Here is a 288,358-nt window from a genome sequence, read left to right as displayed (position 1 = left end):
CGTAGCGTCTGCACAGTTAGCCACGCGTTACAACACCCGAGCGGCGCAGCAGACAAGTAGACGACAAACGTAGAGCAGCCGCCACTGGTGTAACTAGAATTGAATTGAATTCTGGGGTTTTACGCGCGAAAACCACGATTCGACCATGAGTCACGCCGGGGTGTGGGACTCCACATTAATTTTGACCACCAGGGAATCCTTAACGTGCCCCCAATGCACAGGACACGGGCGTTTTTGCCCCCATCGAAATGCGACCGCCGCAGCGGCCGAGATTTCATTCCGCGACCTCGTGGTTAGCAGCGCCACAACATAGCCGCCAAGCCACCGCGGCGACTGATTAGAAAAGACCGTTTGCCAGCACGTGCTTGAGAGGGTGCTATTTTCATTATTTTCTTTTTCGTTTCTATAGGCATCAAAATTGTCACCTGCAATCACTCCTAAGGCTTTCCTTTCCTGCATGGAGCGATGGCTATAGTACAAGACTTTGTCTAAGCCTTCGCACTTGCTGAAGAATGATCCCGCTGAAGCTGCATGGCCTTGCTTTACCTATGAGGGGCTCATCTACAATCTTTCTGAACAGTATAAACCTTTCTTAGAAATATCTGTTTTTAGTACCAAAAGTAATTGTCATAGGTGAAAGGTAGTGCCCAATATATCAATAATCAAGTCAATTTACCGAAGGTTGTTTTCCAACATGACGAGTTTTCTTATGCGTTAGAAATTACGCAATAATGTAAATTATTTGGGAATTTACCATTTCAGTGCTCTAAAAATGAGTTTCGATAACTACAATATAAAGCAGTAACAAACGTTGTACTGTTCCTCAAGCAAGGAGGCCGTTCCAAACCTTGTAAAACTCCATGTAGTATCCAACATTACAAATGGCAAATTGTTTTTCACTATAATCATGTTCTTTACTGGCCAATACAACGATATGATTACAAGGCATGTCGTAGAGGGGGACTCCTGATTAATTTTGTCCACCTGGAGTTCCTTCCCATGCACCTAAATGTAAGTGCGCACGCGCTCTTGCATGTCGCACCCATTTAAATGCGACCGCGGAGGTCGAGAATTGAACCCGCGACCTCGTGCTCAGCTGCGCAACATTATAAACCACCGCAACAAGATCGTCGCGAATTGCGAAGCGAACAGCTCGGCGGCAGAGTGCGGGAGAGGCTGGAAGCGACGGCGTGTCGGATAGGAAGTCGTTGAGGAGGGCCGCTATCAAGTGATCGCGGTGCTGCCCTGAGGCAATGTTGTCGATGTTGAGAGGCGAGACGAGGAGCGTAAGTATTCAAAGGCAACTAAAGTCGACAGACAAAGGAGGCAGCGACAGAGCATCAGCATCCAAATGCTTGCGGCCAGAGCGGTAGATGACACTGATGTCTAATTCTTGGAAGTCGAAGAGCCCAACGAGCAAGGCGGCCACATGGGCCCTTCAAAGCTGATAGCCAACAAAGCGCGTGATGATCCGTGACAACGTCAAAAGGGCGGCCATACAAAATAAGGGCGAAACTTTGCTAAGGATCCATGCGATGGCTAAGCATTCTTTTTCAGTTGCACTATATTTACACAACAGTTACATAACCACTAAATCACCGGGGCGGCCCACTACGTTGTTTAAACGGCTGCAACAATGTAAAAGAGAAGTTCACGGGAACATGCAGGCTTCAAGTGATTAACAGCGGTCTAACACTGGATGTCGCTGGAGCCAACGTTTCGACGAGGGTACTCGTCTTTGTCACCTTGCTGCCCTGGCCTGGCATCCCCATGAGACGTCGCTTCTGCCGCCGGGGAATTATGCTACACGCGTGTTGTATTTGGTCGTTTGAACGAGGCGCGCGGGCGCCATCACTCGAGCGAAGAGGAGGAAGTACGAACTGGGCTCGCGCTGTGGATCCAACCAGTCAGCAACCGCTGCTGTAAATATAATATGTGAATAGTTGCTCGTTTAATTGACTCGTCCTTCGCGTAACAATATAACACGTACACTTCTGCGAGAAGAGTTCCACCACGGCTCGTTCGTTGCACATTCACGAAACCTACCAGCGTCACTGCAGCCAGCGTAACAACGTTCCTTAAAAAAATTACCAGGTGTCCTTAGCTATCGCCTACGAAACGCGAAGGTGAAAGCCTTTTAAAGCCTAATGTAATAAACCCTATACCACCTTAATCGACCTTAATTCTCCTTAGTAAACCTTAATCCTCCTTCATCCACCTTAATCGACAATAATCCACCCTCATCCACTTTAATCTACCTTAATGCACCCTAACCCGCCTTAATCCTCCTTAATCTACCTTAATCCAATCACTAATTAATCATTAATTAACTTTTCTCATCAATAAGCATCTCTGATACACGGCTCGACATGCTTTAGTTCGATTCTGGCCTTCCTTAGGTCACATGGCTTTCTGCACCTCACAACGCGAACTTGAAACAGAGATTTGTCGCGGTGCGGCATACTCGTAGTTTCGAGTCGGCGAAGCGCCGATCAACGGGCGCCAAAAGGTCGTGGGAGTCACTCGAGCAAGCGGCCTGAAATGTCGGGGAGGCCTAGAGACTTTTTTTCAAGCGGAGCTGGTTATAACCCACCGATTTCGGTGGCGTCCATGTACGCCCAAAATTATCATCATCAGTATTGGCTCGAGCGTCGTCGTCTTCTTCCGCAGCTGGCTCGTTGGCGCCCCTAGGTTTGCTCTCGCGCTCATGCATTGCACGCGCTAGTGCCACTGCTCCCGCGTTCGTCGTCGTCGTCTGGTTCCACAGTGTGCTGCGCTGCCGCTAATCACTACAGCGTAGAATTTCACTTCGATTCTGTCGTCGTAATGGGGAGGCCGCGTTCATGGGGTTATGAGCCATTGCTTAAGGGTGTATGAGCCATTCATTGTCTTACGTAATGGACAGATTTAATCTTGAAGCAATCTTACGGAAATCCATCCTGAATGAACGCGCTCAGGAAAGGGCTCGTCGTTGACGTGCCGATTCTAAAGCTCAAGCGAAATGTCAGCGAATAGCCGCGGACCTCGAGTTTAGGGAGCGCGATGTTTAGGCCAAACAGCAGCGTCGTCTAGTCCTCCAGGAACCCGACAACGGTGGTGCACGCCTCGGCAACGCTAGCGCCAACTTCCCCGGTGCGACGGCCAGGTTTCAATGCGATTTTCTCAACCGGAACTTCGGAGCCAGCTGCAGTACGTGTGACCGGTTGTGGTTGAGCACAACGTGGTACTCGTCAGGGCAATTCGTTCGGATGAACACCGAAGAAACACACGACAAGCTTCGCTTACCCCATTTCCTCAACAAAAAATGGGCTGTTGATTCTTTTTTTTTTTTTTGCGTGACTTTCACGCATACCCCGAGAGTCTTTTGTAAGAACCCCTGTGCATTTTCTGCCCCGCACGTGCATTGAGAAGGCTGCTAAGGCGGGAGGGGTCAACTGCCTTTCCGAATACCCCGAAAAATGTGGTGTCTCTGTGCAACACTGGGTCTGCGAATTGCTAGCAGTGTATGTATTGTCCAAGGGTATGGCGCCGTATGGCCGGCTGCCGCTGTTGCTTCTGTGCGTGTCAACGAACAATAGAGGTCAGCGGCGGACCCAAGGGTGTGCATGTGTGTCTGCATGTGCGTACGTGTCTCTAACAGCATGGGGGCGGGATCACCCGTTCCCTCGCCCCCGATTACAAGGGGCGCGGCCAAGACCTTTGGGAAGCAATTGGGTGAACTTGATTGGATCGTCACCAATATCTGCCATTCCCCGGCCCAGGGCACTAAGAAAAGGAGAAGTAATGTAAAGGCAGGTTTTAGTCCCTGCTAATCCGTTAAGAAGCTGAGCCGATAATCTGCTGAGAAGCCGTATACTGCATGGCTAGTGCCATGCAGTATCGCCTGGGCCACCTAGCCGTGTCTGAACTCCGAGTGACCACTTCACGCACGAGACGACAAACCAACGTCAGCAACGTAGCTCACGGTAGTTCCCCTCAAGTTAACTCAACCTGCTCGAAGGGAAGTCATCAGATCTAGAGTCCCGGGAAACCAAGCTCAGAAATCGCATCCACCCTAAACAAGGCCGGGTCGCCAGCGTTCTGCGGGAAAGCTCTGCGCGCCGACTTCACGTTTTATGGACCTGCTGCCGCTGCTGCCCGGCCATGCGTATGCCATCGTTTATTTTCTTTTGAACTTGGTTTTAGTGGACCACTTTTAGCTGTATTCTTGTGTATTCGGTCCGCGCCCTGCCTAATTTTTATACCCACTGTTAATTGCTCGTTGTATTTATTTTGTCATCATTGATCTATATTAAGTGCATGTGTGCTAGTTTTTTGTCATTTTTTAATTAATTCCTGTATCACCGTTCTATTTATTGTGTCATCATTGATCTATATTAAGTGCATGTGTGTTAGTATTTTTCTCATTTTTTAAATTAATTCCTGTATAGTTGTGAGCAGATATATATATATATATATATATATATATATATATATATATATATATATATATATATATATCTTTTGTCCTGACTCTGACCCTTTCACTGTGTTCGCTTGAGTACGGAACGACCAACGACGACGGTGAACGGGTGACATGCCGTTACAAGATCTAAGGCTTTCGCCTTAAACTGCTAGGAAATTCAAATTAGAATGCAAAAGGCTTTCTTTATTAAAAGCTCTGCTCTGGTTCTCCGACCCTGTGCATGCTCGCGTTGAATTCCACTGATATAGAATACATACACCTCTGTGGTTCTATATATATAATTCTTTTTTATGTTAAATCTTATATATAAATCTCCGCCACTCGCAAGTGCCTAACGCTGGCTGCCAAGCTTACCTGAGCTTGTTTGTTTTTCAGAGTTTCCTCTCAACGACCTGATCAAGATTGTGGCAGTGTCCTTGATAGCGACGCCTTTTTTCTACTTCACCTTGTCTTCATATTTTCTGCACATGGTGAACCTTTGGAACTTGAGAAGTTACCTGAAGTAAGTACTTTCTTTTTTTTTTTCAGTTTGTCCTTTCGGACTTGCTTTTCTTAACATTTAATACCTTCCTCCGTTTCATGCACACCTCTCTCCCCATTTTTCCAATGGCCTCGTGGATGTGGCGTTCTTATGCTAGCACAAGGTCGCGTTTTTTTTTTCCCCTCTCCACGATGACCGCGCCCATATTTGGGCAAAATACAAACGTGCATCTATAAATAAGTTTCGGATGCACAACGAGCTGCTCTAACTTTTAAAAAGAGTGCCGGGTTCACTCACTGACGTCGTCAGTCGTAGACACATGGCCAAGGTGTGTCTTCGGGGCGGGAACCCCGGAACTGTATTTTGAGTGCGAGGGCAACTGTTTTGTTAGTAGTATTGTAAAACCAAACATTAATTTACTATATTAAAGGGGGGTCGGCCCTTAAGGCTGTTGGCCCAGTGCAACCGTGCAATGCAAAATGCAGCAGTGCTAGGCCCCACTGCATCCCCCCCACCGGGTTGGCAGCCTCAACTTCTTTTGGATGCCATCTCATTTATCACCTCATATTTTCAACAGCCTTGACTACGCTTCTCTAGAACGTGTGTTTGTCGACTAAGTTATCTCTGGCCAGCACGAAGATGCACTTGGCCATCAAAACAAAAAGGGGGGTAATGGCAAAGCATATTGCAGCATATCGCGTACATGCTTTGTTTTGCCTGCGAATACAGTACTGTTGCTATATAATTCGCTTTTCCTCTCAAAAATGTGCTATTGCTACCTTATCTGGGGAACGACAACGGGTCCCAACACTCTCCGGTTTCTTGTATTACAAAAAAAGAGCTGTCTGTTTGAGTGTCAAGGCTCCGTACAGGGCACCACACCAAGCCTATCTGCAAAAACCTAAATGCAAATCGTATTGTCGACCTGTACGATTTTCTGCTCATGGCACGTTGCGAACAAGGCATTGCAACAAACAACCTGTACTTGAATAAACTAATTTGACAGAAAGCGTGAATGTCCGACAAATGATCACATTTACATTGCCTTCTCTTCTAAACCATCAGCATTTTTTTATAGTGCTGTACTTACTTCTTTCTCTCTCTCTCTCTCTCTCTCTCTCTCTCTCTCTCTCTCTTTTCAAATGCTGATGTTGTACAAAAAAGTATTCCTATTTAGTGTCCTAGACTGCTAGCATTGTATTTTACGTGTCCAGTTCTGCCATTGTAAGCTTGTCGTATACTAACATTTCGTTTTGCCTCTGTCAAAGGACAAACCCCGTCAAGTGGCTTTTAGTCTCTACCCCCTACATTTTGTGCTACAATTGTACCAGAATGCCGAAACTAGATGAATGTGAATTAAAATATGTGTGCAGGAATCTCGCTGCGACGGCGAAAATTTCGCGACCCACTGTTTTCCTTGTCGATAAGAAATGAGTAGGCTTTCTTGATCGCAACACCTAGCTACGAACGACAAGTTGCTTCACAACGAGGCAGACCAGGTGGTAGCCGAAACCGCACTTCCCGAATGCTCCTCAATGTTCCCATCGCTACTGGAACCCTTAGAGAAACTGAAGTAGATGAACTGTAAATTTCAGCGTGCCTCCTTGGCGTTGCGGCGAGACAAACAACCACGCTGCACTTTTTACGCTTTCATATACACAAAACCAATCGAGAGGTACTCTGGTCATTGACAAATTCCGCCATATTCATATTTCGAGCTAATCAGAGAGGCCGTAGCAGTCTCGTGGGCCACTCAGAGCTGACCAGACAGCGAAATTTCACAATGTCCTGAATCCCCGTGACACGACACGGATTACGTCCCGATGCGAATGTGCCGGAGGCTCGCACGGCGTCGCTTGGTTCGTGCAATCGAACAAGATGGGCAAGCTTACGCTAGTGGCTTGCGGATGCGGCAAAAAAAAAAACGATATGCATCACTTTGTCTGTTGTATACCACACAGTTATCTGCAGCACCTTCGGTGCTCTACATATTTTCTGTGGCGCTGCCGTTCCTTCATCGACAAACGAATTCCTCCGTGTGCTAATCTCAGCCGGTTGGACTATGAGACATTTTTCAGAAATAAATTATTGCGGAACCCTAACTAATGAACCCGTGTATAAGCGGAAGGCCACAGAAGCACGCCGGTGCTTTTCGGTGAGCGATATATATGACTCCTTCTGCCGGGTGCGTGTTGTCGAGGAAAGTCCTAAATACCTAATTAGTAGCCCGGCTGAACCGTACAGCCTGACTAATTTCCTCGTTTTGCTTCAGAGTCCAGCTGTGTTGCGCCATAATCACCGGTGGCTTCCTAATCAAGATCTGCACGAACAGCATCCCAGTCCTCAAATGTGAATCCCAAGTCTGCTTCCCAGGCCTCAAGACCCTGCACAGCGACACCTACCTTATCAAATTGGAAGGCTTCGTAATGTGCGCAATAGGCATGCTCGTCGCCTCTTGGGTTACGCTGTCTAAATCCATGGTTCTCCTACGTCAAATACGAAGGCAAAGGTAAGAGTAAATCCAATATCCATTGGTCGAATCGGACATACGTCACAATACCTATTGGTTTTTTTCTGCATTCGGGAATACAATCTCTACTTCATTAATTCCACGTGCATGCAAGTGATGAGTTTGCCTGTGCGGTCTGGATTTGTACAAGGAAAATGCACGTAATCAGCGTCCAGCTACCAGTGCATGGCAAGGGCTGGGGATGTCCCGTATTTATGCGCACATTCAGTACAACCATTTTTTTTCTCTCCCTTCTGGTGCCCTCCCCTAAAGGAGTGCATTTTAGTCCCCCACCCCTTTCCTAATAACGATATTTCGTTATATGCTGCTGTCTAGTTAGCCATATGACGTGGAACAGGCTACGAGATGGCGATACCAATTATGCGGACGCTCGAGGCGCATTCACGCCGTCGGCATCGCCGTTGTCGTGCTGTTTCGCTGACAGCGCATGCGCGGCTCGCACGCGGAATTTTAGAGGGTCTCCAGAGACGCGGAACGCGTTTGACGGGAAAAACGACGAAGCGAAATGGACGCGCCGGCAACGCTACGCTCCATCGCCTCAGTGGCGATTGAGCGTAGCACTATCAGCATACTAGCGTACCTGCTGAGCTGCTGTTGTATGCTCTAATCTGGACAGTAAACGTCGAGTTAACATTATCCAAAATTCCACTGTGCGCTGACCAGGGTATCGAACCGGGAGCGAACTGAAACGTTACCCCTTTTTTTTTTTTTTTTCGATCGCTCCAGAGTGAAACCGAAAAGACAAAATGTCTTTTTGGTTCAAGCTGACCACCTTTCCTTGAGCTTTTTATTTATGCATTGCCTGCATTTGTGGCTCACCTATGCTGCCTCATTTGTAAAACGCCACTTTACCCTGATTTTAGGAGTAGCAGCACCATTAGTACTGTTTTCGACAATAGGGGAGGAGGGAGGGGGTGTAGCCATGTTAGTAATACATTAGTAATACACTCGCAAGTGTTTGAAATTGGTAACCGTCAAATAGTTTTGTGTTAATCGGCAACCTGGGCAATAATATCTTAATTAAATAAAGAAGCGCTTCCTAACTGGGTGGTGGCCTTTCATAGCAAAAATTGAATAGATGCACAATAGAAATGACATATTGCTTCTGACGTACGCTTCCACAGCGCGATCTTTAAAAAGAAGGTTCTTTTGCCTACTATCTGTGGTTGCTGCAAATTATTTATTTATGATAAACAAGTATGACCTGCCCTCTTGGTGGTGACGCTCTTAGGGGAGAAATGGTGGAGAGACAAGGAGAACTAGGATAGGGCAAGGTAAAATTGCGCGGGCAACAAACATCTCGCAGAAAGATTCTGCCAGAGTCCAGGATCCCCATTCTGTGCTGTGGCTCCCCTCTTGACCTCCTCCATTGCTGGAAACTTGTGGGACGCATCTTGCATGTAGCTAGCCTCACAGGTGTGAGAGCCGCGCCCGTCCTTATACTTTCCTTAAGCAAACTTTGGCTTATTAAGATCCGGGGGCTGAATTCACAAAGTGTTTCGTTCGTAAGTGAGTGGCCACCTTCGGTAATACTATGCACAGCATCAGGATTGGCTGAAATTTTATCTTACGAACAATGCTAGCGTAAGAGCTTGTTGTGAACACGGGCCCAGGGCCCGTATTCACAAATCGCTTAATTAGCGCCAATTTACAACAGGTAATTGAACGAGAAAATGTCACTGGACCCTTGGCCGGCCATAACATGAACGAGGCGAGCCATCAAGGCGCTCTCGGAATTTTTAGCTAACGCCTGCTTAGATTTAACGCTGGGAATGGGTCGTTCGGACAAGAACGCGTATATTATCGCATTCTCTCTCTCACTAAAGTTTTGCTTCACGTAGATTCCAGCATTAGTGTTGCATCTGCCTAATTCTTCGTGTGGCAATATTTCCGTACAAATTAGCAGTCCTCGACATTTATAACAAAATAAGTTTTCCTGTAAATATTCTTCCGTTATGCAAATGAACTTGAACCGTTATTTTTTTCGCTCCAGAGCAGAACCGTTTTCACTGAACTGGAACGAAACCCGGAAAAACAGAAGTTTCGATTCGACACTCGGAATGCCGATGGTTCTCCCCCCCCCCCCCCCCCCCTCCCCTTCTCCCCTCGGTCTCGTGCGCTACCGAGCAGCGACGCCTGCAACGACAATGGCGGTGCTATTTCACGCGAGCGTTGTGAGACGCCTGGTGGATGCTGCGGCGCTGTTCCTTCTGCACACGAGCGGCTGCCTTGCGTGCTGCGTTGTATCAACATGTGGCAACCTCGCCGACTGTTCGAAGAGTTTAAGTGCAACTCGCTATCAATGCTTCGCCCTTCGGCGATTCTTTGCTGTTTCCTGCGACTTTGTCACGGCGATGGCGGTGATGGCTGCTGCACATCTCTGCATTGCAAAAGCAGGAGACTCCTATAACTCATTGCTTCCAATACCTAAGCCTCAATATTTCACGAGTCGCGCTGTTTCGAGCAAAATCAAACTGCACTTCAGGCCGTGATGTCAGTCGCGAGAGAGCGCCCCTCCTATTTATCGCCGCTATTAGAATTGAGCAATAATGCTGTTTGTTTGTACGTAACTGTACTGTTACTACCCATGTTCTGCACAGTTATATACTATACCATGTTCTAACCTCTAAACTTTCATACTGTATTTTGATCTGGCGCACATGTTCCAGCAATCATCAGTAATTATCGACATACAGAAAAATGTGTTGCGTGCTAATGAGATACATTTCAGTAGACCAGTGGACTTGCTCTCGCTGCCTTTGTTTCGTAAACATGAGACGCCAAAATCAGATTATGTATATGTATGTTGCCTGTTACAATGCATGCACCGAAACTAATTACCTCCTACCATTCCAGACCGCAGCCTCATACCATACCATACCTTCCACGACGGGACTGCACACTTCTAATCCGTCTATGGCTTGGAGTAGCATTTTCAAATGCGTACTCCTTTCTTATCGGAATGGCCAATGGCCTACTTTGTGAATTCTGCGGGTGCAACGAAACAATCGCACACCTTCTTGTGAGTGCCCTCGTTTCAACCCGCAGAGACCAGGAGTTTCCGGCCTCGTACCGAGAGGTTCTTGGTCCCTACAAGAAAGAACGAAAGAAATATTGTAACGTCTCGGTTGGGACGACGTTTATTAGGTCCGGGAGCTCGTCAGCGAACCAGCGCAGCACACAGGCGATGATGATCACATATACAGGCGAAGAGGAGGATAGGTAAAAGTGTGAGGATGATGCTGATAACATACAGATGAGGAAGATGTGCGTAATAAACGCCCACACTAATTTCCCCCCGACGTGAAAGCGGCCATCCTGGCCGGCCGTCAAGGTGTCGAGGCACGCCGCGTGAAGGGCTTCATGCGGAAGACGTGGACAACCTCGGTATTGCGGCAACGGCGGTCTGTGGGGGCGTCAAGAGGAGTGACGCGATAGTTGACAGGCGAAGTCTGTCCAAGGACTATGTACGGCCCGATGAACCGTGGCTGGAAGTTTTCACATACACCAGGGGTGCGAACAGGAGTCAGGAGCAGGACCTCGTCACCAGGTCGAAAAGATACAACGTGATGGCGTTCGTCGTAAAGATTTTTCCGGTCTTGTTGTCTGGCCTCTGTGTTCAGGCGAGCAAGCTGGCGGCAGTGGTCGAGTCGGGAAACGTACTCTTCGCACGATTATAGAGATGAATTAGCCTTGGAGTTGAAGAATGAAACATCCAGTAACAAAGTAGGGGCGCGTCCATAAACCAGGTAAAATGGCGAGTAGCCAGTTATGCGCTGCACGGCCGTGTTATCGGCAAAAGTGACGAATGGTAAAAGAACATCCTAGTTTTTGTGGTTTGGTTGAATATAAGCGGCGATCATGTCGGCAAGGGTGCGATGAAACCGCTCGGTCAGGCCGTTAGTCTGGGGGTGATAGCTAGAAGCTGTCTTGTGGGCAGTGCCGGAGGCTCGAAGAACTTCGTTTAGCAGTTGTGAAAGGAACGCCTTTCCACGGTCACTGAGCAGTACACGAGGTGCACCATGGCGTAGAATAATGGCTTCAAGAACGAAGTGAGCAACTTCCGAAGCAGAGCCAGTAAGCACAGAAGCTGTCTCAGCGTAGCGCGTCAGATGGTCGACGGCAGTCGCTATCCATCGATTGCCAGCAGTAGTGACCGGAAGGGGCCCGTAAAGGTCGATCCCAACAACCTCGAACGGGGCTGCGGGGCACGGAAGCGGTTGTAATTGGCCGGCAGGAGCAGATGTTGGGAGTTTGCGACGCTGGCAGGGAGAGCAGGAACCGACGTATCTGGCGACGCTAGCAGAAAGGCCAGGCCAATAGAAACGACTTCGAATGCGGTCATAGGTTTTATGGAACCCAAGGTGGCCAGCGGTCAAATCATCGTGAAAGGCGTTGAGGACACGAAGTCGGAGAGAGCGTGGTAGAACTGGCACCCAGCGTTGCCCGTCAGGATGGTAAATACCGCGATACAGCACGCCATCGTCCAGCTTAAAGTGCGCGAGCTGGCGACGGAGGCGCGCGTTAGGTGGACGAGAAGCACCAGAGAGGTGATCTATGAAGCGTTGACAGTACGGGTCAGCCAGCTGACGAGAGGCGAGTGGCTGATCATCGTCGAAAGGCAGTTGGTACATTGAGGCCAGGGAGGAAACCGTAACAGTGTCGGTCGAACTGGTGACGTGTGAAGCGATTGCAGAGGCGTCGAGCGGGGCCGTAGGAAGCGGGCAGCGAGAAAGAGCGTCGGCGTCTTGGTGTTTCTTTCCGGACTTGTATACGGATTCGAAATCATACTCTTGGAGGCGTAAAATCCAGCGACCCAGGCGTCCAGACAAGTTCTTGAGCGTGGAAAGCCAGCATAAGGCGTGGTGGTCCGTAACGATGGTGAAATGACGGCCGTGGAGATAAGGGCGAAACTTCTATATCGACCAAACAATAGCCAGGCACTCTTGCTCAGTGATCGTATAGTTCTTTTCGGAAGCGCTGAGTACACGGCTGGCGTATGCAATGACTCTTTCTCGCAAAGAGTTGTCGCGTTGCAGAAGAACAGCACCTATACCGCGGCCGCTAGCGTCTGTGTGTAGGAGAGTCGGTGCGGCCTCATCAAAATGACAAAGCACAGGTGCAGACGTGAGGGCGCCCTTCAAGCGTGCAAACGCTAATTCGCATTCCTGGGACCACAGAAAGGGCACAGCGGGAGCTAGTAGCTTGTGTAATGGAGCTGCGATGGAGGCAAAGTTCTGGATAAAGCGACGGAAATAAGAGGCGAGGCCAAGGAAACTGCGCAAGTCTTTGGGTCTGTCAGGACGAGGAAAGCGAAGGACTGCAGCAGTCTTGTCAGGGTCCGGCTGAATGCCATCCCTGCTCACGACATGACCCAGTATCTTAATGGCTTTGCTGGCGAAACGGCATGTCTTGGTGTTCAGCTGAAGACCAGCGCGGGCGAGGCACGTCAGAACTTCATCCAAGCGTTGCAGGTGCTGATTAAATGTCGATGAAATGTCGATGACAATGTCGTCCAGATAACAAACGCAGGTCTTCCATTTCAGGCCACGCAGCACGGTGTCAATCATGCGCTCAAAAGTTGCGGGCCCGTTGCAGAGCCCGAAAGGCATTACGTTGAGCTCGTACAGTCCATCGGAGGTTGCGAACGCCGTTTTTTTCTTTATCGTTTTCGTGCATGGGGATTTGCCAATAACCGGAACGCAGATCGAGGGTGGAAAAGTATTCCGCACCTTGGAGGGAATCAAGGGCGTCGTCAATGCCGGGCATAGGGTAGACGTCTTTTCGAGCTATCTTATTGAGCGCCCGGTAATCGATGCAAAAGCGCACGGAGCCATCTTTTTTGCGGACCAAGACAATAGGAGACGACCAAGAACTAGCCGAGGGGCGAATTAGCTTGCGTTCCAGCATGTCGGTGATTTTGTCTTCGATGATTTTCCGCTCGGCTAGAGACACACGGTATGGGCGGCGCCGCACGATAGATGTGTCCTCTGTCAGAATGCGATGCTCTGCAACGGTTGTTTGGCCCAACGTCGACGAATAGACGTCGAAAGAATTAGCGTGCTTTTTCAACAAAGCCAGCAGCTTATTGCGTCTGCGCGGGTTTCAAGTCGGTGCTGATGACTGCTGTAAGGGCGGCGGCCGAAGAATAATCACCAGAAGATGGGTCCTCAGAAGAGACTGGTGTAAGTGGCAAGACGCAGACAGACTCCAGATCGGCGACGCATGCAACGGTTGTGCCTTGCGGAAGTAGGATTTTTTCTGGTGTTCCGTTCGTGGCAGTGACTAGTGTAGATCTATTGTGGAATCGAACAACTCCTGATGTAAATGCTATGCCTTTAGTAAGGCAACGGGAAGAAGGGAACACCAAGACGTCACCATGGTCGATATCGGTCGACATAATGGCAATAATTCGCTGTCGGCCGGGAGGCAGTTCGGTATCTTCCGCAGCGATCAGGCGCAACGGCGTGTACGTGTCTTCCCCAAGTAAGTAGTCGGTGTCCGTAAGATGCACGACGCGTTGACCACAACAAATAGCCACGGAAGCAGAAGACAGAAAATCCCATCCAAAAATCAACTGGTGAGAGCACGGGTATAGCACAGCAAACTGTATGTGATGGAGAATGTCATCAATAAGTACACGCGCAGTACAGAAGGCAGAAGGTCGAATAGGGTTCCCTTCGGCTGCAACCAGCGTGGTACCTTCGTAAGGCGTCATAACTTTTATTGCGATAGCAATTATATGGACACTCCAAAGCAGATTTCTGCCATCGGCGTCGCCGTCGCCGTTGCCGTCGCCGTGAGGTTCCGTATGACGTCAATGGAGATGAAATCGTCGCCGCGCGCCGCCGAACGCTGAATGTGCGAGTGGAAGGGCGCGAGGGACGCGCGCTTTCACGGGGAGTGAACGCACAGCGGAGAACAAACGCGCGTTCTGTGCCGTGCTCCCTTAAGGGCTGCAGAAGTAGGCGTCTCTTTCCTCCTTTACAATCACCATATATGTAGAGCAAACGCGCCTTCTTCTGACACACGAAAGGCCGTGGGGGGGGGGGGGGGGGGGCAGGGAAGGGAGGCGACGTTTAGCTGCGGCACCAAGTGCCTATTTATATCAGAGGCTCCGGCAACAGTCACCAACGCCGCACGCATTTTGTGCGAACGCGGGCAAAACGCCGACGGCGTCGACAACAGTGCTGTGTGTTGCCGGTGCTGCTGCATGTCCAAGTTTGTACAGCGGATAAAACTACTATCCTTACTTCGTATAGCTCTCTACTAAGTTGCTATCGCAATTGATGCTTCGCCTTTCGGGTGAAACTGCGACAACTTTTTTCTTTAGACGGGAACACAAATGAGCATTCATAACAGACAAAGCCGCACCAGTATCCCCTAAAGCATCCACGGGCACTCCAACATACACACGAATCATATTGGATGGGCGCGCTGAAGGAATTTCAGTCTTATGTGTGTGTGCAGTTTTTCCTCCAGAAACTGTATCGCTTAGTTTTCGGCGCGAACGGTAGAGGTAAGGGAGGCAGGCCTAAGTGGTGACGATGAGCGGCGGAAGGGCGATGGGGAACGGCGTCTGGCTGAACGGTAAGCGCCGCGTGCTTCAGGGGATGCAGGCGGAGATGGAGAGCGCTGCGAAGGTGAAGAGTAACGCCGCCCTTGGTAAGAGGCCCCAGTATAAAAATCGCGTTCGCACATATCGTAGCCCCGACGCTCGTCTTGCTGGCGCTTGCGGCAAAAACGGGATATGTGGCCGCGATAGCCGCAATAATAGCACGTAGGACGAGACGGACGCCAAGGGGAGTAGTAGGGGGTGTTCGGTGTACCGTGCGACAGTGAGGTCAGATGGCCCGATGAAGGCTCTGGCGGTGATGACGGGAAGTGAACCGCGGGCGCAGTAGCAACCGACGCGTAAGTTGGTAGCGGCAACGGAGAAGTGACGTGGCCGAGAGGCTTGGCAGCAACTTGCGCGTATGTCGGTAGTGCGGTAGTCGGTAATGCGTGAGGGACAGGAGCTTGTACTGGCACAGGGCAGGTCAAGGACGTCAGTTCTTCCCTGATAACGTCCCGCAATGACCCTTTATAAGGTTGGCTGGGACACGTCGAAGGCGAGGGTAACCACATCGATTGCAACTCTTCGCGTATGAGCGCGTATCAGTGTACGTAGATCGTGGTCCACCGTAGAATGGGCACCGTCAATGTCGGGCTGTAGGCGGACAGACTCGAGCTCATCGAGGCGCTGACAACGTCAGCGACGGTAGCCGGATTCTTAGTGGCGAGGGCATTGAAGGCAAGAGTTCCAATGCCTTTTAGAATGTGACGTACCCTGACCGACTCCGACATTGAAGAATTCACACGTCGGCAGAGTGCAAGGACGTCCTCGATGTACGAAGTGCACGACTCGCCCAGGTGTTGTTTGCGAGCATCGAGAATTTTCTTGGCGAGAGTGGACCGAACGGCCAGTGTGCGGAACATTTCACGAAGCTGGTGCTTGAAGAGAGTCCAGTTGGTCAAGTCGGTCTCGTGGTTAAAGAACCACGTCTTCGCCACACCAGACAAATAGAAGGAGACATGGCGGAGTTTATGAACATCATCCCAGTGATTGGCGGAACTGACTCGCTCATAATCGTCCAGCCAGTCTTCGACATCCTCTCCGCGAAGACTAGCGAAGAGATGGGGGGTCACGCTGGGGGCTGTTGATGATAAACGAAGGAGGCACTTGCGATGTCGGAATGGTGGCAATAGGGGCGCCAGGCTGCACGTCCTGCGGCATGCTAGCTGACGGACCAAAGAGCACACTCCACCACTAGTCATGTCTCGGTTGGGACGACGTTGATTAGGCCCGGGAGCTCGTCAGCGAACCAGCGCAGCACACAGGCGATGATGATGGTCACATATGTTGTGTATCACGTGTGTGTGTGTGTGTGTGTGTGTGTGTGTGTGTGTGTGTGTGTGTGTGTGTGTGTGTGTGTGTGTGTGTGTGTGTGTGTGTGTGTGTGTGTGTGTGTGTGTGTGTGTGTGTGTGTGTGTGTGTGTGTGTGTGTGTGTGTGTGTGTGTGTGTGTGTGTGTGTGTGTGTGTGTGTGTGTGTGTGTGTGTGTGTGTGTGTGTGTGTTGTGTGTGTGTGTGTGTGTGTGTGTGTGTGTGTGTGTGTGTGTGTGTGTGTGTGTGTGTGTGTGTGTGTGTGCGTGCGTGCGTGCGCGCGTGTGCGCGTGCGTGTGTGTGTGTGTGTGTGTGTGTGTGTGTGTGTGTGTGTGTGTGTGTGTGTGTGTGTGTGTGTGTGTGCGTGTGTGCACGTGCGTGCGTGCGTGCGTGTGATTTTCTTTCCTTTTTTATTTTCCATTTTTGCTTATTTTTCTCTCTCTCCTTTCGCATCCCTTTACCCCTCCCCCGGTACAGGGTAGCCAACCGGAGATAACCTCTGGTTAACCTCTCTGTCCTTCCTTTACCTTTTCTCTCTCTCTCTCTCTCTCTCTCTCTCTCTTCAATGTAGCACTGATATAATTCACAAAAACATTTTTTTAATATGTCAGGGAACAGGTAATTCAAAGTGATCTTCGCTTCGCTGTCCATAACACAAGTTATATCTCCATATTGGCCTATTATGGGTGTCACCGCATTTTTTTCCCCTTCTGATGTTTAATACTTACGATTTTTATAAATCCTCAAATTGTGTTCTATTCTCGTACTTAGTGTTACTTATATTCTGTGTATTATTTTATTAGATACATTGTATTGATTGCTATCCGCGCTATAGTGTACTTCTTTCTATTCAGCTCTTCGTATACCGCGATATGAGCTGTGCAGTGGAAATTGTATTCATTGTTTTATTACTGCTACCCGGTCAGCTGTATTGCAAGGGAGGCGAGGCCTCGTCAAGCCTATCCGCCTTCATTCGCGGCTTCACCTTCCTTAAAAGAAAATGAAATAAAGATTCAATTCAATTTAAAAAAGGAAACAGTTTGTGGACGTTACACCCCACATTTTGATTATTTATTTAAAATTATCCCTCTTCTTTCTCGCATCTCCTTATCTCATTCACGGCTTTATTTTTTTTTAACTATTAACCGAGTTCTGATTTCCTATCTTCCAGCAGGGGCGCCGAAGGTTGGTCGCGACCAAGGAACCCTCCGCTGCTACCAGCGGACACTTGCATTCTGGTCTTAATGAGTCTCTTGTTCTTGGTCACCATTGTCGGTTTCAACTACGGATTTCCGAACAGTGATTGCTTCCGGTTTCCTGCCGCCCGCATGACGGTGCTGTCGGCCCTGTGTTCCCTGGTCTGGTCTGTGATGATTTACACCAGCGGACCATTGAACTGTCGGGGCTTTATTCACTGTTCGATACATGGCGCCGTGCCAGCAGTCGTGTACATCACCGGACGCACTGTCGGGAATGGCCTCATTTTGGGCACGATCTGCTTTCACATGTCTTCCTCTTTGAAATGTGTCTCTATCTGAGCTGCCTCGCGATTTGCCTCGCATGCTTACCTTTCTCTCCTGTTCATGCAATACAGTCACTCACAACAGATAAATATCTGAAGCGGCAGCCGTTAGGCTAGTCAGAGGTTCGATGCAAATATTATTCTCTCGGGTAGCCTTTTTATACTATGTCAGTAAACGATGTGAATTGTAAGCAACGGGTGAATAGAAACTTGAACATTTGGGATTACAGAAAGAAAACACATAAAATAGTAAAATATAAACCTTGTGTTAATGGGACAAAATAGAACAGCGTTAAATCATTATACTAGTGATGTATTCTTTCAGAGCTCTAGTGTATTCATTCATTTGGCGGTAAAGTGCTGATTGCTAGTAGAGAAAAAAATGGCAAAATTTTCATTTCGTTTTGATCCCCAGATGAAACCTTATTGCGGGTATAGTTCGGAAGTTAATTTTGTTGTATTTTTGTTACTAATACATCGTCAGTGTTCCAGTGTTCTCACATTGAAACATTAACTCCCGTAGCTTGTTGCATAGGAAACTTGGCGAGGACGTGTATGATTTTCCTGCACTTCGCTTACCACGGAGAGCATAAGTCCGACTGCAGAATGAAGAGATATATATTCGTCTAATTGGTGGCCTATTTCAATACGCTCCGCGACAGCTTCGGAAAGTGCACGGTATCAGTTAATTGGCATTTCTATCATCATCGAATTTCATTCCTTTTTCTCCATTTTCTCTCTTCCATTCAACTAAAATCGTTTGCATCGTCTGAATGTGACCTGTCTTTACCTTTCTGTGGTTACTTGCGAAAAGTAACGCAAACCTTTTCATTGTATCTGTCGAACCTCCCACTGAATTTCTTGCTTATTTATCTCTCTTTAGCTAGTATTCTGCTTCGTTATTTGTACTTATGCCCCTCCGAATTCTATTTTTGCCTGATTATTGTAATCGTTCTTGTGTTTTTGTATGTGTGTTTATTTTTTATTGTGATCTAAATAATGCACTCATTGAACACATTTTGTTTGTCTGTATTTACATGCATTATGGTTTTTTTGTTGTTGTTCATGAGTGGCACTTCGGCTTTTCTGTTTGTGTTTATTGTTTTTTTTTTAGTTTCGAATCCTGTACCCACGTGTTTATAGTTGTCTTGATTTTGAAGCACATAGAAATATCATGTACTACCATATTCCGCTAGCTTGTTCATTTCATTTTGCTGTTATCTGTTTTTTCCCATGCATGTCGCATGCCATCTTACCGGGGGGCCCCAGCCCAAGGCAAGCTACTGATTGTAGGTTTGTGTCGCCCCCCCCCCTCTCAAAACTTATATATATATATATATATATATATATATATATATATATATATATATATATATATATATATATATATATCAATGAGGAAAAATAAAAGACAGCAAATATTCTCCCTCAAGACAATCAATCAGCGTTGTATGCCACACGTCAGTGTGTATTCTTCCTCGTTTGTCAGCTTATTTTTCCAGAGGATAAATATGCCCAGCGACTGAAAACAGCCGTCCTGCTTTCAGTCTACAAGAGCCGCGATTAGTTATCATGCCTAACTCACAGATGGCGCCACCATTCCACCTCTCTGTTCTGCCGCGCTTGATTTGAATAACATCCGTATTCCGTTTCTGCCTGCTTGCAGAAACAAGGTTTATGACCGGACGAGTTGGTCAGTGTAACTACGAGTTGCAGTAACAACTGCCTCTCGGCATAGCTGCGTGCAGATGCAATGAAACGAGGGATGGAAAAACAGAATTGTAGAAGAGCCTGAGCGAAGACCAGCCATTAGTTGCCCAGCTCACAGATGGCGCCACCATTCCCCCTCGCCGTTCTGTCGCGCTTGATTTGAACAAGTGAAGATCGCTGATACAAACGAAGTCAAGTCCCTGAATGGGACTTAGCTTGGAGGCATTATAAGGCCTTACGGCGCTTAGAGCAAGCTTGAACCACTTTATGAGTGAGGTTTGGAGAAAATAATCTGAAAGGTTCAAAGAGTAGAGAGGCACGCACCCGCTGTGCCGGTGTTCAGTTCCTGGCAACTGGCACAGAGGCACCTACCTCTCTACCAATCTGGCCCGCAGCCTTACTCTCCGTTCACTGTGCCCATTTATCAAATGGGCTAAAATAATTAGAAGAAGTAGAAATATTGTTCATCGAACGATTTAGACCGAAAACAATTTGGGAGGAGTATAACATGGGAGACTAAAAAATATATAAGAATTAGGGTAGCAAACGTTTTGTCGATTGAAGGACATGGCACGTAGCGTCAAGCACATCTTTATAGCTAAAACATAGTGCTGAAGCTCCAAGGTAGTAGTTAAACCAAGTTGGTTGGTTGTTTGATCCAAGATGACATGGATCAATCCACTACGGTGGATAGGCCGTGAATCAGGTGGTATTAAGGGGGGAAATAACTTTAAGAAAATAAATTTTATTAAAAAGTACTATATTTTAAAGGGATAAAATCGTATACTTTAATGGATAATCACAGTAAAGCAGCTTAATTCTCTGAACTCTGTTAATGTGAATTTTATCGATATCTTAGAGAAGATGTGCTATTAATATTGTTAATAACTTCCAGAAATCGTTTTCTTTGAGTTCTAAAGTTACGACATTCTAAAAAAAGAATATTGTGTGGTTTTAGGTTCACTGCAATTATAAAATGGAGGGCAAGGTTGCTAAACCAGAGCAGTGTGAATATAAATTAGGCAGTGATATCCGGCAACGCTGTCTAGTATCCGGAAACGCTGTTAAAGGGAAGCTATAAAGAGGAAATTTTGTTAATCTTGAAGCATTATTATATATACCAAAGGTCGTAGAACACTAAGGACTGGGCCTTTAAGGGATGCCGCCACAAATACGTTCGCTGACTCACTTAAAGTTAAGCTCTTGGGGCCAGGTACTCATACCAAACGTACGAGTGGTAAGTGTTTGGGAATTGATTAACGATATTCTCGGAGGAAGTTAGATTAATTTGACAGTGACAGCGGAACAAACGAACAGGGAGGCAGTCGTGATAGCTGCTGAAGAAATAGATGTTGGGAGTGTTGGTAGCGCTAGGGTTATCGCCCACGAACTCTGCCTGGAACGTTAGTGGGAAGTTGGTCAGTCGAAGTAACAATTAACGATCAGTTTAATGATGGCGAAAATATGCTCACGCCCGTCTTCTCTGCACTGATGAAAGCATCAGTGGCAATCCCTGCATTTATTTGGGGGCTCTCAAGGTAGTCTTTCAACAAGTCCTTTAAATCTCCAACGGAAGGAGTGTAGCATTCTTCGGAAACGTATCAGATCAAGCCACTTAAGCACATTTTCACTTTTTATTTCCCTTAAGACTTCTTCCTTTACCACCTGTTCGCTTCAACACGGCCGGGTCGAAATAGAGAGAGAGAGAGAGAGAGAAATGAGATGTGAAAAGCAAGAGGTTAACCGGAAGACAAACATCCGGTTTGCTTCCCTGCACTAGGAAAGGAGTAAGGGGAAACAGAAAGATGAAAACGAAAAGCACACGCAGAGAGAGGGAGAAACACTTGCGCGAGCTCTAAAAGAATAGAACAGCGGGTCAGTTGGGAACTACATTTCGAGCGGCGCACAGACTGACAGCGACAACAAGAAGGAGGGACAAGCGCAGGGTCCTGCGTCAGTTTGTGCGCTACTCAAAATAGACATACACGAGCATACGCATACCAAAAAAAAGAAGAAGAAGAAAGTCGCGAGAGTCTCGGAGTCGTGTCAGGTCATTTGAAATAAGAAACTTCAGTAGCGCCTACGTCGCCTTCTGGTGTGAGGACCTTTTAAGCCGTTACGGCCGTACTGACCCAGATAATGATATTAAGTGCCTATACGCACAATGCTGTGAATCATAGCGCAATTTATGGACTGCCAGAGATGTAAGTCCAGGGGCGTTTTTAAAGACTTTACGCCATCGGTATCTCACTAAATTCCCAGATCTAATCAGAAACTGAAATGCGTAACTGCTCCAAAACTTTGCTCTGATCAGTACATTTGCTGCATGGCCAAACAAATATATGCCCAAAGAGTTAGTGCATTGAGATGTGGGTGGTCTTTTGTGGAAATTTATCTGTAAAGAGCCGTTAGGGATGTTTTGTTTGTTGATGAACGCTGTCAAAGTTACAGGTGCCACTTGGTTAGTACCCGAAGAACATCATTGTAGTCCAGAATAAACACAAGTGGCAGGCTTGCTTCTTCACTTACATTCTTTTTAATTATGTGTAAATGCGCTTACTACAACCATCTTCCGTTAATTTGAGCACAGTGTGACATGCAATATTCGCTTGAATCGTAAGGCAAACGATAAAGGAGTACCGTAGAAGCAATGACAGTAGAGCTAGTTGGCATGCATGCATTCATTGTGGCCAAACAAGCCAAGGAAAACCATACACGGGGAGAAAAGGGCAAGACAAGACAACGTAACCTTAAGCAGTACTGTCGACTTCTAATTAGGCTTTAGGCTATTCAATGCACCTTTTAATTTGAACGCTGTCAGAGGTCGGAAAGGTGTTCGTATACTATGCATGTGTCGCACGTAACTTGTGCCAATATTTAAATATATACGAGTGTCACGTACCTGAAGAGAACCAAGGTAATATTGTTTGCCATCGCTTGGATCAAGTCAGACTATTTTGTTGTATTTCGCCTAATTACATAATTAGTTATTAATTCATCAACTTCTCAAACATTATATTCAAAGCAAGAGTGCCGATGAGAAAATTGTAAACCACCCTGAAACATTCCCGACAGCTTTCTGGTGCTCAATACGTGCTATAAAGAAAAGTTTTCTTTTTTTTTTTTTTCAAGCCTGAAAGAAAACCCGCGAAACAAGAAACATTGCCGCGCGACGAGCGCCGCGGAGAGCATACCTGGTGATCATGACTCCAAGCTTAACTGCTTCGCTGAATGGAGGCACAGAGAAAGCTACTTAGTTAAAAGCCCAGGAATCTACTGTCATGTGCACAATGCATTTATGAAGTTATACACATACACTCTGGCATCTGTAGTGGCAACTTAAAAGATCACGCTGTTGATGAGGATCTTCCAACTTGAATATATATATATATATATATATATATATATATATCTGTGTTTGCTCATCGGGAGCAGCGCTGCAAAGTGCAGAGCCGTGTCTTATATGTTTTATATATATATAATGACAAATTGCTTCCAGGTGACAGGCACGACCGCCTCTTGTGTCGCCGTCCCGTAAAACCCATTTAGCCACTTGAGTGAAAAGGTGGTGAAGAGAAAAAAGAAAAGAAAAGAAGGATACACGCGATTTTGCTTGGCACGTCGAAAGAAGATGAAACCTGCGCATTTAGTATGCTGAGGAATAAACGTATCGTAAAGCTTGTGAATTAGTGTCACATTGACTGACCACATACCGTCACGGCGCCTTTAAAATGACGCGCGTGGTACACACGGACGCTAAACAACATGGCAGTGGAGAATCTATATAGGGTTCGAAGGAATCTAGTGACATCGCGACTAAGTGGCACGGGTATAATCCGAGCAGCGTTCCCTCAATGGTCCATCACTACCTCGCATCGTTCCACGCAGGACTAAAGCAACCACTGCCTCGCGCACTTGCGCTCATGGTTTCCATACCGATAGTTGTCCTGCAGCCTGAGAATAGGGCTGTCCACGACGGGGAGCGTAGCTGTTTGCCTCCGCCCTTCGCAGGACATGCGCCTTCTGTGTTTGCTCATCGGGAGCAGCGCTGCAAAGTGCAGAGCCGTGTCTTATATGGGGACCTCGGCACACACCGCTGTCCGCGACGACAGCTCCTCTCATCTCGGGCCGAGACGGCGCGCGAAGACAGGAACCAGAAGGCCCTCGACGGCGTGATATAGTACGCCGCTGCTACTGCGGCGAAGACCACGCGTCGCTGGCTCCAATGTTTTCCCAAGGGCAACGACGCGGCTCGGTCGGCGCGAGACCACTGTCTCGCAGGGACGTCGCCGTTAGTTCCTTATATGCCCATGCCAGTCATCTCCCCAAGCTCGCTCGAGGCACGCTGTCGGGGCAAGACATTTGCTGCGGGTAATGAAATAGCCGCACACACGTGAAGGCCCACGCACACACGCATACACACACAAAATCCTAATTCCTCTGTATTGCCTATAAAGACCATAGTCGTCTCTCGTACGAGAGACGACTATGGTCTGTACAGGCAATAAATGGCAACGACAACAGCAACAGCAACAAATAGCCACTGACGTCAGTGGCTATTTGTTTGTTGTTGTTGTTGTTCTTCTTCCTGTCTGCCTGAAAACATGTGATGTTGTTGTTGTACTTCTTCTACTTCTTCTACTTCTCCGTGCTTCGATTGCTCCTTCTTGCTTCTGCTTGTTGTGTTGTTGTTGTTGTTGTTGTTGTTGTTGTTGTTGTTGTTGTTGTTGTTGTTGTTGTTGTTGTTGTTGTTGTTGTTGTTGTTGTTGTTGTTGTTGTTGTTGTTGTTGTTGTTGTTGTTGTTGTTGTATTACTTTATTACCCACAGCACCTCGTCTGTATTACAGAGTGTGGGGAGGGCGGGGAGAAAGGGGGGGGGGGGTAGTTCGCTAAATACACAAAAAGTGCATATACAACATTAAATGGGACCACAAAAGCGAACACAGAAATGGCGCACAGCATCAGGAGGAAGAGTGTACGGGAGCGAGAGAAACGCGAGAGAGCAACGTACGGCATGTAATTAGACGCCGGGTATAGGCAGACCGGGGAGAGCAAACAGGGACAGCCGATATTCTAGCTGACATTAAGAGGGAAAAAATGGAGCTGGGCAGGCCATGTAATGCGTAGGATGGATAACCGGTGGACCATTAGAGTTACAGAATGGATACCAAGAGAAGGGAAGCCCAGTCGAGGACAGCAGAAAACTATAGGTGGGGTGATGAAGTTACGAAATTTGCAGGCGCAAGTTGGAATCAGCTAGCGCAAGACAGGGGTAATTGGAGATCGCAGGGAGAGGCCTTCGCCCTGCAGTGGACATAAATATAGGCTGATGATGACAGGCAGACCTGACACAAGACTACAAGGCAATACAGTGGCACTGTAACAGTGGCACAAATTTGCTAGAGAAAAGCAGATGGGGTGCTGCTGCTGAGCGCGAGGTTGTAGGTTCGATTCCCGGCTGCGGTGGCCGCATTGCGATGTGGACCGAATGAATAAAGCTTTTTAATAAGCTTTTAATAAAGTGCACCAGAGAACACCTATACAGGGTGCCCCAGCTAACTTTAGCCGAGGGTTCAAAATACGCCGACGCACTCAGGAGGACGTGGCAAATACACGTTGTTGGTTATTGTATGGAGCAAACCACATGTTTTATTTTATTGCGATAGCAATTATATGGACACTCAAAAGCAGATTTCTGCCGTCGCCGTAGCCGTCGCCGTGAGGTTCCGTATGACGTCAATGGAGATGAAATCGTCGCCGCGCGCCGCCGAACGCTGTATGTGCGAGTGAAAGGGCGCGAGGGACGCGCGCTTTCACGGGGAGTGAACGCACGGCGGAGAACAAACGCGCGTTCTGCGCTGTGCTCCCTGAGCTGCTACGCGACGCACTCAGGAGGACGTGGCAAATACACGTTGTTGGTTATTGTATGGAGCAAACCACATGTTTTATTTTTACAGCGAAAGCTGTTATGTGGCTAGGCGAAACGAAAAACCGTTCGTCCCATGTTTCTCTAAACGTCTCCATTGGCTGCGCCGTCAGTTACGCCGTTCTCTACGTCGCACCCACGCGCGCGCGCCATTGGCAGCGCCGTTAGTGACGTCGTTCGCTGCGTCGTACCTGCTCTGCCCGCAACGCCGGCTCGCCGTTGTCGCATGCGTTCGATATCTCGAGTTAGCTCGGAGTCGTGGTTAGCAGCGTCCGCCCGCCATTGGCGCTTGCGTTCCACTAGAAACACAAACATGCAACCAATAATTGAGAAACGCTTCAATACAGCGTCGGGATTAACCCACTGCTAAACACCGGGGCCGCACGTTTCAAATTCGCTGGTTAACCATCTGTACGGAGTGCTTGTGCGGTGTTTTTTATTTGTTTATTCTGCCTAATTGCATAATTAGAAAATATTATTTAACCAATTTCGGCAGTATTAACCTTAAGGCAGAATTTCCAACTAAAAAGTTGTAGAGCGCTCTAAGAAACATTTAATTCGGCAGCTTCTAATTTCCTACTTTTTATGTAATGATTTGTTCCGTTGTTGCTCATCACTGTAGCTAGTTTCTGCCGCGTTTACTTTAACTAATTACCGGCTACACGCAACAAGCAACCCAATCCCTACCCTTATCTGTGTCTTCCTTTGTGTGAGCGGATAGCTTTTGTGATCAGCGCTGTTATCGTTTATATTAGTTAGATAGCTGCGTTCCATCTTCTGTGTAACTACATACTTGTTCTCATGTTCTTTGTTTGTTTTCTCGTTTGTTTGTTTTTTCCTCTCCCTCTTTTCTTTCTTTTTTTCAGGTTACTCTTACGTTGAATTTATACTTGCTTATTTCCACGCGCACGTGGAAAAGTTTTGCGCTTGCAGCAAGTGAATCTGGCTGTAGAGTCCTCGTCTATACTGTATAAGTGATGCAAAATAAACAATATCAGAAGTATGTGCAGACTCTCTGCCCAGCAGCGTATACATAGAATTATTGATCAGCCGCATTAACGTCACGTGCTGTTTTACTAATTACTAAAAATCTTTCCAGGGCAGTCTGCTAACCACAAAGTGGTCAAAGAGATGGGAAACGAAATAAGTCACAGTAGCACTCTTCGTTCCGTACGTCAAAGAAGCTCTCCGTTACTCGCGGGTGGGCCATAAATAAATCAGGGAGGTTCCGGGGGTTTTATGTTACGGTGCTCGTCATGTTTATAGTACGTCAGGTTATTTGGTTTGTTTTCGTTGCCTCCGTCATACCGTTGTAGTTGCGTTTTTATATTGGCGGACACGCATTCGTCCATAAGTAGCTCATTAGAAATTAAAATACCCGCGCGTCTGCTTTCATTCGCCGGCCGCTTGAAACTGCCCATTACAGCGTTTTTAACCGCCTACAAAGCGGGCTAAAAAAAAAAAAACCTTGCAGACAAAGTATTTCTAACGAGGAGCGCTGTTTCCGAATGAACTAAGGGTCATAACAGGCTAAACAATGTTCAAAAAAAAAAAAAAGAAAGAACACTGATAAAAAGAGAAGGCAATTATAGCAAAAAGAAAAGTCAGACAAGAACGGATAGCATTTTGATCTAGTATATCTTCTGTACGCCTACAGCCATGGGCTCATTACAAGCGTCCGCCTGTATCTCTGTCAAGTGACGATATTATTGCAAATAGCGCAGCAGAAATATTTATTAGATTTATTCGGAACTTGCCTCACTAACAGGTGTAAAGGTTTGAATGTTGCCAAAATTTGAACAACAGTATTGGGTTCAACGACCCGAAACTGCCTGGTGGGTTATGAAATACGCCTGATTGATTGATTGATTGATTGATTGATTGATTGATTGATTGATTGATTGATTGATTGATTGATTGATTGATTGATTGATTGATTGATTGATTGATTGATTGATTCATTTTACATCCCAAGGAAACTCTGGGGCTACGAGGGACTTCGTAGTAGAGGTCTCCGGATTAGTGTTGACCACCTGGGGTTCTTTAACATGCACATAAAGCTCGTTGTTTACATGAGCGTTCTTGCAATCTGCCATCATCGGAATGCGTACGCAGCGGCCGGGAACCAAAGCAGCGACCTGAGCATCGCAAGTGGACAGTATGGCAGAGTGACGGATGGGTGGCGGAAAAAGTAATGAAACTGCTATTGCGATGATGATGATGGTAATTACAATGATCTCAGTAACTAGTAGCCACCATGAGGGATAACGATAACAACAGTTAACGCGGCCTTCTAACAGAACTTGTCAAGACCCGGTTTTCCAAACAACAGCGTCGAAATCGACTTACCACCCCCGCTGTCTGCTATGAGGTAACGGAAAAGAAACTCGCTGAAGTAATTTTCTGAACGACAAGGAGGAAGAAAAGACATAGCAGGTTTGTAAAAAAAAAAAATTAACTGTCAGCCTTTCCACTGGGGTGCAGATGGAAGACCAGCGAAGCTGTACTATGGTGAATGTATTTCCAATTATGACTATTAGGATGTGATGGTGTAATTGCTTATTTGAACTATTAAAGAATGAGAAATATATATGATCCGGTGGTTTTCATTTATTTAGTGACCACAGGGACCATGGCCTTGTCGCTATACGGTACACCGCCACAGGGTGTACGGCAAAGATTGGCCATAGCCTCCTATATATATAGGAGGCTATGGTTCGCTCCCAGGGCGCACATACAGCATACGGCCAATGAGAGTTTTTTTTTTTTTTTTTTTCTATCGAAGAGTGAGCCCTTAACAGCTTCGCTGTAAAAGAAAAGCTTACACCTTCCTGGGGGAGATGGAAGCAGCCGGGAATAAAGAGAAACAAGACAAATGTGTGCACGTCTGACAAGGACGCATATAAAACTCCAAGCGCCTAGCTCAGTCGGAGCCATTCTTAGCGCGCAGGTTATATATCCGGCCCGGCAAACTAGAGGAACACCTTCGTAATGGACTTAGGTGATCATCATACCGTGTTGGTGGAGCAGCGCGCACTGACCAGGACAAGGCGGAGAGACACAAGAATGCGCGACACTCGCTGCGCCTGTGTCACTCGACGCCGTTTCTCTCCGCCTTGTCCTGGTCAGTACGCTGCTTCACCAACACGGTATGATGATTAATCACCAAATCTCCCAACTTTCCACATTACTGGACTTAGGTGAACCGGGTGAACTGAATTTGCATCGGCGTGGCGTTTCGCTTGCCGGCATCGGCAAAACTACAGCGTATTCTGGCAAACTTCTATGTCATTCCCAGCACGTCGTTGTTGTGTTGTCGTGCATTTATTGCCCGTATATGAGAGCTGGTCACCAGCAATGCATTGTACATGGTAGCATTTTTTTTTTTTTTGTTTCTGAGAGGAGGCAACCATTATTTTTCCCCTACTGCCTTGACATTTGTTGCTGTGACTTGCAAACATGCACGATATTTCCTAACCTTCCATTCTGCCGCGTTCGATGACTTAATAGACATCACATGATCGCCGTAGGTTGTATCCTGTGGCTCTCAAGGCCGTCGCGAAGAGGAAAGCGTTCCACCCTTGTGAGAGATAATTACCGATTGCCTCGTTATTAGTCAGCCCTACATGGCGCGGACGTTCGGCAGCCTTTAGAAGTGACGCCAAGGAAAGCATTGACAGTTTAGACAGGGCTTGAGCAAACACCGCTTATACCATTGGTAGAGTTCGTGAGAAATATCTTAATCATAATCGAAGCATTCTAGAACGACGGAGGGGACTCACCGGGTGACATTGAACGTTTCCGAATACACCTTCGGCAGAAGCGATAACAGAACAAAGTGCTCAGAGCGGGTAATTTAAGGACGACCCACTGCCAACGGGCCTTCCTAGAGCTTGTCAAGTGCTGGTGGACAATGCCCGTACTGGCGTGGCACTAACTCCGGACGTACTGGCGTGCTTGTGTGCATGCGTGCGGGCTTGCGTGCGTGTGCGTGTGTGTGCGTGCGTGCATGCGTGCGGGCTTGCGTGCGTGTGTGCGTGGTGTGCTGTGGCGTGTGTGCTGTGTGTGTGCTTGCGTGCGTGCGTGCGTGCGCGTGGTGCGTGCGTGCGTGTGTGTGTGTGTGTGTGTGCGTGCGTGTGGTGCGTGTGTGTGTGTGTGTGTGGTGGTGTGTGTGTGTGTGTGTGTGTGTGTGTGTGTGTGTGTGTGTGTGTGTGTGTGTGTGTGTGTGTGTGTGTGTGTGTGTGTGTGTGTGTGTGTGTGTGTGTGTGTGTGTGTGTGTGTGTGTGTGTGTGTGTGTGTGTGTGTGTGTGTGTGTGTGTGTGTGTGTGTGTGTGTGTGTGTGTGTGTGTGTGTGTGTGTGTGTGTGTGTGTGTGTGTGTGTGTGTGTGTGTGTGTGTGTGTGTGTGTGTGTGTGTGTGTGTGTGTGGTGTGTGTGTGTGTGTGTGTGTGTGTGTGTGTGTGTGTGTGTGTGTGTGTGTGTGTGTGTGTGTGTGTGTGTGTGTGTGGCGGGGGAGGGGGGTTGATGAACGATGAATAGGCGTAAGCAGGCAAAGATGGAGCTACTGTAACCTCACATGCCATGCGACATTCCCGTGACACTCTGTATCCCATTGTCCCGACATTACGTGGACCCATGGGCACACACTATCGTATGCATATATAGCGTGATCGTAGCGCCCCTGACGCTGTGCTTCAATCTCGCTCGTATACTTTTATTCGTCTATAGCATACACGCGCATTTCTCCAGCCGGGCGGTAAATGGAAGAATCGTGCGTGTCGCCACGGACCAAACGCGAGAGTCATATCGTTAAATCGGAAAGCGCGCCCAGCCAAAATGTGCGGGGCTTGTATATAAAAAACAGCCCAGCGCGCGACGCACATAGCAGCTCTTTTTCTCTTTTTTTTTCCTTTTTTTTTTTTTACTTGCTGTGTTTCTTTATCATACGCTCCGCGCGAGCAACAAAGGCATTCGCGAGACCACCCACTGCCTCATGCGAAAGTCGACCCATTCGAAGGTTGTCCACGTTTGGCTCGCTGGTTCTTTTTGCTTTGGAGCTGCTCCAGAGGAGCCCTCGTTTGCGCCAGCGAGTATCTCGGTACCGCGGCGCGCACATAATCGTCGCAACCCTCGAACGTCGCGTACTACTTTGGCGCCACGCTTGCACGCGAAGCCGTCCGTGATTGCGATCCGCGCGCGTAGCGACCTCGGCTGCTCGCGGTGATGTCACGGCCGCTCCCAGAGGGGACTTCCTGCATTAAATTGGGCCAGCCTGTCAGTTATAGAGCCACGCGCAGGGCCGTATAAACGTCGACCTCGTCGATTCGCCACTTTTTGTATACCCTGTATATCGCAGTTGAATTAAGCTTGGCCGCACAAGTACGGCTGTCGTATTCAAGGTCGAAAAACTCAACTGAAGACACATGCACAAGCATCATTATACTATATTTGAATCGCGCCGAAAGTACACTAGGATTTACCCAATTGCTTCGAGTTTGGATGTTCTTGGATGTTTGGAAAGTGGCGTCACTTTCCGGGCGATGCCACCAACTTGGATTTCGCCACGACCTGAACGAAGTTGTATTAACGACGTCATAGTCAACGTATTATACGTACTTAAGGTCGAACGTCTCGAATGTACGCTATAATTTATTTAAGCGTCTGAAGGACAAAGAGAGGAGGAAGAGAGAGAGACAGAAGAGAGGGCGAAAGACAGGGAGCTAGGTTAACCAGAGGGGAAGATCCAGTTTGCTACCCTACGGCAAAGAAGGAAACTTTCATGGGAAAGAATATGAACTTGAAATATCGAATCAAACCCGCACGAAAGAAAATACAAAGATACAAAAGAAACGGAATGTGATTTATTTACGTCAATACACGCTCTATTCGAAACTCTGTGCCCCTGGGCAGCTTTGAAATGAGCGAGAAGTTCCTTATATTGGCAGTTCCTTATATTGGCTCACAACAAGCACTTGGAGCAGCCGGTGGACGAGATGCATGGGCCTATTTCCATGACAGGCAGGCGACAAATATTTCAGCCCATTACATTCGGACACTGTATATAGTAATGAATATTGGAAGAAATAATTATTCCTTTCTAAATTTAAATACTTGGAGGTGGAAAAGAAGTATTAATTCTGTATTCAAAATGTTGCATCACGATACACACCTGAGGAATGTCCATCGATATCCTAGCCGTTATTTTAAACTTCAGACGTTGTAAACTTTGAGTAAGCCTAGCATGCGTCGTGGTTAACAACATTCAAGAATTGGGCCTCAATGGAGGCCGTAGATAGAATATAGGTCTATATTGATATTCATTTTGCCCATCCGGGGCTTTTTATCGCGCACGATCTGACCACGAGCGCTTTTGCATTTTTTTTTTTTTTTTTTACAGGGATGTGCTCAACTCGCTACTAGCTTATTCTTCTCGAAAAAATTTACATATACTCGTATATGCGGGACGCTTGCCGCAGAACTGCGACGAGTGCACATGCACGCCGCTTTTTTTACAAAATTAACATACTATATATATGAAAAAGCGAGGACAGAACGGCACGTGAACTGTGCAAGGCTTACGACATTTGCAAATTTTGTTGCAATCTATACAAGCGAAACATCTGTGAGCTTGAGAAGAAACAAATATGATATGATCAGCCCATTTCGGTTATCTTTCTGCGTGAGAAACAAACATCTGAGCGTGTCTCGGCACAGCGTGTCTCGGCACATGAACATATACAGTCTACCTTGTCATGTCTCATTTTCGCGCTCGTTCTTTAGCTATGAACATGTATATACCAACTACCCCAGCAGTCCATGTCACTAAAATTCATGTAATACTTAGCAGACACGATCGTCACCGGATTATCTATGCACCGTGATTAACTGCGTGCTTAGGAAAAACGGTTTCGAAACGTCAAAGTGTTCCGTCGATTTTTTTCTGTATTGTCTCACGATACCTAACAAGCCTTAATTATACTTACATAATTGTATTCTGTGACGGAGATATATGCGCCAGGGTTATTAATAATGGAGGTAACTAGTGAGACAGCTAATTAAAGAGAATACCGACGATTGTCGCATATTTGTTAAGTCCGCTACTGTTTTATGAATTTCAGGCTCACAAATTATTATTTAGTGTAGAACTACCCTTTGTTTTTGTTTGTTTTTTTTTTTCTTTTTTGTAGAGACATCACTCCGTATATACGCCGTATATAGCGCAATGCGTTATTTTGTCGTATACTCCACGCATCTCCTGCTCGAAGCTACGCAGAGCCTACAGCTTTATCAAGGAAGTGAAATGAAGCTAGCAAGTGATTAAGAACAACTTCCTCCACTTAATCAATGGTTCCGGCAATATTTCTTTCATCTCGCTCCAGCACCTTTGTTCGTGCGTCATGAACACCGAACAGATGGATGCTGTTGACATCTAACACGAACCAAAAACAACCAGTCCGGGCAAGCGGGAAAATAAGGAAGCGCTATAACAAAGCGAGCCGTAGTATACTACCGGACGGAGAGACGTCGGCAGGGCTTCCGCGAGCGCGCCGCATTTGTCATTAGCGAGCTGATTGGTAGAGACAGCTATGGGCGCGCCCTAGGCCGCGCGTTCGCGGCCCGTCAAACACGGTTCATCGACTCCCGATAGCCTCGAATCTCGGCGGACTGTCAGCTGCCCCCTCCCGCGGCCAAACGTCAACGGCAGAGGCATCGCCGACGAGGATGTTGCGCGACAGCTCGGCGCTGCAGATCGCGGATTTGTTGTTCCGGTGTTTTGAACTATATGATTCATCATTTACTCGGCTCATGTCGTCGCACCCAACAAAACACGATGAACAACAACCTTGCGCTAGACAAAAGTTCGGCCCGCGCCTATCATCAATCGAGAATAGCACCAGCATAGAATGCTATCTGTGTTGCTGTTGTTGTTGTTATTGTTCTTGTTGTTGTTGTTGTTGTTGTTGTTGTTGTTGTTGTTGATGATGATGATGATGATCATGATGATGATGATGATGACGTCGACGACGACGACGACGACTGATGGCGCAGTGGTGGTATTTAAGACTTTATTTACGTGTACATGTGAAATGTACGTACATACGTACATGTACGTAAGTGCGAGAGTACGGAAGTAGGTATACGTGTACAAGGGCACCCATGTGTCTGCTCATGCGCGCGTGTGTGATCGCTGTCGGGGACAGGCTGGAACACGTTTCTTACGAACATTTGTTGCTCACGAACGGACTCTCGGATTTACAAAGCCTGGAATGAAAGCTGGAGAAACGCTTTACAGCCAATGAAACGATGGCCAATGCACCAGCCAGCCAATAAAGTGTGTTCTACGTTCGGAACATGAGCAAGCAGGCAAGGGTTTATAAGAAGAGTGAACCAACGTTGGAGTGAACAACGTTAACCGCTTACCCGCCGTGGTTGCTCAGTGGCTATGGTGTTCGGCTGTTGAGCACGAGGTCGCGGGATCGAATCCCGGCCACGGCGGCCGCATTTCGATGGGGGCGAAATGCGAAAACACCCGTGTACTTAGATTTAGGTGCACGTTAAAGAACAACAGGTGGTCCAAATTTCCGGAGTCCCCACTACAGCGTGCCTCATAATCAGATCGTGGTTTTGGCACGTAAAACCCCATAATTTAATTTTTTTAACGTTAATCGCTGCCCACAATGTGCGCACCGCTTAGACGTCTGGTGTAGGCCTATGTTTCCGGGTTATCTGTTTCGGGCAGTGGCCTTACTTTTTATCGCGAACACTGTAGGTTACCCTTTTGTGCGTTCCTTAGCGAAGCGTAAAACGTACAAGCGCACTGGCGTCTATCTACTACATAAGCGGAGAGCCAGTCACGCTGATGCCGTTGTAAGAGCCGTTGACTTTCTGGCGCCTTGGAACACAAGCCACCTCCGCCACAACTGCGAATAACGCGGTGCAGTCATCCTTCCTCAAATCGACCCCACAGTTGCCATCTACGACGGGGGATGCCCAGAAGTTATCGATTTCACGCCGACGAGCTTATTATTATTTCCCGCCATTGTCTCTGCCACGTCCGCCCACTCTCTTCTTCCTTGTGTTGCTATCAGCGGAGCATGAAGATAAACGCTTGGCCACAGGACGAGCGCCAGCTCACTCGCTCATCCTGCCCGTGGATGCGCCCCGCGTTATGACACACGGACACACACACACGCACGCACGCACGCACGCACGCACGCACGCACGCACGCACGCACGCACGCACACACACACACACACACACACACACACACACACACACACACACACACACACACACACACACACACACACACACACGCAGGCACTCACACACGCACACACACACAACTTCATTTCATACATGAAGCAATTAATAGAAAGAACAACAAGCGTTCGCGAATGCTCGAGTCTCTTTGTAGCTGGATTCATATTTGGCTGTCGGGACTCGCGGTCAACTCGTATACTGTGCAGAATCCAGCCGAATTCCACTTTCCGTATAGGCACGGCCACACTGGCCCGCGGGCGACGTCGCGAAGGCAAAGAGGCCATATCCTATCTGGTCGACCCTGCGCAAGAGGCATTGTTTCTTCTCCCGCACCCCATCGGCTAAGAGCGCGGGACATATCCGCAACGCCACCACTAGTCTTCGAAGAGAATTTCTGTCTACGGCATTCGGCCACTGCACCAGCCGGACACAAATGCATACGCCCGCGTACACAATAACAGCATGTGCGCTGACTGTCTGGTTGGCCGGCTGAAGCCGGGCGCTGCTATACGTCGGCATCACTCTCAATCAAGCATGAAGGAAACCGAGTGGTCATATGGCCCTTTCTTCTCTCTCCGAGCTATAGCCTCGAGCTTGCGCCATCACGGCCTTTCATACCGATCCTTATATGACGCTTATTTTGGGGTCCGGCTGAAAACGGGGCCGCGGATACCCTCGTCGCGGGCGCACATAAATCTGGAGTATATGGCAAGCACAATCAGGGAAGTGCCATAGCGGCGTGCGCTGCGCTTGAAGGCCAATATAAAGGAACGAGCCGAAAAGGGACGGCGCTGTTGTTGACTGCGGTGCACTGCGCGCGGGTGTCGTATTGCAGCCGCCCGGCGTGCGAGACCACCGCGGGCTGCAATGTGGGCACCTCGCAGTATGGCCGAGAACGCCCTTCAAAAAGGAAATATGGGCTCCGTTTATTGAACCCCCTCCTCCGAGTCTCAGTCGAGAGGTCAGGTTGCGACCCCGAAATGCGTTCGCTCTGAGACGCGTATATGTGAGGGAGAAAAGTACTATGCTCTCTATGTAGTTCTTTTTGCACCAACGCGCGCGTAACTCCATAATTCAATTCGAAGCACCCGCAGGCATGTATTGAAGCCCCACCTGGAGCGATTGCCCACAGCCTCACGAACGCCCGTGTTACCGGCTGAGTTTCTTTCTCTCCAACAAGCACTTTTCTTCTTCTTTTATAAGTTGTTTGTGCACTTCTGTTGCACACATGCCAGATATACGAAGTAAAATTCTGTCGAACGAATGTCATGACGTATTGAGCTGAAAACGTCCGCTGCTGGTTGTAATCTTTCGGTCAGCAGCTCTTCAGAAATATGGGTTTACCGTTATCGCGGTGGTATAAAAGCATCGACGTTTGTTTGGCCACAACTGGCTGCCAAACTATAGGCAACGTGCCGTTTTGTCAATCTGAATACTGAAACGAGAGCAGTTTATCTGGCTATACTCCTTGCGTATAAATCAACGTTCCGTTACAGGCTGCCAGGCACACTAAATAGCATAGGCCCTCATAAGCCCTTAATCAGTGCCGCAGCGAGTAAGAAATGTGAGTGAAAATAAGGCCGATATAATGCAGATTCATTTCTTTCGATTCTATTTATTTCTTCTCGTTGCCTGTGCAATATATCTTCATTCGTTTCTTTTTATAATTTATTTCCCACTTGCTGTGTCGTACACGTCGACTAATTACACTTGAAGGATTTTGGCGCAAGGAAGACAAGAATGTCTACACGTTTTCTGAGATTTAGCACGATGTTATGGAGAGCTATAGCAGACCGGCGTGTGATGGAGCGGTATATGCTGTAACAATTCCTTCCACTCAATTCCCGGATTTCTTTCTTATCATACCCTGCATATGACCGGTCGTGAGGCTTTTTGAGTTGTCATGAGTATTCTTTATCTCTGTACTGTTATCGCTATAGGTGTCGTCTATTTGATGTCTGTTTTTCTATGCAATGTTGCCATATGCAATATTTGTACGATGATTTGTGAATTTTATTGGCGCAAGGGCCAGGTATGGCCAAAGAGCGCCAGGGATATTTGTACGCTGTGTTAGATATCTGGTTATATATATTATGCATTTTGCACCTAATTTTCTGATTCTTCTGTCATTGAAGCCTTACATCAGGTGTATGCACGTCTTGCATTTGTATTTTGCTGTAAGTTCTCATTTAATGGTACGTTTTCCTAGGGGAAAAGGCCCGGGGATGAGGGGGGGGGGGGGAAGGGGGGGAAGGGGGGGGGGGGCGAGGGAGGTCTTTCGGATCATCTATGCTGCACACTTATCTCCGAACTAAATTCAACGTTTAAACTGACACCAACTTGGGAAAGAAGGTGGAAACGAAACTATAGAGGCATGCCTCCCTCCCCCCCCTCCCCCGCCACAGACACATGTGTGCACAATTTCTAGTAAGTCTCCACTATGTCCTTAATTACCCTAAAACTCGCTTAAGTACACCCACTCGTCGGAAGTACATCTGACTGTCCACTGAATACGCCGAGTTGTCCACAACTTTTATCATTCATTCATTCATTCATTCATTCATTCATTCATTCATTCATTCATTCATTCATTCATTCATTCATTCATTCATTTTAACGCGGCCGGGGGTCGAATCCGCGACCTCGCGCTCAGCAGCATAACGCCATCGCCACTAGGTCACCGCAGCAAGGGCCCACAAAGCTTACATATATTCGATAAAAAAATTGCCCCAAATTCTCATTCTCTTTCCTTTTTTTTTTCTGGGGCGTTTCATGCATTGCACGAAATCCGCCGGGAGCTATAACTTTGGTGCCAGACGAACGGCTATAGCAGTTCATTCAGAAAGTTAGACTCGCACGTGCGCCTTTGATTAAACTTGTGAACTTGGAGCCGTCCGTTAAAGCTCGACGGTGTTTTCCAACGCGGCCGAGTCATACAGAGACAAAGCCCGTCTCCATCAGAGCGGACACTGAATGGTCCCTTTCAACTCGGCGGTACACACGTCGCCTGTATACGCATTTCTCAAATCCGTCGCGCTGTTCGCAGGTCTGGTGTGCTCACGGGCAGTCAGATACAGCGCTGAATGCAGTTTAACCTGATTCCATAAATCAGTACAGTGCTGGAAGAACTGCGAGAGAGTGAAACGGTGTAGGAAAGGCAGGGAGGTTAACTCGAAAACATTCTGGTTTGCTACCCTGCACTGTGGGAAGGGTAAGAGGAAATGAAAGACGGAAAGAATGGCGTAGAGAAAAAGCAATGGCACGAATAAAACTGCGGACAGAACACTCGCGAGTATGAACACTCACCACTCGGCTTCTAAGGGAATATAACGGCACAGCCTTTCCTGCGCATCCTGCGGCACGGAAGCTTGTGTCTCCAAGGAAACCATGCTTGAGTGAGATAACGAATATGGAACATCTAAATTAGAGTTCCTAAGTCCTACAATGCTGCGTGGGGAATTGGAAACACAAAAGATTAGGTTCATGAGACGCACGTGCCTAAGAGCTGTATAAGAAAACGTTAACAATGGAGACATAGCGTGCGACAATATTCGAAATATTGGCTTTCATTGATAACTGCAGCGGTCTGTTCGTACAAACGCGAGACAACCACGCGGTAGTAAGAAAAGCAACCGGCATCAATCCACTCTCCCCACCCTATTAATCAAAAACACTGGCCAGCTATGGATAGACCAGATGCCTAACTATATGCTGCCTGCAGTATAGACGCAGACCTCACTTCGACTGCAAACTGTATATAGCCGTGCTTATGAAGGTTGCTTATAATGCGGTAAAAATAGTGCGCTTGACATAGAGGCGAGCTTGCGGCAAATTTTAATTGCTTCCTGGCATCTGTTTCTAATTGACAACTTTTTCTTCTCTTTTTTTTTTTCGCCCTCGTTATCTTCTCATTCCTTCGACTGCTGCTCGTTCTTACAGAGTAAACAACCTAAACTTTGTCGGTAGTTAAGCTTCCTGCCTCCTTCATTTCTTTTTCCTGCATTTAATTCTCTCTCTCTCTCTCTCTCTCTCTCTCTCTCTCTCTCTCTCTGTCCCTGTTTTTCTGCCTACTTACGTCGCTGATTCCCGGTTCATGTATAAAACCCGAAAGAAGGAAACAGCCAATTTGCCTGTTGTCCCATGGCTGTTGCTCGCCTCTGGCATTCACAGTCCGTCTCGAGCTGCTAGCCTTTGTACCCAGCTGTCGTAGTGCTGCACAGAATTAGCAGCCATTGGCCACAGCCCGCGTCAGGAAGCCCCGGGCCCGGGCAAGGCCTTCAGAATGAGGCTATGCCGTATACGCGGTCCTTTCATCGTGTTCCTGCATGCCCGCTGCGCTTGTATAGGGGGTAGGAAAACGCTAACTAATTACAGCGATACACACTTGGGTTTCTAACTGCGTAATTGAAGGCGCTAGCTTGCTCAAAATTAGAGAGTGCTTTGTTGAGCTGCACAAAAGCGTTTTTTGAATGGAGGGTGAATTTTATCGTGGGAGCTGCCTTTAGAGACGCTTTAGAGATGCTTCAGAAAAGCTTTTTGTCTCATCTGCGCGTTGCTAATGGCCCCGAGAACACGCGGAGAGCATTAACATTGTCTCAAGGTATGCGTTATAGAGTACTTGCTAATTATTTTAAGAATTCCCGGAGAACCATTTTATAAGGTTAATTATTTCGTTTCTATACGGTTCCTCGCACTCTTCAGGAAATTTTTTTTTCAAATAACGTTTTCTATGTACTTGCATGTTTGCTTCGAGGTCCGCCCATATCGAAATTCACATTCTGCTTCTTCATGTTTCTTTTTTATTGTTTGCTTCTCTGTAAGATAGCCGTCACTCCGAAGCTACGTTCGCACCGCGGGCATTCTGCACAGTACACTGAAAATGTACATTAAATAAAGTATTGTTACGAATCCCCGCCAAGGAATGAAAACACTATATTCTTCACGAAGACGTCACCACTTCACAGCCACAGCTCCACCAGTTAACTTCAGACCCCCTCTTTAACTTTCACTGATGTTGCCTTTTGCCCGTATCAATTCAGTGATGATGATTGCAGCTCCACTCTCCCTCACTCTCTCCGGCAGGAATCGCGAACACATGAAGAAACAACAACTATAGGCATACCAAAACGATGCTCACGTATGGAATCAGCGTTCTATACATATCCATACTCTGGAAACTTGTGCAGGAAGCCATGTGTCGAACTCTGGCTCATTTTCGGCGTGGTATTGTGGTGTTTATTTTCGGCGCGGGCTATTGACGTTGTCGACAAGGCCAATACGAGGCTTTAAGATGCAAAGGCCAATTGCGAGCGATTTCAACGAATACATCGCTTGGTGTGGAATAGGTGAAGTGATGTCACGCATAAAATACAAAATGATGTCTGAAATGCATCAAAGTGGTTTCCGCGTAAACGTGGCAGAAGGCTGACCACACATCCTTCATTTTCCCGAAACAGCTCTCCGTGAGGTCACAGTTGGTGACAACGGGTGGCTGAAGCTAGTTATAGTTGTTGATAGCGAAAGAAATTATATATTTCACTGGCAACTTCTGCAAAATTAAACCTATCAACTTCCGTGGGCTTCTAGCTTCGTAAGAAAATGTTAGAAGCCTCACACGACAAGCAATAGCGTCGTCATGCACCGCCGCTGTTTACGGTTGATACAAATGAAAAGAAGCGGTAATTCTACCTTTATTGTCATTTTGTTTGAAAATTTAAAAAATTTGAAAAAAAAAAAAACGTGCTGGGATGTAAGAGTACGAAAGAGTTACTTCTATACTGAGGAAATCCGGAAAGTTTTCTAGAGAAGTGCCATCTATGCCAGCCTATAGCCTGATTTGTGTTCGGCTTTGTGGCCCTTCAACGTTTACAACCCGCACGCCGCTATCTTCGCCTGGAAGCGCAATACGCCCCAAATCATCAGTAGTTTACGTCCCAGCCTCACCTAACACGGGCAGAACAAAAAAAAAAAGACCACTTACTTTCCATTTTCTTGTGATTCCGTTTGATTGATCCACAACAGCTGCAGGTGTTATAGTGGAGACCGCGAGCGAATAAGCGAGATGTTAAGACAAGAGAAATGGGTCAAAAGGGGGAGGGAGCGATCAACAAGAACGAACGTATCCGCTGTTTTCTAATCCGCCGTGAACAAGTGTTGTGGAAGTTCCCGCGTGAGCGGGTACAGGATACTCAAGAGCGAAAGAGTAATATACTGGCTCTCTTAAGAACAAAAAGCAATTCTGAAGAGAGTACATAGCTTGAATCGCCGGGTTCTCGGCGAAAAGCCTATCGATGCTAAAAAAAAGACAGCCGTCGCACAGAGACACAACCGCTGTTTGTCGCCCTTATATACGATCAATTACACGGCAGTTTCGAGGCGATGAGTGAGTCACGGGAACGGAAGAAAAGATGTCGGCCGTGCACCGCGAAAGGAAACGCTTCATCGATTCTGACGAGTTCACCGACTCCCTATATATACGCGCCGCCTCCTTATTATCGTTACACTATATTTTTTTTTAATTTAAATATACTAGTGGATTCTCTCGGGAGGGTTTTATATACTGTATATAAGCTCTCGATCATTTCCTCGCAAGCGGCAAGAAATCGCTGAAGACAGCCAAGAGGTAAAAAAAAAAAAGAGGAAGAGTGCGAGACAGCGCCGGCCGCCCGGGCAACTTTGGCCCACGGACCACCAGCTGCGTGCTCCGAGAGTTTGAAAATCGTATTTAGACTAATCGATGCACTTCCGAGAGCTCGCCGCGCACTCAGCTCTTCTCTTGCGACTTTATCCTCTTTCACTCACTCTTGCAGGCCTGCAACCGTTTTTCAAACGCTGATGAAAAACGGATATACGATTTTCTTCTCTCGTCTTTTTTGTTTCTTTATTTTTTCTTTCAATATTTCTCTTTCTTCCCTTATATACTCCTTGAAAACACGCTCTGTTCTCTCGCCTCGGCAACGCCGCATTCCGGTAGCGAGTCCCGCTTTTCCCCGTTCTTTTGGGGAACAAGCCTCCTTATCCTCATTAATAATGTCGGATTAGGTTTCCGCTCGGCTTTTCGCTATACACCCTGCGGAAAGGGCGAGGATTCGATAAATTATGGCTTGTGCGAGAGCGAGGACGTCGAGAAACTCCGGGAGGAAATGCTTTTAAATGGCTCCGTCCGTCAGACGGTGAAGGGGAAGAAAGAGGAACTGCTACTTTAATAATAGAAGGAGATGATGAGTAAAATAAAAAATAAGAAAGAAAGTAATAGAAGCGGTAAACCATGTTAACGAAGTGCACGAAGAAACAGTGGCGTGTGGAAGAAATAAAATGACTGCTATTAAAGTTTTGTTGGGGGCAGGGTACAGTGTTGCGGTTGTGTGGATCCTCCTTTAGGGAAGTTAACTTTTCGTCCCCTTTGCTACGTGCCACGGAGACACTATTTCCTTAATGTTGTCTGTTTCGTACCGAAGGAAAAGGCAGCAGCCCTCACCAATACATACTTCCATAAAATAAGATATTACAGTGGTATCGGAGGTACGTACGTGTGTGGGCGGAAGTACGGAAAAAAAAAAAGGGGGGGGGGGGGGGGGCGAGCACCTTTTTTAGTTTAGGGGATATCTGTCACTCTAGATAGTCCGCCAGGCAACTCTGTGCTGGACAACTGACGGCTTCCCAGACTTGTACACGTTACAGAGAAAAAAAAACGGATTACAATCACGACTATGTACTTCTTTCGAAAATTCAATTGATTACAGTTACCAATTACTGACCCACGAAACTGATTGAGCAATTACTAAAAATTAATCGATTACATTAACTTTATTTTCGTCTCTACAATTATTAACAACGCACAAATACATTAAATAGAACGAGCTCGCCTGGCTCTTTCAGTGCGTCCTCTGCAGCCCTTCACACGTTGTTTACCTTCACTAAGAATTGCTTTTCAATATTTGCTTCACGAATATTCCCTCCTTTTCTTGTGATGATATCTGGCAGCAACACTGAAAACTCACTCAATGTGCTCGCTGGAGAGGAGGGCTGTGTTGTAACGTAGTATAACACTCACAAGACTATTACTCAAAATGTCGCGATGATCGGGTCTAGGTCCTCTATGCGCTTCATTGTTGCTGGGGCTAGGGAAAGGCGCTTCCGATACGTAAGGCCAGTGAAAAGCTGAAAAACCGCCCATAGGCATTTCACTGGCATGAACATTTGATGTAGCTATCGCTATCGGGCCATGGAAGCGCCGTTTCAATTTGTCGGTCAACATAGTGGACCTCTACCCGGCGTCATTCAGTGGTTAGCCATTAACACTCAAACGACTAATAATAAAGGACGCCATCAAACGTTCCTGTGCCTCAAAAAGGTAGACAAGTAGGCAATGTAATTTCATATAAAGCTGCATATTATTTAGCCCTAAAAGTACTGTTCGTGTGTTACAATCACAGTAATAGTTTGATATTTACGTGAGTCACGTAAATATCAAACAGATAGAAACATGCGTTTAACAGCCAATGATTTTAGTTATATCAGAGAAGTCATACACTGCGCTAAGCGAAAAATCATTGAGCAGCAGCTCTTACTGCCTACGAACTTGCCACTTAAAAGTGCTTCCAGAAGAGAGAAAGAAATTTATTACAAGAGAAAAGCTCAGAGGTCGGACTTCCAAGAGAGGTGCGCAATTCCTAAAGCCTGCGACGTTCAGGTGATCGAGGTATACAGCTGCAGCATTGATGATTGCCGGTGATTGTCACCCAAGGAGAAATTGCTATCTCTTTGAATACTGTAGTTCTCGCCGAATTTGAGTGCGCAAAGCTGCGTCACCTGTCGCTTGTTCCGCCAAGATTGTAACTGAATACATGTAATTGGTTACTGAACAAAGTAATTGAATCACAGTGAGCGTCACCAAAGTAATCGCTAAACTACAAAATTATCCAAAACATAATTGCTTACAAGTAATTATTTACAGGTAATTCGTTACGTACGAGTAATCCCCACCCTTTGTAGTAGTTCTTGAATCTTATCACATCAAGTCGCATTGTGGCACTCTGTCGCGTAGTTGTCGCCACGGGTCCTTTGGTAAGTTACAAACCTGCCTTCATCCTTTTTGCACCGAAGAATGTTCTCCTTACCCAAATACGTGCTTCGAGAGTCCGAGTGTTGCAAGAATGTTCAAAATTATCGCAGGTTTATTTCCCGAAGCTATACACCCGGCCTATAAGGTCCAGTGGTGGCCTCCGGAATAACCACACCTGCTTTGATTCTTTAAAGGATGCTAAAAACCAGTACATGGTCGCTCTCGCACTTCTCCACTGCGACCTCATTCGCAGCAATATACTTGTAGAGAGTCGTAGCCGTCGATGCACCGCGGCGGGACAGCGTGAAGTCACAGTCTCATCCTGTCCGGCATCGAGACTACCATGCCCTTTTGCGTTTAGGGATATGCATAAATCACGAAACGATATTGCTCGAAAGAAAGTAGACGTGACAACAGAAATTCGCAAAGCAAGTTAACGATGCTCATGGCGCGAGTGACGTGAGCGGAATCCGGCTGCTCGATCGTATCGACAGATCTACGCGGGCCTTCCATTACAGGAATGAGGGAGACACTGCTGAAGAATTCCCGTTGGACCCTCGAGGTCCCTGGATTCACGACCACGCCGTGAAAAGGGGACGGCGTTAGCGAATAACGCACTGGACACACGTAGTCGGGACAAGGCGAGTGCAGATGGCCGCGCGGCACCGTCTAAGTGCACGGAAAGACATTGCGCGTATGTTTCGGGCACCCGAAGAAAGTGGCCACTCGGAGACCTCGGACGTTACTGCTGCTATTTCCCGAACGTCGGAGCAGCTCCGAAATCCCTCCCAGCACAGCCAGCGCGTCCGATCGCCTAAAACACGGAACCGGAACTAATGCACTCCCGGGACAGAGCAGGAATTGCTTCGACAGGGGCACATTGGCCTGCGTTGCGTCTTCTGCCACCCCCTCCTCCACGGAACGAGCAAGGAAGAAAAGAGAGTTACCGAGACCCGACCGCGATAAGAAACACGTGGAAATAAAAGGGGGCAGCATAAAAAAAGGGGTGGGGCGCGGTAGCGTAAGCGAAACAAAGCCGGGGAAATACGAGCGTCAACATTAGCATTACTGACATTCAGAGAGGAGCCGTGCCGGCGGAAAGCACCGAAATGTCGACTGGCAAGAAGCGGCGATAGGAAAAGAAACGGTCGCAGAAGCCGCGGCACGGGGTCCCAGAGCGAGCGAACGCGGCCTGCCCCGCGCACGCGAAGAAAGTGGATGAGATGGCAAGAGCGACCTGCGCGCCGCGCGGTAGAAGGGGGGCTGCCGGTGAAAGGGCGAAGTGGGAAGAGCAGCAGGGGGTATCGGGAGGAGGGGGGCGAAACAGCCGGAAAGGAGAGAGAGACACTTTGAAGGAGGGAGGGAGCGCAGCGCGCACTTCCCTTTGCTCGCGTTCCCCTTTCCAGCTGGAAGAAAACAAGTCGTCGCCCTCTCGCTCCCCGGTGCCGGCCCCTCCGGAGGCCGGAGGAGCGGGAAAAAACGAAGCGGACCTCAGTCAGTAGCGAAAGATCGAGCGGACCGCGTGGAGACTCGACCTGCCTGCTGCTGCCTGTGCCGGCTTTCTCTCGAGAGCGCGCGGCGCGCTTGCTGGCTCGCTCGCCTTGGGCCAGGCCAAAACCGACATGCTGCTGCTTCCACCGCCGGTATGAGTGCCTGTCACGCCGCTCTCTCGGCCGTGTTGCTGCTCGTGGCGGCGGTCGCCTGCGGCCGGTCGTCGTCCTCGGCCACGCCGGCGGACAACAACGAGGACGCGCCTCAGGTGCGTTCGTGCGAGGAAGTGCAGATGCGGTGCGCGCAGCGCAAGGGCTGCGGCTCGGCGTTGCACGCCTACCTGTACCAGTGCAACGAGGTGATCCAGGCGGGCGCCCCGCAGTGTCCCGTGCCCTGCCAACGCGCGCTGGCCGCGCTCACGTCGACGGACGAAGGCCGCGGCCTCTCCGACTGCGAGTGCGGCGAAAACGCCGTGTGCCGCAAGAGCAAGCTTCGCGTCGAAGTGTGCCGCGAGGCCGTGGAGAAACTGACTGCCCCGGGGGCGCGCATCCCGTGCAGCGTGGCTTTCTGGATGTGCGAGGCCGAGCCCCAGTGCGGCACGGCGCTCGCCTACTACTACCGCTACTGCCGCGGCGCGTTCCACGGCAAGCGGTGCACGCCGCGGTGCAACAACAGTCTGGCCATCCTCAACCGTCAGCCGCGATCGGACACGCTGCGCTCGTGCTATTGCGACGGCTCCGAGGAGTTTCCCTGCCAGAAGATCCGCGACAGGACAGACCAGTTGTGTTACGGCAGGCAGGAACCATCGACGACACCCAAGCCCGGTTCTGCGGGAACCGCTGTGCTTCCGGCCGGATGGCCCCAGCTGACACTCGCCGTCACGCTGCTTCTCGTCGCTGTCGCTGCGCGGTGAGTACTGCCGGCTGTCTCCGACGTGTGCGTATACGGCGTGTCTTAGAGCTGGACGGTGGTCAGGGAGTAAAGCAGCGAGGAAGCCGTGTCCTAAATTTCCATTAATTAACAAGTCATGTACGCCAGTATGAGTAGATGCTACTGCATGAATGCAGTGACTCCGCACATGTCCCCGCAGAATCGCGTCAGTGCTGGCAATTATTTTTTACCGAAATCGACAGAACAGTGACATCACTTTCTGCTTTGTTTGCCTTAAATTGCGCTTAACCGTAAGCTTGTAAGTTACAACAGGAAACCTGCTTGCAAGATAGAATTACGGAAGATCATTCCCCGCCTTTGGATATGCGCGCTTATGCACTACTAACGCCACGAACGTGTACCATCAGACTATCGTTTCAGCTTGCGATCACAAGCTTGAATATGCACCAAACAAGATTCCACATCCAAAATATCCTGGCGTGGTGTACTTACAGAACCTGCGTCTTGGCCGATGTGCGGTCGGTGTGAAACTTCCTGACAGGTTTACTGCACCACATGTCACCGCAGTTTTTCTTTCATAACCTAGACGAGAAAGGATCGCGCCTTGTGACGTTTTTATGCCCCGCGTGTTTCTTATGGCCTTGCAGTACACGCGTGCGCGCGGCGATAAAAGTATCGAGACTGCGAAAGAATGTGGGAAGTTTTACTGCCCTGTCCGCCTGTGTGGCCACGCGGCCTGTTTCGTCGTATAAAGCCAACTCTCCTCGCACCTTCGCATGGCTTTCTGCTAGATGCATTACGCGATGTCTTGGCGCGCAGTCCCCTTCCGCATAATCTCAAAACATCACTAGTTTCTATGACGGGAACACTGGGAGAAAATGTTTACATAATACGCAACTGTGAACGTTTCCAGGTCTTTATGAAGCGACACGTCTGCCACGCGCCTAACGACGTACTAGGTGTCCGATCGCAACTTTTAACGGGAACTTTTAACGGGAGGTCGGCTTGGCAGTAAACGTTTTCTGGCGAGCGACTGAATTCATGAGCGCTGTCCTGTTGCGCACGAACGCTGCATAGGCAGTGAAGAGCGGTTCTTTTTTATTTTATGTATACTCGTGAGGAAGCAGACGCCGGCAGCAGCCATCTATCTCAAACGCAGCATATCGCGCGCTGTATACAGGTGTCACGGATTGTATCATCAGCGATCCCTTGTTATTTGCGTATAGCCAAGGTGGCCACTTCGGCTACCGCGCATGTTCTTACTGACTGTAGTGGATAGACAAGAAGACGTTAGCGATGGTTATCTCGTGTAGTACAAGATAACGCATGATTCAGAATCCCGTGATACAAGCGTCTTTAACACGAGCGCGAACTCTACAGGAAGAGAGCATCACTCGGGGATCAATCCATGATTATTTTATGGCCCTATACCGGTCGCAAAGCTCCTTCGGCCGACCTCTACCCTTTCTGTTTTCTCACATTAAAACGTGCTCTCTATGCCGGTTGCATTGTTTCGGATTCAGAAACTCACTGCTCGCGAACAAAAGGAGGCTACTGCATGCACTTAAAACTCGCAGTATTCACTTTCGCAATGGTGTCTCCCAGGCTTAAATATGCCGCAGTAGGATGGATTTCAACACGGCATCACACCTAACCACACTAAACGACACCTTTCCACAGAAAACTCTATACCACCGGTTTCGTGCGCATGACTGCGGGGATTAAGAGCATGTACTACCGCAGCCCCAAAATCGTCTTGGCTTCACTGCTGTGCAAAATTTTTTAACGAGGCTGATTGCCGTGGAAGTTTCGACAGTTAAACTTGCGTACACTGATTGCGTTAATCCGTGTATGTTGCATCATCGCTTCTTAGTCTTCGTGTGAATGCGCCTTTGTTAATTCACTCTGGTGTACTTGTGGAAAGGCAAGAAATCGTGCAAATCTTTAGCTACGAAGATCATTGCGAAAACTACTCGCCTACGTACACTGACTCGTCGCTAGCTAACCAACGCATTGGCCTCAATGTCAGCACGGCTGGTATTACATGCTTATAACCTGTAATAGCACCGTCAATATCACCGACGCTAAGCATTGACTGTTCAGAGTACCGTTATTTCCTTTCTCTCTCTCTCCCTCTCTGCCCACAGAAAGCATGGCAGTCCAATCTGATCCGGTGGTTGCGTTTAGTGTAAATGGGATTTGGCAGTGTGCCTGGTCACACACAGTGTACCTGTATTTTCAAACCGTGCCGCTTTCTTCCAAGAACATTTATACCGTGCAGCTACAACGTTAATATTTGTTTGCTATCCAGCGGAACCAAGTCCGTGCGCGCCTGTTTGTGATAAATCTTCTCGACACAGTCAACGGATTTGAGAAAGAGATAAAGTTTAAGGTTACCTGGAGAGGTGATCCTAACGGCAGGCCTGGAGTGCCATAGCTACTTCAGGAGAGACGGCGAGGGACGAAAGAAAGGGTGTGAGAAATAAACGCACACGCACATGAACACATAAACGTGCGCATGCTTAAAGCGTTCCTCAAGGCAATCCTTGAGGTTGTAAAGCGTCCACAGATACAAACTATAGTGGTCTAAGTTCTTGTCAACAGGGCCGCAGGTGGCAATCACTTACGTGCTGAACAAATAAAAGATAAACAAATATTATCTCGTGTAAGCGACATTCAAGCGAACTCGATGAAGCCACGTTCGATCATGCCTATCAAGACCACGCGCCTTGGCTGTTCGATAACAGGTTTAGATCACCGGCGTGTGGATACGCTGAAACTCGCGCGTTTTGATTCTTTTGTCAACGCTGGCGGCAACCGCGACATCCCGGCTGAGTTGCCAAACTTGTACCGTTGAACACGTTCACTAAACGAACGTCGTTATCTCAACATTTTAGCGCGGCAGCCGCGTGAGCAACTATCTAGTCTTGGGGAAATCCTTTCACCGGCTACGTGGGCTGTTCGCGATGGCGTCGACCGACTTATCTTACACTTCCTCTACACCGGCGACCTTTTCTCCGTCTCATCAAGGACGACTTCCTTAAGCAAACGCATTACCTTTGCCGTTACGTAAGCCAAGCACCGGGCCTTCGTATAAATTGCGTCCGTAATGGCATCCCCATTACGTCGAGACTACTGCACGTCCCCCACCCCCTTCCCTGTAAGAGGTCTTCTCCTGCAGGCACGCGATGAGACCGCGCCGAGGGGAAAAAAAGTTCTTCCCGGGTCGGGTCTTCTTCCCTTGTGGGGCGGAAACCATTTTGCGAACTTGGCGAGTTCTCGCAGTTTTTCGCCGATAATCGTTCCGCCTTTTCGCTTATGTTGTCCCAGCTCGAGAGAAAAAAATAAAGAAGAGGGGGAGGTAGGGGGTGAGGTTGTGCCGCTGCTGCTACGGAAGATTCCAATTTCATTGGATCGATCCAGGAAATGGGAGAGCTCAAGTAAACGCGTCGGATTCCTTCGCATCGCCACGCGAACACAAAGAGGGACCCGGATGGGAGTCATTTTTCCGCCGCAATTATCTCAGGAGAGAAACCGGATATTACCTTGATGCGCGGTGCGCTGCCCTCTTCCTGCGTTGTCATTAAAGCTATTAAAACTAGCGCAGATACCAAGGAAGGAGCCCGCAGAAAGTACGAAAAGCAAAGAAGGTTATTTCCCCGAGTGGGACCGCGCCGAGCAATGTCGACGATGTATTTGCATGCGTATATTATACAGTTCACCTAAAACCATAAGGTAATATCCGGGTTCTTTCCTGCGATGGTTTCTTCGTTTATGCAATGAAATTAGATCTTCCGGAGTCTTCCGGAATCGAGGTGCACTCGATTTTCCTCGGGTCGGGCGAAGCGTAAACGAAATAGCGGGACGGTTTTTGAGGGGTGAGGGGGGGGGGGGGGGGGGATGGCATAATTGAAAAATTGAGATTAGAATATTTCCTAACAGGCCCTTTGATGAGGTACGAACCTCGGAAATAATTTAGAATGCCTTAGGAGTCCTAGCTGGAAGCTTTTTTCGAAGCGCACTGGTGTGTCTCTGCAGGTATATAGGGCTTCAATAATAGAATAGACCGCGTTGTCAAGCGGGCCAATCGAGAAAAAAAAAAACGCATTTCGAAAACGCTCGTGCACCATGCATTGGGCACACGTTAACGAATCTCATATGATCAAAATTATTCCGTAGTCCCCTACTAGGACGTGCTTTATTATCAGGTCGCGGTTTCGGTACGTAGGACCTTTCAAGTTATCATTGAACTTTTTCTCTGGTTTGCGTTATCGAGTACACAAGATTGTCTGAATAAGAGAACATCAAGATAAAATAAAATGACGATGACATGAGAAAAGCATCGCGAGCTCTATGCGAGCCACACAAGGCCATACCTCGCACGAGTGTAATGCTTGTACGGAGGGCAACTATATATACAGGTGATTCTAGCAGCCTAGAACATCATGGGACATGACCAAGACAGTACTGTGCATTTTCTAGATAACAGCTGCTACACCTGGAGTAGCATGCCACGCTGGTCGCTAGGTTAACCTTTCCAGTTATCATTGAACTTTCTCTCTTATTTGCGTTATCGAGTACACGAACTTGTTTGAATAACATAACATCGAGCTAAAAGAAAATGACGATGGCATGAGAAAAGGAATAGCTAAGTTAAGCGTGGGCCCCGAACCAATGGCCCAGCTGCTTCGAACACGATATTTGACAGCCGACGTTCTATTGGAGAACCGATTACCACATACAACACAATGGCGCGAGTCTCATTTTGAAATTTGGCGAGCAAGAATGGCCGTACACCGACTGCAGTAACATCTCTATAAGTTTTGTCGAGCGAGCAGATCCTTGCTTCTTGCTGTGCAATTTCGCACCACTGTTAAGGAGAGTTAGAGGGCAACGCTTGCTCTACGTTTGTCATCCGTTAGCCTCCCAGCTTTGACGACGAAGATGTGAGATATACTGTGCATATTTGAGTCGCACGCAGCCGACAGGTCCATAGTGCGCTCTTATCTCGATAATCGCAGAAGTGCAGTAAACACGCGGTCGCTCCTCCCAAACTCTGGCCGTCAAAAACAACTTGCGGTCCTTTGTAGCCGTCTTCCATGTTCTAGTGATGTCCAGCGAAACCCTTCTCCAACCTCCTCCCACAGAGGGCAAGAGTACAGGGCTCACGTATGACGTCTGTCAAGCATATACGCCTTATGAGCCCCTCCCCTCGCTCTCTTTCTCTCTCTCATTTCTTTTTTTTTTTTTTCTTAAGAACGTTTGCTGCTCCTACCCAATCGTAGCCCACTGAAAGTCTTAACAATCGGTCGTTTCCTGGGATGTAAAACTGACCGGAGTCGTGTTCCTCAAACATGGCGCGGCCGCGTAAACCGCGAACACGTGTTTTACGGGAATGCCGACGTGAACTGGTCCGTGTCGTGCCTGTGTGTGGTATAGAATATGCACTGAGGTGCTGCCGTATGTGTCACGTACGTAATGTGCGACACGCTATGCTTCAACTCCGGACTCGACCTCAAACGACGCAGGGATTTATGATGCTGAGCGGCAGCCAAGAGCGCTGCTGCGGTATTATAGCTGAACTTGTTATAGCCAAGTGATCATCCTGCCCTGGCAAGGTGCATTTCCTTCAGCACGCGCTATCATCGCGAGTTAAGTGAGTCGCAGTCGATCTTGCATCATCGTTTTCCACCTCACTGACACCGTTTGCGCTGTTGCTATTAGGTTTTGTTGACCCGATAGGGTACATAAACACGAAACCCTATAGTAAGAATTTTTTACTATACTTTCAGTTTTGTGATTATTATTTTCGCAAGAACACGTGTGTTCTGTTCTCGGAACTTACACGCCTTCACCACCGTATGTCATGGCTCTTGAAACGTCGCCTCTGCAGTTATCGATGAACCTCATTAAAGCACACAAAAAAGCAAACTACAAATAAAAAATTATAATAAATAAATGAATAAAAGCGAGATATTTGAACTATTTTATTGCGTGAGCCTTTCGTTCCGCACTCGTATGTGACTTGTGTCACAGCCAGAATTTTGTATAGTGAAAACCGGCCACGACAGCTCACTGGCGTTCTAATGGTGATAACGAGGTGGCGTGTTCGATTCCAAGCCGCGGCGGCAGCATGGCAGCGGAGTGCAAAAGCGCTCGTGTATCCTGCTCTGGGTGAGTGTTAAGAAACCGCAGGTGGTCGAGATTAACCCGGAGCCGCCTATTATAGCGTATTTCACGGCCCCCGTGTCACTGTATATAGGAGCATTAAAACCGAACGATCGATCGAGGTACACAGGAAAAGCAACCTAATGACAGTGATGCAGCTACGCAATATACGCTTGATCTACAGGGCGGCACCCTTTCCGTGGTCTTTCAGAAACCAAAATGGAACCCAGAACTAACACTGGCACACATACAGCCTGATAACAACGTTTTAGGGCCGCTGCCTGTTGCTGTGTTAGAAATTCGCAACTTTGCGTGGGGATTGCAGCTGTGACATTTTCTTCTTGCATGACGCATATATAACGACAACATGCTGGCATATATCTCATTCTCTTGACGTTTCATCCGGCCCGCTTACCCCAATTGTGTGGCCATGAATTCTAATATAAGGCGGTGCGTAGACATCATTTTGCAGGCGTAGAAATTGGCGTTTGCTGATGCCTTCTCAATCAACGAATTTCTCTTCGGCGACAATTTTCTATCCTGTGGATTGCACGACCGTCGTTCAGATGCTGCTGAGAAAATGGTGTGAAAGTTTGCGACCTGGCACGATGATTTTGCTAATTAGGGCACATAATAAGGGTTGACGAAGCAGTATATACGTACGCTATAGAATAGTGTTTGTATGAAGCTGCGCAGTCATATACGTGATAGCGAACGCAGTAAACCAAAGTTCTTGCGAAATATTTTTCTGGGGGAGTGCGCGGCCTGACACTACTACCGTAAATTCTGCGCACGATACGACCTTCTGTTTCATATTTTAGCCGGTCAAACTTACTGCTCGTATTGTATTTGAGCACCAAAGTTCGCTCATTTTATGACCCAGATCCATGTGTTCCTTAGTCGTGACGCATCTAAACTGTCATTCGTATTATATTCAGGTCCACATACTATATGCAGAATTTAGTGGTTTGTCTCAACAACCCACCGCTTAATTACTTCCCAGATTGCAGGCCCAAACTGTGCTTAATGTTGATGATGCTTCGTTAAGTTTGGGCGCCCAACGTGCTATTATGTGCTAACATGGCTTCAATATGATTTTAATATAGTATGCCCGTGTACGTCGTAACACGAAATAAAAAGAAAACAATTAAAACAGCCCGACCTAACTGCCGTTAGGTGAATAGCTCTCTTCGAAACTTTAGAGAGAGAGAGAGAGAAATTAAATAAGAAAGGATGAATCAACAATTGCATGCAGTATTGGTCTTCAATTGCTATATTTATGGAGAGAAAAACCGCAGAAGAGATAAAAATTAACCGGTGTCGCGCCTAGTTGAATATCGTACACTTCAAGACAGGGGTACTGAAAGATAAGAAGAAATGCAGACTTTTTTCAAACGCCAAGCCTCAGATTTGTGCAGCCATTACTGTTCTGCCTCGATTATGGCTGCAAGCAGTCGTGAAACTGCGGCGCCTTTCTTGAACCAATCAGCGATTGCGCAGAGCCGATTTCATTTTAAAACCCGCGTCGAATTAATGACGGTATGTTACTGATGCTTCACATCCCCGATACACCACTTGGAGCGACGCTGTGCTCCAGGACCGCTTCACCAGGTGCCACGAGAAAATACGCAAAGTACTGCATGATAACTATTAAAATGAAGAGGTACAGTTTGCCGCTTGAAACCAACCGCAATATTTCTTCATTTGCTGAAGCGTAAGAACAGCGCGGACATTAACCACTTCTTTAAACCGCAGCACGTTAAATGCCTATCAGCGGTGCCCGTCGCTCCCAGAAAATCGCAGAAAACAGCAGCAGCAACTATACAGAAAATCATTCGACGACAGTATAAGGCGCACTTTTTTGCTCTATATACTACTGCTCCAACTCCTGAGCGGTCTTTAAAATGGATGGTCTTGCGTCGGGCGCACGCACTGTTACTAATAAAGTACTTCCACGTTGAAGACTAAAATGGGTGTTCTCGCGGCGCGGGACTAATCACACGGACGCAGCCGCTATGAGAAGTGCAATTTGGCCGGGGCGCAGTTTTCTTATAATTACTTCCTAGTCTCAGCGAACGCCTCGACTCCGCTCTGTGGACGACCTAGTGCTAGGGCCTTATGAGCTCGGACATGTCTCCCGGTGCGCCGACGTCATTTCGAAACTAATGAACCTTCCATCGTCGTAAGAAGAAAACCCGAGAAAATCTCTTCAAACTGGTGTGGAAAGAAAGAAAAGAAGGTTTGGCTACATGTGCTGCTAGCTGCTATATTTACGACGTTCATAGACGCCTTATATGACCTTCTCCGAGACGGCTTCGCGAGGTGCTCCCGCTGACGAAAGTTCTGCCTTAGCCTCGACCTCAGATCACATTTCCACAGACTTAGTGAAACCTCCTCTGTGTCGGCCATAACAGTTTAAGTGCCACTATATAATGTAGCGCGTGAGCTAAGCCTTTCGTTTACTTTCTTTCTTTCCTTCTTTTTCGTTCTGAAAGTGAGTATCGTAGTGTATAACTGTTATCTGCGTTAGTTCTGCAGTCTGAGGCAGTTCGGCAGACTGCTTCCAACGTCGTTAAACGAGTCGAGGCGTACGTTCACGGTGAGCTGCGGCATCGCGCATCATGCGTGCTGTCGTCGTTGAAGGACTAGAACTAAAGAAGTTTAATTTCGGGTGTCTCGTCGCTATACGACTGTCAAGTGTAAATCTTTTAGCGGATGTCTGCAAAGTTAAACCATTACTCGGTTTCTACAAGTACGTTTGCCGACGTCATTGCATGACACTAAATAGGAATATTAAGTTAAGATGCGCATTACGAAATTGCCTTTCTAGAATACCGAAAAGGTCACTTACGCGAGTGGAGGCTTGGTAAGGAAAAAGGAAGTAAGCAACGAAGACAGACGGGTAGCGACGCGGCAACGCCCCTTTGATGTTCCCGCATTTGCTTCCCGTGATGTCATGGTTTTCGAGAGACTCTCTTTCTGTGTAGTCAATTGTTTATCGATAAAGAAGGAATACATTGCATTCTGAATGGGCCACAGACTCAGCCTACGAAGTTTTGATAACTTTTTCTGCGCTAAAATGGGCCCAGATGCGACAGAATGCTTTGAAGTGTGTGAGGTCGCACTTAAGTACCGGCGATTCTGTTTTGGCGCCAAAATAACAAGCAAACAAAAGAGGAAGTTTGGGAGGGGGATGGGGGAGGGCATTCATTTCACGGCTATAGTTCGATACAAGTCAAGACAAATGCGGTTTTTTTTTTTTTTCCCCTCAAAGAACCCCGTTCGCGCCGCGGTAGCCGCGGTCACGAGAAAAAAAAAAAGCGTGTTGTTCTGCGCTTACGGACCTTTATCAAAATGGCCGCCTCCGCTGTTCGTGTCTACCCACCGGCGACGTCAGTGAGGTCGTGCTCCCTCAAGCTGACTTTAGTGCCGTTCAGTCATATCCCAAGGTGAATTCCGTGAAATGCCTTGTTTGTGTGTTGCGTGCGGAGTTTTTGACACGCTCGGTAACGGCGATCGCTCGGGCGTGTCGTCTACTGCGTCACCGCTCCGCGCCATCGGGAAACAGCCGCCGCTGCAGTTTACTGGAATTCATCACACTACTCCAACTGATAAATAAGCCCTTTCACCTCTTGTATTGTAGCGAGCAGATAAAGAATTTCAGCTAAGATTTTATTTCGCTAAAACTAAAGGCATCCTTCGGAACTACTTGTGCGTGCGGATGCACTCAGAGAAACCGGGCTCCAACGGCGCTACTCGTAGTTGTAAGGCGGTCGGCTGCGACATCACTTTGACGCAGCGACACCATTGGTAGGAAGGGGGTCCTTCGACGGGGAAAAGCCGCATTTCTCTTGACTTGTATCGGACTATAGCGACTAACTTTATCCGCCGAAGCACTGAAAAATATAGTTTCGGAATAGCTACTTCTACGGGCCAAGCTGATTCGGTGCTTCTGCGTGCTTTATTAGTCGCCTCTATTTAGGTGGTTCTAGCCCTTCACGCAAGAGAAAGAGGATGAAATAGGCAAGGCGGCGTTCGTTCGCGTGTCCCGTTTCTGGCGCCAGAGAACAGAATGGCGGGATAGTTAAGGAGACACGAAGCGCGGATGACGCGAGGGGATGGAACAAAAGGCGCGACAACTTTACGCGTCCACTCGTTCGGAGAGATAGCTTTCATCCGGTACGCCGAAAACCAAACGCCAGGCAAAACTCACTCAACGACCTTGCATGCGTATACAGTACAAACGCACGCAGCAGAAACAGAAAGTCAGCCCAGTCGTAAGTGCGGCGCTTTTTCAAGCTCTCCGAGAGAGGGACAACAATAGGCGGCGCGGACGTTTAATCTTTCTAGTGCGCGCGACCGGCGGCATGCCGCGGACGGCTGTCGGCCGCTAGCGAGCGAGCGACCTCCGACGAGCAGCGGCTCTGTCCCTCGCTCGCTCGAAAAGCACTACGTGCTCAGAAAGGGCCAGCGCGCCGCTGCTTCTGCCGCGCGGAGAAGAGGAAAGGATAGCGAGGTTCCCGCCCAGCGGACAACGACGACGCCGAGAAGACAAAAGCGCGCCGAAGCCCCAAGAACAAAGCGGCGCGCGCGCTCTCCCGACTGTTGCCGGGAAAGGACAGATAAGGGCCGGCCGATTGGCCCGCGGCGGACGACACTGCCAGCCGACGTCGGCCGGCGGCGAGCCTGGTTCTGGCGCCTGCAGGCGAAGCAAAAGACGAGAGATAAAGAAAAAGACCGATGCTGGCCCAATAGAGACATCAACTGGTCGGACAAGGTAGCCCACGCGCCGCTGCCGGCAGGCCGGCCGCCAGGACAAGCCAAACGAGTCTGGCTGAGGCACTTCGAGACCGTGGAGCGCGAGCGGCGGCAAGAACGCCACGAATGGAGAAGCCTCTCAGCTGCTGCTGCTGCTGCTGCTGCTGCAGTGTTGCTGGCACTTTGGCAGCGGCCTTGCGCTGCTCGATGAACGCTATATAAAAGCAGCAACTGGCTCGCTTGTCTTGGTGGTGTGCGCTAAGCAGCTGGGCGAGGGAGGGGTTATAAGAGCGAAAAGCTCGTTGTATATAGCGGGGAAGGAATGGCCGTCGCTAGTGGGGCGTGGTCGAAATTGCGTGTCTGGTATTGACGCCGCCGCGTGGCTTGTGGGCGGCGACCTGAGGCCCGGAAAGAACGTCCGCGGGAGAACACTGGCGTGTGCGTGCGTGCGTGTGTCAGCGTTAACTGGGAGTGGGGTATGATCAACGGTGAAGGATTAGGGACTCAGGCCGGGCAATTTTTTTTTCTTTTTCTTATCTCTATCATCATCCAGCGGTCGGTTGCGTGTTGCGGTCACGTTATATTGAAAAGCCTCGTCGGGGAGAGGGTCGACGCGCGGCAGCGCGGGCCCCATTACCGCTAGTCGGTTGACGGACACGTTGCGCGTGCACATTCCAGGTGCGCGCTTGCGTGGTAAATAATGCAATTTAACATAACGTTCAGTTATAGGAGCGGCGTTTTGTAGCGATCAGTTTCTCATTGGCTTCGCCCTTCGTCATTCGCTCGAAAGCACGGGTATCAGCCACATTGCACGACAGCTAGAAGAAAATATGAGTGGAAGATTGAATGAATCGTTAGAAAATACGAGCTGGGCAGAAATAAAACTTTACGACGGTTCTCCATCGTTCACTGCCATGTTTAGTGTCGACCGTAACTTAAATTTCCTTACGGTCAATCATGTCTCCTCAACTACGTGGAAGCACCAATAGGAGTCGCTAAGACATCTGCCTTTCATTATTACTATAATTATTATTATTATCTCTCGAGGTTCTATAGCTCTTTGAAAGCCGGTCGTAAATTTGTTTCTGCTAACGGCCGCTCTGTTTATGGCTCACAATGAACGTTATAAGGTCAGAAACGATATAGCCTGCCATTGACTTTTCGCGGCACATAGTTCTCTCTGGGCAATTTCGCAGCCAGGCAAGGACGGAGTGTGCGCAGAGTTACGTCGCGTTCGTGCCGTGCGTGGTGGTGGTACCACGTTGGCGGTGGTGACAGCGGCGGCGGCGGCAGCGGCTAGCCTTCAGAGACGCCGCCCCGCGCACGGGCGCGGAGCCGTGGTGATGGATCGGCACCCGTAAACTGCACGCTTCCGCTCGGCCTGTCTCGCGGAGTTTATGTGACGTCTTCGTAAGCCCTCACCATCTTTCTTCGCTTTCTCGCCGCTGCTACGCCGAGAAAGCAAAAGGACAACGCCGTACCAAAGAAAAGTCAACCCCCACCGCCAGCTATATATGTGTAAGGCCCGTAAGGATCGAGGGAGAGAGACAAGCATGCGCGAGCGAGGCCTATTATAGCGCTTGTTTTTGCTTTCCCCCCCCCTCTCTCTCTCTCTCTCTCTCTCTCTCTCTTCGCGCGCTAGATCTGTCGTTTGAACGGGGTTACAACGAGCGTTTCTTTTCCTGGTGCTCTTGTCTCACTCCGGTCATCGCGACAGCAGCAGAAGGAAAGATGTGTCTTGTGCGTATAGCTGTTGGGGGCCCAACGCGAACCCCCCGTTTGCTTGCTGGGGAGAGCGCTCGTAATCGGCTTGAAGGTGCTCAGCCTCTCTTTCACCCCTCCTCTGGCTGTTGTAAGGTTCCGTGAGAGCCCGTGGTTCTAGCATCGCCACGAATGAAGGCCGCGCGCGGTGTCCGCCGTGGGCTCGTCTTCAGCTGGCCGTCCGCACACCCCGTATATACAAGCGGCAGAGCCGCGGAAGGAGATTAGCGCTGGCCGGTGTAACCGGTGCGGCGGAGACGGGGACCGCCGCACCGATGGTCCGCCGCCATCGTTGCCAGATCCCCCGACACCGTGATGTGGTGGGGTCATCTTTTCGCCGCGTTTGTTGTGCCTTCCTTCCTTTCGACTCGACGGTTTCGGCGCAGTGCTTGGGGGATCACGGCCGAGCCGAGATTGCGGATTGCGGGCCGCTGGGCCGGAAGAAGGATGGCTCCTGTTCTTCTATATACCGCTGTGCCGCGTCGTCGCTTCGTGGCGGCCGGCCAAGCGAAACGTGGACGGCACAGGAACTCTGGAGCTCCGTTGTTAATACCATGTGCGTCGGAATGCTGAGGACGTGGCTGCAGAAATCATGAAAGAGAGAAGGGGCGCTGTTGAACTATATACCTGTACATTGGGATTTTGAGGATCTCCTAAAGGATTAACAGGGAGGGGGGGGATGTGCAGTTTAGGTGACCGCTATTGAGATGGCAGAGAGAGGTCGAGGCCCAGGGGCTCTCTTCTTAATTCATGTGCCCTGGAATGTGCAGGTGTAGCTGTAATGGTCAAAAGAACGAAATTAGAGCGGAATCGGTATAACGACCGGGGACGGGGGGATTTGTGACTCTGCGTCGGGATGTTGGGAATGTGTCTGCAACCGAATCAGAAAGATAGTCCAGGTACAGGAAGGTGGACAGGGGAATAACTTAATAACTTGAACTAAAGGTATCTTTCTTGTGATGTTGGTAAGCAAAACTCTACGCTGCGCTTATACATTGCTAAAATTTGTACCGGAGCCAGCTGCAGTACGTGCGACCGGTTGGGGTTCGAGCACAACGTGGTACTCGTCAGTACAATTCGTTCGGAGGAACACCGAAGAAACACACGACAAGCTTCGCTTACCCGCTTCTCCTCGACAGGAGAGGGTTTTTTTTTGTTTTTTTTTTTTTAAGTGAGAACGTTTTCTTGTTTGCGAATGTTAAACCTATGGAGCTACTAAATACAAACCGACATTACTTGTACAATCAGATTCTTTGTAATGTTGTTTCGTAAGCGTAAAAAGCTATTGCGCCAGTTTCTTCGCACTATACCGTGTACTGGCCTCTCGTGAAGAACAAACGCAATTGGTGGCGGAAGACGTAATAAGACAAAGCGGAAAGCAAAGCCACGCGTTCGCCGTGCCACGCTGGGGCATCAACGCATAAGTATTTTATGGCTGCAAGTATATCCGATTTACCTGTCAAAATCTATGACGAAACTTACATCAGAGCTGGCATACAGCTGAACTAGAAACGTGCTTCGCGGACTGTATGGTGCTACCACCTGGTGGCGTAGAAAACAAACAGACAAAAAACAGCTAATATTGCAGTAACCATGTGTATTCTACTTCGCTGCTGGTGTAAATGTTCGACAGTGGCGTAATCGTGTTTCCGCCGAAAATTTACACCAGCAGATCAGTAGAATACACATGGTTACTTCAATATTTGATGTTTTTTGTCTGTTTGATTTCTGCGCGACCAGGTGGTAGCACCATACAGGCCGCTCACGTTTACGGTTCCGGCAAAACGCCCCAACGCCCGGTCCGCCCGCGTTTACCCGATTACCGGGCAAGCTAAACCTCTTAAATGTCTTTCACCCACAGTGCGAGGGGCGTTTCTGGTGCTCTCACAGGGAGCCAAATGTTTAATGTCGTTGCTAATTAATCTGTAGATTTGATGCAGTACGCCCTAGCGCTATACGCGCGTTCAATGAGACGTGCCGTGGTGCGTATATTCCTTTTATTCCAAACCACTTCGTTTTACGTGATGTGCGTCCGCGGGGCCGCAACAAGACGCTGTTGATTCTGCATTACGGACTCGCCTAAATTATGCCGCCGCCACCGCCAGGAATCGAACCCACGACTTCATGCTCAGCAGCAAAGCGCCGTGGCCGCTATAGCGCCATGAGTTCAGGTACCAGTATATAGGTTCGCGTCTAAACCTGCGCCACGTCTAAACACCCACGGCGCGCCCACGTGGGGTGGCCGCTGGCTTGTCTCCGCGATACGTCAACGAGAAAGATGAGCGGTCATTACGGTAATAACGGGCCCGCGGCACAGTGTGTTCCCCACGCGGTGTGGGGAAGACCTTTATCAGCTCAAACGCTCACGGCGGCGTGCTCCCGTGCTGCGGGCCAGGCAGCGTCCCTCGAAGCCACACACATGGGTCTTATCGTGAGCCACGCAGGTCTCGGGCCCCCGGTTCCCAGTTCGGAGCGCATGCGCACCGCTTCCTCGTGGCGGCCGTCATTTGCGGCGCAGGTGCCAACAAAGTAGCGTGCAGCTGCAACGAGAGCGTCAGGGCGGTGAACAGGCGTCGCCCCTGTCCTCATCAAAGCCATGCCTAGTCCGTTCAGATAGCATCGAGAGTCTCGCCGCCAGGATGTCTGTAGGACATGTGCACGGTAGTGGAGGACTCCCTTGGTTCGGCCGTAACACGGCAGGCGCATCCGCAAGGTTACCAGAAAGGTCTCTGCACCGAAGAAATAATGCTCGTGGCGGTGTATTGTGAGGACCTTCCTCTCGCAAGACGCAACAGCGGCGCTCAGCTGTGGTGCATGGAAGTGCACCATGGACCACGGAAGTACGATGGGAAAGGGACCAGATGTCTGGGGAACCTGCGCGCGTGGCCACCCAGCGTGAAACGAGACCGCGGCAGCGGAGCGGGGACACCCGCTATCTCCCCCTCGCCGCTGCACTGTGCTTGCTGCGTGCCCACGCAAGGCGGTGAACGGGAATGCGCGCGCCAGCGCGCACCGACCGAGCACTGTGAGGGAGGAAACGCAGGCGTGAGAGGCGCGTAGCCAGTGCGTTATGACGTAGCCCCCCCCCCGTTCCCACCCCTCCATCTTTCTACCCCCCCATCACGTAGGTACTCACGCACGCACGAGCGTACGGCCGGGTGCACGTGGTCCAAGGGACCTACCGCGGTGGTTGGTGGTGGTGCGTTTTGCCCGATGAAGAGAGAGGAACGCACGCGCGAGGACAACCTGCTCAGTCTCTGTGATCCATTTGGGCGCTCTGCTATTCGTGACGCAGCTGGCGGCTTCTTGGGAACACTCCGGATTTCTCGGTGGTGGTGGTGGGCGACTAGCCCGGGAAAGGCCCCGAAAAAAAAAACATAATAATTTCGGGAGAAGACGAAAGCGTTCCCAGGAATTATGACGTGCGCTCGATTGCGATTTTTCGACAGTTCGTTGATCCTCTTTAAACGTAAAACTTAAGAAGTCAGTTGTAAATGGCGGCATTTACGAGATACACAATTCTGAGTGCATAGTGGCGTGACACGTACCGCTTTAATTGGTGTCGGTCTGCAAGCCTTTCGTGGTGTTTGCATCAAGCTATCTACATTGCCTGTTAAGAGGTAACCTTTAAAGCTTTAGTATAAGTTGCAAAATCAGCAGCTACGGCATGCGCGCCTTAAGGCTGAAAGAAAGAAGAGAGAAAAATAAATGCACTCAGAAAGGAAATGGTGACGTAGCCAGCCGTGCTAAGGGTTACGTATGCATTCCGTTACTTAACGCGGAGAATGTCTAGATGTACAATATATTCCTGCGCACGCTTCTTTGCCACACAACGTTATCGCATTATTATTATCATAATACAGAAAGTCATACAAGTTAAAATCTAGCCATTCTCCATTTCGCTTTGTTTATGGGTCACCATGTGCGCGGCGTTTCAACTCTGAAGTCATCGGGTGGCTGCTATAAATCGAGTCGGTGCATCGCAAAGACGAATGTGTGTGCACTTGGCAAACATCCGACCTGACGTTTCACGTACACCGCTCTCTCAATAAATAAATAAATAATAAATAAATAAATAAATAAATAAATAAATAAATAAATAAATAAAAATAAAGGAAAGGGAGAAATAGATCAATGACGTACTCGCGGGCTTTCGTGCGTGAGTGTTATAGCCACAGGGCACGACGGCAAATATATGGCCTACGCTGCAGCGTATAGGCCTGTAGAGATGGAACTTTTGAAGCATCTCTGTTGAACAAGTGTGGCAAGGGACACGGTTCTTCCATTTCCGGCACAATGATGCAACACAGAAAACCAAGAAATGGAGACGCGGTGGTTGCAAACTGGTTCGAGAAATCCCGGCGCGCATATTTCTTGCTTCCGTCGCGCGTCTTGAGAAGGGAGAAATCTCGACATGGGGGGGGGTAGTGCAAGGTCGGGAGAGGAAAGGCGTAGAAGCAGAAGGGCGAAAGTAAAGGGGCTGCAGTGAAGGGGCTGCAGTAAAAGAGCTTCAGTGAAAGGTAGCCTTCCACTCGGTCGATTCTTACACGGTTTCGGAACACAGCTGCGCCTATACTATAGCTCTTGTCTCGTGATATCCCTTCTTTCTTCCAACGCACAAAAAAAAAGAAAAGGGAAGGAAGATAGGTGGAATACATACCTAGAAAAGTGGGCTTCGCGTACCCCGCAGACACATAAAAAGAAAATAAAGAAAAGGCTGCGCATAGGCGAAAGAAGACTTCCAACTGCATTCTAAACCATGCAAAAAGAGGCAAATGGCTGAAGCAAGAGAACAAAGAAAAGGTGGCATTTGGCCACTCGGTTCCCGAATCGCGGCGCCTTGACGGTAGCCGGGATAGAGAGAGAGCGGGCCTCGACCGCGGCTCTCCCGACATCTGACTCGCATCAGATTCACTTTATTGACAAAAGAGACGGGGGTCCTCCGCGCAGGCACGCATAGTTCACGAACCTGCGGCCCGCGAGTTAGGTGTCCTTCCAATTCACAGCACGAAGAGCACGACGGCTGCAAAGAAAAAAAAAAAAAAAAAAGAGCCTGGGCCTTTACTCACCGGCTGAAGAAGGCTCAGCCTCGGGATGCTTTCTCCGGATCGTAAGGATATTCGTTCAATCGGATTGACTCGGCCTCGCCCCCCCCCCCCCTCTCCCCCCTGTTGAGCGGAGAAGGCTTCTTGGCCAAACGCACAAACACACAGACACACACGCACGCAACACACGTACGTACAGAGAGGGGAGGAGAGAGCCCTAACAAACTGCCGTCTCCTTTCCCTAGCGCGTCACGGCCCTTCCCAAATCCTTTTCTCCCGCGCTGCCAGTGTTTCCCATTACGCACGCGCTGTCTTTGGAGGTTTCTGAAACTTTCGTTTCGTTGTCGCTCTTGCTGCTCGTTTTCTCGAGATCGCGGCGCCTTGCGGCCGTGTGGGAAGAAACTTCTTTGACTTTTCGTTCGGTATATAAAGCGCGCTGTTGCCGCCGCCGAGCGGCGAACTTGGAAGACTCTTTCGCTTCCGACCCCTGCCGCAGCTGTTGCGTAAAACGGTGCGCGCTGCCTCCAAAGTAAGCAGCGAACCAGGGGCGCGGTGATTCGCTTTTCTCCCTTTTTTCTCCGCTGTAGGGAAGCGTAGCTCAAGCCTGCGCTCGAGCTCGAGCACGGGAGGGCCCCCCGAGGGTAACGTCGAGACGGGCCCGGGAGCAGAATAACAGAGAGAGGGAGGGGGATCCGAAGAGAGGGCCACGAGCCTGAGATCGTCGCCGGGGACAGGCCGCGAGACTTCAACGAACGAAACGCGAAGTGGTGGAGCGACGAACGTGCGGGCGCGCCGTGGCCGAAGCCGCGGCGTGAACAGACCTCGTCTTCTCCTTCCGCCCGCTGCTTGCTGCTTTTTCCTCCGAAACGTTCCAAAACCGGCTTCGGGCCATTTTCTGCCAACATCTTCTCCCGCCAACGCTTACCGCCCTCTTCTAGAGTTTCCTTTCTTTTTTCTTCTCCGAAGCAGAAGGCGAAGCGTGTGCGTGTGTGTGAAGGGAGGGTGAAGCGGCGTACGAGATTCTCACTCCCTCGAGTTTTGAAGCCGCTGACGCGGAATGGAAGAGGAGGATCCGCAAGCCGAGCCCTGATTACGTCTTTACTTTCCTTTGACCCGACCGTTCCTTGCTTTCCTTTTTCGCATCCTCTCCGAATCCTGAGGGAAAGCGAAAGAACGAAAAGAAAAAAAAACACGCGCCTGTGTATGTTGTAAGAAAAGCAGTGGGGGGAATATAAACAAGAAAAAGAAAGGAAGAAAAGAAACTCGACAGGAGTGGCAGGCCCGAGAAATGTGGCGCGATAAAAATTAAAGAAGAAGTAAAGGAAGTTGAGAATGAACCGTACGCCTCCTGGCACCGTATATACGTGGATAATGAAAGCCGGCAGAATACGAGTCAGGGGGGGGGACGTTAAAAGAGCTCGAAGAGATGTGCGCTCTCGCTTTGCTTGCGAAGCCGTCTGCAGCGGAGAGACGGGGCGAGGCAATTTGCGTTGGCGCCTCCGGCTGACGTGGCGTGCGCGCCGCCGAGGCAGGTTTTGACTTCCATCTACGGAGCTAGGTGACCGTGGCCGCATGCAGGGGGGAGATTTCAAGGAGGGAAGCAGCGGCAAGGGGTGTTCCGGGAATCGAGAGGTGATGGTCTTGCATGGGAGCTCCGTACACCGCGGCCACGTGACGACCGAGTCACGCTGGGGCGTTGAAATTCCCAAGGCGTCCGGAGTAACTGATGGGATCCTGGGCCGACCGACTAATTGCCGCACAAAGGGGTCGGCAGGCGATTAGGCGACGCGAGAGCCCCCCCACCCCCCGGTGGGTGCGAACCACGACCGACGTTGTGGAGGTGGTGGCCGGTGTGGGCGTTTCGTGCAGGCGCGTCTAGACAGCGTTGAAGCAAACGACTAACCGCAGACCATTTGTTGTTCATTTTAACTGCAATTCGCATACACCAGAAAGACCCTGTTATTTTTTTCTTCGTCTTTCTTTCTTTCTTTCTTTCATTCTTTCTTTCTTTCCTTTAACGAAGGGAGATATCAGTCAGCCTAAATTATCGTCTAGCAAAAAGCAGAAAATAACAGCACCGTTAGCAAACGGCAACTCAGTCCACCTGCAGCAACGGCTTTACACGCATTCTGTATCTCTGTCCCTTAATTAAAGACAACTGCGAGATTGTTACGCGTCGCAAGTGCATCATTCAGTTTGTGTACACATTTGCGTTTTATTTTTCTCTTGGTTCAACACCTCTGTCGCCGCCGTATGCAAATTTTGCCGCTGCTTATGAGAGGCAACATACGACATCTCATTCGGCACAGCTTTCGGCTCTATAGTCGACGTACTCACAGCATATTCTACATCTATCTTGATATTGAAGTTGTACAAACGGACATTCTCGAACACAGTGATCACCTAGTCACGCTTTAGCCCACTTCGGTGTTGCTAGCGGCCTGGTGCGCGGGATTTAGTGAGTGCATACCTCCCCTTACTTTATCACTATGTCCTATTCCCTACTCCCTAGCTACCTACGGTCCTCCTTTTTTCCTAAAAAACTAAGTTATTCATTCATTTATCGTTCGATACTGTAATAGTTATTCGCTCGTATCCTTTCTCTCCAGCGTAGTATACAGCAAACTGAAACGTGCACTCTGTTCAGCTGCACTGCCTTTCTCTTGCTTTATTTACTTTGCAGCTTCATATAGCGCGAAATAAAATTTCATGCACCGAGATGTGGCCGCGCTGATACCTTATCGCGCGATGCGCTTCAAGAAAAAATGCCCTCTGAATCATCCGTAGACATATATCCGACAGACTTTCCACCATAATCAGAGCGCGGACAATTTCTCATTCTAACCGCTGCTCTCTCTCTCTATCTCTAACGCCCTGTCGCCTTAGCCTCATTTCCTGTTCGAGCTAGCTCGCTCAGTCCATGCCCTGCCCTCTCTGTAATCTTCCAGGGAACCCTAGTATCGCATATCAAGGCCGTCCTGGAGTTATAAGGCACTGAACTAAGCGATAAATAAAGATGTTATCTCTCTCTTCTCTCTCTCTCTGTGTCATTCTCACAATTCTGGAAGTGCTCTGTTCGACCAGTAGCACCGAACTATTTCCGCCGCCAAACTGGCCACGATATGTTTAAGCCCACTTCCTCGCTTCCCCATCACATTGCTGCTTTCCAGTGCAAGTCCTATAGTACGTCCGCGGCTGTGCCCACTTCAGTCTTCTGAGATGCATACTACAGTCGTCTGTGGGATCCCTCTTAGCTTGTTTCCGCTTGCTTTTTTCTTCCTCTTCTTTCGTTCCTCTTCGCAAGTCGCGCCTCAGAGTGACCGCTTGTAACCGAAGTCATCGAAGTCGAGAGAAAGCATCTCCGAACTTCGGCGAACGCTATATAGTTTCGGCGAGTCTTGTCTTCTCCTGCAGCACACGTATATACTATAGACGTGGGTCCCCTTTGCCCCCCCCCCACGTTTGTTTGGGCACACTTCCGCGGAGAAATAGGAAAATTGACTTTCTCCGGAAAACAACGCTAAGGACGGGCGGGAGACAACAAAAAACAAAGTGGGTGAGGGGGGGAGGGGGGAAGCAAGCGAGTGGTGAAGCACGGTCGAAGGAGGGAGGGGGGCCGCGGCACGAAATTGGACGCCGCGCATCGCTCGATAACACTCGCTCAACCGCGTCTGGCGCCAAGCGCGGACGTGGAAACAAGGTCCTCGAAGAGCAGCGACAGCACCACAGCGTCTATTGAGAGACGAAGTGGCCTACACGGCGGAAACAGAAGAGCGAGAGATGAAAAAAAAAGAAGAAAACATACAAGGAGCGGCACTCTTCGCCCGCGAGGCCCTGCCCCCCTTCTAACTGGCTGTTCTCTCGAATGGCAACAAGCGACGGTCAAACAAGGCAAACAAGCTGGGGCCGTGTATATATATATATATATATATATATATATATATATATATATATATATATATATAATAGTGCACACAGAACTTCGCAGAAGAACACGCTCGCGGGTCTGCCGCTCTAGGTCTAGCTACTACTGTGTGGCCGCGGGAAGAAAGGAGACAGTTGTAGATGACCCGAACGGGCACACGACGAAGAACGTCCTTCGGCGTGCCGGTGTCCTTTTTTTTTTTTTTTACCCCTTTCCGGAGGACGCAAAAATAGCTCATCAGTAACGTAAGCTCACCCCGGACTCAGGCTGGCGGGCGCCCGGAGGCGGTGCAGCGCGATGACTTTGTTTGGCGTTTGGAAAAGCGCGACGAAGCCCCGAGCTATAGGAGGCCGACTATATACCCCTGGCGCGCCGCATCGACGCACTGGTACTACGTTTTTCTTTGCTTGCCCGCGGATGGCGAGAGTATGCGGAGCTGAGCCATACGAGCTCGACGAGTTCTGGCCCCGCGGTATATCGCAGAGGTAAGCACCTAAGGCTCTTCCTTGCCGTCGGAGCGTGGCCTCCGTCAACGCATTCTCTCGTCACCGACGCGCTGCGGGATGGAGCACTGTGCGGCCGTTCTATATTGGGCGCACGTAGAAACCGGCGAGCTGCAGTGAGGGACCGACGCACAAACGCACCACGGCGCCGAGCGGCCTGCAAGTTTGTGCGGCACGCGCCGGCACCGTAGAGCGCGAAAAAGGGTTGCCGCATCGCTGACTCCCCGAGATGCTCGCGTGCAATTGCTACTGCGGTCCCGGGACATCCGGTATAACGCCGTGGGGAGGCGGCGACTGCGACTGACGTTTAAGCGCATAGCAAGCTGCACGACGACATCACCCGAGAGCTCTGGCTGTTACCTTCCTTGCTTTTCTTTTTGTTTGCATACCGGGCAAGCAAGACTCGAAATAGTTTGCCCTTACATGCACCATGGCTGTACTAACGCGTGTACTCAGCGCGCGAGAGTACACGCAGCACTGAGCACCCGCTTGAAAGAGTAACGCTGTTCTGACTTGACAAATGTGCGCTCGGTGACACACGATGAAGACAACTGTACTGCTCTGTAGCAAAATTCAGTGGTGATTTAGCGCTAAATGCTAGAGAAATGCGTCAGCATTACGCCGCACCTCCTTGAGGTCCCGGGTCCATGATTTTTAAACCGTGTGAACAACATTGCAATGTGTTGTTTAGGAGCTCACACCACAGGCCTTTGCACCGTCAGTTGCACTTCCCTCCCATCCTCTTCTACCTCTACCACGTGACCGGCCTATCACACTTCACACACACACATATACATTTTTTTTCTACTTTGACACTTCTAACGCCAATGCTTTATAAAACAGGCTATATCCTAGCGTTGTACTCTTGGGACGTAGCCAAAGGCTTTACGAGCTCATTAAAGAATTGCACCTGAATGTATAGCAGCTGCGTAGTCGTTTCTCGGCATTCATTCATGTGGTAGCATTCCAAAGCGATCACATTTGGAGATGTCACTTTTAGCCCATTTTGGATTGCCTAACCCAGCGGGCATGTTTTCTGGCGATCTAATAAAGTGTCGCACCACATGCAGCGATGCGAAAGTCACCGAAAGTCTTCGAGAATTTTACACATGCTCTCGTTCGTTCAACCTCCGAAGAGAGCCGGTCGATGTCCTGAGCTGTCATATATAATAAGGACTTGATTATATTATGCGAATGTGGGCTCTGACGGGTGAACACGCCGTACATTCATTTTATAACAGTTAATAGTAATGAAGAAACTTTTATTCAGTCTCTGCGCCCGTCATACTTTTTCCGTGACCCAATAAAGTGCACTACCGGTATTTGACTGTATATTCGTAATAAATACGGTGATTTTTCTCAAAACATCGCATATACTAAACGAAACGTTACTAAAAACGCTCCGTTAAGTCGTATCGTACTTGTGCGAGCAGACACATAAAGATGCACAGTTGTGACGCCTGTCCGGCATTGCAGAGTCCACATTATATCGCAAATAAAACGTGTGACGCATGTGAATTTATGTCCTTCCATTCGTAGGCGGAGCAAAGGAATGTGTATAAAACAACGCAACTAATTGTGCACAAGTATAAACTAACATTCAGATTCAGAGTGAGACCTCCAACTAGCCTTCGGCTACAGAACCGACAAGTGTTCGATAACTTGTTCTGCAAGATGAAGGAAAATAAATAATTCCGATTCCAAAATTATAAGAAGAGGAAACATCCTACACCGGGAGTTGCCTGCAGAATCGCAAATTTAGCCGAGAAGTCCATGACTGTAGGCATACACCTGGACCACAGGGATTCCTTGGCGAAAGAGATAGAGAGAAAGACGATCGTTCATGAACCCTTGAGAGATTCGGTTGTGTATCCGCGTCGCATGCTATACTTACGTTGGTATGGATAACGTATGAAATGGCGCCAAAATGCACGAACTCACGCCTTGCTTAAGTTGGCGTAACTGTCCGGCAAGGCCACGTGTCCAACAGAAGACATATTAATGCTTTGCGTGCAGTGAGCAGGATTTCTTTTGTCCCTTGCCGACCTGAAACAACAAGGACATCTGTGTACTTCTCACAAGACACGATACTCAAAGGAACGAGGACAAACAAAAGTTGTTTGTAAAACACCGAAAGCCTTAATTCTACGGTTACCCATTGGTCTCAAAAGTTTTCTTCTCTTGTTGTTACAGGTGCGGCCTGTGCAGTGTCTCGGACGTGACGTGACCGCCCCTGGAGAGGACCGCGTGGAAAGTAGCCGGAAAAAGTGGCGACGCTCCTCCGATACAGACGTCGGACGGTTCTCTCTCGCGCGGACACGGTCTGCACGCAACAGCGGAACCCTTCTTCGGGGAGCTGAAACCGTGCCAAGATAAACTGCAACGGCGCAGCTGGAAGAAGGAAGCGGCGCCTTCTGGACATTCTCCTTGCGTCTCTACTGTCGGAGTGCGCTATGCTTGGACCCGAGTTTGGGGAGTGGGAGAACGCGAGTGTGTGCGTGGGGTCCACTGCGTGTGGGGGGGACGACGGCGTTAACAGCGTCGGATGAATCGTCGTCTAAAGGTGCAACGCCGCGACGGGGCGGCCGTGCATCGCGTACAGAATTCCCCGGTGAGATGGAAAAAAAAAAGGCATTCCTAAGGCAAAATATCCAGGAACACTATGAAAGAAATAGCGCGTCGACCGCGCCATCTGTAAGGAAATGGAAGAATGTAAGAAAATTTTGCGATGGATGAAGGGCTCTCGACGACTGACTAGGGGGCCAGTGCTTCCTTAGTGGAGCAGTGCTCGAAGTTTAGCGACAGTCGAGTGAATGGATAGCGCTGGCTTGTTATACGAAAACGTGCTTCATGAGGAATCACTTTCTCTCTGGCGCCGTATGGAGTATACAGCCACGAACAAAGCTATAAACGGAGTATGATTCGCAGTCGCGGCTGTAATTGAGCTCGTCCAAATTAGGACATGGCGGCACGCGCTTATAGGCTCGTACGCGCAATAGACGCTGCAGCGTGTGCAGAAGGTGCAGACACACGTCCAGTTTTCGTTATGTTACCGCATCTGCGCAGTTTCAACGCATCAGTACGCTCCGTTTAGTTTTGTTCGAGGCTGTATATGCACGCTTCTCCCAGTTGTCATTTCATCTTAGCTTTCTTTTTATTTATTTATCGCGCTTATTTTGCTTTAACCCAAAGGTTCACATCCAACACTTCTGCTGCGTTCTTTCTCAACATTTAAAGGACGAACCAGGGAGTCAGGTTAGTTAACGGTAGGCTATGTAGACGTAAACTGAGTGTACATCAAAAGTAGTTTAGGCCTCGTTTGTAAGCGAGCCAACAAGAATGAAATTTATCTGAGTCAAAGTGATGTGCGCATAGATCAACGTTGTGAATTTATTGTCGTAGTATATATATTAGAACTTCGCTCAGGGAAGCAACCTTCAGCTTGCGCAACAATGGCAGCATTGCCCTATATTTGTGTAAATAATAAAGGTATCTATGTAGTATATAGTTGATATAGTCATCAAGATAGGCACCGTATCTCTATGGCATAACAATAGAAGCAGGCATACGCGCAGTCTTTTTACGTGCGCGAAAAATGTACTGCACAAATCGGGACGCGTATTTCGATGTATATAAACTGACACCATGTATGCCAGTAAAGTTAGAGGCATCTTCGTTGCAAGCGAAATTGTTGGGATGTCAAGTGTTCAAATAAATAAAGATAGCGGGCTCCTGCGAGTCCTGACCTTTTTTTTAACCTGTTGTTGCCTGTCTGAACGCTGCACTTGCGATCTGCAATGCTTACTGCGCAAGTCATTTCTACATAGTCTTTTTTTTTTTTTTTCAATGCCATACAGTTTTTTTTTTTTTTTTTTTTTTTTTCCTGTGGCAAATAGCAACCTTTGCGTCCTTGAGCTGGATTACTCGATTAGGCGAACATTATTTGCCCGGGTATTCGACTAATTAAGAAAATTTCAGTAATTCAGTTTTGAACTCAGTACTTTACGGCAAATATTGCAATTTACGATTTGTCGCCGCTGAGTTGGCAAAATGTATCCACTTGGAACGGATTCTCACGAGAGTGAAAGAGGAAGTTTCGAGAAATCTATTTCCTAAGTGCGACGACATACATTACCTTTCCAGATATTTTTGTGCTTCAATGCCTAAAATTACACTGAAAAAAAAAGAGGTAAGTGTAACAACAGTGCATTTCCCGCCTCAAGTTTCACAGCGCATATCTCAAAACCGATGCACCGTCAGGGTTCATGTCAAGTGGATGTGCTTTGCACACTCAACGATTACTGTTATTAAATTGCAGTACGTGCACGTAAGGTAATTAGTTAAAACTACATTACTAACATTTTGTTAGTTAGTCGATTGCGCCTTAAGGACTAAGGATAAAGGACTAGAAATCTTCTATCTGCCAAGGAGGAGGAACAAACTTCTATCTGCCAAAGGCGATTTTTTTTTTAATCCTGTGTGGTCAAAAAAAATTACATGGCCGATCGTTATATGCTCTATTGCCAACATACCCGGCCTGCTCCAGATCGCCCACTCTGTTTGCTCAGACTGACGGATTGGACTCTACTTGCGTCACGTGACACTTTCATGAAGTGGTCACCGGTAAGTCAAGCAGTGTTGCGACAGAAAACCGGCAAGAATGATTGCACGGCAGACAAGCAGCGTGGTAGCGTCACATGGCAAGAACTTCTTATCATGCCTCTTCTCTTGTGAACAGGATACAGGCAACAAATACCGGTTCCTTTGCACATTGGATCGCCATACGAAACGCAGGAAAGTTCGGGCTGAAAAACAACGGGGAACTGATACGACTCATGTCAAAATGGGAGTTCAACGTGCGGATTCTACATACCCTCTACGAAGAAACACAGAATGTTCCAATTGTCAAACGTCACTATACTTCTACGACAGCAGCTCTGGTATATGAAATACAAAAGATATATCTATATATAAATATATATACAAAGGCGATATACTTTCATCGTGAGATTTCATTTCAGAGGATTCCTAGTCGCTTTGGCATTCCAGGAAACACAGTCGCTGATAATTCAGCACGCGCGGAGCACAGCTAGTGAAGATGAAACATATGCAACACCGCTCTCGCAAAGCGACGCGCGCAAGAGTTCATGTCAAAAGTAAATCTGAATGCATAGGTATATTAGCTGGTTTGAAAACGGTGTTCTAAACTCCGCTCTATGTTGGATTGATCCAAAAATACAATTCGATATGCCAGTAAAGGTCCGCCGTTCTGTCGAAACCGTAATACACAGAGCACGCCTAGGCAGAGCGTACACAAAGTGTTTGTTACATAAAATAAGCGGAGCCGATGTGCTCTTGCTGGGAGTCAGAAGATATTGAGCAGCTCTTGTCGCACTGCAGTATTCATGCTCAGCATCCAAAAAATAATAATAAAGCGATTAATTGCGCGCCACAAACGACACAGACGCTCTTTTTGTGGCCAGTTTCGGTTTCAAGGAGCCTGCCAAGGGGAACTAATTTGTTCGCGTAGCTCCCACATGAACTCGGCTATTCAAAATTTGATCGTTGGGATAGGTAGTGTCTAGAACGGGCCCCAAAGTACTCATTTGCTGTATAGCCACCTATCGTTGAAAGTTAATAAAGTTAATTACCGTAACTTCGCTAATTACGCACGTAAGTGCGGAAATTTCTCTGTATCTAGAGGTCGCCAATCCGTACACTCGCATGGTAAACATAGCGTGACCAAGATTCATATTTTCTAATTTGAAAAATTTGGTGCCACTAATGCTACTTCCCGAATATGTTTTTCTCGAATGCTAGCGGCACATTTTTTTTTAATTATTCGGTGGCCTTGTCACAAGACATTTGTTGCGAATAATGAACACAAGTGGCATCAAATCAATGCATACAACCCTGAGTGACGCAGGTTCAACAGCACGTGTTGCATTTTCCCCACTATCTTTCCCACGTTTGCATAACAAGTGCTGTTTAGTTGGGTACAGAAACGGCTGGTTGCTAATACGTGAAACTATGCGCAGGGCACAGTAAAACTGTCGAATGTGAACAAATTTCTTGAATATTAGAGCGATGTAGAAAGTGCGCTGACATGCCACTGCAGCGAAGCCCTCATCATGCATGGAGACCGTGCGGACTAGCGAAACCCACTCGAAGCAAAAATCGGCCTATCGCAAGTTACATTGCATTTCTTTTTTTTTTTTTTTTTTTCAGCTCCGCATTCGAGAAAAGCTTGCGCACCACCCGCACATTTAATTTCGGGGAAGTTGTAACGAAAATAAGAACATGCGCCGCTTTATTAAACCGAGGAGGAAACTCACGGGTCTACGGATATTGTGCTGGTTTCGGGGTACGCTTCTGACGCACTCGCCCGTCCCCTCCGGCGATTTATTAGAGCAGGCCCGCGCGGCAGCTCGCTTATCTGAATTGAGATTTGGGAGAGCAGCCGCAGTAGCCACTGAGCAATCGTTTACGCGCTTCGCCTATTACATATACACGTCGGCACGCACACGCGCGCAGATTGCAATCTACGGCTTTCGACTGCGCGCATTTTTCATGCTTTGCCCGAAAAGCAGACGCGCGCCTGCCTTCTCTTTTCTTCGCGCAATCTTTTGCGACCAGTCTTGAATGCTCGCACGTGCGGGAATCCCGAAATTTATTTTGGTCGCTCTCTGGTTCATCTATACTTGGTGGCTGGGAAGTCTTCTCTAATACTAAGATATCTTCATTCTATCCGTTTTAAAAAGGTAACGCAAAGAATGGCGACAGGCTTCACCAAAATTACAATGCGCACACACCGCTGCCGCATATAGAGACAAATGCTCGACGCAAACGTTACGCGTCAGTGATGCTTCACTCAAAGGCCGGTTTCGGCCATCGGCTGCAAGCAATTTACAAAGTAAATGTTCGATTAGTTTCAACACACTCTGCAAGTCTTAAGAAAGACGGGCGCACCAGCACTGTACTTTAGGACGTAATAAAACCCAATGCATGCTTCTATACAGATCGTGGATGGGCACGAAAAACTATTGCACCTCTTAGAAGCACTATATATGTATTACTTACACGAAAATAGCCTCAATGGCTCTACGCAACACCCTTCAATGCAGCATTTTCGATTTTGCTATTCTGTTTTGAACATTGCCATGGCGTAACTTAGACATCTGCGCGAGCAGTGAATGGCAGTGGTGCGTTCATCGGTAAGAATGTCGGTAGCAATTTTATAGTAAAGAAGAACAGGACAGATCTATCTAAAGCGTTATGTTTCGTGCGACTCGCTACATATGACATTGCGGAAACTAAATAAGAAAGGACTTTGAGGGTGATAATGACGAGAGTAGACGAAAATAGCAACGTCTAAATGCACAAACAGAAGCGATGCCTCGAAACCAGACTATAATTTCAAGTAAGAAGAACGCAATATCAGCATTGTAGCTCTTGAGCTCTCTACATATAGCACGTCGCCGGTCTCGTGCCAAGGTTGATTTTTCAACCGTGTAGTGAACAACTCAAGCGATTTAATTTGTAGCCTGCACACATAAACAGACCGCGACACTTTCTTCGCTGTCTTCCGGTGCAGTCAACTGGGTTCCCCCGTGTAGGAGTGCAACCTCACTGCGTGGCTGCACCTGCGCTGCAAACCAGAGCCTAAAGGTTGTTCGCTTACAGCTCAGGAAAGTTTTAATGATCGAACGGAGATTGAGGTGGTTGCACATGCAACGAATCGCAAGAGACGAGACGCTATACACTCGAAGAAAACGCGCGGTATGCACGCGTCACAGCGGCCACAATAAATGGACCGTACAATCGGCCTAGCGTGGTCAGCATGACGGCTGATTAGGGGAGTTTGTAATCTATCATGTGCATGTCTTCGTCTTTTCTCCGTCCTTTTCCGCCTTTTGCGCTGTTCAGTCACTGCGCGGTCGCGGTCCCGCAACCAATGGAGTTATCAAGCTTCGTGCGCGAGGAGTCAGCAAAACAACTGGACACTCTGTCAGCTATATGAGATCATCATCGAATTCAAAGAAAATGTCGCCATATCATAGCTGTCAGAACAGGAGGCAAATATCCCTGCAGTCCTGAGGGCTACAACAAGATTTAATTACTTATTTAAGCATTCAAAACAGTAAGCTTATTGAAAGCAACTGAGGGACCTCAAGGTTGATCAAGGGCACGATGCGTCAATTCGGAGAACACAAATTGACTACTGTCAAAGGCATAAAGAAATCGCGACATTTCTGAAAGTGTGCTCGAAATTAAGCGGTAAATGCAGAAACTGAGCCGAATGACACGCCGAATGCTAGCGTGGCATAACGGTTTGTCACAAATGCGGCTGGGTTCCATGAAGAAAGAAAGCCCCCGCATCGTTCTGGACATCTCTTACCTTATCTTCTTTTTGGCCATCGATAGAAAGCTCTAAAAGTGAGCCCCCCGCCTACCCTCCCCCTATTTTTTTCTTCCTTCCTTTCTTTTTTTTTTTTTTTTTTTTTTTTGCATCCATTACAAGCTACGCGTCGATATATCTGAGTAGCCAAGGCATTCCTTCTGCTGAGCTGAATGTCGTGAGTTCGATTTCTTACCACGGCGACCGCATTTCCATGAAAGTGGAATCTATATAAAAAAAAAAAAAACACCCGGTATACTTGTTTACACGTTAAAGAACTGCAGGTGGTCACAGTTCATCCGGAGCCCTTCACTATATACATACGACGTCCCTCAGAGACCCTACGGGGGTTCGATACGTGTAAATCCGTCAACTATTCCCGTTTTCCAACTAAATGTGACGCACGCTTCCTTATACACAGCCTAGACGCCGGAGCAAAGTAAATACATATTCGCGCACACAGTGATCCCTCAGTGTACACTCGAAACGATCCATTCCGTCCTATCTTTTCTCCACCAGTCACGCATATAGTTTCTTGTTGCCACGAAAGCTTCTTAAGCACCAGCTTTGCTTCTGGTTAACGACGAAACGTAATGCTTTTTTTTGTTCTTCTTCGGCGCTGCGCCTCAGATTCAAAGTAGGAATGCAGAATCAAAGTGGTTATAATATACAGAAGTCTACGGCCCGGCGGCCATACGTTATTACTTCAACATCGTTGCTCGAAAACGACGTATGGGGAGCGGGCTAAAACCTCCCAGTCTCCGCGGGCGTCCTGAAACGAACCTCCGAAGTAAAAGCTATTTCGCGAGTGAAGCTCCCTTCCGCGTCTGCCAAGATATATCTTGGAGCACGCAAACTCAATTTTTCTCGCCACTCGAGCAGCGAGCATACACGCATCGACGTTCGACGCGACACACATGCAGTGATACGCGCGCAGGCCTCCCGGCTCAACTCCCTCCCCTTACGCGGCCCTCCTATTTTTTCTTCTTTTTTACCAAATTCCCAAGAAAAACTTGGCGATCGTTCCCCGAGGCAAGATGCCTGAGAGAATCGATCAGGCAAACAAAACGTGCAAATACTGCTCGCCTAAAGGGGGGGAAAAAAAGAAAAGAAAGAAAAAAGAAGGAATCTGCACGTTGTTTACTTTGCCCCAAGACACTATCAACCGTGCAAGAACGCGCCGATATAGAGTGTACTCAAGCAGCATGTTTCTTTCTCTCTCTTTCTCTCTCTCTCTCTCTCTATTTACCTTTCTAGCTCTTTCTTCAATTTCTACTCGCCCGGTACACGGAAACTCTCAACTTTCCTGCTGCTTCCGTGCTACCGTTGTTGCTTCAGCAGCTACAGCTGCGTGAACGTCATAACCGTCGCCTAACTTTCCTGCAAGGACCAGCAACATTTTACTTCTCTCTTCTTCTTCCTAATCCTCTTCCTCCTTCATTTATTCGTATATACCTTAGCGCCCCTTCAGAGAAAAGCCCACCGCGCGCTGAAATCACCGAGGAAGTCTGTTCTCCGGACGAACCGGCGGCGCGCGCCACGCTTCTTCTTCGTCTTCTTTTCAAAAAGCAGCCCTGAGATCGGCGACGCCGAGCCCCAGAGCCGCCGGTATATAGAAAGGGACGCGCAATTTTCTTGGCACTTTCGGCAGCATCAACGCGCCGCGCGAAAAACGACGCCCCGCGCGCACGAGCACCGGAGACTCTCTCTCCTCGTCGGTTGTCCCGCCGGGAAGAGAGCAACGGGTGATGTATACACTGCGTCCCGATTGCCCGGTGCAGTGCAGCGGATGGTATACGAGTCGCATCAGCCTACCACGAACTGAGAACCGGCAACGCTACTCGCCCATTGTCCGCCGCTAATCACCCTTGGGCTCCACCGGCTGAATCTAAAGTATCACGGAAGGATCAGCGGAGGACCAATGGGCCGTAAAAACTGCTTTCCCTGACACATGCAGTCACATTCCTCGTCCTCATTGACTAACTGACAGGACACCCTCTACAGCCTTCGGTGCGCTGCACAGGACTGCAGAGGCGACAGATCGCGAAGCAAGGATGAGAGCGAGCGAGATGGAAGAACTCTCGGGGCTGCCCGAGCAGGTATGCGTGTGAGAGGCAAGCGGCGTGCGTGCCTGCTGCTACGCGTACGTAAACAAACAACACGTACATAGTGGCGCGTGCTGAAGCAGTTCGCGGAAGCGCCGGAAGAGATACTTGCTCGTCACTCTTCATCGGGCACGAATGCGAAGCGCAGAAAGAGCAAGAAAACAAATAATAATAAATATAAGAGAAGAAACATGTTTTCCTTCCAAAAATCGATCTCGCACGACTTCGAAGAGGCTTCCAGCGCGCGTGCACCACCTATATCGCGGCAAAAGAACCCAAAATATTCATAATAACGTATATGCACACATAACATATAGTATAGGTGTATGGCGAAAAAGTGCAGCGCTAGTATACGAATATATCAACACAAGCGGAGTGCAGCACAGATATCATCTTTAGGTTGTTTGTTTAGTTCTTACTTTTTCTCTCTCTCTCTCTCTCTTGGTTTTCAATTCTACTTTTCTCGGTTCATTGAGTATATAAATAACGCCGCATATATGTTCCTGCGCTCTGTTTGTCGCCATTCCAGGCCGCACAGAAAAAACGCGCCCGACCTCTGAAAGAGTTCATATACTGCAAGTTGGAACTGCTTTTCCAGACACTTACATGCTTGAAAAAGAAAAACAGAAATGAGACAATAAAGGCGGAGGTTTAAAAGGGCGGTAGAAATGCGCGATGCGCGTAGGAGTGTGTTTTCGGGTTCCTCATCTTTCTATCTTATTTTGTTTATTGCAGTTCCGGACCACACTATAAAATGTCCTGCTTTAGTCAACGGACATTCTTTGCAGCTGCATCAGTAAGGAGCGTGGTAAGAAAAAAAAAAGTAAAAAGAAAAGACGAGAGACAGAAAAGTGCCAGGAAGAATTATTGTTGCCGCCCGATTGCCTGTGCGAAAAAGCGGCGGCGCGAGCAACTACCAGGACAGTTTTTTTTTTTCTTTTTTTTCCGGAAAATAGCCCTCGATGGGCATCCGCACAAAGAATGAATGCGTTCCGCGCAAACACCCGGGTCCCGACCTCAGACCGGATTCCTGGGGGCTGCTGCCGAACGAATGTTTGGCGAAGTGTGCTTCTGGGTGTCGGTGGGAGGCAAATATCTAAATGTACCCCACCGACATCTTTCTTCTTACGTCACTACATCAGTATATATAGCCCTTTATTTTTCGTCGTGGACCGTAAAAGCTGAATATTACGGCGCAATAGACCGAGAGACGCGTCTCTTAAAGCTGTCCAACTCAAAATCAAGAAGAGAAATATGAAAAAAAAAAAAAAAAAAGAACGGGAACACACGCGTATATAGTCAGGTTTTCTAAACAGCGAGTGCTACTTATTATACGGCTATATATACATACCCACGCGTGGCTTCAAAATGCCTCGCTCACTCTAAAATTCATAGGCGCACCGCACCGTTCGCGGCCGGCAAATCGACGACTACTCGGAATATTAAAAAAACGCATTTTTTTTTTCATTTTATATTTCAAGCCTGCATACGCGTATATATACCTACACATTACCCTTATAGCAACGACGTGGACATATGCTGGGTGGTACACACGAAAGAGAGAGGCCGTGTAACTGCGTGTGTCTCGAGCGAACGGTGACAAAGAAAAGTGATGGAAAATTAAGCACGGCTTACCCGAAGGGGAAAACGAGAACCAGCCCGTAATTATTCTGAACGACCAAAAGCAAACACGAAGTAGGGAGGGTGGGGGATGAATGAATAAAAAAGAAAAGAACGCGAGAAGAACTGCAGGACTTCGCGTGCCTGCGACGGCCGCGTAATCAGCGCGACGACCAGTGGAGGAGTCGCTGGAGAGCGCTGGAACGAGAATGAGGTGCGACAAGTCAGAGAGGGGCCGGCACAAAGAACACGGACAAACGGCGGATAGGAAGCGAGTCCGCGCAGATGAATAAGTTAAAAGAGGAAACCGGGCTTGCGCATACGAGAAGAGAACGCGCAGAGCGCCGTGCATAGTATATAAAGCGCAGGGACTGCGACAGTGGTGGAGGGGCGATTAATCTGGGTTTACGCTGACAAGCTTGCCGCGGCCGCTCTGTTTCCGCACGCCGCGAATTAAGGAGTCGGACACGTACGCCGCATACTAGCTGCTACCACCACTACCTATACATATACGACGCACGGCCCAGCGACGAGCGAACCAATTTATTACTCACACGCGAACAGGTCGGCCGCGTGACACACGCCGCAGTTAAAGCCCCCGGGAGGCGCGCGGTCGTTTAAAAGCCGCGGCGACCGAACATTTGTTCACCGGCAATGGAATGTCGCTGCGCGGATTTTCCGCTTCGTCCGTCGAATCTCTCTCTCTCCCTATCGCGCTCGCAATGAACGTTTGATAGGCGGCCGGTAATTACAAAAGTAAACCCGGGCGCCCGGAGACTGAAGAATATTTATCGATATTTCAATTTCGATCGACAATGAGTTCCGAGTGTGCTCGCTGCAGGCACGCGCTTTTATTCTCGAGCGAATTAAAAAAAAAAAAAAAAAAAGACCGCGCGTACCACTTGCGATGCGCGGACAGCTCATCGGCGCGGAGCGGCAGAGAGGTTATTTTGCGGCAGTTCATTCGCTATCGGCTGTTCAGTCTGCTGGTCGCTTCATTGTGCGATAAAGAAGTACTGAAAGAGGGGGAACTCGGCTGCGACTTTGTACTTTGGGCCGCCGAACAATTCGTTCGAAATTCGGTCCTCCTCTTTTTGTTACTTTTGCGCGAGCGGTCCAACGAACAATGTCGTGTTCCCGCTGTTCACTGAATCTCATTCATTCGAATTCGTTCGAAACAAAAAAGGAAAAGAAAAATAAATGCGCGGACTTGCGTGACGCAGTGTCCTCCTCCCCCCACCCCGGTGGCCTCCCTCTTACAATTCAGCAGCTAGCGAGTCCAGGCCTGCAGCGACACTAGGAGGTGGTCCGGGTCTCTATTTTTTCTCCCGCAGTCGCTAATCCCGTCGGGTAGAGGAGTGGCGAATGGCGACGCGGTCTGCCGTGACAAAAGATCTCATCAATACAGATATTCCAGTACACTGTAGTACAGAGTAGCAGAGTCGGGAACGTAATGCACATACATATATATTCATCCTATGCCTACAAGTTTGAAAACGCAGAGGTGCCATTTACACTTGCCTACCTAAGTGCACTCGCTTTATGGCAAGACATGTCTAGAAAGTGAGGACACTGGCGCCTGTTTAAAAAACATACGCGATTTTGCGTAGAATGCTGCCCGGATGCCGTCGACTGCATTCTTTCAGCATCACCTACGCCGGGCCGAACTTGCGAAGTGGCCATTCTTTTGCATTATTTTGATCTTGCTCTTGATTTTGCAGTGTGTGTGTGCGCGCGCGCGTGTGTGTGTGTGTGTGTGTGTGTGTGTGTTCGTGCGCGCGCGCGCGTGTGTGTGTGTGTGTGTGTGTGTGTGTGTGTGTGTGTGTGTGTGTGTGTGGTGTGTGTGTGTGTGTGTGTGTGTGTGTGTGTGTGTGTGTGTGTGTGTGTGTGTGTGTGTGTGTGTGTGTGTGTGTGTGTGTGTGTGTGTGTGTGTGTGTGTGACGATAGAAACGCAGGGAGGTTACCCTACACGGAAGGAAGGAGTAGGGGATCACGAAAGCCTATCGTAAAGGCCCGTGTAAGGCCTTCACGATAGTAAGGCCTTTTCGGCCCCGATAGTAAGCGCGAGTAAGGCCTTCCGCACGGATGTTCTTTCGAAGCACTCACCTAAAGCTTTTAGTTCCGTTAGTAAACGATTGTCCAATTGTTCCAGCACTCTGCACAGCACTTGTCTCTCCGCACTATAGCGCAGGCAGACACAGATACTGGTTTCGAGCGTCTCATCGCTGCTGCAAATGCCGCACAGGGGGCTGTTGGCCATTCCAATAAGGAAGGCATATGAGTTCGTAAATGCAATGCCCAGCCATAGACGGTACAGCATGGTCTGTTCACGTTAATTGTGGTAATCCAGGCCGGAGATGCATCCGTATATCCGGAGACAACGAACGCAAACGACACATGGTTAAAGTGTTCGAGTCCCATAGGGGCAAAGTAGATTCACGGGACATCAATCGCAGCCCAGCCGCAGCGTCTGTTCACGAAAATGGAATCAAGAAACATTGACCATTTTCATGTGCAGATCGGGCGGCTTTGTCGGCATGGTCATTCCCACTGATGTTGCAATGTCCTGGAAGACATTGAAAGATTAAGTTGTGTTCCTTGTCATGGCTGCGATGTTATATCTCTCGTATTCCTGAGGCCAGTTGTTCATTGGGTCCGTGGCGCATTGGGCTTTGTATGCACTGAAGGGCTGCCTTGGAATCACAAAAAACTCTCCATTGTTGCGGTGGTTCCTGGTTAATGAAATCGGTGGCAAGTCCTGGGATGCAACAGTACCATCAATGCTGCAACTATATAAAGCGCTATTTTTGGGCTTCCTGCGGCACAGCTTACCTGTAATAGGAAATACTTGCACTACAAATATCCGCAGACTCCAGAGTGTGCAAGCCCAAGCACTCAGAACTTGTCTTTGCCTTTCAAAAACTACGTCATCGATTGCGAGAATGACCATTGCCAGAGTCTCCCCTTTGACAGTCTACATTGCTACATATGTCCTGAGGGCACACATCCGACATCTGACTCGGATTCCCTCACACCATCTTGCTTGCTTGCCAGCAAAGAGGCCACATTCAACATTTGCCAAAAGTATTGTAAGACATCAGTCCTACTTGCCATCACAATTCACGCCTGCTACACGATTATCAGCCCCATTGGGGTGTCTGCACCACCCGCAAGTACAATGGACAATTCCGGGCATCAAAAAGAAAGCTGGAGCGCCGTTGCAAGATTTGAAGCAAGCAACTTTGGAACACATTTACAACGTCCATAGATTCCGGCAACATGTCTACAAAGATGGTTCGGCAAAACTCAACAGCTCTGCTGCTGCAGTCATCATCCCGGCAAAATCTGAAGAAATAAAGCTAAAAGCTTCATTTGTTACCACCTCGACGGGTGCAGAACTTGCGAAAGATGAGAATAAACAAGCACTGCCCTATGCTCTTGTTATACTCGATTTCGTTATATTTTCGACCTATTTATTTCAAGCTCCAGAACTTTAAGCTTCCAACGCGAGTCCACTGTGTCTATTCACAGTGCCGTGCATCATGGGACGGACTGCAGAGTCTGGTGCGCAAACCGCTGCAGTTCAAGCCAACGAAGAAGGCTCGCCAGGGCACAAAAGGAGACCTGAGCTATCTTAAGCCTCTTCCGTTTGTTGTGGCCTCCACCGCATCAATCGTTCGTGATTAAAGGACAGAACTAATGCCACTCTCCTATATCGCATCCGTACAGGGTCAGCGCAAACTCTAGCTTAGCTGTGCAAGACAGGACTTGGCCCTTCATCGTCGTGTGTGCATTGTCAAGCTTTTGGTGACAATGAACTTTTTGCACTCAAGGATCCTGAATTTGAAGCAGAACGCAGGATAATAGATGAACCGAAGCGTAAGACGGCACCACACTCAAATGCGAGTGATATATTGCTCCCGCGAAGAGATTGGATATTTAGGAGAGAGGTGCGTCGGCTCCTCCTAAAGTTCCTCCGTGATCCAGGGATGAGAAGTGAATGGTGATCCGTGTGGGTCATCGTGGTTTGCAAATCGCGCCACGTGTTGGGCTCCGTGTCAACTTTTTTTTTAACCTGGTGTTGTTAGCTGGACTGCCTAGGATTTCAGACCGTACCGTGTTTTTATAAGTGGCGTCCACGCGGAGCAATTGTCCGAAACGTTTGCAAGGCCAGGTCTTCGTGCAGCAAGCAACACCTCTGCTCGTCCCCCTCTCCTGCACATATTAATTCGAAAATGTTGCACCTCCTTTTATAGTTCTGTGTACTGACATTGTGCCGTTCCTCTTTGCCGCACTTTGTTTTGTTATTTGTATCGCTCTGTGCATTCTCTCCCCAGGGCACCCGCCGCGGTGGAGTAGCGGCTCTGGCGTCGCGCTGCTAAGCCCGAGGGCGCGGGATCAAATCCCTGCATTGGGTGTGCGTTAAAGAAGCCCAGGTGATCAAAATTAATCCCAAGTCCCCCACTACGGCATGCCTCATAATCATATCGTAGCTTTGGCACGTAAAACCCAATAATTAAATTTTAATTAACTTCCCGATGGATCGCTTATAAAATCATTAACTCAGTCACTCACTTCATCGGGTAGCTTTTGCCTCTCGGCTTCTGCGTGGTGGACGTATCGCACTAGCTGCATTGGTGCCTATAGATCGCTGAGGCCGGGAAGTGATCAGGTCGACTGTACCTTGAACAAATAGTCGTCATAAAGGATTAATATGCGAGCTACGTAAGGGTCGCGATGTGTCCCTGAGCACCAAGCGTCGACTTCTGTGGCAGTTTAGTATTTAAAATACGTCGCACGTCGCTGACTCCCACTCCCACGTCTTCATTTTTACCCTCACGCCACTGCCATCTCGAGAAAAACACATGGTTTTTGCGAGCCGATCACTCATTACATCAACAACATTAATAAAAGACACGGGGACCGAGCGAGTGCGGAGGCGGTCTCTTCGACTGTTGCACTCTTCCAAAGAACAGTAATACAAACGTACGCAACAAAATACATATATATGAAAACACGGATTCACTGCAGTGAGCCAGCGAAGCTTAGCGTGGCGTGTACGCGCCTTGCAGATATACGCTTGTATCGGCGGGCAACGCAGACTACGAAGACAGAATGCTAATTTGTCATATTTCATTGCCGAGTTCTTGCTGCTTTTCGCCGTGTCTTTTGCTGCTGTTGTTAATCTCTGTAAGTGGATACACCACCACGCATAAAAGCTCCGTCGCCTTTTTTTCTCCTTCGCTTAATTGATCAACGTTTCTTCTCCGATACGGCTTTACCACGCAGGCCCTCCCGTTCCTGCAGCACCCAGCGCTGCAGCAAGCGCATAATAAATTATCAGCAGCCATTTTTCACTGACGCGCACGCGCAGCTTCGAAGAAGACATAGCTCGGAGTGCATGCATCGCACTCTGATAAGGCATTTCGAAGTCGACTTGCATGCGTACGAGGCTAGGGTGCACTGGGAAACAGCCTTGAGGAGTAGTGAGGGAGGGGAGCTCTGTCACGATGCGCCCACTGACATGCAGTGCAACGCGTGCGCGCACAAAAGCTACAACGTTCACACGCACACACACGACGCACGCAGGCAGAGCCATCCACAAGGCACCACAACACATACAGAGAATGTGCGTATGTTCACACGCACATGCGCTCTCTCATGCACTGTCCCACCCAAACAGACGCGTACAGACAGTCTGTACCAATGGCTGAGGCTGTCTCTCACTCTCTCTAACACGCACACACTCTCCAATGCTCTCGCTTGTGCGCTAGCACCACGCACGCATACAAACACAAACACATACACGCGCGCGCACGATGGAGAGAGCGGAGGCGCCCATCTTTCTGCTGGAGACCTGCATGATGCATACACATACCCTGCGAAGCGCACTACGCCGCTCCCGGGGCGCTCCCGCAGGCCGGGCACGCACGCCGCGACCCTGTTATTATCGCGACGCTCTGCCGGCTTGCGACTCGTAATCGGCGTGTGCGCAGAGGAACGCATGCCCAACGAAGCCCCCGCGGCCACGGACGATAATCACGTCCCAGTCACGCCGGGCCCGATATACTATATAGCGAAACGTATACATATAGAGAGACGATATATACCGAAGGAAGCGGGGAGAGGTTTGAAGCGCAAGAGAAGAGAGGAAGACGGAGGACGGTGGAGAGAAACAACGGTGGTGGAGCGCGGCCATGCGGCGGCGAACAAATCGGGAACAACGAGAAGCCGAAATCTTTCGGGTTCAGAGACAAGGCTCGCCAAACACACGGCGCTCCGTAGAAGAGCAAACGAAGGAGGGGCAGCAATAACAAGGCGACCTCGTCGCTGTTGTCTCAGGTCAAACAGAGAACGAAGAGACGAACAAGAGGAAAAGAATAGCGCGCAGAAAGAAAAGAAAGAAAAACACGAAAAAGAAAGGTCGGCCGAGTTAGGGAAAGGTATACGTATATACGCGGAAGCCAGCCTTCCAACGAACCGTACAGCATTGACCGCGGCAGCCCTTCGGGACAGAAGCCATCGCTGCGGGTTTTCTCAGCTTTATATGCGCCTATTTTCATTGCCGTACCGACCCTGCTTTGTATCTACGAGCCCTTTTCTTGGGGTGTGCTCTATAGAACACAATAAAAAGTACGGCCGAGGCTAACAAGGCACTCTCTCGTTCTCTCCTCTATTCGGGCAAAATAGACGGTCGCCGCTATCTCCGAGCCGCAGGGCGCGAAGACTCTTTGCTAGAATGCGGCGCTTCGTCTCCTCTCGGCGCTCGAAACTCGGAAAAACGCGCAGGCAAGCGGAGTCAGCGACCTCTGCCCGTATAACAGAATGCCCCCCTAGCATGCGTGTACACTATATAAGCTCGCGCCAAGTTTGCTCTGGCGTAAAAACCACCAGCCTAGCTGCTCCGGGGTCCCTCCGCGCTATAGTCGTGTCTTGCATATAGCTAGTGTGGCGTATGCGCGTGTCTCTGGCCTGCCTTTTTCTTTCCTTTGTTTTTGTTCTTGCCGAGCGGAACCGTCGCCCAAGTGCAATTAACCAGTCTCACGTGCCCCCAGCCCCCTTTTAATCTTCGAGAGACAAGGCGGGCAATAAACTGCAGAAGAATAGTAAAGAATTAATATATCTGTGACTAACATGGGGCCGTGTCTAACGCGGTGCGCAGAATCAAAGAGAGTTCAACGTAGAGTCAAGTCTTGCAACGTGGATGCGCTTTAAATCTGCTTGAGTCGACGGGCACTATACTAAGACGAAAAACACACTGTCCAGGAAAATCGTCACTGTGTTGGAGCTTCATGCTTTTTAATAACCTTCGGAACAACCAATTTATAAGGGGCAGTGCAGGACGACGAAACTGCAGTCAAGAATCGGAAAGGAGGAGTGAGATAGAATGGCAAAACAAACAGGAAAACAAAAACCACAACGGCAATGAAAGAGCGAGCTTGTAAAAAATAACCACCAGTTACAAGTTTCGGGCATAGAGTAGCATATATAATACTGAATTCGTGGCCTCATAACTGAGTTCTCTCCTTGGTCGCGAGTTCAAAACCCGCTACGCTCATTCAACCACCAGTACAAATCTGCACAAGCGTCCTTCGGCCGCCGCTCTGGTATCCCAAGGGTGAGCCGCTGAAGAAAGAATCTGCGCCTCTATTTTTCATCGAATCCCGTTAGCATTGCCAGTATCAAAAACTGGCGTTGTGAGTTCATCCTCGGCACTGCGTTCTTCTACACACATGGTGGGTGCTTTGTAACAAAGTCTTGCGTGGATGCCTGGTGGCAGTTGCGTTCTACTTCTACACGCACGATGGGTGCTTTGGAACAAGGTTTCGCGTGCATGCCTAGTGGCAGTTGCATTCTACTCCTACGCACATGATGGGTGCTTCACAACAAGGTTTCGCGCGCATGCCTCGTGGCAGTTGCGTTCTACTCCTACGCACACGATGGGTGCTTTGGAACAAGGTCTCGCGTGGATTCCTGGTGGCAGTTGCTTTCTACTCCTACGCACACGATGGGTGCTTTGGAACAAGGTCTCACGTGGATTCCTGGTGGCAGTTGCGTTCTTCTCCTACGCACACGATGGGTGCTTTACAACAAGCTGTCGCGCGCATGCCTGGTGGCAGTTCCGTTTTACTCCTACACGCACGATGGGTGCTTTACAACAAGGTTTCGCGCGCATGCCTGGTGGCAGTTGCGTTCTACTCCTACACGCACGATGGGTGCTTTGGAACAAGGTCTTACGTGGATGCACGATGGCAGTTGCGTTCTACTCCTACAAACAAAATGGGTGCTTTGCAAGAAGGTCTTACGTGGATGCCTGGTGGCAGTTGCGTTCTACCGTCCTACACGCACGATGGGTGCTTTACAACAAGGTCTCACGAGAATACGTGGTGGTTTTTGCGTTCTATTCATACACACCCGATGGGTGCTTTACAACATGGTCTCACGTGGATGCACGGTGGCAGCTGCGTTCTACTCCTACACACGAAATGGGTGCTTTGTAACAAAGTCTTGCGTGGATGCCTGGTGGCAGTTGCGTTCTACTCCTACGCACACGATGGGTGCTTTACAAAAAGGTTTCGCGTGCATGCCTGGTGGCAGTTGCGTTCTACTCCTACGCACACGATGGGTGCTTTACAAAAAGGTTTCGCGTGCATGCCTAGTGGCAGTTGCGTTCTACTCCTACGCACACGATGGGTGCTTCACAACAAGGTTTCGCGCGCATGCCTCGTGGCAGTTGCGTTCTACTCCTACGCACACGATGGGTGCTTTGGAACACGGTATCGCGTGGATTCCTGGTGGCAGTTACGTTCTACTCCTACGCACACGATGGGTGCTTTACAACAAGGTTTCGCGCGCATGCCTGGTGGCAGTTGCGTTCTACTCCTACACGCACGATGGGTGCTTTACGACAAGGTCACACGCGAATGCCTAGTGGTTTTTGCGTTCTATTCATACACACCCGATGGGTGCTTTACAACAAGGTCTCACGTGGATGCACGGTGGCAGTTGCGTTCTACGCCTCACACAAAATGGGTGCTTTGTAACAAGGTCTTGCGTGGATGCTTGGTGGCAGTTGCGTTCTACTCCTACGCACACCATGGGTGCTTTACAACAAGGTTTCGCGCGCATGCCTGATGGCAGTTGCGTTCTACTCCTACACGCACGATGGGTGCTTTGAAGCAAGGTCTCACGTGGATGCAGGGTGGCATTTGCGTTCTACTCCTACAAACAAAATGGATGCTTTGCAAGAAGGTCTTACGTGGATGCCTGGTGGCAGCTGCGTTCTACTCCTACAGATGGGTGCTTTGGAACAAGGTCTCGCGTGGATGCCTGGTGGCAGTTGAGTTCTATTCATACGCACCCGATGGGTGCTTTGGAACAAGATCTCACGTGGATGCCTGGTGGCAGTTGCGTTCTACTCCTACGCACACGATGAGTGCTTTGCAACTAGGTTCACGCGTATTCCTTGTGGCAGTTGCGTTCTACTCCTACACACACGATGGGTGCTTTACAACAAGGTCTCACGCGGATGCCCGGTGCCAGTTGCATTCCACTCCTACACGCACGCTGGATACTTTGCAACAAGGTCTTACGTGGACGTCTGGTGGCAGTTCCGTTCTACTCCTACACGCATGCTGGATACTTTACAACGAGGTCTCGCGTGGATGCCTGGTGGCACTTGCGTTCTATTCCTACACACACGATGGGTGCTTTGTAACAAGTTCTTGTGTGGATTCCTGGTGGCAGTTGCGTTCTACTCCTACACGCACGATGGGTGCTTTGGAACAAGGTTCACGCGTATTCCTTGTGGCACTTGCATTCTACTCCTACACACACGATGGGTGCTTTGCAACAAGGTTTTGTGTGCATGCATGGTGGCAGTTGCGTTCTACTCCTACACGCACGATGGGTGCTTTACAACAAGGTCTCACGCGAATGCCTGGTGGCAGTTGCGTTCTATTCATACACACCCGATGAGTGATTTACAACAAGGTCTCGCGTGGATGCCTGGTGGCAGTGGCGTTCTATTCCGACACACACGATGGGTGCTTTCCAACAAGGTCTCGTGTGCATGCCTGGTGGCAGTTGCGTTCTGCTCCTACACACACGATGGGTGCTCAGCAACAAGGCTTGCGTGGATTCTTTATCGCAGTTGCGTTCCACTCCTACACACGATGGGTGCTTTACAACAAGGTCTCACGTGGATGCCCGGTGGCAGTTGCATTCTACTCCTCACGATGGGTGTTTTCCAGCAAGCTCTCTCGCAAATGCCTGGTGGCAGTTGCTTTTTATTCATACACACACGATGGTGTTTTACAACAAGGTCTTACGTGGACGTCTCGTGGCAGTTCCGTTCTACTCCTACACGCACGATGGATGCTTTACAAGTTCTAGAGTGAATGCCTGGTGGCAGTGGCGTTCTACTCCTACACACACGATGGGTGCTTAGCAACAAGGTTCGCGTGGATTCATTATCGCAGTTGCGTTCCACTCCTACACACACGATGACTGCTTTACAACAAGGTCTCACGTGGATGCCCGGTGGCAGTTGCATCCTACTCCTATACACAGGATGGGTGTTTTACAACAAGCTCTCGCGCGAATGACTGGTGATAGTTCCTTTCTATTCATACACACACGATGGGTGCTTAAGAACAAGGTCTTACGTGGACGTCTGGTGGCAGTTCCGCTCTACTCCTACACGTATGATGGATGCTTTACAACAAGGTCTCGCGTGAATGCCTGGTATCAGTTGCGTTATACTCCTAAACATACGATGGGTGCTCCGCAACAAGGTTCGCGTGGATTCCTTATGGCAATTGCGTTCTACTCCTACACATACTATGGGTGCCTTACAACAAGGTCTCGCGCGAATGCCTGGTGGCAGTTGCGTTCTATTCATACACATACGATGGGTGCTTTACAACAAGGTCTCGCGTGGGTGCCCGGTGGCAGTTGCATTCTACTCCTACATTCACAATGTGTGCTTTACAACAATGTCTCGCGGGGTTGTACAGAAGGCGCGCCAAAATAACCCACGTGTATAACCATGCACTAATGGAAACAGTCAATGAAGATTCCGTTAACCATCAACAAAATTACGTTTTAGCACTGCTAAATTTACGAGGCGAGGTGCTATCAGCACAGAAATGGAATTCGGAGATAATTAATGGTTAGGGACCTATTTTCTTGCTGCGCCATATCCCTAATCTAGCTTAGGACACGTCACAGATACCCTGCAGCGTACTGTATTTCCCGTCTGATATGCATAACACTAACTTGAGAGCTATGAAGTAGGTAACACAGCGTCCGCTCGGATGTGGATTAAATTTTCGTGCACTCGACAGAAAAGTGACAATCGCCCACAATGGCAACGTTAGGCGAACCTTGCGATCTCGTCGGTGAACAACGTGGATTCATGCATGAAGCTGACAAAGTCTGCAAAAATAGTAAAGACGCCTCAGTTAAGCGCACGAAATTGAAAAAAAAAGATTAAAATCAATTAATGCGCGGTAAGATAAATGTTTAACAAACGCACTGATCTTGCTCGTTAATCTACGACCGGCTACTTCATGAATACGCAATGCAGTAAGACAACGGCTGGCGGTGAGATACTATTGATCTTTGCTAGCCCAACTTTGACAGATGCAAAGTAGGCAGCATAACCGATAGCAGCACCCGGCTCTGTCCTACGTAAAGATAGCAAAAAGCGCCAGCAGAACGTGACACGCTGTCAATATTCCGTTGCTTAATACCACAATATATATGCAGGCGGCGATCCATCATTTAAGAATATATTTGTCAGAGATTCCCTCGCTTCTGCGGCAGCGGTCGCTTGCTTTCTTTCGCACTGCGAGTCAACACCATCGGATAACTCTATAAACAAGTTAATAATAAGAACAAGCTTCGGATACTTCGTTAACTTTCTGAATTAGATTGAGCTTAGACCGTGTCCGAGCGAAGCAGCTAGAAATGACCTATCGTTTCTTACATGCAAAGTGCTTGTATATACGCAAAGCGCAGGCATGTATACTGTGACGCATTGAGTATTTTTGGTGCTGAACTCTTCGAAACAGCACGCTTCGGCACTATTTATTTGGTATGTACGCGGACTTTCCTGCACATGGTCCTTTCGGCACATCATGTCATTTTTCGGCATTAATTTAATTTCGTCAAGCGATATTATCGGGGAGGGGGCATTTCAATCCAAGGGTGAAGAATGCTGAAAAGTGTTCCAGAGGCACCAGCCGTTTATCAGATTCGCAGCGCATGATGTTATTAAAACTTATTACTATTCGTCCTTGAGAATACGCGGAAGGTGATGAGTGCAGATTATTATTTACGTCGCTGCAAAAAACAAATCAAAACTAAAAAACTTATGTATATATATATATATATATATATATATATATATATATATATATATATATATATATATATATAGGAGTAGTACAGGACTGTCCACGTCACGGCACCGAAGTCGTGTTGCAGAAAGTTGTTCGACGAGTTAAGCAGACAGGTCGGGCCTCTGGTGCTCAAAACAAATCAACACCCTTCACATTCCAGCCGTCGCTGACTTCGCCGAGCAGCCAGCTATTTTACCAGTGTCGTTTCTTGTTCACTACGCACGAATGCTCCTGGCAGAGTTCGCAGAGTGAAAGGGAGAGAGAGAAAGCAAGCACGCGTGTGCACGCATATTGTTGAGGCGCACCCCAACACCCCGCCAAGCAACACGTGAGCTGTCAACTGGTGGCGGCAACCACCCTTATCGCCTACGCGAGCGCAGTTTGTTCCGGGACCAAAGCCCAACGCAAGGTGCCTCTCTTGAAAGGAGGGCCAAGTTGAACAGTAGGAACTGCGAACAAGGCGCCGGGGTTTTGCACGACAAGCATCAGCCGACCGACGCGCAGAACTGCGTCGTGCATCTTCGCCCTCGCTTTCTCTGCCTCTCTCTCCCTCTTTCATCTGCACCCCAGCCAGCCCCAGCACACAAATGTACACTGCCGAGTTCCTGCAAACAGCGCAGGGAAAGGAGAAAGCGCTAAAGTTTAGAAAAGTAAAAATTCGAAGCAGTCACAGACATGCGTAGGCACACGTGAAGAGAACGGTGAGGACTGTGTGTGTGTGTGTGTGTGGGGGGGGGGGGGGGGGGGGATTCGAAACAAGCCACAGTGGTACGCTGCGCCGCCGCGCGCAGTGCTGATGGATAGAGCGATCTCCCGCCGTCCGTTCGGCGTCCTGAAGCCGTCCATCGTGTCCTCCCATCTCCGCTCCTCCTGCGCCGCTGCCGTCGGTGTTGCAACTTTTCTCGGCAACAGAGCATGCATGCACGCGCACACCGGGGCGGCGCCGCCACAAGGCCGGCGTGCCGCCGCCGACTCTTCCGTCGATGGCATCAGGAGGCATCCACTGCTGCCGGAGAGAGCGGCGCACACACACACACACACACACACACTCCACCCATGCTCCACACCCTCCCGCGCAAACAACGCCGCGCCGCTCTGCTGGGCGAAGGGCTCGCAAGGCCCCTCGCCTTGCACCGGGCAAAAGCAGCACTCAACTTTTGATGTCTCTCTTAGGGGCAGCCTGCTGAAGCTTAGCCGACCCCCCCCCCCCCCCCCCCCCCCCCGACCCCCCGACCCCCCTCCTCCTTCACCCGTCGTCTTCCCGCCCCTCCGGTACCCCCCATCCATCTCCCTCTCCTCAAGGTCATGCACGGGACGCCTTACCCTCCCCCTGGCTTTCTCTCTGGTTTCCTTCTACTTCGCTCCGCTCTCTTTCATTTGGGGGCAACCATCCCCTCCGGGCCTGCCCGGCTGGCTCCATCATGAGTGAGTGGTGTGCCGTGCCCTCGACGGCGCCGGACCGTGTTTTCTTGCAGTTCTTCTTGGGAAGAATCTGCATTTCTTTCTTTTCTTGGGTGTGTAACGATCTTTTGCTCCCTGATACCGACGCGATCGTCTTCGGACCGCTGTCGGGCGGAAAGTGCAACAGCCCGCGCCGAGTGAAGGTGTGGCGCCGCGCACGACTAGGGACATTAGGACCCAGCCTTTCGAAGAAGATGCGACCCGAGGATCGTCCGTCACACCCCAGCTTCGGCTCTCTCGCCTCCGCGTCGCGTATCTCGTTCAGAGAAGCGACAGCCTTTCAGCTGATATCAAGGGATGCAGAATTACTGCGTCTGCAGTAGTAACGTGTCATGTTGGCGCCTGGAAAGATGGAAAGCCAATGAAATGAGCAGTGGCACGGTGGAAACTGCGATAGACTATCGCGATCTAGAATCGTGTAGGCAGGAAGTGTGCATGTCAAATGAAATGCAGGTTTAAAAGCAGCGTACTTATTTTTTTCTTTTTTCTTTTTTTGCATGCAATCATGAACTCGCACCTGCGAGCGACGACGAACAGGCATCGAAAATTGACCGTATAAGAATTTAATTAAGCTGCGCAGAAATTATGAAATAGAGCACAAATAAAAGGAATTATTTACATGTTTTCTTAAGCGCTGTTCACCACTTAAAATGGCTCAGATATGAGAAAGGGTGGTTCTTCAATGGGTACTGGAAATGTTTGCATGGACATACGCGTAGTATGCCACTCCCGATGACAAAGGTGATGCATGAAATGACCCGGCAGACACGCATACAACATTCACAAGTAACCAGCTCAAGCACACAAGGTAACAAGCATTTTGAGCATCCTGTTCACACTAGTGTTCCAGGGAATGACTAATATCGCCTTCGTTGTGCGCAAAGCACTAGCGGCGCTGCTCCAAGCTAGGTCCTATAGAGTTCAGGTAGTGAGCCCGGCAAGGAAACGTGTTGCGAGGAAGCGTTCATAAATGTGCATCACCAGAATGAATGTGGTGGTTCGCGAGGCCCCGTCAATATGTGAGACGAAGAGCGGTTGTATTGAATTCGTACTTTGTGTCTAAGCTTCATCTTACGATTACACTTGTTACTGTAGTTCTATACAGATTCTTTTCACATCTCCCTCCCCCCACCTGAGGTGGTAAGCGCCAATGATCATTTTATTGCGATAGCAATTATATGGACACTCCAAAGCGGATTTCTGCCGTCGCCGTAAGGTTCCGTATCATGTAGCGTCACGACAGGGCCGTGAGGTTCCGTATCACGACAGGGCATGGTAGCGTTTGACCAAGCAGTCTCTCGCGACGGCCGTACCTGCTTTTTTTTTTTTTTCCTTTTGTCGCTTGTGTTGTTGAAGTAGCTTCTCATTGTCCTGCTCAAGCGCGCACGTATTTGCTCACGTGGAGCAATAACACATTTTACATTTACCGACGCGACGGCAACATGCTGATGCAACGTGCAGGCTGTTTGTAACCAAGATTTGAGAGATGCACCAGCCTTTATTCTTCAACAGCTTGGTCAGTACTTTGATTCAACTGGCGAAGGCATGTGTGATCGTCAAACGCGCCGCGGTAGGACTTTCTTCAGGATAAACTCGACCGGTCGTTCGGAGTGGCTCGACTTGAAGGAGGCTGTCAACATACGCATGCACGTACACCCGTGAGCAAAAGTATACGGACCAGGGATTGCGCGATAAAGTAGATTTTTTCAACTGCCTGCGAATGCAACTTGAAATTGAGGACTGCAGTCCAAACTTGGAATTGCGAACTTTACAGTGTACTCGTAAATTCCAGTTTAAGCATGTTAATTACGAAGAAATTCAGTTCTTTCGGCGACCCTGTGGTCCGTATACTTTTGCTCACGGGTGTACGTGCTTGCCCTCAATAGCGGGAATGCAAGGAGCTCGCTATGATGAAAAAACAACGTGCAAAACTTCTGCACACGTACTGCGAGTGTGCTGCAGTGCAAGTGTTGTTTTATCTCGAGATATGTATCGTATATGGCATGATACTGGGGACTAAGCGGACGCAACACAGTACGGGGGGCTAAGTAGAAGGTAAGTGGCCGCAACACGTTGTTTTGTCAGGCGCGTAAAGCTTCATTTGCCTGCGAAAAGTAAGACTCGCGAGTTTTGTATAATGCGGCACCGCGAGTGTGTCGCTTTGGCCTCGCACGATGCATTCTGATCGGCTGTGTGGCGAGATTCTTTTTTTCGTTTGGCCCCACGTAACCGTACAGCTATTTCCACCTGCGTGCGGTAACGCCTTCTTCAGCCAATGCTAAAATCCGTGCGGTATACATAACCGTAGATTAAAACATCGCCGTGACTTCCGAGTCGGACGTATATACGGCGAGAAGTGCAATAATCACAGCACTAGTGTCATGCTGTTACCAGAACGCAGGCTTCCCTCACTCAGCAAGAATCACGTGATAACTCACTCATAACATGGGGTATTTTTTTTTATTTGACAGTGCGCTCCACTCCCGTACAATACTTTCACCATTCCACGCCGGTTTGTGCAATCGACAGCTAGTACAGCAAGTGCCCGGCATGAGATTCGTCGCTGCGTGAACAAACGCTGCTCGAGCGTTAGTTCACGGAGTCGTTTTCATCAACAAAAGTGCTTGCAGTCTTTACCACTAACTGCTAAGTGTTTCCTTTAACCAATATCCTCGCCCAGAACACCAGAAAAATTATTGTTCAGCCCCTCAAGCTCAGAAAATTGCCGTGGATCATGCAAGGGTTCACGCACTCACTTCCCACACCCGCCCTGCGATAATGGCGGCGCGGCGTAGAATGCAGCTGGGGCGAGGGTACGCGCATGCGCATAGCTGAATTGGAAAAAGGTCCATTAAGCGTCTTTCCTCCTTTACAATCACCATATATAGAGAGCAAACGCGACATCTTCCGTCGCGCAAAAGGCCGTGGGGGGACGGGAGGGAGGGAGGGAGGGGAGGCGACGTTTAGCTGCGGCACCAAATGCGTATTTATATTAAAGCGTTGCAAGGCCAGAAGGTGGGTAAGATTTCTGACGCTGCTCGACGAGTGTCCCATTCTGATCTCGTCGAAAACCTCCGAGCCGCCCCCAGAGGCACCGGCAACAGTCACCAACGCCGCGCGCTTTCGGTGCGAACGCGGGCAAAACGCCGACGGCGTCGACAACAGTTCTGCGCGTTGCCGGTGCTGCTGCATGTCGAAGTTTATACAGCTGATAAAACTACTATCCTTACTCCGTTTAGTTCTCTGTTAATTTGCTATCGCAATTGATGCATGCTTCGCCTTTCGGGTGAAGGGTTCGGGTGAAGGTCAGAGCTGGCTAAGGCTCTCCCCTAAGTTAGTGGACGCTATTTCACCAATACTCAAGTTAGAGACGCTCCCGACAAGCATATATATATATATATATATATATATATATATATATATATATATATATATATATATGCATGCTTGTCGGAAGCGTCTCAATCCTGTACTACAGTGGCTAGAATTCTAGCCACTGTACCTGTACTTTCCCAGCTAACCATTCCGACAGCGGGGAACAATATATATACAGCAACCGTATCAGAATAGTACTTCAAGGAGCTCTTTCAGAAAACGCAGCCAATTCGTATACTGTCGTCGTCCCACCCGAAGGGCCTTTCGGTAGACTATCTTCGAAACCTTTCACAGCGGCCGCGGGCCTGCATCTTCGCCACGCTGGCAGGGCGTGTGCACTCTACACTTGCCACGTCGCGACAACAGAGATCGCAGGGAACGGCCGTGGGACGACCATATAGAACCGGAGTCGCGGCAACGACGGGCGGCCTGTTCAAAATACACCGCGCCAGCGAAAGCAGCCGACCGGACATGAATCCACAACAAAGGCTCCGCGAGCACGCTGCTGACGTACGTTTCTCGCCGGGCGCACCCGTTCGTTCTGCTGCCGTGGCAGTCCCCTTTCAGCTCCCGGTCTGGAAGGAAAGCCCAGTGGTGCGTCGAGACAAGGCGTAACACGGTGAACAAGAAAGGGAAGAGGGGGGATGGAAGCGGGACGCGAAAAAGAAACCTACGGATGCAGCGAACGACGCGGATTGCGAGACGCTGGAGCAGACGGACGTGCACCGGAAAAAGTGGGAGGCAGGAGAATGTCGGGCGGGCAGGAACAAGACCGAAGAGAGAGAGAGCTGCTCGCAGCTCTCCAACTGTGTCGTTCGAAAGGGGGGCTTCCTTCAATACCCGTCATCAAGAACAACAACAACGGCAACAGCGGGTAGCCGCCGCTGGTTCAGCTTGCTCTTCCGAACAAGCCTTGCCGTGTGTTTCGATGTGCGAACAGTGGGGCACACCGTCGAGATTTCCTTTTCTTCTCAGACCGTGGAACTAATGCGGCACTGCCGCGCTCCTTGCAGCTGAAAGATGCTGAGCCGCTCTAAGGTGGTTATCGGTGTGAGGAGGGAGGGGGGGAGAGTCTCGTGTGAGCAAGGAGATGCGAAGGTACAAAACTTTTTTTTTTTTTTTTGAAGAAGCATTTGAGGTCATTCTGAAGAAGCTAGTCGACAGTGTACGTTGGCGCGCGCGAGCGCCCCGCGGGAGAGGAACTCGAAGAAAGCGGACGACAGCGGGAGACAGGCAGGGGCAGGGCTTGGAAGTCATGCGGCTGCCGCTCCAAAAAGCGTGTAGCTTACGATGGGCAACGCCGCTTTTCGCTTTACCCAGAACACCTCGGCTTTACTCTGGAAAGAATAACGAGAGGCAACGGGGCATTCGGCGGCGTGCTATGCTTGACGATGTCTGGCGGCCGTAAAAAGAAGAGCGAAGCGCGCCGACCGTATAGATGCCAGACAAGGCAGGCTCGTGCGTGGTGTCAAAAGTCCCGAACGGTGAAAAAGGAGCGTGAACGTTCTGCAAGGCTTTGAGTTAGATGAAGTAAAAATATATATATATATATATATATATATATATATATATATATATATATATATATATATATATATGACCACGGTGGCAAGGGTACCCGTCGGCCAAGTTTTATGACCGGGGCTAGCTATACTTCAACCGCGCTGACAGAGCTATCTTTATCAGGATCTTCCGCAGCCTATGGAGGTTCCTGTCGTGGCTTCCTCGTGAATTCAGTCGGCGATGTTGCGCCCCTTCCTCTGAACACGGCTGCTATTACAACAGGCTTGGCCGAAGAAAGAGAGAGGTGCCAACGAAGTGCTATTCAGCCTAGGTCGATGGCTTCCACGAAGGTGTTCGCCGGTTACGTCGCCCCCTTGAGCTGCTGGAGCAGCTCGTACGTTCCGCTGACTGGCAGCTCTGTTAGGCTGAAAAAAGTACAGATAGCGCCAGGTCAGGCAGGTATATTACATGGCTTACATAAAGATGATGAAGAAGAAGAGTGCAAGGTCCAGTAGAGCGTGAGCCTTCCTGCCGATGGCAAAGGTTACACGTGGCGGTACTTCTTTAGTCATTGCAAACAGACCGTATGGTATATACACCTCTGCAGTGCGCGCGCGCCGTTCCCTGAGGATCTGAAAAGTGACTTATTGCACTAGCTGCTGGCTTTCGGAGACAATCCTGGTGCGCGATTAGAGCCGCATGGATACACCAGCTACAAGAACAATTTACCGCACATTCATTCGAGAGGACGAAACTTAGGCGCGAACTTTATCTATTCGCTAAATGTGTGGGAACGCGCGATTAACATTTCTGCACCAAAGATTCGCAAGAATCCACCTCTCAGCGGAACTTATACGGTGCCCAATCACGCTCTACGCTTCCCTTAACAGGCGCTGGGTATATATATATATATATATATATATATATATATATATATATATTCTATTTTTTTTCACAATTCTAAATCGACGAACTTGGCAGCACAAAGTTTGCTGTTAACGGAGGAAACCTCTAGACAAGTGGACGGGGGCTGTACTCTATACTCACCGAACATTTACTTGCGCTCGTGCCATATACAAACGTCAGCGTGGTACAACAGAGTGGAAGTGTAGAACGAAAGGCGACAGGAGACAGAGGAGAGGAAAGATAAGATTGTTACAGACAGGCCTGTAGTATAAAGTGAACTGATCGCGTCACGGTACAGGCGCGAAGCGTGTCACTTGCCTTTTGCCTCTTCTGGCTGGCATTTCTTTATGGGCGCCCGCCGAGAACTTTCCTCATGGGGCAACGAACGCTAGCTGCCTGTAACCTCGGGCAAGCGTATATACATCACACAGGGCGCGTGTGCAGCAGCGGAACACGACAGCGCCAATATTCTCGGGGCACAGGATCGATGGAAGACAGGGAACCGAAAGCTGCAGTGTAGCTCCTTGACGCCCACCTCTCGATCGACACGGGGCGGTCTTTTAATCAGAGTCCGGGCTTTGTGGCGCAGCGACCGTATGTACACAATGGGCCCATGCTCCTACATTCGCGACAAGCCTGATACCACGGCAGCGACCTCGCCGCCCGCCACTCGAAGCCTATAATATATAACTCATCTAGAGCTATACAGCTCGGGCCCCGCGGAAGCGAAGGCTGAATCACGGTGTCACCAACAACTCCGTCTATAAGGAATTACCGCGCAGCCACAGACTTACAGCAAGGAATATCTTACGCGGAAAATCTTCCTTTAGCAATTGCATGTGTTCGACCTGGCTGGCTGACTTTCCAAACTTACTTACGCATGACTCTGTGTTTATATTGATGAACCCCGAGCACCGAAGGCTTACAACGCAAGCGTTTTCATTCTTTATAACCCCCCCCCCCCCCTCCCACCTTCGCATTCATATCAGCGCGCGATATAGTTGAGGATGAGGCCCAAACTTGCAGCCTTGATAACGCCATTTTCAAAATGAGTCATATCACGCGGTTATCTTCTAACGTTTTCTTAGCGTTTCGTCTACGTAGCACTCACCATTAAATGTCTTTAGACTCACCAAAGAGATAAGGTCGTATACATTCCCTGCAATGTGGCAGCGTAATGGTTTTGTTTGTGCCCCCAGGAAGGGCTTCTCTCTCCACCGCAAGCAAACCGCAATATATATATATGCAAAGAGAGGCCACTCCCTCTCAGTGGCTGTCCGGTTCTATAACACAGCTTGTAGGCTATGAAAAACAAAAACAGAAAGCAAAAAAGAGAACGCACAGAGAACTAAATCAGATACAGCAAGATAGCATTAACGAGCTTCATTATCTCCTTTCCCTATCGCTAGGGGCGAGCACTCTTGAGTAGCCCTAGAGCGAAGAAGCTAAGTTGTAAATGTTACGAATTCAAGAGCGAAGGCCGCTCCCATGCAGTCCCGTTCTCGAGATACTTATCCTATGGCGCGTATTTGCTGCTCCCTGCTCAGGAACTCTGACTTCAGTGGCAAACGCAGTGGAAGCGATACGACTGCGAAATCAGTGCCCCCAAGCGGTACGGCACGGAACGTGACACGAATGACGCAACTGCGGGTATACCCTCAACGGACGGAAGCTTCGCTTCTCGTTAACAAGGTTTAGGATGATGCCACCGCTTTCAACGCTTCTTTTTCGAGACCCCTTCAGCATACAGTTCTAAGGCAGTGTTCGCAGAAACGTATAGTCACGTCTTATTTTCTTTTCTGTGTGTGTGTTTTTTTTTTTAACGTAGAACGCCGCCAACGACTACCAAACAGAATCTGATGAAGTCTTAAGTACGCATATTATTTGTTCTGCTGCGGTTTACTTTTCTTATAACCTGTCTTTTTTTGAACTTTCATGTACTTTTCTATTAGTTATCGAACGTTATTCTCGCAGCTGTCTGTTAGGCGATATTGGGGCATTCTCGAATTGGACATCGCCACACAGGAGCGCTTCTCCGGCGTGCTTCAATCGTATAGCAATGACATAAGAACTTATAAAGAAAGGGAGATAGAAAAAAAAGAGAGAACACGCGCATCAAATTGTATGTTTGTTGTTAGCATCAGTTTTCCGTAAACACTTAATCCGTGCGAAAATGATAGTTATATTATAACCAGCCAAGCCAAGAAGAATGTATCAGTGTAGCTTCCGTGACGTTGGCGGAAAAGGACGTTTGCTTTTTGGATGGTCCATGAGTGCAGTGCGCATGTTCGAGTGTCACATGTCTGGCAATATATATCTGACGACAGGGTTTTCAAATACACCAGTTGAAAGTATGCGCTACGTGTGTCTCGTTCTTTCTATTGTGCGCGTCTGTACACGTTCGAAGGCCCTTAAATGCTGATGCAGTGTCACGTTTTCTAATCAAATAGCTTGTAACCTATGAAAAAGACATTCTATCCTAGCGTATAAATATATAGTACTTTCTTGTTGTGTTTTCTGCTTGCTATTACTTTAGGGGTCCCAGCTGTTCCCCACTTCTCCAATATAATGTAGCAGGGTCCATACTGACGAAACTTATCTATACGAATAAAAGCGTTACCTCATTGGCCGGCGTTCGGACGCCAGCCATTCACGATGACGGTCGGCGTGATGACGACACAATCCCCACTGAGATGGCTTATCACGGAAGGCACTTACGACAACGAAGTTTCGTGAATGCGAGCGAGCCGAAATCTTTCTATTTGTTTGCCCTTGGTCATGCAGTTGCGTTCGCTGACAGCATATTGCTGGTTACAATTGATTGGCGTAGGCTCTTACAGGCACTGTTCAGGCTTTGTGGATGCGGGACGCCGCTTCTTTTTCTTATGGCGGTGTTCTCCTAGTGAGCCAACAATATAAAGAAAAGTGGAGCGACGAAAAAGGCAGCACACACATCCGCAACGCAGTTCTCCGGAACTTTTCCCACGCGGCCATGATCGAAAATCAGACAACGCACTCACTATGCATGCCCCGCAGGTTCATCTCTTTTTATGTTTTAGTTATGGCTAAGCGCTACTATTGTGAACGTGCGCACGAGACAACTATATTGCGAGCCTTAACCCATTCCTTCGATAGGCTAAATAAGAAGTTTCGAGAGCATCGTGGGACGGCCAAGCCAGTGGCGAATAAATGCCGCTGTACGTACAGTATAGATATATGCGTGCACGGAGAACGCAGACGAAAAGAAGGGCACAAAAGCAATAACCCGGTTGAATAATGCATCGAGACGCCGGCGGGGGCGACCGGCAAATACGGAGCGTATCATTTTGCCGCACGAAAATGCCTGGAATCAGACGCTTGTTCGCCGTTTCCCAGTCCATGCTTTATGCAAAACGCGCGTCATCGGAAAGAGCACGGAGACAGCTTGATCGCTCAATGCAGGGCTGCGATCGTGTCTCGGCTCAAGTGGCTCCCGATACCGATTTGTGCCTGCGGCGAGGCTGCACATACGTAGAAGATGGGGGACAATATATAAATATATAAATAAGAATGGCGCATAGCATGCAATGACGTAAGTAACCTTCGTGGTTAGGCATGCAGATTCTTGGCACGCGAGAGCGCACGTACAGCCTCTCAGAAAACTTTATGAAACACAGAAGGCATACATGCGAAGAGAATTAAAGGCATCGTACTACTATAGTTGAAGCGCCTGCGTCTTTCTCGGTTGTCCATTGATTCCGCCCCAAACACTATTATTGGATTTCCGGAGAGGTCGGAAGGTTTCCTCCTGGAGGCCCGGTAGATCTTTCTCCTGCATGTCGGTGTCCGAAACCTACGACACTCTCTGGCCAGAGATGTTGAAGCGTGCCGAAGGGATGCTGACGTTCGAGGACGGAATATTATACTGAGGTTATTCTACATTTTTACAGCCATTAAGGCCAGGAGGCGAAAAATACGAACAGAGCGGGAGTTACGGCAGCAAAAACGAGCATGAAGCTCTCGAAAAATCTCACTCTCACACCTCCGTACTGCTGCTTTCGAGCACTTTTTCCCCGCCAAAGGGGAAATGAGCTTTTCATAGTCTGCATGGTTCTCGCCGTGCACGAGACGTCAGCCCTGTTGTCATGGTGGCAATCGCTTTTCTTTGTGGCTTTTGGACGACGAACTCGCCGAGAATGACAGCGGATCGAGTGGCGTCAACGTTCGGCCCACGCGTCAAAGGGTGGAATACGCGAACTCGATAAGCCCCACGGCCGCACTTTTTATGCACACGTGCACAGATTGCTGAAGATCAATGGTGTGCAATGCGAGGTCATTGGGTCAACATTTGCTTGCACAAAAGCTTTGGAATGTGGTTGCGATTTCTTGCATGAAGCAGCGGCAAACGCTTCGCTGGCCGTATAACGTTGAGTATGTGAAGTAGTCTATTCCTATTCTTGCCTTGTCACCGCTCGGCCAGTGGTCAGAGCGGCGTTCCGCCTGTACGTTATCACCAGCTGTAATGCAGTGATTTGGGCTTGTTGGTATGAATAACTCGCGAAATTATCGAAGCAGAAGTGATTGATAGGCTCGGGGATAACTGTATTTCACAACCATCACTTGCCCTTTCCCGCAAAGAACTAGCTTATCTGCGTAATGGTATGTAAAGTATTTTTTGTAAACGGCGCATGTATGATGATGTACGCGAAACAGTTGTATATATGTGTGGGTCCTTTGCTCGAAATAAATATTGTTGCAAGTTAGCGCCTGTGTGTGTCACCTCTTCTTTCGTCCTTGTCTTTTCATGCGCTATAAGCCTCACGTTATCACCAGGATCGACTGGTCATGAACGCTCGATGATAAGAGAGGAACAAAACCGAGCGAAATTGTTGCATTACTATACCGACCCTGGTCATCCTGCAGCAGCAGATATAGATATCAAATTAAACTATGGGGCCTAGAGTCCGAAAGGAACACGCAGGCTATGAGGGACGCCATAGCGGGGAGTCCGCATCAATTTCGACCATGCAGTAATCCTACGACAAGGGCAAGCTGGTGAAACTTCATGTCAGACATCATAAAGCATCATGTCCTGTTTATAAGGACAGGTTAGGAACCACAAGAGAGAGAGAGAGAGAGAGAGAGAGAGAGAGAAGTCATAAGTAAAGGGCAGGGGTGTCGTGCGAAAGGTTATTATAGCGGGAGCATCGCTGTGCATCGTCTCGTGGTAACACCCGGTGAACGCGTAGCGCTAATTTTCTGAAAATGCACCATCCCAGGAGAAAAACACCACACATCATATCTCTAATGAAGCCAATGCCTACTTGCAAGCTTTTTTTCTTGCTTTCTTTATTTCGCTTGGTCTGACACCTGTGCGTCATACTGCTAATGGAGCCGCCATCTGACAAGCTGCCTTGCATTCTATACGTCATGATTAGTTTCATTGCGTACAACACATATTCATCTACTACCATCTGTCAACGCGTCACGATATTATTATCCAGTTTAAGGCTCCTTCAGGGCGCCGACCTCATGAAAGTGCGACAGTAAAGCACCGAAAATTAAGGGGACTACCCGGGCGGAACAAATTACCGCGAGGGAAGCTCATTTCGTAACGCAGAGTCCACGAAGCGACGGTTGATGGACGCCCTGTTTGCTTTCCACGCCGCGCGTCGCTTGCAGGGTAGTGTGTGCAGCCCCATTTGCGTGAGCGTCATCAGAGACTGCGCGCATGGGATCAGTTTGCGACGAACTTCCTACGGAACACAACAACGCTGGCAGTTCGGGCGAGTACACACGTGCGCAGGCATGCATACACTATATAGCTGCTACCGTTGGCCGCTGTACAGGCTAGGCGAGTATAGTTGCTCTACCCGACACCTTCGACAACAGCAAGAGGGCCGGGGTGAGAGAGAGAAAGAGGAAAAGACGCCGCGCCACTTCAGCGCAGCGCAATTAGTCGAAGATCAGAGCGAGCCGCCGCCTTTCTAGGGACGCCGCCGCGAGTCTCGAAGAAGCACTCGCCGCCTCGGAGGACGTGCTGCCGACAATGGGGGCTTATGGCCGCGGCACAATTAACCCAGCGCGCCACCCCCCTCCCTTTCTCTTGCATTTTCTTTGTAAACTTGGTATGTTTTCTTAGCCCCCTGCCGGGGCGAGGAGGCACGCCTGCTCGGACAGCGAGGGGCGTGAACACGCGCGCCGACGTCGCGTGCTGCTTTGACGCGAGCGGGATGGTCGCGCGCGAAAGTGTGTGCGCTGTGTTCAGAGTGCATGGTTTGGAGCTGTGCCGGCGTGGGAAGCGACGGCTTCCCGAGCGGGAGGACAGGTTTTAAGCGTGGGCGGGGTGTAGCCTTGAAGCCGTCAGCTGTGAGTGAACCTGAAGGCTTGTATCCTGGCGTTTGAGTTCACGCACGCGGAGGTTTGCAATCCCTGGTTGCTTAATTTGGACGTGCGTGGATCGACGCTGGGGAATGATTACATACGTGAATTTGTGTGTTTGCTATGAATGGGGGAGGGAGAAAGAGACATCTTCTGGGTGCGTACACCGTGTTAATCACGCGCAAGGCGGACGCCTGAACTATTCCGACCGCAGAAGAGGCATCAGGCCTGCCTCGACACCACTAGACAGGTGATCACCCTCACAAAGACTGACAGAGCCCAGTTATTAGCTCTAGTGATCTGACGAGGATCGATGCATTCAGCATGACATACATTTCGTTTTAATTGGTGGAAGCCAGTGCCCAACAAGAGACGGTGTGGTAATGGCACCCCTTCGCCAGCATGGTAGTTTGTCTTTCAATGACATGAAACGGGAATTCCTGCGCAATGTGCAGTACCATCTCTGAAACTGCCTCGAACGCTGTCGGGAATAACTGCTGTACGCACGCATCTGGAAACCTTCTTCATGTGTGTTACTTAGTGGTGCAGTTTCATCCGCATTGTAACCTGCATAGTACAAGAGCGCGAATAAATGTGACATTACAAATGGCTCGTTTCTAAATGTAAGGTGTGAGACCGGGCTAGTTGGTATTCCACATTGATACGACCAGCGCAAAAACTGACACGAAACAGAAAAAGAGCGCTTGTCCTCGTCGCCTCTTTTTGTGTTTCGTGTCTCGGTTTTGCGGTGGCCGTATCAATCTAAATGTAAAGTGGATTCCTGCTAGACTATAGTACACTGTTCCTTCCTTTCCTTTGGCTACTGTTCCTTCCTTTCCTTTGGCATACGTGGCAAAATGCTTACGCGAATGGGGGGGGGGGGGGGGGGGGTTCTTGCGCGACCATCAGATGTATGCTGAAACTGTTGGCCGGGCAAATGGATGGTGATGTCCAGGGCTCTAATTTTTTTTATTGCATGCGATTCCACAAGACGGTGCACCGAGTCTGCCATCAACACTTCTCGTGTCACTGAGCACCGCTATGCGCGAAGATTATGTTTGCGTATGGGTATATATAGATCGGATCCGTTTCTCATGCAGCGGCAATTGAAATCAAGCAGGTATATAGTGGAGAAGTTGTAGCGATCTCGGAGTATGGCTTCATTTCTGAAAATGGCCGTTTTACTGCCTTTCTCTAGTGAACAATCAGGGATTTTTCATTACCATTGCCATTACGAATTTCTTGGTGTCTTCACATGCTTCCCTTCTGGAAAAGGAAATTTAGTGGTGGTAGAGGAGAAAGGTAACAGGGCCGTTCATTCCATGAGATGACTGTCTGTGCGTCGAGGAACGCACAAGCGTCGTGAGGCAGTGCCAGCACTACGTTTTGTATGGATTCATTGTAACTTCATATAGAGCGACGGAACGCAATGTGCAGAAAAGAAAACAAACGGGCGAGCGCAACTCTACAATTGAAAATCTATTCGGAAAGCGAATAGGCCACATAGCTGCAAACAATCTAGAACCAACAGGATACGCGTTTGTTGGTGCCTTTTAGGGGCGAAGCACCTTAGGGCCGAGCCTTGTCCCTCCCTCGTCGTCGCCCGTCGTCCGTAGCTCTGGTTTGCATGAAGTTCGCTAGGGGCGCTGCGGTGCACAATGGCTACATAAGCCTTGTGTGTGTGTGTGTGAGAGAGAGAGAGAGAGAGAGTGTGTGTGTGTGTGTGTGTGTGTGTGTGTGTGTGTGTGTGTGTGTGTGTGTGCGTGCGTGCGTGCGTGCGTGCGTGCGTGTGTGTGTGTGCGTGCGTGCGTGCGTGCGTGCGTGTGTGTGTGCGTGCGTGTGTACGTGTGTACGTGCGTACGTGCGTGCGTGCGCGCGCGCGGGGGATTCACGGTCCTTTGAATGATTTCCCCGTTGATTCGCCCACTCATCATCATTCACTTCGTGGATATGTTCGCCTCCTGTTGTCTTAGAGTGCTCGATTTTTTTTTTCACTTTGTATATTAACGTGTTCTCTAACAAAAATAAAGAGTTGGTATGGGCTTCGTCTGTCTGCGTCCTTGTTCCATTATTTGGTATATATTTCTTTTGCCAGTGTAAGACCATCGCAACACAATCATGAGAGTGATGTACAATTTGCATCGAAACACGAGACGCGCTTCTGCAACCACATAATGACCATTGCTTAACGTAAGTATATATTATACCAGATCAGTCACGTCAAATTGTGACAGTACAGCGAGCGCACTCGCCTTTCAGGTGTCGGAATACTTCGTGTTGGGTTAGTTGGTGAAACATAGCGATTCGAATAAGGGCAGAAATTAAAATACATAAACAGAAAAGTATATATATCGTACATCTGTATTTATCTGTGCACGTGTGTAAATTTGCGCTCCTCTTCTAATATCAAGATCTTCTGTCGGGTTAATCAGGTCACTATATGAATCCCCTATAATGCTCCAACAAACAGTTTTTATCTCCCAGCGGGATTTGTTTCTTGGCTTATGTATACTGGCCGCGATTCTACACACCTCAAATTACTTTTATGCAAACGCTCCTAGATCCAAATTCGTGAGGTGGCTCCTGTTTGTTGCAACACCAATTCCCTTAAATATCAGTACGTTTATATTTTTTCCTAAAAATTCAAAGGCGCTATCTTACCGCATGCAGAGCTGCACATACCGATCAAGACAGTTATTGCTACTGACCCTTCCCGAAATGAAGAAGAATGTGGAATTTGAGTATTTTCTCCTATTCTTGATTGATCCTTTTCTCTTCGCCTCTCAGACTTCGTACCGATATTTTTAGCAAACATTTTAGCTGTAATTCTAGCCGTCCGTAAACAAAATACATCAACACGTTCCACAGTGGTCGTGACGGATTCTCTGTCTCTGTGCTCCTCCCTCACGGCTTCGGGTACGTGACTCCCAGGTTTTGCGGGCTTTCAAATCGTTAGTGCCTCCTCATTTAGCTTTAATTAGATTGGTTTGGGTACCAGGGCACCAGGACCTATTTCTAAACGAAATGGCAGCTTCGTTGGCGAAAGCGTCCCTGAATGGCCCGGTCATTCAAATCCAGGCATCAGCTTTCATCATATAGGGGCTAGACTTAGGAGAAAAATGACGCTGCGTGAATTTCGCGCCCCTTCTTTGCCAACCTCTTCAGATTTTCAGCACTTGTCACATTATTGGAATAGTAAACTCTGTCAAACGCGAGCACTTGAAATCGCAATCACTAGACTACGCTGCAGAATTCCATTTCTAAATTTTTACCTACACAGAGCTGGTCTGGTTCCCTCCCCGAATTGTCCCTCTTGTGGGGAACATGAAACAATATATCATTTTCTCATTGATTTTCACAGATGTTTTGATGTGCGAAAAAGAGCCTAAGAAACACCGTTCCGCCTTCTTAGATTATACTTAAATGTTCAAAATTAACTTTCTTTGGGGGCCTCGACCCTTAATTACCCACAGCGAGAGGAAGGTTGGCGATGCCATCCAGGATTTTATTGCATGCAAGGTCAGAGAGATTTCGACTATAATATCAGAACTTAAGATTTCGTTATCTTTCTGCAAACTCAATTTCGATCGTATCTGCAAGCGACGGCAAACAACATTTCCTTGGTTCTGTACGTACAGCCGTGGCGTTTGCGTATTTTTAAATATTGGTGCATGATAGTTGGGACGCCCTGTACAGTAACGCGGGCTTCACGGCCCCATATGTTTAGCTGACTTCGATCGAAGTCGAGCTACTTCGAGGTTTTGCATGAGAGCAGTTCCGGAAGCTATTCTAATTCCACGTGCAATATATTCATTCATTCATTCATTCATTCATTCATTCATTCATTCATTCATTCATTCATTCATTCATTCATTCGAGGTACTCCTAATGGGGAACAGTATATAGCGTAGAGAGCAACTACAAACACGTAAACAGCAGTAGCAACAATGGTGTTACTGGTAAACTTAAAGTGTGAGTGCAAACATGCAGCAACCACTGTGGTAATTTTACCACCATAAAGTTTTGAGCTGTCTATTAAGTATGCTTCTTTTTTCTTCAGTAGAGTATTTTTGCCTTGGCACTCATACATGTCTCCCCCCATAAGATTGACGCTTCCATCAGTGTTATCATTTCGTATATGTGGGCGCGCGCGTTTCATTTATATGCGACTCCGCTTGGCACGACAGCACAGCGCGCTATAACGTAAACGAGCGGCGCACAAAAGGGAAGTCAGATACGATCAAATGCGAGTTTATTCTCGACTCAGATCTCGCACAGAGTTTAACGACCCCGCACGCGGTTATTGTTTCGGAGACTTGTTTGCGAGATAACGCCTCTTCTTTTCCTTCCCGTCATTTAAACTCCAACCCTATTATACATATTTGCCTCGGTCTCTCTTAATTTCCTCATGACACTCGCGTTCTTTTTGTGTGTGCGCGCGCGCGTGCGTGCGTGCATGCGTGCGTTCGTGCATGCGTGCGTTCGTGCATGCGTGCGTTCGTGCATGCGTGCGTTCGTGCATGCGTGCGTTCGTGTGTGTGAGAGATAGAGAGAGCTGGAATGATAAGAAAGGACAATGAAGGATAATTTGATGAATGAATTCTTTTGCGTAAACGAGATCAAAGCCAATTCGACGAGGACTTAAACTCTGAGCCCCACAATTTGCAAGTCTGAAGTGCTTCTTCTCGTTGTTTGTGTTATCAGGACGGGGAATCCACAATCCAACGAAAGTTAGCGTGCGAATTCCCCAGTAGAAAATCTAATTAATGATGATCCCAGTAGCTAAGCAGACAATTGTGCACGCCGGCCGGAAGCGGAAATTTAACGCAGGTTGTGATGCCTATTAATCACAGCCGCGGTAACGTGGGTCCGCGCGCTTTTAAGTCGGAGCCCCAGAAACCAAGTAATAATGCAACAGTAATAGTAATGCAGCTAATGCATCAGCAATAATAATAATACAATAGGAAGTAGTCAGCTTTCACGGAGGAAGAGGAGGTTGAAAAACTTAACGAACATAAGTCGGTGGGGTCCCTTTAAGAATCAACAGCATTCTGTACGTGCGTTGTGAAATGAATTTGCAAAAGTTGAACTCAAAGACGAGCGCGTCGGCCATGCACGTTGTACACTGCGTATACTGTGTAGCCCAGTGCATATCATCTTCTGAACGCTTTTTTTTTTTTTGGACACTCTTGGCAATTAAACGAGTTTGCACACCTCAGTCTCCTTGCACTTTGGCCAAAGTGAGGAGAACAGCCCTCACATTGGAAATATTTGGGCTGTTATATATCATATATAAATATATACCATGCACTGCGTTTCAGAGGCAATATCGTAAAATGGCGGAATGGGCTTTTCGTTCCGTTTCCATGCGGCCGGTTCAGCATTCTTTGCACGGTATATGAGCGACAACAAAACAAACTATTCAGAAAGCGTCGCGATACATACTGTACGTTCAGTACTCTTCGTTGGGCTGCAATCGTCCTTCATCAAATATATATGTACAAAAGCACGTTATGTATATAGAACGATGCATGCAACATCGTTATATATACAGCAAAAACAGAGAGAGAAAACGTACTTTGCACACGCACATATCTGGCCACGTTTCCAATGCTAGAGGATTCCCGTATTCGAATTCGCTTTTGTCCTTAGCGGCATGACAATCTCGATTATGGCTGTAAGTGTGCTTGTCTAAACTAAGGTCGCTCGATGCAAACGCGAAATCAAGCGGTCAGTGGTTAAATACGCAATTAGTGCTTAGGCCCTCGCTCTCGCCAACGTTTTCTACATTGGCGTTTAAGACCCTCAGAACGAGACCAGCTTTCCTCCCGTGTCTTCTCCCGAGTTACTGAACAAAGCAACGCCATGGTCAAATCTACAAGGCGACGATCCGTTTATCGGTGAACTAAGAAGGGCTGAAAAAGAGACTTCAGTCATGGAGATACATTTTAAGGAACTGGACCCTCTAAACCAAGGGGGGGCAGCTTCACAATAAGTGGTGCGAAGACTGGGCAAACAGCGAAGCTGGTAGCCCTTCCCTAGCTTTAACTTTGCTTCCCTTTGCTTAAGTTGGTTTGACTTCGCTGGTTCTTAGCTTTAACTTCGCTTAACTTGGTTTGGGTTGGCTGGTTCTTTGCTTAACTTGGTTTGGCTTGGCTAGTTCTTAGCCAAACTTAGCCGACCCCGAGTATCGGGGCGATACTCGGGGTCGGCGCGCAGTCTCCTAAAGGCCAGTTTATAGTCCGACGTAGCGTTGACGCGCGAGCGCGCTCGGCACGGGGACGCCACGCCAGCGAAAGTCCGGCGCTAGGACGTTGGCGTGCCCCGGCTGCAGCCGGCGTCGAGATGCGACATGCTGCATTTCGCGCTAGCCTCGTCACCCGGAATGGACCGCATCCGCGTCTCGTCGAGCAAGATGGGCTCATGGATACTGGTGGCGGCACGTGCAGCGAGTTCGCAGTTTCGTGTCATCCTGAAACTCCTATAGTTTCGTATAAAATGCGCATGCGTCTCGGCGGCGCGGCGCAAACGTTGGACTATAGAGGGGTCGGTTTTCGCGCCTTCCATATAATCACGGCTGTCCACAAGCCCATCTTGCTCGGCGAGACGCGGATGCGGTCCATTCCTGGTGACGAGGCCAGCGCTAAATCCAGCATGACGCATCTCGACGCCGGTTGCAGCCGGGGCACGCCGACGAACGCCGGATACGTCGACCTTGCGCTGTGTCCTTGCGCTGTGGCGAGGGCACGGCCGCTGGATAAAAGAAAGGAAAAAAAGAAAAACAGTTTTTTTTTATTTTATTTTTTACCCAACGGCCGTGGCGAGGGTGACCTGGCAGAGGGTGGTAACCTCGCCGAGCGACGACGTCACCTGCGTCACCTAGCAACGCCTCGCACCAGCTGTGCGAGGCGTTGCTAGGCACAGAAGGGCTGAACACAAGAAGGGTCGTATGTAATGATAAAATAAAATAACACTTACACCTATAATGTCCACCTCCAGGGTACGGAACTGACATTGACGCAGAGGGATCTTGCATTTAGAGCCGAACTGAGTATCGCACTCCTTTCGGTGCAGAAGCGGAGTACTCGGTTACGATTATACTTCTCACGACCGAAGGTGAATCGAACAAAGGGCACCGACCAGTCGAAACTGGACTTCCCCGCTGACGATCGAGGCAGGGGGCGAGCGACTGCGGGGAACTCTCACGTGTGTATAGCGTGTGCTGGTGCTGAAGGACACACGCGGGCACATCTTGCTTTCATCGCTAATGGCCCGCCGTACGTATACGGTTTCCCCGCTCAGCCGCTGCCCTATCGTTACGCAGGACTAGCGCAGCCAGCTTTGCACACTCAGCGACGGTGGTGCGCGCACTTTCTCGTCGCTGGGGGATTGCGAGCGACCGGGCGGGAGGGGAACATCTTCCTGGATGGACCATGGCACGACCACCGCCGCCGCCGCCGCGGCGGCGGATGCTGCCACTTCATCCCACACACGAAGAAGCCCGGACCGCGGCCGTCCCGCCCAAACACTGAAAATCAGTGCGGCCACGAGTCCGCCCCTTCCCGCTCGCTTTCCTCGCCGCCTCACGCACAGTCGCGCGCGACGCCGAAGAAGTCAAAGATGCGACGAAGCGTCGCCGAGTGGGCGCGCTGTAGCGCGGAGCGGATGAGCTGTTTCGCATGGCTTTCGGCGACCACGCAACGTTGTGCAGACCCGCTGAAGCGGAATCGTTGGGGCAGGAGCGTAGCCGGGGGAGATAAGTTCGGTGTTACAACATGGATTTTGCGACATGTTCCTGGGGCCTGAAACATTCGATGCGCAGAGCTTTCGTGCGCTAGTGTTCCTGTACATTCTCCACTGCGGGGGAACACATGCAGAGACGCTATCGTGAGTGCTGCTTCAACCGTACTGTTTCAACTGCACTGCTTACAATATAGATTTGGCCGCGGAACTCCACGAAACAGCTTTGCTGCAATGTTATCTACATCGTCAAACTCGGATGGCAGGCAAAATGGCCTATAGCATAAGAACGAAAGATAGTCAGAGCCATTCGCCTCGGTGTGTTCTTTTGCAGCATCAACGCAACTGAATCTGAACGGCGCCAAGAAAAGCGATGAACAACGGAATTATAGGGAGGCAACAAGGCGATACCAAGGTGCACTAACAAGTGAAAGTTTATTTCCGGATCGCGCAGAATATGTGCTGTCTTACAACGAATAAACCGAAGACATATATGAGGACAAGCACTTCCAAAGAAAAAGGAAAAGCAAAAGCTACGACACGTTCATTCCAGGGAAACGGAATAGAGAATGGAAGGGAAAGGGAATGGAAGAGTATGGTATGGAGAACACGGCCTGTGATTCGAGAGAAACGAGCTGCAGGCGTCGCGAGCACTCCCAACCCGAACTCGTGACTGAAAGTCAAAACCCTAGAAAACCGAAAGTTAGCGGATGCTAACGCGCGTTAGCATCCGCGAACTTTCGGTTTAGCATCCGCTAGGTTTTGGTTCTCTAGGATTTACTTTCAGTCACGAGTTTGGGCTGCGAGTGCTCGCGACGCCTGCGGCTCGTTTCTCTCGAATCGTAGGCCGTGTTCTCCATTCCTTTCTCTTCCATTTCTTTTCCCTTCCATTCTCTATTCGGTTTCCCTGGAACCGCGGCTCTGTGTACATGAGAACCCAAACCATGTTTGGGTATACCGCGCCCATGCGCAGTTTCACTGACTCCGGGTTTTTGGTCCGCCATTTCAGAAAGGGTAAGGCGAGAAACCTCACGAAGCGAACGTCCGGGTCGAAGCCCCGGCAGGTGACCCCCTGCAAGCATGATCAAGCTCACTGATACGCCGAAACTGTGACTGACTTCATCTGCTCCCCCAGCAACGGACTGACCGTTGCCAGATCGTGTGCGCAGTTCGCTCCCACGAACACGAGGGGTAGGGTGATAAGGGTGAGGGTATATAGAGTTCCGTGGGTAGGATGCGTAGAATACGGAGACACCTGCGCGCGTAACATGCATATCGCCCATCCGCGGCGCACACAATGGGGCCAACGCCAGATATAACCGTGAGGATCGCGCAACCCATACCCCACGTATCGAAGCGGAGGCGGGATGGTACGTACGCGCGACGCACTATTGCGCGCCATCCGTAATAAGCAGTGTGCGCGCGGGTCCCCTCTCTCTGGCTGTGTGGTTTGCGCCGGACGGAACCACGCGCGCTCCTCTCATCGTGAGGAAACATCTCCACGCTCGGCGCGTCCGCTGCGGGTCTTGCACGACCGATTTTCCCACCCCCTGGCGCCGTTCTCTTGCAGCCCGAAGAGACTGCCCAGTGCGTCGCGTCACTACTATATAGCATTCAAGTACCCGCTAGCTCGCGCGCGCGGTGGAGAGCGCCGAGACGTTGCCGGCCACCAACGTCGACGCCGAGCGGCGGGGTCAACGGCGAACGCGGCCCCGGCGATATGACCGGCCAGCGGGCGCGGCGTCGCAGTAGTACGCCATGTTTACGGCCGAGTGCGCCAGCCGCCGAGCCTGGCGATGCGCTGTCGTGCTTGACAGGCCGCACGCGCGCGCAGGGACCTTTGTTGCTTCTTGTACTTTTTTTTTTTTTTTGCTTCGGAAGAACGAAGAGCACAGGAAAGAGGAGGAAAGAGAGAGATAAAAGAAAGAACTGGGCAGGAAAGACGTGATTTGATGTCGTATCAAAGGAAGCCAACACCCGCGTGCCATACCTAAGTTGTACCCGGTTGTCCAATATATATACAACTTCGATGAATGAACACACGTGTTCCCTGCTACTTCCCCTCAATTGCGTTTTCTCTTGCCGACGACAGACTGCATATGCGACCTCCGAAACGGTTTAGAAGATGTCTGTACGTCTGTAGTTCCCTAAAAAAAGATCCGTTAAAGCTGGATTCTCCGCTATACGAAGACTTGTGGGGAGAAGCCCGCTTGTCTAATTCACTCACGTTTTAAGGCTAATGTAACAGTAATTTGTGCGAGCGAAACCGACAACGTTCGCATGACAACGCTGTTATAATGGTTACCGTTACCGACCTAGACCTTCGTCAGTTCTGCGCACGCTAGCTAATCCGCGCCGCGCGCGCACCTGTTTTATTGTTTAAGATGAGGTATGGATGATGGCAGACCGCGCAGGTAATCGTAACTGCTTCACCTGTCGGTGTACACCACCTTTGCCAGGCGGCGTGCTTTAGCAAGAACACGCGCAATTAAATGCGACTTACTGGCTGGAACGGCGAGAGCGGAGACCAATATGGCTCCACTGAGCTAAAACACCCAATGTGACGGAATCGAACTTATGCCGTCGATCTTGAAACCGGCGCTGACCCGAATTTCCTATCAGGACAATTGTCACTAGAAATACAACGTTCTTGCAGTGGAATATGTTGGCATTGTTGGCGAAGAGACTAACGGCAGCTTCTTCTTAAAATTTTTTTAGCAGATAGGAAAAAAAAAAGCCGGCAAATCCCACGCCCTGTGGGAATCGATGTTATGCGAAGCAGTGTCCGGGGAGCCTACCAAGTTAACGAAACGACCATGAGAGCACCAAGACGTAGTCGGCTGTTTCATGACCTACATGAAACGCATGTCATGACATACACGTCATGAGTCATCATGACCTAACATTTATGCTCGTCATACACTCTTGTCGTGTACACTATGCCAATTTTGGTACATACCAAGTTAAAGAAACGACCATGAGAGCACCAAGACGTAGGCGGCTAGATAGATAGATACTCTCAAAGTCGCAAATGTTCGCCAAGAAATGCTTCGCATTTAAAAAAGGACAGACTCAGCAGCCCTGAGTCTGTTTTAGCCTGTCTTAGCCCTGAGTAGTCTAAGCGCTGCAATCTCCACTGCACTGTACCACTTCACATCATCTAGTAACCCTAGTCATATATCAGCTCTATTGACCCTTTTCGCGGAGCAGTTTGTTCTCAAGAAACAGGATGGCGCTTTCGGCGGCGCGCCGTACGTTGCCTCAGCGAAAGCGCACGAATACCAACGATTACCGCTTCTGCCTTGTTTCTGTGCTATCAGCTGACGGAAATTCACCTGGGTTTTCGCTCACGCACTCTGCTCCATTCATGCAGCAACATCTGTAGCGGTGGATTGAAGACGCTGCTACATAAGGACTTTCTGCGTTGCAGGCCCTTCGCGATGCACGGCTTTCCTCGAGAATAAAAAAAAAAAATGCACTCTTCCGCCAGCGTTACATCGCAAACCTCCAAAGAAAGGATTTCAACCCCGGAACGTTGGCAATAGTGAGTACCGCTCGTTAAACAATCACAAAGGGAGTAGCGCCGCTTCCTGGCATAGTGAGTTTCGCGCACGTTATCGACACACATCTACTTCAACTCGCACGCAAACTTACGCACACTCTATTTTGGGATGCTTCCTGCGCCACACCGCATATCAGGCTCTGGCACTGCAGATCACCGAGCTCCTTTCATGCGCTCAAGAAAAAGCGTAGAACGCGATAGCGTTATCGGGACCCGTTCGCATCGCATCGTTCGCATACGGCAAGTAGGCTTCATTCACTGCAACACTGAACGTGGGAAAGCCAGCTTACAAAGACCAAGCTTACACCGATCCCCTTAACGTCGGCTTAACTTTTAAACTGAAATGTATTGCTGGAAAGATGTTTTTCCAGAGGCAATATAAGTGGTCTTATATTAAATGTGAAGGCCCTATAGCACCTTTTTTATTATTTTATTAATTGTTTGCTATTGCCCCGACGCGCGCAGATCTGGTAGATATGTTGGAAAAGGGGTTTGTGTTTGAGTTTCCTCGTAGCAGACTTAGGTTTTCTCCTACATTCAAATTACAATCCGACGCCGATTGGTAAACAATCCGACGGCGAATCCGACGCCGAATCCGACGACGAATGGTAAAGTCGTACTTTACCATTTTTCTGGCGGATTTCACTGTGACAAATTCAATTTTTGTTCACCAAAACCTTGCACCACGTGGAGGGCCTGCGCGGTCGATGTGGTTGGATGATTTTCTACACCACCCGCGATCACACGCCGGTTGCCGACGCCGGATTTTCTGCGACACGGGGCCCTAAACGCTATCGCGTTAAAAGACCGCCGAATAGTGTTCCAATGGATCCCTCATCATAAATGAGATGACCGATGCTGAAGCAAAGCGCGCCTTCAGCAATGGCCTGCGAACTGTTGTGCCGTTCTCTAGACCGGACATCACGTGCCTCCTGTTGGAATTAATGAGTGCAACGAGAAGATACCTGGGCCCAGCCAGACCATCACCACGTCCGCCTTAAAAGGCTGGATCCCGCTATGCACTTTTTTGTTCTGCGTGGAATTCCACACCCTCATACCTGCCTGATACACAGACTACGATTAGGCGTCGCTTTCACGCGCAAGTACTTGCACATCATTGGAATGGCAGACTCCCCGGACTGTTCAGCGTGTGTTGTTGTTGAGACTATAGACCATGTGCTCGTGGTGTACCCTGTGTATGCGCGCGAAAGATTGACACATGTGCACAAATATCTGCACTCCAAAAGTGTGGACACGGAATGAAGGAAGAGGTCAAGAAAGTTGGCAACCAACTACAGGGTGCACGAGGCAACATATCTAGCTATGCTGGTGGAAAGACCTGGCCAAAAGAATCGGCTGCGTATGCGTTCGTGGGTTTTGTGGTAACACAAGTGGCCTAATGTAGGGTCATCGTGTGAGGCCTGCAAAACTTTAACGCGAAGAGAGCGCGGTACAACGGGAACCCATCGATGGCCTTCCGGGTAAAAAATGTAACGGTAGAGCATGTCGTCTTCGAAATTGAATAGTTTGAGCTGTTTCCGTAGGCTGGCATTGGGTGCTCATCCTCGAGTCTACCGCCCTTATGCCGATAATCCTCCCGCTCGCCGATCTCCATCTCCGGCCGACTTCTCCAAAACCGCCCACAACACACGTGCATCCCCATCGCCGCTCCGACGTTGTTTCACCACTTCGGCTTGTCTGTCTCCCAACTCCATGTCCAGCGACCGGAAAACTGCATCGCCGCGAAGTGCTACACGTCATCCTGAACGTCCGTCGAATATGTTATTGGTGTCTGTAAAGGGTGTGCGTTTGTTAGCTCAGATTGACACGGGAGCTACTATTTCTGTTATGCGTGCGGACTTGTGCTCTCGTCTGCGGAAAGTGAAGACACCTTATATTGGATAATCCTTGAATGGAGCAATCATTCGACCATCAGCCCAATGTACAGCACGCGTCTATATTGATGGTATCCATCATCACATTAAGTTCACGATTTTATTCCCGTACGCTCATGAACTAATTTTAGGCCGGGACTTCCTCTTGTCAGCGTCCGCTTTAATTTCTTGCCGCCAACGTGTAGTCCATATGACCGAGACCGTTCATTGCAGCGGGAGTGCCGATGAGCCATGACTGCATTTTCTCACTGCTGCCGATTCTGTACTACCTCCCGGCCACGCGCAAATCATGACACTCTCTTCTACGGACATCACGAATGACGACGTGTTCATCACTCCTTACGGCTGCTGTCTTGCCCGTGGGATTGTCTTCGCTTCCAGCCTGGTGCAGTTCAAAGAAGGCTCTGCATTAATCATCACCTTGAACACGACCATTGAGACAATCCTTCTACCTCAAGCTCTGCAGTGGCCTGTTATGTGGACACACAACCAGTCTCTCCGATTCCTCTTGCCGCCTCGCAAGCTCTTCCTCAACAGGGCAAATCTGCTTCATCTACCCTTGCTTCCGTGATAAGTCCTGACCTTACTGCTGCTCAGAGTGAAGTGTTGCTCAAATTGCTCACGAAGCATCAAGCCTCCTTTGATATGAATATTTCATCACTCGGACAGACCTCCGTTGCCTAGGTCCCATCATATCGCCACCGATAGCCAGACTATTGTACGCCGTCATCCCTACCGAGTCTCTTTGGCTGAACGCAAAATCATCGAGGAGAACGTCGCTGATATGCTGAAAAGAAACATCATACGTCCCTCTGCCAGTTCTTGGTCATCACCCGTCGTTTTAGTGCAGAAGAAGGATGGATCAGTACGATTTCGTGTTGACTACCGCGCGCTAAGCAAGATCACCCGTAAGGATGTATATCCGATGCGCCGTATCGATGACGCCCTTGATTCTTTGCAAGGCGCGCAATACTTTTCCAGCCTTTATCTTCGCTCCGGATATTGGCAAATTCCAACGCACGAAGCGGACAAAGAAAAGACCGCCTTTTCTACTCCGGACGGTCTTTACGAGTTTAACGTAATCCCTTTCGGCCTATGCAATGCTCCCGCCACATTTGAAAGAATGATCCGACTGTTCTTTGCGGCCTCAAGTGGAAAACTTGTTCATGTTACCTCAATGACATCGTCGTGTTTTCCTCGATTTTCACTGACCCTATACAACGCCTAGATGAAGTCCGCATAAATGCTTAGAATATATATGTATGGCAGTACATTTATGGTATAAAACATTAACCGTCCAGCAGCTGTTTCTAAATTCATTGCACGCATTCATTACATAATAGGTAAACATCGAAACAGCACATGGAAGCAGTCCGCGAACACAGATATCACATACATTTGGGATATGTTCACTCAACAGTGATATTTATAAATTTCAAGCAGGTCAGGAAATTGTCTAAGAGCGAAGCCCAGTGCATAAATGATAAGCATAATGTAAAATTAAAGGACTCGATCTTAAGGTACCCCGGGTCTTACGAGATGAAATCCAGAGAAGCCCAGCTTCTGCATGTCTATATGACATTTATATACATACACACATGTATAGACACACGCAGCCCTTGTCCGATCAAGGGAAGCCGCTAGAAGCATCTCTACTGTGAGGGCGAATGTACGCCTAGCTCCCTCTCCAGCGATACAAACAAAAAGTGCGATTAGACGTGCCGGAGTCACATGCAACCATTCGTCTGTACAGCAAAGTGCCAAGTGCTTAATACAAGTTCATAAGAAATAAGACGAAGTGCTATAAGGAGCCGGAGTTTCACATGCTATGGCTAAAATTAGGATATTCCACAATTTCGCGGCGGTTGGCCTCTGTGCGGCTGTTTTATTTAAAGAAGGCAACGAGTCGTTATGCTTAAACATACAACATTTCAACAGCAAGTACAAGAGTAAGTGAACGAAGCATCTAGCCATAAAGCATTCCGTTTTCTCCTGATTAATGCAATCACTCTTTAATATATGCTCTTGATAAAATCCCGAATGCTAAAGCAGTTAACAGATTTTTCAAATATCGAATAAACCTGGATAAATGATAAACCTGATGATGATTACGGGTACAAAAAACCTGCGTATTTGTCATGCAGCTGCATTGGGGTCATTGCTGCGTGTATATAGTCCGAGCGGTTGGACGCTCTTAATCGCAGTTGCTTTCAAAATGAATTTTCTTAATATACAGTGACAAATAAAAAAGGCTGCAATTATAAAACATAGGAAACTGCGAAAACTCATAAAATTCCAACACATACTTCTATACACTTCGTCTGCATATAAAGATTATAAAAAAATAAAAATAAAAAATTGCTTGGCCGTTGTCTGTAGGGTCGCTTGAATGCAAAAAGTTGCTGTTCTCTACAATTAAGCAGAATAAGATAGGTTAGGCAACAAAGTGCAGTAAGAAGGAGCTTGACATAAATGCAAGTTGACTAAAGCGCTAAACCCCGCGAACGGGAGGACTGGGGGTCTGTCTCCCAACCGCCGCCACCCCCGGACCCCATCATGGACACAATAAAGTTTTATCTCTCTCTACGAAATAAATTACGGGCAAGTCTATTTATTTTCAACTAAACCTTGAATCTATGCAAATCAATTGCAAACATTTTGAGGTCATTATGATGAAAGAAAAGACAGACAATACAGGGGAGTTATCGAAGCTGGAATTGGAAAAAGAGTGATAGAAATTAGAGTAAATGAAATTCGATCACAGCGTCACCAGGTGCCCGTCATATATATGTCCACTATATTTCCCTGCCTGTCCGACTTGTCCGACTCTTTTCTGCACGGCATTGTCTCACACAGCATTTTGCGTTCGCACAGAACTATGCGCGGAAACAGCAACTGTAACCGCAGCCCAGTGGCGTACCAACTATTTCTCGAGTGGGGGGGCAAACCGCAAACCGCCTGCTCCTCTCTCTCTCTCTGTATATATATATATATATATATATATATATATATATATATACCCTCCCAGGGTTAGTTCTAGTTGTAAAACATAAATACCCCAGAAAGTGGACAGGAAAACGGCTCCGCGGTAGCTCAATGGTGAGAGCATCGCACGCGTAATGCGAAGACGTGGGTTCGTTCCCCACCTGCGGACAGTTATCCACTTTAATTTCTGTTCACTTATCATTTTCTTTAATTTCATTAGTAAGTGCAAGTGATTTCCCCTATGTTGTTCTTGGTGTCATTGTTTGTTGGCTTCTTATGATATATATATATATATATATATATATATATAATTACTTTATAAGATAATAATTACTATCATATTATGTGATAGAGCCCGGAAAAGGCGTCTGTTAGTTATTTTTATATTGCCTATTTATCAATCACACATGGTGAACCATGAGGGCCTGAGAAATTATTTTAATTTGCATTTATTTCATGAAACTATACAAAATTTCAAGATGATGCAGGTACTACGGCAATGAGTGCCTCACAGAGGTCCCCGATTCTGCACTGTAGCAGCAGTACGGCGTGCAATAATAAAAAAGCACATTTGCTACCAGCAATTTTAATAATTAGACAAAGAATTCTACTTGGTGTTGAATTCTACAGCACGAATGTATCACCAGTTAACGTAATAGTATTGTTGAGGTTATACGCAACAAACTACAATACACATAAATTACTTGCAATATTCACAAGAAAAAAAGACAGCAGATGTGTGCGACCTTGGAGAATTACTACCCCATTTCCAGCGAAGCTGTTTCCTTCGTGCAGTTGCAATAAAAGTTTCAGTTTCCTGTAATTATATCGCATGCTTGAAAACGTTGCCCGTATGTGACTGTTCCGTTTGAAACCATGCCCACTTATAACGTTTTGGAGCTTTTCGTGGTAGGATAAATTTTTAAAAAGCCAGTAGTTCATCAACACACGTTACTTCGCCAGAACATTTACCATGGTGTGCCAGGGCAGCGGTCTCAATTCTGCCCCGCTCGTTAGACACGCTCATAACGCTTTAGAGCACTTGCATAAGGAATTTATTGATTACCTATCTATTTTAAGCTTTACCTATACATCACCCATTACCTGGTCCTTACAGTTACCAAACATAAAGAAGCTGCCTTTTTTAGTTCAGTGAGAACACCAGGCGAGCCTAATATGTCACGTAAATAAAAAGAAGAGAGTTCAAGAATTATTCGTAACGCTTCTAAATAAGCCACTAACGTTAGAAATTTGCAACACATTCCATTAAAAATGTTGATTATTCCTTCAAAGTAGAAAATTTCTGAAACGCAGAGTTGTCTTGGGACATTGGGAAACCTGGGTAAAGATTTGCCGTGGTTCAATGCGGTTAAACCAAGTTAAACCACACTGCACAGCAAAATGTTGATTATTCCTTCAAAGTAGAAAATTTCTGAAACGCAGAGTTGTCTTGGGACATTGGGAAACCTGGGTAAAGATTTGCCGTGGTTCAATGCGGTTAAACCAAGTTAAACCACACTGCTCAGCGCGGTCAGCAACTACCGCATCTGCAATTGCACCACAATACACCATACAGACGCTGCTCGGCGCGGCAGCAGCAGCGAGCGAATTGACCTTCATGCTGCGTCTCGCTTCAACGCGAACTAAGGGTCGAAAGCCCAGCGCATACGAAGCTACCAGCACTCGGCGCACTTTGTCCACATCGCAGATCGCTTTCAAGATATGGGCGCCCATGCGGCGTATACGCATCAGCCGCCGGTAGTGGTAGTCCCAGTTTGACCTTTGCTGAGCTTGAAGGTCAGATTTGCGGTACCAGGCGTTTTCTGGGTTTATAACTGGAGTAGTAGAGCTATCGCTTCAAAAAAGGTAGTGTGATATTTTCAAATGCTTGCTTGCGATGTTTCAAAACTGTTTGATCAACACGCATTTACCATCGTACATAAACTTGGCGTGTTGTTCGCCTTAAGTTACTGGAAAAGGCGCATTTAACCTACTCATTTGAAACATCTCCTGCACATTACCCATACCATGCCCCAAGCTTTCCCCAGATATAAACAAGATGACATCGGAGAAACAAATTACGAATCTCATATGATGCACAAGAAGCACATGGAAAAATAAGGGTTTAGTAATTATCTGCAGTAATTCCATTTAACGCAGGAAAGTGAATGTTTAGCAACGCACCTCACTCAAAATTCTACATATTCTGACAAAATTTCAGTTCTTATAACGTGCAGTTGTTTTATGAGTCTGGAAAACATTTACATTTGTAGCAGTATGGCACCCTGGAATGCTTGAATAAGTTACTTTCTACAAACTCTGTAATGAACCTACACAGAATAAACATTTATCGCTCTTCATGCAGAACATTGCTTCATACTTCGAAGAAATATAAGCAACGTTCCACGCATAGTTTGCCGAGGATACCGGGAAAAAAAAACTAAATGCTGTGTATAACGCATAAAAATTGCGAGATGGTTTAAGAAAACGAGCACTCGCCGACCGAAAAACAAAAAGAAAAACAAGAATGTTTTTGGCGTTTTTTCACCCATTACGGGTGCCTTGTTCACAATGAACGAGGTACGTGACGGTATTTATTATATACATGCCGAATGACGTAATGCGTTTGCGTATAGCTCAGGGGGAGTCCCCGTGTCCGGTCAATTGTGTGTGCCGTAGATTATATGCAAAATGATTCAAGGAACAAGCGGGATGATAATTTCTTCTCCTCCTCTGTCGATTTCCAATCAATACCGTGTCCTGTTTTTTCGTGATGCTCTGGCAGTGCGTTTGACACAGTGTGCCACTTGGTTACATCATTGCGGCGCTGTTGTAGCCTTCCTTCTAAGTTCCCAGTTTCGTTTGTATATTTTGCATTCCGCTTTTACGCTCCACTGCTGTCGCACGAAAACTTGTGCTGAAGACTTCCTCGACAATGGCTATCCCGACCAGCCTATAACGATGGAAAAAAAAAGGCGTGCTGCAAACCCTTCTGCCAGAGCAAGGACAACAAGGAAGCGGGCTTCACTTCCTTAGGCACGAGGGGCGAGCGGGTCATTTCAAGGATTTTCGAAGGTTACGAAGTGCGAATCTGCCACATCTCTACAAGCAAATAACGCAGCAACTCGTCAGAGTCAAAGACCATCTCAAAAAAGAAATTACCCTGGCATCGTTCTACAAAAATTTGTGCCAAGATTGCCAGGCGTGCTATAAGGCAGAACTGGGAACTTAGAAACAAGCCTACAACAGCACCGCAATGATGTAGCCATTGAATTCGGTGTCAAGCGCACTGGCGGAGCATCACGAAAAAACACAGTATTGATCGACTTCCGTCACCGAAAAGAAGAAATTAATTTTGCTTCAGCTGTGTTTTGTTGGAAAGTGTTGGCTTTTAAAAGTGTGTGGGGGGGGCAAGTGCCCCCCCTGTCCCCTCGGTAGATACGCCTATGCCGCAGCCTACATGCTGGCGATTGCAGTGGCAAGGCCGCTAGCGCAGAGTAAGTATAAAGATAGCATAAGCAGGGCAATATACAAATGCTTGCTTCACTTTCGTACAACACGGTGCTGCAGAATCAGTATTTTATTTCGCTGTGCATTAAGGCTGATTCAGACTACGCCGACACAAGAACGATTTTGGTCTGCCGACTGATGATGCGAGCAGTTTACAGGACGGAACCCGCTGTGGCCAACTGCTTAAAGGAAGGAAAATGCTGTCACCAACAGTCGGCAGACCAAAATCGGTGCCGTGTCGGCCTAGTGTGAATCGGCCTTTACCCAGCACTTAGCTAGCAGACGCCCGCCGCTTGCCGAGCAAGCACCAGAGGCGTAGCTACCGATCCGCCAGAGGCATAGCTGAACCTGTGGGCGCTCCGCCCACAGGTTCAGCTACGCCTCTGGCGGATTCTTACCGCAAACGCTTCACGCTCGCTCATGTAAGTCGAACCAAGATATAACCAAGTTGTACTTGCAGCGAAAAGCTTCGTTATATCGCAAATTTCGTTAATTCAAGGTTTAATTAATTTAATGAAACTAAGATTGGGAAATAATTCATTACATAGCGAATTTCGGTAAATCAAAGTTCGTTATATCGAGGTTTGACTGTACGATTTGCGCGCCGCATTGGCCACTCCGAATAATTTTAGGATACACTAATTGACATGCCATCGGGCTCTATGACAGGAATATCTCATGCAAGGTTGCCTCATCAAATAATATGCTTAACAATAAAATAAAGATGGTTTACATATATGCACAAAAAAGAAATGCAATGCGGTTTTGTTGTATTATTTCAAAACAAATAACAAAAGGAACACGGTGGTAAAAGATAAGTCATGTTAACGCCCCTAATACCAGTTAACACAAGTACAACCCTACAGCATACATCTTTCCGACAGAATATGGGAATGACTGAACGATTCTACGGTGCTCTCAAGCAAGTTTATTGCAGTAATCTTTTTGCAATCAGCTCATCCAATTCTGCCGAGCAGTATTCTGGAAGCAGATTTATTGATAAGCAGAGTTTAACAGTCATCACTAAAGCCTACATATTCAGTGCCTGAAGAAACCTTAACCTCACTGCAAGCCCTGCAAGTCCTTCCCTGACCATTTTATTTATTTTTGTGCAAATGCAAGGGTAAAATGCTAGCGTCACATAACATTGAAATTTTCGTTTCAAGAATGGGTTACCCATTCTTGGCACGTATTTCAGCTTTAATATGTTCTATAAATAAGGCTTTTTCAGCACATGTGCAACATGTAATCAGCAGACATACATGAAGCATAGAGATATGCCCAAATTTTAGGGAATTGGGAACACAAATTGTCTTTAGAGAGTATCCCTCATAGTTACATATTACCAAAATGCAATAATATTCAAGAGGCGGTCCAGGTTTTTTCAATAACGTACAATCAGGTGTGTGCTACTACAGCCAAAGGGACAGAGATGGATAACATTGCTTATTGGCGACGCCATATAGCTCCACTTTCCATTTTACTCATTCCATGGAGCTTAACAGTTTGCTACATTTCCGAGTTTGTGTGGGAAAAGATGTGTGTGCTTTATTATTCTTTTCTTCCCTTCTTTGATCTCTTTTGATACATTAAACCTGCAGTAACATGTCAAGCCTTTCTGTCGGCTAACCTCTGCAGTTATTAAAATTTCTCTCACCAGTGTGCATGTATTTTCACATACTAGTCTATATATATGAAGCCAACAAGAGTGGGGGCATGGGCTGGTTGGTTATTCACAACTAAAACAACGTACAGCATGAAGGACGAGGACCAAGAGAGACGACACACATAGCGCACTGTGTGTTGTCTTAGTCCTCATCCTTCACGCTGTACGTGGTTTTATGATATGTTTTTGTGTGACACATTCTCAGAATATGAAGGCTGCGCCCTTCCTCGCAAGAGTCGCCTTCACCCCCTCGCCTTCGGCTGAAGAACGAAAGAACCGCCGCTCCCTTACTGAACCGTTCACTTACTGAACCACCGCTCACTCGCTCTTCAAAAGAGCGGCTCAAAAGATCCGGCTCGCTCCTGAGCGCTCCTGAGCGCTCAGGAGCGGGCCGTTCTTTTCGCCTCGGCTCTCTCGCTCTTCGAAAGATCCGGCTCACTCCTGAGCGCTCAGGAGCGGGCCGTTCTTTTCGCCTCGGCTCTCTCGCTCTTCGAAAGATCCGGCTCACTCCTGAGCGCTCAGGAGCGGGCCGTTCTTTTCGCCTCGGCTCTCTCGCTCTTCGAAAGATCCGGCTCACTCCTGAGCGCTCAGGAGCGGGCCGTTCTTTTCGCCTCGGCTCTCTCGCTCTTCGAAAGATCCGGCTCACTCCTGAGCGCTCAGGAGCGGGCCGTTCTTTTCGCCTCGGCTCTCTCGCTCTTCGAAAGATCCGGCTCACTCCTGAGCGCTCAGGAGCGGGCCGTTCTTTTCGCCTCGGCTCTCTCGCTCTTCGAAAGATCCGGCTCACTCCTGAGCGCTCAGGAGCGGGCCGTTCTTTTCGCCTCGGCTCTCTCGCTCTTCGAAAGATCCGGCTCACTCCTGAGCGCTCAGGAGCGGGCCGTTCTTTTCGCCTCGGCTCTCTCGCTCTTCGAAAGATCCGGCTCACTCCTGAGCGCTCAGGAGCGGGCCGTTCTTTTCGCCTCGGCTCTCTCGCTCTTCGAAAGATCCGGCTCGCTCCTGAGCGCTCAGCAGTGGGCAGAGGAAGCCGTGGTTAAGTAAGTGAGCGGCGGTTCTTTCGGAGTGAGGAAGCCGGTCCTCTCTCCTTGAATGAGCCGTGCCGAACCGTTCCGTCAGAGCTGGGTCTTCTGCTGGGTTTCTATGTTTTTTCGATTTCTGACCGACGATTGGTGGCCGGTGTGGGCCGACTCGCGCTACTGGCACTCGCTCGCTCACAATAATTTTTCTTATTTTGACCAAAGTTGATTTTAATACACCACAAAAACAGAAAAGCTCCTGTAATGACAATGAGGTTATATTTTCTAAAAAATACATAGCATTCTGTCTTACAGTAGTATAAGCATTTTATCCTCAATATCAGGAAAGAAAGGTACATTACAATTAAAAATTCACGTTTTGAAAATAAGTAATTGATAAATATTCTCCAAACATAGCGAAATCACATATAACACGGTTATTCTAATGCATACATCGATTTTTCAAAGCCAAATAGCTAGACTGTACATAAGACAGACTACAGATTTAAGGGAACCGGTGAGCCGTTCAAATGAGCCGGTTCATTTCAGTGAGCGGAGCCGTTCCGAGCCGCTCACTGAAGTGAGCCGTTTTGCCCACCTCTAGTGCACGATAGGTGGGCTATAAGGTGCAAATAACGTAACATGGCAGTGAGTGTTCAAGAGGCTGTTGTCCTAGGCTAGAGGTGTGGCATAACGCAGTGCCAACTTTTCAAGCAGTTGAGCTCAGAGAAGCCAAAATGCAAAATATCACATTTTTTTATTCACTACTGTATATATGATAATGACATCCCAGGAAAACAGTTTGTTCAGACCACTGCAGCATGCGAGTAATACTTGTGAGATGTGGCAATACAAGATTTCATGTAATTTCCTGAATTATATATGTGAACACGTGCCAACATATTGCATGCTATGCAAATGGCCACCGGTGTGAGCTTGGAGAGGTCATAGGCCATAGGTTATAGAATATAAAGATTCATATTTCGGCAATTAGTGCAAGGTTGCAGAAGAAAAAAAAATGGAGGAGGAGAGATGCTCGAATATTGGCTGGTGCCTTTGCACAGTATGATAGTGAGTGACTTCCCAGATGAAAAAACAATCTGATTAAATTAAAACTGCCATACTTTTCATAGACAACACTGGGTTCAGCAACAACAAGTCAAAGAATGTGTGGGAAAAACTTCTGCTGAAGAAACATTACTGCTAGTTTAGTTCAGAGTTGGCTGATCACGAGAAACATTTTAGGAAATATTTAGGAAAAGTGAACAGAATAATCTTGCAATGGGTAACAAGAGCAGTATTGGAGCCGTTCTGTCAGGTTACTTCTTCCTGTGGTTTTACGTGCCAAAACCAGTTCCGATTATGAGGCACGCCGTAGTGGAGGGCTCCGGATTAATTTTGACCAACTGGGGTTCTTTAACGTGCACTACAACACAAGCACATGGGCGTTTTTGTATTTCGCCTCCATCGAAATGCGGCCGCCGCAGCCGAGATTTGATCCCGCGATCTCGTGTTCAGCAGCGCAACGCCTTAACTGACTGAGCCACCGCGGCGGGCGGTCTGCCAGGTTAGAGGTACAATTCGATCACTATGGAGTCTCTTCAGTTACATTCACTTCTGGCCTAAATGAGCATCAAAACATATAATCCACAAGAATCATTTACGCAAATAAGCAATAGTCCCATGAAATTATTGGATGATCAGTCAGTAAAAACAAGGTTCAGGCATGCATTTCTCTGCAATATTATGTGGTTCGATCACATAGTTCCACAGTGGTGCCAGGCCTCACACTTGGACATTCGCTTTATAACCGTCTATATTGATCGGCAATACCAGACAGTTATTTGTCATTTTCATCAGTTATCTTACACTGCGCAGAGCTGAAATTACCTTCTAAAAAAAAAAAAAAACTTCCTCCACTCAGTGTTTACTATAATTGATGTACACATGCTATGTTCTGCGCTGTAGTTACAAATGAACCAATGTGCACCGCAAATGAATATTCCTCAACATAGCCCAAATGTCACATATAATTATATTAAAAGCACGTTTTCAACAGCTGAGAAACAGCAGGCTAACTGCATTCGATTCCTTTACAATATATCACAGTAGCCTGGCCCTCTATCTTAATATGAAATCAGTTGACATTCAGTGCACCTTAAAGCGTATATTGCTGCAAAAATCTACCTTCAACAAAATGTCATACCAAAATCTATAGCTACTTCACACAATCCTCTATGAACAGTGTTATTATCCACCCACATCAAGTTCCATACAGGCTGAAACAGCGCTGTACTATCTGTAAAGGAAAGGAAAACGTCTGAGGAAACCCTTCAAGGAATTCAGAGCATGTGTAACCATGATAGGCTGCTTTAATGCACAACTTGTTAACAACTGTACACAACAATGTTCATAACATAAACGTGCATAACATTATGCAACAAATTGCTAATGTCTGAAAAATATAAAAGATATTTGAGTTCGATGGCTGCTACTTTGAACACATTCATTGTGCCTATGCGAGCATAAAAGGGACACTAAAGACAACTTTACAATTAATTTACTTGCTTCTAAAAAATTTAATCCAGAACACCCATACCGTATTTCACAGGTTTTAAGATAACTTCAAGGTGTGTTTCTTAAAAAAGGCTGGTTGAAAAGAGCCTGTTTGTGCTCCCTGTGGCTCCCAGTAGTGTAATGAATGAGAAGAAAGGTGAACTAAGGGGGCTCAATGTTCGTTAATAACTACTATATGAGGTCAACAGAAAATTTCCTTGGCTTCATTTTCTGTTGGCCTCATACGGTTCCCAGTAGTGTAATAGCACAAGCCAATCATGAAAAAGGCGCTGGAAATATTTTTACAGTAGGTGCTACCTAATGGCTTGATGCCTTCGGCTTGGGTATGCTGATTTGGTTAACTAATATTGCCTAAAATGGAGGTAGATGAGCAAATGTCTCAAACCATGGCTCTTTCCTTGAGCAAAGCCTGCCTGAGTGCACATGTGATGCTGGTGTCTGAGATCAAGAGTTGCTGCTACATGTCGAAGAAGAAGCCAGCTCAAAAGAAAAGTTCACTCTAACAAGTTCGAATGCAGGCTCCCATGTACGAACCCGACCAGACTTGGCTCTAACAATGAACACACATCTATAGCAGCTTAACTTTAACAAACACGGGCCACAAGGAGCAAACATTGAATGATGTGGGGGAAGACACATTAGGCGAACACATTCAAGCCTGTGTGCTTAACTCTTTCAGTGTGACTGACGTACAGGTACGTTATTGCGTTGCTGTCCTGCCACGTCACTGATGTACCCCCTACATTCTCCACTCTTTTCAGCCGGATGTGCACAGTAACAAGAAGTTGGCGCGCTCTGAGGTAGTCCCGCCATCTGTTGTATATTTCTAGAAGCATATTTTCTCATTTGTATGGGTGTGCTCAGTCTGGGTTTTTGTTAGCACGCTGCAGAATGTGCCTCTTCGTGGGCGTGGGTGCGTCGCGCAGAGCTGCATCCGCAAATGGGAGGGGTGGTTCCCAGACTTTGTGCACCACTGCGGCAGTGATTCTTCGGTCAAATATACGTGCCATGGTGCAATGCCACCCCTTTAGCATGTTTCGGCCATCTGTCATATATTTATAGAAGTTTCTTTTTTTTCTGACCCTGACACAGCGGCGCTATCACAGAAGCGTTCACGTCAGAACTATGTAGGAGATAGAAAACAAAGACAAGAATGTGAGGACCATACTAAGTGTGCATTTGCCACTATCTGTGTCATGTTTTTTCCCTTCTGCATAAGCGAAAACAAACCATAGCGTTCGCTCTATAATATCCGAGAAAAATACACCTGACACTGAGGGTGCGTTACCTGCCCACACTGCGATCAATGCACAATGCTTTACCACATGGTATGGGCTTGCGCAAGCACACAGCTCAGACCCATAACACACCCCACCACGCGGCAATGGGAGGCAGCGCTGTCCAGCTCCGACTCAACGGACCAGTTCAACCTGGTAAACCAAGCGAGAAGGGCAGCTAAGGCCGCTGGACTCCTGGAGTGAGGGGACCACCCACTGCAGAGTGGAGGAGCTACCTAAGCTCGTGCACTCTTTTACATAAAGTTTATTCTCTCTCTCACCTCCAAAAAAAAAAAATGGACACTGAAAGGGTTAAGGTGTGTTCGGGTTAAGTATGATGATGACTGCACTTTCCTCCATGTTGCTACGTGGTTTTGAATACACTTTCTGACAAGAGTTGAGGGCGCCATCTGTAGTCCAGACTGTACACCAGAGGTGACTACTGGCAGGAGCCAATGCAAAATTTTGCACGATACTTTTGCTTGGCATGTTACTATTTGAGAGAATAGTGCCACAACTTATTACTCTTGCTTTGAAATCTCACGCACAGATATGGCATAAGTGTGCATACTTATTCAAATATGAATCAATGAAACACCACGCAGCTGGAACGGCACAGTGAACAAAAATGTATCGCACCAATGAACCAAATGCAAATTATTGACTTGTGGCTTGCTGACAGTTCATGCCTTCACTAATGAAGTTGTCCAATCTCCTCTCGTTTGTTTTACAACGAAGTTAAAACTTGGAACAGCAGCATAGTGGTGCATTAGTGGCTTAAACGACATTGCCTACATTATGTCCAAAATTTAGATTCACTTTAGTGTCCCTTTAAGGCCAAGCACAGCAACAGTACATGTAACACACAAGTGGAAAACATAACACATATTTTACAGATGTACAAGGCTTGGTGACAACCATTCCCACATGACCAAGATTTACTGTATGGTGCACGATTGTTCTGGAAAAAAAAGAAAGATACCTGTAGAGTCCTTCAAAACCCTAGTAGACGTAAAAAGAAAGGACACAAGCAGAGACACAAGCATATTTAACCTTGTCTTCCATCTTGATAATAGGTCAACACTTTCAAACCAGATACACCCCTGGCAAAGTAATGTTAGATGCAGTACTGATGAGTCAACGCCCAAGAAATTTAGGCATCCCCAGACACCTCAGCTGTGCAAGTGTTGCAGAAAACAACGGACAAGCACTCCAGTGCACAATAATTTAATTGAAACACATGCCGGCACGGAATGAAACATGTCATTTATAAATAGTGCTGAGATGTTATAACTGTCCAAGCATAAATGAATCCTCTGGATGCGTACAGCTGTGCCGCTCCCCTACAACCTGATTCTATACTATCAATGAGCCCTCCAGCCTAATAATCTGTTTTAAATCAGTGACATCACTCAGCTTCCCAGCACCCAGGACAGCTTCTTGGTGCATCATCCTTTCTCCCTTCTTCTCTTTCTCTCCACTCACTCCTATTTCTTAACACACATAGAGTGAATGTGAAATCATATAAAAGTACCTGATTTTTACCTGTAATTCAGCATTTATTTCTGCTTGTTATTCAGCATTTTTATCTTTTATGCACTAAAAACAATTCAATTTGCTGTGTTCCTTGCAACTTTATTGCTGAATTTAGTTTGCTGCAGTTTCAGGCATTAAATGCAGCACTAACTAGCACTGCTGCATGATCAAATTGCTTCATATGTTTCGGCAGGAATTCATTCGGGCCTTCAAGCCATCTCTGCACACGGAAGCAGAACGTTGAGCATGTATGTACAATTTCTAGTGACAGAATGAGCGAATAGAAAAAGACAATACATTTGACGGTCAACTTCACTACCTTCCCAAAGTGGGTGAAGAGCGAGTGTCGGATCTCTAATCTGGTTCCCCACCAACGCTTTTTATTAACATAAGCAGCCCAGTGGAATGTCTTTAAAGCGATCACATAAAGAACGGCAACTTTAAGCCACGCATGCACATCGCTTTTCATGTGGCAGTGCTGGTGTCATTACATCTCACGTATTCAATGTGCCTCACACACGCTGTTGCATCAGCACTTCTCTACTGCAGCTCATTCAGCTGCCCCGGGTGTATACGTTTACCGCATTTGGCTACAAGCCCCGGAGAATACAAAGACCCGAGTGGCAACCGCAGCACAGCCGCCACCAAGCAGGCTGCACCCCCTCAGCGGGCTGCACCCGAGGTGGTCGGGCCAGTCACATTGTATTATAAAAATTACAATTATACAATTATAAATTCACACTGTATTTCATAAATTACAACTTTAACATTCTAGTATGTAGCAGAGAAAGAAGCCATCACTTGACATTTCCCTCAGTATGCTGCCTTTTTAGAAGCAGGTGAGGGTATTGATGCTTCTGAACAACAAACAAGGACAGTTTGTGCTGAACCATATGTTGATCTCGACGGCATTCATTAGCGACCACCATTAAGACATGTAGGCAGCTGAACTCGTTGATATCTCTCCTCGAGGACGCCGTCTTTTCTGCTCTCTTTGTTTATCTAGTTTTAGTCACAAGTTCACCTAATGGCCGAATTAGGAGCATCATCAGAAATGGTGGTTCCACAGAACCCCTGAAACAACTTTTCGGCCACAGAACACAACTGGCATGGCTGACTTTAGAAGTGCAAGCGTCTTGATCTGCCGAAGTAGCTCTAGTTATCAGATATGCCCATCGTCTATATCCATTCTCGCACACAACGCAACTTGCGAGTCATAACAATCTGCACTGACTGAAGGCTGCACTGACTGAAGAAGTAGTTATTCAAAGAATCGTGCAAACCGTTGAGCTCCCCTTGTCGCCTTATGTGCTTGAACTGTTTCGGGTTCAGTTCCGCCCAAAATTGTTGTACGCGTACAGTAAAGTTCAAGTTTGGATTTGGTTTGAAACCCTGATTGTAAGGGCATTCTGTCAATTTCTATGCACATATAGATGTTATCCATCAAACTTAAGAGTTGGCAATTGTTTAAACTCGATTCAGCATGATCCTAATTTTTTAAAGACTGTGTGGTTCAACCAGCTTTATGGAGCTGCGTGCCAGAATCATGACAGATGGAAATTCCCATAATAATGTGACACTGAACAGCTTTCTGCGACATTTTTCATACACACAAGAGTCATGCAATGTGCCACATTAGTCAACATGCTATCAGGTCTTGTGCTTGTGAGATGAGGTGTGGCACGGCAAGGGTGCCTGTGCCACACCACATGTGGGTTTACATGAGAAGTGCGAAACTGAGAGGCTCGATAGCTAGTCAAGTAACCATGACACCGAATATAAAGGCACTGAAGCCAACTGAAAGCATGGGACAAATTAACTTCTCATCGTGTATTCAATGCGCCTAGAAATGTAGAGGAGGAGGTGAAATTGTTCTTAGGTTTCCATAATTGATAAAGGAAATTGGGATGAAACAAAAGCACTGCACCAGCACTCTATCAATTAATCCATGCAACGCTTGCCCTCACTGTCTATCTCTAGGGTATTTTCGTATGGGCAGATTTACCTACCTATGCTCATCAGGCTGTCTGAACGCAAACTTGTTGCCGCGAATAATGTCACAACTACCTGCAATGCTTCTTCACTGCACACATTAGGTGGCACAGAGTCAGCTACTCAGCTTCAATCACGGGGGAAAAAACAAAACAAAAGTGAAAACAAAAAAGCACAAGAAGCTGGTGTAGGGACTCTCTTTACAACAGAGATGTCTTTTCTCCCTCCATTGGCAGAACTAAGAGTAAACCACATGCAAACGACATGACCTGTACAGGTATCATGAGATTAGCATTAATAATCTGTCTGGTCAAGCTCATTAAGAAACAGTCAGCACACACCAGTGCACCGAACTCTGTATACCTGATTTCACAGGAGCTGTCCTTCCTACCTCCATGGTTTGCATGGCCATGTACGATTTGACTAGTTCTGCAGCCTCCAGCCACTTTTCAGCCTGTAATAAAAACAATCCTCAGAAATATGAAAGAATAGCAGTTGAAGTTGTAAACAAATCAAACATGGAGGTCTAATGTTAAAAATATTGCCACTGGCCACCAAATTTTTCCAGTTACAGATGGGTCAACGCAATATAGGTTGAACACACTTTGCTTCAGAATGCCATGTACCTAGAGTCGTGTAAGGGCTGCACTTTTTTTTTTTCTTTTCAATTTTGACAAGGTGCAGCTCTTCCATGGGACTGGGCCATTCGGTTTAATTTTTTCCAACTACGAGTTCCAGAAGCTTGCACGCTTTCACACAGAACGCCTTTCTAAATTTGTTCATCATGGCGAGCTCCTCTTTCTCCTTGAGCCACTGGTGTAAGCACTTGGCATCGAAGCCAAAGTTGTGGCCAGCTGCTCGCTTGTCATGCTCCTCAGCGTACGCAACAACTTGTTTAAATGCTGCGTCGTACATCATCAAATGCTTCCTTGACATTGTGGACTCCCGGAAGCCGACAGATGAGTCAAAGGAGCTGGCTGGGAAAACTAACCTCGCAAAGAAAAAAAAATTGCGCCGACAACTTGCGCACTGCCATGGCGGAATACGGAAGAGCCAGTCGTGGCCGCGCCTCAAATGCCAGAGATCAAAGCGCAGCTCTGGCCATTTAGTAGCAGCACACGAAAGTATGCTGCGTGCGAAAATTCGCTGATGCAGCATCAGCACTCCTAACACAATTGCCTTTTAGGTTGGAATATTTTTTCTCCAAACTTCGGGCTGCCAAGTTGGGAGTGTGACTTATACACACGTGCGGCCCTTACTCGAGATTATACAGTATTAAAGCATTACCATTCCAGTAGACAGCTCAAATAAAATGAAACAGGCAGAGACTATAAAGAATGTACTTCATAAATGGCCACCGTGCAACTTTTGCTGATGACTAAGCTTTAGAGAATAACCTAAAAGAAAAAGATTGGCGATACTGTAGCTTCAATTTCAGTGTGCTAAAATTCAGAACAGAAGCACCAGTGGAAATTCTAAAATAATGGTCATGGAATATATAGCTTATCTAATGTAGCTTGTACCTTAGAAAATTTGTGCCAGTAATGCATACAGTAAAGGAAGAAAGTACAAAAATAATTACAAGTAAACACTTCTTAATAGCATAAAGTCTCAAAACACCGCTCCAGTTTACATTACTCTTTTGACACTTCATACATATCTCACATGATGAGGCAAGAATTGAACCCTAACTAGTGCAATTTGCAGTCTTTGTCGAAAGTTTCAAGTAACTGCAGGTGAGACCACTACTGGTGTCAGGCTGCATATGAAGTGCCTGTAGAACTTTTGTTGCAACAAAGACACATATTTGAGAAGAGCAGCAGCGCTCCATACTCTTTCGTGCTCTGGATTGCTGAGCATGCAACACAAATCATGCAACAAGGCGTGAAAACGTAACTTATCATTTGTGTAGTGGCTATAAAACTTTTCACAAAAACTAGCGTATCATGACATTACAGGTGCCTTCAAGTGATTAACAGAGGTAGAACAAAAGAATGTCGCAGCAGGCAATGTTTCGACAAGGAGACTTGTCTTTCTCAGGGCAATGACTGGTCAAAATGTTAACTCCTGCTATATTCCTCGTTCTACCACCGTTGACCACATCAAGGCTCCATCTTCTGTGAGCTTCTGTCTGAATTACAAGCACCTTGGACAGACAGTTAGGACCACTCAGAAAGCAGCAAGACCAGACTGAAAGGGAGCATTGTCATCTCTTCAACAGTAGTGTAAAGCTACAAAAGAAACTAAGGTACAGAGGAAACCTAGAGGATGGTATTTTTGCAAGAAGGAAACCGCAGCGCGCCGCTGTATGAGTGGCAGAAATGCTGGAAAAGGGGCTTGTGTTTGAGTTCCCACGTACGAGTACGAGAATTATGTTTTCTCGTTTTCTCACGACGTAACCACCACCTACAGATGCTATCACGTCTGTAGGTGGTGGTTACGTCGTACTTTACGATTTTTCTGACGCATTTTACTTTGAGAAATTCAATTGCTTCACCAGCGCCTCTGCGCCACGCGTGGTTCGGGATGATTTTCTTGGCCAGGCAATGCCCCCGACGCCGACACCAAATTTTCTGCAACATGAGGCCCTTAACGCTATTGCGTTAAAATGCTTTACTAAAACGAGTTGGAAGGTAGATGTTTGCATGCTTGCTCTCGGGGTCAGTCTGTTGTCAAATAGCAGGTTCAGTTATTTTCACGTTTCACATCAGCCATATTTTTCATGTCATTAGACAGGTGCTTTCGAAGTATGCTAAACATCAAATAGTCGATGGTTTCACATCTGACATTCCTGTAGAGCAGGGGTTCTCAAACTATCTGGCCTTGGGGCACCCCAACTGCCTTTATCGCAGATCCAGCGTTTATCGCAGATGTGCCTTGTATGCCGTTACAGTACACTGACAACCATTGTCGTACGTCGAAAACAAGTCAACACACTGCTAGATTCGAAAGTTGCTTTCAGCTTGCTGGACATATATAAGTTTATTCTCGTTTAGACCATCCTGCAAGCACAAATTAAATGTGTCCAGGGCAGTCACTGTGGGCCCGCGAATCATACAGCAATAAATTATGAATGCTTCTTATGCGATGGTCTTTCTCGCGAAGACTACCAAAGTCCGGATGTGGTGATTTTAAATATTAAATTCGAACTCTAATGCAAATATCCACTGAAGGGGGCAGGGGGTTGGATTCATTTTGGCCGCTTGTGGAACCCTAAAATGCTGTTCGCGAAACATTAGCATTCTGTGGAACCCACTTTGGAACCCCCTGCTGTAGAGAGTTCCGGTATGGAGTCGAAGTTGTGTACACTAGACAAAACTCTCTAAAGAAATTAAAATTCTTAAACGATTTCGAAGCTGTACACGTTTCACGATTTTGCAGATACAAGAAATGTGGTGTCACACTAATCAAGTGGTGGCCAAGTATCGTTTCACAGCTTATGCATGAACAAAATGTTCTGTTAAAGTTTTACTGAAAAGCACATTTCCAGGCCAACACACTTAGGCAATTAAATGCATCTGTGCTATAGAAACTTACTTCTGCTCTCAGCACCTCCTTTTCATCTGGCCTGCATTCTAAAAAGAAAGGTATACAAAGTGAATTAGTGTATGCTGTCCGAGATCTATACAGACAGCGCAACATGAATGGTGCTCAGCTTATCAGATACAAAAGAGACTTACTGCTCATAAAAGGAATGACAATGTCTAAAGCATCCTGATAAGTCTTCAGTGCATCCTTAAGTCTGTTTGCAACAGCCTGAAAGAGGTAAAAATTGTGACTTTATACCATGAAGAAATAAATATAAATTTAAACTTTGTAACACCCAATTCTGAGTAAACACCAACTTGGTATTTAAGGGCCACTGACAGCAACATGTTTGTTTTTTTACTTTTATGCTTTAGTTAGTTGATCTGTGTCTGATAATCACGCAATGAAACCGTAAATGCTCAAACGTGATGAATAATTAATCACAGAGTGACGAAGAAGAGTTAATTATGAGAAATTCTAGTGTGACTTCAAAACCACGCATCCAGAACCGTAAAAAGGTAACTCCACAATGTGGTGGCCGCAATTGACCAGACGTGATTACGCGGGTACAGAAATCCGTGATGTTGAGTGCACTTTTTGAATTGCCAGTTGCAGAATTCACCAGTTAGACGCAAGCGTGTTAAACAATGTCATTGGCGTAATAATCATGATTGTCGTTGTTGTTAAGAGAGGCCAACGACTATGCGCAAGTGGGAATCACTGCCATAGTGGATGTAGCAAACCATTTTCAGCTTGGCTCCTCTAGAGCAGCGGGTCAGAAATTGACAGCACCACTAACAGTGATCAAGATGAAAATGTATGCACTAGGGCCGCCATGAAATAAAGAGGGCGAATTTAGCTGCGTTTCTCTGGTGCCCATTCACTCCCACCGTTGCTGCAAGCAAAGTTGACCCACTATTGTACGTGCCCCGCATGGGGAGACAAATGAAATAATATGGCTGCTGCGGTGACATCCCCTTGCTTCATTGAACACTGCTGCACCCTGCACTGATGCCTTATCTTGATGGTGTGTTCGGACTACTGCTACACACAGTAAGGTTTTGTGTGTCATCCTTCACACGACGCGTGCACATCCAACTTGCCGCATTCGACAATTTAGTACACATGGGACGAGCATATGGGCAAGTGAGCGAGCAGAATGTAGGCTCCGGCCAGATCCAGCATCCCTGGATGTACTATCGACCAAATAGGTTTATGGACCAAGGTATCTGAAAAAAGCTGAATATCTTCGCAGCCTCAAAACACTAGCCTGGTATTCCCATTTCCAGCTTCTACTAGTATATGCGAACAACATTGTGATGTACGGTTTTGCTGGCTACTTTTGAATGATGCTCGGATATTTAGCACTTTCTGAGATCCCGTGGTCCGTAAACGTTTTTGGTTGATAGTACATACCTATGCTCGGAAGACTTCACATCCTCGTCAGGAAGTACAAAACAAACACCTTTGCATTTCACTCCTTTGTTTTTACACACAAACATTCGAACATTGTAAATAAAAGCATGCCACTGCGACTGACTAACAATTCACAGTGGCGCGCAATCCCCTGACGTTAGCCTGATGACCGTAATGGATCGAGCCAGTAGGCCTACTTGCTGGCCGCAGCAGCTGATACCACTTGCGATTCAGCTGCAGCTCGTCAAGTAGAGTGCTTATTATTGACAACATGATTAATTTACTACAATACAATTATGTCATAGTTTATTAAATCTAACTTGTTTTCTCCATGCCGTGAGCACGAAGAGTAACCGTGTAAGCCAAACAAGTCACCTTGCTGAGATGATCGGTGTGCTGTCTATCTGAGAGATGAAATGCCCTGGCATCGCGGCTCCCAATTACGGCAGTGTTTTAGTACTGGGTGCTACTTTGCAGAACAGGCGCACTTTCAACGTAACTTTATTTTATTAGTTACTATTTCATGTCAGAAACAAGTTGTAGCTGATTTTTATGCCTTCGCGAGTGGTGATAGATGGGAACGCCTCAGCTGTGGTGATGGACTGGCGAAGAACAGGTTCACTGCCTGTTTGAAATTTGAACAGGTCTGTTTCAAATTTTACGTAATCTGCGCGAATTAGCTGTTCACATGACATCTGCTACAATGCTGTATCCTGTTGGAACATGGAAATCAGCTGGGTGCGATTGTTGGTAAAGTCGGACACCGGATCCTACTGTGTCTCTCTTCTCTCTTCAGATGCGACATAAAAGAGAGGAAGCAATGTCCCATCGTGCTCCACATGCTCTGTGCAAGTATCCCAAGCTATGACATTAACAATATTCACGGAGCTCACAAAATGGCGGAGAGAGCCAAAGGAGCCATTAAACGTGGAATATTGAGGACTATGTCGTCAGGTGCTGCAGTTTGAGATAAGCTGCTTGTGCTGAATTTAAAACCATTTTAAAATATGTTCAAGGTAACATTCATATTAATACTCGGTTAGAGGTACCTATGTATGCTGGGGAATCAAACGACCCAAACATCTCGAGCTTGAAATTTGCTGTCAGTGGTCTTTTAATTTATAGTTTCTCCAAACCTCTACGATTATTTTCGATGAAATAATGTTCATGTTGCTCATTTGATTCCTGGCTTGACCAATGGTGGAGAAATTTCTTTAATTTGCTACTTGATTAGTGACAAATGGTGATTACCAAGACTGTGAGATCGGCAAGACCAGCAGGTCTGCCGAGGCCCATTTGAAGTCTCTACAATAATATGAGGCTGCCAAGATTCCAATATAAGGTTTAGTGCGACTCTGAGCGTGCTTAAAACTGGATAAACACTGACTGAAAGCATTTTGTGCCTATAGCTCATGCTCTTTACACAGAGATACAGTATTTCAATTATATGCATTGGTGTCAACAGCAAGCAATACATTTCTCAGGAGGAAGAGCCTTTATTCACTGAACGTCTCATGTTGGCTCATTTGAATGAAACAGAATTGGTGGAAACTGACTTATCATTGCACAAGTGTGCAAGAAATGCTTTTAAAACCTGTAGCACAAGGGAAGAACCAGCGCAGTAGCAGTGCATGGTTTGTTTTAGGGCATTTTAAGGGCTTTAACAGCAAACACCTGTTAATGCTGCACACCGTACCAAGTGTCCAACCGTGTCCTGTCTGCAACCAGTTTTGACCTTTATAGTAATTCATTTTGTTGTAGTCACAATGACAACAAAATGAAAGTACAAATAGAAGCAGGCGTTATAACTGGTATTGAATGTGGTACCTATCCTTCTGAAAACTGAAGCTCTGACCAACTGTACCACAAGAACATCCACAAAGTGAGCAGCTAAATGCAGCCATGACTCACAGGACATCGCTCACAAGTTGGCATCACATTGCAAAGACAGTCTAATACCAGTAACAAGATGATGAAAGGGAAAATATGTATTTGCAATGAATTGATAAGCTAAGGAGCCCCTATGCAGCATCTCATGATTATAGTCACTAGAGTCTGACGATTTTTTTTCTTCTTTCTGCGAAGGTTGTAAGTGAGGATATGGGTTACACACCAGTGCGCTCATATCATCATACCATGAGCGTGTCATTATCCCTCGTTTTTGATATTGTAAGATAACTTTCGCCTTATGAATAAAATCTTCTTATGTGCGAGACTAAAAAAAGGAAAAAGACTCAGATTCCTTGTAGAGAAGCTAACAATATACTGCATGAGCTCAAGACCTGCAGCATACTTGAAAAAGTAATTTTTCGTACCAGCTTTTTTGCAGAGTTGACCAAGAGAAGGGCACTCTGGAGAGGAGGATACCGATCGCAAATGTCCTCTGAAAGTAAAAGTAAAATAAGTTATGCCCATTAAACATACTTAGGAAATAATGGCAGAAAGTCATCTACAAACAAGTTTTCATACCAAATTTTCGTGGTTCATAAAGTTCTAAATTACGAAGCACATATTAGCATACATTTAAGGTTACCGCAACAGTTAACTGCACAAATAGTGAAGGTAAATCACAAGTTGCATGCAGCTTTGAGAAATACAAAGAGAAAAACTAAAGGAACAAAGGCACTTGGAAGCCATGAAATGAAGGTCTTATACAAGTTCACAAGTAACAATGAAGTGAATGAAAACAGCAAATGGAGATTTCAATGCTGAATTCACTCACCGAACTCAGTCCCACCACCATGGTTGTCATCATCAATGACAATAGCCTCCCTTGACTTCAGTGTCGACTTAAGCGTTTCAGCACGCTGAAGGTATTCGCTGACCTGTGAGAAACAAATACCATTAATTAAATTAAAGTGATCAAATTCTGGAGTTTTACATGCCAAAACCCCGACCTGATTATGAGGTAAGCTGTAGTGGGAGACTACAGATTAATTTTCACCACATGGAGCTTTATAAGTGTGCCTAAATCTAAGTACACAAGCATTTTTGCATTTCAGCCCTATTGAAATGCAGCTTCAGCACATTTCTAGTCCTGAAGAACTGTGCCTCCAGCAGCGTCGGGAATGCTATTTCACTGATTTAGCGGGAGCCCTAAAAGCTGGCCCAAAAGCTTTGCATCAACAAACATGGCGGCACCTATCGAAGCGACAGCTCTAACGTAGCACCTGACTGGGCTCTATTCATGGTAACGTGTGAAGTTCGTAAGCTAGGAGAAGTGACTGCGGTTATCGCTTTCTCTCAACTAATGTGTGTAAAGAAGATAGATTCATTAGACGCCGCTGATTCCGAATTCGATTGTTGATTTCATGGCTCGTAGGCCTAACACGGATTAACTTGGCTGGTGAAGGCACGTAAAGTTGGTTACTCAAAACGGAGCGAGATTAATTGCTTGCTGCTAATAGAATAACCCCTAAATTGTAATTAAATGCGATAACAAGAAATTCAAAATTACTCTTATCATAAAATGGTATCTTCTATTGTAATATTTCTAATAGCTCTTCTTTGACACCATAGTGGCGCTGCAAGCACAAAACACTGTCCGCAAACGCAAAACTCTATTCTGAAGCTCTTCACACCTGCATGCCCCAACATTGACACCCGCAAAGCTCTTTGGGGCCCCTATTCTAAAACTCTCTATTACATAAACTGCACTGTAACCAGCCCATTGTGTCATTGCTGTGCTTTTCTAAAACTGCAAATGCTACTGAGAAAGGCAATGAAAGAGAAAAATTGTTATCCACCTCACTGTAGCACGAAGCTACAAAGGAAACCCATATGGATTTCTCAGGAAGAAAGCTTGGCAATTGAAAAAGAAAGTGTTCATTCTAGTTCGGGACAATGCATTGCCTTTTTTTCTCAGCCGTGTCCCTCTCAACCAGCAACAATGCAAGAGTGTTCAACTCACTCCACACTTTCAAACAGTGCTGATCATTCAAGCACATTTACTCAGCTTCTCAAAAAGAAAGCCATCGTAGAAAAAAAGCGCACCACTCACGTGAAGAAGCACAATAAAATAATTATTGACACATGAGCCAAGTCAGTTCTAAATGTTGCATGACGAATTCTTTCGAGTTTTTGGGTGCCTTGAGATTTCAATTTTGTCAATGAGAATGGTTCGCAGTAAATACAAAATAATGCTAACATGCTTAGAATCAAAGCTCAGCTGAAAACATTTCATCCAAGGCATGCAAGTGGTGACACCGTACTTGAAAAACTAAACAGCGTAAACCGCACTACACAGCTATAAAAAAGTGAACAGCAGAATAACTTATGCAAGTCGATTATATAATCCAGCAAAACAGCACCTAACACTAGAAAAATGTGTAGTGACTTCCTTCCAGAACTCTAATGTTTAGACACCACTCCAATCAAAGTTGCACGGCCCATGAAGATTATGGGGCAAAACAAAATATACGGAGTCCGAAAACTAGAACCTGAGAAATGACACAATCTGTATCATTTGCTTCGCTCCCTGCCTATTGCAGGTTTAAATATTTTTTCCCCATGCTGTGTACACAAATGTTAACAAGCAATCTGTCTTGCATTATGCATTTCATAAGCAAGAAGCACAACACATAAACGATGCAAAGGTTCAAAAATTAAAGAAATGTATGAAGCAAAGTAAATTCAAATAACTTAAAAACGTTCCCAAGAGTCTGGTTGCATAATTAAAGTAAGCTGCAGAGAAAGGCAGTTCTACAGTCTATTAAATAACAGGACCTTGTAAGGCACAGCATCACAATTTGCTATTTACAAAATAAAATCAAAATTTGTGACTGAAATATAAATTATTTATCTGGCCATTGTTTCACAAAACCAAATACTAGCAGACAGTTGCATTTTATGGCCAACTCTTGACTTATGAACATTATGATGAGGTTCTTATGTATGCACATCATAAGAAAACAGCAACCTAGCTTTCGCAGTGGTTTTCCTCCTTCCTTTTTTTCTTTTCATCCTCCAACTACCTTTCCCCTGAGTAGGGTAACAAAACAGATGTGCATCTGGCGGGCGTCCCTGCCTGTTCTTCCCTTTCTGTCTAGCTTCCTAGAAAGCTTAATGTAAATAAAGAAGTGCACCTTTGCTTGTAATGATTTCCACTTTTCCAAGTCAGTCTCATCTGAAATAAACAAAACAAAACAGTAGAAAATGAGAAACAAATTATCTAGGCAATGTTATAAATGTTCTGTGGAACAACAGCAATATGCTTTAAGACATTCAAGCTTTCCAAGGCGGAGAAAAAAAAAAAGACATGTGCAGGAGAGACCTTGATGGTAAAATGCTGGTTCACCAAAATATATGTATTCTCCTACATGCTACTCTGCAGAAAAGTTGGACAGAAAGGTGTCAGAAGAAACGAACTATTATTAAAGAAAAAGTTTTTCAATTTCATTTCACAGTCACGTTTTTAAGTAATGTACAAGTTTAGTCCAAATGAGTTAGAGTTCTGAAATGCCGCCAAGTAAATCAAGGTAGGAAACCAAGAAGTCAAATATTGAGGCTACTTTCAAAGGCAGCTCTAGGGATCTAATACGCACTTTAGAGTCAAGGACTTTGAAATCATGTTTTCGATAACTTTTTGTATTGAGCCCTTTCTTCCCTATATGGTCTGCAATCTAGTAGAATGCGTTCCACCACAGAGCAGCAAGTTTACCAATACAATGTACTACCAGTTTACAACAAAACAGGCCAGGATATGTCATTCATATATGAAGCTTTAAGTCGTGAAACCCTTTTGGTTAAAGCTGTATATACGAGGTCGGTTGGAAAAGTATCCAACCTTATTATTATTTTTTTTTTTTGCGAACACCTGATAGATATGAAACAAGTGCGCTTGCATCAGCCGACGTTGAACCTTCGTGCATACGCACGAATTTTTTTTCCACCTGCCGATAGCGTCAGTCGCTGGGACGCAGCGTCTGAGTGCGGTAGTGCGCAGTGCTCTCGTCGGTTTTTTTATTGCAAGGAAAATGACGGAACGACTGGAGCAGCGCTACTGCATCTAATTTTGCCAGAAACTGGGCAACAACCAAGTGGAAACCATTCAGAAGATTCAGACGACTTTCGGTGACAATGCTATGAGCAGCACACAGATTATGGACTGGTACAACCGGTTTAAAGACGGCCACACATCGGTGGAAAGCGAGCCACGCTCTGGTCGGCCATCAACATGCCAAAATGACCAGGTCATTGCCGAAGTGAACGCTGTGGTGATGCGGGACCGTCATGTGACTATCCGAGAAATTGCGGAAGAGGTGGGCATCAGCACTTTTTCTGCACATTCCATTATGACCGAAGATTTGGCCATGATGAGAGTTGCGGGGAAATTCATGCCAAACCTGCTCACGGTGAAGCAAAAGCAACTGCGTGTTGAAGTCTCACAGGACATGCTGGATTCCACAAGCAGTAACCTCGACTTCATGAACACCATAATCACTGGTGACGAGTCTTGGGTGTGTGGGTATGACCTAGAAACCAAATCCCAGTCGTCACAGTAGAAGCATTCCACGTCACCAAGACCAAAGACGCCAAGTGCGCAGCAACGTCAAAATGATGCTGACTGCTTTGTTTAACTCCCGCGGTGTGATACACCACGAGTACGCACCACAGGGTCAAACAATCACCAAAGGGTACTACAGGGATGTCCTCCGTCGCCTACGTGATGCTGTGCGGCACAAGAGACCAGAATTGTGGTCAACAGGAAATTGGCGCATCCATCACGACAATCCATCACGACAATGCTCCTGCAGATTCCTCGCACTTGATTCAGACTTTTTTGGCAAAAAACCAGACTCCGGTAGTTCAACAGGCTCCTTACTCTCCTGATATGGCCCCCTGCGACTTCTGGCTGTTTCCCAAGATCAAGAGGATATTGAAAGGAGCGCAATTTCAGACAAGAGAGCACATTATGGCTGCAACGACAGCTGAGCTAAACTCTATTCCGAAAGAGGCCTTCTCGGAATGCTTCCAACAATGGCAACACTACTAGGAAAAGTGTGTGGAGTCCCAAGGAGACTACTTTAAGGGTGATTAGGTTTCCAACACTCCAGTTATGCCAGTTTTTTTTCTTCGGCCAAAGGTCGGATACTTTCTTTAACAGACCTTGTATATATAACTGGGTTGAATTCCTTACAGAAGTGAGACATCAGAAGTTCAGACTAAGTCAACTTTGTCCTAGAGCATCAGTAGCTCTGAACAACCTCCTCGCCTCTTTAACTTTTGGATGTTAATCAGTGTTAAACTAGCATATGCATTACTTCTAAGCAGCAAAGCTGCTACAGGCAGTAACCCACCCCATACCCCAACCTTCTGCTCACATCATCAATAACAATATGCCGGAGACAAGAATGTTCAGCAGGAAGTCATTTACTCTGTAAAACAGGCAGCAGATACTGCAGGCCCTGGCAGTAGAGGTGTAGTGCTTCTCGCTGGCAACCCTGGCTATCCTTGGCCACTGCCTGCTGAATCAGAGAGGCCTGCAAGGAAGCAGCCAGAACTTCAGAGGAAGCTTTACCGCAGGAGCTCCTATCTAAACACATTGGAACAAAGAAATCATTTCGCTCGGCATTCACTGCACCATATTTCATGAGGTTTGTTGCATTTAAAAGAAAAGGTTAAGAAAAGGTCAGAAGCAGATTTTTAAAGTGAAGCTTTCTTTGCCTCTTCCTCAAAGTTTGGCTTCATTGTTGTTTCGTCGCTGGATATTTCTGTGGATATACAGTTATATCTTGATATAACGAAGTCGGCAAAATTGGCACTTTACTTCACTACATTGAAATCACGTTACATTGAAATTCGACCTTTTCGGCAAATAAGTACAGTTGCTGACAGATTTAGCTTTCACGGAGGGGGCCACAAAGCTTTCCTAATTATTGGCCAACGAAAAAAAAAAGAAAGAAATTTGATTGAGAAAAAAAAAACAGAACCTTTTGTTGAATTTAGGAGTTAGCAACAAAAGGCACGGTTTCATGTCGTGTCGACGATGTCTTCACATTGGCGGTACAAAGCAAAGCCTGCGACACTTTCCCGTCCACTCCGGCCCCGTGGCTGATAGGGTTTCCCACAGTGGGATGACGCTATTATGAGAAGCACAGGCAGAGGGGAGCGAACGGGTAGGTGCCCAAACAGACAACATCGGCACTGTTTATTTGCAACTGGGTATGTGTATAAAAGCATTTCACAGGGCTCATTTATAGGCATATGCCTCATAACGACCCCAACGCTTAATGGTAACTTAAGAATGTGTGCTGAAGAGATGAAAAACTTAGACTTATGGGGAAGAACACAGGCCCATGAAACCCCACAGTTGCACCATATTTCTGTGTTCGAAACCTTAAACACACAATCTTAAGTTATGCTAAATCACCTAGCTGACTGTCAAGCTTTCTGTTCTGCAAGCTTGAGCTTTTGCCTATTGTCTGATTCTAATTAAGAATCTACCAAGGGACAACTGAAATCACTCACTCCTTTCTTAAGAGTCTCTGCACTTGGAATGTGCTCCAGGTCGACAAATGGATGGGCAAAGAATTCTTCAAAGCCTATGCGTTTCTCAGGATTCCTCTGAAGCAGCTTCAGCAGCAGGTCTGCACAACAGTCGGACACAGATGCACCTTGCGGAAGCTGCAAGCAACAAAAATGAATAATGTAAGGAATGAAAACTCTAACTCATAAATACAATAACTGCTAAATATGGTTCGAGTTCAATAGTGCTACACTGGAGCTGCCTAACATTAAAAAACACTCTCAGAGTTTAAAGAAATCTGCTGTTTGCTGCAATGAAGCCTGCCCTTTCAAATAAACAACTACTGTCTGGCTAAAAATGCAGCAAAGCTTGATGACCAAGCCTATGTTTTTGCCACTTAATGTACTAAATAGGTGCCTTGGCAGCCTACTCCTGTCTTGACATTGTGGCGCAGATGAGTCAGCCAAAAACTAAAGGTGCAATGTAGATGCATTATAGTACACACAAGAAAAAAGTTCTGATCTAAGAATAACTGGCACAGTACTCCTCCGGAAGCGGCACTGCTTAATCTATGCGAGTAAGCCAGCTCCCAACAGATTAGTGCTTGCAATCTTCTTTTCACTACCATCTTGGCCATAGCAGAAGTGATATTGCTCACCTATTCGTCAACTGAAAACTGACCTGCAGGCAGTCTATGTTGCACTAAATATATGTGCTATGGTATGCTTCAATAGACAAAGCTCAGCACACTAAGAGCACACATGCACAAATGCTGTCAATGCCATGCAGCCTTATGTAACCCTCGCTGTTTCACTGCTGTGCCCTTGTGCAAGGTAACTTTGGGTGCATTGCAGAAACCCAGCCACACCGTATTGTAGTTTTTGCCACTGGGTTATTTTGGTAGCATTTTGGCACATCTGTGTAATGCTTCCCAGTGGTTGACATTTTTGTATGTGATGAAAGCACAAAAAAAAAAAAAAAATCAAGGGACACTTAGCTATCTCTATGTGGACGAATGCGAAATCATTGTGACCACTTCATGATGCCTATGCTCTATCAGTCACTGTGCAACTACGTGACCAAAACGTTTTGATGCATTGTATAATTACAACAACCAACGGTGTTCGTCACAAGTTGTGCACAATGTAAGGTTGTTGGTTCAACTCCCACGAAAGGTAGTGGGTTTGAGTGCATTAGTTAACTGTCTTAACACCAAAGGTCGCGGGTTCAACTCCCACCAATGGTTGTGAGTCCGAGTGTCGTAATGAACTCTATCTTAATTAAACCTGCCTGAATTAACTTTGCTTAATTCACTCTTCCATAATTAACTTTGCATTATGAACTTTGCCTTAACTGGCATCATGAACTGCCTCGATTCCCTAACTTGGGCTCCCTTGACTTGTTGGACCATTGTGTGGTCATGCTAACACTGACAACACTGGATTTTCCGCTTCATGAACCATATAATGCTTTTGCATTAATAAGGCGCCTTTAAGCCTGTGTTAGACAGATTAAGTACCTTATCAGGACTTAGTTTTTCAGGGGGACCAACACAATGATGTCTTTGCAAACCTACCTGTTACCATCTATGCCTTCCTAGCATGGATTGCTTCGATTACAAAAAAAGAAGTGTTAAAAAAAATGTTCATTTGTGCACCCAGCCATGATAGTCATTCAGTCCTCAGAAGGCCTAATGCCTTTTCTGCAATGGTGGCATCATGAAACTCACGATGAGATCAGTCTGTTCAACCATTGTTCCTCCAAGCCAAATAACACTTGTCTCAACCACTACACCAGCAGCCTGAACTGCTAACCAGCAGCAATCAAATGTTGACTAAACAAACAACACACAATACTTGCCTGTATAGGCTTGTCAGTGCGAATTTTTGCTGCTACCTCTTCAAAAGTAGGCGACGCATACGGGGCACTTCCAAAAAGACATTCTGCAAATGCAGACACAGTCAACGGTGTCATGTGATGCCTTCTTGTGAATGCCAAATAAGTATGGATTCAGCAGACCAACACATCTTTTGAGTATTTTTGAGCCGTGTGAAACAGCATCTTTCAAAATAATATCTCTACAATAACACAGACAAAAAGCATGCAACAGCCTCAATTTCTTGACAAGGCAAAAAATAAATAAATAAAACAATGCCACGGGAAAACAAGGCCACATTTATGGTTCACGCAGTGAAACATCATCTAGGCACGTCAACTGTGGTCCAGGTTCATTTATTATTCACGGCGTTTCCAACTGCGATCCTTTACATATTGACTTTACATTGCCAAGAAAAACTATTTTTTAGCAGTCTGTGCACTTATCTGGCATGCATATTCATGCCAGAAAGCAAAATTGCATAGAAGCATAGTTCTCTGGCTAAGCAATCAAGCAATGGCAGAAAGCACTGCACTAATGAAAATATTCATGAAGTATAATAAACAGTGCTTAAAAGTTGGGCTACGTAAATAAAAGAATAAAATAAGACAAACAAAAAGGTTCATGAATGTATATCTGACAACAGCACAGAAGTGATATGCAATAACATTGCTATATACCGAACCCTTGTTAAGTAACAAAGTAATAAATATAATAAAATAATCATAATTCCCTTTGCTATTCCATAGAAACTCACCCAATTAAAATCTCATTTTAACTAAGCAAGAAAATATTTTAGACAGATAAACTGAAACCTTCTCAGTTTAGGATGAAGATTTAGTGATCATATTGCGCTGATTTTAGGCTGAAGACTGGTGCTGCTTGACGCTGCTTGCAATTTGTCTGAATTAGCAGTTCAAAACTCCCACGAGCTGTTGGCTACCTGGCTGCGCTTATGGGTCAGCGGTCACACACAAATTCTACTGCTGCCACTTCACACTGTACTCTGCCAGTTCCGCCAGCTCCCACACTCTCCTCCCTTCTGGTGCACGCAACCTGCTCTGCCTTGGCCAAAGGAATGATAGACTTATGGTAAGGAAGACGCATGCAAAGCATGCAACACCATCTAACCGCAGCCACAATAATCTGCTGCCCATGTAGTACAACCAAGGAATAGCCTTTTAAAACAATCCATTTATATTTCATTGTTTTCGCCTTATGTCATTGGCTCGGACAAATCTACACTGCCATTATAGGTGGAGTTAGGCACCCGGCACGACGAATGATAAGAATAGAAAATGAAACGGATTGTAACAAATCACGACTACCGCTCATGTTCTGGATGATCGCTTGGCTTATCAATATTTCTTGAACGTGCCGGCACAGTGCTGTTAGTTGCAGATTCAGTGAAATGCCTGTCATTGGGCACCAGTGTGAAGAGATTATTTTCAACGTAGTTTAGAAGCGTTTGCTTGCCCATGGCAATGAGTGGCGTAAAAAATCAGACTTACAGTGCACTGCCACCACACTCACAAAATACTGCAAGACCTGTCAACGGATTAGTGTTTACAGTTGCCTTTTAGAAAACAGTCATCTCACTGACAAAGATGCAGTATAAAACATCTTTCCCAGTTTTACGGTTGTGCGGAGCGAGCTTTTGCAATGGTTTATTCAGTGGTTACGAACAGCACACTCCTGCCTTTACTTGCCACTAATGTCAGCCGTGAGGGCAGACAATCGTTACAAAGTAATGAATATAACAAAGTAAGTGTGTGTTTCTCTTCAACTTCGTCACTTAGCGAGGTTTTACTGTGCTACACGCATCTGCAATTGAACGCATTTATAATGAAGTTCTCGGGTTTTCCAAAATCCTTCGGTCTACAGGTCACTTTGTTGTAGAGATCGCACACCACACCGTTCAGAATTGAGTAGGCTAAGCATGTTCAACAAGAGAAAGCACTGATATAATGCGACTTTTTTCAGCAAGGTTCACGGCATGCTCTGTGGCGAAACTTGGGAGCAACGCAAGGTAAAGCTGGAAATTGTCAAATGCCACTATCGCCTCCCTTGCTGTCAAAATTCGTGGTTCATTTACAAGCTCTTCATTACTGTAGCCTTTGCTGACATTCGCGTCCTTTACTCCCTAGATTAGGCTTTGAAGACATCATCGGTCGTCAATTACCTCACGATGTCACCAACTCCAATGTATATACATCAGTCATCCCACTTGCCAGTGTAGTACAACAAGCACCGTATGAGTAGAGTGATTCCTGAGCAGTGCAGAGCATTCACTGGCATCAACACACTCGTCAAATGTGTCACTAGTGCTGCCGTTAGCACTAGCGCAGAGCGAAACTCAGTGGCTTCTGCAGAGGGCAATGACAGCATCACTACATGGCTTTCATTGTAAAGCAATAAATCAGCCGTCAGTGACATCTAAATTACTCAGTTGTACACTCAAATTTGCTGTAGTGGTCTTTGTTGTGGAGGCATTCTCAATACATATGTAAGATAGGAATCCAGCTGGTAAATAATGAATCCTTTGTTATACATGTAATTTCCTTGTAGAGGCGTTCGTTGTAGAGGCATTTGACTGTATACACCAAGTATCTGCAGTTGAACATTGTTACCCCACAATACAAACTGCTGATGTTAAAGGAACTTATTAAAATTAAGTTATCGAATATTATTTCCTGGCACTGCGCAGTGGATAATAGAACTGACAACCAGGCTAGATGGTAATGATTCATTATGAGCCCGGTCGTGCAAGACAAGACGAGGACAAGGAAGGAAACAGGACGAGTGCTAACTCACAGCGGTGGACAGTTGTGAGTTACAACACAATACAATGCAAGGCAACACAAGTTACTTACAATGCCTACAGTTGTGAGTTAGGACCCGTCCTGTTTTCTTCCATGTCCTCGTTTCCTCTTGTACCCACAATGAACACTGCACCAGTAGGGTGATGAGAGACGTCATAGTGGATAGCTGGGGGCACTCAAACCATGGTGCATGAGCCTTTTTACATTCCACTTTATCAAAATGCAGTCACCACTGCCAGGAATCAAACTGGTGAACTCGTGTTCAGCAGCACAACGTCATAATCACTGTGCCACCATGGCAGACACTGAAGGCATATACCAGATGTTTCATGTAATTTGAACCAAACTTTAAAAATAGTGATACACCTTAGACGAATAAGACCACTAGTGTGTTGTAACTCAAACTATTTTTTACTAAAACTATTTTTTGAAGTGCAGTTAGCTGATTAGTTATGCTTAATTATGCAAAATATTAATTATTTGTTTTAGAGGTCGTCTCATTCAAAAACTTGTAGAGTGCGCTCCGAAACAGCCAATGAAGTTGTTACCATGATGTTATCTTTTACATGGTTTCTTTTTTTCCAGGCTCTAAAGAGAGCGTGAAAAAAAAAAAAAGGGACATCACAGCACACTTGCAAGTCTGGATTACAGCGCTCCCCATCACACGCCTATCCCACGCACACACACACACAAAAAAGCAATTGGCCACAGCATCCGGCATATGTAAGCACTATGGTTGTGATGATCAAAATCTGCCATGGTCCTGGTCCTAAATGATAAGCAATAGGCCGGCACTAAACATAGATGCAAACACACTCATCAGCTTTCAACAGGCAAATGGGCTTTGTTCTTTAGAAACACAATCGAGAGTACTGAAATCCAGATGTGGCAGTGCACAGTGACATCATTTTTTTTTTTTTTTTCATATTTTGCAGGCTACTTCAGAGCCTGGAAAAGACAACCATGTAAGAGATAACATTATGGAAACAACTTCAGTGGGTATTTCTGAACACATCCTACAACTCCTCAAATAAGACTCATGGCCTAAAACTTATATTTAATATATTGCTTAATTAAATGTAACTCATTAGCCAACTAATCGCAATTCAGAAAATAGTCTGAGTAACTCAAGACAACTACGAATATGCGGTTGGTCAGATTTATATAAGGTTTCCGTATAAGGTTTAAGTTATGTGAAAAACCTGTATAATGCTTTGTTTTTTAAGTGTAAAGGTTCACTGGGACTCCTATGGTTCTGTGGAACACAAGCACAAATAAAAAAATGCATTACCATAATTTCAGCATTTTATCATCAGATTCCATTCTTAACCCATACCAGGAAATCGCAGCACAGTGTTAACCACAGGGCATACGCACTAATGGAACTGCAAAACACTGAGTAAAGGTGCATGTACCCTGATCCATTTGCCCATCGCAGCACTATAGAACTTAGAAGAGTCTGTTGCTAAGCCTGTTGGTACATGTACCAAATTTGTGTGTCTTCCAAAACATGCCGTATATCCACAAGATTTCCCACAATGTGAAAAAAAGTTGCCACAAGGCATGGCGTTCGTGTTGTGTTTTCGGCGCCATGCAAGATGTCAAGTCTATGTGCTAGGATTGAAAATCGTAAACCTAGGAGTGCTTGCAGTACCAGCCATAACTTCACAACTTGCATCAAAAATGTCGTCTATCGCATATCATTGAAGTGTGGTCGCGTGTATATAGGCCTGACGGGGCATTGTATTAATGTCCACTTATAAGAACACTAAACGTCTGTCACGTCAGGAGAATGAGCAAACCTGCCTTCTCATTGCCGAGTGTGCGGCTGCTCGCCTGTTTTGGAAGACACGAATTATAGGCAAGGGAACCACACATTACGAACGTGAACTGATTGAAGTGTACCATATCCGAAAACATCACAATCAATGTGTTAGTGTGCCCTCGTTATCGCTGTCAAAGAAAGAGATAGCTTATTTAGAAAAATGTGGCTACTAGGTGTCATTTAGTGTTTTTTCTTTTATTGTCACGTGGCATGTACGACGCATACGCGCTCTGGCTTCGCTGCGAACTTCTGTGTGGTTTTCATTAAACTTGTTGCTAGTCCCAGCGCGTGTCCGTCTACTTCTCTCCTGGTGTTTGCAGTCCTGAAGGCTGGGTTCCATCGTTTCTACTATAGAACTTGTGGATATGACTACGCCCTTCTGCCCCATGACATCATGTGAACACTCCCAGCAAGCCAATTGTAATGCAAACTTTTTTTTTCTTCACAATTGCTGGAATACCAAACCAATGCTTTAAATATATATTTACTGTAACAGTAAAAATACCTTTAAAGCATTGATTCAATCTGTCAACTCTAAAAAACACATGGAGGACGCTTAAGCTTCACTTTTAAGAGTAATGCATTCAAAGATCCCTGACTGCTTCTCACGGTTTCCGACGACTGCAGCTTATGCAACCATAATTGTTACTGGCAAACACTGGCGGCAAACGCTATGCACATAGGCGAGCTTTCTGGTAGAAACGCAGCCTCTTGCGTGAGCCGATCCCAGAGATAGTGCACAACCGCGCCAAGGAAATTACATCATTTTTTCAGGTTCCCGTGTTTGTTTCGCACTTTTAATATTTCAGTCTGAGAAGATTTAACATAAAAGGCATGCGCTGTGGGTGTTTTGTTTCACAACATTTGTTTGTGGATTGAAATTCTCAAAATTCCGAGGAATAGCTTTGTCAAGAATGTGAGACAAGGTGTGAGCAACATTAGTGATAGAATGGCGTGGCAATATAACCCGCATATACCGCAATGTCATATATGAAGGCGTGGCATTTGCATATAGCTAAATATATTCGGAGGGCCTGCATGGTTGGGGATGATTTTCTCCGCCACCCACCGACATCGCACGCTGGTTGCCAACACCGGATTTTCTGCAACACAAGGCCCCTAACGCTATCGCGTTAAAAAAAAGTCACTACTCTAAAAAACATCAGACTCTGCACAAACAGTAGCTGACATACTGAATTCATGTTTTAAATGTGTTTCCAATTAACCTTGCCTACAACAGCAATAATAAAAAAAAAATCACAGTGACTGATGAAGAGAGTTCTGCAGCAATAAATGTACATTTAATGCAGTATTTTGGTCTGTCAACAACTGAAAGACAGTTTGCGCAAAGATTAGTGCTTATGGAGCAGTAGTCACGTGTGTACACATCAAGCATTGCTTTTCAGAAAAGCAGTGATACATGGGCCCTTTCTTAAGGTGACCAGACGTCCCGATTTAGACAGGAATTTTACTGCCACAGTCCAGCCGTCCCACAGATTATGTGTGGGACGATGTTTTGTCCCGCTTTGGCCTCTCCAGACCCCGAGTTGCCCCGAAATGCCTGCCCTGTGGTGCCGAATCGGCTGTTCACTTTCTCGGGTGTGGTAGCGCCATCCACAAAAAGACTGGGGAGGCAGGCGGCAAAGCGAAACACTGCCAGAAGTGAGGCACAGAACGCACGACCACTTACAGCTCGTAAGTTTTCTCGATCCAGCTACAGTGAGTTTCTCAATGTGTAGGCTAACGAGCAGTAGCCAAGCCAAAGTTAATGACCACATCGTCTTCATGCAGTCTTGCTTGTCACGCACATGTTGCTGGAAGCACGTAGAATAATGCCAAAGCGCAAGTAGAAGTTTACTGAAGAGCTTGGAAAAGAGTTTCCGGTCACATAAATGAAATTCAGAATAAATTTTGAATCTTGTTTGCATATCTCTCTCCCCACCCCCTCTCGTCCCGCACTGGCGTCCCAGGAATCTGATCACATTACCCTTTCTAGAAGCAAAAGTGAAAATGTCTTTTAGTGGACCACACATGAAAGGTAACAGAAAATCAGTCTATAATGGCCTTGCTATGTAACCAATGCACTATTAACATATGTCATCAACATACCATACATGATGATGCCGACAGACCACAGGTCCACTTTGTTGTCATATTGGTCACTGAGCAGCATTTCTGGAGCCATATATAATGGAGATCCTCGAAGTGAGCTGGCCAGGTCACCTGATCGCAAGTACTGTGCGAACCCAAAATCTGCACAGAACAAACACAACGAGATGCACAAACGATGCATTTACGCATAGTGTTGCGCCTCACATAGTAGTCAGTAAAGGTCGTTTTGATGGGCATATTGAAGAAATATAAGCAGGTCAGATTATCGTACTTCCTTCGTTCACCTTACACCATCTTTAATTTGCTCGAATATTTAGATATACGCATATACGAAGGCCTCGTCGCGTTCACATATGCCGATTATGGAAGCCACATACCTGCGAGCTTCAGCGAAGGATTTCGAACAGAAGAGAGAAGGATATTCTGCGGCTTCAGGTCCATGTGAGCAATATTGTGTTGATGGAGAACTCGTAAAGCCTTCGCTGTAAAGTCAGACCGAGGCATTTACTGGTAAAACACCATTACAGTACGTACATCATAAGCAGCCTGCACAGTAGTCTACCGCTCACCGAGCTGCTGAAGAAACTTGCGGACAATAGACTCTCGAAGCCGTTTGTTGGCTCGTATGAAGCGATGCAAATCGCCGCCGGCGCAGTACTCCATAATAAGGTAAATAAACTGCTGGTTCCACTGCAGACAGAACAACAAAACACGCCTTTAATATACACCGCCATCAATCTGAAGACCGCGCCAGATATCTAGTTACCTGGAAGTCTATGAGTTCCACAATGTGCTCGTTCTTTATCCTCTTTAATATTGCTATTTCCGTAAGCAAATTCTCGGTTGCTGTCTTGGTAAGAGAGTTTTTGGAGATGCATTTTATAGCAACGACTCGCCGTGCACCTGTCTGAAACATGAAACCAGGTCGACATGAGGAACAAAAACACTTTTCAAGCAAATTTAGCGTTTGAAACACGAGAACATTACCTTGTGGTATGCTTTGAAAACAGTCGCATACGTTCCTTGTCCAAGTTTCTCGGTAAAAATATATTCGGGAAGCTTGTGCTCGTACAGCTGAGCCATGAGACCGAAACTCGGTTGTGTTGAAGAAATAATGAAGTTCGTAGCCGCGCCACCGTACTCTTTTTCTACTACGAAACAACGGCCGCCCTATCGCAGATGCTTTCCTACAGAAACATGGCGCTGCCCATGTGCTTGCCGCCGAGTTTACGGTTGTGTGTGCTTCGAGATACTTGTTTGGTGTCACTGAGGTCACGACGCCGTCCCACATTGTGCTTCAGTACTGTGTTTGGTCGACACTACGCGGCCAAAGTGCTAAAGCCACCTGCAGCGGTTGTGCAACCAAGCAGCGACAAAAGACCTTATATCAACGTGGGCACTATAGGTCATATCGACCATGGTAAAACAACGCTTACTTCGGCGATCACTCGTGCCCTTTCTGCTGAAGGACTCGCCTCCTTCATTAAGTACGACGAAATTGATCGTGCTCCCGAGGAGAAGTTGCGAGGTATCACAATAAACGCGACGCACATACAGTACAGCACTAACGCCCACCATTACGCTCACACAGACTGCCCAGGACACGCTGATTTCATCAAAAACATGATCTGCGGCACGAGCCAAATGGATGGCGCCGTCCTTGTAGTTGCCGCCGATGATGGCTGCATGCCGCAGACACGAGAGCATCTCTTCGTCTGCAAGCAGCTAGGCGTGAAAAAGGTCGTAGGATTTGTCAATAAAGCGGATGTCGTGGACAGGGACGTACTCGAACTCGTGGAACTCGAGCTCCGCGATATGCTTGAAGAGTACAAATTCGAAAACGCAAATTTGTCGCCCGTGGTGTGGGGATCGGCCCTGAGGGCCATGGAAGGCGACGAATCTGAGTACGGGCTTCCATCCGTGCGCAAGCTCCTTTCCGAAATGGATCGTTACTTCATACCGCCCACGCGTGACGTTACGGGCCCTCTGCTGGTGCCGCTCGAGAATGCGATAAACGTGCGGGGAAGAGGCACTGTCGTTGTGGGGACAGTGTTAAGAGGAACCATGCGGAAGGGCCAGCAAGTAGACGTTGTTGGCTTCGACGAGACGCTGCACACAGTGGTCACAGAAATACAGCGTTTCAACAAGCCCATTGACGTCTGTCAAGCAGGCGACCACGTAGGTTGCCTTCTCCGCGGGGTCAAGACGCAAGACATTCAACGTGGAATGACTCTGGTTGCTTCAGGAACAGCAGCCTTGGGAAACCGCTTTGCAGCACAGCTCTACCTGCTGGCCAAGGAAGAAGGTGGCAGGTCGAAGCCCATTTCAAAGAAGTATATCATGCCCATGTACTGTGGAACCTGGACAATGCCTTGTCGTGTGGATGTGGCTGGAGATAGTATGCTCATGCCGGGAGACTTTGCCGAAGTGGAGCTGACACTGCCAAAAAAGATGCTTATGGTTGCAGGGCAGAACTTTTCAATCCGTGAGGAGAAGCGAACTGTTGCAACTGGAATCATAAGCAAGAGCCTTCCAAATGTTATAGCCACTACAGCTCAGGTTGGAAAGATAAACCTGAGTGACATAGAATTGCAGAAGGCTTCGTGAAGTGTGTAAACTAGCATCACCAGTGTTAACGTTAGAAAAATGTGTTCAATATTGTAAATCGTATATAAATTACCTATTTCATCCACGGTCTGTTGGTTGCATTATCATTAATTGGTTGGTTGGTAACAACTTTATTGGTTATCATTCATTAATTGAATGTTTATTGTTACTGCCGATTATGGCACAGAATATTGTAACACAAGGACCTGGAAAACACAGGAATACATTTAAAAGGAGATCGACGAACTCCGCTTCCAGAAAAGACCGCTGCTGAAAAAGAGATCGCTCCCTGTCGTGTGTCTGCGCGGGCCAAACTCTTTTTCAGGAGAAGTCTTTTTGCTGAAAAGACTTTCGAGTGCCCGTGTGACAGGGGTATTATTTACTAATCTAATGATGTTATGCAAACTAGAGTAAAATATCATGGCCTTCCATAGCTTCATTACATTACTGAATACTCTTCATAGCTTTTGTGCATATTGGGAATCTACAGGTACTATAAGAAAAAGCTACTTCAGTTTGCTGAATTCGAGTTTTGCAAGCATGACATATTAAGATGGGTGTCTAGAAGTGACAGGAAGACAATACTTATGTCAAAGATGCAGCACATGCGGCACATATAACTTGAAAAATGCTTGAAACAAGTCATGAGCAGAAAGCATCTTGTGTCCCAAGACCAGGCAGTGCCCTGCTACACAGCCATTCAATGTGAAATCGTAGAGTTAAGAGAGCCCTGCAACATCTTTAATCAAAGCTAAGAACATAGCGGAGTGAGTGGAATGCCTTTCATTGACTATATCACAAAAAAATTGTAGAAAGGACTTAATAGTAATGAAAATAGAAGAGTGCAATGTTTGCTTTCCATCTTCCTCCTCAGCACATTTCCTATCAGCTGGAGCGGCTGCCGATAGCAATGCTCTGCACTAATGACAGAAAAGGCAGTGACAGGATGAGCAGTACGTGTTAACAACTGCAGCTTTCCTACTTGCTAGATTAGAGTGGTGTGCATGCATGTGCGAGCTTTTGCTTGAGAGCAACTCATGGTCATGAGTGACTGCACAGTGGCTGGTGTTTAGGGGCTGTAGCATGAGTATATGATGTTATAGGCAGGACATAATCGAGGGTCCTAGAAAACTGCAAGTAAGCGAGCGATCTTTTACAAAGGATCTTTTACAAGCCCCCGTATTGCATGCAGTGGAATAAAAAGATGACTTGCATGCTTATGGCAGCATTATCTGCACATTGCAAACATTTTATTATCATGTTCAAAAAGTGTGCCAGTGCTCTTTTATTTGTTATTTATATAGGCTGAATGGTGAATGTGACAAGTTCCTCCAAGAAAAATAAAAGAAATGTAAGTGAACTAAGGCCACAGTAAAGTTGCAATGTGACAGAGTTCGCATTCTTTTAATATTTCTACACAACAAAGCAGTTCTGCTTGTTCTTTGAGATAAATGCACAGTACCCTACATCAAAACAAGGTGCAAGTGCGCATAATAAGAACTGTTCTTTTACTGCGGAGCGTTCTTTGCAAATTTCAGGCGTTTTGAGTGTATCTATCTATCTATATAGCCTCCTATGTTGTGATGCTGTCGTGGTTGTTTGTTCAACTGGATATATATCAGAATAGGCATGGGGTGGCATGACATACATAACATAAACGGCATGTCATGACATCAGTGACATGGCATGTAATTTACACAGATGGTATGAATAACAATGATGCCATCATGGTCGTTTTCTTAACTCAATATATATCAGGATATAAATGAAATGCATGCATGACCTGGCATGGATTACATCAAATAAATGTCATGGATTTCATTACATAAATGAAGAGACATACAAGCGCATGTCATGACATTAATGACATCACATGCTTGTCATGGCATGTACGTATGTCATGACATATATGGTATGAATGGCACGATGCTGTTGTGGTCATTTCTTAAACTCGATATTCCGGGTGTTTCTAAGAAGACTAAATAATATTCAAAAATAGCTGTTTTGAAATAAAAGGACAGTTCCTTCGGAAACATGCCAGTGGTGGCAACCATAGGGTGACAGGTGATATGTGGTAATTAGTTCCTAATTAAATAAATTCATTAAATAACTTTAACACCTTTAGCTTCAGTGGGCTCATTGTAATCGGGAAATTGAAGCGAGCTCTTCGTACAAGCCATATCAACTTTTGGGTCTTGAAAAATGCAATTACCCGCGGAACTGTTGCACAATGGAATGTGGCTATCAGAGCGTGCAAAACCGAAATTGGGAGGCTGCAGCGAGCGCAAAGCCGCGCCCCTTGAGGCGACGTTCTGCTTACATCACCCAGCAGTGAGCAGCCAGAGCACTGCGACAGAGAGGAGCACGGAGCCACGACGTGCTGACTGCCCAAAATAAGTATATCAAACGAACATGCATGTTTGAGCTCTCATGAATCACCCTGCATGAGCTTTGAAAAATTTCTTCACCAAATAATGGTGTCTTGTTAAGTTCCATGTTAACTGTCACATTTGCTGCTTTTTACTTTCTATGTAACGTAGTTAACATACCACTTGTGATATCTGGTTCTGTAATCTTTAAGCAGTCAAATCAAAAAATAAAGAAATTAATTTTTCTAAATATGTCTTGCACATAAATCGTAGATCTGCTCTCAGCAGTCTCTAGAAATTTACATGTTTAAGTGAAATAAAATTCACACAGATTGCTTTAGCATTTCCCTAGTAAAAGCATTCTGCACTTCACATCATTTAGATGAGAAGGGCAATAAAAAGAAAGCTTTCACATGAAAATATTTCTTGTAAATACCAAAAACATCTGTTTTTAGTAATTGAAACTGTGAGCACAGGAAAGCTCTGAGCAATTTCAGTAAGATTTTATTCATGACAATAATAAAATTTTAAAATCTGACAAAGCATGAACATCTGCCCATTTGTCTTAGCTCAGTAAAAGCGCTGTACACTCTGACGACGTAGAAGTGTCTACACGAACTGTGAAATTTCGTCAAGTAGCTTAGTGAGGTGTTCGTTTTCTGCCCAGTTAAATCCAGACGAAGTTACCACCTGCACCAAGATGTTGTTGATAACTTTCAGCTTATGTTGCTCTTCTTGTAGTTTTCTTTCCCTAAAAGGAAAGAAAAAACAGGTTTTAAAAGCCATCAAAGCAGCGGTGATTTCATGGTTGATGATTTCAGCACTTCCTGATCATAATAATGCCAATAATGTCACATATATTGCCCAAAGCAACAAAAGATTGAACAGAAGATGATAGACATAACTAAGATATAGTATAAAGATGGCAGTATGGATTGGAGAGCAAACACTTGTAGCTGATATTCTGGTTAAGATTAAAGTGTAGTGGGGTTTGGCATGTGATTTAATGTATAGAACGATAACTTGTGGTCTAGCAATGAAGCAATAGAATGGGTGTGAAAAGAGAAAAGTGTTCTAGGGTAGCAGAGGACTTGACAAAAGGATTAGATTTGGAAATTACAGCGACAGGCAGACAAAGCATAATGTAATTGGACATCTCTGGGAGAGGCCTATGTCCTGCATATGACTGCAGTCAATTATGATCATGATTCTTTTTGTGGGTTAATGATGTGTCCAGAAGTCAAGCAATTGTGTTTACTTTAGCAGCAGCATCTCCAAATACCTAGGATGTACAGCTTAGACAAAATGTCAACAAAGAATGATTATAGTAACGTCCATGTCAACATTCTATTTACCCCAGCAGCCCGAGTGGCCAATGCGCTTTGACCAAGAATGAATCTTTAAATAAAATGTTGACGAAATGAGGGTTTACTTCATTTCTTCAGTGTGTTTTGACAAATTAAAACAGCTGCGTTAAGTTCGATATACCTACTTCTTCAATAAAGGTTATCCAATTTTATCAATGATGTGGAGATGACATTGTCTTTTTTGTCAATACATCATTAATGGTGGTAGACATAAGCAAATGCTCGAAAATCATAAAGTAAATAAGTAAATTTCAACAACATAGCTTATGAAGTATGTAATGATTACTAATTAATTTTCATTTGGTGAGATTGTAAAAATTGTAGAATTGAAGATTGCCATTGCTCAGCACATTTCCAATTCGTAGGAATCCTGAGGCTATCACCTTTTTCGAGATATCCATTTGTAAAGTTGTAGAGAAATGCATTGGCACTCCACATATTGTTCTCTGCGAAAGTATTCCTCAGGCACTGTAAGCCAAAACTAATTGAAACATGAAGTTATCCTGTCTCCGATTTTGAGGATCATCATCCAAAAACTGGTGCCTAGCCTCAGAATCACAATTTCTCCTAAATGGGCATGCCTTTAACACTAACAAGTTTCGATTCCACATTTACAATGTATGCCCTGAAGTAATTGATTATTTAATTAATAAATACCAGAACATCCATTCGTTCCACGACATGTTTACTGGTTTCTGCCACTGCTAATAATGTGTTGCTCCCCCCCCCCCCCCCCAAAAAAAAAGGATCTCTCCACTGATATGTCTTCACGAAAATTGTATCACTTAAAACCGGCAGTTTATTGGGTTCAGCATTCTTAGTTAAAATTTAATAACACTGAAACGAATAGGCACACTTGTTTTAAGGAATTTGGACTCAACTGAAAAAGGTGATTATTAGAGAAAAATCTTACGCACAGAATAAATTGCAGTTAATCAGCAAAACTAAATTCCTCAAATACATTCTCACTATCAAAATTATAAATTCATTACAATCAAGATAAAAGTGAAATGAAGTTATTGGTTTCCAAATGTAACGACGAAGTGAGAAAGCACAAGCACTTATCTTAAATGCATTTTGTTAACATCCAATTTACTTGACCCGTTACTGTACTCATTCCACTGCTACTTGGCAAAATCTGTCATCACATTTAAAGAACATTGACTAAGTATTGCTCTCAGTGCTCTTGTTTAAGCTATTCAGTATTTATTGCTTCCCTATGCTGTGCAACCCTGTGTGCTATCACAAACGCTGACATTTCATTTAGCCCATTAAAAAATACCCCAGTGCCCTCAAGTTGTCAAAAAAATTATAAGATGCATCATGTGTCAACAGCAACAGTGGTTGTGGCTTTTGGCAGTGTCCTAACCATAATTATCAAACTGCAGATGCAAGTCGAGGTCCTCATTTATCGTTTCTACAGTGCCAGGTCTGTAAGTTTGTACATCATTATCAATGGTGGCGTAATTGTTTATAGCCACAGAAGGCATTCTGAAAGTCTACCGATACGGGTCCCTCGCTGAGCCGAGTAGCTGGCATCAGTGGCGGCTGCAGAAGTTCAGTTTAAACATACTTGCAGTTCGTGTTTAGCGAGTATGTTTTTAGAGCATTGAGTCCCCAAGAAACCAATTAAATGGTCACACATTGTTCCTCATATCCAACAATTTGGCTTAACTGGGTTTGTCTAAGTGGGAACCAGATGAATACTATTCTTGCATTGCAGCATTTTTACATCATTGCTGTAACTAAAAGTATAGCAGAGAAACTCCCCTCTCAAAAAAGAAAGCTGCAAAATTCAGTGTGCTTTTCAACCAAGAAAGTAATTACTGCAAAAAAAAAGTAAGCTTTATTTTACACTTATAGTTGCTGGAAAAAAGAAAGAGCCATGGAGTTTGTCTTTGGACAAAGATCGAAAGAGGTGTGATGGATTTTTGATCTATTAAAGGCTATAGCACCGGCACAGATATGTATATGCAGTTTTAGTTGAAGCAGATAGGAATAAAAAAAAAAGGTTTTGATTTTTTAAAAGAGTACTGACACAAATATTTTGTATTTTGCATTTATTGCTTAATTAGACAGCACTATGTCTGTAGTCACAGTATAAGAGCTCAATTCCTCGAACACACAACAAATAATTATCCTCTTTTAGTGCGACAAATTCAAAATGTGCACCAAATGTTCAGCAAATACGAGGGACGTCGTAGTGGAGGGTTCCAGAATAATTATGACCACTTGGGGTTGTTTAACATGCATCCAAGGCCCGGTACATAATCGCTTTTACATGTTGCCTCCATCGGAATTCGGCTTCCGAGGACGGGAATTGAACTCATGACCAAGTGCTGAGCAGTGCAAATTTTTCTGCCAAATGAAGAGAAATGGATTTTCGAAATAGTTTGCCAGTCTCACCTTATTTAGTGTTGCTATTCAGTGGTTTAAGGGGTAATGACACAAATGATATTGTTATCTCGCCTTTTACCGTGAAAGCGGCTTTAATAGATGTCTCCAGCAGAGGGAAACTGTGTCATTAGCTAACATGTACGCATATGCCGAATTGGCATATACATATAGCCATGAGTGCTACCCCTGCAGATGTGCCAGCTGCCAGCTCTGTTCTCTGTGGACTTATGCAATGAAACAACAAATACTACATAAATATCTTCACTGCAAGAAATATACACCTTCAAGCTCCATAATTCCTTTAATAAACCGAATTCGTTTCTTTGGCTCTTTCTGTGTTTTAAAGTGAATAGCTTACTTCGGTTCTTTCTCCCATTTTTGTTGTTGAATGGGAGTATTCGTCGCTGGAACGCCAACTAGCTCTATGAGACCCGCCTGCTGTTGTGCAAGAGGTTTGTGGTGTATGAAACTTTAGATGGTGTGGTCAGTTGTGGTGCTATGTCACATCTATTCGCAGTTAAATATTTTCTAGTCTTCTCATCAACACTCTCAAAATGTATTCTTTTTTCATGGTTGTTGCACATTTTAATGCCATATACTAGCAAACCTATGTGTGACTGCTTCCATTCTTCCTATGGCCCTTTGCGGCCACAGCTTCACTGTAAGTTTGGTTAAGAAATCAAATGGTGCAATTTTTTTTTTTTGCTTTATTAGATAGCTGCCAACTGGTATGGTGTCAGAAGCCCCCAAAAGTGCAACAAAACGTAAATCATATCTTCTTTAATGCAATTCATCACGGACACCAAATGGGGCGCAGCTTCTTGCCTTAATCACCACATGTATTACAAACTGTTGATACACACATCAGTCAACCTGGTATAGTGGTCGTAAACCATGCAGTGATAATGTTGTCAAATGCTGGACATGCACCACATCAGCCATTCTTTACTCTTTCACTCTGAAGTTTTTCTCATTCGACACAGGATAACACGCTTGATCTTCTGCTGCAATTTCTCTGAGAATGTGAGCACTCTCTTCACGTTCTCTCCCCTGTTATCCCATCATTTAAAGCTTTCGGCAAGTTTATTATCGTGTGCCTTGACTACTGCAGCAGCCCGTGCATAAGAAATGTCACGTGACCACAACCCCTGATTTTTGTGACATGCTGGGAGTTCTGGTCAACATGCCCACAGCATCACTCCATTTGGTGCGTGTCCTTATATGTAACATTAAAGAATAGTATAATTAATTATCTGCTGCATGTTCAAGGAATTGAGGCCTCGTACCATCATTATAGAGGTGGCAGCTATCTAATTAGCAAAGAAAAAGTGAAACAAATTGTGTCAGTACTACATTAAACAAGTGCTAAGCTGTAAGATACGGTTTGCTTCAACAAAATTCAGGCTGCGTTCATTGCAGTGCACCAGCTTACTCTTCCACTGAATGCTTGCCTCCTTGATCCAGCATTTTCTTTGATGAAAACTTTTCATCAATACAACCTGAAATAATTGTAATATCACTATGTAATATCACTATATCACTAAGTTCACAGTACAGGTTAAACAATCACGAAAGTAGACATTAGAAAATGAGTTTTTGTTATAGTAAAAACGTGCAGTATTATTATTATCCTTATTGTCTGCAAATGTGCATTATCAACATTGGGATCATGCATCAAACAAGATACAAACCAGAGATGGTATCCTCTGCCATCACTTTTGGGAAGGCTTCCACATTCATGAGATTTCACATGACTGCGCCAGCTGTGCCTGCATCTATCGGCACCAGCGTTCTTGGCACTGTGCCAAGAGCACTGTCATTCGTTAACACCGACATGTCCCGCTCTAGCCACACAAAATCTTGTGAAAGTGAAACTATCCTCAAAAATAATCACCTGAGAACATCATCCCAGAACCACATGCTCTCCCAGCAAACCAATCGTAACTTTCATAAAAGTGACCCAGTGCCTGACACACACACACTGTCACAGGAATTGTTCCTACATTTGATAGGCTCAACCAACAGTGTGCATATTAAGCAAGAATCGTGGTGTTATCGCCATAGTTTTTATAGCTAAATTTTCTGTTCCTAACTTTGCACATTTGGCACGAACGAGTTTTAAGCTAGCAAATTATTTACTTTTATAACTGTAAAAAGGAACAGGAACACTCACTGTGGTAAGCACTCTTCAACTTCCTTATTGTTGCATTGGCCTTGTCGAGCTCCTGAGATGCCAATAATATAAGCATACACTTATTACTTGCAATTTACATAAGGTACCAAACTTTTTATTTCGCAGGCATCTCTGCACCATTTGGTCTTAGTGTACATGAATGTACACAAAGTTTTACAGAAATAAATAAAAAAGGCAGAATGTTGGGTAGTGGGCTGGCATTTCATTTGATTATGTGTAGAAGTGGAATGCACGTACCTGCTGTTTCTTTATGACCTCTTTGCATCTTCGTTGGTTTTCAGCACAGAGGGCCATGAGTTCGCTGTAAAGAATGAAAGAACATTTGCAAGAAGGATGGCCCTCACTATTTCCCATAATGAATCAAGATTCCCAAGCAAGAAGCAGCAGTGCTGGTCAAACACAACATACCTGTCTGTCTTTAGCAACAGATTCACCTGTTCATCAGCTAGTTGTAAGCTGAAAGAAGAAGGCAAGAGCAGCTCGGCTGTCCAAATAACAATGGGCTCAAAATGGTTCATGTGTAAAACAACATTGGCCTTTTTTCTCATTCCTTTGAAGTAGACTTTCACAACAAATGAGTTTTACACATTTAATTTCACTGGGACACCTGTGTGTGAAATTCACTTTTCTTCAATTCTGTATGGATTAATGAAACATGGTTTTGAAGACGATGAGCTGTTCTCGTGTTGCTCATCATCTTGAATTTCCATCTCCCGCATTTCCCCTGTTTTCCATGTTTTTGAAGAGAATCACATCAGCAATATAAAAGAAAGCTTGTGTTTATATAAACTTAGACAGCTGACTTACCTTTGCAGCAGTGACAATTCTGTGGTGAAGTTGCTGATGTTGGCAACATGCTCTTCAAGCAGCATGTGCTCACTAACAGAAGAAGAGTAAGCAAAAAGTTTGAGCTCTCATCAAAAGCATGCACTGTTGGCATACAGATTTCATAAGAGAGAAATGCTCTACTTGCCTTTCGGCTGTGCCTGTCGAGGCCGATGTTCTCGCTGAAAAAGACAAAAACACTTGTTCAGTGTGCTCTCAAGCATAATAGGCAACTCTTTGTCTTTTCTGGAGTGAACCCAAATCCCTGAACCACTCATTGCACATGAACCATTTGCTTACTGTATTGTCATCATTTTTCATGCGCGCCGGCTTGGCCAAAGTTTGACCGTCCGTAATCGTTTTCTCCGGAGCCTGCTTGCCTCAGTACAGCACATGTATGCGCGCACGTGTGTGCGCACTCCCTTCACTAAGCTTGTGTTTTTATAATACGGGTTTCACACGGCGCACTTTCGATCGCGATCGAGCCCGATCGGGATCGAATTTCTGTGTCGCGATTGGCTCATGCGGAATATAAAAGGTCCTTGCTTGCCTTCATGATCGATCTTGTGGCGTAGTATCAACTCTTCCAAGGTCTTTATGTAGTCGTGAATAGACAAAAGCCCCACATCATTGATCTGATCGCTCGATGATCCGGAGCTGCGCCAGGGTATATTGAGAGTGTGTGATTAAAATGTACACAGTGGTTTATGAGAAGCTGGAAACTCACCCACTCATGCCTTTTTGTGCAGCGTAACCGTGGCAAAGCCACGAAAAAGCTGAATTCAACGTGAACAGCAAGAGCTTGAACGTTTGAACTTTCCCTGACGAGACCGCCTAGAGTACACCTCCGACTAGACCAACCACAACTACGTGTTTCTAGTTTCGGTTTCATTTTCTAATGCTTAGGTTCTTGTTCTTAAATGAAAGAAGGAACACACACACACACACACACACACACACACACACACACACACACACACACACACACACACACACACACACACACACATATATATATATATATATATATATATATATATATATATATATATATTCTTTTTTTTACTTGAAATATGAGAATTTAAGCATAACCGAGGGGCCCGATTTTCGTTAGTAACTACCACATGAAGCCAATAAATTATGAATACAAATTGTTGTTTTTAATTGAAATTTAGAAATGATAAGGTAAACGGAAATGAAAGTGGATAAAAGAACTTGCCGCCAGTGGGGAGCCAAACGCACAGCCTCCAGGCACAAACTTGTTATTTGTTTTATTTGTTTCATCAGCTTAATTATGGAAGTTCTTTTATTTTGCGCTGTACACACAACCCAACGGCCCAACTAATCTGAAAATATTTAGAATGCTTTGAGCGCATAGCTTGGCTATCTAGGTTAACTATTTCGCTTCCATTAGCTTTAATAATTACCGTTTTCGGATTGGGCACTGTGCAGAGTATGCTTCTATGGTAGTAAGGAATTCGACCTACTCGTAAGGATAATCAGAAACACAACAAAGGACAGACACCCATAAAGTGCGCTGCTCTACCTGCCTCTCGAGTGCTACCTACTAAAGTACTAGCTGGGCCAAAGTGCTCGCGCACACAGGGACAAATGCTCCTTCACACAGGGTCAGGATGGTTCAAGGGCCAGGGATGTTCCGAACCTTACAGTAAAATTCCCATTCCTATGCACGAAAATTGCCGATTTGCGAGAATTTTCCCTGCATTATTCAAAAAATATTCCCGTACATGCACATGCACACATATAGGTTGCGCGTATATATAATCAGAAGTCATGCTCAAAGCATTACATAGTTTATTCAACATCTCGGTCAGACAGCAATATTTTGAATACTGTGACACTTTTTACTGTTGGTTCCCGACATATATTCTGCGTAGACAGAGTCCAAGCATTGGTGCAGCACTGGTGGCTCGCGGCTTTTTAGCGATTCAGAGTAGGTAACTTTATCGAAAATTCACGCAACACAGTTCACGCATTGGTTCACGTTTTGTGCCCAACAGGCGTTGGCCCAACAGCACACTCGCTCCGTGCACTTAAAAGGATGTGCTGTGGAAGGCTGTGGGTCATGTGGGTTGTCAAAATGATGGCTTGCTCAAAGGCTCTTACTTAATCTTAAAATTTTCTGCAATAATACAGATTCCCTTTCGTCCAAAATTTGGGGCCAAATATTCCCCGAAAAGGGGGAAATTCCCTGCACGGAGCATCACTGTCAGGGGCACCAGGGCCCCAGGTACAGTACCCCAGGAGCGGCCAGAGGTTATTTGTCTATTTGTTGCCTTGGTGCTAGCCGGCGCTAGCACGCTAGCAGCTTTTCGGCTGCACCGGTAAACAACATGGCGCCGAAAGCTCGGTTTCAAGATGGTAAGACGACAAGCTATCTCTTAATTTAGTGCTTGTTGTTGATGTGAACGACTTCTAATGTATGCATAACTCTGGAGAGTTATTCTAGTTATACTGAGAAAAGTTTGGTCGTCAAGTAAGCTGTTCACGCGCTTGTGTAAATTGTTCAATAGCCAAGTAAGAGTACAAGTTGGTTGGCGGCACTGATGTATCCGTTTTTACCGACGGTAGCCGCATCCGCAGTGTCGTCGTATTTCCTTCACCCGTGGTTTACTCCAAATTCTATGTCCGTCTTGTGCTCCACCGCTGAATTGTTGCCAAGTGTAACTACCGGGTTGCTTTTTTCTCTAGGCGAGAAGGTTCTGTGTTTTCACGGGCCGCTGCTGTATGAAGCTAAGGTAAGTAGTTTTGACAGTATTTTGAACTTTTTATCTTTCTCACTCCGAAGCCACGTCTTTCGTTTGATTTTTGTTTCAGTGCATCAAGGCCCAGGTTAAAGACAAGCAAACCAAGTACTTCATACACTACAGTGGCTGGAACAAAAAGTAAGAACGTTCTTGAAATACCTTAGGTCATGCCTCGCGTCACGTGGCTTTTGCCTCATCAGCGACTTCGCCATTTCAGTAAGCTGTTAAGGGGATTCCTAAACGGTTGTTTGCGGCGTCGATGAAGGCCAGCGGTGAAAGTAGTCGCCGGAGTGGTGGGAGTCTAATGTCCATCAAACGGCTGCCAACGACACCATGCGCAGGAGCCCCGAAGCTGGCATTGGCGTCGTTGAGAACGAGCAGCCGGACGCCGACGTCGGTGATGAACAGCCAGCAACGCAGCCCTGTCAGGCCGTCGTAACGCGCTGTCAGACGTCGGCGCAGTGTGCAGGAACGTACGTCGGACATGACGGAGAGCATAGATAAAGTACAAAGGTCGGATATAGTAAAGTAAATAAAAAGGCCTTAAAAAGTCAATTCCTAAAAAGGAATTGCACCGTACGTAGTGAAGTCTTTGCAAAGTCTTAGGCAAATTTCGGGCAGTGGTAAAACAAACCCCTTGGACTTCCTGAATGTTTGAGAACTCCCTTATACAGCTTTGCTGTCTTTGGTGTATGAGTTGCCTGAATTGGCATACATCTGCGAAAGTTTTTTTTGCATAAAGCCTCGTATGGTACCAGCATGAAGTGTTTAGAACATTTGATTTCATATTCATCAGTGTTTATCCGACTCTTTCGTGATTGCAGTTGGGACGAGTGGGTTCCTGAAAGCCGTGTACTCAAGTTCAACGATGTTAATCTCCAAAAGCAAAAGGAACTCGAGAAGGCGCACCTGTGAGCATTGCTTTTCTTTTTGTTATGCTACTTCGTGTGGCCTTACGTGCAGAGAGCATGTTTCGCAACATGTGCATCGTGTTTAGTGCAGCTTCTGCATATTTTGCAGTTTGCCCCCAGGTGCTTGAGCATGTTGGCTGCATTTGGCTTAAACTTAAGCCAGGTGTAAAAGGCACATGTATAAGAAGCTGCTACACACACTGCTTTTGAGGTTGCTTTTGCTTGGTTATGTAGCTATTCTAATATATGCACCTGGCTGCTGTGCATCCCACGAAATCATTCTGCCTGTGCTGCGTAGTGCATACAGTTGTACCTCTATCACACCATAGTGCATTAAAAGGGTTAAAATTTCAGGGCCATTTTTATGGCAGCAAAACTAAAGGAGATGCTACTTGGAAAAGGTTTTTCTTTAATATTTGTGACAGGCTCAATGAAACTTTCACCATTCACAGAGTTTGAGCTCCTCTTTTAAGATCTGCCTTTAGTGTTTTTATAGCTCATTTGGTTAACATTTTGCACACTATGCATTTGTAAAAACAATGCATTTTTGCACAAGCTTAGGCGATAACAGTGAGCACAAAAAAAAGAAACACTAAAAAATAGAGCATATTGCTCCCACTGAATAGTAGAATTCAATAAAGCAAAAAAATATAATGGAACATTTTTGTTTTAGTCTAAGAATTCCAACGCTGAGTTTCAGTTTTAGCATTTTCAATGAAAAATCTTTACCCGCCGCGGTGGCTCAGTTAGCTAAGGCGTTGCGCTGCTGAGCACAAGGTCGCAGGATCGAATCCCGGCCGCGGTGGCTGCATTTCGATGGAGGCCAAACACAGAAACGCCCGTGTGCTTGCATTGTAGTAAACGTTAAAGAACCCCAGGTGATCAAAATTAATCCGGAGCCCTCCACTATGGCATGCCTCATAATCAGAACTGGTTTTGGCACGTAAAAACCCAGAACGAAGGAAAAATCATTTGAAATTATCTCACCGAATACATTTGTGGAAAACTCTGAAAGTTGTTTCTTTAAATTCAGGACATGTTAAAGCATAAGCATGCCAAATTTCATTATGATCAGACTACATAAAGTGCACAAATTTTAGTGCACAGACTCTTAAGATGCTACAAAATGAAGAACTGAGAAAAACACGTTTGAAAGTTTAAAGTTAAAAATTGAAAGTCGCATCAGTCAAAAAACGCATGCTTTCTTAACTTATTTCTTGCGCTGCAGCAGCCCTGGCAACCGTGGTTATTTGGAGAATGAGGCTTGGCCGAGCTCCACGTACGATCCGCAATGGCGAGCGGCTGCGCGTTGTCGGCCGCGAGACGCTAGAGGACGGCACACTTTCGGGCTTCTAACAGCTACCTTGTGCTCTTTAAACACAATTTTAACCCATTTCCAGTTGAATCTCGACTTTCGATTTTTGTTTTCATAACAGTAGAGATACTAAACTTATCAAAACAAGTGAAAACAACGAATTGATAATTTTTGAAAAAACTCGTGTTTTGAGTAGCATCTCCCCTTAATACAAGCAGTAATGAAAAAAAAATTACATTATGCAGATTCAGCGCATGTGATTATATGCCATAGAATCCCACAGACCACTTTTCATGGCACAGCTACTTCAATAATTTTTTATTGATTTTAACAACTTGACTGCGAATAAAGGGCAGAAGGAAGGGCCCTTATGTTGTCTTCCTTCTGTCCTTTGCCTGCAGTTAAGCTGTTAAACCCAATTCAAAGGACATAGCAGCCAGAAGACATATTACACAACTGAGGGCAGGGTTTCAACAATATTTTGATAGGGATGTTTGTCAGTCAGGTATATGTTCACAGGGGTCTTACTCTGTACAGAAAGAGGTTCTAAACAATGATACAGAAACCTCTGTCATTAATCATGTAAAAACTGATCACAAGCAGGAGAAATTGGTCTGTGGCACAAGTAACATAATACATATACAAATATTGTGCAACCAGCATCAGGATAACTTCAAGTGGAACCGAAAATATCAAGACACGAAAATGTGCTTACAGAATGAATTGTAGCAAGTGTGACCCAAGTAATTTCTGGAAAGACCTCGGCATGTTCAATAGTAAACCATTCTAAAATCTTGTGACAGAAATTGAAAGGACTAGGTTCCCTAGGGTCTAAGAAGATTACAAAAAGGGAATCCAGTAAAAATTAGAATTGATTAGCAGCATTTCCTAATAACATATCATTTATTGCTGTTATTGATTAAGTGGCATGCAGTGTTGCCAAGTAAAATAAGCCTTGTCAAAGTTGTAATTGCATTGTTCACAGCATACTTTCTGTAAAGTGAATAATTTATTGTAAAAGGTAATGAATGTATGTTATTAACATTTTAGACTACACCATGTGCTTTCTGCTAAGAAAAAGCATTCGTTTAAGCTGAGTGAAGTTGCTTGGCCTGCATGTGATATTAACACCTTGTGATGAAATTATGCTGAGTGATAATGGTTGGTCGAAAACTGTGTTGCAGCAAATACTAATGTGTATTGCATCAGTACGTATGCATACCTGCCAACTATCCCGAATTTTTCAGAAAGTTTACGAATTTTGGCTCGTTCTACAATATTATGAAGGTTGCATGAAGCTTTATGAAGAATTCTGTTTGCGAAAATGTTTTGCTCACCTGTCTAATACCATACCCAGCCTGCATGTCTACAAGATGCGGGATTTTTACAAATTTTTATGTTTACAGGTTGGCAGGTATTCTTACGTCCTGTTGGCTGAGCAGCTTGTGTTTTAAAGTGCACTGAAAGTTAATCAATAGAACTAAACTATATCTAAAATAATCTGATTGCCTTGTTGCACTTGCCTTTTGCCTTGCTTGCGTGTATTGCCATCTGTACAAACCTTTAATCTTGGGCTGTGATTGAGTTCACTTGTGCCTTCCCTGCACAAACTGTGGCACATGGCATTCTAGGTTTATTTTCTAGATGAACTCAGTTACAAAGCACCAGCATGTTAAGGATGTGTCGGGGAAGTCTTATTAAAAAAAAAAAAAAAACATTTGTTTTGGCTGGTGTCATTAGACTTTTTGTAATTATGCTTTTGTAAGCTGTGGATTTTCACTGTTCGGATGCAGCATTGCTTGAGTATGTACATCTGCCTATAGAAGATCTTGGGATGTGGAAGCTGTGAAAAAGTTTGATCCTTAAAGGGGCCCTGAACCACTTTTTATTGAAGTCAAGAAATGCAACCCCATCACAGTGCTTCCACTCCTTCTTCAATGACTTGCCCTGAGAAGGCTATGGTGGAGCAGGGTGTGTCCACAATGCTCCGCCTACTGAATGTCACCGTGGCGCGCAGTTCAAATTTGATTTTGGATGTTCACGTAGATGCCACTATTTCGGATTTTGGCGCCTACAATGCACCAAATGTGGGTGTCGTCAGCGAACCACAGTGCTCTCAGCCAGTGAACTCGTCGCAACACCCCGCGGCAGCTGTGGTATCTACGCTACGTAGCAGACGCCAGCCACATGCAACTGCAGTGTGTATGCGCAGCGTTTGCTTTGTGCACGACAGGGCTTGAGCTCGCACTCATATGCTCCTATCTGGCTGTGCTACATAGTGCGGGCCAGCTTTGTCCTACACCAGTTGACCGACGGATAGTAGCCACATCCAACTTGCGCCTTTTGAAGCTCAGTACGAAGCGAAGTCTGCCAAGGCGTTTAACGAGAAGCGGCGAGGAGCGAGCGCGCTGGCAAGCATGCGTGTGCTCTGACCCAAGTTTCGCGTGGTTCAAGGCTAGTGAAGTGTTGAAAACTAGTTGAAATTAGCGAGACCCGACAGCCATGACACTAATAAGTAGGGTGGCCAAAGCTTTATTCCTATGGGGAGGGCCATGGCCAGCCAGGGAGCAGGCGATAGTCGGCTTCTTCCGGAAATATGTAATTATCATCGAAATGCGAAAGCAGATTTTCACTTACTTCAGCCTGTTTATTAAACTGCATCAATAAATATACACTGTACCAGTAGGAAGAAGCGCACTGATCCTAACGCCCTTCTTGATTGAAGTCGGCTATTGGTCAATAGCAGCCACATGTGGGAATTTGCTATATTACGAAATAAAGAATCCAGAAAAGAGTGAGGAGCTGGCTTCTGTTGAAAAGAGTGTTTGAAAGAAAAGTCACCTCGCACTTTGCTTGCGAGCTCTATGCGCCGTGCACAACTGCAAAATTTGCTTGAGATGTTCACAGTGGCGTATTCTATCTGTGGACTGTGTTTTTTCACCTAAGCCCGAGGGGTGGTTCAGGACCTCTTTAATATGCATTAAGTGTGGAATGGAGGGGTGCACTGTGTTTGCCCGCTACAAAAATGCATAATGTGATGCTGAATTGCAGGCCGTCTACCTAGAACGCGAGCTACTTGAGCTTTCCCACAGCTTTCGCATCCTGAAAACTTCTGGTCACGTGCACAGTCAAGGGCTTCATAAAACGGAACATGCAGGCTGTTGTGATCTCTCATCACAATCTTCTGTGATCACTTGTGAGCAAGATGAGATCACAAATTTTCAATTTTTTTTCTTTTTTTTGCCACTTTTCATAGGCTGCATATGCAGTAATTGTGGGATCAGCCACCTTCCAGCACATGCACTTATGTAGGTTTGCCAATTACCATTTTTTAATGAACAAGTTCCCTTGATGGCTTATTAGTTGCCAGCCGATTAGCACGTCTTGTCTGATGACCAGTTACTGAAGCAGCACACCATGCTAATCTTGCTCACATATGACAGTTGTTGTCACGTTGTGCTGTTGGTATGAGTAGAGGAAGTTTCTTGCATTCCTTTTATAAAGCGTGTGACTGTGCAAACTAGTTAGTGGGCTTTGCAAGTAGTGTTCCTGTCCCACAGCACCACTTCATAGCAAACCGTCACTGTATTGTGGCAATTCATCCAAGGCACACTGCACTATAGCTTACTGATGACAGCTGCGTAGTATAGTACTAAAAAAAAAAAAATCAAATTCTGAGGTTTTACACCTGCACATCCTATATTAGCAGCCAGAAAATACTTGCAGAAATTGTGCAAGTGTCTTTAATGACGCACATGAGCTGTGCCCATGGAGCATACCTTGCCACAATTATGTACATGAAAAAAAAAATAGTTCAATATTATCATCGTCATCATCAGCCTTTATGGCCACTGCAGGACAAAGGTCTCTCCCTGTGATCTCCAATTACCCGTGTCTTGCGCTAGCTGATTCCAACTTGCGCCTGCAAATTTACTAACTTCATCACCCCACCTAGTTTTCTGCCGCCCTCGACTGCGCTTCCCTTTTCTTGGTATCCATTCACCAATATATTTAGGTACATACTTGCATTGACACTTATCCATTCACGCTCATGGCTAGGTAATGAGTGTGAACGTGTGTACTCATAATTGAGCGTACCTGTCGCTCAATGTTCCCATGATGTGTATGCATCACTGCATTCGGTTCCATTGAACACCATATAGCTGGCAAGCTGGGTTACCAAAAACAAACAAAATGAAAAGAAAGATGGGGTTGAAGGGAAGGCAGGGACATTAACTATGGCTTGCTGCCCCAGTTGATTAATGATTGATAGTGTATAACATTCATGAGCAGCACCTTGAATAAGAGTCATTGTAGCAGAGGGCTTCAGGCTAATTTTGACCACCTGGAGTTCGTTAGCATGCACATAACTCTGCGTACACCTTTATGAAAAAAAAAATGTTTTTTTGCATTACATCCTTACTGGAATGCGGCCACCTTGACCAGAAATTGGTGATGTGATCTTGGGCTGAGCATGAATATCACTGACAGTGGCCGTCAGTTTGCTTAAAGGGACACTAAAGGCAAATGTTAAGTCAAGCTGAAGTGATTAATGATTGAGAATGTATATTAACCCTAAAAGAGAATGAATATTATGTATATTAACCTGATTGCGAATGAATATTATCCCGAAAAGAGATTTAGTAATTGAGAAACTTGGGTAAATGCAGGACACGATTTGAGACTCTACTGGGGCATTCTAGTACTAGGCCAAACAATATACGAGGGCAATCCCAAAAGTAAGGTCTCCTATATTTTTAGATATAGAAACATTATTATTATTATTTGGTTTGTGTACATATAACACAAGGACACGAAGGAAATAGGGAGGGAGCAAGCTGACAACTGCCACCGAGAGGGGCACAACGCCTGCCTACTCTTTCAGGAGGAGGGAATAGAGGAAATGAAAACACGAGGAAAGAAAAGAGGAAATGAAGAAATGACGGAGACATTGACAGAATAAAACAAAATACAAAATGTCTATAAACGGGAGGCCAAGTCAGTGTCCTTAAGAAAAGTTAGCAGGGCTCGATGGGCCTGGTCACGTCGGGAAGCACACCCTCTTGGAAAGAGGCAATAGTCAAGGGTCGCACATTGCAGTCCAAAAAGTCCATATTCCTTAATAAGCAATGCGCGCTGCGCAACGAATGCGGGACACTCTAAAACGAGATGTTCAAGTGTCTCACAGGAGCCACAAAATGTACACAACGGGCTGTCCACATGTACTTGTTGGTATAGGCGTTCGTGCACCAACACAGATCCAACCCTTAACTTATATAGCAGTGCTCTAGCACGACCGGGCAAGCCTCGACCGCGAACACGGGGAGGGAACGATCCATCTGCAACACGCCGATCTGGGTGCTGCTTTAGGAGGTGTCGGCGTATCAGAAGACTAGCGTTTTCAAGCATGCAGGAAATGTCAGGGCAGTCACATTCGTGGTGGGCACAACTTGAAGCGAGGCGATCAGCCTCTTCATTTCCAGAGATGCCCACGTGCGAGGGTATCCACTGGACAACTGTTTATTTACTATAATACACTCACGCGCTCGTAGATAGCGAGCCACTCCTCCACATCGGTGCCATCCGCGCCAGTGAAGATGGGTCGGTCGGGTGGGTCGCGTTGACGAGGGACACCGGGACATGCGGGTGGTGCGGGAGGAGGCGTTTTCTGGGAGGTGTCTTGCGGCATGGCAGATGGTAGTGCACGGGATCGAAGCTCCAGGGGCATCGAAGGGGTTTCGGAGCTGTTTTGAGGGTACAGCACCTCCACCAATTTATAAGGATGTTTATGGGACGGCACTTGAAGCAGCGCAAGGGCGACAGTCCAAAAAGTGCAGCACGGACTCTCAGCATGAGCGGCGCTCGAGAGTCGAAGAAAACGACCCACTAGAAGGTACTGGAGAAGGAGACCCACTTCAAGGCGCTGGAGCGGACGACCCACTTCAGCATTCCAACGCTTTGCTACAATTACATCATTTTAAAGGTTGAAGAATGCTTTATTTTTCTGCATAATTGCCATTTCGGTCAATGCATTTTTGTACACGCTGGGGCAGTTTTACAATGCCCTGTCATACCAGCTCACCGCCATGTCCTTCAGGAAGCGTTGGACCTCATCTTTCACCTCGTCATCGGAGCAGAGCTGCTGTCCAGACAAATGTTCTTTCAACTTGGGGAACGGGCGGTAGTCGCTCGGTGCCAAGTCCGGAATGTGTGGTGGGTGGGTGACGACATTCTCACCGAAGTTTTTCAGGAGGTCGACGGTCTGACTTGTGACGTGTGGGTGGGTGTTATCATGGAGAATCCTTACGCCCTTGCTCAACATTCCTCTTCTCCGGTTCTGAATTGCCCTTCTGAGCTTTTTCAGTGTTTCACAGTACCTCTCAGCGTTTATTGTTGTTCCAGCGGGCAGAAAGTCATCCAACAGTACCCCCTTCTGGTTCCAAACACAGTTGCCATGACTTTACCGGCAGACTGTGTTTGTTTGAATGGCGAAGAGGCATGCTGCCACTCGTGTGACTGTTATTTTGTCTCGGGTGTAAAGTGGAATGCCCAGGTTTCATCACCCGTGACAATCGAGTCCAAGAAGTTGTCCTTTTCGTCTGCATAGCGGGGAAGAAATTCACAGGAAGAATCAACCCGTTGCTGTTTGTGGTCTTCTGTCAGCATATGCGGTACCTTGCACACACCTTCCAGTATTGCAACTTTTTCGCAAAAATCCTATGGATGGTGCTTCGGGAAACCTCAGGAACTAAAATGCAGAAAGCATCCAGAGTGATCCTCTGATCTTCATGCAGGATTTCCTCAACCTTCGCGACTGTCTCGTTGGATATTGAAGGCCTACTGCTCCTTTCTTTGTCATGAATTTCAGTACGACCGGCTATAAACTTTCTACACCACTTGCAAACATTCTTGACATCCATGCATGACTGTCCATACACTTCCGTCAATTGGCGATGAATTTCAACTGGTTTACCACCTTTCCCGTTCAAAAAACGAATAATTGCGCAAACTTCGCACTTGGTGGTAGCGTTCTATGGGAGCTCCATTTTTAATGGCTGCCAAGCCTAGACTGAGCATCCGAGCAAAGTGCGCGCGTGCTTATTTGGGAGTGGAGGAAGCGCCCCTCACAACAGTATGGCCAACAACAGTATTAACAGTTTCTCTACGTCCCCCAAAAATAGGAGACCTTTTTTTGGGTGATTGCCCTTGTAGCAACTCCTTATAATTCAGTCACTAGCACTCAACCATTGATAATAAAGAGATCATCGCATTGTATTATAAGACGAAAAAAAGAATGCTACTTGGCTACTTCTATCTGATTCTTAGAAAAAACATGTTGATGCTACCCTTGACAACAACGCGGCTGGTTAAAAGGTTTTGTTTTCTCTCGACTCTGCGCTGCCCACCCTTTTGCGTTTCAGTAGTTTTATTATTGCGTAGTGCTGTGATTGTTTTGTTGACTTACGAAACTCGCACAAACTCGATTTGTGGCTGCGCTTTTGCATTTTGCGCAAGAAAGTGTAGCGCTGGTTGTTGGATGCCGTTTTACTCACTGACGGCAATAGAGGGCGGTGATGGCGTATACAACGTCATAACTCGCCCGCTTGGGGGTTGGCGAATTGAATTTTGCTAGAGGTATGCGGACCCATCAGGCACAAATTCCTCCTAAACTAAGTCTTTTCTTGGCACGAAACAAGCGCTGTGAGGTTTCTAGGATGATATTTTAACAGTTCATATGGACTTCATATTTTTCTTTAGTGTCCCTTTAAGCACAAAGAGCAAATTTTTTTTTTTTTTATTATGCATCACACCAGAAGGGAAAAAAATTTTTTTTTAAACACTATGTTAGGAACTGGAATGATTTGTCACTAGGTTCTTGAACTTTGCTGCGTGATGTTCATTGACCTCTTCAGCTAGAACCTGATGTGTCAATGCAATAACCGGTGCTTAGTTTTTCTGTTCAACTACGTACAGCTATGGTGGGTGGTAACTAAGGTTTGGCTTAACTGCAGTTAACATTCCTTTGCAACTAACATGTTAATAAGTGGCTCAAGGGCTCATGTGCACTTTCTTTTCTTATTGCTTAGCAAGTGTGCAAGTGACAACCTTGCAAGTGCAAGCTATTAAAACTACTCCAGACATTTGCACAGCCCTTCCAATTCGCTGTCATCACTAAGTTGAAAAGTGCTTTGTGGTATATTGTATGGCCCTTTGTTTTTGCTTTTGGAGCTCTCTCTCACCCCCTCAGTGTGTTTGTGTCCATGTGTTTTTGTTTCTTGGGTGGCTCAGGTCCTCCGCCTCTCACTCGCACTCTGCTTTGTAAGTACCACCCTCCCCCCTCACTCCATGTACAGTTACCCTTGCTGCCTGGCTGCCTGCCCACTTTGCCTTGCTATATAGTCTGCGGCCTGGATACCAGTACAAGCTCCAAATTTTATGCTTCAATGCTACACCCATTTAGCACAGTGGAGACATACTAGCATAAACGTATGCTAGAAGGCATAGACGCAAAGAGGAATGTAGATAGCGCCATCTTGTGACACTGCATTTGGCTTGCCTGCTGGTGTAGAGTTTCTGGCAGTCCCATAATCATCCTGAAGTGCAAACAAGACAGTGGTTAGAGACAAAGTGATAAAAACTAGTCGAGCGAGGGACATCTCAATGAGCTGAAGCTAATGTTGCGGCAAGGGGATTTGTCTAACCCTGAAGAAGACAAGTCCCCTTAACGAAACGTTGCCACCAGCCTGGACCGTTCCATATATAACTGCTGCTAACTGTCCTGAAGTAATTTTCATATGTTTCCTCTACATTGTGTTTATTGTAGTGTCACAAGAGTTTGCCGCCAGTACGATTATTATTGGATATGTCCTCTGCTAATCTACTATCCGTCTACTCTAGTAGGCCTGCGCTGTGTTACAACTCTCAATAAAAGCTTGCGTAGCAGTGGCCACAATCAGAGCCAGGAGATACTGGGATCAACATGCTTTGTCTTGTCTGTAGCCTCTTGTGTCTGTGTGAACTGCATTGCATCTTGCGCGGTTTGCAGTAGAGGCAGCGTTAGGAAGCCCACATTTGGTGTGGGCGGTTACAATGTAGTATGTTTCTATCGCAAAAAAGGTGCACACCGCTCAAGCTTGTCTGAAGTACAGTTGCGCCTTTTTGCCTTTTTATAACACAGACATAGCAGATTTTCATGTGCTGCAAAATTAATCTCAAGCGTTGTCACTCCTGCTCTACTCCTGCAGCAACGTGGAGGACATGTGATACTCTAGTTATGTGCAGTATTAGTTATGGGAGATTGATTATTTCATTGTGCTCATCAGCGGTGAAACTGTTCTTGCTAGTTGTGCAAGTGCTGATCTAAAGGTGATAACAAATGAATGGCACTGTCCCTCCTGATATTGATAAGTTGCATCTGCTGGTGCCTGATTTCTCAGTGAATTGGATTGTGGATAGGTCCAAAATCATTCCGCATGTTGTAAATTGTAATTTCTATATTTTGCATTACATTATTCAGAGTAAAGGTAGATGTGCATTTGATTGGGCTTGAGTTTTCAGGTATCATGTCATATCTTGACATTTTCTATGCTTTAGCACCATTTGTGAGGGCTTCGTCACAGTTATTTGTGCTAACTTTATAGTATTTGAAGGGATAGTGCATACAACTGAGATATTTTTTCTAAAAGGGTTAAATTGTTATGAGAGGGTTCGGCTAGCTTCGTTGCCTCTTGTAATTTTGCCATGTGTACTTGGTTGCCAGTGTGCACAATGGTTTTGCAGTCAAGCTTGATGGAACTGTAAGTTTACTTTCAGTAAGGCTACTGCTATGTATTGCTCATATTTACAGCTACTGACATTTAGAGCTTGTATTGGTAGACAGCGGGGAATAATTGCTCAAATTAAAAGTGCATGCATAAAGATTGTGCATGATGTTTTCCCACTGCTTGTAGCATGGGAAGAGAAAATTGTGCATGTCAAACTGAATTAAATGCTTAAACAGCGCAATAAGGCATCATAAAATCTCATTGAAGGTTAGCCTCTGTCTGCTGGTCATGGTAACGTGACGTGCTCATAAAATATTTGCCAACAGAATTTGGCCTCTGCCATCTTTCAAAGAACCAGATGCCAAAACTGCAAAGCCTTATTGTCTCTGCAAAAGGCACATTAAATTAAAAGCAACATTGTAAGCATATCATAATTAAAGATGGTGTAATAGTATGTGCAGTTGTGGACATTTAAAATATGAGCTCCTGCCGTGGTAGCTAAGTGGCATGTCGTTGTGCTTCCCAGTACAAGCATGTGGGTTTGATCCCTGCTCAGGCAGCCGCATATCAGTGGGGGCTGAAAGCAAGAATGCTCATGTACCAGGCATTGGCAGCACAATAAAGAACCCCAGGTGGTCACAGTTAATCCAGATTTCCCCACTATCGCGCACCTCATAATCATATTGAAGTTTTGGTATGTAAAATCTCGAAATTTACTTAATTAAAAAAAATATATATGAACAAGTTTAGTCTACTAGGTCGAGATAACCAAAAATCTATTTCAATCTGCCTTTATTATACCGTATTTTTCGGTCTATAAGTTGCACCTTTGTATAAGACGCACCCTCCTCAAAACAGCAGTTTTTCAGAAAAAAAACGTATATAAGTCGCACCGGTGTATAAGACGCACCTGTTCATTCGGTAAGCGATTTAAAAAAATTACAGTGACGTTTCAGTCCGTGAACACTGGTCGCGCTCAAGCGTATGGGTGCCATATACATGTATTTACACTCCAGGTGCATTTCTGCCGTCGTGGTTGCTGTGATGTTCCGTGTAAAGTCCAAGGGCGATAACATCGTCCCTGCGCGCCCTATGTTGTAAGTGCTAAGCGGCTTTAGTATGTGCGAGTGAAAGCATCCGACGGTGAGCCGAATCGTGCACAAGAGAGGAAAACGGGAAGGCAGCACGGGAGGGAGGGGGGGCAGCTTGTACTCCGGTAGCAACTGCGTAGTTTGCGCAGCGGCGCGCGCCGTATCTTAATAGCGATCTGTAAATGCGATGAATTCGAGGTCGTCCTGCTGCCGCTTGCGTTACCGCTCCGTCCTTCTGGCGCGGCACTCGGGAACTCGATCACGAGAACGTACCCGTCACCTCAATAGCGCGCACAGAACCCGTAGCAATAAACTCAACCAGCGCGCTTCATGTGGCCATAACATCAAATCCGATTTTGACGACAGTTTTCTGAAAAAAAAAAGTACATAAGTCGGATCGTTCTATAAGACACACCTACGAAAAATTCAGAAAAAAAACGCGGCTTGTACACCGGAAAGTACGGTAAATTCACAATGTCGAAATGGTTCAGGCCTTGCCCATATGTGTGTATATGGGAGGGGCCCGAGCCATTTTGACCTATCATGGAGGGTAAAGGGTGAATTTGCAATAAAAACAGATTGGAATAGTTTTAAATTATCCCAATCCTAGATTGCATTTCTTTAGTTCCCGCTTTCACTAGTTCAAGTAATGTCGACATGTTTTCAGCTTGTATGCATAGTGTGATGCCTACACCATATTTGGCAACCATATCTCGAGTTATTACTTGTGAAAGGTGTTCTGCTTTGTAATTTCTTGTTTAGATTTTGTGTGTACGCGACTGCATTATGTTCCACTTGATAATGCAGAGTCATGTTGTGCCTTATGTTGATCTTGTTACATTGTTTCAGCACGCCACATTTAAGGTGCACTGCAGCACCTGAAGCTGAACCTGCCAAGGTTGCCCTTGTGTTTCCCTCGTCCTCCTCTCCCATTACTCTTACTTGTGCTTTTTAAGTCTAGTTCTGTAGAACTGGTGCCAAGTGGCAGTAAAGGCCAATATTGACTGCACCAAATACACACAATCTGGCTAACAACAGGGCAGTCATGATTCTTGAGACAGCGGTAACAATTCCACAGCACATACTTTGCCAAGTACCAAGCATCAGAGGGAGAGTATGCTTACGCTTATCTTGAAGCCCTGTGTTTGCTGAAACTGTTGTGGAAGTAGTTTTGCATAAACAGCTCACTGTTGTTGTGAACCTTGTTTCGCATGTAAACATTCTCTTACACGGCACAACTGCTACGTTGCAAATGAGAACATGCTAATTTCCTGAAGCAAAGGTAGCGTCTGCGTGGCTGATCTCTCTTTAGTGTAAAGACAGAAACAAGTTGTTGCGGTCAACACATCATGCAGAGTAAGAGCAGCATTTTAATTTTGAACATGTGATTTGCTGCTAACACTTAACTAGGAGAAATTTCCCAAGTCCTGGGCAGCACACTGTCTGCACACTTATGCTAAAATTTTTTTTGTAAGATTAAAATACTGGATGGGTGAGTTGTAGTTGTTAGTTTTCCAAGTTACAACGCAGAATTTTTTGGTGATCTTTTTCGATTTTATACAGCAGATACCCTTTGAGCCAAACTTGGTTAATAAGATGTATTCTCTAATGAGTAGAGGTGTTGAATAATTAAATTTAAAATCAAATCTAATATAAGATATTTTGTCATTTCTAAAGCAACATGAACTATGAAGTTTGCGTGGAGTCCATCTGGCAAAAAGAAAAATCAGGCTTATATACATTGGTACATGCATGTAATATCATTCGGGCATAGGTTGCCTGAAAGCGAGCTATTCTTTTTTTAATTACTGGAAGTTATCAAGCAGAAGGTAGCTGTCCCTGGCATTCACTCGGGAACTGGTGCCCTTGTGCAACAGTAGCAGCTATCCCGTAGCAGAATCATTCAAACCAGTTCTTTGGTTCGTCGGTCCATCGTTCAGATATCGAAAGAAACGAATATTTGACAACTTCGAATAGTGAATCGAATAGCAGGGACGATTCGATTCATATTCGAAATTTCAAATATTCACACACTCCGACTAATGAGCTAAACTGCTAGGAGATTCTTGTGTAGCTTTTATTAAGATCTGTGCTTTTGCTGGGCTATATTGCCACATCCTATATCGTCGCCGTGTGTATGTGCCCGGCCATGGAAACGACGCTGAAGTAGTGCGCGGGTAGAAAAACAGACGACAACGACGTTGCGTTGGCTGTTCATATAAAGTGCTTATATACATGCTGTACGCCGGCTTTCACGTCTCCTACGAGGTTGTGACACTGGTGGAGGTGCGGGGTAGGATTGCCTCATGCTTGGCACCCCTTCGCGGAGCCATCCATCAAACGCGGGATTGCCTTCGTTCGTCGAAACTCCTGTTCACCAGTACAGCCGCCGCCTGCTAGGCCTGACGCCCGAGTTCAACCCCTTGCAGGACCCTGCCGGACCGCGTCTATGTACTACCGCCATGGCCACTGCAACTCCGTCGCAGGTGACGCTACAGCATCCTATGGTCCCAGAAAGTTTCTATGGGGACGCCATTGAAGGTGTTCAAGATTGACTGGACCAGTTCGAGCATGTCGCCAGTCATAATGAATGGGGCTCCCAGCAAAAGCTAGCTGTCTAATGTCTATTTTGCTCTTCGAAATAGTGCGTGGACGTGGTTTGTGAACCGGGAGAGGAGCCTGACCACATGGGATGCCTTCCGCACCTAGCTGCTAGACACATTCCCTAGCAGCGACAGAAAATACAATGCGCAGCGCCTTCTTGAATCTCCTGTTCAGGAGCCAAATGAGAGCGTTGCCATGTTTGCAGAAGATATGGCTCGCCTTTTCCGCAGAGCAGATCCTGAGATGGCCGAAGAAAAGAAGTTGCGCTATCTTTTGCGGGGAGTGAAGGAACAACTGTTTTCCGGACTAGTGAGGAATCCACCGACGACAGTGTCCGAATTTACCAAGGAGGCTACCGCTATTGAACGGGCATTACAGCAGCGGTACCACCAATACGATCACGCGAATTCACCAACGAATGCTTCACTGCTACCTGAGGGCGGCGGCACATCTCTGCGTGAAGTTATCCGAGAGAGGAGATCCGGCAGCTCGGAATTGCTCCCATGGCACCAGCGGTGGCTTCTGTCGCTGATGTCGACCGGGAGGAAGTTCGACAGGCCTTTTCTTCGTCCGACTGGCAAGCGGTGCCACGACGATGCACATACGTGGAAGCTCTTTGTCGTCCACCTCCCGCCACTTCGATGCTGCTGACACCGTCGACCACTCCAACGCAGCCACCGCCGCCATCCCCGACGCCCTATCTTCGACAGTCACAGCCGCCACCAGGAATGCCGTATCGTCGACAGCCAATCGCTGCGCCGCGGTCTTACGGAAAATTCCCTGCGGGCTATCCGCTTTGAAAAACCAATTTGTGGTGCACCGCTGACCGCCGGCTGCTATGCTTTCATTGCGACGAAGCACGGCATGTTTATCGAGCTTGCCACTACCGCGCAGCTGGGTTTCCCAGATTTCCCACCAACAAAGTTACCCTCGATTTGACGCTCCACGTACATGCGACGACAATCCTTCAAACTTTCAACCTATATCGTCGCCGCGGGGCACATACCTGCGGCGACGATATAGGATGTGGCAATATTTATCATAACATGAAGATGTTTGCAAAGCATCTTTATGTTTGTCTTAAAAGGCAGCCATGCCTTACACTCAAGGAGGTATTAGAGCTTAAAAACAGCTAAGAGCTCTCAACATTTCTTCTTCTGCTGTGTGAATAACAATAATAATTGTAAAGAATTGAATATTCATGTCTACTAGTGTATTGGGTTTTTTTTTCAGAAAAGGAAAAAAAAATAAGACTACTAAACCAAAGAAAGAGATAGACAAGGAGCGCTCCTCAACTCCATCCCAAGAAAAGCCTCAGAAACAGAAAGGTGTGTGCTGGCTTTCTTCTAGCCTGCCATGTACATACAGAACCTGTTTGGCTTCCCCTTGTCGATTTGTGTTACTGATGGAATTTCCTCCACCTTGTGGATTTCTGCAGAACTAATTTGCTCATAGTTATCGTTTTTTGGAATGACTTGTCTGCCACGGTGGCATATTTGTGTAATGTGTGCTTCAGGAGGCTTTGGTTCAAAGTGTCTCTACCATCATGTCAACAGGTGGTGCAGCAGCATCGGCAGCCACTTCCCACCAGCCAGCCTCTAGTCAGGCTTCAGAGTCAGGTGGAGAAAGCCACAGAAAGAAACGGAGCCGTCTGGACCCCCATGTTGAGTCGGTAGGACTCTCCAAGCAGACTCTCTTGCTGTGATTTGCTAGACTGAAAGCTTTGGCCTCAACAAGCCAGTGAGGTCAGAGCAGTCACTCATGCATGTGACTGCTCGCAAGGTCCTGAATGGACACTAAAATGAACTTTAATTTTGAATGTATGTGATGAACCGCTTAACGAAAGCTCATTATGGCACCATTTTGCAGAGTTGAAGCAGTCCGAACTTATTATAAAATGCAAAACGAGAACAGATGGTTGGTGACCTGGTTGTCATCACTTATTTGAAGTGCTGTGCAGTGATTGAATAACAGGCATAAGATTGGTTGGTAACCTAATGAATATTTATGAATTCAGCACAATTAACCCTCCGACTGTTGGTCTTTCTTCATGTGCTAGTTTAGTGGACATTTTGTGCAACATATAAACTGTTTCTTCATCGTCGCTTTCTTCAGACACCGAATTCATCAACAGCTTACAAATCCCATCATCTGTCAAAATGCAGATAGACCTGCCATACTGGTTTATCATGGCTGTCCGGCTGAGACTGGGTCACAGTGTACCGAGACATTTGCTCCACCTGCCATTACAAATTTAACTTACAAGTTTTAGGTGTCTTTACGACCTCGCTATAGATGGTACAATAGGTACTACGTAATGTCTATTTATGCACGAGTTGTTTTTTCAGAGGCAGGGAATGGCCTGAAAAGAAAATGAGTATACTCGGGAGTGGCAGTCAAAGCGTTAATGAATTGAACATGATTTTATTTCATTGCACCTTTATGAAAAGTGCTCTCATGCCATATTGTTCTTTGTGATGCCTAGGAAATTGTCAATATAAGCTGTAAATATAAGCAAGTCCAATGACTTCAATCAACAGTTGACCTGGGATCTGCATACCTGTTTTTCCACTGGGCACAGGGCAGCCACTTATAAAGTGCACATTTTGTTGTCATTATTGGCACTAAACATCAGGATCACTATAGTGACTGAACATTATATTGTAGACATATAGTGTTATATTATGAATGGTGAATAGTAAACTTGATGTCTAAATTAGAAACGAATAGTAATTCTGGTCGATTAATTTCTCGTTGAATAGTTCAAATAATATTCTTGTACACCACCTACAGTGGAATATCGTTAAAACGATCTTCACGGAAACCCGAAAATAAATCGTATCATCCAACGTATTAAACCAAATCGTATTATTATTGGGAAGAGAAAAAGAAACATATCACGAAAAATGCATTATGCAGAATCGTATCAACGAGATTCCACTGTATTTGTCAAAGAGCAATGCTGCAGCATTAGGCTGGTACAAGTACAAGTTTTTTGCAGTTCAAAGCTAATAATTGTTGTCCTTGCTTAAAAACTTGACACTACAGCCAGCTGACAAAAAAAAAAGGGGGGGGGGGGGGGGATCTTGAAAACCACTTACTTTCAGTGCTGTTATTCAAATATTTTTATGCACAAACACAATTAAATTTTTTTTTACAATGCCAGCAGTGCAGAAAATTGATTTAGATTTTTGGTTTGTGTTGTAATTCAGTATACTTGAATTACATGATGGTTAAGGCCACCGGGGCATTTTGAATTCACCTGTCACTCGGCTCGATGTGCGTTGCACGTCGTCGCGATTTCGTGAAGTGCAGATGTCGCATGTGACTTTGACTGCGCCAACTGCATGATGCCAGCAGTTTGTGGTTACAAGAACTGAAATTTGCGTGAGTTTGTATGAATTCATACTTCACCTAAAGCACAAAAAAAAGAGTGAGGACACAAGAAGGAAAGCCAGACAAGGCAAACATTTGTCTCGCCTGGCTTTCCTTCTTGTGTGTGTCCTTGTGTGTGTGTGTGTGTTTTTTTTTTTTTTATGCGCTTTAATTCAAGTATGATTTTAAGCAGTGTTAGTGCATATTCAGCTCGATTGCTTCGACCGTCACATGAGCTTAACTCATTCCATCGAGTAAACGCAGAGACCAACTTAATAGACGCATTCGCTATAATTTACGGCTGGTCACTTGCACGTCCACACGCCACTTCTATGGCCTTGAGTATATCCCGTGCATGTAATCTCGGGTGCCATCACCGATGAGCCGCTCGATGGGAGGCAAATTTCTTGCTACGGTTCCTGCTTGCCACCATGCAAGAGAGTGGCAAATTTTGATCACGACAGCACTGCCTTGGCTGTTAAGCTTTATCTGCACTGCTTCACCCAGTTTCGGCGACCGAAGTTACTGTTTGGTTGCCGAGAAACCACATCGCTAACGAAAGCAGCAATACGGGAACAACCTGAATGGCACCATTTGCATACATTGTGCTCCTGAATGATGTTCTAAAAATCGAGCGAGACTGTACGGAATCCTAAACTTTGATAATCTGAAAAATTGGTCGGTGGCATGTTTTAGGTCTGTTTGATTTGCCTGCACCATCTGAACCAGTTCATGAGGTGCCGCACCCTGCCATCTGTATCAGTGGCGCAGCACTGGCGCCCTCTGAACCATGCTGTTCGTTTCAAAAAGTGCACAGCTGGTTCTCGATTTTTCTGCACCCTCCCTACTGACGGTGACGGATCGGTGCAGACATGCAGATGCGAAACATCAGCACAGCAGACGACGTAACACATGGACATAAGCGTTGTTGAAACATCGCTTACGCTAGTCTGCTGCGTCTACACAATGCTGGTTGTGTTGTTGACGTCGCATGTGTACACTAGCAGGTTGTGTATTTTCCATAGCCCCAATTCACTTGTTCGTGCTGATCAAACCAATGCTATTTCGGATTAAGCATCATGTCTCTGCCAATTAATTGTCAGTGCTAGTGGTTTTCTTGTGTTCTTATCGCCCTCTAAAACTGATAAATAAGATGAGTGAAAAAAAAAAAAATTGCGTGCACGTTCGCCAGGGAAGACAGGAGAACTTTGAATATATTCGGTGGCGCACATTGTCTGATCATCTGTAATGTAAGAATGGTTAATATTATTTAACCAAACACATAGCGTCTATGTGCTATCACGCTCAGTATGAGCAACAACAGGAAAGCACATCACAAAGCGCTCGCATGTTGTCGCTCATACTGAGCCTGGTAGTGCATGTGTACTACTTCTTGCTGTTTTTAAGACCAAACACCTTGTAAACAGCCATATAGCTGCGGTTCGAGGCTGTTCAAATTTGCGTGGATGGCACACATTAGGTGGTGTTACATCTGACGTATTTGCTAAAAGTGGAGGTCAGGGTCATTGTGGTATCAGCGTCAAAGGCATTCCACTGAGTCATCATGAACACTGAGATGCTGACAAATTCAGCACTCCTACAAGTGGGTGTGTCTCCATTCTACCCAGGTGACTTGCCCATGACGTCATTGTGAAGCCGTCTTCAGAAGCACATGTTATTCAAGGTGCGGGCTAATTGCCGAGAAAGGGGTGGGTGCATATTCAGCAAGCTGCTCAAGCTAGTCGCATCCAAGTGGCTGCTACTCACCAACGCCCAGTGTTGTGTGTCATGACAACCCATCAAGCCAGTCGAGAAGTTGTTAGCAATGTTGGGGAGCAACTTTCCTTCTGGTAGCTTTAATTGTTCGCCTCTGCCGGTCATTGCTGTAACAATGATTGTGGTGTATTCGCTTCCCCCTTTTCGTGATCATCTGAGGAGGAGCGGTGCATGTGCTTGTATTGACCTTCTCCTCAAAGGCGGAGTTTTGCAACGTCTACATGACCACCAGCTTGGCCGATTAAGACATGAGCTGTTTTCCTAGCGAGTGACCTAGGGAAGATGGAAGTTTCTTTAAAAGACATCCTCTGTGCGTGGGGTGGGCTCCAAGAACAATGTAGCTGCATGCTACGAGTTAACATGTACTGCACTCTGTACTTCGGCTAGTACAAGTATGCCTTTCTCTGTAAATAAGTTTGCCCAATTTCCCCCAGGTGAATAAACCCCCTGTTTCATTTCTCCGACCTCCCGAACTCTTACTCATCAACAAGGAAGCAAATCTCGTTAGAAAGTTTGAATGATGGTGTGGGTCAGCTCAGCCTCCCTGCGACGCCCCGGTAGCGTAGGCCAGCTACCCGTTTTGAGACGCTTCGGTGACCCTTTGTGTGATGCCCGACTCCGGGACCACGGTACCCAAATCCTACAGCGGACAAACATTAGGCCTGCACCGCGTCTGCACTTTGGTATTTGTTTCGAGTGTTGCGTTGTGCCTGCACCACTGATGTCAAGTGGCACAATGTCTGAACTTCTCATGCTCCGTCATGAGCGGGTCCACTGTGGTGGGTGCAGGCGAATCAAACGGATCTGTCATCTTTGGTTTGTCTTTGGTATGAGTCGTGTGAATGACAATGCAACTTGCTAACTGAAACTGTCTGTTGTTTGTTTTTAAATTTATATTTGTTCGTTCTGCATAATTTGAAAATCCGGAATACTGAAATTTGATCAGAAGCAAATACTGAATAGCATAACATTTGATCGAATATTAAAAAAATATCGAATTTGCCCAAGCCCAGTCATTATACACTTAGTGATATATGTCTACCATTTTGGTCAAAAAGTTGTTGTATTTGAACCTTGGCAAGTTCCTAGCTGGTATCCCATGGGCTTTATGCTTTCAAGCTTTTTATTCCTAATAAGACACAAATTACGATCGACTGTTGATACGTGTGTGAAACACATTTTATGTCGGGGGGCTTATAGACTCCACTGAAAGCAAATCAAGGTGGTAGAATGACTCTTTGTGCATTTTATGTTGAATCATCATAATTACAGAGTAAGTAAATATTTGAAGATTGTAAAGTCAGTCATGCTACGTTTCTTCACAAAAAAGATTGAATCAGCCGCTCGAATTACATGCACAAGTTATTTACTGGCCACAATCATATAGAGAAAGAAAGAAATATATTTCGAGGTGGCTACCGACATGTTCTCGTCAAACGTCATGCAAGACATGGTAGTGCCTTCACCAAAGCAATACTCTGTAACGATACACATCACTCAGAAGTAAAATGGAAGTAATATGCAGTGATTCCACTCCCGCGCCAAAGTGCACCAAATGGGATTTACTGCGCTATCCTGATACAATCGACGAAAACTAACTGCACCAAACAGTCTCGGATTTGATGGCGTCTGTCGCAGACAATTGCACTACCGGAGAATTAAAACATGCAACGTGATGATAGAGCGAGCCTTAGTTGTGACTGTCGAAGATAAGGCGTAGGGGATGGCGGCGGTGGCTGCGTCGGAGTGGTCGACGGTGTCAGCATCATCGAAGTAGCGGGAGGTGGACGACAAAGAGCTTCCGCGTATGTGCATCGTCGTGGCACCGCTTGAAAAGTCGAAATGGCCGCTCGGGCTGATGCGGAGTGGCAGTTCACAATGCATTATGTGGGAACGGTCCCACAGTTGCGACGCAACAGCGGGGGTTTCTCCACGAGATCTGCAATGGATGGAAATGTTTAACAAGCTTCTCATAAGAACGTACAAATTATTCGGGTCCTTGAATGTAATTTGCAACTCACTTTTTCGAAATACTTCAGGATGTGAAAAAATCAGCTGCTTCCAAGTGCCAAATTGCCTGCTCCAAAGTGTTCAAAAATGAAATTTCTGGTGCTCCAAAAATTGCTCCAAATCAGAAGTCCGCAGGAGCATCACTGAATATGGGTTAGCAGAATGATCAATTTACCCTAAACCTAATGCATGTGCTCTGTTCCTTGCTACCACTACACAGAAATGGCAAAAATAGGTTGCATCTACAAATGTGCACGCCATGTCTGAAGGGGTTAGAGATGCTAAATGGGCAGGGGATTGCTATGTAAGCAGCTCCAAATTGAGATGTTGAGGATGATAGGCTGACATGAATTATAGTGCAAAAGGTCTTTACATTCGCTTAATTTGACGATCTCTCACAGCTTTCTTCATTGCATAGTTGCATTAGGATGGTGTGTAAATGCTGTGAATCTGTTACCAGATTGCCTTAGTGCACGAAAAAGCTTCATAATTCTTTGTGTAGTGCTTCACTAATGTGCAACTGTGCTATCCGTAATCGCTGTGAATGTCTAGTTTTATGCTAGCTGTGCTAAAGGCATTTTCCTCCCTAAGGAGGAAGCATTTTTGGCCCGAGTGGAGATCAAGGTGCGTATACCGGATGAACTCAAGCCTTGGCTGGTAGATGACTGGGACCTTATCACACGACAAAAAAAGGTAGGGCTGGCTCCCTCATTACTGCTTAAGACAGCTTTCAAAGAAAGGTCTATACTCTGTTTTGTACATGGCAGGCAACATTAAGAAGTCTAAGAGACTTCTTTCACTCCTTGCATTTGCAATAAGAAAAATTGTGCGTCACATGTGAATTAAAGGTTTGGGTATGCATTATGTAATTCAGTGTAATATAAGTCTTATACTTCTATGTAGTAAACTATGATGTATGTTTTACACTGAATGTGTCACAGATCTAAACCTCTTTGATGCTAAATAAGCAGAGTGGTATGTTTTTGTGACCAGTGGCATCAGGGCACTGCTTGCACTTGCAGCAGAAACATACCATGTAGCATACTGGAAGCACAAATGAGCACAAATAACCCAAGATTTAGCATTGTAGCTGTAATATATGAAGTAGTGAATCCGTAGAAAATATCGCAGGTCAAATGCAACTGCACATACTACGAAATGAGTGAAATGAAACTTCTATGACCACACTACTTGCATATTTTCTGCAGTGTTGCTTGCTAAGTACGAGACGGAATAGTGTTAGCTTTTTCTTGTACTAGCACACCAGAATGGAAAGTGAATAGGAAGAAATGAAGAACACCTCTTACACCAGATAACTTCAAAGTGAGATGTGTAATAAGGGCCTAGCTTGGTGCCAAGTGGGCGCTGGTTCCACAAGTATGCCTCTGTGAATGAACCACCCCGGTGTCATACGCAGCTGTGAATGTAAAAATGGAAATCCACTTTCTAGTTCACTTTTTTATGTTCACATTTCATTCTGGTGTGACTGTACTTTATATTGTTGCAATATTTTTTCATTCTGGTTATGCCATTGTATTTTCACAAAATTTGGATTTCATCCTAATGTAATGAAACAAATTGGCCTTGAGCACGGATTTGGAATGATGTTTATGGCTGTACGTCTAACAAGGAAATTTCAAATTGAGTTCTCAGTAGTACAGTGTGGCTATTTACCTAAATCTTTGTGGTGTTAAATGGTGATGTCACGGTACGTTTATGGAAAGCGACTTAAAGTAATATCGCTATCCATGTTTTCTATTCAAATGAAGGATGAAAGCATTTGATCTCAGAAGTGAAAGAAGAATATATATTTACATAAAGAAAGTGGAAACATAACACACATAAACAAAGGAAAAAAAAATGAAGAGCACTCTACACTGCTTATGTCAAGCACGGTTCTCATTAACTAAAGTCACCACAATTCTAATCCTGCAGTTGTTGGGTGTGTCCGACTACACAAGCACAGTAGAATGAGAGCGGGGTGCGGCTCGCCAACAGTTTGGGCACATGGTCGCGTCGGTGAAGAACGCCGAGCCGTCGTCGAAGGAAGGCACTGTCACTCCCTGAGCGAACTCCAGGTTGTCACGAGAAGGGACCTTCTGCTGGCTCAGGAGGTTAGGCAGTCCAGGTTCTGCCTGTAGTAATCTGTAAGCTCGAGCCCGTGGCCCGACAGCTCACTGCAGTCACGCGGTGGGATCTTGTCCTAGCTCCGGAGGCTAGGCAGACCAGGTTTTGCCGGTAGGAGTTTGGAAGCTCGGGCCCACGGCCAGACGGCTTACTCCCGCTCCCGGCGGACGCTGACTTCTTCGGCGCTCGCTTGCGTCCGAACACCACCACGCCGTTCTAGGGTCTCTCCCACATCTCTTCTTCGTCCTTTCTTTTCTCCTACGTCACCCATCGTGCACGGCCCTTAATGGTCGCTTTCTTTTTTAGTATTTTGTTTTGACGGCGCGTCAGATTTCACGCGCGTTGGTTCTTCGTCGTCGGCTTCTTGCTCTCGATGTTGTCTTTGCCGCACTGCTCTCTATCTACTACACTGGCTTCGCGCACTGTCACAACAGGTGACACGAAAAATAAAGACCTCTCTAACTATAGATCGGGTTGTGGCATCACAACATCTACCCAGAGTGTAGAGTTGCGAAGTAAAGCGTCATGTTGGAAAAAAAGACAATCATGCATAAACTGTTTCGATTCACTGATGATCTGAGATTTTGATGACTACAACATCATTCTGTGTCATTATTGTTCGGCAGTATGTCACAGAAGTATGAAAATTACATGATTTTGCTCCATGTTAAGGACCTAGGTCTAGAAGAAAAACACATCTGCGATGTCACATGGCAGCAATGTATCAGTATCATGGCTTTAACATGAAAAAAAAAAAAAAAACTATTTGGCTTAGCAAATTATGCCACTAGTGTCTCTTACAAAACTTCTTCACTATTGATGGATGTACAAAGCTATAAATTTCTTTCTCGTGAAGTTTTGTGTTATGAAGTGAACTGTGCAATTGTCGTTGCATCTGCACACAGCTTGTTCAACTTCCCTGCAATGTTACTGTGGACCACATTTTGGCGGATTATGTGAAACAGAAGACGTCAGTGAAAGGAATTTCATCTACCAAGTGAGTAGTCATGCCTTAACTTACCTGCAGTCAACTCAGTTTGCTTTTACTAGTTATGTCTCGTATTGCTCTGAAAAATACATTGAGTAAAGGAACTACAAATAGATAGACCCATAACCTTCACGGTCATGTTGTATTCGTAGGACCTGTGATATGGATATCAGTGGTGGCAAACACCTAGAGACTGAGCAATAGGGATATAAAGGCAAACTAATAGCTATAGTGATGTCAGCGAGTGTGTGATGCATTTACTAGTAGTTGAGTGAGAGAAAAATGCGCAGTATATTGAGGGGTTTGGACTTGCAGCCATCCGTTGCCATGGCCGTGAGTGGTGCTGGCTAACACTCCCAGGGCTAATCTTGTACACGTACACAAATAGCCAAGAAAGTTGGTGGGAGGACAACAGCTGTCGCGGTAGCCTAATGATAGAGCACCGCACACATGTAATGTGGAAGATGTGGGTTTGACTCCCACATGCAGCGAATTGTCTCTTTGCCCACTTTCGTTTCCATTTTTCTTATTATTTCTAGGTATAAATTAAAAAAAAAAGGAACAGTTATTTACCCATATGTTTTCCCTAGCTTCATTGTCTGTTTGCTTCATATGGCGATACTACTAAAACTACTACTATGTAGCTTACACTAAAATGATCAACACAAACTGGTCAAGTTTTCAAATAATGGTATCATTCAAACCAGGAATACACTGCACTTTCTCGCGAAATGATGCAGTAAATGTTATACCTAGATGAGCGTCTAGCCAAGATCATTTGTGTAATTGTTACTGTTCATTTTTTTTTTTACTCCAGACAACATGACAACCCAGATAATCAAAATGATACCTTTAGGCAAATCATGTAATTTTGAAATGGAAGCCAGCGAGCATACAAGACATGTTCATTTATTGGCACTGGTCCAAGAAAGCTTTGGACTGGTGCCAATTTTGAGGTATCAGTGCCTAGAATCTGCTGTGAAATGCATTGATGCTCCATGCGTCAGTGTTTTCAAATGCATGAGGAGGTCTTTTAAGCACAACAATACTGGAATATCAGTGTGCTTTTGCAGCAAGAGTCACATTCAGTGGCACATTTTTATATGCCCACTATGTCTCTTGAATTCACTGTTGCTGATAAAATATTGCTGATGAAATGTTGCTGAAAAACTTGTGTCTATATCTGTACTGCACTGCCTAGAACTTTTTGTGTGGCTGACTGCAAAACACAACATACTTAGAGTCCTATTTCTTTTTACACAGGGAGAGTGCTGTCCTTGAAGTGACGAATGGGCTCAAGGAATACTTCAATGTGATGCTAGGAAGCCAACTTTTGTACAAATTTGAACGGCCTCAGTATGCCGATGTAAGTTTTGTCTTTGATAATATCTATGCATGATTGTTTTGTCAAAAGTGTATCTGTTATATTATGCCATGCTAAATGCAAGTGTGTAAGGTGGTGTAAGGTCTTTGTTTAAGAGAGTAGAATGTCCAGTCAGTGGTATTATAACACAGGAAGTGACATAATAGCTACATAGAGGCATGCAGGGCCGGTATTTTGTAGCTATGCCTTTAAAGTAATAATGCCTTTTCGCGCTTATCGCGCTCTGTCAGTGGTCAGAGCGACGGTCCGCTCGCGCTATCAACGTTGATATCATGAGCGGACCGTCGCTCTGACCACTGACAAAGCGCGATAAGCGCGAAAAGGCATTATTACTTTAAAGGCATCGCTACAAAATAGCGGCCCAGGCTAGGCTAGATCTGCCTGCGGTAGCGTAACTCATCTCACTCAAGATCAAAGATTTAACACCAGAAACGTGATAGAGACATGTGCACTACCAGAATGTAATTGTCGCACGGGCTTTGAATAAATTTTAAGAAAGTCCTGTAAAGGTTCGAACATGAAAATATTGTTACAGTGGAACCCAGTTAGAACGGTTTTCAAGGGATTGCAGAAGAAAAATGTAACAGCCTTTTAAAACACAACAGTGAGGAAGGCTACAAATCGCCACAGCAATGTCAGAAACAGCTTTGAGTGGCAGCCAGTACTGTTATTGCACGCCTCAGCACTCGTACTGTGACTGAAGATCGCGCGCGCACATGTGCAATCAAGGGATACGGATTTGTTCAGTAACGGTGGCCCCTTTTCACTTTTAATATGCTTCATTGCGTAACATGGATGTATTGTGGCGAGGCTGACTTTAGAGAAAAGGTATAAAACACAATTTCAAGAAACTCTTACCTGAACTGACGATCGCATACTTCTGGTGTATAGAGGCACGGTCACAGGCAGGACTTGACAAGCTGAAGCATGAGTATACGTTTATCGTCTTCGTAGAAACGTGCGAGAGCAAATTTGCTTCTGCACCGCTAAATTTACGTGACTGCTGCATTCAAGTGCAACGTAGGATGCGGGAGCATTACATAATGGTGACGTGTCAAATAGGAACATAATACATAGGTGCCAATGGACTTAAGGTAGCAACTGCGAAAATGCGACATAGTAGCCGGTGAAATTCAACAGCAAGGAACGTCTCAGTTGGGGCTTCACTGTATTATTCTCTTATTATAGCATAGAACTTGGTGATGCCTTAGCCATCATACCTGTCAGTGCTCATGTTCAGTTATCTTCATATGACTCGCAAATCTATAATTCTCGCTACAGTACACAGGCATGATTTTTGGCACTGGATGCGATAAGTTATACTTTCAATGTAATAGCTACATTGATTGGTTGAACCATATACATTACCACTCACTTTATTCCTTTAAACTCGAGAAGAAAAGCAGTTGTTTTAGCATACATTAGTACTCACTTTATTCCTTTAATCTCAAGAAGCATCAAAAAAGGAAGAAACAAACATTACAATGCCCCCCCTCTCCCCCCCCCCCCCCTCTAAAAAAAAAGTGACTGAAGACGTTAAAATTAAGGGCACTGCTTGCCAACTTCAGGGCATTACCTCGCTTTTACTGTGTGCTTGTCTGGAGTGTTTTTGTTAATTCTGCAGAACATTTATATTTGTGCACAATGGCCCGTCCTAGTGTTCAACTTTTACAAAACTGCCTTTCTTGCTGTTGACACTGTATTTTGGCTTGTGTGAATATGGGCCTGCGTGTGCAAGCTTTTAAGTGTGACCACATTGAACAAGGAAAGGCACATGAACGTATGCAGGAAATCGAGAATAAAAAGTGCTGTCCATCGGCTTTTGCGCTTAAAAGATTATAAGCAGACATCAGGGACATCTGCTTACAACCTTTATATAAGTGCTGGTTATGGCAAGGCAACCATGAAGTGGAAGCTATGCTATGTGTGTGGAAAACATTGTTCTTATTTATTTGCCACCTGCAGCAATCACTCAGCTGCTGTGGTGCACTGCTGAGCATCAGGTCACAGGATCAATTCCTGACTGCCATGATTGCATTCCAATAAAGGCAGAATGCAAAAAAAAGCTCTTGCATTTAAATTTAGGTTCAAGTTAAACAACCCAAGGTGGTCAGAATTCAAAGCACTTCGCATTAGTCTCTCCATAGTCCTCTGAAAAGCTACTTTGAGGCGTGAAATCCCATCAGCTGTTGATATCACTACATTGTTTTGTAGCTTTTCACATTTCACTGGGTGTATGAAATTTCAAAAGGAGTGCCTTTATTTCATTCTCATCGTGTATCTTAAATATTGCAAGGTGAATAACTTTCATTCACACACACTTGCTTTTGTAATTGTTTTTGCACCCTTTAAGAGGCACTTAGCACTGCAATAACTACATATGAAGATAATGCCACCTGGCTGCTTGAATTCCTAAGTAGCGCATGGGCTGTGTGAAGTGTCTTTGTATTGAATTGAATTGAATTTATTTGCCAGAAGGATACAAAAATGACGAAAATACATGAGAAGCATCTGGATCCTTAGCATCAAGCTAGTTTGGATCCATACATGAATAATAACAGAGGTTTATATTTATACAATATCGATTTCAACAGTTGTGTGTTCATGCAGGTAGCAGACATCTTGTATTGTAATTATAATTCAACGTTAAAACAGGTCTTTGTAATGGCGTTTCAGCATAAGAAAAAAGTATTTACTTTGTTTTACGTGCACAGGAAGACTGTTCCACAAAGTACAACCAATGCTAGGAAGCCGCCTTTTGCCATATACATTTTTTACAAGAGGCTGTAGGAAGTTCCCGGCTTCGTAGCCTCTTGTTGGGAACCGGGAAGACATGAATGATGAGTGATGAGATCACTCGATTCATCTAAACCGCTCACAGGATCTATAAATGGCCTAGAAAGACATAGGTGTATGTTGAATCCTGATGCGTTGAAATGTGCTTAACAGCAAAATATATATTACTGTTGCTAAACACCCTTGCAAGTAATGTTGGCTTTTAAAGGAGCCCTGAAACACTTCTTGAACATGTTAAAGAAACGTTGCCTAATCCGTCGTAGAGGCTGCTGTGAACATGCGAGCCAAATATTACTGCACTACACACAGCGGGGAATTAACCTCATGTCAAAAACAGAAAAAAAATTTGCTTGCTTTTGCTTCTGCAAAGCTGTTACGCAGCGTTATCGAAAGCAGCTGGACCCACCAATGCTATTACTAGCTGATTTCATGATCGCGAGAGCATTCTCAGTAATACATAATTGCTCATTTTGATTTAAATGAGAAACATGTGTCTGCAATTTCAGAAAGACAGAAAAGGAATTTCATCTTTGCACTGCGTGTAGCGGCGTAAGCTGCGCATGGCCTCTGAGATGGCAGTCGCATGCTGCGTAGCTAGTCTACCGCTGCTGCGATACTGAACTTTTGGCTGGGGCTTTGCCCTCTTGGTTTCTCTGCTGTGTAGCTTTCAGCACGCTAGCGGAGACAAAACAAGAGAGAAGGCCAGGTGTCAGTGTGATTACTCCAGTTATAGTTGAAGGATTCGAAAAAAGTTTACGGCATGAGACTTGTGAGACGACTTCCTTTAATAGCAAGGCCATTCTTGATTAGTTAGTAAAGTGTTTCAGGGCCCCTTTAATAGCCCTGAACAAGAATAGCACTGTGTTACCTTTACCACTCTTTTACTAGTGCCGGGGTCCATAACCATGTGTCTAGAATTGTCCAGTGTGATGCTAAGTTAACATTCTTTTCTACATCTAGGTTTTAAATGAAAGACCTGACACCCCAATGTCACAAATATATGGTGCCATTCATCTACTGAGGCTGTTCGGTAAGGTGCCCGTTTGAATAGCTTCATAATGGGACTCTGTAACACCCATATTTGCTCCTCTTTCTATTCAAAGTGTTTTGTTACCACTGTGGCATCATTATGAGCAACACTATGGCGTTGTTGAATATGACAGCAACTATTCATGGGGGTTCATCTAAATGGTTGACCAAGAAATTCTCACAGGCTAATAGGTGCAAGAAAAAAATGTGCAGCATTGCTATACATTGTGCTTTTTTTGTATCCCTACTGTGTATACCCTCCTTATCCTATGTTCACTTACCCCAGAATTCTTAGCCTCAAAGTCACTCCCCCCACTTTATTTGCGAGGCTGATAGATTCAGTTACTGTTTCAGTATGGCAGCAGCTGTGCCTCATTTCCGGTGATTCATATTTTAGACGGCAGCACAAATTGTAGCATTTAATAAACCTTGGCAGGTGAGGCTGTACCATATTTTTGCACATATCAGGGGTGCAACAGCTGCGCCAATTGCGCCATTTTGATACAATTTCGTATTTTTGTGCTGAGCTGCGCAGAACCGTGATATATGTTGAAATTGTGCCACGCTGCACCAAAACGCCCTACCAGCCGCGAAATTTCTCAGTTATGCTAGTTTTAGCGGGAAACAAAGACCGCGTTGGCTACCAGCAGCTTGGACATCGCCATCCAACCCAGTCCGATGTAGCACAGATGAGATCACATGGACGAGATCCAAACTAGAGTGTACTATCCAAACACATGCCCAGACGAGACGTTGGCGTGTTTGGCGGTGGGCGCCGAAGAATATTTTTGCTGCTGGTTGCAGTGCGGCATGTTGTACATGCAGTAAAATTTCGCGGAGACACGTGCGCATTGCTTGCAGTAACGAAAGCACTTCGTCATTGCCGCGTTGACTCAGCAAGATCCTCGCCGTATCCGTGCACTCGGTCACGAGCGGAGCGGGTACGAATACACCACGGGAAACTAGCTTGTACGGTACAGCAAGCGACCCGGCACTGACGGCGTGAGCTTTGTAGGCGACGCAATGCACAAAACTAGCAAGGATTCGGTTATACGCGGCAAGAGGCATCGCGTTGCAATGAAACGGCGCAGATTTTCGCTGTACACCGCCGAAACACCGAACGATTGTCAAACAGTCGCTGCATGTTTTGACTACTGCCAGAACGTCGCGACACATCGTCAGAAAAAGAAAAAAAAAAACGAGAGGGAACCACTCGCGAAGAAATGCATGTGTACTTTCCACATGTTTGGAGGAAAACGTTGCGTGCAGCACACTGCTGGGGCGCGATTGAGGTCGTTGTTCGGAGCGCGTGTTCAATTTCACCGGCTGTGGCCTAGGTCAACCGTGCACGGCGAAACTGAACGCGTACTCCGAATAACAATTTACAATCGCGCCCCTGCCCTCACTTACGCTGCTAATGTGAATTGCCGTATAACTCGCGTAATGAACGCACTATTTTTTCCCAGAAATACAATGAAAATTTGGGGTGTGCGTTTATTATGCAGGGTAAATTTTATGGCATTTTATGAGTAAGCATTCTTTGTGAAACTGCTCCAAATTTGGGATTTAATGCTCTAAAACGGAGTTTTTTTTCTCGTAACCTGCTCCAAAAGCAAGAGTTTCGCGCTCCAAAAATTGCTCCAAATCCTATTTTGGCTGTTGCACCACTGGCATATAATCCACACCGAGAATTCTAAAAATTTAAAGTAAAGGCAGGTGTGTGCTGCTGGAAAGCCATACCATGAGGCAAAATTCATGTTACCATGAAGTCTAACCTTAAGGCAAAATTCGCATATAACCTGCACCTATTATTCCGGGGATTTCCGATTGTTTGGTATTTCTGGCGATCCCTCACTGAGTCTGAATAATCTGTCGGGTACTCTATACAGTAGCCGACGGATTTTTCGGACTCCAAAAATTCGGACTTGTTGGATATTCCGGACTTCACAGATGTACCGTCAGGATTCCCATAGAACTAATGCATTTTCGCGACCGATTTTTCGGACGAATCTAGGTGCCAATGTTCGATTTTCCGGACTAAATCGCACGCTCCGAGCCCCGCTACCCGATCTTGAGGGCCGCCATGTTGGATTTTCCGCTGGCTTGGCCGGGCTTGGCTTCCAGTGCCCCCCCCCCTGTATAGCCTTCAAGATTGGTAGACGCACGCTATCCTCCCGTCTCCGAGACCATGCCCACTCTTCCTTGGCCGACAAAACGTTCCAAAAAGCGGCACTTTTTTTTTTTCCGGTCAGCTCAGCACTATCGTCATTATCACTTAAGCGGAATTCGTTTTTTTTTTTTCTTTTTTTTTTAATGTTTCGGTTGCGCCATACCCTGTGTGCGGGTGAAAGCTTGCCTCGCGCACGCGAGAGAGGAAGGCGGCCGGAGGCGCGCGGACTTCGTTCGCACGCGGGCACGGGGAGAAGGCGACGTAGTCGGTGGCAAGTTGCGTTCAGCTCCTGCGGCTGCTGCCGCGCAGGCACCGTATCTTGAAAGCGATCTGCGATGGATACAAAGGGCGTGCAGCGAGTGCCAGTAGCTTCGTACGCGCTGTTCTTTTCTTTTTTTCGACGTTCGCGTTGAAGTGAGAGAATAGACAGTGCGGAGGTCATCGAGCGAGATGTGTTCATGTAACCTGCGCGCGCGTGACACCGTGCTTATTTAGTTAGTAAGCGCACATTTACAACTTTATACGGCCGATAAAGCTAACATCCTTACTTCGTATTGCTGTCTATTAATTTGCTATCGCAATCGATGCTCCGCTTTTTGGGCGGAACTGCGACATTTTTCTTAAGCCGCTCTCAGCCTCATTTTTTTCGCTTGGTGGGGGGGAGGCGAGTTTTTCGAACTGTTTGGTTTTTCGGACTGCTCGATTTTTCGGACTATTTTTCAGTCCCCGCGAAGTCCGGAAAATCGGTCGGCTACTGTATTGCCGTACACTAGTGTGCATACTTTTCTTTTTCTCCGGTCCCCCAATTGCACATTGCTTTATAATCACTCCTTATAACCAAATAAATACAGTAAATAAAATGACTGCAGATTGTATTACAGGTGTCATATGAGCTGCACAAGACCTGATTAAGGAGGAAGCGCTTTGTCAGTGAGAAGTGTTACAAAGCCCCTTTAAAGGGACACTAAAGAGGAAATTTATTAGAGCTGTATTAGTAAATTACCCTTCTACAATGCCAAAAAAGCTACTCACGCTGTGAGAAGAGGCTTCGTAAGCAAGAAAAAATGCAAAAGCGAAATACAAGTGGCAACGCCTTCTTGGAAGTTTATGCACCAGCTTGCTGTAAAGTCATGGATTGTGACGGCATCTGCTCGTTAGCTTCTTGTTGATAGAGATGGACTACATTGTATTCCAAAAAATCCGAGGACTGAACCTGGCAAGATTCAAGCACTTAACGAGCTACAGTGGCCCAAATATGAAAAAAATTATTTCAAATTTTTGACATCACTCTGACAACCGGGACAGGGGCTTCAGCGTGAAATAAGAAAAAATGGAACTTTGACTCTCACTTTCTCTTCTAAATATCAAGCTATTAGCGGGAAATTAACAAAAATGAAGTTCTGAAAGAATACTTTGATCTTTATACAATCTTCATTACTGGTATAATAAGAGAATACAATACAGGTAAATAGAATGGAGGGGAGGTCCCAAGGTTACAAACCGCAGACGGGACCTCCTATGTTAATGCATTAGAAAACTAATGAAGTGAACGTATAATAATAAAAAACAGTTTCAAAACGTTACTTGTAACAAGTACAGTGTCAAATATTTCAGTGTTTACCTAGAAAATCGTCATGAAACAAGTTAACAAAGTTAGCGGAACGCAACAGTTACACATTAAATAAAAACATTTTTAGCTTCTGCCTAAATACATAAGTAGGCATTATTTCTTTCAGTTCAGATGTGAGTGAATTCCGGAATGAAATGGATCAGAAAACAATGCTCTTTTTTCCATAATTGGTATGTATTTTAGGCAGCAGAAGGACCGCAAATCTAGTTCTGTTGGGATTAGATAACATGATGGCAGGAAAAATGTCGATTATGAGTATGCGATGAAAACGCTTAAATAACAAAACACACATACTGTAAATATATTATGTGGAAGCACAGTAGGCAAACTATTTACAAGGTGTATTTACAAGGTGTAGCAAGCACTGGCCAGCATGGAAGCCAGCCGACATCAAACAAGGTACATTGTCGTCCTCAGATCAGCCAGAGGCCGCCTATGTGTCTGGCCCACTACATCAGAGTGTCAACATCATCATCTTCGAATAGCACGTAGCATGACACCCGGTGGCAGAAGCGCCGGCCCGGCGCCTCTAAGGACCCACAGCAGAGGAAGGGTGGTAATGCTCGAGTCTTGAGACGACGTCGCCGGACAATGGAACAGAAGATGTAGTCGGGTTGGTGGACACAATATTGTATGTGATGTCAGTCACTTGATTAAAGACGCGCTATGGGCCCGTGTAGCGAGGGAGGAGCTTTTCAGGAAGGCCCACACGTTGGGAGGGCATCCAAAGTAGCACGAGGGCACCCGGAGCAAAGCGTTCGTCGTGGCGTCGCTGGTCGTAAAGGCACTTCTGATTTTCTTGGGAAGCAGCAAGTCTGCTACGGGCTATCTGCCGTGTATAATCAGCCCAGGCAATAGTGTCGTGTGCATATTCACTAGTCGAAGTGCCAGGGGAAGGAAGAAATGTGTCCAAAGGTAAAGTTGGTTCACGTCCGAACAAAACATAAAATGGAGAGTATCCAGCCATGTCGTGGCAGGAGGAATTATATGCGAACGTTACGTATGGCAGTGCAAGGTTGCAATCACGGTGGTCAGCCAACACGTACTTGGAATGCATATCTGTTAAGGTCCGATTCAAGCGCTCGGTGAGCCCGTTCGTCTGGGGATGGTAGGACGTGGTGATCTTGTCTTCGATGACTTTCGACAGGAAGGTACAGCCTCGGTCAGTCATGACATGAGGCACCGTGGACTAGAATTATGTCACGAAGGAGAAAGTCCGCCACGTCTGTAGCACAACTGGTTGCCAGCGCTCATGTCATTGCGTAGCGCGTCGCGTAATCGGTAGCGACGGCAACCCACTTGTTTCCTGAAGCAGATGTAGGAAAGGGTCCGAGAAGGTCCAAACCGACACGGAAGACGGGCTCAAGGGGGGGACGTCATTGGGCTGAAGATAGCCAGCAGGAAACGTAGACGGTTTCTTTCGCCATTGACAAAGCTTGCAGGCGCTGACATAACGCCACACTGAGGGGGTTAGGCCAGGCCAATAGAAGCGACGACGCACGCGGTCGTGTTTTCCGAGTAATCCAAGGTGGCCAGCAGTTGGGGCATCGTGAAGCTCACGAAGAACTGTGCAGCGCAGGTGGGATGGTATAACTAGGAGAAGATCAGGACCGTCAAGGTACACGTTACGCCGATATAAGGTACCGTCCCTCAGGGTGAACGTGTGCACAGAGGCGTCGCTGGGAGAGGATTCCAGGCGCTCGATTATTTCCCTTAAGTAGCCATCCTGACGCTGTTCATCAGTGATGTTAAGCAACTGGCTCATGGAAAAGACGCAATCGAGGGATTCAATGCGCGAAGAGTCACAGTCGGCCACAGGGTAGTGGGACAACTCCCTGTCTTATACACCACCATGTAGGTGTACTCTTGCAGGCGCAGGGTCCATCAAGCGAGTCTGCCGGTAGGATCTTGCAAACAGGCGAGCCTGCACACTGGGATCTGGGAGGTACTGGGAGGCACACTGGGATCAGAGGTACTGGGATCGATACTCCGCACCTCCACCAAATAAATGTTACATGGAAGCACAGTAGGCAAACTATTTACAAGGTGTATTTACAAGGGGTAGCAAGCACTGGCCAACATGGAAGCCAGCCGACATCAAACAAGGCACGTCGTTGTCCTCAGATCAGCCTAGAGCACTGCACGAGCCTGATTTTTCGGCCCGGGCCCGCTTTACAAGGCTAGTAGGGCCCAGGCCGGGCCCAGCCCGGGCCCGGGCGTACATGACCGAGACCAGCCCGGGCCCGTCCTGGGTCCGTGGTTCCAAGCCCGGGCCCGGGCGTTCATTACTAAGCTTAGCTAGGGCCCGCGTGTGCATGACCAGGCCCAGCCTGTAAGAAAAAAAAATTTTTTTTTACTTACAGATTGTACCATATCTGTCAGCCTCACGTTCTCGAGGTTTAATCAGCGGCAGTATATAAGCAATAAAAGGCCGAAATCTTTGTTACTCCCACGGGAACATCAGTAATCCGGCCCATTGCCTGTGCTGCTATTTTTCCGCTGGTGCGCATGCACTTACCTTGATTTGTACGATATGGTTCTATGATGTCATTTAGTATGCAAATATACAGGGCGTTTCATTTTAGCTGAACCAAATTTTTAAAAATTGCCTGTGGCAGATAGCACAATTATATAATAATCCTTGATCTAAACTACTCTATAAGGCGGCCATTACTTCCACGAGAAAACAAAATGCCTAATTGAAGAATTAACATAATTACGCTAATTAACCTTTTAATTAATTATTTTATGGCACATCTTTCAATCTACGAATTATAGCCGCTGAGTTCACAAGGCGTATCCACCTGGAACAAATTCTCAGGGCTGAACCAGTTTCGAGATAATAATTTTCAGTGTCCGACGAAATCAATCAAATCAAATCAATTTATTCTCCAGTTTACATGCTGGACGGTCACTTTGTACTAAAAGCTACATACGTAGCTTGACATGACCCAAAACACCAGGCAAGGCAATAGTACAGCAAACAGTGTGCGTACATGTACAATAATTCACATATATTTCCAGCTGTCGCTGGAATTCCTCATGGATGAAATAGCTATGAACAGAAAAACAGAGAATATTTCCGTCACGGTGAGTTAACAGAATTGGAAAAAGCTTTAACAGAATGCATTTTAAACAACACTACAATAGCAATCATCATCATCAGCCTATATACAATATACAATAGCAATACTAGCTATACAAAACGACGCAACACCAGCTATACAACATAGCATGAGACTGAATTTTACAAGATTAACATTTGCTAAGAAAACGAAACAGGATGTACATTATATATTCAGAGCCATACACGAAGGCAGAATAATAATCGCATCAGATACATTACAAGCGACCAAAGTATGAGCTGAGTTCTTTTTTACTGAAATTATCGACATTTTTGTATTTGTTCAAAGTGAATGGCCGGTAGGTTATGTATTAACGACTGATGCTTATAGAGTGTTCTGAAGTATGGAATTGACCATATCTCAGGATTTCTTGTGTTCACATTAATGCGACGACGCTCTAAGGAGGATAATTGTTTTATGTAGTTCCAAGCTAATTCTGACATGGATGGCCTAATGGATGGTCAAAATGCCCAGGGGCGTAGCCAGGGGGGGGTTCATCCCCCCCCCCCTTCCCGATATCCCCCCCCCCCCCCCACTTACATACCCTTTGTTTTCGTCGCTTCGTGCTGACATAATTCAGGAAACCGGTGCTACTATCACAATTTTCTTCCTGGGCGCTTCCGTTTGGGTTGGTAATTTACAGCGAATCATGTCTGCATATGGAAAAAACTGTCACGGTGTTTGTGAAGGCTTTGACACTCTGTGAAGTTTTGGGCGAGAATGTGGCGGCCGCATTCTGAAACAACAAATGCGCAACAAATGAAGCAACAAATGCGGCGGCTGCATTTTAGATGATGGCGAAAACGCTCGAGGCCCGTTTACTTAGATTTAGGTGCACGTTAAAGACCCCAGGTGGTCGAAATCTCCGGTATACATTTCCGCCGCTTCCCTTCAGGTGCCGGTTAGGCCACGCTCGCACAGGTTTCGCTTGTCGTGTCTTGGCTTTGACTGTAGCTCCTATTTCCATGAGATATTCGTGATGCCATCTCTTCCACCAAGCTTTCACTAGTTTGCATCTACTTCGCCATGCTTCTTCAATGTCTCCGTTGTATGGTCTTATTTGTCCTTCTGGAAGCTGTTGGCGACCTTGTGATATCCAGAACTTAGCCCTATTTCTCACGCAGAAATAGTCTGCGCGAGAAACGTCTCTTGTTTGCGATTGCGCCCCTACGGAAGGCTGGTAATTACTGTTGTGTTGTTTAATCCCAAACCAGCAATTACGGAAGGCTGGTAGTTGCTGTTTTGTTGTGGAATCCCAAACCAGCAATGTACACACGAAGGGGTTGATGACAGCAGTGAAATTCCACCGACTCGCAATAGAATGCACGAAACAGACAGGCGACAAGCATTAATTACTGCTGTGCGCAGTACAGCGTAAGTAAACTCTTGTTGCAGGCGCTGACAGTTCTCGTCGGAGTTCACGCGTCCTGACAAATTGATTATGTGCACTATGCACTGAACAATACCGGAGTTCATTCCTGCATCACTAGTACACCAATCAGTCGAGATTCTGTGAGGTACAAGGCCGCTTCCTGTTTGCACCGGCGTAAGTGAAGCAGAAATGAGTTGCACGCACTACTTAAAATGCGTACACATGCCATATCTATGCTGTGCGGTGAAATATTCTGCACAATTCTGAATCTGTTGACGTAAAGGCAAATGACGGCTGCACGCTCGCACATAGCGGAAGACACAGCGGGCCATCCACTTGCCGCAGGAAATGCAACCCTCTCGTGTGAGGGAGCAGGGCGACGAAAGCTTCGAAAAGAAAATAATAAAGCCTTACGCGTTTTTGCGCGTATTTAAGTTTTCTAGTGCAAAGACGCAGCAAACAAGCTATTGCTATGGGAGTAGGTATAGCCTGGTCACACGTGCATTTTCACGCGTATAGCCGTCCTTGACTTGTGAAACGCACTTTGCCCCGACGAGGACGGCGCCATCTACGCTTAACGGAAATTAACAATTAATGATGTCTTCTCCAATCACACGGGTCGTCTCAATGATGCGTTTTCGAAGACTAGTCCATTCAGTGGCGCGATGAGAGACCGTTGCTCCAAACGCCCACTGTACCTGTCGTACTTACTGTATTTACTGAGCTTACTTTACTTTTTACTTAATTTCTTCACAAGCACACGCACACACGAGGGGGGGGGGGGGGGCGGTCCCATGTCTTTGATATACATGTATAGAGTCTGCTTACACTACTGATATTTATTATCGATCATGTGACCTAGAGGAAAGCGGCCCAGTCGGGCCGCTTTCCTCTAGGCCCAGTCGGGCCGGTGACCCCCCCCCCCGAAAGAATTTTCAGGCTACGCCCCTGAAAACGCCTAATTGAATATTTAACATAATTACGCAAATTAACTTTTTAATTAATTATTTTACGGCACATCTTTCAATCTACAAGTTATAGTCGCTGAGTTCGCAAGGTGTATCCACTTGGAACGAATTCTCAGGACTGAACCAGTTTCGAGATATTAATTTTCAAAGTGTCCGATGTAATGAATGGGCGTTCCAGTTAACTTTTTGAGGAAAACGCTATTTTATGCATTGAAGCACAAAAGTAACTGGCCTTAGCGCTAAAATAATACAATAGTATCGACACTGGTAATAGTGCAATCGCAAAAGCGGTAACATGGAAATGGTTTGAGGTGTGGTTGTTTATATAATTTATTTTTCCTTACGCGGAAACAATGTTCGTTTTTGTGGAAAAGAAAAAAAAAATTTGCGTAGCTTGCACTGCCGGCGCAATGCTAAAGAGACAGCGGAGCTGATGGGCACCTAGCTAGTCCTGGCTTTTGGGCTAGGCTAAACACTACCAAGTCATCCCCAGCATTTCCCGTAATTTATTTATGATTCATTGATTATCAATTAGCTATTGATTGGCTATCGATTGTCTATCGCAATATATTGGCCACGTATTTGGGCGAGGCTAAGCACTACCAAGTCATCCACAGAATTTTCCGGAATTTATTGGTTATTGATCGATTATTGACTAGCTATTGATTGGCTATCAATTGCCTATCGATGACTAAGTTTAAGTAGTCCCTACCATTCTTAGCTAGACTTATCCAGGCTCAGCTTCGCTAGTTCACAGGTGTACGTGCCATTGCGCTTGGACCCTTTCTGCACTGCTAGCAGGATCGGCCCACTTTTTTGGATTCAGCAGGCACATTGCTGAATCAGCTCCGCTGTTAAATGAAAACATCATCTGTTTTACGATTTTCTTCGATAAGATATACAGTCATCTGATAAGATATACAGTCAAGAGAGCAGTGTGGTTCAGAGAACGGGGATAACCAATATTCTAGTTGACATTAAGCTGAAAAAATGGAGCTGGGCAGGCCATGTAATGTGTAGGATGGATAACCGATGGACCATTAGAGCTACAGAATGGATATGAAGAGAAGGGAAGCGCAGTCGAGGACGGCAGAAAACTAGGTGGGGTGATGAAGTTAGAAAATTCGCAGGCGCAAATTTGAATCACCTATTCCAAGGCAGGGTTAATGGGCGATCGCAGGGAGAGGCCTTCGTCCTGCAGTGGACATAAATATAGGCTGATGATGATGATGACAGTCATTTTGCACGTGTCACTTCAGCTTGGCACAGAATGCATTGAACCATGCAATGCATAACGGTTGCGTGTGCTCGAAGGCCTACTTAGGTCCTTTAATGAGCGGGCCCGAGTCTGGCCCGTGCCCACGGCTTCACGCCCGAGTCCGGCCCGGGCCCGCGGCTTTAAGCCCGGGCCCAGCCCGAGCCCACCGAAAAACGCTTCGGACGGCCCGGCCCGGGCCTGTACAGAGCAGCTATAAATCAGCCAGAGGCCACCTATGCGTCCGCCCCACTACATCGGAGCGTCAACTTTATCTTCTTCGAATAGCACGTAGCAATATAGTTCAGAGATAGGTTGTATGTTAGGTGGACGAAAATAGAATGTGATGGCGTCAGTTGAGTAGCGAAAGTAATAAGTCGCACGGCTTGCTTTTACAGTATCTTCAGAGGTCAAATGTGAACTGAAAATGAATTACCTCATAATGTAATACAGTAACTTAAATGACTGTCCATGAATGCATAATACAGCGCTTTGAGAGCGTTTATGCTAAAACACTTTCTTAATTTTACCAATGCCCTAATTACATATGAAATCTTTTTACAAACGGATTGATATATTGGTGAAATTTCAAATGGGTGTCAACTATAACTCCTAGAGATGATGTATGATCGCTGAAAGGAATGGCTACAGAGTTGACATAGAGGCAGGGAATACTAGTTAGCAGTTTGTTTGTTCGGTGTATGAAAAAGCATGAAACTAGTTTTAGATGGATTAATCAAGACTAATATAAAGTTGCACCACTCTTAGAGAAAGGTTAAGTCAGCTGGAAGGTTAGATATGAAAGTCACAGAATCGGAATGATGAGAAAATATAGTTGTGTCATCAGCGTAAACAGGAAGAAAAGTTAAGGCAAAGGGGTAAATCATTAATATCATCATCATCAGCCTATATTTATGCCCACTGCAGGACGAAGGCCTCTCCCTGTGATCTCCAATTAACCCTGTCTTGCGCTAGCTGATTCCAACTCGCAGCTGCAAGTTCATGCCTGCAAAAGCCATGGAACCTGTTAAGAAAGCTTTGTAATAGTGTCAATGCAGGACCAGTTATCCCATAGTAGTTCTCTAATTTACACAAAAGAATTAAATGGTAAATATTGTCAAATGCTTTCGAAAAAGTCAACATAAATAGATCCTGTGACTTTACCATTCTCAATGAATGATCAAATTTTATCAGTGAAACATGCAATTGCTGTATCAGTGGACAGATGAGTCCTAAAGCCATACTGGCACAAAGAGAGTATGTTAAATTTGCTAGTATATTTAGATAGCCTTACTTCAATTAGTTTCACCAAGATTTTATCGAGGAAATGAAGCAGGGATGTGGGCCTATAATTTTCTATGTTAAGTGGATCACCTTTTTTAAAAGCAAACGCTACTTTTGCCACCTTAAATTTTTCGGGTAAGGCACCAGTTTTGAAACAGCGGCCTTTATTAGCCTAAACTGGTTTAATGTCTTGCTTTAGTGTACCTTTCATTTTAAGCCTCGTAATCTGATCATGCTTTTGACACAGAAAACTTCAGAATTTAGTTTTGAAATGTGATCTTATGTTTCAGTGAAGCTTGGCAGCATGTTGGCTTACACACCGCTGGACGAGAAGAGCGTCCAGCTTCTACTCCATCACATTCACGATTTTCTGAAGTGAGTTTTCTTTTGTTAGTGGCTGCATTGGTAGGTTACGCTTTGCAACAACAGTGAAGCATGCATCATTGTGTGAACGAGCTCTGTTAACACGTTAAAGCGCTGTGTACACGATTGTCTAGCCCAAGATAGTGCATCAGTAGCAAAGGCATTGATGTAAGTAACAATATTCAAAATGTGTTGCATGCATCTTGAAACACTTCTGATTGAATTAGTGCTGCAAGTCAATAAAAAAGTGTAAAATGTTTTAGTGAACCAGTGGGAAGGTTGACGGTTAGGCGTTTTTGCTCGGGGTCTGGGTGTTGTATGTAGCGGGTTCACTTTTGTTGTTTTTCATGTCTTTGACCAGGCATTATTTTCAAGTGGCTAGATAGGTGCTTTTCAAGCCTGCTAGGCACGAAATAGTTGATGTTATCATATTTGATGTTCCTGTTGTGAGTTTTCACATGGAGTCCACATTCTGTAAACTTGACTAAACTCACTAAATAATTGAAAATCCTTGATCTATTCTGCAGCTGTATGCTTTTCATGGTTCTGAAGACGCAGTAAATGTGGTGAAAGTAAGTTTTCAAACATAATTAATCGGCGCATTAAAGGGTTAATTTAGCTAGTTTTTCGGGTTTTTTTGACGGAAATTCTAGAAATATTTTTGCCGTTAACTAACGAGGTGCTGGTTGAAGACATGCATCCTGGTTAAAACATTTCATTTCTCACATTTGGCTGGCAACATTTTGCTTCGTAATTGTTTGGAACACCAAGATTTGAACTAGGAGACATTGAAAACTTGTACTTCCTTCATGTGCAATGCTACAAGATTCTTATTCTGCAAAGTTAAGATGCAACCAAGCATGGAAAAAAAGCTTCAGGACAGGAAGCAGCGTCACTTGCAACTAGTTTATTGGAAACAGACGGGGTCACATTTATAGGAGAAGGTGGCCATGTGCGCACGTACATTTGCGTGCAGAACTCAAACGAAATTTGCATCATTATCCAATCATACAGTGCAGAAATTCGCCTTCAGTGCTGCGTAAAGCCACAGACATATGACTGACACAGATGTCACGTTTCATGTTGATGAAGTACGCCACGATTAATTCCCGTGCCAAGGAATCTTTGCTTTTACCGAAAATGCAGATATGGAAAAGATCTGCTTCACACGTGCAGGAATCGTAGTGCGTAGGTAAATGTGCACTAATCTTACTCTTGATAGAGAGCTCCTGTTCCCTTGCCCTATCATTGATGCAATGGCCTGTCTGGCAGATATATATCCTGCTGCAATTAAGTGGAATTTCGTACACCACACCGACCGCGCAAGTCACATACGGCCTTGTATGATTTTTGCCACAAAGGGTCAACTTCTGTGGGTCTGAGATGCGTGGGCACAAGCCAGCAAGCTTCCGTGGAGCTGAAAAAACAATAGGCACTTTCTACCTACTGGCCACTTTCTTTAAATTGTTGGCCACTTTATGCATGTACGGAACAACCTGCGGCCTTTTTTCCACTAGCGCCTTGTCTTTCCACTTACCCTTCAATTTTTGAAGGAGGGTTTCCACAGCTGCGACCGTGATAGAACAAGATTATCCGGCTGATCGTAGCCAGATATTTTTGAGTTACATAAATGAGAAAATATATGTCTGTGATCTCAAAAGGACAGAAAAATAATTTCATCTTTGTGCTGCCCATAGCTGCATCAGCTACGCGTGGCCTCCGAGATAGCAACGGCGTGCTGTGTAGCGTAGTCTACCGTGGCTGTCACGACAAGCCCTTTCGCCACCGCGACACTCAACTGTGGGCCAGGGCTTTGCCCTCTTGGCTTCTCTGCTATGTTGCTCCCAGTGCACTAGCGTAGACGAAAAGAGAGAGAAAGCCAGGTATCGGTGCAATAACTCAGCTTATAGTAGAAGGATTAAAAAAAATTTTTTTACCGAATGAGATTAATGGAACAACTTACTTTAATAGTGAGGCCATTCTGTGATTAGTTAGAAAAGTGTTTCAGGGCCCCTTCAAGAAATCACAATCATTGAGCCCTGTACTCTGGTTGCAACAGCTGCAACAACAGAGCAGAGTTTGGTGAGCGAGAAGCATTTCTTTTTTTTTTTTTTTTTTTGCGGTCAGCTTCTGATGAAAGTGTGGGCAAGTATGTCCGTCTAGTGTACAAACCCCAAAACAACTTGCAATGTGCTGACATCTGTGAAAAACTTGCAAAAATATCCGTTCTAAAGGCGGGCAGCTTCACTTAGGCCTTCCCTGTCTGGGCCGGCTCAGTGACGGCTGTGGAAGCGAATCGGTTAAATGCTTGTACAGTGGAACCCCTCTAATGCGTTTTCCCCGAGAACGCGAAAGAAAACCCTAATACCCAGGAAATGTATTAACACAGGCATGCTCTTAAAATCATGAGAACGTGCTGCTAAATATTAAAACAAGGACACTATGCCCGGCTCAGCCTCTAAAAGATTTATTCGGTGACAGCTAATTCAGGCTTCATGGGTAATGTCTAAAAGTTTGAATAATTGGGAGTCCAAAGTGTTGGATGTGGCAGAAAAGGTGTTCTATTTTCGAGTTATCACTTTTGGCGATACCTTCGCTTTCGTAAGATTTCATGTCACTAGCGCCAGTCACATAGACATCTACAAGCGATGGCATTCTTGGCACAGTGCCAAGCACACCGTCTTATCACAGAGCCAAGCACGCTGTCTTATCACAGAGCCAGGATTGTTGTCACCCATTGTCGCATATGATGCTAGGCAACTGGTAGTAGCTTCAAAAGTGATCGTCCGAGAATGCGGCCTAAGTTTGTCAATGTGTTGCTGCGTGCACAAACGCTTTCCGACGATATACTTTGTCTATCTCTACCTCTGTCATGCTGTCGCTACAGATGGACAAAAGTACATTCAATGAACCTTCATCCCCTGGCAACATAATTGAAGTCAACCGAGCTGTGATTGCTGAATGATCGCGGGTTGCTTCGCAATAGTCATTGACCGGCACTTCCCTTAAGTTATCACCGCCCTTGTCGGTGCAGACATCGAGGGTGGAGTTGGCGGCACTTGAAACTGCTTGAAGATGTCACCTGGGATCGTGTTGCTATTAACACGCTAATGAAAAATGCTAGACATGCGGAACTCTCATGACAAACAGCAAATTTAGTCTATGCAGCTCAACACTTAGGGGCTTGGCTTGGCTTGTCTTGCAGCTTGGGCGCGGTTGGCGACTACTGAATTGACTGGGCTTTGCTAGTTTCAGTTTTAAGGAGAAACTGAAACTACTATTAAACAATGTATTAAAACTAACATATTGCTACGAGAGAGACATTCAGCCTGGGGCAGACGAAGAAGGAGACGGTTCTCTCTGGTGCTGGTGGCTGTCCACCATCTTGGCTACTTTGTCTGTGTAGTGTAAATACAGTGTAAATAGTTGGCGACTACTGAATTGACTGGGCTTTGCTAGTTTCAGTTTTAAGGAGAAACTGAAACTACTATTACACAATGTATTAAAACTAACATATTGCTACGAGAGAGACATTCAGCCTGGGGCATTGTGTCGTTTTACGTAACATCTTTGTGGTGGAAGTGCTGGGTAGTTCCCTGTTTCGATCACCGAGCTCCACAACGACCGCCTCATCAGGCTTGCGACCATGTCAGTCGGTGCAAGCACATCGTCTTCACCCCCTGCTACTCCTGTGGCTCCCACCTACATCATTCTGCCTCCTGCTCGTGATCCTGGCGTATTTTGCGGCCAGGGTGGGGTTGACGTCGACAAATGGCTCAACCTCTACTAACGGAGCAGCGCCGGCTACAGGTGGGACCCGACCCTTATGCTCGCCAACGTGCTTTTTTACCTCGATGGCCCACCGCGGGTGTGGTTCGAGACGCACAAGGCGGGACTATTTACACTGTATTTACACTACACAGACAAAGTAGCCAAGATGGTGGACAGCCACCAGCACCAGAGAGAACCGTCTTCGTCGTCTGCCCCAGGCTGAATGTCTCTCTCGTAGCAATATTGTTATTTTTCATAATTTCTACGGCTCAAATGCAGTCATGCAGGCAGAGTCCGAATATTGAATGGCGCGCTGTAAGGTGTCCGAAATTTTGGAAATTTCCACGAAGATCACACCCACCAAGACCGTGGTGCATCAAAAGCGCACGTTGGTGACGGTCAGAAGTGCGCAGATATATAGAGTGTCTAGCATGGTTGACGTTTTTCTTTTAGACCTTGTACATTATAGGTGGTACACTTAATATATTTCTATATGCCAAAGTCGTTACACTAGGAATGCCTTTTGTATTATGCAGGAACATTGTGGGAACGACTTTTTATCAAAGGTGGTTCAAATACGTAAGTGTCTATGGGCCTTTTGCTGGGACCGAGCTTTAGCGACGTTATACCGTGGAAAACATATTAGTGGGGTGTATACTGTACCCGGATTCCCTTTTTTCAATCTCTTCTAGTTCCACCACCATATGATCTTCAAAAGCTACCTATTTTAGGTGGTCCAGCAGTGTAACCATTGCATGACACAGCATATGTATGCAAAAGTGTTGTGCTTACAAAGTGTTTTCTTTTATTCACTTAAGTGCTGTTGCATAATGGTGTAAATCAGTCTGGATACTGTGTCTTGGCAAGTGGTGCTTACATTTCCAAAATGAAAATTGGAGCAAAGAGACATTTTGTGTTGATTTTTTTCTAGGTACATGGCTAGGAACTCGCAGCTGTTCAGTCTGAACGACTACACAATAGCGCCTCCAGACTACCAACGAAAAGCCATCTGAAATTGAAAAGCTGCACTGCTCAAAACAAAACCTTGCTGTGGAAATTGTCTTCCTTGCACTTGCTGCATTCATTTGATGCTGCAGGTGCAGTTATGCTCTATACCGGAGCGCAGGAGAAAGTAAAACTGCAGTGTGACTGCTGTATGTGAGTAGTAGTTAACGTAGCTATGCGACAACATTTGTGGAATTTATGCCCAAGTTGAACGCATTTAAGCTGTATGCATTGTGCAAATGTCATTCATTCTCAAGGTTTCCACAAGTGTAGTTCTCAGCCTGTCTGAAGATCTTGCTGGACGACTGCCATTAAACGAAAGTGTGAATGTTCATTGTGAAAGTGTGCATGTTTACAAATATAGGATGTCCAAACTTAATTTGTTGTTGGTGGTCTTTATACTTGCTTTGCAAGAAGAGTGCTGGAACTGTTGGTCTTCTTCATCAGAGTTTCTATTTTGTACTTGCAGTACATGGTTCATACAGTTAAACCTGCTTATAACGAACCTCCATATAACGAATTCCTGGATATAACAAAGTTTTCTATTCCTGGCCATTACTCCATAGAAGCACACGCATTTGAGACCTCTACGTAACAAAGTGGCAGTGGGATACCCCCTCAAAATAACGAATTTTCCTCGTTGACAACCTAGAGATTTTGCCCCAAATTTTGTCATTGTTGCGCGAGCAGCAACCGTAAGCACCTTCTTCGCCGCGAAGGAATGTGAAGCGGCAGCGGCGCGCTTGGCGCGCTCGGAATTAACGGCAACTGCGAGGCGAGAGCAAGCGAGCGTGCGCGAGACAGCCTGCATCCCTCGATCCGGCGATCTTGCCGCCACGGGCGTGGCCTTTTCCCCTTCCTTCATTCAAACCTGATCCCGCCGTTTGCTGCAGCTGACTGGCCTAGCCCGCCAAGCCGGCACTCTCCTTTTCCAGTTGATGTTGCCGAAGGAAAAAAAGTTTTCTTTTTCAACGCACTGGCAGCGCCACTCTTTGGTTACTGCGCAAGTCTCTGCGCTTCAGTTCACTAACCTGACACTAGGTGACACTATAGAGCCGTTTATAGTCCGGCGTAACGCGAGCGCGCATGCTACGTCATGTTGGCGAAAACGACCCCTTCTATAGTCGAGTGACACACATACAAATGAGAGAGAGAGACACACATACAAATGTACAGTGAATAGGATATGCTCTGATACAAAATGGCTAAGGATCCAAGGATTTAAGCATGTGCTGTTTTAACGTTTTTTTTTTTTTTAACTTGTACAGCGACATCGGTGATTTAAGTGGTGGACACAGGTGAAAAGAGGCATGACCTGTGTCATGCCTCTTTTTGCCACAAACAGAAACGGTCATATGTTAATACATAAATGGGGTACTATATGCATTCACACTTTTTCAGACTATTCAACATGCACATGAACTCGTACTTCTGAGAGTAGCAGCATGGCTCTGAAGTGCATGTAGATTTCTCCACCACAAGACAATACACAGTTTAGTAGCCATGGTGTTTATCTGCTGAGCACAAGGTCATCCTGGCTCGATAGGTTCGATCTTGGCCACAGCAGTTGCATCCGAAATGCAAAAATGCTCGTGTGCGTAAGGTGCACGTTAACACGTTCACTGCAGCATCACTTTTCGAAGTCTCGATTCCTGTGTGGAAGGACCCACCACCGTGTCACTTGTCATATTGCTGATGCGTCGTGACCTACTGGCGAGTCACCAAGGGAGCGGTGCTTCTTTGAAACTTCATAAAGGTGCCGACAGACGGCGCCACAGTGCTTTAGACCAGAAGCAATATTTTTTTTCTTTTCATTAATTCCTAGCAAAGATGCCTCTTGTGCACTGCCAGCAAGCCCTGTACAACCGCACATTGACAATATCTGCCGTGACCCACTGGTATACCACACAGCAGCGAACGTGTTAAATATCCCTAGGTGGTCAAAATTAATCTGTAGTCCCTCGCTTCAACGTGCCTAATAATCATATCGTGACTTTGGCATGTGAAACCACAGAAGAAAAAAAAGTTACAAGTCATTAGAGTTCATTCTTCTAGTGTCCGATATTTGGGTCCATTGACACATGCTACACTAGATGCTGAAAATTTTTAGATGGGTTAGTTGTAAATCTTACAAACATAACTGTGGTAAGGCACTTGAACTATAAAGACCGACGAGGAAAGCCACTGTGCATTCTCAATGAAAAAAAAATCACAGAAGATTACAATATTCCCTAACGCGAAATTTGAGCACAGCTCCATACGTGTTTTCATTTCGCGTGTCAATATTTTGTATTGTGAATATATACCTTATTTTCCCGCATATAACCCGCACCCCCAATTACAACAGCCGGGAAAGAAAGAAAAAAATATCTGCCTGTAATCCCGCGGTAATAACTGCATGCAACAACTCTCAAATATTTGCAGAAACAGTTAATTCACGCATACATGACTCGTCCACATCATCGTATCATCGGCCAGCGGCTCTGTCCCCCCCCCCCCCTTCCCTTTCGGCGATGCTGATAAAGCTGGATTCACACGACGGACGCCATCGCGGACAAATCAGTCACGTGACATCTGACGCAAATCAGATCACTTCGCAGGCGCAGCTAGCATTCACGTGACAGAGGATGACAGTGCAGCCGGAGCAGCACTCACATGGGCAACGGCGATTTGGCTATCAGCCGTATCGCAAAGCGCTTCGCGTGAACTGAGGGAGCACCACGGGAACTGGCGATGTAAGAGTTCGCCAGTGCCGTGTGCATTATTCGCTATACGCAAAATGCCGACCTCTAAGAAGTAGGGGAATGGACGACCTTGATGGAGGGGAGAAGGGATCTTCAACACGCAGTGGTCGGGAGAGGGTAGGATTCCCTAGGAGATAAAGAAACTAAATGGTGGCAAACTTTGCCTCGAGGTGTGGCTACACAGCAGTGCAGCACGCGCTGCTGTGAAGCCACATCTAGTAAAATTCGCATGTAACCCGCACCCCAACTTTACCGCCAACTTTTTTGAATTTTTGGTGCAGGTTATACGCACGAAAATACAGTAGGTACACGGTTTATACTATGAGGAAGAGAGCGTTATGGAGTAGCGTAGCTGGCACAGGCAATCTGTCTCGTGCGGTGCATAACAAACGGACTGAAGTGTGGTGCGACTACCTCGCTAATCAGGAGATTGCGAGAGGTAGCACGTGGGTGACGTGTGGGCACAATTCACAGCAGCTGCCGCAGACAGACCTCCACAAATGTATCGCTTTGGTTCCATACAGATGATATGCGCTACTCTGGTGCCTTATCGTAGCCATCGTGGCAACACAGCCCATCTTGCGCGGCACTACGCTTTTCTTCGCATGCTTTCTTTCCACCAAAAATGAGAGCAGCCCTTTGTCGCAGGGAAATCATGCTGCCAGTGTCAGCGGCGACAACACCCAAGGGAGCATCACATTGAGCCTTACTGGTAGCTGCTCGCCATCGCCCCTTGCAGGAGCAGTGAACCGCATCACAGACGTTGGTACTGTAGACTGACCTCAACAGCTGACACCGCGGACGAGCGTAGCCCTCCCCCCTCGGAAGCACAGATGAGCTCGCCCACGCGGCGGCAACTCGGCGCATATGCAGGCTGTCTGTCCTCCGCTCTCTCTCCGCTTTCTGCCTCATGCTTTCTTTCATCTCTCGCTGCGCTCCACGTTCGCTTTGATCTTTTGCTGTGCTTGTTCGCTCGGTTACGAGGTACGCCGAGGCATGCCGACGCTCAGCGCAGGAACAGGTGCCTAAGAGCTGTGCTCTAAAAATAATCCGCAAACTAGCTTGACTTGTTCAAGCGCCAGGCTGCCCTTTGGTATTTGTGTGAAGATGTGCTGTGCTCCACAGTCGAAACCCATCTCTGGCAACTACATCATCAGAACAGTGCCAAGTGGTATTCACACGGCAGAGAAATCCGTTGGATTTGCTTGGAGCATGCATCACATCACGCCATTGCAAGGCACCCGCTCCGACTTACATGGCCGCTAGAAACTGTCCAAGCAAATGGCGTCACAGGAGATAGATTTAGCGGTTTGTTTGCATGTCTGGTAACTTAATCTACATCAGTGGGATCAGCGTGCGAATGCCAGTGGGAGCGACAGCCGACAGAACGCCAGGGATGGAGAGGCGTGTCTTGCTGTCAATCAGGCGATGGTGGCACATGCTGACGTCGAGGTCGAAATGGGTCAGGAAGGCGGAGCCGAGGATAGGCTGATCGGCCACGATGAAGACCCACCGGAACGTGCACCGCAGGCCAAGATCGAGATTGAGGGACCGCAGACCATACGTGGCGATGGAGGTAGAAGTGACTACCTCCAGGTGACTTAGAAAAGTGGTCACGCTTGGAGGACGGCAGTACACTGACCTCGGCACCCATGTCTACAAGGAACTGCAGGCCGGAAATGTGATCCATGACTACGAAAAGGCGGCCGGGTTGTAAGGCGAGGCCACATGCCGCCGTCGGTGATCTCGCGGTGCGTTTCCCGACCATTCGCATGGGGACTTGCACCGACGGGCGCGGTGCTGGAAAGTGCGATGGTACCAGCAGATAGGCGAGCATTGAGGACTGCACGAGCGACGACTGGTCGGGGAAGAGGGACGGTGGCTGGGACATGAGGTGGAGCCGCGCTGGTCATGGGAGGACATCCGAAGAGCGTCGATGGAAACGGCGAGCTGGTCGATCCGGGACTCTAAGCAGGCCATGATTGAGCACTGTGACGTTGAAGAGAGGGCAGTGACTGAAGAAGAAGTTGCATTGTGGACGTGATCAGCGAGCTGGGCAAGGCGGTCGAGGGTCAAGTCCTCTGTAGCGGCCAAGACAAGGCGGGTGGACTGTGGTAAGCGCTGCAGGAAGAGCTCCCTCAACAGCGGACCGTTCGAGTCGACGTTGCTTGTGCCCAGGAGCTGTCGCATGCTGTTGAGCAGCTGGGAAGGGAGGCGATCGCCAAGGTCCTCGGAGGTGAGCAGGTGCTGGAGGCGCGCGCTCTCAGACGCCGTGGTGCATTCTAAAATACTCTGCTTCAGTTGCTGGTATGGAGCATCACTCAAAGGTGCAGCCATAACGTCTGCTACTTCTGGAGCCACCTCAGAAGACAGGTTGCAATTTAAGTGGCGAAACCGCAAAGTATCCGAGGTGATGTGGTGCAGATCGAAGATGGCTTTGACCTGGGCGAACCAAACCTGCGGGTTCTTGCGCCAGAACGCGGGCAGGTGGAGCTGTAGAGCTGCGACGTCCCGTGGGCGCGACGTAGCGTCAGGCGGAAGGGTACCTGAGGGTGGGAGGTTGCTGGGGTAGGTCATCTCTTAGGCCGGAGTCACCACTGTCGGGAACCGAGGGGTCGCAGCGGAGCGCCAGAGCAAGAGCAGCAGCTCAGCAGATTTTCAGAACGGACTAGCGCATGCCGTGCTTGCGCCGTTAGCACGCGCCGCCCAACTTTATTGTCATTCGCAGTCGGCCCCAAGGGCGCCGACCTTAGCGTCCCCGCTGAGCAGCGTCTGTGGGTGCTACAGCATCATTCGACACACATAGACCACAGTGGTAGAGTTACTGTATATGACTTTTAGGGAGCCAGAGTGGCGTACAGTCGAGCCCACTGATAATAATGCCGGTTTTAACAATATATCTGATATAATAATGAGCAGCTGCGACACTGTGAAGTTTTTTGTGCTCTATGGTAAAATAAGCCGCTTACAACAATGTTCCAATGCCACGTTATTGGTTGTAACAATTAAATCTGGCTACTGGGTGTCTGTGCTGAAAGGAAAAGAAACACAAAATCCTGGAAAACAAAAACACGCTAGCCTCCAGCCCTGCCGATGTGCCTTCGATGCACCTGCCTGTGTGCTGTGCACACCGCATGCTTCTCTCCAGTCTCAAGGAAATAACTATACTGTGCAAAATACAACACAAGGACATAGTAAGAGACACGGACAAGCGCCCTTTCACCACTCCATAGCAAGAGTTTACAGCGCTGATGGCCACCCTTGCTGATGCTCGTCGGCACTGTTAGCATCGTTGACTGGTGTTTCAGAGGGGTGGAAGGGAGACGCGAGAGGCACTTAAGGATGGCAATGCGGCGAAGGCTTGCGTGTTTTTTTTTTTTTCTTTTATAGAATTTCGATTTTCTTTCTGTGCAGATACCCATGCAGTAGCCAGATTTAATTGTTACAGGGGTGGGACTTCTGTGCCAATTGTGCCATTTTGATACAAACGCAAATTTCTGTGCCAAACACAGAAAATTGCCCAAAATTGCACCACGCTGCGCCAGAACTGCTTCAGTAATGGCTGCGAATAGCGAGCAGATTCGTTCTCCGAAAAAGCGTGCAGCTGTTCACATTCTGCACAACACGCAACAGCGCCCCCTGCACAGTCTCATAATTTTTGGGCTTATAACACTGGACTTTTCGGCGCTTCCTGCAAGTGGCCGACGCACACATGGGCCACTCCCGGCTGTTATCGCTGCTGTCGGAATGGCCAGGGCAGCTGTATTTATAATGTACTAGAATACGATTGAGTGGGCCGAGCGGCGCAGCACTCCCCAGCTGATGCGCAAAACAACGAAAAGTAAGATGAGGACACTGTGAGCAAACTAGATATTAGGGAGGCACGCGCTGCAGCAGGTGGGCTTCTCTGTCCCCAGGGTCGAGATATAACTCAAAACCATTCCAATCTGTTTTTATGCCCATAAAGGCGAGGCCTGAGCCATTTTGACCTATCACGAAGGGTTAATGGCGGATTTAGAATAAAATGTCGCAGTTTTGCCCGAAAGGAGCATCATCGATTGCAGTAGCAAATTAGTAGACGGCTATACAAAGTAAGGAGATTAGTTTTATTAGCCTTATAAACTTTTAAACATTCGCTTACTAACTAAATTATCAAACATGGTGTCATGTGCGCACTAGCAAACATGAACACTTCTCACTCGATGACCGCGGAAACTCGCTGTCGAAACGCTGAAGTGAGGAAGCGCGGCAGCAGCAGCGAGCGAATTGAATTTCGTGTTGCCTCTTGCTTCAATGTGAACTAAGCGGCGAAAACACAGAGCACACGAAGCTATCGGCACTCGCACTCTGTCCCCATCGCAGATCGCATTCAAAATGGGGCCGGCGCGGCCGCGCCATACGCAGCAACCGCCAGAGTAGAATGCCCCCCTCCCCTGGTGCCTCGCGCTATGGAAGACTGCACGCTTCCTTCCTGCTCTCCTCCCTTTCGCGCGCGAGATTGAACCACCATCGTCGGCTCACCCTAGCACGCTTCCCTCGCACATACGGTGCGTGGCGACGTACGATGTTATCGCCCCTGTACTTTATACAGAACATCACGGCACCCACGACGGTAGAAATGCGCCTGGAGTGTCCATATAATTGCTATGCAGTAAAAACAGATTGGAATAGTTTTACGTTATACCAACCCACGGTCGATTGCGGCTCTCTGGGTCTGAGGTACCATGGTGACCCAGAGATTATGTTACTGCGTCGATTGATCCGCATAATTTGAGAACATTTTCTGCTATCATCACGAGTGTCGGCGCGGTATACAGTCAACATCCGATTTTTCGGACTCCGTAGGGGCCGCGACAACATCCGAAAAAATTGATGCGGCTTAGCTCAGCTAACCCTGGATATGCAAATTGAAAGCTTTTCTTTTCTCGTCCAAAGACTGCCTCTGTCGGCGGTTGTGGTCCTGCTTCTGGCGTTTTGCGAGCCGAAGGGCTCGCTCTTCTCCGGCGCTAGCTTCGCGCGCTTGGCATTCCGGACCCTCTGTAGTGAAGCAGCTCGCCAAGCGATATCCGCGGGGTGGTCAGAAGCCGCTTGCCGACGACGGCTCAAAGCCTCCCGCTCAAGCGCAACGCTCAGACGGCCTGGGCTCGCTCTCATCCATGGCCAAGCTCGCACTGACTAGGCGAGCGCGGCTCTCTCAGCCAAGCGCGCGGCGAGTCAAGTGGTCAGGCGGCGACCCAGCTGAGGAGAGCGCGCGCGAAGCCGGCAGCGAAGCTCGGCGAGTCACGTGATGTGTTGCCAAGGCTATGGCGCACCTGCGGTCAAATGAAGGTCAAATTGCTGGCGACGGCAGAACTTGGCTCAACTAGGGTAGTAAAGCTTTTGCATTAATATCGGGCAGTCCGAAAAAATGAATGCATGCCTTTTACTGCCCCCAAGGGCTCAAATCGCCACAGGCACGTCTGAAATAGCTCTAAAGGCCTGCCAGTACACTATTAGGCGTATCGGTGATCGTACTGCGATAGGATAAGGCGGGTGTCCGCGGGTATAATTAAGGCGTGTCCCGTGACAATTGCCCCTTCCCACTCTTGGTATGTTTCACCGCAATACACTGCATAACACTGATGTATTGAGGCGAACTTCGCCGACTTTCGGGAACCGGCATTACGCAACGTGCTGTGCTTTCCGAGCTTCGAAGCCATTAGCGAGGATTGCAAAGGCAGAGTCGGCGCTACTGCTAACAGCGGCACATTGTTTCAATGAAAAACACGGCACCGAACAGCAAGAAGCTTGGTAGCAAACGTCGAAGTAGCTAGGCCTAGTATTGCCATGTTGGTGGCTACGACTGCCAGCAAGTTCTGTAGACTGTCACGCCACCCTGTGGCCATTGGCAAATTTTTTTCCAGGAGTATCGGAGTAACCGCAGGAGGCGCATCGGTAGCGTTTGCTTGCTTTCTTCACTGTGGCTTGTAGGGTTTATTATCTGTGTTTATGCATCTTTTGTGCAAGATGAAATTCAGAAGCAATCGCATGTGCTGCATGTTGCAATGCACCAACACAGCTCTAGGAGTGAGCCTCCACTCGTTTACCAAAGATGGCAAAGAAGAAAGAATGGGTTGTCAGCTGCAAATTGACACGATGGTCACACCACCGATGAAAGTGTGCAGTGCTCATTTCGTCAGCAGTGACTTCTTCGGGAGCCACGTAGATAAGAAAACGACAGTTCTTTGCTTATGCACATTATTTTATTTGTTTTTCTACGGAGAATCGATGCATTAGTTAAAAAACTAGAGCCTGCGACAGTGTATTGCAGCAGCACGAACAACGTGGCTTTGATCCCGAGTAGATGTACGTGGGCGAGTGTTGAGAGTATTTTCTCAGGTTGCACCTCCATCAACTCGTGTGTGGTGGCCATGGTGTCTCGTTTCGCCAGAAACTCACGTTTTCATTCTCGCTGCACCCCGTGCTCTGCCACGCGGCCAAGTTCAAGCTGCGCACTTGTGGCCAGCACAACAAGAACATACGAGCAATTAAGATAAAAACTGGCATGTTTGTAGCACTTTGTCACAGCTTTAAGAGACCCGCAGGTATGGAAGCCTGTTAGGAGATGACTGACGTTAACATCTGTGCCTTCCCAATGCTTACTTGTACGGCGTAATGGCAGAAAGAACTTGGCGAGAACGCAAGCAGCCCAAGAACGTTATAAACTTGTATCTGCAAGGCATTCTCAAGTGCTACAAGCTTCTGTCGTGACTCCTTGTCACTCGAACGATACCGGATCTGCACCAGCGAAATCGTACTTGTGATAACCTCAGTGATATACTTCCTTCAATTATCGAATATAAATATCTGCTCATAACAACTCATTACGTGAAAGGAGCTCAAGAACATTACAGATCAGTAAAGACAAGATAACTTACCTTGATACCTTCCCGCTCATAAATAAATTCCTGCTCATGCGACTTCTCACGGACACGTGACGTCTGTAGGCAAAGCCCTTTGCACAGTGACAGACGATGCGCTCCAGGCCTTCACGCCGTAACATATAATGTGCTTGGGGTTCATGACCTCTTCCCCTTCAATGAGGCACCGTATCCACGTTTCTGAGACGTCTATGTGGCGTGACAGTGACTGTGAATAAGGTAGAGCCAACTTCAAGCGCTAAGCAAAATATGAGTACGGTTGATCGTTATCGGGTAAAACCTGATTTCATCCGATTTTTATGCCCCTAACATATTTCAGGGGAAGCAGGTTAAACCCGATCTCTCCCCTAATTCCAAAACCACATACCAACCTTTTTTTAGATGCGAGACCATCTTATGCTCGGGGCAGTGCCCGTTCTGCGGCGTCCGCACCCATACTGCGCATGCGCAACTCTCCCTCATTCTCCTCTCCTATGCAGGTGTGCGCTCTCCTCTCCCCCTCTCCGCCACAGGTGCGGCGCAGCAAATCATTGCATATAACTCTCTCTCTAAGGGTACGCCGATAGGCGGCGAAAGTGTTGCAGCACAGTATAAAGTGCGCGTTCGCTGTGCTTCCATCATTCTCTCTCTGTGCAACGATGTGCGAAACGCCATGAACAACATCAACGTCGGCGCTAGTTGCAGCGGCAGCGCCACCGCCGCGGAGCAGAGGAAGGCTCGGGAAGCCGAACGTAAACGTCAGCGTCTGCAAGCGGACCCCGAACTTCGGGATCGTCTTCAAGATACCGTGCACCGACACTAGGAATCACGTAGGATCTCTAAATAAAGACGCAACAACCCCGTACAAACGTCTCCTCTCTTCTCAATACATTCTCTCACTCTAACTTTCATTGGGTTGTGTTGCCAAGTGAAACGAAATGGAAACTCGATGCGCACCCCCTGCGATGCTTTCGCATCCCACCATGGTTGTCCGTAGGGTGAGATGATGTGATTTTTCTTTTTTTTAACACTGCACGAAGTTTGCAGTGCACACACGCTAGCTACCCTGCCTCGGGACAACGAAGTTAGATCCTGGTGGCTTAAGTGAACTTCAGTGACCTATAGTTCATTTCACAAACTGTGCACAGCACGGTGGACGCTGCACGGCTCTCAACCAACCGCCTAACGAGCGCACCTAACTGAGTTAGTAATTGACTGACATTGTTGCACTGACATTGTTGTGCCTAGCTAATGGAAGCTGTGAGGTCGAGAGAACTTTCCTTCAGCTGAGGTACGTTCCAAGATAGGAGATAATGTTTATAATGTATGTTAACAAGTAAGTGTAAAAAATCGATGACCAGCTTCTTGTGAATAAAATGTTTAATTTCCTTGAAGTTATCAATGCTCTTTACTGTCATTATTACTTATTAATTTCCAAACAAACACCGAACTTCGGAGTATTTGCTAGAAAACCCTGATGTCCCTGATCACCAGCTTGAAACAGATGCTAAGTTTTAACGCGTGAGCGTTAATACCCTCTGGTAAAAAATTAAAAAAAAACGAGTGTAATGTATTACTGAGTACATTTGTAAATTTAACCCGAAAAACCCTGAATTTCAGAATGGTTTCACAAAAAAACCCTATTTTTTCCCGATTATCAGCTTGAAAAATAGCACCTGATTTTTACCAGCAAATTCAAGATATAAAACCCGAAAACGAACAACCCTAAATATGAGCTGACATGAAGGATGCATATGTGCTCAGGGGTTCCTATATTCTCTGCGGGCGCCATACTGAGTCGCCTCGCGGGCCGGCCCCCTATAGGCGATGGAACTTGCGAATATAGTTCAATCGTAGTGCCATCGATGTTTTTGGCTTTATAGGAAAGCATGCGCTGTACCGCTGCTTGACCACTCTTCCATATTCTAGTATGCTAGAGCTACAAAGCGCGCTTCTACTACACGCTTCTTGTTGGTTTCTTCTGTGTTTCATCGTGGTTTTGAAGTGCGCTGGCATATTAAATTATTCCACCAAAATTCAGATTGGCCTGCTCCAAACTACTCCAAAATGACTTTGGGCAGTCCCACCCCTGTTGTTAAACAAATAAAACAATGTTTACCATAGAACACTGAAAGGTGTTTGCTTGTCCAAAATACATTATTCATTAATGTCTACTCACATTAAATACGAGTGAACAAAAACAATCAAAATTATGCAATCTTTGCTTTACATTCAAGTTTATCGGCCTACCAGTACTGTTCATGATTGATATGATTGCACAATAGAAAGTGCATTTTAAATGCTGTTGTTGTAAAGAATGAACGATTGTGACAGACAAAACACCACTAGCCAAACACGTCTTCCCAGATGTTGTGGCTTCCGAGGAAGACTCCAATCTGACGTCACCAGTTAGTGATAATCCCATGCATATATAACAGCAAAGCAATGCCAGCTTTCCCTTTAGGTAACTATAAGTAACTCCATGGGGCTAGCTAAGTCTGTGCAACAGGATTCTGTAATTAGAAATGCCAGAATCTCTTGCTAGATCCAAACTTATTACAGATTCAAGATCACACGTACTTATTCTCATTAGATGACAAATGCATTTGACGAACTTGAGACAATACATATTACTTTGGATGTTGGAAATGTTGCTAACATTTGTGCTCTTACCATCACAAGTGTTCCGATTGTCACAGTCTTGTAGTCTGCCAATTGACCTATTGATTCTCGTAACTAATCAATCAGCCTGACTTTAACAGGACGCAAACAGCGAGAGAACATGGTCTGCAAATTGTAGGCATCCCCTAAATGCACTGGCTTTGTCTCATCATAACAATTCATGCGCACCACATAACAGCAGCAGCTTTGCAGCAAAGCACATTGTTCTAGGAAATACATGCCTAATGAAATAATTTTATTACTAAACAGCTTGCATATTTATACTTGCACATCTAAAAATTTTTTTTTAAATGTGCAACAATCTGTTGAGACTGATTTTGCTCCAAGATTGCATGTGTGTAACCCATTCTATACATGCGGGGACAAAATATTGCACGATCTGCAAGCATGTACCGAACTGCATTCTTGCACTCCCTGACAAGGCAGGTGCCTGGTTTTGACACATGGCTTTGCACATGCACATTCATTCATGCGTGTGTGCCTGCCAATACACCCATTTCTGGCCAGCTTGCCATCAAATTATGCCACGAGAGCAGTGGCTAGTGGAACGTGCAATGCATTTTCACAAGTCATTACGGCTGAAACAGACACCGCTGTCCTAGCATTATCTTTTGCACTCACCATGATTCTGACAGCAGGCACACAAGCATGAACGGATACACATGTGCAATGTTATGCTTTGACACCAGGTGCGCGCTTTGTTGCAGTTCAGCATACGCTTGCACATTCCATAAAATTTTGTTCCTGCCTGTACAATATGTTTGTGTAGAGTTTCCTGGTTCATCCATTAGAGGTTGAAAAAAAAAAGAAAGAGAACAAATTGTTTTCAACTCTAGCACTCGGGAAAGTGACTTCAACATAAATTCAAGACTGGCATAATTGCCGCTACTGCTGCTTTTTTTTTTTTTTTTTTTTTTGTAGTAATGAATTTGTTTTCTTGACTCCAGACAAATAATGCAACAATTAGCAGCAGGCAGGCTCTGCAGAGATATCATGATGCCAGTCTGCTTTTATTGCTGTATTTGCGGTTTTGACTGGCGAGATGATGTAGATATTTGTATTTCATTTCTGCACTGAGAGGCAAGTAGCACATGCTAAATTTCATATTTTACAAGACAGATGCAGAGTGCAATATCCATGAGCGAGAATAGGCAGGCAAACAGACAGTTTTAGAATTTTAGAGCTCGGAAAGAAGTTATTCAAGTACCCAGTATCACCATACATTAATTGAAAATTGAATGCATGCTAAGTGGGACACTACTTACTACCAGAGTTGTCCACACTTCTGGCATTGCTGTGGCTGCCAATGCACATAGTGAATACATTTAGCCACTGACCAATTAAACTTCGGCTCACTTTTCATGGTGCAGGTGTGCTGTCACTCACTGGGTGCCTGTTTATCTGGCAGATTGGCAGGATTTCTCCAAAAGAGATTTTTTTTTTTTTTTCAAGCAACGATTGAGATAAGCAGAGATAATCACTAAAGTTCGAACCTAGTCTCCCAGCAAGTTTGATTATATTACCCAAATAAGCTGCAGTATGTTTGAAGCGCTTTACCATATTACAGGCATGAAAACAATGACGACAGTGCAACGAATAAGATTTATTACTGCTTATACTCTTGACATCAATTTAACAGCATAGGGAAACGGGCACTAGTCACACATATGTACAACATGCACAGGTCAGTTCTTAGTTACGGCTAAACACTAAGAACAAGAGCTGTCAGTTCTGTAGTATTTTTACACATCAAGGTTGTCAATGACCAGGAAGAAATAACACTTTGTAATACGAACACTTGAATCACGAAGCTTCTTGGAATGTATGTACTAGAGATAATAGGCACAATGAGTGTTCCTATGTTCTCAAAATGCCACACAGTTAATTATTAAGATCACAGGGACAACATGGTAAGTGCATTGCTACCAGCATCAAAGGGCTTAGTGAACCAGAACAGGTATGCCCGTCTTGTTTTTGGTCACACTCCGAACAACTGTTAGATGTATGAATCAAAACCTCACATACTTACGCAAGCCTTTTGTTCAACCATGCAAAAGACTTTGCTACAGAGCATCTGTGCTGCTGCTGGACTTAAAAGTCTGATCACAGCTTGTCAGCTGAATGTCACTGCTTAGTTTGTTTGCAGAACAGCTGTAACACTGGCTGTAACCAGTGCTCTGGAGTGTGTGATAGTAAACATCTTCATTGGTCCCCTCTCCATCTAGACACTTCTGTTCAAAATGTAAAATTTTAAGAACTCATTAGAAATAAAATTTACCGGTACCATGCAAAAAAATGTAGAACACCAACTTGACACTGCCACTCAGCATCACAACAGGCCACATAGCCTTGGTGTCATCAGACGAAAACAAAGCTCCAGCAGCAGTTGTGCAACATCAGTTCTCGTATGTACAGCCTTTGTCAAAAGTATATGGGCTACTCATGTCTTCACCATAGTAGTGTCATTTGGATGTGTGCTGCAGAACCTGTGCCACTCCTGACTCTGCAGACCTCTTGATGGGGAGTAGGATAGCTCTTTTCATTCCCCAGGGCATTGGAACTTTTGGCATAGTGCAGAAACACTTTTAAACAGCCTGTAGTCAGCATGGCAGTTCACAAGCAATGTAGCCCATTTACTTTTAAAAGACGGTACTTCAATGTCAGTTAAGTACATTAGAATATATTCAATGACTAGCACATAAGAATAAAACAGTGTGCAACCAAGACCGTAGAAAGCAATTACGTATCATAAGAATAAGATGTGTTGTAACAGGGCACCAAGAAATACCTCAGCTGTAGAGATTGCAAGCATGTTGATTGATGTGTGTTTTCTGGGGGGAGAGTAAGGGGAGACACACTACATGCATAATGAAAGCCGTACACATCCCAACAATGATGTGCCAAGATCTTTATATTCCCCAAGGTCATATAGTAACATTCTATGACTGTCAATGTAATAGTTGTTCAGGTGTGCTTTCCTCATTCAGACATGAGGCAAAAACAATACAACTTGCTAGAAAGGTTCGCCTAACTTTGGGCTTACCAAATTGTTTTTCATTCTTTTGTGGTTGCTAAGTATGGAATATTAAACATGAAACTACATTTTGCTTAAGGAATGGAGCCAACTCTTTAAGCTTTCAGCAGTATAAAATTTGTAGTATCTCACTGTGACACATTCGTGTGAGGAATTAACAGCATTTTGACAGCGAGTTTCTGCGGTCATCGAGTGAGATGTGTTCGTGTTTGCTTGTGTGCCTGTGACGCCATGCTTGTTCATTGAGTTAATATGCCTATGTTTACAAGTTAATACGGCCGATAAAACTACTATGCTTTAACATCACCGGTGAGGCTAAGCCTCAATGACTGCATTTCATTTGTAGACAGAGCATGATACTACGCATGCCTGTTAAGTGGTTTATAAGCCTTGTAGCAATTAAGGCTAACCATGAAGGGTTGTCATGTTGGGAAATAAAAAATAAAAAAATTCGTATGCATCCAGATCTTACTTCGAGGCAGTTTACTGTGCTGTAATTTTGCATACAGTGCAATAGCAACTGTGCGCACTGACAAGCCACAAAATGAGCTTTTCATAAAGCTTGCAAGCTCATTCCAAAAAGACTTAGCAGTCACTTCACCTATCTTTCAAAAAAAGGAAACACATGGGAGAACCTGCCGCAAAATAACAATCTTCGGCGTGTCTTACAAGAAACATAGACGGGATTTCTTTTACTCAGGAAAAATTAAGAGCCAGCTAAAGGCAAACATTCTGAGGTATTTCATAGCAGGTACAGAAGCAAGGGTACCAGACAGGAAGAAATGCTCAGGAAGAGGAAGGACAGATCACAACATCTCTTACATGCAATTACCTGTAAGCGTGATGCGGTTTGCTTACCTGCGTTTTACCTTGCTTCAATAGCATCTTGCATCGTCTCACAACAGCTACATTGCTGCAAAGTGCTTGAACAAACTCCTTGAATTTTGTGGCCTGATTGTCATATCCGAAACATTTAAAATTGTAGCCCTGCTGCTTTATTGCCTGTGCTAGCGTAACCAATACGGTGGTAGACTGCAGCAGGAACGCATACAAGTTACTTGATTTTAGAAATTGTTCACAAGGGTTTCACAACCCAAAGCTGTGCCTGGACTGTGAGGAGTGCCATCACAGAACACTTCGCATCAATTCTGGCCACATGAGTTTCCTTAATGCTCACTAAAATTTTGGCACACATTCTTTGTGCATTCCATTTCATCACAATGCAGCTGCCATGGCTAGGAATCAAACCTCCAACCTTCTTACTACAGAACTAGATCACCGGTGTAAATGAAGATTGCACAGTTAGCCATAACTGCAGTACCATGCCATAATACTGTAGGGGCTATGCTTCATTTCCAAGTCAAGTTTGCAATGAAAATCATGTTTTGATGAGTCAAAGTTATACAAGGAATTGAAATGAAGCATATAGCCATTTGTTATAATATTCCTTCCTCTACACTGCTGAGGATACTTATTTCAAGCAATCAGGCTCATGACAGGAAAGAACTTGCCAAAATGCACAAAATAAGTCTTCACACTATATCACTTATATGGTCATGTATTAAAAGTGATCAATGTCAAACCTAGTAACTTAGCAGTACTATTTAGCGCACACAAATCCTATTGCACTACAACCCAACCACTTTTTTTTTTTTTTTTGCACGTGCCATCAGCATAAATTCAAATGTGAAGTTGGAATATCGCTGGATGCTGCTTTTTGTTTTCAAACTCGCCTGCCTCCATAATAAAATCATTCAGGCTCACGTCATGTAGCTTGGGGACTACACTGTGTTTAGAAATAGGCCCTACAGCAATTGCACATCACACAGTGAGGAGTAATTGCATGTACATCTGTTCTGATCCAGTTTCGTCCAGTTCATCTTGATGGATTTTTAATCTATGATGCCAGTACAATCAGCTTATTCACAATGTAGAAGTGTATAGTAGCATGGAGCAGGGAACCAGGACAACTAAAGATAAAGCTTTCATCTTACAAAGCACAAAGCCCTTCACCATCCTGCTTCTTGTTTTTTGCTATACACCTCTGCAACAAGAATAGAATACCACCTCACCCAATCTGCCACCCTACTCAGCTCATTCACCCTTTTCGCATCTCCTGTCCGCCTGTCCTTTTAATGCGAATCATTCTTGTTGAGTGTGGCACAGTTTTTCCTGCCACCTGTCTAATCGTTTTTGTCTAACTTCTTTTAGAGCACTTTTCAATTAATAAAAAATCCTTTAAAATTTCTCTGGTGGTGGGCAGAATTTAAGCCGTGTAAGACTAGTTCTTCACCCATGTCAAATGGGGTTCTGAAGCACAACAGCCCAACACTTAATGCGCTGCACCATGAGTGCCTCACCCCAAGAAACTTATCACCACTGCCAAGTTCGAGGAACATAAGCGTAAGCGCACCAACGCCGCTCATCATCGTTATGCGACTTGGACGCATGAGGCTCGCATTGCCCTACTGGAACGAAAACGGATCACAGAATGTGAACGTTGCGCCACACAAACGGAGCAAATGAAGTTACTTCAATGTAATAAAACATTTCATTTTCAACAACCACTGTGACATTCCCGCTGCCCATACCATCTGCTCGCACACATGTTACTACTGAGGTCGCCGTTCCACTCCAGAAAATTGACACGATTCATGAGAACCCTTCTCAAGAAACAACAATGCTTCGCATCATGTCGTGCTCAACTGAGGTTTTGGCTGCCGCAATTTCTAGCTCAACATTTTGATTTTGGCAAAGCTGGTACTGCAGTCGTGCTGCAATTGCAACAGAATTTTGCAGTGGCTGCCATACACTGCAGGTTTGCATTTAAATTACACAGCCTGGTCTTCATTTGCACTGGTCACAAGTTTTTGCACAACTAAGATGATAGCAGTTCTCCCAAAAGAAGTATGTTGCATCGCATCACTAAGCTGGGTGAAAAAAAAAATCTATACATGCACCAATACCAAGATTCGCAACTGTTGCTTAGCTGTGCTCAGGCCTTTCTTGATGTACAAGTGTTCCTACCCAAAAGCAACAAGTGATGTTCCACATTAAATATGAGCACAGTGTTCAGAGTAAGATGAATAACGGAGGGTGACTTGAATAAACAAAGAGATTGTCTTTGTTGAAGACACTTGGAAACCTTACCCGTATATTTACACCAAGCCTGGACTCGAGTCTCCTTCTCAACTCCGTTAAGAGAACAGCAGTGCAGTCCCACGGCTAAAGCAGTCACCAAGCTTTAACAACTTTTCTCAAGAATCACTGCGACAGAGTTAATCGAAAACTGTCCCCTATTCCATTTCCATCATGTTGACATAAATGTGCCCAATTATGAAATCATTGTTCAGGAATCGTTGAAGAGTGCCTGCGAGGCACAACGGCTGCACCAGCCAAGGGCACACTCTAGCCTCCCACTTGGTGGATTTGAGGAAGAAACTCAAGTCTAGGCTCGTTTGCGAATAAGGGAGTTAATGCTGTAACAACTAAAAAAATAAAAAAAAGAAGAGAAAAAGAAAGCGCTCTTGTAGCACAAGTGCACTGATCTTCCATCTCGAGCATTGAAAGTTCGTCAAACATTGAGTTGATAAGCTGCCAGTGCTAGTGGCGGCACTACTGTGCAGATTTGTTCTCACAATTGAGACTCCTTGAACGCGCCATTTCTTACTGCTGCCAGCGTAAGTGGTGCTGGAGCCAAAGTTGGAGGTAAGAAATGATGTTCGGAAAGTCGGCAGATCATGGGGGGAAAATGGAGTCAAGAAGACTGGTCACACAGAAATCCCACTGGCTCATGCCAGGGTGCGAGACGGTTACTTGAGAGTGCTCGCATCTTTGTCAATTTCGGGAGTAAGTACATTAGCAAGAAGTGGGTCACGGCCCCAGTAGTAGACAGGCGGCCCATACGAAAAGCAGTCCTTTCTGTTGAGGATCTTGTCTCCATCCACATAGTACATCATGTAGAAGTTGCACATTTCGTCATTGCCTGTGGAGCTATATAAATAAAAGGGGGGAGGGGGGTAATTTAATTAGCTGATCATCTGGGCTCCCCCACCTAATACCATCTCTTCTTTTCTTTATGTGAAAGAAGTTTGCAGGGAACCACACACAAATTTGAACAGAATTCACTCCTGACGTTTTGTTCATGTTGCAAAATCAGCCTCAAAGTACTCTACACTGTACAGTGAAGCAGTGAAGTACATTGTGTGCTGTAGCAGTAAAGTGTTCTGCTATTTGCCAATGCTGTTGATCAGACTGGACATAAAGCCTCGTGAAAGTGCTATCACCACAACTAGGCTGATCTTGCAGTACAGTGTCTATGCTTCTGTAAGCTTTTAAGCCCCAAAATTACCGTATTTATCCGATTCTAATGCACAAGATATTTATATACATATAAAAAAAATGCCTGCACGTTACAATCTGATATGAAACTGAAACTGTATTTGCAGTGTTGGTGTGGCAACAGACTACCGTCAGAGTGAGCATCACCGCCACTGTCATCACTATTGTCGTCATAAGATGGTGATAGAATAAGTTATTGCTTAGATTGATGATGACAATGCGACACTTTCATAACAATTGGTCATTAACAAAAGAAATTTTACATGCTATGCTGGTGGCAACATAGCCATGTCATGTGTCCTTGTCATTCCTGAATGCTTGCAGGACAAACAAGTGAAGTGGTTAGTCAAGACATGGGGCACCATCCCATTCGGGGTCATAGTCGATTTGTTCCAAGAAACGTAGAATAAAAAATGCAATGGACTGCACTGAGGATGCCATGTTGTGGTTCATAGACAACGATAAAGAGTGATAGTGATGATGATGGGCATCAACTGTAAATAAATGTTTGCCCATGACAGCAAATCCTGTAAACTTCACATATGCCAGCAAAAATAGTATACGTGCGACTTGCCCATTATCAAGATCTGGTCTACATTAGATTTAGGGGCCTGATGGAATCAGATAACTACCACACATCATTGGCAGCAAGAATAGCACTGTCAGAAGGCTTTATGTATAGTGCAGCTATGAATGCTTTCGTGTAGAAACTTTTGTGACAGATAATTGGCACTGTATTCATTGATATACTAAAAAGTGAAAATTGCAGCACTAACACACAACTGCATGAAGAATTTAGCAAGTTATTATACTGCTTCAATTCATTCAAGGTTCTTGTAATCTGCATTAAACGTAGCTCCACATTAATGGGTTGGCCTACCTCTTATTGTACAGCTGACATCTGATAAAAACACTAGCAAAAGCTCACATGCACATTCTCAGATACTTGTGTGTATTCCAACAAATTCATTAAAAAAGAAAACGAAACTCTAATCAGCCGTTAAATCAGCTTGGCAGCAAATGCTTCCAAGCGTTACATGAGTGACAACAACACAACTGAACTTAAGCTATACACTTTTACTCTTAAGAAACCTCTTTCTAGAGGTATAATAAACATGAATGTCACTCAAATAGTTCTATATACCTTGCACTAATTTTGGCATGTTAACGCACAAAACAAAAAACTAAAACCATGCTTAGCTACTTACCCAACATAAGTGGCTCTGTTCCTAAAGTTGTACATTGTGCAACGGGCAGCCTAAACAAGAACAAACAAGACATTCAACATTAGAAATCATGACCCTAGTGCACTCAGTAGAAAAGCAATTGCTCTTAACAGATCGATTGCACCGACAACATTTTGCTTGAATAAAAATCATTTCTGCACTGAACTAGAATGGAAAGTTGGGCAAGTTGGCGATATTCACTTTGATAATCACAGCATGAGAATACCGCGACTAAGGGAAGAAGCACAGCTCTTGTGCTGAGCCCTTTCCTAGCTTTTGTCCTGGTTTTCCTGCTATTATTATTAAAATAAATCATTTTGCACTGAAAAAAAAAAGAATGTTAATGTTAAAAAGATAAAAAGTAGCACCACAACAGCACCATAACAGAATACAATCGCATACCAAATTATGAACTTATTATGCGACCCTTTATTCTACTATACTCGCGGACAACTATCTGTGCCACTGAAGGGAAATCTACAGAGGAGGAGCTTCTGCACAGTGTTGCTGCACCAAGTAGTCCAGCGCTAGTGTTACAGCACTTTTGGTTTCTTGGAGCAGACACTGAATCAGCGTAGCTTATCCCTGCGACGGTTTCGTATTTGCTCAAACACTAAAGAGAAAATCAGAAAAATAAGTCGCATCTAATACTTCATGGTGCATTTCGTGTTAAAAAAATGTGATGTTTTCTCTTCCCCAGCTTACACTGACGCATATGAGAATGTGGGAATTTTTTAAAGTGTGTTCTTGCTGGCAAGTGCTTTGGCTTCGTAGCTTCTGCTTCATTGCCACAAATGTTGTCCGCGTGTCTAATTAGCTCTGTGGTGAGTAAAATGACATACCAGAGCCATAAAAGCCTGAATGCATTTTCACGTCCAAAATATCTCTGCTCCAATCTCCCAATTCCCTCACTATCATTCGGTCAGGCTTGATGCTTTTGTGTGTTCACGGTGCCCACATTTCTAAGTGCTTTAATAATGTACAAGCATATAAAAATAACTTGTCAACCCAGGGTCAGCACCACAGTCAGGACTACTTCCAACAGATCAGGCAGACATTTCAAGTGTCAATTTCCAAGGATTTTGTTAAGACAAATACATAAAAAGCTACACTTCAAAAAAAGCTGAACGTAAGTTATAAGTGCTCAAGGAAGGAAATGAATACTGGAGCAACAATGAGGCATTTCTAGCAGCTCCACAAGGAGCACATTTGCAAATAAAAAACAAATGCCTATCCATTCTACATGAATGCTAGTGCATAATAATGTTGAAGAGAACGGCAGATACCTGGTCCTCAATTAAGAGCCTGAGAAAGCACTGGCGTGCTTCCTAAAAATGAGACAGGCAGCAAGAAAGGCCACCGCTCGAGTAACTGCCTTCGTGGTTTAAGTAAAGATGGTGAATATCAAACCTCCTGATAACTGTGTGACCTGCTGGATCGAGAATCTCAATATGTCAATTTACGTGAGGGCATTAAGTTACCAGCTAGTCATCACTAAGTTCTCAGTGAAGGATGCAGAAAGCTCTGAACCCATATGTTGGTCAACTCTGCCAGCAATCTTCCAAGTGATTCCATAAACATCAGCCTGTTTGACCATCAAAGACAAGAAGGATTTTGCTGCAAAAATTACGAAATGTAAAATGGACTACTGTAAAACTTCCAACACCACACAAATGCACACATCAATAGTTCTCACTAAGCATGCTGACATATAGGACAATATTTATTTTCCTCCGGCTGACAACTGTAATCAATAGGGTTAAATCGCACATCACTAGCAACATTGACAAAATGAAACTTACCAGGATGTCACCCTTGGTGACCTTGATGCCCTTGTTGGCAGGGTAGAACATCTGCGGTTGCAATGGGTCGTGCTTGCCAATGTTAGTCCACTGGCCATTTCTAACAACATAGCCACTAACAGCCTTGCCTGCAAAGTGCAATTGGTCAGCTTATAAACTGGTGACATAAATACTTGGATAAATGCAGAACAATACAAAAGTGCTGTTTGCCAGCAACTCTCTTTGTTCAATTCATGTTCTACCAAACAAAGTGTAACAAGGTATCTATCTTCTTGTAATCTACCCTGCAAAAGTAAAAGTAAACAGCCAGCCTTCTCAACCATGTACTACTAACAATATGACAATGCAGGTTCTCAAGCAAACATTAACCCTTTGAATGACACATGTCTGCACGCTGACCCAGAATTAATCATTTTACTATAGGTAGTAAAAAATGTATTCCCAGCAACATCTTCCTTACTTTACGTACAAAATGTACAAAATGCCCAATCAAGCACAGACAAATGAAAAATATATTTTTGGCAACTACAGACTTTTCTGTTCTCAGAAGCCACTAAGCAAAAAGAGGTCAGGGCAGCTTAAAAGGACACTGAAGAACGTAAATCAATTTATAAAGTATTACTTCAAAACTCAATTTTGCAATAAGAGACTGATTAAATATAGAAGAGAAAATGAAAAACAAACTTCAAGTTCTTAATTTTGCATCAAAGCCTCAGCACTGGTATGCCAGAGCAACATCATGAATTTAAAAGTAAATTCTTGTACTCTGGCTGCTGTGACACAGTAAATGTTCTCAAAACTCACCCAGTTTGATCTTTGGCTCTTTTACAACACAGTGTTGTCTATATTGACTGATAAATAATTAACTAGGCCTGAGCACACATCAAAATCCACATCAAGGCGAGCTGGTACAGGAACTTTCAAGACGGTTTCGCCACCCGTTTTTGCATCTTTCCTGGCTTTAAAATCTCCTGCCCTGGTTAAGAGTGTTTTTTCTTTTTTTGATATTGTAGAAGCATAATTTGCTAATACAATTCAACTTACTTTTCTTTTTAATGTCGCTCAAATAATCTTTACTACTGATGCAACATTATGATAACGAATAATCATAAGCGCTCAACTTGTGCTGCGAAAACATATGCAGTCATTGGCATTAAAGTATAAAAGACTAAGCTGCACCACACAGGCCACAGGCCCTGCTCGTACCCCATCAAAAACTACAGAAAAATCAATCCACCTACCGAGTTTGTGCGTATGGGTCCTGAATGCAAATGGATAGAGGGTCAAGTTCTCGTCGATGAGGCAGGCAGCCTCAAAGTGTTCTGCACACACACAAAAATGGAGAAAGCGAGGTGCATCACAGCTTTGCAGCAGGCACTCAATGCCACCAAGCTTGCAAGATTGATGTCTTACCCGTTTGGTGTGAACGAATCATGCCTCCTGTTCCCAGAAGGTAAATACCAGCTCGTCGTTTCACACTAAAAGCAAGAACAGCAACACAGGGTCAAAGGCGAGAAATAGGAGTAAAAAGAAGAAATATGGGTGATCACTTAAGCTGAATGCAGTCACAATGCATTACAAAGGGCCTCGCTCTCACTGCCCACTGGTGGCACGAAACGCGCCAGCCACCATGCAGGCCGATTATCGTGTTTGAATCGATGAGCACTGTACAACCACCAGAAAGGTCACAAAATGCAATTACTCACAGCTGTGTATTTCCAGGCAACACAGAGAGGACAATACCAGACATGTCTGTCTTGTGTGGGTCTGCCAAGAATAAAAGGGCATTAGAAATTTCAAAGATAATGCAAAAAAGTGTATAAGAAGCATTGCACATGTCTGTTGATGAGCAATTGAGAATTGTAGGTGGGATTAAGTTTGGCCTTAAGTGGCTGCTAGATTAGTACTGCAACGAATCTGTTGAAGAGACCTGTGTACCTTGCTCTAAGTATTTTTGTAGAAAAGACAGCAGTAACACAGAATGCGCTAACCCATCATGATATGTGTATAGAGTAACAACTGGCTGTGACTACAACTACTTGTAATTACAATGGCAGCAGCACAGCACATGACAGTCATGAAAGAAACACACCATGATTTGGTGTGCACAGTAGTCTTTCCCCAAACATGTTCTTCATGCACGAGTCTGACCAATGCAGAAGTCAGCATTTTCTAGGAACTTAAAGCAATCTTGCCAAACATATGCATGAATGCCAGTAACTACACAAGCATCAGCGGCATTACATGGCGATAATTTTCTGGCGGCAGTTTCATGGACATTAAAGTGGCCGTGCATCACTTTTTGAACACTGGAAATAAAGCTATCTTCTTGCTACAAGATGTCATGAACACTTAAGCTGGATATCATTTTTGAAAATGTAGCCAAAGAACCTACAATTTCATTTAAAGGACTGCATGTACTTTCCCTTAACTTGTTGAAATCCCTACCCTTTTTTGTGTCTATTGTGATGGTCAACAAAACACGATGGCTGTTGGAAAAATTTTTATACTTGTCCAGACTAATTCATGTTCCTGGCAGGAACAAGAACATCCCCCCATATGCTATCAATGTTCGATGAGAGTTTGCTAAACCAAAATTATAAATGTCTACTGTCTCAAAAAGTGCAATAAACAACTTCAGTTTTTGAATTTCCGGTCTTGAGTGACCGTCATCTGCTCAAGTTGTTGCGACTTCTCCAACGCATACAAAAATGTTTTCACTAAATATAGCCCTGTCATCTATCCTGCATGACAAGCGCCATTGTCTCCTGTGGGTACCTGTGAACCAAGTGCAATAGGGATCTTCTCTAAAGAAAAAGCCGCTGTCATCCCCACAGGATGTTCGTTATTAGTAAGAATTTTTACGTGCTTCACTGGGCTATATTTCTGTTGATGATTAAGCAAGGCAAAGGTAAAAATTTTCAAGGTGCAATGTGGTGTGTTGACCATCACACTTAGTGATAGTAAGCATGCACATTATTTAGAATGAGCCAGAATGTGCTGGCAGCAGGTGACAAAGTCTGACAAAACGGTGAAACTTTATAACTGGTAAAGTAGTGGTGCCATCTGGTGGCAAAAAACGGTACCGCTGTACCATTATCATGGCTTATTGGACAGTGCAGCGCAGCGCTAGGTCTCTGTCACACCACCACTTCACCTCGGAGGCACTTCCGAAACCAAAGTTCAGCACCAACTGAAGGGTGCGAAACCACGGGCATCCCTTTATGTTCAAAGCACTGACACGTCACCCAGCACAGAGGGAACGCCATAAAAGAGTGGAAGGTAACAAAGGCAAGGCAGGGGCAACATTTGATTATCAATAATCACGCTCATGAAAGGGACAATAAAAAAAACTTTCTATTCAGAAAGCTTTACATGTTATGTCCTTTAATGCAAAATAAACTCTGCACCTTTCTCAAAAAGAGTTGCAGGGCACCTTCTGATATGAGATGAATAATGTACAAGCTCAATTTCAGCAAAGAAGCTCTGCTAAACATCACCTGAAACAAGAAGGAATTTTTTGTAGTGTCTCAGGTCAGTTAGGTCAACATCCTGCTGCATGGGCAAGTTTAATGACATTGCACACCTGGTGCTTGAACTACAAATGCAATCACGTGACAGCATACAAATGACATTTAGATTTAAGGCATTATGCATTTAATTTGATTTGCTCATGCTATTTGATCCATCTTTACTAATGTCTTCGACATGCCCGCTTGCTTCTCATAATGTTCAAATAATGATGAATACAATTTATTCCTTTTATACCCACTCGCATTTCTTGTAATATGCTTGCTATGTGTGTGGCCCTTTCTGCAATAATCTCCATTGGGATGAGCAGTATGCACAAAATAAATGAAATAAATAAAATAAAATTAAGTCATTCTCCATGCTGTTTCTACTCACCAAGGAAAGCAGTAGTGTCAGCATAGTGAACTTGAAGCACCAAATATTTGATGCCACTATTGCCACCAATCTTGAAGCCCACACCTGAAATAAAAATAGCATAAGCATGAGAGCGGGTACTGTATTCTTGGTCACCTTTTTCATCGTGAATGTGTGCACTTGTGCGTGTTTGTGCTGGCTTTACATTTGGCTTTCACAATTTTAATGGAAACCTGTGAGTCATAGATAAATTGGCACAGAGTGAAGCGAAATAATAATGAAGACCAAGGGACTCAACATTCTGTCTATTACAATCACACGAAGTCAACAGACAACGAAGCCAGGAAGACCACAGGGGAAATTAACTTATTTTTAATTGAAATGTAGAAATAATAAGGAAAAGTGAAATGACAGTGGCTGAATAGGCAACATGATGCAAATGACAGCCGAACCCACATCTTCCGCATTACACGTGCAATGCTCTACATGTAATTGCTGGCCATCCTCCCGTACACTTTCTTGGGTATTCATGCGTGTGCACTATACCTGCCCCTGGGAGTGTTAGCCAGCGCCACTCACGGCCATGACCGTAGATGGCACTAGGAGGAAAAAAGAAGAAAGAATGGATCCACAATATTCCCCCTGTTTGAGTTAAACCAAGTTACCTTCAGGCAGTGAAAGGGGTGGAGCATCCCGAGCCCATGCGTAAATGATCTGAGGTCCTTTAGCACAAGTCGGCCCTTTGAAGAACTCTGAGTTGGAGTTGCTCATCTCTCCACAGTCCCACACTGCCCGTGGAGAATCCTGCTCACGGTAGCCCGGTTCCATACAGCCGTAGATTAGAATGTGGTGGGCCACGTGCATTGTTGCGTTAGGCCTGAATGCCACTGAAAAGCAGATAAAGAGATGTTGCATTGTTACACATTTCCCAAATCGGAAAATATCTTATATGGAGAAAGAGACTGATCCAGTTCAATTTTGATAAGAATGAATAAAAAAAAGTTAAAGATAGTATCTAGTTATTCAGTTCAGGACTGATTCCATATCCTGTATCATGTACTTTTATATGTTCGAACATTTCTTAAATTGAACTCATGATTGCTGTGGCTTTTCTATAAACTTCAAAAGCAATATAGATTGGTCAAGTCTAACGCCTGCCTGAGTTTCATGGTAGATTCAGCTATGCAGCAAGAGCACCGCATACGTACAGATGAGATGCCCTGACATAAGAATCGACACACAATATTCTTCAAGTGTGCTTGTGATAGTTTCTGCCCTCCGTATATTGCATTTCTGTGCTTTTCATTTATTTTTTGCAGTCTCCGTAGACATGATATGTGAATCTGTTTCAAGCCATCATCAGAAGTTTGCAAGCCTAGTTTTGCCACACATGGTGCAATTCCAAATTGATTGATTTTCCTTTTACCATTGTGGCACATATGTGAAATAAATGCTCCTGCCTCGTAGAGTGTCAATACAGTACTCTTAATTTCGAATTAGGTTTTATCCTGGTATTGAACATTCCTACTGCAATAGTATATCACCCCTACTCTGCGGAGGGAGTGCAGCTATAGGTCAGATAGGCCAAATGATCCTATTGAACCAATAGCACCATAACACCTAAAAGGCCAATGCATCTATAGGATCGATACATCTATTGGAGTCAATAATCACATAAGCTATTGGTTTTTCTCTTAGATTTGTTTGTTAGGGTATGCTTAACCTTCATGCACACTAAACTAAATATAACAGAATACTTGAATACTTTCTTGAATACTTTCACTTAATCTAGATGCAAATACACAAAGTGGTAAAACTTGTGATAAAATTCAAAATTTCAATTACAACTCTCATAAATTTCTCAAAAAGTTCAGATCTTAAGATGTAATTTTGCTTCAGGTGTCAACAAAACCCAGTTTAAGCACATTAAATGCCAGTATTTTTCTTCACTGATACTACGATCAGCAAATGATAGTGCTTATGTGTTGCCATATGCAAGATAGGACTTTACTTAATTGATGTCTGGATGCATTCACTCACACAGCAGAAATTTATTCATTATAACTAAATTATTCCACATTTAATACAACAAAAAGGGCAAGAACAGTCACCAGGGTTCTAAAGATCCAGCACAAAAATGAAATGCAGAAATAGTGCCAATATATAAGGCCTGAGGTAGAAGCCATGAACAGCACATAAAATGTCAATGCACCCATGAAATCAATAAACTAAGTAAAAAAAAAAAGTTTTTTTTCCCCCTGGAAAGCAAGGAAGCTATACATGTAAAATCTGGTGACCATGACACGCAGGTGTTCACATGATGAAACTGTGCTTAAAACAGCTGGGCAAATATTGAGATCACAGAAATTGAATTCATTAGTTCCGCAACAGGAAACAATCCACGTAGGTCGTTGCTCCTTCCTAGTTGGATGGGAGTACATTTATTTTTATGAAAAACCATATCAACATCTGTGAAAGTCATACTTTTTTTCATCACTATTTTGTTTTAAAAATTGTCGTAAAACATGACCTGATCTTTTGTATCCAAAGATTTATTCACAAAAGCTGATCTGCTTGTCCAATGCTACATATCACCCCTATCCATGCAACTATATAACCAAAATTTCAAGAAAAGTGGCATGTAACAGACATATGTCACCCATGGCATATTGTTTGCATTCGCCTTGAGCTAACAAGAATATTTTTGTGGTGAACTTAGGTAGCTAATTAGTTCATTTCAATTAAGCCCTTATTTAAGTAATAAATTAAGGCATAAGTTGTATTTTACAAAGTAGTAAATGTACAGATACACCTGATGCAATTGTTTCCATAATAGTCGCTCCATTTAAGGACAAGACACATAAATACCCTCACAAAATTTTAAATTTGTATATAAATGTGTAAAATACATCGAGAATAAGCATAATCAATGAAAAGAAAAAATGTTTTGCGGGAACTTTTTCAGTAATAGGCAGGCAACACCAGGCAGAACACTGGAAGTGGGCTGCACCCCAAGCCACCGGCTTCGTTTAGAACTTGAACCGACAGCTATCGTCATATGTAAACCATACGTTTACAGTGCACTTGCTTTACATTACGTGTGTGATACCAATGAAGCTGGAGATCTTGCACTGGTTCGTCTCCTCTGACCGTGCCCTCAAAAGAAAGCAAGTCCCTTGTCAAAAGAGAGTGACAGAAGAAAGGGGAAAAGGCAGGGAGATGGGATGGGAACATCCAATATGCTACCCTATGCTGGGGAGAGAGGAGAGGGGGAGCTAAAGTGACAGGAGAGTAGAGATAGATAAAGAAAGGGAGCACAGATACACAATCGCAGTCGGTGACTGTCACCGCATACTGTCACTGCACAGCACAGTAGCACTTGCAGCACTATAAGAATCTGTTCAGGCTACAGCCGCTTGCCATAAGTCTGCTTGCCCTTAAAAACTGCAACAATTCCCTCGTCGCCCTCCGCTGCGATGGCTTGTGATGTCGGCATTCTAAAACAAGTTCCTCTGTTAGAGGATCTTTGGTAAAGCGCGCTATCGCGATTGCGAGCGATCGTCTCTGTAAATTGTAGCGAGGACAGCCACAGAGAAGGTGTTGAAGAGTCTCCTCGCTACCACAGTCATCAAGTCGCATGCCTAACTTGTCCTTGTCCTGTGTTCCTGCTCCAATAGATGAAATGGTGCTTGGTGCCTGCCATTCAGTGTTGGACAAAGCCATTTATTTAGAAAAACGACAGTCAGTATGAAAACTTGGCAGGAAAAAGAAATTTTCTTTTTCCAATATAACACTTCTGTAAATTATTACTTCCAAGATATGAAGAAAACCTAGAAATTATGAAAACATCACATCATAAAATGTTTACTAGCTTACGCTGCCAAGCCTGTTATCAACAAATGATATCAACGTGGTGGCTGCAAAATGAGCAGACAGGAATATTCCACTCAGCGTTTGGTGTTAGCCTATCACTTATCAGTTATGACTTCACAGGTTCCTTCAGACTGACATACTCTGCAGTAGATTACTTCCTCTTCTTTGCCTGTTGAGACATGGATTTAGCTGCAAGATTTAGAATGCAAGAACTAAACGAGCATGAGCAGTTGCATGTGAAAATGGTTGCTGTGGTTCCTCGAGATAACATTTGTGCCATGCTCTGGCAGGTTTCAACTTGCAACTTGCAACTTGCAACAGATAGCTTGAGCATCTCCGGAACTATCACTGTAATTCACCATAAGTCTCCCTAGCTTAATGGTGAGAAACCCCTTTTCATACTCACCCACATACTTATGCTTGTTTGGTGTTATGTGGAATGCTGTACAGAGGTAGGTTTCATTCTGCATCAAAGATAAGAAAAATATATCGCATGTAGTGCCTTTCCTTCACATCTTGGTTTTTAAGAACACTCAAATGGCCCAAGTATTATTTTATTTTTGTCAAAAACCTATTTAGTTTCAGTTGAGATTTTACAGGGCTGAAGTGGTTCCAATAGGGTTTTTTTATACTTAGACCAAACTGACACAGCAAGATTATATTGAGAGGATAATAAATACAAGAAGTAACTAGCATGGTGCTTGAAAATATAGCATTTATGTGCAACCGTAAAAAGCATGTTGCCTGGCTCAGCAATTGATTTTCATATTTGAAAGCTACACCAGGGTGCCAGGGTGGAGGGCTTCATGTTAACAATCATGTTAACAATCACCTGCACTGCAGCAGCTTGGGTTATTGTTCAGAAACCATTTGGCACAGTCACTTCACACTGATCATAACACAATTATACACACAAAACTTTGTCAATGTGATTAATTTGGCTCACTTCGACATCATTCCTTTAATGAGTAGTTAGATTGTAGGATGTGGTTTTTATTGTCGCAAATTAAAGAGGAAATTACACAAATTGACAAGTTTATAACACTGCGGATGCAATTTGCTAAGCTTTAGTACAGCCAAAGGTGGAATGAGAAATTTTTTTAGTGCACTGTGTGTTAAGAGCTCTATACATACTTTGGCGAAAGCATGAAATGTGTGTTTGACAGTAGTGACATTAACAACTAACAGTGGGCTCAATAGATGTCCTGCTATAAAGCATGCACTGCCACATGGATTACGTTTTAGACAGCTCAAGGCTATATCGAGCCAATAAATGTTGCCAGTACAGTTCTGAACTCTTTATTCGAACTCTGGACAAGTGCGACTAGAACTGTACAATACAAATTGGTTATCGAACATCATATTTAAACTGTGTTCCATTTTGCAACGGAGTGAATAAAAATCAGACAGCTAGGAAATCTAACATCATGAGGTTAATGCGAAGATACGCCCCATCATAATAAAAATATGGTTGTTTCTGCTGACAGTGACAAAGCGGTCAAACACATATTAAAAAAAAAAAAGAAAAATGCTATAAAGATGTGCATACACAGATAAAAATATCGCTAGCATTTTTTACTATCATATTGCTGCTTACACCAAACAAAAACTATAAAAAAGAAAGAAAGGTAATCGGCAACAGGTATGTCCCGGTGCACTTTCGTTTCGTCCGGTCGGAATAGAACGTTTAATTACGATCGAAGCACTGACATTTATTCTGCTCTCTAGCTCTTATCATTACTTAAGCTTTGCGGTTGTTGCCCCTGTCAACTGTGATTAGTTCAAGTAAACGGCAGTGAAGTGGGGAAATAATGCCGGCAGGCGTACGATCAAGAAAGAATATGCATCAAAGGGCGTCAGAGATGTTCGTTATGTAACTCTTATGGAGGTCCAACCAAAGTCCAACAAAGCAGGTTCACAGAATACAAATTTGCGCACAACCGTCGAACATATTATTAGCCAAGGCCAACGGATAAAAGAAAAGCAACGTTGCAGCAGTTGTTGTTCAAAAAACTGATTAGATGGGAGCTTCACTACACGTAGCCATATGGATTTCCCGGCAAACGCGAGTATAAGCAGACATTTGCGATCTCTGTAGTCAGCGCCTAGCACAATCTCGTCCGCCGCTTAGAACAGATGAAAGACCACTGCCGTTTGCGGACCGCACGCCTTCCTGTCATATTCGGGCAAGCGTGACAACTGGGGCAACAGGAGGACACAAGAAACTAAACGGACATGTTACCTGCGTGGGTCGAACGTGAGGCATCAACAACGGGAACTGTGTTGCCGCCGATGCGCCCGCTGACATATACACAATTGTGACACATTGTAAGAGTAAAGAGCAAACAGAGACTCTTCCCATTTTCTTAGCGTTCTCGCAAACAGCTGGTGACCATGCAGATGTTAACAAGGGCCCACAGTATGGAGAACTGTGGAGAACGAAAGTAGGAGAGTGCAATGATGATGATGATAGTGATTGACGTCACGAAAGCGTTTGATGATTTTGTAGCTCATAATTAGGCTTAACTAGCGCTCTATTATCTGTGTCCAATGTTTCAGACAGAAATAAAAAAGGTTATTTCACTCGGCAGTGCTATACAACTCCCCAACGACAGATCTATTGGAATAAGAAATGTAAATCTCGAAGGACATGCTTTGGTACAGTAAAGAAGCCGAAAGCGATTGCAGAAGCTGGCAGAGTGACCATCTCGTGGCAGGGTGACCTCTATATAATGACGCCCTCTAAATTTAAAATGCGAATCTTAAAGGCTATGCTTTTGCTGGTTGAATGTAGTGGAAGCAATTGGGGAGTCCCGTCATAGACGTCGAGTTTTGGACACCACCTATTGCCGTATTGCGCTGAAGATTTAAAATTAGTCCGGAGGAGCATTATTGAAATGCGTCGCGAAAAGGTCTTGTGCGTACAACATGCACATACTAGAGTGTACTAGATTGGGGAGTGGATCCAACGAGGGTTCTGCGCTGAGGCATTTTTTATTGAAAATCCAGGTGGCGCCACCCTCGCTTTCTCCCAAATGAGCGGCTCCGCTCGCCGGCCGGACGCTTGTCGCGTCGGAGACCCTACCGCAGCTGCATGAAGCTTTGACAGGCGGATACCCGGTGGCGGCAACACTGATATTATTCCCCACTGATTTATTGTAATTAAAATGGAAAACGAGCGGCGGGAAGAATGCAAACGATGCAACAACGACGGTGCGTCAAGCAGACGACAGCTACTCAGCCCGTGAGCTCGCCTCAGCCAATGAGCGCTGCCGAAACAGCCGGAGTCATGGCCGGAGCCAACGTTTGTTGGCCCAAGATTCAGAATAAGGCGATGGCAGTGCTGCCTCATTTTCCGCGTTTTTTGCTTCACCCTCGGCGGTTGCCAAGGCGTCCGCTCATAGAGTTAATATACTGAATATTAACTCTATGCGTCCGCTCATAGAGTTTCATATTACTATAATTAGAAACTCTATGCGTCCGCTGGACCCACTCTCCCATTCTACACATACTAAAGCATGGCTGCTAGAGCATGTTTAGTGGGCCGAACGGCGCTCTCCCACTGAGGCACCGCGTGTGGAAAATTTGTGCGAGGGCGCTGCGAGCGAACTGGATTGAGGCGAAGACGCGCTCCGCGGCATATTCAATGAACTTTCGCTGCGGGCGCCGAGGCCGATTGCGCATTGTAGGCTCTTAAAATAGCGAGTTACTTCAACTGCAAATTTATGTTTACACAATTATGCCAAACATATATATTTAAGGCATGGATTTTACAACACAACGTCTCCAATTTTGCTGTCGTTGTCAAGTGCGTCGTCTGCTAGCGAACGCGCGGACGCTGGCGGACGCCCAGTTTTTTCTCGCAGAACGTCTGTGCAGTGCATTTTTTAAATGTTTTTGTTGCTGTTGTGCGCCCATGAGTCTTGACTGCCTCTACCAAATGTGGTTTTAGCCAGGTGAACTGCAGTTTAATATTGTCTTCTAAAAATAACTGGTAATAAGCATCATATCTGCAACGTGAAGCTACGTAAGAACATTTTATTGATATCGTGTCATTTTACGCGCGCTTCTTGTTGGTGAAATATTGATCAGGGATAATAATCGAAGAAAACAATATTAGAGTGAAATAAACCAGGTTCATTAACTGTGTGGCGCGAAGAATGACCAATGCATTTCTAGGTAATTAAAAGAAGGGTGCATAGACATATATATTCACGCTATACATGTAAGGGAAAAAATATAAAATATTCTAAATGCACTAATTGAAAAAGTGAGAACTCCCGACCGGAATAAGCGCACGTGTTTGCAGTAACAAACACACTTATTAGTGAATACTGCACACAAAGCTCTCATTCGCAGAAGTAATATTCATAGCAGGCAAATAGAATATATATATATATATATATATATATATATATATATATATATATGCAAGTAATATTGATATACTGTACGACGCCGAATAGTCGTTTGCGTTCAAATGCAGCGCATAACAGCACTGTTGAAGTCTCAAAGGTGTGTGACCGATGCAAGTGAGGACAGTTATTCGGAATGATTGTGCTGCCGGGGAGTCGTGGCTGTTGCGCAGAGGCGCAGTTCCCGATAGAATTAACGCACAGGTGTTAAATAAGTCCTGCTTAACAAGTTCCTAGCTGTCATTCAATATAAACGCCCCGTTTTGGGGCAGCCTGTAAATCTGCTAACTTGATTCTGGCAAGAAAAACTTTTTTTGACAGTCTCGATCACCACGTTTGCAGCCCATTAAAACTGGGTTCCCCATGTGGTACCACACTTATCTTGTATGTCGTTCCTTTAATTGCTTCGTAATTGTCGTTGTGATAGTGCGCCGGATAGCTGAAAGCTAGCAGCCGTTTATAATATACAAGCTGCTCAGTTGAGCGGACATACAGTTGGGAACGACATTACATTTATGTATGAAATATACGATAAGCGTAACATGTTTGTCTCGGAAATCAGACTCGATAATAATTTGTGTTTACACCCCTAGAAAAAAGCCGAAGGACGCAGCTACCTGCTTTTTTTTTTTTATTTAAGCAAATACTTCGATTTTACGTGGCAAAACCACGATATGATTATGAGGCACCTGTTTTCTTTAACGTGCACCTAAATAGAAGTACACGAGTGTTTTTCCGTTTCGTTCCCATCGAATTCCGCGACCTGGATTGAACCCGCGAGCTCCAGTTTAGCAGCGCTACACCGTATCCATTCTATAGCCACTAATTAGGCTACCGCGCCGGCTTTCTTTATTTTTTTAAAGTATCGATTGTAAATAAAAAAAAGCAATCCATGTACGGCTTACGGCCAAAGATTAGCATATAGAATGACTTACTAAAACTCGCGGCGCTCGAGGTCCGACCGCAATAAATGACCCCGTACCAATTACTCCGCATTCTGTTACGCGAAGAAGGCGGAAACTTGAAAAGAATGTTGCGCTGCAGTTTTCTTTTATAACAGTACTTCCTGTAAATCTGAGTACAAGGTACCGGATAGGGCAGATATGTTTTGTGTGAAGCGGCAAGCTGGAAGGTTACATATGTTTCTCCGTCTGCGTTTCGCAAGACCTACTGATGTAAAACTATATGCCCAACAATACACACGAGAGATACATGCTGCTTGAAGAACAAGAAAAATATTTGTGCTCCAAAGGGAACCGTACAATAGCATAGTAGAATGAAAGCCGACACTGCGGCCGCAATGCACGCGCAATCACCCACTGTGGCATTAAAAAATAAAATAAAATAAAGAAGAGAAATAAAGGCAATTATTTTAAAGGCATAAGTATTTATAAAGGCATAAATACATGTCATATGTAATTATGAACACCAGTTGAGTGGTCTGAACGAAAATACCAGTGCGCGAAGTAGTACGAACGACCCTACTTCAATCGCAGCGCTGCCACAGCATTTCTTGTCGTCGGGCGCCTCATGCATGCGCCGCCCCAGCCGCTCGTCCCACTCAGCCGTATTCTAGTACACTAACTCTAGAGAAAAAGCTGGGCGAGAAAAGCGGGAACCGCCATTCCTTCCTCCATGGGAACCACAAAGGCGCCGCCATGTTGCCACGACTCATTTTTGTAGCACTAAAAATATTCAAAATATTATGCAAAATCAAGCACTTACACGGATCAAGTAGGCACGAACAACGTCTGAAGTTCATTCCGTATATTTTTCAGAAAGATCAAATGGCTATTTATAAAATTTTGATGTAAGATTGGCGATGTCTAAAAGGCTGCGTTTACAGGCGCCTTAACTAGATGGCGCTACCATACTGACGGAGGTAGGGTGCCTCGATGTCCTCCTCGCCCGCCGCTCCGTACAGGGTGGAGACATTCTTTGACGGGAGCGACTAAATCCCCACCAGAACACACCAGTGTTGCCAGATCTTGTCTTGTGCGGTTCCCTAGATTTGCGAGGCGGAGATGTCCCTAGTGAAGTCACGCGACTGCGTGCTGCGCTCGCCTTCTTATCGCCTCCCCCTCCTCGTACGTGCGTGCGCCAGATTTCAACGTGTGTGCACGCAGGAGATGAACGTGGGCGCAAGGTTTACACTTGCAGCTTATTCTGAAGAGAAATGAAACTATGTTTCATTTATTCATGAGAAATCTAAGTTAGCACGTGTTACGACGGGGTAAGTGCTATGACCAGTCGCCTATATAGCTGAGGCCAGCCGTCTGGTGTTGAGCGATCGGGCCGTGACGAGACGCTCTCTCGATTCGTTCTTAACGCCTATATTTGTTTCTGTGCGTGAACTTCGAGGCCATTCCCCTACCTGCCCTCCCAGCTGTTTCTTGTGGCGGTTTCTTAGCTTCCCTGGCCCAGCACACCCGTCCTTGACATATCTTGCCGTGCGCAAATCAGCGTTCTGTAGGTCGTTCGATCTTGTCGATTCTCAACACATTTAGCAAACGTAATGCTATCTATTCCGCAAGGCAGTTGCTAAACTTATGGTGGTGCAGCTTATTTTGCAATCAGCATGCCATCAGCACTGCATGGATTCAGCTAGCAGGATGACCTGAACGATTATTGTAAAAATTTTGCATGTCTGAGAAAACTCGATCTCGGTTCCGTTTGTGCCTTTGCATATTCTGCATCTCATAGCAGCACACACTGCGCGACTTATCGATTCACAAGTTCAAATAAAGTCAGCCTATCTCCTGCGTTGACAAACGCGCTGACGATCTACAGGTGCATTGCAATAGTCGATTTACTTTTTCGACCTGCCACGCGCACTTCCCGTAGCTCTAACCGGCAACAGCTCACTGGTTCAAAAAAAAAGAAAAAACACGGAAAGATCATGTTTCTAACGTGACTTTTTGGAATCATGAGGTTAGTGGGCACACAGATGTGAACGAACAGATTGCGCAATTTGAGAACACACACGGAGCCTGAAGCTTTACCGCGGAGCGACCTAAATTTCTTGTCAAATAAACACACACACAGGTTAATGCGAATAACCGATTCCTTATCGCGCACAATCGACCACTTACATACACAAAAAGGGTCAACAGTCGTCGCCACCAAGACGATTCATCCAAATGATCGCATATGCTACACAAGACATAAGGCATCGCCGAAGATTAAGTTGTTGACAGTCCTAACAATCTCCCCGTGAATTCATGTGAGCGCTCGCGAGATAACGCAATCCTGGCTAAAACAAATAAACAAACACAGAAATTATTATAAACAGAACAATGCGCATAGGCGGCTCCATCATTAATCATATGGGCAGCAGCGAAAAAATATGCACAGCGAGTTTCACTTCGCCTGTTCAAGTGGTCGACTTGACTAGGGAATTTCGGCCTCCATTCTGGGTACATGAAAGAGCTAATTTTAGGGAGCGGCCCAGAGTTGCCAGCATGATGTTTTATATACCGCTAACCTTGGGCGATGTTGCGGTCGGTATTTAGTCTCGCGCATTCTTTGACGGCGTTGGTGCCGCCAGAACCGGTTCGTTCCAGCCGCCGCCGCCATGTTCATGCCCGCCGCGCACGCTGCCCGGTGCAGGTGGTAGGACATCGCTGCGACGAGTTCGCTGGGTGTCGTCGGTACAAAATGCCTGGTCTAAGATCTACGAAAGACCTGTGGCAATTGACACCTCCTGACAGCTGACATAATAAAAACCTGCATGGCGACTGAAACGTCATGACAGAAATCACGTGTGTACTCGTCACTTATTGACCTCTTTTCTTTAGCACCGGCATTTTTTTATGTAATAGGAATTTCCAGGGCTGCATAAGAACATGCTGACAAGCAACACAGAAGAAGAAGTAGTTTAATGATTTGAAAATGTAGAGAGGTCGGCCGGAAAATGGAACATCTGGCCTGCTACTCTACGTAAAGGAAGGGGAAGAGGGAAAGAAAGAGGGTCACATTGGGGGATGACAATGGGAGGAACGAGGTGAAAGGATACATTGCATAAATTTTATCACAATCGTGAGTCCAGGCCCGTGTCGCCTAAGAAACGTGAAATAGCACGCATTGTCTCTATCGTCTGCCAAGTCTGTGGCCGACAGTGGTCCATTGTATAAATGCCTCAAGGTAGCTGCCAGTGTCAGTCTTGCGCGCGCATACTCAGGGCACACCACGAGCACATGGTGTATAGTCTCTATAACACCACACACTGAACAGTCCGGGGAGTCTGTCCGTCCAATGATGTGCAAGTATTTGCGCGTGAAAGCGACGCCTAATCGCAGTCTGTGTATTAGGCATGTATGAGGGCGTAGAATTCCACGCAGAACAGGAAATTGCATATCGAGATCCAGCCTTTTAAGGCGGACGTGACGATCGTCTAGCTGTGTCGTCGCACTCATTAATTTTGACAGGAGGCATGTGATGTCCGGTCTAGAGAACGGCACTACAGTTCGTAGGCCATTGCTGAGGGCGCGCTTTGCTTCAGCATCGGCCATCTCATTATCATTGAGCCCACAGTGTCCCGGGATCCATTGGAACACTATGCGGTGGTGTTTTTCTTGAGCGCATGAAAGTAGCTCGGTAATCTGTAGTGCCAGAACTTGATATGCGGTGTGGCGCAGGTAGCATCCCAAAATTTGCAGCGCGGGTTTTGAGTCCGTGAAATGCACCATTCTTGAGGTCTTTCCCCGCAGATGTGGCGAATCGCTTCCCGAATAGCCACAAGCTCTGCAGCGGTTGATGTTCAGTTGTGATCTATAATGAAGCCTCGAGTCATCTGCTGGGCTGGTATCACCACAAGTGCTGTCGATGCATTTGGTGACGCGGACCCGTCTGTGTAAACATGAACATAGGTCTGGTATTCTGACCAGGTGTATGCCAGAGCAAGTTGTTGTAGTCCGCTAACGGGAACTAATGATTTCTTTAGTATGCCGGGGACATGCACGCATACCGAAGGTTGAACCATCACCCACGGTGGTTGGACGGGGTGATATGGAAGGGCATAGCCTGTTGTTATGTGGGGTAGATGCCAGCGGATCCGAGTGCACTTGTGAAATTGCTGTCCGGCCGCAACACAACAACAACACAGCAACACAGGTTCACCGCGTAACTGCCCGAATAACAGCAATGCTGGCAACGTAGCAATTTTTGCATTCCTCTACGAACGCTTGTGTTAAAAGCATTATTTCCCACTCTGAAACAAAGTCAGTGATTGCCGCGCAACCTAATTTCTGTATTTACAGCTCGTAAACAAAACACGCCACGCTGATGAGCGGTTGCAACGCGTTTTACGAGGGTATTTCCAGACGACAGCATTAAAGCGCCACTAAACAGAAACTGGAAGTTCAGCTGGAATAAAAGAGGGGTCTTACGGAATGCGCACAGTTTTTGTTCGGTGCAAAACGATGTCTTATTAGTGGAGAAATTCGTAATCGAAGTCCAAATATCTCTTCCTCAATTTCTGTCGTCCCTGATTCGGTATTGTAGGATCCTTCAGTTTTTTGCTGTTTACTCGCTTATTAAAGCTCTGTTCGCAGTAAGAATGACACGACTGTAATCGTAACAGGACTGCAATCCACCAGTATACAGCTCAACTTCCAGTTTCTCGTAAGTGTCCCTTCAAATAACGTGACGAAGATTATTTAGCTGTTCCGTTAAATCGGATGCCATAAAATATATTGCTACTTTACTGTCATGACGCGTTAGTGCCTGTTTGAAGTGCTGTCGTCGACAAAAACAGCGCATTGCTTCCGTCAAACCGCTCATCACATGGATGGATGGATGGATGGATGAGGCTGAACCCTTTAAATCGGGCGGTGACATACGCCACCTAGCCATGACTATTAAGATAATTTGTACTTTGTGGTGGGTGAAATTTCACCCCTGCCTTAATTTTATCCACCAATCAGATAACCTCTGTTTGGTTATTTCTACCCGCTTAAAGTCTATTTTGCCTTCACTGTCCCTAAAATCAGCCCCGTTGCCTTGCACTGTAGGGTTAAGCCCCTTACAGAAAAGTATGAGGTGTTCAGCCGTTTCCTCTTCTTCTCCACACGCACAGCACGTGTCTATACCTTGGTACTTGACTCGGTACATCTTAGTCCGCAATACTCCCGTCCTGGCTTCAAACAACAAAGAGCTTCCCCTAGAATTATCGTAGATATTTTCTTTCGCAATTTCTTGCTTGAAAGTTCGGTATGTGCCCAGTGCTGATTTCGTCTGCATCCCTGTTTTCCACAGACCCCTCTCTGTTTCCTTAACCTTTTTCTTAACCGCTGTTTCCTGGTTTGCACCCCTCCTGCAGTCCAAATATTTGATTGACAGTTTTCTGGTCAGCTTCCTCCATTTTGTATCAACATTCCTCATGTACAAATAACTGAAAACTCTCCTTGCCCACCGCTTTTCTGCCATCTCTCTCAATCGCTCCTCAAATTCTATCTTGCTGCTGGCTTCCCTGCCCTCGAATGACGTCCATCCCAGGTCACCCTGTACCCCCTGATTTGGTGTATTTCCGTGTGCTCCCAGAGCCAGTCTACCTACCCCTCGCTGCTTAACTTCCAACCTTGCTCGAACCTCTGATCTCATGCACAGGACCGCATTGCCGAAAGTCAAACTAGGGACCATCACCCCTTTCCAAATCCCTCTCACCACTTCGTACCTATTGTAATTCCACAGTGCCCTATTTTTCATCACAGCTGCATTTCTGCTACCTTTAGCCGTCACATATTTTTCATGTTCCGTTAGGTACTCAGCCCCATTGTTTATCCACAATCCAAGATATTTGTACTTATCCACCACCTCCAGCGTAACCTCCTGTATCCTATGCTCGCTGCCCTGATTATCATTAAAAGTCATGACTGCCGATTTTTCTTTACTAAACTTCAAACCTAAGCTATCTCCCTCTTTACCACAGATGTCCATTAATCTCTGCAAGTCTTCCTTGCTGTCAGCCATAAGTACAATGTCATCTGCATACATCAGTCCTGGTAATGACTGTTTAATCCATTCTCCCTGCTTGGAATAGGAAAGGTTGAAGCCAAGTCCGCTCCTCTCTAATTTTTTCTCTAATCCTTGTAAATACAGCATGAACAACAGAGGTGACAGAGGGCACCCCTGCCTAAGCCCCTGCTGTATCTCTATAGGCCCAGATACCTTGTTTTCCCATTTTATAAGCACCCTGTTACTTTTATAGATATCTTTTAAAAGATTTCTTACTCCATCTTCCACCTCTAGAGTGCCCAGTATGTCCCACAAATCCTTTTGGATTACACTGTCATAGGCTCCCTTGATATCCAGAAAGGCAAGCCATAGGGGCCTGTGTTCCTTTTCTGCTATTTCAATACACTGTGTCAATGAGAACAGATTATCTTCTAACCTTCTTTGTTCTCGGAACCCATTTTGTAGTTCCCCCAGCACCTCCTCGCTCTCCACCCATGCCTGCAGTCTGTCCTTTATAATCTGCATCACCACCCTGTAAACCACTGACGTCACTGTTATAGGACGGTAGTTGTTTATGTCGGCTTTGTCCCCCTTTCCCTTATATATCATGCTCATCCTGCTCAGTCTCCACCCGTCAGGGGCTTTACCGTCCATTATCATTTTGCTCACTGCCTCTCTTAATGCTTTCTTAGATTTTGGGCCCAATGTCTTTATCAACATAATTGGGATGCCATCAGGACCTGTCGACGTGCTACTAGGAACCCTCTTCTCTGCCCTTTCCCACTCGCTTTGTGCCAGTGGAGCCACTGCACTGACTAGTCCATCCTCACCTGATTGAGCACATGCTATGTTTCGTTCTTTAAATTTTTCTGTCATCATTGTTCTTATATGTTCCATTGCCTCATCTCCCTCTAGTCGAACACCTTGAGCTGTAACTATAAACCTCTGCTCTAGGCTAGTTTATTACTCAAGGAGTTGAGATGTTTCCAAAATTTCGCCGCTGCTTTTCTATCCTTTTTGTTTACTTCTGACAACCATTGGCTCCCCTTTCTTCTGATCTTCTCATTGATCAAATTGGATGCTTCCCTTCTACAATAATAATACACGCGCGCCTACAACGCGCCGCTCGCAGCGGGCAAGAACATGGCGGACGCCGTAGCAGACGACGCAGTTGTCTCCACCCTGTACGGAGCGGCGGGCGAGGAGGACATCGAGGCACCCTAGACGGAGGCTCAAGATCGCGTTGATTGCGCGCCTGCATAGGGTAGCAACATGGAAGCGCTCTTGCGGTTCTTGATTTCGATACATGGGCTATGGAACCTCTAGATTTGGTTATATTAGCTCTATGCGCGTAGAGTGATGGGTCGTAGATGTTCTATTGTCTATGGTATTCTAAGGACCACAGTCTTGTCCTCAATGATTGCGACTCATGACGATTCAGCGGACCAAATGCGCGCCTCCGAGGAACAAAAGCTTATTTCGAAGGCCATGCTCTTGCGCTATCGCAGAAAGCGATTGCAGATGCCAAAATACGTAATAGCCACTAATTTTAAATTGTGGCGGTCACTATACGTCAATTTTAGCACCTTCAGTATGCAAAAGCGAGTTATCGGTGATATGATAGGTGCTGGCCGCATGCATCCAGCAAACATGGGAATTTGCATCTGCGGCGGAGGACAGTCACGATGGGCGCTTCGCGGCGGGATTGTGATGAGAAATTTGTCTCCAGAATCGCACGAAGGAACTCAGTTGCGTTTGGGAGTTGAAGCACAAGAAAATGACCGGCTGTTGCGTCCCTTTGTGCGCCGGATCGACCCAAAACGGACTCAAAGTGTTCGGTTTTCTGCGATGCATGTCGGATGTGTGTCGGCACCTGGCGGCTTTCTGACAAAATATCGCGTGCTAGGTTCGTACGCCCGCAAGTAGGTGGCGGTAAGCGGACAAAAGTTTTAGGGAGCGTACATGCCAAAACAGCGCTTGCATGTAGGAGGCTATGATGTAGGCCTGTAGGCTGGAAGGAAATAATAAAGTTTATTTCCTTCCAGCCTACAGGCCTACATGCAAGCGCTGTTTTGGCATGTACGCTCCCTAAAAAGTTTGTGTATTCACAGAAGTTTCTTGGGGGAACATTATTCCCCCAAGAAATCTCCTGCGGCAAGCTCCCTCACAGGAGGCGTGTGACTCCGTACTAAAATCCACTAACTCTCAAACCCAAGCCGGGCTGGCGGACTGCGCGGCGAAGGTCGCGGCCAGGGGGACGCCACCCTAGCCCCTCAGCCTGATCTCGGCTCCCACCTCCCTCTCTCCTCTTCTTCAATTACAGCGTACTTCTAGGCTTCTAGAACACTGTATCTCCAATAAAGTTTATTTCCTCCCCCTAACAGAAATTCACCTGTTCAGACCTAGATGTCGCTACAGTTCCCCTCCCCCCCCCCTTTTTTTTTGGTGGGGGGGGGGGGGGGGGGGTGAGGGACTCGAAAAGGAAGAAAGAACGGAAATGAGCAGGAAATGTCCCCAGGCACCTAGCCACGCAGTATGCTACGCAGTATATATATGCTACGCAATAAAACATTAAGGTGAATTAGGCTAAATGTTAGACTGCGATATATCCTCCGGAGGTCCGAACATAAGTATGAGGCATAATCGCTCTTCAAGGTGGTTTTTATTGTGTGCTGTTATGTTATGAACTCGACAATATATATATATATATATATATATATATATATATATATAATTTAAATACCCGGTTAGATGCCAGAACCTGCGTCTCCATGTGTCCACTATCTCCATCATCTCCTCATGTTTGCTATGGTAAAAACTGCATTTCATTGCTTAAACGCGGAGATGAAGATAGAACTACGTGTAGTACATTGCCATGTTGTTGCCGCATCCGGTATTTTCACGCTATCTCAGTGATTTCGAAACACACCTCAAGCTTGCTTGCGGCTGTCTGAGACGACACAGAGGTATAGATAAATTTAGTGTCAAATTTCTAAAAAGCGGACGACAAGAATATGAGTAAAACACTTCTTTACGGTTACACATGCACCGTACTTCATACCCAGAATGAATATTGTGCGTAATCACTTCCGAGTGAATTTCTAAAAATAGTTGAAGGCAATGTGCAATATGTTTTGTACTAGGGGTCTTAGGAGGATACGCCGTAAAACCTGATTAGATCAAGAAGGCTAGGTGACTAGGCGGGTGACTGCAGTGATGCCACTCTCAAAGACGGGTGGCAACGCCGCCTTGAACTTCCCGCACCACATCGCCACGACGTCATTGATTTTAACGGCGTTTGCTAGGACCTAGTTAATTGTTTATCGGTAAAAATAAAATACATTGTGTTCTGAAGGAGCACAATATTGAACATGGAAAGTTTCGGGAACTTTTACTCAGCCAACGCTGCCCAAATACAAGAAAGTGCTTTGAAATCCGTCACGACATACTGATGTATATATAAGAAAATGAAGGTCAAATTTATATTTTCTTGTATTTTGCGCCGGAACCCAAGCGTCGTAGTACGAGGCATATATATATACGACGCTTGGGTTCCGGCGCAAAATACAAGCAAAATACAAGAAAATATAAATTTGACCTTCAACTTATATTTTCTTGTATTTTGCGCCGGAACCCAAGCGTCGTATATATATATATATATATATATATATATACGACGCTTGGGTTCCGGCGCAAAATACAAGAAAATATAAATTTGACCTTCATTTTCTCTTTTATTATAATCAACCCATAACCGCAAAAATAACTAAAACAGATTTTTCAGAGAACACTTTATTAGTGTAAACTTATTTAGTGTTTCTATTTAGTGCCCCTTTAATTAAGATCCAGGAAAGATAGGCAAAATGCTAGACTGCGATAGATGTAGTAAAACCTGATTAGTTCAAGACGGTTAGGTGACTGCCGCCGCCCCCGTTTCAAAGGAGGTGCCAAAAAAAAAAAAAAAAAAAAAAAAAAACCGAGCTACTTCTTCTGATTCTTCACCATCATCATCATCACGTGACTTTAGATGTTCGAGATGCTAGGGCGCGTGCGTTAAAATACCCTATACGTTTTATTGCGATAGCAATTACATGGACACTCAGGCGTATTTCTGCCGTCGACGTCACCGCCGCTGTGACGTTCAGTATAAAGACCAAGGGCGATAACACATACAGCGCCGTATACTGTATGTGGGAGTGACATAGTGCGAGTATGAGCCGATGTAGATCAATCTCGCGTGCGCAAGGGGGGAAGTCGCAAGGGGGGTCTTCGCGCGCAAGGCACCGGAGGGAGGGGGGGGGCGGCGCGTTCTACTCTGGCGGCTGCTGCGTATGGCGCGGCCGCGCCGGCCCTATCTTGAAAGCGATCGGCGATGTGCGCTGTGTTTTCGCCGCTTAGTTCGCATTGAAGCGAGAGGCCACATGAAGGTCAACTCGCTAGCTGCTCCACCCGCGCTTCCTCACTCCAGCGTTTTGACAGCGAGTTTCCGCAGTCATCGAGTGAGGTGCGCCCATGTTTGCGTGTGCGCGCGTGACGCCATGCTTGTTAATTTAGTTAGTAAGCGAATGTTTACAAGTTTATACGGCCGATAAAGCTATTATCCTTACTTCGTATAGCTGTCTACTCACCGAGAGCACTATCTGCCTGCCTGCCTGCCTGCCTGCCTGTGTGTGTGTGTGTGTGTGTGTGTGTGTGTGTGTGTGTGTGTGTGTGTGTGTGCGTGCGTGCGTGCGTGCGTGTGTGTGTGTGTGTGTGTGTGTGTGTGTGTGTGTGTGTGTGTGTGTGTGTGTGTGTGTGTGTGTGTGTGTGTGTGTGTGTGTGTGTGTGTCGCAAGCAAGCAAGCAGGCCAAGTGGGGCAAACCAAGCTGAGAAAAAAAACTGTGGGCAGTTCACTTCGAAATTCGTGTCGGTGCTGATAAAGAAGATTATGTTCATTGAGGTACTCTATTACATGCTTAGATCATATATGCGTAAGTAATTTAGGGCAAGTGCTTGTCAGGAAAATAGGACGATAATGATTAACATCGGGGGTACTACCACCCTTGTGTACAGGTGTTATTTTTGTCTGTTTCCATGTTATGGGGAAAGAACGGTTGCAGATCGACGATTGGAATATTAAAGTAAGATATTTGGACAACCATTCAACATACCACTACAAGAACTCATTCGAAATTTCATCGGGACCAGTTTCGCGTTTATGTGAAGCAAATAATTAAGAACACCTTGATCGCTTATTGTTACGCCACTAATGGCCAGTCTGTCAGATATATCTATCAAATTGGTAATTTGATAGATATATCTTGCCAATGATAGATAAATTTGATAGATAAATTTGATAGATAAATTTTGCCAATGGTATAATCACCGTTGTCTGTAATAAAGACAGACATAAAGCAGACCGTACGTTCATTGTTATCGTTATCTACGTGAGGTCCGCGTGGTTTAACAGGAGCGGAAATATAACGCCAGAACTTACTAGGGGCTTCAACGAGAAATTTCTTCAGTGTTATGTTATGAAATCGGTCTTTATTGTTCTTGATCAATTGTTCCAACTCGATACAGAAACGACGAATATTGTTTCTCTTTTATAAGGAAGTATTCAGCCAACAGGCTGTCCTCATGCACTTCAGTTTTCTTTTGGCATGTGTTACTTTCCTGGTGATCCAAGAGGTTTCGTATCCTGGTATATTTCGTAAAGTTACATAATTTTTACATAAGGTACATAAGTTACATAAGGTACATAATTTTCTACACACACGAGTGCACAGCAGAAATGAAATCCTATAATTCACCTATGCTGGCTCCGGACTCGTGCAGAAGTGTAAACGTTTCATGCGAACGTTAAAGGTGGTTAAGTATATACACTAACATAATCAGCAGCCCGAAAATCAAAGACCAAGTGTTTTGAACATGTCACAGACCCCGGTGAACGAGGCGCAGACGTCGGACCAAATTCCAAAGAGGACTTATCAGCTTCCGAAAATAATCCCACGAAAGCAAGGACAATTAAGAGTGGGCCCTCTGGTGCGCCAGCGAACGCCGGTTGCTGTCCAAAGACCGAGTCAGAGCCCAGAGTTGTCAAAACACAACAAAATATATTCTTCACACAAGGCAGTTACACACACACTTGCACACTTAGGCTAGACACAACACAATACAAATCAGATGGGTATTAACAAACACAAGAAAATAATTCACGACAAGCACTAAGAGTCCAACACGTAAAGCACAAAATAAATAGGAACACTAGGTGTCCAATCGTATTCACCGTGCTGGTTGGTCTTGGAGTCAGACGATCTCGGCGTAGCTCGCGCAATTCTCGAAGAAGGAACTTCTTCCGGCAATGCAGACGCTCGATGAACCCGTCGACTAGCTTGCCGGGGAATCCCCTTCTCCGCAGACGCTCGGTCTTCACGTTACATCACTTCACCGGTGCGGACTGAACTCTTGAACTCCCTGAATTCCTGAATTCCACTAAACGATTCTCGCACGGCGGTTATATAGCTTCCACAGACGTTCTCGAACATTCTTATCGGTGTCGTGATCTCGTAGCATGGCCAAAGCTTGGGAAGCTTCTACTCTTTTCTCGTACCTTCGACCGCCGCTGTCGGAGCATTCTCGATGGGGGGTGATGACTCATCCGGTTGGTGTATGCTCACGCGGTAGTAATGTCTGTCGACTCGCCGGGTGAGAAGGTGTCTCGGCGCGCGCGTGTGCTCTCTCTCTCTCTCTCGTCGCTTCGTCGAGTCTCTTCCAGACGTTTCGGCGCCGTTGTTTGAGGCGTAGGCGCTCTCCCCCTCTGTTGAAGTTGCCGCGGGGTCGGCGTGTTCTTTCGCTGGCTTGCGTGACACTCGGCGCGCGCTTGGATTACGCGCTCTTTTGTGACAGAACCTTTGCGTGAACTGTCTGAACTCATGCATGACAATAACACTATCAGAGTCCTTTTATACTTACGCTAACATGCCGTGATCTGACATGCCCTCTCCAGTTTAACAGTGATTTAGGGCGGATTGCAAACACGGTGACATAAAGACCAGAGCGAGGACAGAGGATTTCGTTGTGGAAAACCTAAAATCAGTTACAATCTGTAATAAATAATAACAAAATGCTGTGCGATCACTTAGTCTAGTCTTAATCCAGACTCGTCTATTGTACATTATGTAAATCTAAACAATAATTCATTTCAAATTAAAATGGCAACACCACCGCCTCTTCCTTCATGGTCCTTTCGGAAAATGGTGTAGCCAGGGGACGTGATCTTATCATCTATAATGTCCACATGCAGCCATGTCTCTGTGATGACAATTATATCGGGCTCATGCTCCATGACCATGCACGCATAAGTCTCGCGGCCTTATTCAGCAGAGATTTGGCATTTGCGTTTGGATTGTGAAGTTTTGAATCATGACGTCATTGTTTGCCAGTTCCTGTAGCAGGATGACATTTATTCCGTTTGTTCGAAGTGTCGTTCCAGCCATACAAAAACGTTATGTATTCTAAGCTTGTCCGAAATCAGTTTCACCTCCGGCTCCTTCCCGGCTCAGCAGATTTCCACAGGTTCCTTCGACTCTTAATTACCCTTTTGGAGTAGTCTTCAGTGATGCTAATGTGCTTAGCCCGTTCAGCAGATAGCAGTTCTCTAATATATTTTGTTTATCCCGAAAATTTGTAAACCTAAGAATTATGGGGTGGCCTTTACTTGGAAACTTCTTTCCTAACCTATGTATCCTTTCGATCGAGTTTATCATATTTTAATATTGAATCAAAGATGCATTTGTTAGCCTTCATCATAAGAAGCACAAGTTGCGTCTCATGCACGTCCACATAAACTCGCGAGATCGACGCTGAGCGAAGATCGAAATTATAGTGTACTACTGTATACATGTATAACAATGCCTATAGCACGCCGCGAAATCAGAGTCTGCCGTGAGTTTGCTGTTGGACTATAGTTAGTACATAGGATGTCGAACGATAACAGAGCAAACTGACGGAGACAAGGAACAGTTTGCGCCGCCCTCATTCCCATAAATAGCGCCAAAGCAGAGAGTGTTTCACTGTTTCTTGCACTTGAACCTCGCAGGAAACAAGCACAGCATGAACCTACCCACCATAGCGCAACACCAGCGGATGGATGGTTACTTGCTCGATTCACTTTATCGGCGCACTCGCAAACTAAATACATCTCATGGCAGTACCCAGGTTTCTGCGTAGCAAATAGAAATACTCCGCTGCACGTAACTAGGGACAGGCTAACATGGGATTGCATTTGCAAGGTGCCATATATGCATCCCCATGATACCTTGGTTCTACCACCATGGGATTGAGTCATCAGCTGCTAGGATATTCTCCTTGGATATTTCCAGGTACTTTCTAAGCCAATTAGGGCGCTCGAGACGCAAATAGAAGAAATAATTATGGAGAGTAGGAAAGGTTTAGCTTCATAAAAATATTTAAACATTAACAAGAAGAAGGAGAGGGGAGAAATAGGCGGGGAAGTTAAGAACGTACATTCGGTTTGCTACCCTGCGCTGGGGCGAGGAGATAAATGGTACCACAAAAAAGTGTGCTGGGATAACGACAGTCACACGTGTCCCGACTACGTTTTGTTTCAACGGAATCTTTATATATTTTAGCTGACTTAGCAAAATAACTCTATACGTTGCAACCAATTTTGCTTCTGCAAAGAACTTCTTTGTTCCGGCCTAAAAAAAAAAAAAAAAAAAAAAAAAAAAAAAAAAAGGGGGGGATGAAAAATGTTGTGAAAGGCAGCACTTGCAAGGCGTTCCAACTTGGACTGAGGGTAAGCTTCTCAAGCTGGCTTATGAGTTTATGATGTAAAAATGGAAGTTAAATAAATTTACGAGCTCCTGCCTTAATTCTCTAGATACCTGTGGACATGTATGTAGCTTCTATTACTGCCATCCATGTCACGATAGTGATCGACACTCCTGCCTCACCTGCGGATCGACGTGGTGTTCAAGTGCACGTACACTTTTCGCATTGGCATGGCTTGTGAAGTGACACTTGTTTCCTTTTGTCGCGCATCTCATCCACAACTACTCTTGATTTTGTACGCAGAGACGAGAGCTTCTCGCCGCTCACTACAAGTTGGATAGACTTCCACCATCAGAAACAGCTCCTACAGTGCTTAAGAACGAACAACCGAAGCCGTGTCATGTGCGTATATATATATATATATATATATATATATATATATATATATATATATATATATATATATATATATATATATATATATTGCCCAGTTTGTCTATATTCAGTGGTGCAAAAAATCAGCTACGTATGTATTTATCTTAATTTTCATTTTCAGGACCGAAAATAACATGGTGGGACCTCCAGAAAATTCAGTGTGGAAGAGCACAGCACCATAATTATGTTCCTGTTTGCATTATGATATCTCGCAGAATTTGGGCGACAGTAGCCCTTCATATGCTACCGTTAAATGTTGGGTTGCCAATTTTAAAGGAGGGAAACAAGAGGTGAAAGCATTCATTTTTCTTGCACTGAGTACAGTAGGACGCCACAGGGACGAAACGGACACTGGATATGCATGCGCTCCCGTGTGTCACTTCGTGTCCGCTTCATATCCAGTGTCCGTTTCGTCCCCGTGGCGTCCTACTGTACTTAGCGCAAGAAAAAAAAATGAATGCACACCAACTAGCCCAATTCATCGCTCTTCTAAGAGGTGAAAGGCAGAGAGGTTAACCAGGCGAAGTGTCCGTTCGGCTACCCTTAAATCTGGCCATTTCGGTGTTGAAGTTGAGAAACACTGTTGGAAGGCCTGTTTCTGTCTTAGGGCTTGCAAATGTGAAAGCCAGTCATGCCATGATCATGTTGGGCCACCGAATATCAGCGAAAATTATTGCTACATATCTGAGGATGTCGCGTTTTTAATTTATAAGCGTTATTCTCTCTCTCACTTGGAAATGATCAAGTTTGCAGCAAAGATGATCCCATATATTTTGACAATTGAACAGAAGAGAAGACATGTAGAGACATCGGTGGCTGTTTTGGAGCATTTTGCAAAAAATTAGTCAGATTTCCTGGGAAAACTGGTGCCATTGTGACGAGATATGGATGTGCTGTTATGATCCAGAGACAAAGGAACAGTCTAAGGAATGGGAACACAGCGGTTCCCCCAGGCCAAACCAGTTCTGTGTGCAAACGTCGGTGCTGAAGAAAGTGGCAACAGTTTTTTGGGATAAGAAGGAAGTTCTACTGGTGGACTACCCGCAACTGGGATCAACCGTTAATGAGGAATACATTACTTTGCTTTATTGACGAAGTTGAGGCAGAGCATCCAGAAACAACGTCGAGGATAGCTTCTCAAAGTGTCATCCTCTTGCATGACAATACCTTGACACACACTGCAGGTGCAACAAATGGCAAAAATGACCTCCTTAGGTTTTTAAATGATGATGCCCTACCCACCGTATTCATCCGACCTGACTCCTTCTGACTATAATATTTTCTCTCATTTAAAAAAAAAAAAACCTAAAGGGACAACAATTTAGGAGAATTCTGGAAGAAACTAATGGTGAGTGATTACACCAGCAGATTGGAGAAATTGATTTCCAATGGACTTAAGAAGCAGCAGAACATGTAGATGTCGCAAGTGCATTACTTAGTGGGGGATATGTAGAACAGTGTGGCCAGCTACTGCTTCCTAGCGAATTTTCTTTTCTAGGTATAAGGCTCGATACTTATCGTGAGCAGCACTTCTATAAGGAAAAAACAACTCTACTTTTGTCATATTCTTTTCGTCTCCCAACTTGGCCCTATACGTCCTGTTTTCCCGTTTGAGGTTTACAACCAGAATTCCAATTGACTTTCATGGCTTTATATGTGAGCATGGAGAAAGAAAAAAATATCCGGAGGAAGAATGACGTCAAGCAGTTAGCCTTAGCAAGTCAATGCTCCCTGATGCGTTCCCCTTTCTCTTTCCCAGTCTCCTGAAAACTCAGCATTGCGTTCGCTCTTGTGAATTCGATACAGCACATGGTTTCCAGACTTCTCCTGGACACCGTTTGGTTTGTGGTAACTTTTAGTGACGCTACCGCCCCAGATCGACTCTGCGCGCTTTAGTAGCTTAAATCCTATTAAACTTCGTAAAATAGAGGTATCTTTTGAAGAAAACCACCTCCAGCGAAGGCTTCCATGTATTTATTTCTGGTCGCCACCTTGTCAGCGATATTCGCAATACGCGAAGCCGCTAAAGTTTACGGCTCACGTATTACGTGGACAGGGCCGTTTCCCCAAGAGCTTTTCCTATAGAGCTTTATTTTAACTACTAGTCTTCCCAAATTTCCTGCGACGCTCCCTCCTAGTACTTATTTTTGGAAGGAAACGGGCCTCCGCTAGCAAATCGAATGCCTAATACGAATTGAAACGACTTCAAGCTTAATTTTTCGCAAAGTTGTGCAATCAAATCTCACGTAGCTCGTTCCTGTTGGTGTAGGTGCGATTATATGACCGTTTAACGTTTAGCTTGGTTATTCACCATATCCATGTATTGTAGGTGCATATGTTCGAGTTTGTTGTTATATTTCTTGTGAACACGATATTTTTTTGTCCTTGAGAACATATGACCCGTCTTTAAAAGAGAAAGTTTATTCGACTGTTCCTCTCCATATATGACTATGGTATATATACACGGGCATTAATAATATATGCAGATCACGGTACATTATGTGTCACTCTTTGGGGTGTTTGGGTAGGATTTGCGGCCTCCAAGGCAGAGCTGTAACACAACACACCACTCTTCTATATGAAAGGACAGCCTAGAAAAAAATGTCCGCCTCCATTCCACCCTGTGAAAATGGATGTACAGCGAAGCTGTTGCCGACGTTACACATGCTGCACCACCACAAGGCGTTGCACCGTCGAGATCAATGTAGCGTCCACGTTCCGTTAGTGCTTCGACGCCGCGGTGTTCGCGAAGTGAACGTCACTGTAATTTTTTAACAGTCTTGCCCTGATGTCGATTACGGTCACACTCTGCGCGACAGATGCAACGGACAGATACATCGTGTGCACACGTTCGTCACACTGGTGTGCCGGAGTGCAGTATATATCCTCATTCTAGTGGACTCTCCGCCTGGCGCAAGTGAGTTGTTGAACTAATTCAATTTCTCAAGTAAAAACGCGTCACGAAATTTGTAAAGTACGACTTACACACAACCTGAAGACATGATATCGATCGAATTGTAATTTGAACGTACGAGAAAACATAATTCTGTTACGCGGAAACTGTTACTAGCTCTGGAGATGAAACTTTTTCTTTGTCGACGCGACGGTGTGCACGCACGGGCGCAGAAACTTTGCCGGGGTAGCCATATAAAGCTTCGCTGTAAAAGCCGCCCTATCCTATCTTTGAAATAGCAACCACGGGACTTCTTCAACGCAAAAGCCCAACATTATGTCTTTAAAATCAGTTAATCGTCGTTGTCAAATTCAGCTTGTATCACGCAGGTATACGTCGTTTTCTTCGAGTGCAATCTCTTGCCAGATACGAAGCGAAAGAGGCACTTGAATAAAAGGGTGGAACTGGAGTTGAATTAACCGCTGCCGCGACGCGCACGCTAACAAGCGCGACGCGTGCGTAAATTACGATCCTAGAACGGTGCTCTGTCTCAGCGTAATTAAGAGCGCCGCGCTATACAATGCCGCCGCGGAGAGAACACTCCTCGGAGAGGCGTTCGGGGCCCTTTGAGCCGTGACGACGATGGCCAGTCGGCAGCCGCGAACGCCAACTCCCGTTAGACAGATGATGATGCCTCAGCACTCGCCGTGTGCAACAGCGGCAGCAGCAGCGGTTCTGGAGCCGACAGACGCCCGTGAGGCGGGCTTTCTACCCCCGCGTGGCGTACGAGCTTCATTAGCCACGCCGTTTGGGCGGGCAAACACAATTTGAGCCGCGCAACAGACCGCGGGTCCCCCGCTCGTACTCCGAGACTGAGCTACCCGCGCTGCCACGTCTCAACGGGCGCCCGCCATATTGGGATGGTTCCGCCGCCGAGCGCTAGGGTGACCGAGCTACGTAGCCGAGCGTAGCGCAAGAGCTACGCGGGCGCCTCCTGGCGGCGGCAACTCAATCCACTGCCCTCCTCGCCGACAATGGGTGTCCCTAATGAATTTTGATCCCGCGACACGGTGCGGTGAGCAGCGCAGGCAGGCAGCCAACCAACCGTCCTGCCCTGTTCCGTATACGCACAGCACATTCGCGAGACCCCCCTCCCCCCTTGTTTCGTTTCCTCCTCCCTCCACATCGCTTTTTAGGCCATTTCGCCCCTACTCTCCTTTCCCTCCTAATCTACCTCTCGCCTCTCAATTGAGAAATCTGCGCACGTGCCTCGTCTTTTTTTACCCCGTTTTTCTTTATTCATCACCCAAACGCCAGCGCACTGTGTTTGTCTAATCCCATTTCCAGATGTTCCAGCTTAATTCACTATGACCATATTTTTCCAATTTGAAATAGGTATCCTCGCTTGCTGCATTGTGAAAAATCCGTCTTATGTACGTAACATCTACCCAGTGGATCAATAGCCTGAATAACACAAGGTTCTCTTTAGACAATAACTGCTTTCTTCCAGGCGTACACGCCAATTATGGGCGACAAACGACTGCGTATGTCGAGATAAAATTTTGAAATAAACACTTTCTAGGCATTTCAGTTGCTAAACGTTGACTTTTCAGTATTTCTAGAATCCTGCAGCGATATATATATATATATATATATATATATATATATATATTCTTTCTTCAAGAACATATTGCTTTATACTGTTCGGACTGCCTTCGCATTGTGCTTCTTTCACAGTTTGCTGTTCTCATTATTTTGTATTTAAATTGCGCATGTATTTATTGAATACTTGGGTTTGACTGCAGATAAAGGAATACTGCATTTGTGTTAATAAACTTCCCTTGTGTTTGTTACATAATCCGCAATTGCTTCTGTACTATGTCATTTATATAACCGGTTGCAAGAGATCCGGCCCCCATCAGCATTTATTGTTCTACGGGACCTATTTCTGTACGTTTACATTTAACAGTGTACATATTGCTTCATTATATGACTGCTAATTGAGCAAGTTAGTCACGATTAATCTTCAACAGCACCACTAAAGACAATGAGAAGGTAGGGTTACTGATATTTTAATGCTGGTTAACTACTTGAGGCCACGTGGCCTAAAGTAGACATTTTTTTTTTCATCTTCTTCCAGATCGTCTACAGCCCACCTTTAATAATTTTATTTATTTCCTTTATATCGCTCAGAAATATTAATCAATTTCATTAGTTTTATCCCAAAGGCAGGCCAAAAGGTAACAAAATGTGTGTGCTTCACGGGAGGTAATACAGTAGCCTCGCGTCCTTTCATATATAGTCGTGGAAGACACGAATTTTCGCATAAATTATCCAGACTTATAATTATCTAAGTTGCATGAAAAATGGTCCAGACCAGAGCTATGAGTTAATTTACGATCCCATATATAAGTCAAACAATATATGAGAATGAGCAAGGCCACTACAGCATTCCGATAAGTAAAGACCCCCGCACGCTCATCCAAGAGATATCATACGCGTGAAAGCACAGTGGAATCGGTATACCGGCGACTCGTAGCAGCCCCGTAAGCCCACACAGCATCCTTACTAACAAATATGGCCACATTTGCACTGTTTTTATACAGCATGAATGAGTTCTCGACATGCGATTTTGTCCGTGATGCACGTGACTATTTAAAAAGGTCGAGTTAACCGATATAGGGAAGTAAAAGCAGGGAGATTAACCATGGCTGCACCCGGCTGGCTACACAAAACGCGGGGAAGAAAAATAAGAAGGAGAGTAAGCGTGCGCACGCCCCAAATTGCTGTTGAAATAGTTCAACGGCCTTCAAACTGTACCAAAAAAATATAGCGAGTCAACCAAAGCTTTAAAGACTTGTTTGAATTAAACGGAATTTTGAAATATCCAAGTTTGAGTCGTCCACCTGGTCTTGTACCTTTGATATAGTTCGAACAGGCTATACGGCTATTCACTGACTTGTAATGATCAACTACTGCCGTATATTGTGCATCAGCAGAGTAGTTGGTGATGGTTAGAAATAGTCTGGTCAAACGTGAATATAACAACGCTGGTACGTGTGTTGTTGCAACTCAGTTGGACGTTATTACTATAGCGCTGGTGAGTGCGATAAGTTAAATTTCTTTACGATGCTCGATTCCTACATCGAAGGTAAAATGACAATAATCCACCGTGTTTCTCCCTCCATGGTAAGCGCACGTCTTTTCTTTACACTAATAAACAACAATAATGATAAAATTAGTGAGCTGGTAGAGAGGAGGCTGTAAAGGATTGCGATTTTTCATGAGGCCCGGCGCCTCAGGTGTTTGCGCTGGGAGCACTATACCGCACTATAGCCTAATCACAAGTAGTAATTTCTGAAACCAGCAAACTGCGAAGTGTGCACTATCTACGCAGCCCGAGAGTCGAAAATAACGAATAAGTCCACAAGCTGCATACGGTGTAATGACACTAACGCCATTCAAAGACCAAATATCTTCAACGTGCGGTCGCTTGGTCCCTGAATGCTATGTTGCACAGTGTTTGTTGTGACTAAGTTTTCCTCTTTAACATGTCATAATTGTGCAGAGTTCTTGCTTATTGCAAGGTAAATTGTGTAGGCTTCTTGCATCTCAAGTTGTTGGGGCCAATGCTTGTTCGAAAAAGCCATTGCTGACCAGCATGTACTACGCATTTAGGAACGCCGTAAAGCCGCTAAAGCAGCATTTTCCACAGTAATAGAAAACATCTAAGATATCCGTCCAGCCCATGTTTCTTTCATCCCTTCGAGCGAAAATTTCTGCAATGCATCTACAAGTCGCGTCGTCGCGACTTGCTCGAGTCAATGCATGACAAAGAAAAGACAGTTTCCGTGTTTGCGTAGCCCCCTTTCCTCTGTCTCTTCATATGGCGTGCAAACTAATCTCTCCTGGGCCCTTCCTACCGAGCAAGCTCGTCACCGTGCCGCCACCCCGGTCCCGTTGGCCTCGTCACGTCAGCCGGCTGCCCTAAAGCCCCGCTCAGCAACGGCGCTGTGGCGTGACCACTAATCCGCTAAGCGACGGGGAAGCACCGCGGGAGCGCCGGAGCACGACGAGGGACGGAGCGACGGTGGCGCGTGTGCGAGGATTCCCTCTTGGGGAATGCGCAGAAAATAACAGTGGGAAGAGGGACGACGACGGACAACCCGATTTCCCTCTTGGCTTCCCGTGTACTGTACCACTGAGTTGTGGCAAATAGGCGAACGCACACACGCATGAGACGCACATCACTGACAGCGTGGACAGTGTTTCGTGCCAGGACGTGTTTTGCGGTGTTTAGGAGAATAGTCTCCAAGCTTATGTCTTGGGCACTCGGTCACTACGTGATATGAGCTATAGTCTCGCTCGAACCGCATTGTGGCGTGATCGGAGCTTTGAGAGCCTCTAACTTGCTCAAAGCTTAGGAAACGTACAGGGAGGGAGATGTAAGGGTGATGGGGATGCAGAGTAAGGTACACTGGCGAAACCCGGTGACTGCCAATTACAGCTTAACTATGGCATGAAGACATGCATGTAGATTATTTTAAAACAAGGATGTCAGCCTAATGTTACTACTTCCATTAGTAATTTCTTTCTATCGTTAAAGCGGCAGTTCTTAAGTTATATTAGCTTTATTACCAGCTAGGTGTTCCCTTTAAGAGTGGACCATACTGTACTACTTTTGACGTCTTACGTAATGGTTAAGTCTATCCGTTTATTAATAATTTGCTGTATTCTGAAAATAAATTAACACTCAAGGTGACAAATTTTACAGCTTTTCTTAAGAGATAAAGATCTAAAACTTGCGAAAGTACCACGAAATCCCTGACATAACGGTGATGTCGTTAGCGCCGTTGTTTGGTTTTCAAAATTCAGAAAAGGAAAGCTTGTGCCTAATTTTCTTCGGTAACGAGCCGCCTTCTTCAGCCGTAAATACACTTTTGAAAGGACTGGCCTAACTCAATGGTTTACTTTAAAGGAACACGGCGAGTGACGTACAAAGCGTCTAAAATGTAACCCTAGCAAACTGAAGTGTAACATGTTTATGACTATGGCCACAGGAGGGGGTCTACATTCGTGTGCGCGCCTTTTACTTAGAAAAAACAAACCAATAAACGTACCCGAAGGGTTCCGCAAATGACTTGCGAGTGCAGAAATGGGGCACCTGACGGCCAAATGCTTTAGAGCCTCTGCTGCACATCCAGAAAAGTGTCGCTTTCTCGTTTTCAACGTTGGTTATTATCTTTGGAGAAAAGCACCCGTCCCAACAACAGAAGAAAAATAAGTTTACTTAGCTCGCCGGCCTCGTTTCCGACAGCTTCCGCTGCAGCTTATACATGCCAATAAGTCTCGACGTGTAGGCTTCAGCGCGCGCACTTAGAAGAGATTCAATTCCCTGCGTCATTCTTACTGTGTGTGTACAGATGAGAAAATACAGTCTCATGTGCAACCGTGCCTGCCTGTACACAGTTATATATGGTGGACTGAACGTGACTCACGACACGGGAGTGCAACGAACAGCAGGTGTGTCAGGTGTCCGGCGTGCCTCATCAAATTAATGGCAATCGGTCAAAATAAACGGGGCCATAGGGGAGAGGAAAAAAAAGGAAAAGAAGAGGGTGTGTAAGAGAGAGAGAGAGAGAGAGAGAACGTGCCACAAGTGAGACGTGAAACGCGATCCACGCGCCATTGAAACGAGAAACCAGCGGACACGAATGCCCGAGTCAATAAGAAAAATAACGAAAAAACAAAAAAATGGCAACAGTATGATGACCTCCGACGAAGCCGATTGGAATACGCAGGCAACATCATCCGTCAGCGAGGCAACGGGGTGGACGCGCTTTCGCCGCGTTATAGCAGCGAACGCGCTATGTATACGCGCTAACACACACACACACACATACACATACACATATATACATGCATACACGCACACAAAAAGCATCGCATTTATTGGATCCTCCCCTGGTGACTGCAGGCCGGTACGCGTAGCATTGTCTTCCGCGTACCGCACTCGAACAGAGCGTTGGACAGGCGGAAGAAACAGGCGCGTCTGTGCGTTCGTGCGTCTCCACACGCGTACACGCGCCGCTTCCCCACTACCCCCGCGTTTGCGCCTTTCTCCGCAAATTGAATTGCGCCGTGCGGGCCCACAGAAAAACATAAAAGAAGAAAGAAAGAGGAAGAGAGAGAGAGAGGCTCGCCACTTGCCTGTTTTTTTGTATGGCGTCTGACTGCGAAGTCATGCAGAAACCGCGAGTGTCGGAAACCACCTCGCCGCACCGGAAAAACACACAGCGACGAGAGAACGAAAGATGAGAAAGAAGATAGAAGAGAGAGAGAGAGAGAGAGAAAAGAAGGGGAGTGGAGAAGAGGCTGCAAAGCTGTATGGCACTACGTACGCATGGGTTCTGACAAGTGTATAACGCAGCAAAGCACAGAAGTGTCGGGACGCAGAAATTAAAACGCGAGCGGATGGCGCGGCAGGGTTCGGCCCCATGTACACGCGGTTGGAGCGAGAAGCAAGTTCGGTTCAGCGAGCATTCGGGCTGCTGGCGCGCAGCAGAAGAGGGCGATGGGGAAAGGCCCGAGTTAACGCGTCCACAGTCCACTGGCGCCGAACCCCGCCCAATATTTTTTTCTTTCTTTTATCCAGCTCTTCCATCGCCCAGCCCAGCCAAGCTCCGTACGGGGAACAGGAAAACCAGTCGCGATTCTAGGACTATACGCTTCACTAAAGTTCTCTCTCTCTACTGATCCTGCGGCAACCGAAAAAAAAAAAAAATCCCGGGAAGAGGAACGAGAAGCTAGATTTATGCATAGCGGGCGTACAACGGATTCATTGAGGCAGAGCTGACTTCTCGGGGGTCGCAGCGCATCTGGCGCTGTTTTTTGGCGGCCAAGTGAAGCGGCAATATTAGGAGCGGCGCGAAAGCCGAGAGTAGTTCCTCGGAAACGCTTCCCTTTTCTTTCTTTTTCTTTCTTTCGAGCATTTACGTCTCTGTTTCCACATACTCGCAAAGATGGATCGAAAGAGAGGAAAACGGGACAAGGGAAGTGAAAGTCCGACGTCGCATTTGAGCTTTACGACTTGTAAAATGCGCCACATGGTCCCATATCAAGGAACCGGGGCAGGAGCTGAGGGAGGGGGAGATATGCGCTGGCGCACGCACGATGTTCAAATTGGAAACGTCTGCCCTGCTGTTCTTCCTCCCGTGTAGAGACACGCCGTTAAGTTTCTATTTCCTTTATAAAGTTTTAAGGGAGGGGGCGGGGCGCTCGAAGCCTTTTATTTTGCTTATTTGTTCTATTAAATAGGAAAGGAAAAGGAATGTTTACACGTTGACACTGTCGTAAGAAGGAAGCGGTTCCTTTTTGATATGCGCTGATAATTGCATTCAAGTTTTTGTTGCCGTCTTTGATCTATCCCCGCTTTCGCATTGTAAAAGTCTGTGTGAAAAAGAATACGTTTGAAATGGCAGTTTTTATTAACTACCACACGCGTCAGTGAGCCACCCTCAAAAACATTAATTACGGAATATTATATTACCGTGCTGGTCTGCTTGCACTTGCTAGAAAAATATTAAGATGATGCATTGAATTGAATTGTTATTACGTTCAGACTCGTCAAGCATGCAGCTAGCTTTACGAGCGATATATACAGGGTGTCCCAACTATCATGCACCAAGATTTTAAAATATGCTGGATAGAACCAAGGTAATGTTGTTTGCCGTCGCGTGGAGATACTCAGATTATTTTTTGCATTCCGCATAATTACATAATTAGTTTGAAATAATTAATCAACTTCTCCAATATTATAATTAGATGAAGAGTGTCAATGAGAAAATTGTAGAGCAACATAAAAAATTCCGAGACGTTCCACTACTGTGAAGATGGAAGCCAACGAAGCTGTGACTATGGTGGGTTCGGTGTAGTAAATGTAGTAAAAGTGCTTTCGAAGCTCATTAAGCTTTGTCCAAACGGCGCGAGCAGAGTATATGGTGCTTGTTCGAAAAACTAGGCTAAAAATCTATTCCAATCTTTCCGCTTAGGAAATGAATCAGGATCAGTGTGCTTTGCTCTTCGCTCTTTGTTTGGCAAATACTTAGAAGTAGCGGCTTGTCACGTTTCTGACTCAGTGAAGTTCGTTAGTGCTATCTGATTATTTTCTGCCTATAATCGCTCGCGGGTGTGCTCAGTTGCAATAGATTTGTTCTTGCTGCACACAAGACTTGGAACGTAGCTGTTCTGTTCTTTGTAATAGCTTGTAGCAAATATGTAGTATCGCTAGTAGCTCGCTTAACTCCTGTAGACCGTCACGAAACATTCAACTTCGACCATTCGTGTGCTGTCGGTGTAGTTGCAGTTACCCATGCTTTGGTGCAGATTCAAGTGTGCGCCCATTCACATATTCTTAACACATTGACGATAGTGTGTGCGTAAGCTTGCGTGCGAGTTGGGGTAGATGTGTGTAGGCAACGTGCGCGAAAATTAATATGCCAGGAAGCGGCGCTACTCCCTCTGTCATTGCTTAACGAGTGGTACTCATTCTTGTCGATGTTCTGGGGTTGAAGTGTTTTCATTGGAGGTTGACGATACAACGCTGACATGAATTTTTGTGAAAAGTGAACTTTTTTTTTTTTCGTTCACGAGCAAAGTCGTAAATTGAAAAGGACCGGCAGCAGAGGCTGTCTGTATGTAGCAACGGTCCGTGAACTTGGCAACACATATTCATTCCTTTTCTTAATATGCCGGTCACTATTTTTGCAGCCAAACTACTGCACACGTCTTCAATCTACCACTCCACATTTTGCAGCATGAATGGAGCACAGTGCGTGAGCGCAAACCCAGTTGCATTTCCGACAGCTGATCGCACGGAAACAGGGCAGAAGCGGTAATGGTTTCGTATTCGTGTGCTTTCGCTGAGGCAACGTATGGCGCGCCGCCGAAAGCGCCATCTTGTTTCTCGAGAGCAAACTGCTTCGCGAAAAGGGTCAATAACAGCCTCGCTTCAAAACTCCCGATACAGCTTTCTGTTGTACAATTGCTTGCGTGCTACGTAAAAGTGTTTTTTTCGAGCGTGAAATATTAAGCCCGCGAATACACGCAAAGTGCCTCGAGCGGCCAGTCGCGCGGCAATTTTACGTGCGTTCGCGGGGTAACCATAGTCGCGGTCTATAGGCTTTTCCGTTTTCCATTATCGCGTGCGAGTATAAAGTGCACGTGCTGCCACGCACTGTCTCTAGAGCTTTTGAACAGGTGCTCATGTGGGCTCCCAACAGCCCCGATGGCGACGACCAGGGAACTCTCGCTAATTAAGTATATAATGCCTGCTCTCCACCGGAGATCAAGCGTTCACCACTGGTTAGCATGGTGCACCGAGGCGAAACGTGTGTTTATTTCAGCGCAATTTTCCGCCTCAAGCTCTTTTTTCCCTGCTTTGTTGAGTGCGTGCACGCGTGTAAGACGGGCGAGCGCTCGTAACGAACATAAGGAAAGCACACCCGTGTTTCACGTGCCCGTGTCCAATCGCTGTATAGTGCGGGCGTCTGGTGAGACATTTGTGCTTTTATATAGTAGGATTCCGGTGGCGATATAGCACCATGGGCCGTATTCTGAAACGTTCGCCTAGGCGAAATTTCGCCTAGGCGAAATCAGCGTGCGCGCTGATTGGCTGGTTGAGCAAAATTGAGTGACGTCGGGCTCAACCACCCAATCAGCTCATCCAATTTTGCTAAAACAGCCAATCGGCGCACGCCTGAAAGCGAAAAAACACCGCATATCCACGGGGTGAGTGATGATGAGTGGGCGAAGCTCCGGAGGGAATCATCGGTAAACCGTGAATCTTCCGTGTAATTCACCCAGTCTCGCCGCACTAAATCGAACGATTGACTTCCATCAATGACACGCGCCATATGTGACGTCATTCCTATTTTATAACAGCGCCGTTCATTATAATTGCACCATCTCCCGCTTAAGGGGACGCTAGCAAAAACGCGTTAGAAACGTGCAGTACTCTAAGGGGAAGAGGCCACAGCGTCTTACGCAGCCGTTTACACATGCCGGAACGTGCACCGCGTTTGCCGACGCCATCAGCGTTTATGAATACGGGGGTAAGGCGAAGAGGCCACAGCGTCTTACACCAGCTTCTTACACGGGCCGTAACGCGCTAGCACAAACGCGTTAGAAACGCGCAGTCTTTCGTTAATGTTGGGTATTTATTGCCATCGTGGTGCGTCTGTCCATGTGCGCTTCGTGGCGTAGTGGTTAGCGCCACGCGCTCAGAAGCGAGGGGTCCCTGGTTCGATTCCGCTACGGACACAATTTTCGGAATTTTTTTTCTCATAAAAGTAGACGTGGCTACCTACTACTACTACTACTACAGAGGAGGGACAGACCCACACCCTAAGGAGCTTCGCCCCTAAAAAGAAATTTCGCCTAGGCGAACGTTTCAGAATACGGCCCCATATTAAGTTTTGCTTGGCAGGCAGGAGCGCAGCGTCACTGGCAACAACGCTTGCTTTGGCATGTGGCCTGCGTACACATATACTAGGACGGGAACAAACAGCCTTATAGGACGGGACGAAGTGAGAACGACAGACCAAGGCGCTGATGTACCCAGCTATTTAGCCCAGCACTGCAAGGAATGCGGCTGCAAACCTCTGTTTGAAGATTGTACAATACTAGGTAGATATACAGAACAAAGAGCACGCTAGATTTGGGAAGCGTTTTGCATTCAATCGCACGGAAACTCCTGCGTCAGCATACCCTCTGTTTCTCTGCATAGCTGCGAGATTAAGTACTTGTTAAAAACGTGATAGCCTGCTATGACGACGCGTGTGATATGATGATTTTATTCCCTTCCCGGCGCAGAAACCATGTTTTTTCTGACCTTCTGCGCTGAACATGTGTATTGTATATATTGCATTCCTTGCAATAAACCAGTGGTTGTTAGTTCAGTGCCTTGTCTGTCGTTCTCACTTCGTACCGTCCTAATGATGTACCAACCAGCCCAGACCAGCACACTCCTACACGCAACGTGGATATTATGATTGCTGATGGTCTCTCTGTAAAGCACTTCATGTTCATGTCTCTCTGTAAAGCACTTGAATGAGGCGGTAGTGATAAAGTGGTACTATTTTACTTTCTAAGAAAGAATATGATCATTCTCCTCTGATGTCATACACAAGATGGACATCCAACATATTGGAAGGGGGCTGGTTGTGGCCCTCTTCCAGAATTATCATATCTGAAAATCCTGCCTGTGGTTGCATTATGCCGCAACCCCCACACCAACCCAGAATTTGAAAGTCGGTGACCTAATCGGCTTTCGGGAGCGAAAGAAATACTGTGTTAGCCCTGCGTATGTGCAGAACGCCAACCGAAATTTGGCTTTTACGTTTTCACTCGATGCGAGCACCAGAACTCGCCAGAAAATCTGTTAGGGAAGGTGGCGGCGCGTCCTCCCGCTGTATACGCGGCGAACATCGCTTCGTACGAACCTTTTTGTGCTATAAGTAAATTTAGATTATATTCTGAGGTTTCATGTGTCGAAAGCACGATATGATTATGAAGCACGCCGCAGTGGAGGACTCCGGATCAATTGTTACCACCTGGGATTCTTTAACCTGCACCTAATGCACGGTACATGGGCGTTCTTGCATTTCGGCCCCATCGAAAAGTTACGTTACTGGAAAGCAATTTTCGAACTACCAGAGAACGCGAACACGAATCATTTTCATGTACAAATTTAACGCTATAAAGAATGGAATAAAAGAACACCCGGGTGCTTTCTCGGCATTAAGATCCTTAGAAGGCGAATGCAGCTCTATTTAAATACGTTCCGCCCCCTTACTTCCCTTTTCGATAAAAATACTGTTCCACGGGTACGTTTCTTGCTGCGACCAACTACCCTGCCTTCAAACTTTTGCATCAATAATTGGTTTATGCATACAACGCCACACTCTGAGGCTCCGCCTTTTGTCCGCGTGCCCGGCCGGCATGCACAGAGAAATGCTTTCTGTGATCGTATTATATGGTCACTTACTGCTTACCTAGTTATTTTAATGTTAGTTTTTATGTCTTACACCTTTTCTATCTTTAACTGTTTTCTTTTCTCTTATTTTGTTTCTTCATTCTCTCCTTCTTTTGTTACTTATTTTTTAAGTACAGTATAATACAACACAACACAACACAATACAATACAATACAATACAATACAATACAATACAATACAATTCAGTTTATTTCTTTCTTGTAGAAGAAAGAGAACAAAAAGCTCTTTGTTCTTGCAGTCTGCTAGCGTGCGGGCTTTAAACAACGATTTCACGTATATATGTCAGCGCGTCACCCATTCCTTACCCGCTCCTTTCCCAACCATTTCTCCTGGTTACGGGAACGAAGCCCCATTACGGTGGAAACGAACAAACAAGTAGCGCATCGCTGCATCAACTGGAGCCGGCTTAAGTTGATCACACCTTCCTCACGCGTGCCGCGGCGGGAGGCTGTCCACCCCAACTGACAACAAACGGCACCGCGTGCGCTGACCCTCTTCATGTCTTTACCTGGAAGCGCTTCTTGTGCTGCGTTTGCCCGCTTAGCCGAACTGGTGGTCCTAGTAACCTAAAATCGCACACTCGTTAAAGTAAGCCCTTACAAAAACTATTTAATGGTTATTGGCATTAAATACTCTCTTGTCTTTACTCCCTTGTCTTTACTCTCTCTCTCTCTCTTTCACACTTTATTTTTCTTATTTTTTATTTTTACTTGTGGGAAGTGGTATAAAAACAGACTCTCTACATATTGTTTTCTGTTTTGAGAAAGGTCGGTCTCCGTCCGAAACAACGACACAATAAACAGTTCTATATACGTTCATCCATAGAACGCGTCTCAAAGACAGGTTTTGGTCTCTTAATTAGAGCTAACAGGGCAGCAAACCATTCTCTGCAGCAGCGTATAGCCAAGGGGCAGTAACCGGGCATGTTTATCAACGAAGCGAGCCGTTGAATTTTCTTGAATCTTTGACTGAATGTCTGGGACAACACGGGTTCACACACGCGGCCGTGAATTCTAAATACGAATTCGTATGCCATTTTTTTTTTCTTAGGCCAAAATTTTAGATAGTCGCCTTGTGGACGATAACGCAATTCCGCCGCCTCTCCAAGGTGTAATTTAATTGTGCGACAGCTAGCAGCTTGAAGTGGCTAATTAACAATTATTTGCTAATTAATCATTATTTGTAATTGTCATATTATAGCGGAAGTTGCAGTTTGAGAAATGGCGCTGTATTGATAACGGAGCCATATTCGTTTAGTAGAAATCCCGAGGTTATAGAACGAGTTCCGAGCTATTCATCTCCGATATCTGGCTAAAAGATGCGTTGCTATTCCACTTAGTTCCAGCC

At 45.9% G+C, this 288,358-nt stretch overlaps 6 protein-coding genes across 7 annotated transcripts; 3 read left to right on the top strand and 3 right to left on the bottom strand.

Annotated features, from left to right (window-relative positions):
• Positions 1-45,265: 45,265 nt before the first annotated feature.
• LOC119442583 (growth arrest-specific protein 1) lies at positions 45,266-72,186 on the top strand. Its single transcript, XM_037707507.2, has 2 exons — positions 45,266-46,285; positions 70,621-72,186. Exons 1-2 carry the CDS (start codon positions 45,531-45,533, stop codon positions 70,652-70,654), a joined length of 789 nt encoding a protein of 262 aa, XP_037563435.1. The 5' UTR covers positions 45,266-45,530; the 3' UTR covers positions 70,655-72,186.
• A 57,482-nt stretch (positions 72,187-129,668) lies between these two features.
• LOC119442581 (serine/threonine-protein kinase ULK3-like) lies at positions 129,669-159,511 on the bottom strand. Its single transcript, XM_037707505.2, has 15 exons — positions 159,346-159,511; positions 159,125-159,265; positions 158,928-159,048; positions 158,736-158,840; positions 158,356-158,499; positions 151,584-151,666; positions 149,726-149,881; positions 148,632-148,737; positions 146,341-146,381; positions 143,979-144,081; positions 143,572-143,639; positions 139,993-140,068; positions 139,850-139,887; positions 136,676-136,766; positions 129,669-133,745 (listed from the first exon to the last, which is right to left on the bottom strand). The coding sequence occupies exons 1-15, from the start codon at positions 159,439-159,441 to the stop codon at positions 133,723-133,725; spliced, it is 1,392 nt and encodes a 463-aa protein (XP_037563433.1). The 5' UTR covers positions 159,442-159,511; the 3' UTR covers positions 129,669-133,722.
• Positions 159,512-159,524: 13 nt separating this feature from the next.
• On the top strand, positions 159,525-161,049 carry LOC119442582 (elongation factor Tu). Its single transcript, XM_037707506.2, has one exon. The coding sequence runs from the start codon at positions 159,538-159,540 to the stop codon at positions 160,963-160,965; it is 1,428 nt and encodes a 475-aa protein (XP_037563434.1). The 5' UTR covers positions 159,525-159,537; the 3' UTR covers positions 160,966-161,049.
• Positions 161,050-163,321: 2,272 nt separating this feature from the next.
• Positions 163,322-170,988, bottom strand: LOC125943295 (uncharacterized). Its single transcript, XM_049662244.1, has 9 exons — positions 170,845-170,988; positions 170,668-170,774; positions 170,262-170,299; positions 170,100-170,167; positions 169,701-169,748; positions 169,530-169,593; positions 169,272-169,323; positions 168,531-168,597; positions 163,322-164,085 (listed from the first exon to the last, which is right to left on the bottom strand). The coding sequence occupies exons 1-9, from the start codon at positions 170,850-170,852 to the stop codon at positions 163,944-163,946; spliced, it is 594 nt and encodes a 197-aa protein (XP_049518201.1). The 5' UTR covers positions 170,853-170,988; the 3' UTR covers positions 163,322-163,943.
• Positions 170,989-172,364: 1,376 nt separating this feature from the next.
• On the top strand, positions 172,365-221,377 carry LOC119442580 (mortality factor 4-like protein 1). Of its 2 annotated transcripts, XM_049662241.1 has the most exons (13): positions 172,365-172,499; positions 172,830-172,876; positions 172,956-173,023; positions 173,710-173,796; positions 183,401-183,430; positions 189,804-189,898; positions 190,127-190,242; positions 196,323-196,424; positions 198,764-198,855; positions 200,110-200,212; positions 203,987-204,056; positions 216,150-216,234; positions 220,925-221,377. In XM_049662241.1, the coding sequence occupies exons 1-13, from the start codon at positions 172,472-172,474 to the stop codon at positions 221,004-221,006; spliced, it is 1,005 nt and encodes a 334-aa protein (XP_049518198.1). In that variant the 5' UTR covers positions 172,365-172,471; the 3' UTR covers positions 221,007-221,377. The 2 variants fall into 2 exon arrangements, with proteins under 2 accessions (XP_049518198.1, XP_049518199.1); XM_049662242.1 differs by lacking the exon at positions 183,401-183,430 and having other exon boundaries at positions 172,366-172,499.
• A 13,529-nt stretch (positions 221,378-234,906) lies between these two features.
• On the bottom strand, positions 234,907-253,927 carry LOC119442579 (peptidylglycine alpha-hydroxylating monooxygenase-like). Its single transcript, XM_037707501.2, has 10 exons — positions 253,727-253,927; positions 251,891-251,948; positions 248,277-248,498; positions 247,633-247,716; positions 245,433-245,493; positions 245,140-245,204; positions 244,968-245,048; positions 243,727-243,854; positions 241,907-241,956; positions 234,907-240,350 (listed from the first exon to the last, which is right to left on the bottom strand). Exons 1-10 carry the CDS (start codon positions 253,844-253,846, stop codon positions 240,170-240,172), a joined length of 1,050 nt encoding a protein of 349 aa, XP_037563429.1. The 5' UTR covers positions 253,847-253,927; the 3' UTR covers positions 234,907-240,169.
• Between the last annotated feature and the right edge of the window lie 34,431 nt (positions 253,928-288,358).

This window comes from Dermacentor silvarum, chromosome 2, assembly GCF_013339745.2.
Source record: "Dermacentor silvarum isolate Dsil-2018 chromosome 2, BIME_Dsil_1.4, whole genome shotgun sequence".
Lineage (NCBI taxonomy): Eukaryota > Metazoa > Arthropoda > Arachnida > Ixodida > Ixodidae > Dermacentor > Dermacentor silvarum.
Note: the sequence above shows the minus strand (reverse complement) of the source record. Positions and strands in the feature narration are given on the sequence as shown.

What these genes read in the sequence shown, in the direction of transcription:
- LOC119442583 (XM_037707507.2), top strand. Translation starts at nt 45,531, where the DNA reads ATGAGTGCCTGTCACGCCGCTCTCTCGGCCGTGTTGCTGCTCGTGGCG. An exon ending in CTCGTCGCTGTCGCTGCGCG is followed by an intron (nt 46,286 to 70,620) that starts GTGAGTACTGCC and finishes TTGTTGTTACAG; the next exon opens with GTGCGGCCTGTGCAGTGTCT.
- LOC119442581 (XM_037707505.2), bottom strand. Translation starts at nt 159,441, where the DNA reads ATGGCTCAGCTGTACGAGCACAAGCTTCCCGAATATATTTTTACCGAG. An exon ending in TTTTCAAAGCATACCACAAG is followed by an intron (nt 159,266 to 159,345) that starts GTAATGTTCTCG and finishes TTCATGTTTCAG; the next exon opens with ACAGGTGCACGGCGAGTCGT. An exon ending in AGGAGGTGCTGAGAGCAGAA is followed by an intron (nt 136,767 to 139,849) that starts GTAAGTTTCTAT and finishes TTTTTATTACAG; the next exon opens with GCTGAAAAGTGGCTGGAGGC.
- LOC119442582 (XM_037707506.2), top strand. Translation starts at nt 159,538, where the DNA reads ATGCTTTCCTACAGAAACATGGCGCTGCCCATGTGCTTGCCGCCGAGT.
- LOC125943295 (XM_049662244.1), bottom strand. An exon ending in CCACAAGATCGATCATGAAG is followed by an intron (nt 170,300 to 170,667) that starts GCAAGCAAGGAC and finishes TGTCTTTTTCAG; the next exon opens with CGAGAACATCGGCCTCGACA. An exon ending in AGGTCATAAAGAAACAGCAG is followed by an intron (nt 169,324 to 169,529) that starts GTACGTGCATTC and finishes TTGGCATCTCAG; the next exon opens with GAGCTCGACAAGGCCAATGC.
- LOC119442580 (XM_049662241.1), top strand. Translation starts at nt 172,472, where the DNA reads ATGGCGCCGAAAGCTCGGTTTCAAGATG. An exon ending in GAACTCGAGAAGGCGCACCT is followed by an intron (nt 173,797 to 183,400) that starts GTGAGCATTGCT and finishes TGGGTGGCTCAG; the next exon opens with GTCCTCCGCCTCTCACTCGC. An exon ending in CACATTCACGATTTTCTGAA is followed by an intron (nt 216,235 to 220,924) that starts GTGAGTTTTCTT and finishes ATTTTTTTCTAG; the next exon opens with GTACATGGCTAGGAACTCGC.
- LOC119442579 (XM_037707501.2), bottom strand. Translation starts at nt 253,846, where the DNA reads ATGGGAAGAGTCTCTGTTTGCTCTTTACTCTTACAATGTGTCACAATT. An exon ending in TGACACTACTGCTTTCCTTG is followed by an intron (nt 245,494 to 247,632) that starts GTGAGTAGAAAC and finishes TATTCTTGGCAG; the next exon opens with ACCCACACAAGACAGACATG. An exon ending in GATTCGTTCACACCAAACGG is followed by an intron (nt 245,049 to 245,139) that starts GTAAGACATCAA and finishes GTGTGTGTGCAG; the next exon opens with AACACTTTGAGGCTGCCTGC.